At 38.2% G+C, this 240,551-nt stretch overlaps 4 protein-coding genes and 1 long non-coding RNA gene across 15 annotated transcripts; 1 reads left to right on the forward strand and 4 right to left on the reverse strand.

Annotated features, from left to right (window-relative positions):
- Positions 1–2,166: 2,166 nt before the first annotated feature.
- LOC5565083 (adiponectin receptor protein) lies at positions 2,167–51,465 on the reverse strand. Of its 2 annotated transcripts, none has more exons than XM_001649376.2 (6): positions 51,094–51,465; positions 50,757–51,016; positions 12,789–13,525; positions 12,543–12,730; positions 12,249–12,442; positions 2,167–3,231 (listed from the first exon to the last, which is right to left on the reverse strand). In XM_001649376.2, the coding sequence occupies exons 3-6, from the start codon at positions 13,523–13,525 to the stop codon at positions 3,091–3,093; spliced, it is 1,260 nt and encodes a 419-aa protein (XP_001649426.1). In that variant the 5' UTR covers positions 50,757–51,016; positions 51,094–51,465; the 3' UTR covers positions 2,167–3,090. The 2 variants fall into 2 exon arrangements, with proteins under 2 accessions (XP_001649426.1, XP_021694163.1); XM_021838471.1 differs by having other exon boundaries at positions 51,079–51,465.
- Positions 51,466–69,737: 18,272 nt separating this feature from the next.
- On the forward strand, positions 69,738–106,497 carry LOC5565080 (leucine-rich repeat protein soc-2 homolog). Of its 2 annotated transcripts, none has more exons than XM_021838473.1 (4): positions 69,738–69,956; positions 83,863–84,873; positions 92,193–93,724; positions 105,039–106,497. In XM_021838473.1, the coding sequence occupies exons 2-3, from the start codon at positions 84,047–84,049 to the stop codon at positions 93,061–93,063; spliced, it is 1,698 nt and encodes a 565-aa protein (XP_021694165.1). In that variant the 5' UTR covers positions 69,738–69,956; positions 83,863–84,046; the 3' UTR covers positions 93,064–93,724; positions 105,039–106,497. The 2 variants fall into 2 exon arrangements, with proteins under 2 accessions (XP_021694165.1, XP_021694166.1); XM_021838474.1 differs by lacking the exon at positions 69,738–69,956 and adding an exon at positions 74,973–75,130.
- Positions 106,498–120,515: 14,018 nt separating this feature from the next.
- On the reverse strand, positions 120,516–122,489 carry LOC5568980. Of its 4 annotated transcripts, none has more exons than XR_002499115.1 (5): positions 122,416–122,450; positions 121,711–121,842; positions 121,527–121,649; positions 121,387–121,456; positions 120,516–120,768 (listed from the first exon to the last, which is right to left on the reverse strand). It is a non-coding gene; the product is annotated as an uncharacterized LOC5568980 (long non-coding RNA). The 4 variants fall into 4 exon arrangements; XR_002499113.1 differs by having other exon boundaries at positions 121,704–121,842; XR_002499114.1 differs by having other exon boundaries at positions 121,711–122,489.
- A 9,415-nt stretch (positions 122,490–131,904) lies between these two features.
- Positions 131,905–225,094, reverse strand: LOC5572601 (protein lethal(2) giant larvae). Of its 6 annotated transcripts, none has more exons than XM_021838475.1 (10): positions 224,906–225,094; positions 219,045–219,185; positions 189,049–189,742; positions 144,966–146,787; positions 144,449–144,909; positions 144,244–144,389; positions 139,226–139,540; positions 138,706–139,163; positions 138,533–138,641; positions 131,905–133,243 (listed from the first exon to the last, which is right to left on the reverse strand). In XM_021838475.1, exons 3-10 carry the CDS (start codon positions 189,130–189,132, stop codon positions 133,054–133,056), a joined length of 3,585 nt encoding a protein of 1,194 aa, XP_021694167.1. In that variant the 5' UTR covers positions 189,133–189,742; positions 219,045–219,185; positions 224,906–225,094; the 3' UTR covers positions 131,905–133,053. The 6 variants fall into 6 exon arrangements, with proteins under 6 accessions (XP_021694167.1, XP_021694168.1, XP_021694170.1 ...); XM_021838476.1 differs by having other exon boundaries at positions 219,045–219,197; positions 224,906–225,086; XM_021838478.1 differs by having other exon boundaries at positions 219,045–219,286; positions 224,906–225,086.
- A 5,611-nt stretch (positions 225,095–230,705) lies between these two features.
- Positions 230,706–234,263, reverse strand: LOC5572603. Its single transcript, XM_021838480.1, has 3 exons — positions 234,110–234,263; positions 233,632–234,030; positions 230,706–231,695 (listed from the first exon to the last, which is right to left on the reverse strand). The coding sequence occupies exons 1-3, from the start codon at positions 234,183–234,185 to the stop codon at positions 230,803–230,805; spliced, it is 1,368 nt and encodes a 455-aa protein (XP_021694172.1). The 5' UTR covers positions 234,186–234,263; the 3' UTR covers positions 230,706–230,802.
- Between the last annotated feature and the right edge of the window lie 6,288 nt (positions 234,264–240,551).

Genomic DNA, 240,551 nt, shown 5'->3' on the forward strand with positions numbered 1-240,551 from the left:
AATTCCAACTCCAGGATAGCTTATTAAAAGCACAAAGAAAATAAGCTAGTCCATTTCTGCAGACAGCTACTGACTGATAACTCAACTACACGCTAAAAAATTGTGCGGTAGAAACTACCGCTCGTTGCGTTCCTCTTCGTTTTTTTACCGGCCGGATTCGAGGTGAACACTATACTGGGTTCACCGTAGAGTTGCGCAAGCTCCGCCAAAGATCGTCCTAAGCACACGTCGTTCAAAACCTCCTAGCACTTGCAGGTCCTTTTCGAGCATTGTCCACGTCTCATGTCCGTAGAGGAGTACCGGTCTTATCAGCGTCTTGTACATGGTACACTTGCTATGGAAGTGAAGTTTAACATACCGCAAGATCTCGTGGAGTCTGTAGTAAGCACGTCTTCCGGCAGACAAATTCGTCCACCACCTCGAACTCACCCCCGTCGATCATCACGCGTCTACCAATGCGAGCTCTATCGCGCTCGGTTCTTCCAGCCAGCAGATATTTCGTCTTCGACGTATTTACCTTCAAGCCAACCCGGTCTGCTTCATGTTTCAGTCTGGTATACTGTTCAGAAACCACCTGGAACGTTCTTCCGACAATGTCCACGTCGTCAGCAAAACAGATGGACTGACTGGATTAATTGAAGATCGTACCCCGCATGTTGAAGCCCGCCCGTTTTGTAACACCTTCTAGCGCAATATTGAACAGGAGGCAGGAAAGACCATCACCTTGTCGAAGTCCTTTGCGTGTTTCAAACGGGTCCGATAATGCACCCGATATCTTCACACAGCATTGCACACTATCCATCGTTGCAACGATGCCTTGATGCAGTCTAGTCAGTTTCCCGGAAAACCATTCTCGTCCATAATCTACCATAGCTCTTCGCGGTCGATGGTATCATAGGCCGCTTTGAAATCGATGAATATTCGCGACATTTTTGGAGGATCTGCCGCAACTTAAAGATTTGATCTGTCGTCGATCGCCCGTTCACAAAACCGGCTTGCTGGCCAATCAGTCCGGGCCTATGTTAATAAGTTCCGCTGCAATACCATCCTTTCCAGCTGCTTTGTTGGTATTGAGCTGTTTGATAGCATCCTTAACTTCACCAATTGTGGGAGTTGGCAGGTCTCCCTCATCCGCCATTCCTCCTGCTGTCTTGGTCTCCCTCCTCCGCGCCATTTAGGTGTTTATCGTAGTGCTGCTTCCACCTTTCAATCACCCCCAAGTTCGTCCGTCAAGATACCTCCATTCTTATCCCAGCATGAAGCCTTTTCGGGATGCATTGGGTTTCTTGTAGAACTTACGCGTTTCTTGAGAACGATTCAGCTGCTCCATCTCTTCGCACTCCAACTCTTCCAGGCGGCGCTTTTTATCCCGGAATAGATGAATTTGCTGTCTTCGCTTCTGTTTGTATCGTTCCACCCTGCAGCATAATCGCCCGCGCTGCATTCTTCTCGTCCAAAACCGTCTGACACTCCTCGTCCAACCTTTCCGTCGATTTCATTCCACGAACACAATGGCACCTTCCAGATTTCAACCTAAATCATATGAATATTGAAGGCAACAGACCAGAGTCACTTCAAAAAATATTTTACTTACTTGAAAATGAAGTCAATCAGTCTTGCATTCCTTTTATATGAAGCCAATCAGACCCGAATCAGTAAAAATGAATTAGATTAAACTTGAAACACTTGAATATGAAGTAAATCAGACATGAATCACATGTAAATGAATCGAATCAGTCTGATTTCAAAGATGAACTGACTCAGTAATGAATTCCTCAAATATGAAGTGAACTAGCCCTGAATCTCTAAAAAATGAAGTCAATCCTAACTGAAACTCTTGAATATGCAGTGAATCCGACATGAATCACTTGGATATGGAGCGAATCAAACACGAATCACTGGAATATGGAGTGAATCAGAACTAAATCAATTGAACATAAAGTGAATCAAACTTGAAACACTTGGAAATGAAGTGAATCAAACCTAAAACAGTTGAATAATAGTGAATCTGAAATGAATCACTTGGATTTAGAGCGAATTGAATCACTTAAGTATGACTTTCTCAACAACCGAAGACTATCACACATAACATTCAGGGTTAACTGTAGGAAAAATCATTGAAGGTTTTACGGATATGTTCACATTGATGCAACCGCCCCCGCATTGTTCTATATTCAATAGCACATACACCTTTTTATTGTTTTTTTTTTCTTGTAGTTTTGTTCTGCTACGACGAATCAGCAGTATGTGTTGTATCATGAATAAATTATACTTAACAAGAATGTTGCATTGTTTTCTTTGTTTTATATTTTTGCTTCTTGTATTTGTTTTTGTTTCACGAATATGTTTTCTTCTGTGTGGTTCTTATAAGTTGTTTTTGTTTTTCAATTATTATTCGTCTCTTTTTTTTGTTTTTGTTGTAGTTCAATTAACTTACCTCTTTCCTATTTATCAGCATAATTATATGTACGTGTGTGTGTTTTCTGCTTGCACAAACAATTGTAATTTATTAAGTAATTCTATCTTCTCGCGTTTAATCTTCTGTGTGTCTCACAGTGTGATGAAAATTGGTTTCGCTCTTTTCTTTGTTAGGAAAAATACTACTAAAAAGCCTTATTGCGCTGAGGAAGGAAGAATTCTAAACGAATTTAGTGTTACTTTCTCGTGTAGATGCAATGGAAACGAATCAACCGTAGTACGATGAAAGTTGAGTTCAATAGGAGATGAAAGGTGGCATGATTATATGATTTAATCTACTATATAGTTCTAGTGAAATATATTATTTTGTGTACAACGATTGAGAAAAAATTAACAAAAAAATCTTATTCTTTGATATCTCCTATCTTTCTGCTTCAATCAACAAAACAAATGGTAGGTATAAACAAAAGTAATAAAAGAAGGTTATCATGTCGTGTTTGTATTATTTAAGTTCACTTAAAAAGAGAACCGTGTTAGACACAGCGCTAAACCCCCCTCTCTAACCACGACGGGATCACCCCGAAAACGGTTTGGTAGTACACAATCAGGCTTTTGCATTTATTCATCTAGAATTTTTTGTTGTTGCTGCTTTTAGACATCGAAGGAAGAGCCTCAAAAACTGATCGCCGGATGCTGGTGGGGGATGTCGCACTCGCCGACCGTTACCCGGTACATGGCCATCTCGCTGATGCCGTGGTAGTGCACGAAGGCGGCCACCAGGACCAGCACGTGGAAAATCTGATGCGACTGGAACTGAACGAGAAAAGGGCAAAAATGATTATCATTGCGATTTGTTAAGGGGGCAGGATCCGTCATCAATTTCGGAATTTTCAAAAGCAGTTTTTTCGTTCAAAATCAAGAAAATTTACTGGAAAATGTGTTCACTGTATTCAATTCTCCAACCGCAACACAGTGAACACATTTTCATCGAATAATTTTCAGTTTTTAACAGAAAAACTGCTTTTGAAGTTTCGATGATGACGATGATTACGATGACGGAGCGTTGATCGTTAATTGACATAAGGATTATTTCTATGATATGTCAACGGCACATCCATTATATATATCTGAGAGCTTTTTTGCAAAATTACCATTTATGTATTCGTATTTTTGACAGAATTATAAAAATAGAAACGCATGACACAAAAAAACTTGGACGAGATTCTGAAAGAATTTCGGAAACAACGTTGATGGATAACATGGGCAAGATTCTTACAGAATCTTCAACACGATTCTTCTAGTTATGATTTTATTCGAATTAAATACGTTATTTTCTAAGATCCTGGGCATGGTTACATTAAAACCCTAGGTAAGATTTTGTTAGAATGTAAGGTTTCAAAGATGAATTCCCAATGTTTTAAATTTAGTTTTCAAAAATCTTTTCACTGCATTCATGATAGCAAATGCAGTACAACTTTATCTATATAAATAAAAATGGAGTGGTGTTTGTATGTCACGAAATGGGTTGAGAACGACTCGACGGATTAGAATGATTCTTCCATAGTTATGTTCCTGAAGTGTTCCGACGTGTTTGTGTATATAAAAAGCAAGAGATGTTCAAAAGGGAAAGTTGAAAAAACAGGAGTGAACGGAATTTCCATTTTGCACAGAGCGTTCCATGGCGTTTTTCAACAGCCTACTTGATGGCAAGACGAAGTTTGCCGGGACCACTAGTACTTAATACAATAAGCGTCTTTGCATGGGTTTTTACTATCAAACAAATAAGCCTTATTAAAACGAATTCGACTGATAATTCTTTTACTTTAAGAGCAGTTAAAAATCTTGTAAAAGAGTTACGAATTTTTTAACTTAAAGTACACAAATTTGTATTAAAAAAATCGTTCAAAATCATTTTCGTTTAAAACTTTTTACTTAAATTTTTACATTTTTCATGTCTTCTACAAAGTTGTTAAACATCTTAAAACGTGTGTTTTTGCTGAACATTGCATCTCTCTATCTCTTAAAGTAAAAGAATTATCAGTCGAATTCGTTTTAATAAGGCTTATTTGTTTGATAGTAAAAACCCATGCAAAGACGTTTATAGACAAAAGTTTTTATCAACTGCCGAAAGGGGGAATATGGTACTTTCATGATTTGTAAGAGTTGTCTGCGCCATTTTGCGCCGAAGCCAGTTATAGAGGCCTAAACTACCCCTTGAAAAAAGAGTAATTCATGAATAACTTTGTTACTTCAAAAGATAGGGTGATGATATGTTCAGCAAAAACACGGGTTTTTCTATGACAAACAACTTTGTAGAAAACACAAAAAATGTTAAAAATCTTGGAAAAAAGTTATGATAAAAAAATATGATTTTTAGGGGTCATTCACATACAACGGCATATATCTCAAAAAGTATAAGAGATACAAAAATTGTGTCTTCGACAAAGTTGTTTCAAATTGCCAATTCTACAACTTTGCCGAAGACACCATATGTCTATCTAAATATTTTGAAAAAATAGTTTTTCTATCTCTCTGCTAGGTGGATTGATCACAAAACTTTTTTCGTCAAAAGTTGCGCTTAATATACCAAGAAACTTCTCCGAACAAACTATATCGCTAAAATCAACGGTTAGGGCGCTATTCAAAAAGCGCATGAAAACGAGAAAATAAAACACAGTGAATTGGAATCCATTGAGGATCTTGTCAGGAATATATCAGCAATGTTGAGAAAGATCCATCAAGTATTTTAGTACACGTATTTAGTATCACCTTGAGAGCAATCTTTTTATATATCTTGCCAGGTTAGCATTTCTTATGTTAAGAACTATTCTAGCCACAGCCAATATTGAAATGCAATATTAAAAATACCTAGGTTTTTTTTTGTCAGCATTAATATTTGCATAATATCAACGATATGATACAAATAATAAAATGGCCAGACCTACTATGCAGACTTTGGGGTTGAAGATGATTGAATCACAATCACAATCACAACGATCAGGTTATTCACGAATGAATAACATGATAGGCGAAAAAATTTCAATTTTAAGAATGAAGAAACGAGGACAACCGTACCAACTGTTTCGATTCATGGTTATAGGTAATCGTTGGAAGAGGCGTAGCTAAGAAATTTAATGCACACTCCAAAGTTGTAAGCTTTAGTTCTCCTGTGATGGGACACAGGCATTTCATCCTCATGTCATGGCTTAAGCGCCTTTGCTCACTCTCTGAAACGAGATAAAACTTATTCGTCCCTTTCCCGTTACACAACAAATTGATAAAAATCTTGATCTTCATATTCGCAAGAAGCTTACAAAACTCTACATGTTGGAGCTTACTCGATTATCTTTTTACACTGCTTTTAAGCGGCCTCGCAAAAAGTAAAAAAAAGGCAATTCCTTATAATTGCACGTGCAAAAAGAGAATCGCTGGTGAATGAACATACCTATTTTTAAATACAGGTATGTTCCGTTTTTATCACGTTCCGATTTTGTCACGCTCCGATTTTGTCACGTTCCGATTTCGTCAACAAATTATTCCGCTTCTATCAACACAAAAAATGTTTATTTTTTTATTATTTTTTAAAAATGGTTGGAATATAAACTGAAAACTTATTTGTAGCTATTTAAATGTTTTTCGATAGCCTCAGGGTTGAATTTTCGACATTATGTTGATGTTGATCACCTACGATACATAGAAGGTGTCAAGTCATATACGATTGAATAAGGTTTGATTCCTTCCTTTCCCAAGTTTTCAAATTTAGCATGGGCTGATGGACAAGATTGATGCATCTTTCAACATTCGAGAGTTGCTCTGGCCACGTCCTAGCAAAAATGCAAAAAATGAGGCGATTTTGATCTTTTATTGAGGAGTAAAAATTACACTCAAAATTTTCAACTAAGATCCTCAAACGATTCGAATGAGAGTGCAAAAAAGTACGAGGATTTTTTTCTGGTACTCTTTCTCTCTTGTTGCTAAGGTCACATTTACCCACACTTTGAAAGAACACTTGAGTGTCCCGCCCGAACAAAACAGCACTCGCGGAGTTGTTATGGCACTTTTGTTATTGAATTTTGCTCTGTTCTGCATCTTCCTCGCTGATTTCTTAGATCTTATACCAACTACCTTACGCTTATTCATAAACCTTAGCAAAAGAGATTCTAACCAAAAGTTCTATTTCGGTAATGCTTGTTCTGGAGTTTGTACACTTTTGTGTTCTTGAAAAAATTTTCACTATCGTTTTACCAAACAAAAAGTAGGACTTTAATTTAGGTTAGTGCTAGCCAATTCGTGATTCATTGCAGAGCTAAACAGTAAAGGTGAGGCTGTTCTATAACGGCGATTAGTGCATCCCTGGAGGATGCGAACAGAAAATCTACAAGCAGCCAGGCTGCTGTCAAACTAAACTTTTCATGAAAATGATCAGAGTACGCTTAGAAATGTACGGTCGTGAGTTCGACACGTTAAAAATTGTTATACAATTTATGTAACACAAATACCGCCAACTGTCAAATAATTATTATGCTTGGTCCATATTATGCATGAGTATTGTACAACTGCTCAAAATATGTTTCTAAATAACATACGACCAGAAACTTTTTGATTAAGTTTATTCATTGGGTTCATTTGCTGCATTGAACTGAAGGAGCTTTGTGCGAAGTATTTTAAGAGTGCATTTTGATTGTAGATTCCTACGAGACAAGCAAACACACAACGGTTAGCACTCGTGGAAAAGATTGTGTTCAATTTGAACAACCTAACCTAAAGAGTCCGCACCCCCTAGGTGCATCCCAGTCGAAGTTGGTAGTGATAGTGAAGAAAAATCACCCAATCATTTTACAGAATAGATTTTGACAATTAAAAGCACAGGAAACCGTTATTATTCAGAAAAGCTTGCAAAACTATCGCAACATATTCCCACATTTAATCACCAATCGGATTGTGTGCAAATGTGTGAAAAATGTACCTTAACAAAATAAAAAAAAACTCTCAGTTGATAACTGCGGAAGTATTTATAAGAACAGAAGGTGAGATAAGGCTATTCCTCAGTTGCGATGTAATGTCTGTATGGTATTACATCCCAACTGAGGAAAACCCTTTTTCTCAGATTACTGTTCTTATTAAAATAAAAAGGATGAGCATAAACAGAAGAAAAAGAAATTGTTTCGTGTCTTTTCTTGAAAAAAAAGACAATCATCAGCTTGACCCACTTCCTTGTAGTTAATTTTACAAATATGACGTATCTCATTATGTAAAGCACATTTATGTAATAATCGGTTTAACATTTCATATTAAATACAATGAATATCTAACCAACAAAACTTAAACTATTAAAGATTTATCGCATAACAAATAATCATATTGATTGATTGGAGTCTGCAAACAACTTTATTTACGATATTATACGAATAAACAATCTAAATACCAATCACAGCTCCGAAACATCAATACTGTGCATTTATATGATGAAATTATATATTATCCTGGCAAAACCGCAATTTTGTTTTAAAATTTGTAAAATATTTTGTCTATAAAATTATTCCGTTTTTGTCACGGTTCCGTTTTTATCAACTGAAAATTGCCGATCGTGTTGATAAAAACGGAACATACCTGTATAATGAATCATAAAGCAGGGAACAACCTTAACAACCATTATAAGCATAATCTGCATTTCTTCAATCAAAATGCTCTTCATAGTTCTTAAAACTACTACACGCTATGTCTGAACCAGACAATTATAAAAATAGAATGTACATCGGATTTTTTCTCGCCAGAGATCAGTTTTTGGTCTATATTTTCATAATCGACCCACAAAAATCACGTTTTCGACGCATTTCAGCCCATACAAAATGTATGGAAAAAATGTCCCCGATGGAATATTTTAAGGGGGCAGGATCCGTCATTGATTTCGGAATTTTCAAAAACAGTTTTTTTCGTTCAAAATCAACAAAATTTGCCGGAAAATATATATTCTCCTACCGAAACACAGTGAACACATTTTCATCGAATAGTTTTTAGATTTGAACAGAAAAACTGCTTTTGAAGTTTCGATGATGACGATGATTACGATGACGGAGCGTCGAACGTTAAAACCTTCCAATTATGAAAAATATAGACCAAATACTGATCTCTGGCTTGAAAAAATCCAGTGTACATTCGATTTTTATAATCGTCTGGTTCAGACATAGCGTGTACTCACATTCGCTTTTTTCGCATTCACTGTACAACACTTGCACGCATATTCCGACACAATTCATTTGGATATGCAGACTTTCTGGTTTCGCGTACAAGAGTTCAAAACACTACGATCAATGTTAAACACAATAAAATTTACTTTTTATAAGAAAAAATAACCCCAGCTTTACTCGTATCAGCCTTTTTCAATTTCAAATAATCCAATTTAGAATTCCACCAGCCGAATCTCGTACAGCTCAGCCAAATCTTAAGAGATAAGCTTGTTGAAGGACTCATGTAAAAAGCCCCACCAGCTTTTCAAATAACATTTTACCATAATATCAATCACTAAATTGGTGTACACACCCGCCGAACGACATCTTCGGTCAGAAATCTTAGGAAGATATAAGTAAATATTTCTGTACAACCTTAATAAAAAATAAATAAATGGAAAATTTAGAATAAATCCAGGAGAAATAATAAATATTCCTTGGTAACATTTGGCGACGATGTATCTCTTTTATTTACTATCAATTGAAACATGAACAAATCTATCATCAATCATTTATCGACAGTATAACAATTAAGAACAGCATTTTATTCGAAGGTCAAATCTCTGATAGAAATCTATATAAATAAAAATGGAGTGGTGTTTGTATGTCACGAAATGGCTTGAGAACGAGACCAATGATTTACACAATTCTTTCATTGTTATTTTCTTGAAGGGTTCCGACGTGTTCGTGTGACGAAAAAGTTTTGGAAAGTTTTCGGAAAATTTGGTAAAACAGGAGAGTACTAATACGTCATGTTGTATGGGACATGACATTTCATGACATTTTTCAACAGCCTACTTGATGGCAAGACGAAGTTTGCCGGGACCACTAGTATTAAATACATTACAAAAATTGATTGTTTTTTCTATCTATAGCACGATATATTTACACACTTAAATTATTTCACCGACCTCAGTAAAACATTTCGCCGAGAACCCAACAGCCGATATTTCGGTAATTTTTAATACCGAATCTCGGTACTTATTTTACCGCGATTTCGGCAATCCTAAATGTTTACCGAGATCTTGGTGAACGTTACCGAGATTCGGTTGACGTTTACCGAAATCTCGGTAAAAGTTTTACCAAGATTCGGCAAATAATTACCGAGATATCAGCTGTTGGGTTCTTGGCGAATCCGTTTACCGAGGTCGATTTCCGAATTTAAGTGTGTATATTTATTAGATACTTGTTAATTGACCCACATCTCTAAAGTCATAGTATCATGTAACTTCAAAGCTGTAATTTAGTCATGGTACGCATCAATGCTTGCTTATCATATTTTCTTGTAGTAGTTGACCCTTAGCTATTGTTGGACCTCTAAAGCCTTTCGCATAAACCAAGATAGATAACCAACTTTGTTCACACCGTCTTTCGCTACAATGATTTTAAGTTAATTTCGAAAACGATGCCGATCTTCCATTATGCCTAACGTATATTATGTCTATTATATTTATGCCTATCGTACTTATGCTTAACGTCCATATGCCTAACGTCGTGCACCCAGTTTTCCGTGTTACCTTAACTTAACTTTACTTGACTGAAAAACTAACAAGACTGAAAAACAAGTGAATGAACAGAAATCAAAAATGGAACAAAAACAGACCAATCAAGAATGAATATAACAAATAGAAACCAAACGGAATCAGGTGATAAGGATGTATTGTGATTTTGACAGACAAATTATTTGTATATCCATCAAACTATTAGTTTGTAGTCAAATACCCATAAACCATAAACCTCGGAGGGGAAGCAGCTTTTTTCCCAAAAGCACAATACTGCCCATATTCGCATAACAGTCCCATGTTTATATGAAATCCCATAGAACATGGGACTGTTATGCGAATATGGGCAAAATATGACCCTGAACAGCTCTGAACACGTTCACGAATCACTTTAGCTTCGGTTACTCGGGAGCACGACAGATGCGAGTAAACCAGCGATCTGACGCTCGCAAGCGTTTGGTTTTGTTTTTGTTCAGCAGAAATGTTCGCCACTTTCCATCACTGTTAGTAACTCTCAAACGGACATTCCAGAAACTCTTCTAAGAATTTCGTTCACGATACCTTCAATAAATCAATCCTGGGTGTCTTTCCAAGATTTGATTCAGTGAATTTTCCAACGATTTATCTAAGAATTCTGTTTGCGACAGCTTCAGACAAGCATTAGATTTCCTCCAAAATTGTCAATTAGGATTTATTTAAGATTTTTACCAAACTGCCGTGAATCGCAACAAATACAGTTGATATTAGTTTTCAACATATCTTCCTATGATCTTTCAGCTGCACTATAAAGACACACATTTGGTTCAGTAAAAATAGAATAAACACCAAGTCGGATTGTCTCGTAATCAAAAGTAACCGCACATATCAGTCCCACTACAGATTTCAGCACCACGTAGCTAAAAAATGAACCATATTTTGATCATCTTCAAATTTTTCTTGGAGAGGTGTCGGAGTGAAAAGCAATGTGTACAAGTTTCATTGAGATTCAAAATTCAGTTCCTCAATGCCTACTTTTTACAGATGGGACTGACTTGCGATTTACGGCAGCAAAGATATCTACAGAAAATTCTCCGAAGATTCCTCCAGGAAAAAAACCTCAAAAGTTATTTGTGAAAATCACCATATATCGAATCCCTGAATAAAACCTTGTCGAATTTTTTGAAGAAATTCCTTGAAGAACATCGCAAGAATAACTGGAATAATTGTAGTATTGTTTGGTGGTGTGAAACCTTAAATGGATTGTTGAAGAATCCATGCATTTGGAAGATCTGCAGAAACATTTCTGAAGCCTCTTGATAACGAATTCCTGGAAGAGTTCCTAATAGATTTCCCATAATACTCCACGGAAGAATTTTTTGAGCATTCCTGGTAAAAACTGTAAATGATTTTTTTGAAGAAATTTATATAAAATGGTTTGAAGAATAACTGGAAACAAAATCTGCGTTGGAATTTCTGGAAGAATTCTTGTGAGGTTTCATAAAAAAATCCCTAAACCTAAAAACTGTACAACAACCCTTTGTGAGTGTACTTTGAAGAATTCCCGTAGGAGTATTTGGAAGAGTAACAACTTTCTCAAACAAAATTCTGGAGGAAATTCTGTGATAGTTCCCGGAAAAAAAAAACATTCAGAGTAATCCCTTACAAGTTACTGAAGGTACCAAGCGTTGAAGTATTCAAAGATTATCTGGCAAAAATTCTCTGAGAATCCCTTGAAAAATGGCTAGTGGAAATTCCGGACAATTTTTTGGAAAATGATGAAGAAATCTCTAAAGGAAATTCTGGAGTGATCCCAGAAGTATCCTTTGAGGCATTCCAGAAGCAATATTTGGGGGAATTACTCTAGAATTCCTAGAATTATGCATCAGAATTCACTGCTAACAGAACAAGGAAAAAGGTGACTTTGAAGATCATTTTAGTTAAATAAGAGGTTTTGGGGATCATCCATTAAAAATAGAAACTTTTTACAGACCTACATTGAAAACTTTTGAAAACAGTCACTAGTTTTTAAAAGCAGACCTGTTATCAGCCCCGAAAATCCAAAAGGGTAATCCTGATTCTCTGATGGTGAACATGAAGCACATAATAATACATCCAAACTTACCCAGATATCACACTTTCCGGGGAACCATCGCTCGGGCACTCGCAGGGCATAGAACAGCGCTCCCAGAATGTACAGCAAGCCCATCAGGATCAACCAACCGAGGCTGGCCTGGGAAATTTTGCTAAACCATCCCTCCATCAGGACGTAATGGATGGCCGGAATGATTCCGGACAGTCCGAAGCTCATGAAGACACCTAAAAATGGATCAAGAAAAGAAACACACACACCCAGCGTGTGACTGCAAATTAGTATCTCTGCTCTTGGTCCAGCTCTGTCATGGAACATTCTACTCACCCGCGCGCAATGGTCTCAGATTCGGCTGGGAGAACTTGTCCCACAGGGAGGTGATGATCGAGGTCACGCCCAGCACGATCACGACCGTCAGATAGATCAGCTTGTGCTTGTAGTGACAGTAGAAGCCATAATACAGCCATGGGACGAACGAACCCATGATGAGCAGGGCAATGCCACAGTAGTCCAGTCTGGAAGTGTAGGTGGTAGGTGAGATTGAGAATCAAAGTAACGAATCTCGGAACTTACTTCGAGAAGAGTTTTCCCACCATCTCGGAATGGCAGCAGAGCGTGTGGAAAATGAACGAACAGCCTAAACAAACGATCGCACCGATGAAGAACGACAGAAAGATCAGTTTCTCCTGCAGTTGGATTTCGAACGAGGGTCGGGTCAGGAAGTAGGTGGCCACGCCGATGAACATCACGCAGCCCAGCAGATGGGTCCAGATGTTACCGGTCTCGGTGTGGATTCGGAATATCGATTTGAAGCAGGCGCTGAACGAGGGTAGTGGTGGCCGATGGCCTTTGTGCAGAAAGTCGTTATCCTGCAACCAGGCGGGCAGGTGTTTGAAGTGACACACCTTCCACGAGGCTTCCCACACCTTGCGGACAAATTCCTCGGCCTGTTCGGCCGCATTGTGAGCCAATGCTCCCAGATCGATCTCATCAGATAGGACGCCGGCCTTGAGCACTTCAGTCATTTCCGCCTCCAGCAGTTGGGTGTCTTCCGGAGTGGACGGAAGGGGACAACCGACGCCATCGTCTTCCTCCTCTTCCAGCTCGTCGTCATCGTCCAGCAGGTCCATGTCTTCGGAGGCTAGGGAATCGTCCTCCTCCGGGGACCAGACACGGCGCTTGCGGATTGTGTAGTCTGCATCGACGACGTTCAGCAAATCATCGTCTGGGAGCGGCCGTCTGGTTTCTCGGGGTAGCGTGACCGGTGCCATACCGGGAACTGGGGCGTTTAAATCGTACCGCGAGGACATCTGCAAAAAGGGAGAGATAGTGGAGGAAATACATATGAGAAAGGAGTTATCGAGCGAATCTCTGTAGATAGCGTATTACATTTGCTGCGATGTGCATGTTGACTAGACGAGGAATAGAAGCAAACTGTCCCCAGTAAGCTCGCATCAGCGCGATGCCAATTATTTCATGTTCCCTTCATTCGTCAATATCTACTGCCTGTGCGAAAGAAGGATACGGCAGAGAAGGGTGGACTGCGCGTAGGCAAGTAATGACTGAAAATTTGCCTGGAAGTCATTTAGATGTCCTGCCCAGTGGCCCGTGATTGGCGAGACAAATTTACAATGATATCCTGTGCATAGAAGGTCTCGACTGACGTTTTCCGGAAAGTCCACGTGAAGATCACGACTATCTATCTAATCTATCATAAATCATGACATTCTTTTCTTTCGATTTCATTGAACGCTTAACAATTTGCAATAAACTTATGATTTTCATAAGTGAGATGTATGAATTCTTGCGATGTATGAATTGCTCCGCTTTCGAAGTTGGAAATTTTTATCACATGTTGTCGAAACATGTACATTTTTTTAACATGCCTGAAAAAATGGTTATGGTGTTCCATACTATCCAACGCGATTGTTAATGCGAATCAATGGGTTTGGACCCTTCCCTAGCTTTGTGGTAACGTCCGCGACTACAAAGTAATGCATGCTGAAGGTGTCTGGGTTCAATTCCCGGTCTAATCTTTTCGTAATGGAAATTGTCTTGACTTCCCTTGGCCTAAATTGGTCATCATACCTGCCACACGATATACGAAAGCAAAAATGGCCACCTCGGCAGAAAAGCTCTTTGGTAATTACTGTATAAGTCACCAGATTAGTGTTTCAAGCCATCAGATAGATTTTCTTAATGCATGTTGAAACTATTTCAAAATGGAACAATATCAAAGCTGAAGTTCTATTAAACTGAATTGTATTAGATAAGGAGACTTCATCATTTTTATATCGTTTGTAAGAGGCATCATCATCATTGCGAACTGAACGGAACTTTCAACCGACCTGTATAGCGTTTAAATGTTGTATATTTGATGTATGATGAATTGTTTGCATTTCTTTCGAAAACATTCTATTTTTCTAGAGCTAGCAGCGACTGAGTGTTTTGAAAACAAGAAGTTTAGTTACAGATTCTTTCAGATTAAAAAAAAACTAAGTTCTCCAGGGTTTTGTCCGGTGAGTCTTCCATCGGTTTTTCTATGACATCCTCTAAAACTTCCGTTAAGCACTTCTTCGAAAATTCAACCAAAAGTTTCTCCAAAAATGCTTCTAGCGATTTTTTAAACAAAAGTTCTTAAGAATTTCTTTGAGATTTTCTTTAGGAATTCCTACAGTATTTCTTTAAGATTTCTTAAGGAAGTCTTTAAAGATTTGTCCATGTATTCTTCCAAGAATTTTCCCAGGAATTTCTCCAAGGAAATGTAAATGTTACTAAAAGAAATTATAAACCTTGAGGAAATTTTAGAAGAGTTTCTAGTGAAATTGTTAGGATGATTGAAAAAAACGAATCAATTAAAACTCTGGATACAGTGAATCCACAATTAAGAATCACCCACTATTTATGAATCAGCTGCCTTTAAAGGACAAAATAACAGTAAAAAATAGCACAAAACATCACGGAAACATTTTCGCTTATAATTTATTTTGAGTAAAATTGTTTGCGTGATGTTTTGTGTTGATTTTTGTTGTTATTTTGTCATTTAAAGTCAGCTGATTCATAAATTGTGGACGATTCTTAATTGTGGATCCACTGTAATATCCTGCAACATTTTCTTAAGAAACTCCTTGAAAACCATCGGGCAGAATCTCTTAAATAATGTGTAGGAGGATTTTATGATAAAATGCTCCAGTGTTAAATAGTATAGAACTTTAAGTAAACTTTTGTAGATTCCAAGGGATTTTTTTATAGAAATGTTTGGAAGAACTGCTGTTGTAATTCTTCGATGAAATTTAGGAGAAATTCCTACAAAAAAAATTAGATGAACTCAATGATGAAACACAGGGTCGAATTTGAAGAATTCTTTAAAATGTTCTCGAGGATTTCTTGGTGAAATTCCGTGGATGAAATAATGTAGAAATTCTTGTCGGGTTTCTTGGAACATATATCTGCACTTATATATACAGCCATTCCATGAAAAACCGATCTAGTGGGTCTCCGAATTCCGTGAAAATTTGCTATTTTGTTCCTTATCCGAAATAAGGATACACGTATTTTTGGATTTTTTGATTAGGGTGACCATTTCCGAAATAGGGTGACCAGAGAAATCGCGATTTTGCAAAAATTTTATTTTTAAAAAAATTATAACTTTTGAACCGTTTGACCGATTTTCAATCTTTTTGGACGAAATGAAGGCTAAAGATTTTGACTTTTCAGGAAAAATATAAAATTTCACAAAAATTGTGTTTTTTTACATAAAAAATACTCAATAGTTTCCGTTTTTTCGTGTTTTGAAGGCCTCGGGACCAAAGGGGCTATTACTGCTCTCATTTTTTCATAAGAGTTCAGAAAATTTTACGTAAACTGTCAAATTTTCAGCGATGTATGTTTTTTAGTTTTTGAGATATTTTTAAAAATAAAAAATCAGTCATTTTTCATCGGCACACACTGTAGATCTCAGCGCATTAGATTTGTAATGTTTAAAAAAAATCATAACTTTTGAACAGCTCAACCGATTTCCAATCTTTTTTTATGGAATGTAAGCTTAGGGTCTCAACTTTTCAGAAAAAATAGAAAAAAAAAATGGAAAACTTTGAAAAAAAAAAATTTCACATTAAAATATATTTTTATATTTTTTCACGTTTAAACATATTTATCAGATTTTTTCAATTTTGTCTGAATAGTTGAAATTTTAAGCTTTCTTTCCATACAAAAAGATTGGAAATCGGTTAAGCTGTTCAAAAGTTATTTTTTTTTTTAACATTACAAATCTAATGCGCTGAGACCTACAGTGTGCGCCGATAAAAAATGACTGATTTTTTATTTTCAAAAAAATATATCTCAAAAACTAAAAAACATACATCGCTGAAAATTTGACAGTATACGTAAAATTTTCTGAACTTTCAAGATAAAATGAGAACAGCGATAGCCCCTTTGGTCCCGAGGCCTTCAAAACACGAAAAAACGGAAACTATTGAGTATTTTTTATGTAAAAAAACACAATTTTTGTGAAATTTTATATTTTTCCTGAAAAGTCAAAATCCTTAGCCTTCATTTCGTCCAAAAAGATTGAAAATCGGTCAAACGGTTCAAAAGTTATAATTTTATAAAAGTTAAAATTTTGCTAAATCGCGATTTTTCTGGTCATTCTATTTCGGAAATGGTCACCCTAATCAAAAAATCCAAAAATACATGTATCCTTATTGCGGATAAGGAACAAAATAGCAAATTTTCACGGAATTCGGTGACCCACTAGATCGGTTTTTCATGGAATGGCTGTATACGCATATAATGCTATTATAATGCCAGAAAAGGCGAAATAGCGTGCCATTATAGTGCCAAGATATAACCGTGCTTCTCTGCACCACTAATGCTGATATAAGACCACGTGAGAAACGTCAGTTGTTTTCGCCAGGTTTTTAGGGCGAATATTTGGTGCTTTCGCGTACGCAGCCAGAGAACTTTCGCGTATGCGGCCAAGCCACTGGTACACGAGGTAAATAAATGAATGAATGAAAACGGAAACCTCTAATAGTATGCAAAAAATGTAATAAAATGATACAGATAGTACTTCTCCGTATTAGACATATTCGTTTTGGTAGTTTTAATCCTTTTGAGGACTTGCAATTGGGGATTTTTTTTTATTATCGGACAATTTGGGCCGGAGGTTCTCCGATTTGCATGAAATTTTCACCAGAGTTAGAGCTCGTGGATACATGACCAAAAGTGAAATTCAAAAAAATTATAGTGGCCTATTTTCCCGGAAAACTCTAGATGAATTTTCACGATTTCTCTATATACCTCAAACTTTGAAAATTCATATCTCCTGAACTATGCATCGTAGAACAAAAATTTTTTAGTGAAATCGAAAGGAAATTTTCTCAGCAATCTATTAAAAATATAAAAAGAAAAACATTTCTCGGAAAATTTTTCACCATGGAGAAAATTGTCGGAAAAATAGGAAAAAAACTATCGTCTATATCATGAAAAATTTTCAAAAAAATATTTTTTGTTTCATCAATTCATACTCTAACTTTCGTCCATAGACGCCAAAGTGGTATCTTTTACCGTTTAGGCGACAGAACTGAAAAACCGATGACCACCCGCACGCTTCTCATAGAAAAATGTGTTCTATTGTGGGCCTCATAACCGTGCGCTAACGGCGGCAGTAATTTACACGCATTGTAAGTGTAACGCAGCAAACCATCCTTTCTTTTCCAGTCAGAAGAAGCTTTTCGTCACTCGGAGCACTCTTCTTTGGTCTGTTGGGTGTTTTGTATGTCCTTTATTCGTAACCTTTACTATTGAGACCAACAGTCTTTAATTGAAAACGATCCTAACATTTAATAATATAGGTAATAGGAACTGACCCTCAGCAAGCATGGGAAAATCCACTCACTCACTCGAACGCCACTGATGAAAAATAGCAAAAAATCTGCTGCTATCGAACATTAAGTGATAGCTGAACTGTCCTAGGCGGAGTGTAGCATGAAAGCGTCGAAACCGATTGTGTAAAAGCGACAATCGGAAGGAACGCGAAGAGTAGTGAATACCAATACACTTGTATCCGCGAGGCACGAGTTAATGCACTTAGCATCCATTCGCCGAATGCATTGAACTGACTGAGAGGATTCCTACTCACTGAATTATTCCCTGGTGTGGCCTGCCAGTCACTGAACGCTCATCAGCACTCAAACCCGAATGCCATTCGAACGGAATCAGAATGTAAACAATCATTCCTGGGCAAACATTTCAAAAGGGCACATCGACATTGGTAAACATTGGCTTTGCAAGCCGCTGTTGAACCCAATTCAACTCGATCACGCTCACCAATACCATCAGGAAGAGCTAACACCAATCTTTCTGATAGTGGGGTTAGTTTGCGTGGGTGGGCTAAAAAGGGCTCAACAGCAACGTTTCTGAAAAAAAGGCTCAAGACCTCTTGGGCCCTTTTCAAATGTTTGTCCTTTGTCCGAATTTTGGTATTGCATTCGACTGTTCAGATGCCGTTTTTTTGTTTCGCTTAGTGCTCGCCGAAGAAGCAGAATGGGCACTGGAAATTGAAACGTTCGGCTTGGTTAAAAAAATGGCTTTCTCGCTCCCGACTGTGCGTGGAAGCGAGTGAGGGAAACACAATAACTGATTGAGTGTTTCCCATGCTTGACCCACAGTATCATATAGTTGCCAAGCAAAAAGGATATTTATGCATACATGAAGTGCTATTTGTAATTTTCTTGCTTTTTTCAAATTTTGTTCAATTTATCAAATGATTAGATAATTAACTAAAAGCGCGCGAATAAATTTTCAGTTTTGTTTTCTATACAAAGTGATATATTTGATATAAATTCTGACTGTTCCTTGGAAAAATATAGTTTAGTATTTGCATGTATATAATATCAATCAACTGTATAACACCCAGGGACGCTATCTATTGTTCCATTGATGGCTGCTGTGGAATATTCCATTGCCAGTCAGCGTGCAGCCTCTACAGTTGGCGCCAACCCAACAGCGCGCCAAACTGTATTGAGAAGCGTACGCGCGTAATGAATAATTATTGGATGTTTTGTCTGGCCGTATCGTGCGCCTATATAAGGCGCACCCATTGAATTTGTAAGAATGTAGTTTCTTTCGTTTCTCCACCGAGTAGGCATGCTGCCTCTCAGTGGTAATAAATTTGTTAAAGTGAAGCCGTTCGCTTGATTTGCCGTCCGTTGTATCGTAAAAGAAACGTAGGAAAGACGTCCTGGCCAAAACAACATATTAACAATATATTCATAAGTTTTCAAAGAAAGTGGATCTTGAGATTTTATCCTTCAAACGTTACCATAATGATTGATTGTAACAAGAATTTCCCGTGCGGCTTTCATAGAGGCTGTGAGCTTTAATACTAAATAACGTTGCTGATGAAGGGCACACAAAACACACAACTGACCATGTGAGAGTGGTCCGATTGACGAAAAGTTTCTTCTGACTGGAAAGGAAAGGATGGTTTACTGTGTTACACTTACAATGCGTGTAAATTACTGCCGCCGTTAACGCACGATTATGAGGCCCACAATAGAACACATTTTCCTATGGGAAGCGTGCGGGTGGTCATCGGTTTTTCAGTTCTGTCACCTAAACGGTAAAAGATACCACTTTGGCGTCTATGGACGAAAGTTAGAGTATGAATTAATGAAACAAAAAATATTTTTTTGAAAATTTTTCATGATACAGACAATAGTTTTTTTGCTATTTTTCCGACAATTTTCTCCATGGTGAAAAATTTCCGAGAAATGTTTTTCTTTTTATATTTTTAATAGATTGCTGAGAACACTTCCTTTCGATTTCACTAAAAAAAATTTGTACTACGATGCATAGTTCAGGAGATATGAATTTTCAAAGTTTGAGGTATATAGAGAAGTCGTGAAAATTCATCTAGAGTTTTCCGGGAAAATAGGCCACTATAACTTTTTTGAATTTCACTTTTGGTCATGTATCCACGAGCTCTACCTCTGGTGAAAATTTCATGCAAATCGGAGAACCTTCGGCCCAAACCTGTCCGATAATTTAAAAAAATGCCCAATTGCCACATTTTGATCCTCGTTTTATGATGATGAAATTCCTCATTTTGCGTCTCGAACCTGCGACACCCGTATTGTTGAGTTGTTGTCCTGCTCCTTTGCTCCTACGGCCACATAAGATGAATAGTATTGGAAAGAAAAGTGACCAATTTAAACCATCACTTTTCCCCGTCATAAAACCTGCAATTGTAGTAGTGAGAAGACTTATGTTTGACTCCCTCTTACCACTATATGCAAACACAAAGCACGTGGTATATCTGTCAAAACACTGGATGGCATTTAAACATGCCCTGTATTCGAATATAAAGCCAATATAGTGCTTATTTAATGCCTGTATGCATCGAGCTTAGAAGCATTCATGATGCTGTAATAGGGTTTCTATGCAGCGGAAGTGCTGTTATAAGGTGTGTAAGCATTTGTGGTGCTATTATAATGCACGTACGCATTTATGATGCTGATTAAGGGCTTATTATTAGTGCTTATGGTTACTTGGGTCCCTGAAAGTGTTCCAGATGAAATCTCTGGAGAAACCTCTGGGATAATTCCTGGAGCTTTTCCTCGAGAAATCTGAGATGATTTTTCTTTTTGAATAGTTGAAAAGTCTCGTAAAAGTCTCTGAAGGTTCCTTTGGATCCTGCATAATTTTGCATCAGAATTCACTACAAATAAAATATAAAAATAAAGAGACTTTAGAGACTATTTAAAAAATAAAAGAACATTACATTACATTACCTTTCATGAAAAAAAGTCTTTTTTTTACATTTTGTCTTGCATTAAAATAGAGACCAAGTCTCTAAAGATAAACCGACTGCCCAGGCCTAAAATTGATAAATTGATTGCTTCGGTATTTTAAAATGAAAGTTGTTTGAATTCCAGATTAGTTTTCCAAAATCAGTTTTCCAGTCTTTCAAATTTCCAACAATTTTATAAATCGTGCATGAAGGATATGTGAATTTATTACTGATCAAATATTATTCATAAAATTCAATCATGTCTTGGGAAGTCGATAAAATTTCATACTCGAAAAGATCCTCACTGAGATTAGTGTTATCGAAATTCGCTAAGAATTCCAGGTTTTACCCAGGATTCATAAAATTCTCTGAGAATTCCAGATTTCTCCAGGTACTAGACACCCTGAGAAGCGCCTTCAAACCACGAAGCTGGAACACATATATTATCGAACTTGAATGACACTCCGATATTTTTACACTAAAAGTTTGCCTTGGTAAACAAGAAAAGCATGCGGTATATTAAAAAATCTTTCATCGGCAAAAATTTGAAAAAGTCGATTTTTGTGTTTTTGTACTCTCCCCATATATGAGGTTCATAGAACAATAATAGAGTTACACTAATTTCGATGAATTTCAACGCTTAAAGACCAATTTGACACATCATGAACCCAAATAATTTATAAGAGGTTCTAAATTTAGCGTAATTTTTACATACACCCACCTAATATGACCAGCCCATGGCAGTATGCCGCGTTTTATGTAATCAAAAATTTCACTAACTGGCTAGGATACCGGTACCAACAGTAATTACTACTGGTGCACGTGTTCCAATAGTTTGGATAGTGCTCCAGTGAAAAACTTTCGAAAAATGGTGCAAAAGGTTTCATGTAACGTAATAAATTTGCATGTAAGTTAAAAATTTTTGTACAAATAAGCTCTAGTACTTGACTTTATTTGGAGGCGAAGATGCAACGAAGCCACACCAGAGCACAAATCTAGAAAACCAGAAAGCCGTTCTATCTGAAAATTTGATCGATTGGTCACCACTAGCAAGTAATTAATCAATCAAGTTTTCAAATCAAACCCCTAACTCGTTTTCTAGATTTGTGCTCTTGAAAATTTGAGGTGTTGTTTCGTTGTATCTTCACCATAATATATTTATTTGAAATATGGCTTCCATCAGCGAATCATCTACCACTATTGGAACATCAGATTCAAATACTCGCTCCAGTCCACTCTTTGGATTCCAGAAGAACTGTTCAAGTTTTCAGCTCAAGTGGTAAAAATTAAATTTTGCGCCAGCCGTTCAATGTTTATACCAATGGAATATTGTTAGAAATATTCTAGAAAGTAAACCAAAAATTGTCCTCTATCTAACAGTCTTTCATGAAAACTGTAAACAACAAGGCGATTAAAATTCAAAATCACAGACAGAAAATGCCTAACTTTTTAGAATAACGAATCCCAATGATTCCAATTATTTAGAAAAATCGAGAACATCGATAATATTTATGTGTTGCTAGTAAATGTGAAGTTGGTAAAATACGACATACTATTATGGGCTGGCCATATTGTGTAGATGTATGTGAAATTTTGCTAAATTTGCAACGTATTATAATTCATTCGGGTTTATTATGTGCCAAATTAGTGTTTGAGCAGTTGAAATTCATCGAAATTAGTGTAACCCACTGTTCTCCTATGAACCCCATATATGGGGAGAGGACAAAAATACAAAAAATCGACTTTTTTCAATTTTTTGCCGATGAAAGATGTTTTAATATGCCGAAAGCTTATCTTGTCTATCAAGGTGATCTTTTAGTGAAAAAAGTTTGTAGGCTCATGCAAATTCGATAATAAGTGTGTTCCAGCACACCGTGGCGAAGTCTGCGGGGATGAAACAGCCTCGGGCTGAATTTTCCCATAATAAAGAGTCAATAATAAATAAACATACACAAAATTGAGCAGCAGGCTCTATTCCAGTGGGACGTAATGTCAAGAAAAAAAAAAGGGTTTGATCTGCAATATTTTCTAAGCAAAAAAAAAAAACAATTGAAAACTTAAAGATGACCTTAATGTTGTGCATCCTCTTAAGGTGGCCAAAAACAATGCTTTTACCCTACATGAGATATTCAAACAGCATATTACAGATTAAAACCTTTAACTTTAAAACTATGAACTGAGATAATATAAACAATACCTATGTTGATAACCATCATAAATCACGAGTAACTCTGTGAAATACTAACTTGTTTTACAAGAACACCCTTAACCCATAGATTTATACTGCCTCAACAATATTCCAAGGATGACCTAATTAAAACAAAAATTCAATTTTTTTACTTTGATTATTTGCGCAAAACAGTTGAAATAATCGGCATGGCAAGTCATGCACTGGTGGTGGCTTCGTATCACATCACATAACAAAGCAATTGAAATAGTGACTCATTGTCGAAAAAAAGTGGTTTTAGTCAAAATGTCTTATTAAAAAAGACTTTAAAATGGCTGACTCAAAAAGAGTGACCATGTTACTCAAGAGTGACTCGCTACCAACCTTATCCAGGTGGTTACTAAGGGGTTTTCTGTTCCATAACTAACTCGATATTTCCATGAGACGATCTTTCCGACATTATCACAGAAGTGTGACTTCATAAGCTATAACAAGTTCTAAGCTTGTGTGCAGGGCCGTAGCGTGGCCTCGTGGCACCCTTGGCGAACCTCCATTTCAGCGCCCCTTGGTAGAAGCTTATCAAAATATATAATTTAAATTCTTTTTCTAAAATACTAGAGTGACTTCAACAAGAATTTTTATGAAAGTCATCAAAAGTATCATGAAAAGCTCACATTTTTTCTTAAGTTTAGACATTCTTGAGGAAATTTTTAGTTCATGTGGTTAAAAACAAATTTCCAAGATCTACTGGATGTTTAAAACCGAATTATAGAAAAATTCTTCTAAACATCTGAACCATTTGTAGTTTTCAAAATTTTTGCTCGGATGAACATAAATAATGTTTCACCAAAACATACCTAATAATTGTAATTGTAAAGGAAAATTATGAAATTCTTCGAGTAGGGTGGTTTAACAACATCGAAGTTTTCAAGGGAATTCACGTAGATTTAGTCAAGATTTTTTCTAGAAGTTTCATTGCAAAGTAGCATGCTGGAACAATAGCTTAAATATATGAAAGAATTTTCAACTAATTGTCTAGGAATTGTTGTTATAAATAAAATCAAAATCTTTTTGTACAGTCAGTAACCAGAAGATGGAAATATTTACAAATATTTCAAGACCTGTTTTAAAGAACGGTGGGAGAGAAATTTTGTCAAGGATCATCAAATGTAATTTCTCCATACATATTTTCGACCACCTTAAACCACCAAATGGATAAGAAACCTTTTTGAAAGGTGGTCGAATCTTCAAAACAATGTTGTCTAAATAGTTACAACCGTGCTATTTACATCGAAAATCTTCGTAACACCAAACAAGTTTCAGATTCTGTAGAACATTTTTTGATTTTTTGTTATTAAAAATGTATTACCGTGATGCATCAATACCCGGACACATAGGACGAAACAAATGTTCAAAACCTTTTTTGAATGGGTTCCCTTCGTATTTAATCAATTTTATTTTTGAACCTAATAAAAATGATAAATTTTCCGAAGAAAGTTGAGACTTGCCAATGAAAAAACGTAAAACAATGAAGCATTTATTTTCTTTAAATCCGGACACCTGCGGCAAATCGTGTCGATAAATCCGGACACTTTTGAATGAAATCCGGACAGCTATATTTTAACGTGGAATTACCAAATTAAACTAGGTTAAACTTTTCAAACGATTTCAATATCTCACACTTTCGACAAATTTGCGAAAAGAATATAATCTGTTGTGGTTTGACCATAAAAATGTATACAAAACGTATAGTTCGTTACCTGCACTGATATCTCTGCGATTTGAGCTGTAATCATCTTTAATTACTTCAGTTTTCTGAATAAAACAATGCACTGCATTGTTCTGATCTCTTATTTCGTTTTCTTCGTTAATGTTCACAGTTTACCTTCAGTTTATCTTGGAAAACATGTTGTAAAGCCATCGAAATATACATTTTTAATTTAATGTCCGGATTTAAAAACACTTGGACTCAATACCGGAAAGTCTGTTTTCACTATTTCAAACATGTATTTATTCTGTAGAGTACCAACATGGTGTCACTTACTGTTAAACAATAACTTTACGACCAGTTATGTTGAAATCACTTCATAAATAATGCAATTTTAATACATTACAGCTGATAAACGTTGAGGGTGCGTTCGTCGACGCTATCACCAAAACCACTTGCACTGTGGCGGAAAGACGTCCAACAGGAGCAACTTTTTTGTTTTTATTATTTTCATTTATTTACCAATGCTAACTGGATTATAAACAGATGTAAAATAATAAGCTGTTTTCACAGTAAAAGTAATGAATAAACATATAAACAATATAATAAACATTTAATTTTGCCTTTAATTATCAAATATAATCAGAGTGTCCGGGTATTGGTACCGTCCGGATTTTGATTCACCACGGTACAGATTCTTAAACTAAGTCTGCTGTGAGAATTTTAGATCAAGTTTAACTTTTTTGAAAATTCTGAAAACTCTGTGAAAAAGCCGTCAAGCAGTTTAAAATAATGGTCAAAGTTATCGGTATCCTGTCTATCTATTTTATGAGAATCTTGCCCAATTTTCTATTGAAATCCTACCAAGACTTTCGTAGATCCCGCCTAGGATAAAGTTATATTCATGTACAGTATTCAATGAAAATTTTATGATTCCGTGAGATCGTGTTCAACGAATTTACTCTTTGTGCAGCAACCTTTATTTATGCTCAGTATATGAGGGCGTCGCTGAGTCGGTGGCCTCTCATTAAGTTAGTGCTACATCAACATTTCCTTCCCCTATACCAAGTTGCGGTAAAGATGGGCGTGACCGGGAATAGCGATGTCCATGCTATTGGTATTCTTGTTCATGATTGGATCAAGGTTCACTCCCTAGCCTTGTTCCTGAAAGCAATCTGGATGAGATTATCAAAGAGAAGCATGAATGTCGCTAGTATCCAATCTACAAAGTATACCGTAACTACGCTAACGCTAACGATAACGCTAACGCAACCTTTATTTAAGCTCAGTATAATTTCAATTTTACCTGTCAACTTCTCAAAGGTTCGTAGGTGGGGAAGTGTTTCTAGTAATTTTAATAAATGAATCGAGTGATCGGAACATACACTCTTGACTTACATACAAATCTGAATAATACAAATCTTTGTTTCTGCTAATTTACAAACTTGATTTATGTGTAATTGTTTAAACTTCAAAAAACACTTTTAAAGTGTATTTCATGTTTTGTATAAGCCTTTCAAAAATTGTTTAAATTCTTCCAAAATGGTAACTGATACAAAGCCTTAATTTATTATGCATCTTTCAAAATTTTACCAAGTGATTTACGGTTTTTGGCGCCTGGTTTTGGTGCCAACTTGGCCAACCGCATGCTACGGCACTGCTTGTGTGACATTTAAAAACATGTTTGTTGTAAGTGTCCAAGTACAAAATCGAATGCACTCTATAGAAATAGTACAGAGTAGCTACGTAGTATTTACCATCAATTGGTGAGGAAAAACAAATTGATTAGCGCCAAGCGCATGAATATATGCAGTGATCAACTACAGGGAGCTGCCTCGACGCCGCAGTAGACGATAAATATATCAGGGAGAATGTGGGGTGCAACAAACAATACAATATTGAATCAAATCGAACTGCTTTCCTAAAAGTATGGAATTTTACCCATATCGATCGCTGTAACGACAAACATCGTCGTTTTATTTGCTGCCTTGTTTCTTCGTAAAATCGTTGCAAACAAGATACCTACCGCTTGCGCCTCTCACACGACACGGTGCACTTGTATCGATTCATTATGCATTAAATTAATGCGGTTGGCCGTAGGTAGTAGCTACCTGATTGATATTGCCTGGCTGGGAACCTACATCGACGAAAGCGAATGGCCTACTATTCGAATGCAAACTAGGTATACTTGTCGGTCGGTCGGTCGATACGGAGAACTTGAGCCGACAGTCACGTGAAAGGAAAGCACCTAACTAAAGTAGCATGCATGAAACAACCACGGGGGGGTCGTACAAATATAGAACTCTGAATAGTTTAGCGGGATTCTGAATGGAGTGCCTATAGCAAACAATCTTTTGGACTGGGAACCGGTGCGCTGCGGTTGTTTTGTTTATTATTGTCTGTGCCATCGCGGTTCTGGGACCGACCGGTGAGCGACATTTATATCTCCGGTCACGAACTGGTGATCAATCAGCAATCACGGTTTTATGGTTTCCGAAGAGGAGACGCACAGTGACAAAACATGGGAAGGAGGTAAAAGCACTGTGCTTCGCATTAGGCAAACTGTGCAAAGTCCAATTAATGCATGAAGCTTCTTTTACGTAATTTACATAGCAGTGCTCCCGCTGATTAACGGAGAGAGCGCAAAGTTTGCACAGGCGTCACACTCTATTTGACATTGAACTTCGACATGGGCAAACGTTGCATATAGCCTACTTAGATGTCGTGAACATTGAATCTTAGATTCTTTGAAATTTGCGTGATTTGGATGATAGATGATTTCTTGACAGAATTCTATGAAATAAATTTTGATTACAAGGAACAAATTTTACATAATCCTACGCAGGTCTTGATTTTTAGAAACCTTGGGCTGGATTTCAATAAAAATACTAGATGGATCCTTCATAGAAAATTCCTAACTGGAATTGTATAAAATCCTGAACATCATTCTCAATGGATTCAGGGTAGTATCATTCCTGAGATTTGGCTCGCTGCTCAAAGAGGATGGGCAGACTTGATCTGTAGATAATCGAATATCTCGTTCTACAAATATGTGCTCTTCAAATGTATGGCTGCGGTTCATCATCACCTTAACGATTAACAATACCATTAAGAGGAAGGCTACTGCCGATTTATCCCTAAGGATGCAATAACTAAATAGCATTCCTTGTAGATGGCTAGTATCCTTACAATGACTTTGAACAAATACTCTTACAAACATAGGATTTCCGTCGTTAGCTCGTTATATAATTCTGATGCACAATGTAAAATTAATAGTAGCACTAAACTAATCACATACTAAAATAAAACATGAAAAACAGCAAAAAAACAGCTCATTATCTCCCAAATCGGAAACATATTGCATTGTCGTAACTCATCGTTCTTTTGTGCTGTCTCATTCTTATTTAGTAGGTATTTAGTTTTGCTCGGGTGTTGCACAATTCTTCGCAGCAACTGCCTCACGGTAGTTACCGAACGTAGTCGCTCTACTTGCTGGAATGAATGTGATAACGAGCATTCAAACAATTGGGCATTTGTACCACTCCGCCAAATCGACTCGATAAGGTAAATTAATAACCGCACGCACATGGTGCAATTTTAACCTAGGTAGGCTGGGACTCTCATTGCATATTCGACGAATGAGTTATTGCTAAAAACAGTCTGCTGGCCTTGGGCTGTTCTGTTTCCAAACCGACCATTGACAAACCATGTCACCTCACCATAGCTCCGTCCAAGCTCCAGCTCGAGGCGCACATGTTTGTGCATTTGAGCTGCAACTCAAAGTTGCATGCATAGCCCACATGCACAGGAGATTGGAAAAAATTGCATTATTATCATCACATGGATGGGTCCTTCATTACAGTCGAGCTCCGCCAACCGACGACGTCAACGCTGACTGGCTGGCTTGTGGTGTACAGGCGATTGAGGTTGTACTGCGGCAAAGTCACCGCTGTTTAAAGGCATGTACCGTAAAACAGAGTAACTTTGACAGGTTTTCGGAGGAATATCTTATTTTTTTCTGCATTCTGTCGTTGCGATTTAAAATATACATTTTTAAAACAAGCACTGGAATCTTAATAAGGATTCATTTTGAATGGACCTGTATAAATAAAAATGGAATGGTGTGTGTATGTCACAAGTTGGCTTGAGAACGGGTCAACGGCTTTGCATAATTCTTTCACTGTTGCATTCATTCAGGAATCTGAATCCGTGCCCTTGTGCATAAAAAGATTAGTAAACTCACCGGAGTACTTCTAAAGGTATGGGAGGACGGGGAAATGTCCATCCATACCTTTAGGCTTGTTGGATAGCCTCATACGCCCATCCTACAAGGAAGTACACAGACTGGGGTGTGCCAATTATAGAGGAATAACCCTGCTGACTTTGCGTCCAAAATACTGTCGCGCATCCTGTTTAACAGACTAAGACCGCTCGAGGAGTCCTTCGTCGGCGAATACTAAGCTAGTTTTCGTGAGGGCCGCTTGCGAATGATCCTATATAAATTCCGGGAGTATAACTTGTAGACTCACCATCTTTTTATTGATTTCAAGGCGGCGCACGCTTCAGTGAACATGATTTTCCAGCGAAACTAATTAGGCTGATACGTGCTACGCCAAACTGTTCGAAATCAAGTGTTTGGATTACATACGAGGTGTCAAACTTGTTTGTGACGTTATACGGGTTGAAGCAGGGAGATGCACTTTCAAATTCACTATTGACGGATTCCATGTCAAATCGGTCAGTCACAGAACTCGACCATTTTCGATTTGGATTAAATTTTGCTAATGTTTTTGGTATGGTAGAATAAGTGTTTTCCATAGAAAAATTGATCATTTTGACTCAAGTATAACTTTTGAAAATGGCCTATATATTTTTGCATGCAACTTATTCGAAAAATTCCGAAACTGTTGATTTTAGAGAAAAATGTTCTATGAAGAAGTTGCAGTGAACCGTTTGGACTATAAAAAAATATACACTCAAAACATAATTTATTTATTTTCATAGAAAATTCCAAAATAAAATTTGAATTTTAAATAACACAAAAAAAAACAGTTTTTAATATTTCTAAATTCTCACCATAGAATCTTGATAGTAAAAAGATGTTTGGAACAAAGTTTCATGATGGAGAAATTTTTAATAAAAAAGTTTGTCTAAGAACAACTTTTGGTCGATTTTCATTTCGCGTTTCTCCGTTAATAATAATACGTTTTCGAGAGTAAAGACCATATTTCTTTCCACTTACTTATTTCCTATTTCAGTCATAGTGGTGGCTTTGAACATTGCATCAATCATTAGATTCAATTGTTCAGTTAGAAAATTATAATCAGAGGCAGACATATCACTTGAAGTGGGTACATTTGATGATTTTCCGTTAGAATTTTCGGTAGATGAAGAGGCGGAGTAGATGTTACCTGTGGCGGTAGGGTTTTTTCCAATTGATTAGAAACAAGTAGTATTGGTACTCATAGTACGAATAGGAGAGGAGTTCAAATTACCTGCTACGATATCGGCAAAGGATTGTCCGTGGGTAGATACATTCGAAATTAAAAGATTCGAACGGCAACCCGACGGATTGAAACTAGCTTGTGATGGGTATGATTCCTAATCAAGCGATCGTTAACTGAAAAATGAGTGTTGTTTGATACTCTACCAGGGAAATTCCGGAAACGACCGTTATCGTAACGGATATTATCTTTCATCAGCCTGGCACGAGCCTCAACGACTCTCTTGCGTGAAGGGCAAACCCAAAAATTTGGCTTATCATTGGCCCCGCAATTAGAGCATATAAACTTGGTGGTATCTTCCTTCACTGGACAGACCTCCTTAGCATGAGTGGGGTTCTGGTTATTTCCTCCAGGTTTCTGAAAATGTTCCCATGTCATACGGACATCGAACATAAGTTTTTCTTTTTTCTAAAGCTTTAATATTATTTAGTTCTTTTTTGTTAAAGTGAACTAAATAATATTCTTGGGAAAGCCCTTTCCGAACAATGCCAGATTGGGTTCTCTTTTTCATAATGATTACTTGGACTGGGGAAAATCCAAGTAAACCATTTTTGATCTCTTCAGGTGACTTATAGTCACTTGAGAGACCTTTCAAGACAACTTTGAACGTTTGCAGTTATGTCGTCATAAGTAAAAAAAAATGTGCTTCTTCTCTTCAAGATGTTTGAGAAGAAGTTCGCGATCTTTAAGAGTTTTCGGCAAAACGCGACAGTCTCCTTTCTTTGCGATTTGGAAGGAAACCTTGATACCCCTAATGGAGTTCAAGATCTCCTGCCTAAATCCCCCAAATTCGGAACAACTGACTACGATAGGCGGCACTCTTTGCTTCCTCACTTGAATCAAAGAGCCTGGGCTAGAGGCTGCTTCGATTTGGTGTTCGGAAAATTTGTCTAGAGCATCGCACTGATTGCTCATTTCGATACAATTATTCATTTCACCCTTGGAAGAAAGTTCGCATTCCGGGGAAACGTCCTTTCTTCCATTCTTGCCACGTTTAGTGACAGTTTTAAATCCCACTTTTTTGGAAGGAAGTTGTGAATTCAGAGATTAACCCTTCCTTTTGTTTGTAGTTGCAAGCATGTTTAGTGAATAAACGAAAGGAGACGAGACCTCCTAAGAGGTTCATTCCCAAGACGGTGTCCAAGAAGGATTACAGTGGGATTCCGTTTTTGGCATGCTCCGTTTTTGGCACCCCCCGATTTTGGCAACATAATGGATCCGTTTTTGGCAACATTTTTCAATATCATTGAAATTTGTATTTTTCTGTAAATATTATTGTGTCGTTTGTTTTAGTCATTTGAAAAGCAATCCAGCTTCACGCTTACCGCATACCAGAGTTCAATTTTCGCCGATATTTCTCAAAATGTCACCAACTTCTAGGAGCACCGTATGCGCTCATATAATTCTATATGGCCGTATAGTCGCAACGTTTCATGAAGTCATTAATCTCTATGAGTATCAACTAGAGTTCCAACATCTTTTCTCAGGCATTCACGCTTTATGACCAGCTCATTTAAGTATGCCGGTAGACAATTGTAATTAGTAAGAGTCAGTTTTCTTCAGATTTGGAACAGCTTTTCTTAACAAAGCAACATGGACAGGAACAAAAAGTCTAAAAATCACACAGAGTTTCCATCTACAAATTCGTTTCGCCATTTCAGTTCACTGTTCTTTTTATTGTAGAACTACATGAATTGCTTATGCAGAACATACCACAGCAAAAAATGCAATTTTTTTTTTAAGAAACGATCCAACTTTATATTCTAGTATTACTCAAGTTAGAGTATACTACGTGCCATATCAAGATTTAATTCAAGTATGCCTGCCGCATGAAATTATCAAAATGTTCCTTACGAGATCCTGGTGACCCCTGGCTGGGTCTAGGGATTGTTTTTAATATCAGCTTCTAAGAATTTTCAGTGAATTCTTGGAAATACTGAGCGAAATTTGGGAATTCCTATCGGTTATTACTTATGGGTTTCTCGCGGGAACCTGAGAATGTATATAGTGGATGCTGTGCAAAATCTGTCGATTCCTTGTAAACTCCTAAGATTTCTAAGGCAGCCTGTGAATTTTTAGAGGAATACTGCGGATTCTTAACTGTATTTTGAATAAGTATTTTTGGTAAGATCTTGAGGATTCTGAATAGGTTTCCAGCGGAATGTGGAGATTGCTAGTGGCACTCTGGAAAGTCCTTATGAACTTTTGAGAATTTCGATCGGAATCCTGAAAGTTTGAACACTATCTTCAAAATTATCAGCTAGCTTTTGGGTAGATGTGATAGTAGTGGGTAGTATAGAACACAAACGGGTTCTATACCATTTTGTAATAATTTTCAGATGCATTTTTCATCCATATTTGGTAGACAATATACACCGTCTTAAACCAAAGGCTGCACTTTTATTATACAACGGACACACGGAACAACCATTCATAGAATTTTTGATTCCTGAAATTGAAAAGATTCCTCCGACAAGAGGAGAACCTTCACGAAATCGAACCTACACTCCGTAGTACAATACACCTAAACGATTGACGCCGCTGACCTAACGGCTACGAAGCCCACATTTCTATGGAAAATCTTATTGAAGGCTTTGTCAATATTATGTTCAAAAATATAATAGTTTTTTATTGGTACAGCAAATGATTTCAGCTGTCTTTATGTACTCTTTGACTGTAGTCAATCATTCGATATCAGATACCTTACTATGCAAGACTTTTATTTTCAAACTAGTGGTCTCGGCAAACTTCGTCTCGCCATCAAGTAGGCTGATGAAAACCGCTACGAATCGTCCCATACAAAATAGCAGTTCCGTTCACTGTCATTTTTCCGGCTTTCCCGGTGAATGTCCTAGAACTTTTATACACACAAGCACGTCGGAACCCTTGACGAACAAAATGGAAGAATCATCCAAACCCGCTAACCCGTTCGTAAGCCATTTCGTGACATACAAACACCATTCCATTTTTATTTATATAGATAATCATTTTCAAATTATCGAATATTTTAAAATTTGACGCTTGGGATTAAAATAGAAATCGTTTTTTCTTTAAGTTTCCTTAAGTAGAATCATTCAGTTTTGAAACACCTTATTGTTCTGTTCTTGAACAAAGGTCACTTATGCGATTATTGTTCTACATGACCTAGGTATACAAATAGTAAACATAAAGTTTATAAAACATCATTGAAGATATTTCAGCTATAAAAAATGTGTAGAACGCCTGTCAAAATAAATATGACGAATCTTCAGACTTATAACATAGTCCTATCCTACGGAAATCTACTTCGAAATGGGCCGTTCGGAAGTCTAGTCATCATTTGGTTCCTTTATTATGATGGAACATCGACAAAATTATATTTTTGAAATTTAAAAAATAGGTTCCGATTTTGGCACGGTTCCGTTTTTGACAACTTTGTTGCCAAAAACGGAATCCCACTGTACCACCGCTAGCTCTCGCCAACGGGCCCAACGAAAAATCGAAGGCACGGGTCCAAACAAGGATCGTAAAGATCCCTAAATAATAGAAAAAATAGTACTGAATAGTAATTTTAGCACTGAAAAGCACTGTTTTTGTAGCACTGAAAAGTACTGTTTTATCGCTTTAGGTAGATTTTAAAGAAAAACTTCCAAGAGCAGAGATAATTCGTGTACGCACAGCACGAAGGTACGATGCGCACTGAGAAATAAGAAAATCTAAGAGAAGATCTTGGGTTCAAAGCAATAAGCAATATTGAAAGCACTTACAAAAGATCATCGCCACTGCAGAACAACCACTGATGAATGATGACGATGCTCCAATAACTTCGCCACTTTTCCACTTGACGAAACGAAATATTCGTTGATGCGTTCTCTTTCTGACGAGTACTGCAGAAAGTACGAAGCTGTGTTGTTTTCTTCGTGTAATCAGTTGGACATCGTCCTGTAGATGGGCAACAGCCCGAAACCGGTCGACGGAAAAGGTAAATTTTAATTCCTTTTTATGTTTGTAAGAACAATAAGTGTTGTGTCCAGTCTCGCGTCGTGTATTGTAAATGAAAGACCCATTAGTCTCTCGTCGATTTAGTTGAAGACTATGGAAAAAGTGTTATATGATTTCATCAATTCAACATTCGTGCTGAAGTGTCCATTCTGTCCTATCTGGTAAGTCAACCGCTACGACACTTCAAACACTGGTAATAAAAGTGGAGAAAATTCTTTCAGTGAATGAAAAAGCAATTTGTTCTTTCTTGAACATTGAAGGAGCCTTCGACAACACTTCACTATTCTTCAATTACTCGTGCAATGAAGAAAATTAACTTTAACAAGAATATCATTAACTGGATTAATAATATGCTTGCAAAAAGATAAATCACTTCAGAGCTGGGAAGTTCATCTATAACAGTAAGGGCTATGGAAGGGTGTTCACAAGGAGGAGTCCTCTCACCTCTATTGTGGTCTTTGATAGCTGACGATCGTCTAAAAAGCTTATAAGCTTTGATATAAAAGAGAAAGGTTTCGAGGTTGTAGGATTTGCGGATGATAAAGTCATTGGTGAGAGGAAATTTTGACAACATCATTTCGGAAAGAATGCAACTGGCCCTAAACTTTACCCACTCTTGGTGTATTCAGTCAGGAGGGCCTTAACATAAATCCTTCAAAAGTAGTAATTGTCCTCTTTCGCAAGGAGAAGGAAGTTCATCCTAAAAGCCTGAACAGGCTTAATACTTAGGGGTAATTTTGGATTATAAACTGAACCGGAATGCTTATATTGAGTATGTGATAAGTAAAGCTACCAGTTCGTTTTGGGCATGCTCCAGAATTTTTGGCAGAAGATAGGGCTTGAAACCAAAACTGATAATGTGGCCTTACTCATCCATAATTCGTCCAACAGTAACATAAGCTTAGTGGCCAAAAACAAAAGAGGCCACATCACAAGGAAAGTTATCAAAACTACAACGTCTTGTATCCATCGCTATAACGGGAGCGATGCGAAGCACTCCGTCAAAACTATTAAATGCTATTCTTCATCTGCTGCCACTGTATGAATTTGTACAATTAGAAGCTCAGAAAAGTTTTCTAAGGCTTGATCGGTTAAGCCTAGAAATCTTTTCTGAGCTTCTAATTGTACAAATTATTATAAGTTTAAAACAGGTGATCTTGTTGGACACTTGAATATTTCTCAACACTTCCAATGTGGGCCAGTGATGAAAAGATTTTTGGTTCCAAATGTAACAAAAAAATAAAGCTCAACAAGAAAGTTCTCTGGCCTAGTAACTGGGCACTCTCCGAGTAGATATCATTTGAAGAATATTGGTCAAGTTCAGAATGATATCTGTCATTTCTGTAACATGGAAAGCGAAACCTCGGAACATCTGCTCTGCAGTTGCAGTGCTTCATACAAGCGTAGATCCAAATTTCTAAACGGGGGTTATTTAAAGTCACGTGGAATTTGGATTGCAAATCCATGTAAAGTAGAAGGTTTAATTAACTCTATATTGCCTGAAAGACGCGTCAATGTGCGTAATTTACATGGTTGCAGGTAGAGATAGAGGTATGCTTAGTGATGTAGGTGGTAAGGAAGTGTTTGATGGGGATGTGTTTGAAGTTGCCGAAGAATTTGTTTATCTTGGACCAATTGTGGCATGTGAGGATATTTTCCATGAAGTGAAAAGAAGTGTTGCGGCTGCGATTAGGGCTTACCAACGGGAACAAATTTTGCCCTGTATAAAACATTGATTCTTCCGGTGGTTCTCTACGGGCACAAGGCGTTGGATGTTGAAAGAGGAAGACCGGAAAGCCTTCTTTGTTTTGGAGCGTTGCTGCGGACAATACTCGGTGGGAAACTCGAAAATAGTTTGTGGCGCAGGCGCATGAATCACGAGTTGTATCAAGTGTATAAAGATGCGAATATTATTAAGCGAGTAAAATACGATAGACTCCAGTAGGCTGGTCACTTAGTGCGACCACCAGAATAAAAAACTAATTAAAATAACTTAGCTTTAAACACTTATATCGCCAACATCATCGGGGTTATTGCTTAAAAGAATTCGAATACCGAATTCCGAATACCGAATTGAAATCTACTATAACTAGAGTGTGAAGGATAAGTGACAAACTATTTATAACTTTATTAAATAGTGACTGAGAACAGATGTAAGCGCATAAAAACTGCTTAATCTCATCATTTTTTAATATTCCAAAGCCTCAAATGTTTTCGATTCTCTCGGAAATATCTCAAGCGAGAAGTTTCATACTACCCACATAACAAGTGCCTATTTCCACTTTTAAATTCTCCATGATTGCTTGGGCGATACTTTTGTATTCGTAATTGTATTGTAACTGATTAACAGAAAGGTGTTTATTTCGTTCAGTACCTTACGAATCTTGCACTATCAAAGATACCCACATTATCAAAGATACCCCGTTTTACGGTACCCATACCTATAACTACTTCACTCGAACACTCGAAGGAAATAGAACATCAGCTGGTGGCGAAGCAGCTCTGCTCTAAGTAGGCTCATCAGCCTGCAGCAGTTAAAGCCCTATATATGAACACTACCGACCAAAAGTATGTAATCGCTTCACCAAGTATTGTAACACTCGTTTTCAATATTGTAATACCCTAAAAAGTTTAGAATCACCGGTAAGCATAAATTAGGTAAATCAAAACCGAATTTAGTACTATAGCATTTAATTCTACTACAGTTTGTATCCTTCGACAGATACGCGTATTTCGACCTTAACTGTAAGGCCGTATACTAGACTATAGTCTAGTGCAGGCCGTCTTCAGTGTCGTCACGTATCTGTCAAAGGATACAAACTCTCGCTGAAGCGATTCCAGACTTTTCGCGGGTAGTGTATGTGCAGTAGGCGCAGTAGCGGTCACTATGGTTTGGTCACGTGGCGTTTGCAGCCTGTCTGTGTGTGATTAGCGTCAATAAAGCTCCGGCCCCTTTCGTCGCATGGACATGCATGAACTTCTTTGCGAAATCTATTTCTACCTGTATGTGAACACGGATAAATATAGCTTCAAAGAGGTTTTGTAAGTTTTACACAGTCAATGTGTTAACAGTCATAAGCGTGTAGTGCATTGTCTTTTTTTACTCCAAGAATTCAAAATTACCTTAGAGATAATATATGAGTTAGTTCATTGGACAAAATTATAAACATTTTGATCGTTGTGAAAGATAAAAACATAAAAAAGCGGAATTCAGAAATGCAATATGGTTTTAACAACTAAACAGAGTCCAAACCAAAATCCATTTCATGTGCTCGCGTAGTTCCCACCGTCAGTAAACATATCAAACGTTCAAAAGCATATATAGGAAGGGCAAACGGATCAAACAAGAGTGTGCAAAATGATAACGTAAAGTCACGTTGATTGTTTTGATAACGAAAGGCACGGCTCAGTATTCCTTATCCCACCTCGTTTCGCTAAATCCGTATGCAGAAGCTAATGGGATTTGAATTTCTAAAAACCCAAATGAATCATTTGCGAAGAGCTGATGAGTAGTGGAAATTTTATCAGAACTGTCATTCTCGTTACGTCATCCATTGATAATATGCAGAAAATTTACAGTTTTCCGACACGCACACGCACATAATCCAACTAGAAGGCGCAATTCAGGCAACATTGCCCTACCGCAATAAACCCATTGAATCGTAATGATAAGCAAAACGCAATTAGCGCGGAGTTCCTGAAGATCAAGTACTGTGATACGTATCGGACGACAAATCAATACGTTGACTTCAAGGCTTGGAATGGTAATTAATCTTTTCATCGCGACTTTGCGTGCAAAATAGAGTAGCTAGCAAAGAAGATCCGAACAATCTTATCGACAAAATGATAGCAATTGCCAAGGCTACTTCTAGCGGGCGTCAATAAAGTCGAAGCGGTGTGGATCAACCTGACAACTGGAGCGGCCTTTTTGTAACTAGGTTCAATCCAACATACCCGCCTTTCCATAAGTTATATTTTTAGAACCCAGGGGCAAAATAGGTCAATCTTTATTAAATTCAATTTGTCTCTGAACCAATATGCAATACTCACAAGTCAAAATATTTTTCATAACCTTCCCGACCAGAACCACATAACAAGATTATAACACATTCCTATCAGCACCAGTTAAAAATAACAGAAGCTGATAAAATTTTGTTATCAAGATGGCTTTGTTCTCAACTTGTTATATTTTTAGTAACACATTTATAACAACATTTGTTATATTTTTGACATCGCATCTATAAGTTTGTTGCAAATAACATCCGGTGTCATAAACAGTAACATAGTTTGCAATAATTTTGTTATTTTGTAACATGCTTGCAACACATTCTGTAATAATTTTGATATAATTGTAACAGGGTTTGTTATATTTTAGTTTGATTTGGTGCAAATTTTGATAGAATTTTTGTTATTTTAACTACTAACGGTACATGTTTTATAACAACTGGTGATATTAAAAAATCATATCAGAGGAACACATTCTGTTACAATCTTGTTTCTTCCGTCTGGTCGGGTTCACATACATCTATAAAAATATAAATGGAATGGTATTTGCATTTCACGAAATGGCTTGAGAACAGGCCCCCGGGCCCCTACATTTTAGGGGTCCCCACAAAATAGGACTAAATTGATCATTATTTATCATTTAACAATCACTATAAAAAGCGATGAATGGTGCCAACTTTTGAAATCACATCAAAAGATTTGAAAAGTTTAAGGTTTCTGGTTTTTAATTAGGGTGTAATTATTTGGATTGCAATCTAAATAATGTTTAGACTTGTCTGTATGGTGCAGTACATTTGTCCTATTGTTTCGGATCTTTTTGTTTTTGTTTGTTTCTAAGACTTTTGTTTGAAACTCTTTTACATAAATATGAAAATTTATTTTGAATATTTTGGAAGGGGTATTCTTCTTAAAAGTTACAATTACAACGAATGTATTAAGAACTCATTTTTTTACTAGCACGTGTATTTTATAACAATTGTAATTTCAGCGCCAGTTTTTTGAAATCGAATCAAATCTTGTGCTAAAAACTGAATTATCATCAGGAAGCACACATTTTGAGAATTATTGAAAGCTGCTTACTTGCTTACTATTTAATTTTAATTGGTCTGAATTACCCCTGTATTTTTGTATTACCGGGGTAAGTTGGACCTGCCAAAACGAACAGTGCAATTATTAAAAAACATCCACAGAATTCAATCATTATCATTCTGACTAGTAATACGGGGTAGGTGTAAATTAGGTGTCATTAACAACATTGTGATGTTTCCAAAATATAATTTTCAAATTTAACAAAAACGAAGTGAAAGCTTTTGGTGAATTAAAACAAAGATATGAATTTTTCCGATCAGTTATACTTTACTAACAATTTTCTCCTTTTTATCCTTCTTACAACCATAAGAAGGGTATGAAGATCGCTTGAAAAACCGACTTTTGATCCGAGGCCCGGAGGGCCAAGTACCAATCGATAGAGCTCAACGAACTGAGCACATGTCCATGTGTGTATGTGTATGTGTGTGTTACAAAAAATGTCATTCAATTACCTCAGCTGTTTGTTAACCGATTTCAACTCTTTAAGCTCCAAATGAAAGCTACAACATTCCCATAGAACGCTATTAAATTTCATTGCGATTGGACTCTGTAATGATTCAAACTGTATCGTGAAGTACTAGAAAAATTATATTCTAATATTTTCAACTTTCTGCATTTTGATCAATTTCTCAGCCATTTTATCGGCTAATAAAAGCTCTGACATTCAATCATAAGCCTTCAAATTTTCATTGAAATCAATGTCAATGGAAGAATTTTGTAAGGTATTGGAATTTTTTTTCTTAAATATTCAACTTTTTACATTTTGATCATTTTCTCAGCTATTTTTAATCCGACTTAAGCTCTTTTTTCATCGATTGAAAGCTCTGGCATCATTCACAATCATATTGCAATCGAATTATAAATTACAGAGATAAAAATCAATTTTTCAAAAATCTCTAAAACTCCCCTTTTTACCCTTCTTACAACCATAAGAAGGGTATAAAGATCGCTTGAAAAACCGACTTTTGATCCGAGGCCCGGAGGGCCAAGTCTCATATACCAATCGATAGAGCTCGACGAACTGAGCACATGTCCGTGTGTGTGTATGTGTTTTTTTTTTTTTTTTTTTTTCATGCATCTCTAGGAGTTAAAAAAATCTTCTCAAGACTGGCCTGTATTTGTTCATGCTCATGCCACAGTGTATGGTTTGGCACTGTGTGGGATTCGCAATGGGGCGCCTACCCACTAAAAAACAGTCTCCTAGGTACACCGTCACCGTAAAGAATTCTTCTCCGGCACCACCTTGCGGTATTACTTCGAAGAAGAGGCGACACATGCTACGCGCACCCTTCATTAAGCCCTTCGGCTCCATCATTAATTTGTTAGTTCCTAATCCATGCCATGCTGAGCCCTTCGGCTCCCATTAATAATTTGTTAGTATTCCTAGTTAGTGATCTAAACATGCCATATTCAGCCATTCGGCTCACGATACCATGGGTGCCAGAAACTCCCTGACGAAGGAAGTTCTCTCGGTGCTGGACGCATACCATTTAGCACTCCAGGTTCTCGCGCACTACTCGGATAGTCCCCGGCGGTGAATCTACCCTACCCCGACGAAGAGTTCCCCGGAGGTGGAAGTTCATCCGGTACCGATGCTGCCCGGATAGGTGCCAAGGTCGATCCTGCGATTCCGGTTGGTGGATGACTTCCGGTTCACAGGTGCCCTGACGACCAATTTGGCAAGACAATTTACACCGTCTTCAGCTCAAGGCTGCACAGACTGAACAATCACAAACATTAGGCAACGGACAACACGAAACACCCAGTAGCCCAATGATGAATTTTTCGTTTGACGAAAAGTTTCTACCGACTGGAGTGGGAATCGAACCCACACTTCATGGCACAATATGCCTAAACGACTGACGCCGCTAACCGCACGGCCACGAAGCCTACAACTTCCGGTGCTTTTCCACGATCTACTCGGTCCGGTCCCCGATCATGCATACCTACCGGTTGGGTGCCGAGGTCGGTTCGGCGATTCCGGTTGGAGACTGACTTCCGGTTTACCGGCACCTCAACGACCCAGAACCAGTACTGCGTCGAGTTCTGCTCGGTCTAGTCCCTGGCGGTGGATCTAGCCATTTAGCTCTCCAGCATTTGTGCGCGGCTCGGGCAGTATACGACCGGGCTACGAAACCCGACCCGAGTTGTCGCCGCGCGCACTTGCTTGTTCCTCCCTCCACTTCCGCTGAAGCAATGACATTATTTTCGTCACCGCCATGTTCACCGCGTTCCACATCACCTCATCGCTACACATTCTATCCACTACGTTGTCTACGGTTACGTCAGCACCGCAGACCGCTGTCATCTCGCTACGTTCCGCAGCAAAACGTGGACACTCGAAAATGACGTGTTCCGGCGACTCCTCTACGACTGGGCACTCAGCGCAGAGCGGCGACTCTGCGTGGCCGAACCTGTGCAGATATTTCTTGAAGCAGCCGTGACCTGACAAGAACTGCGTCAAGTGGAAGTTGACTTCTCCATGGGATCTGCTCACCCATTTCGCCAGATTTGGAATAAGGCGATAAGTCCACCTTCCCTTATCAGCGGTATCCCACTCGCGTTGCCATTTCACCATCGTGTCGGCGCGGGCAATCTTCCGGGCTCCTCTAGTACTACTAGCTTCGTAGCACTCCTTATCCTCTTCCAAAACGTAGCCGATAGGGACCATTCCGGCAATCACGCATACTGCCTCCGAAGATATGGTTCGGTAGGCACTCGCTACCCGCATGGCCATCAGCCTATACGTGCTGCTAAGCTTGACTCGGTCCCTCTTCGTCTTCATTGCGGTTCCCCACGCCGGGCTAGCGTACCTCAGGATCGACGTAGCCACGCTAGACAATAGCCTCCGCTTACTGCTGCAAATCGCCGAGTTATATCTGTGTATGTGCGTTTTTTTTTTTTTTTTTTTAGTTTTAGAAGGTGGTAAATTACATTTACGAACTAACCCAGCGTTTCACGTTCGATATGGAGGCTAGTCATATCGAATTCGTCCATCGTGCGCCAGAGTGTCGGACTCTTTTATACCGACTAAAGTCCACCTTCGCCCACGAGCCATTCCCCCCGGAACTGCCTCTTGGCATTACTTCATGGGGGAGGCTATTGTGCTAACCACTGCACTGCTCCTTGCTTCTTACGCTCCTGTACTTCCCTTGCTCTCTTCGTACTGCTGGCATCACGCCAGGGCCATGTTTCTACTGCCGCTTCTGTCATTGCTATGCTTCGTTGCTCTACTGCGACGTGTTTGGGGTTGGCATCTCGCCAGAGCCCTGCGCAACTTTTACGCCTGCTGCTAATCCGCCGATTCTCGAGTTCTCCAGGTTGGACCAGTTGGATGCCGAGGTCGGTCCAGCGATTCCGGTTGGAGGGTAGCTTCCGGTTCACTGGCGCCCCGACGACCCAAAACTGGTGGTTGTCACGATCGCTACTCGGCATAGTCCCCGACGGTGGATCTAGCCTACTCCAGCGGAGAGTTCCTAACGTAGGAATGACTCCCGAAACCGTTAACGTTACGCGTTTGTTCCCGCTTCACTGCTGCTGACCGGTGAAGTGCCGAGGTCGATCCAGCGATTCCGGTTGGAGGATGGCTTCCGGTTCACTGGTGCCCCGACGACTTAAGCCGGTGACTCGCTACGGACTACTCAGAATAGTCCCCGACGGTGGATCTATCATACTCCGACGAAGATTTCCCCGACGGCGGAAGATCTCCCGAACCGATGCTTTCCGGGCTGATGCCGAGGTCGGTTCTGCGATTCCGGTGGAGAGAAGCTTCCGGTTCACAGGCGCCTCGACGACCATTTGCCGGTGCAACTACGCGTTCTACTCAGTTAGTCCCCGACGGTGAACTTAACCTACTCCGAAGCTGACCGGGCTGATGCCGAGGTCGGTCCTGCGATTCCGGTGGAGGGAAACTTCCGGTTCACAGGCGCCCCGACTACCATTTGCCGGAGCTGTTTCGCGATCTACTCGGCTAGTCCCCGGCGGAAGGACATAGCCTACTCCGACGCGATGTTGGTCGGTAAGTGCCGAGGTCGGTCCTGCAATTCCGGTTGGAGGATGACTTCCGGTTTGCAGGCGCCTCGACGACTTATTACCGATATTACGTTACTCCCGCTCTACTCGGTCTAGTCCCCGGCGGAGGATCTAGCCTACTCCGGTCGCGCCCGTAGGTCTCCTTCATATGCTCGCTTCAACAGGCTGACTTGTCAAGCGCCAAGGTCGGTCCGCCGATTCCGGCTGACCCAACGATTCAGAGCCATGTGCTGTCCGCTGTGTTGAGTGTATGTGTGTGTGTATGTGTGTGTGTATGTGTGTGTGTATGTGTGTGTGTGTGTTACAAAAAATGTCACTCAATTATCTCAGCCGTTTGTCAACCGATTTAAACACTTTTAGCTCTTAAAGAAAGCTACAACATTCCCATAGAACGCTATTGAATTTCATTGCGATCGGACATTTCGTTACAGAGTTATGATTCAAACAGTATCGTGAAGTACTAGAAAAAGCATATTCTAATATTTTCAACTGTCTGCATTTTGATCGATATCTCAGCCATTTTTGAGCCAATTTAAGTTCTTTTATCGGCTAATGAAAGCTCTGACATTCAATCATAAGCCTTCAAATTTTCATTGAAATCGGATTACTAGTTTCAGAGATATCATTGGAAGAATTTTCTAAAGTACTGGAAAAAAAAATTTCTCTGGAATATTCATTTTTTTACATTTTGATCAATTTCTCAGCTATTTTTAATCCAATTTAAGCTCTTTTTTCGTCGATTGAAAGCTCGGATATCATTTACAACCATATTGCAATCGAATTATAAATTACAGAGATAAAAATCATTATTTTCAAAAATCTCTAAAATTCCCCTTTTTTTAATTTAAACTTACACATATATCTTAAAAAAAATCGCTGGCAAAATCATTTTAGGACATCGATTTTTCATTTTTCGATATTATTTTACAGGATGGCATCATGGGTTTATAGACCCTCTTAAAATATGATAATAAGCGTATGAAAACTAATAAAGTTCGATATCCGCCTTTTGACGTGCAGTTTCCTGGAATTTTTCCAAACCATTAAACTATTAGGGCAGATAGAACATAGTCACAACATCCTAAAGTTTAGTTATACACCGGGGATTCGCTGGTTCGAACACGACTGCTTTCCATCTAGCGAATCCGACCCGTTAGTAAGAAAGACTGACAGCTGGTGAAAATGCTCCACACGAACGCATCTGGACAGCAAATCGCCACAAAACGCACATATACATACGCATTTGTTCTATATATGGAGACTTCAAAGCGACGATACTCAGACGTCAAAGTCAGTTTGACATTTTCTGTTGACATTTGAGTGCTTTTAGTTGGAATATTTTCCAACCAGCGAACATCCAACCATTGAATCATTCCATGTAGCGAAACCCCAGCGAGCGAATCCCCACTGTACTGGTAAAAGGTTCCAAATGAATGATGAATAATAATTATCTCATACCTGTATGGAAATGTAAGAAGGGTTCAGTCTCACCATCGGTGGATTAAGTCAGGTTTTTTATTTTAAACCTGCACATAAATCTTAAAAAAAACGCTGGCAAAATCATTTTAGGACATCAATATTTCATTTTTCGATATTATTTTACAGGATGGCAACATGGGTTTATAGACTCTCTTAAAATAATAAAAAGCGTATGAAAAGTAATAAAGTTTGATATCCGCCTTTTGACGTCCAGTCTTTCTTGCAAACCATTAAACTATTAGCGCAGATAGAACATTGTTACAAAATTCTAAACAAGGTTCCAAATGAATGATGAATAATAATTATCTCAAACCTGTATGGAAATGTAAGAAGGGTTCAGTCTCACCATCGCTGGATTAAGTCAGGTTTTAATTATTGTTAACAGTTATGCCACCCAATAACTGTTATAACATCTATTGTTTTCCGACAAACATAACAGCAATAACAGGGAATTTTTATAATTACGGTCGTAATATATAGTTATTCAATTCTTTTCCTAATTGTCAACTCATAGAAGAGAGATCTTACCATTTCATGCTCCTTTTAATGCTTTTCATTATACAATTTTAGCTTATCTCAAGTATGAAACGCATTTCACCGAATGAATATTTTCTTCCAAAAACGTTACATATTTTATGATTGTTATATTAATTACATAAAATATGTGTCCAATATGGAATGTTAAGGTTGATTATTCAGTTTCTTAGTAACCATAAATATTTTGAGGTGAATTAATAAATTGAATCGAATTGGTCCCACTTGGCTCCCCATTTTCAAACTTTCTTCTACAGTTTCAATATTCAATAACCATAACTTCCAATTTATGCAAGCATCGTAAGGTGATTAAACTATTGCATTTGAAAAAATAATTCGCATTTGGAAATTATATTGAACAATTTGTCTAAACTGCTATTTTCAGGTCCCACTTTCCCCGGGGTACATTACTGTTTTCAAGCTTTCCAACACTATTTTTATGACACGGTAAATGGCTGGGCATGGCATACCATTGGTAATAGGAGCAGGAATAGGGTCTACCTTTGTGTGGTCCTTAGCCTCTTGATGAATAAGGGTTACTAGAGCAACTGATAGACCCTCGAGGAAATTTTAAAGAGTTCTAGTTAAATTGTTAGGATGCAGTTTCTAGTTAAATTGGATCACTATATCAAATTAAAGTTCTTTAAACTAAGGCTATTACAATAATTTTATCGTACTTACAACTCAATTTCAATTTCAGTCAACTTAAGTTTTAATGTGTAGCTTTGTATGTCCTCCCTTTTATCCTAAAGTTAAGAATACATAAGATCATAGTTTTAATTCATTGATTTCACTATTGCATGTATAACGAAACGTACTATTTCAATAAATTCGTTTGTGACATGTCACCAATTCAATTTTAGGTACAAATAGATGTAGTTTAAGCTTACGAATATTAACTTTAAGGTTTTAATTATTATCTTCAAGAATAGTATTGGGCAATCGAAATGAACTTTAAGAATGCATGATCATTGTTGTTGGTTTATAAATAGATATTGTTCAACAAACGTTTCCTCGCATCGGCGACAGCAAGACAGCGATCGGTACTATTGTTGGCCTGTCTAGATCTCTACGCCACAGTTCAGCTGCAACGGGGGGTCTCGTCGTAACAATGATTGAAAAAAAAAAAACACGAATCAATCAAAACTCTTCAGCATCTTCTGATGGAACTCCTTGAAAAACATCGAACGGTCCCTTAAAAATATGTAAGAAAAATTAGAACGCAACCTTAAATAAACTTTAGACGTTAAGAAGCAAATGTGATTTTGTAAAAAAAAAAATCAAATGAATTCGGCTCCGTTATGCCTAATGGCGCTTGAGCCTGAGAAATAAATGAATAAGTAAAAAAAAAAAAAAATAAACTTTAGTAGATTTCACGGGACTTTTTTTTTGTGAAATTCAATGAGAAAAGTTTGGAAGAACTACAGTTGTAATTCTTCAATGAAGTTCTGAATTCCTTAAAAAAATCTAGAGGGACTCAATGATGAAAGGTCGAATTTAAAGAATTCTTTGAAATGTTCATAAAAGATTTTCTTCTGAAGTTACCGTTGATGAAGTGACGTAAAAATTCATGTCGGGTTTCTTGAAAAAAATCCCGAAACAATTTCCTTTTAAAAACTTTGAAATAAAATAATAAATAATCTCAAAAAAATCTGTAAAATCTTTGGAAGATCTTCTATAGTAATAACTGGAATATTTGGTTGACGAATTAGGAAAAAAATATCTAAAGAAAGCCTTAAGATAGCGTTTGGAAAAAAATCGAAGTAATTTTTCAGCAAATTACTGGAGATAGTAACGTGATGTGCTGAAGAATTTTCTGGAGAAAATTTTGGGAAAATATCTCAAAATATTCTGTGAAAAATTACTGGTTGAATATCTAGGAGAATTGATAGAGGAATCTATAGAGAAATTTCTGGAGAGATCCCTGTAGGAGTTCCTGAAAGTATTCCAGCTGAAATCTCTGGATAAACCACTAGGATAATTCCTGAAGCTTTGCCACGAGAAATGTGAGATGATATTCTTGAAGAATTAGTTTAAAAATCTCGTAACAGTCTCTAAAGATTTGTCTGCAGAATTTTGCATCACAATTCACTGCAAGCAAGATAAGTAAAAAGTCACATAACAACCAGTGATTCTTTAATCGATTTTTCAAGGATTTGGCTAGATTTCTTTGGATTAGGTTTGGAGAGGACATCTTAAAAACAAAATTAATCCGAAATTGGCGTAAATGAAATTCTTCAAGAACTTTAAACGTTTAACGCTCCGACATCGTAATCATCATCATCATCAAAACTTCAAAAGCAGTTTTTCTGTTGAAAACTAAAAGTTGGAGAATTCAATACAGTGAACACATTTTCCTGTAAATTTTCTTGATTTTGAACGAAAACACTGCTTTTGAAAATTCTGAAATCAACGACGGATTTTGCTTCCTTAAGGAATAACTTCAGAGATTCCTGCTAAATTTCTTTCAGGAAGTCTTCCAGAAATTGCTTGAGAATTGTCCGAAGGAAGTTTTCAAAAATATTGTCCAGGAATGGCACTTGGGAATTCTCAACGGTTATATTGTATGAATACCTAAAAATGCATTTCTAAAAGTACTCTTTTAGAATTTAGTAATGAAATATCAGTAGATTTCTGATGAACTTCTTCTATGATCACTAAAAGATCTCCAGGACTCATAAGGAAGTTTTGGTGGAGTTTTAGGCAAATAAAGAAGATAATTAATCAAACTTGTGGAAATATTCTGCAGGATTTTATGAAGAAATTCAATTAAAAAACATTGAATTTCTGAAGAAATTGGTGTATGATTCATCTGAAGAAATAGTGGAACAATTATTATGGTATTTGTTGGTGTAAAATCTGTTCTATTTTTTGTTTCTTTTGAATAATCCATGATATTAACTTGAGGAATTATTCTGGAAATGTTTGGAAAAACTGCAATCCTTGGGGGAAATTCTTGTACTAATTTTTGGAGGAACTTATTAAGGAATCCATGGACGAATTTATTAAGGTATTTTTTGGAAAAGTTCCTAATAGCTTCTGGTGAAATTTTTGAACCAATGGGGTCCAAAGGCATGTCCAAATTTTAGTGCCAAACGCTTATTAGGCCAAAAACACATGTTTACTCAATTTTGAAATGTGTTCCGTTTGTTTAAGTCCAAAAACATTTTTTTATGTTTTTTTTCAGAATTTTGTCACATCCCTTGGCTTAAACTCAAATTTTGGGTGTTGTTGTTTTCCGTATCCCTTCCGAAATGTCAGATAGGAACAACCCCAGTGTTAAAACTAAAATCCCTGCGGTGATTTTGTCGACTAAACGAACGTCAAACATGATCAAAAGTGTCATGGTTCATTTATGGACCCAATTTTTAAATTAATATTTAAATGTGATAAAACCTTTATTTGAGCGGAAAAAATTGCTAACGTATTTGCAGTAACATTTTAGGAACCTATGTCCTTAACACCCAATTTTACGGTATACGATTATCCATACCCACTTGTCCCACGGTACTTTAATAATATTAGTAAAACTGATTTGTAATATTCACCCCTATTCTTGTTCACGTTCGAAAGCCGTTTTGCATTCCCGTTTACGCCAGCAAAACCAAGTGGCTCATTGTTTTGAATGAACAAAATTCGATCGAAAGTTGGATCCGCCGTAAATTGTATTTTCTGGTATGAAATCGGTTTTAAATTTCGAATAATCCATGACATATACTTGAGAAATTTATTTGGAAATATTCGGAAAACAGCAAGAGTAATCACTGGATGAAATGCTGGAGAATTTATTGTTGTTGTTTTTGGAGGAACTTCGTGAGGAATCCCTGGACGAATTAATGAATGCGTTTCTGAAAGAGTTCTTATTGGACTATCTCTAATGATTACAGAAGAATTTAAATACCTGCTAAAATCAGTGTATGAAATTCCTGGAGGAATTTTTATAGGGTTTCTTTGGAAAAATCCTTAACGAATTTCTTTTGAAACTGTGGACTAGGAGGATTTTATTGAAAGAATCTTGAAATATTTCTGACCGAATTCCTGGGAAAATTTATAAGGAATTCATAGAGTACTTTTAGGAGGGATGTCTGGAGAAGTCCCTGACAATATTCAAGAAGAAATCTCAAGAAGAATAAATAATAAACGCATTATAGTCCCTAAATATTCACCTGGAGCCTTCAGGATTTTGCATCAGAATTCAAAGAACAGTGACTTTTTTGTAATTTGAACGTTATTATAAACGATAACTTGTTAGGTTGAAATTTACATCGGGTCAAGGAAACGTACAGATATTGCATTTAGAAACATTGGAAGGTACACACTATTAGGGTCACCTTGTCACGATTATTAGTCACTCTGTTCCACATGTAATTCAAAGGCAAATGACCCATAATAGGGGGTGACCCATGATAGTGTAACCACTACTGTAATAAAAGTTTCAAGTTACAATTAAAGCTAAAGCGTACTACCTATTGAAAACTAATAAAAGACAAAAGCAATTGAAAACAACGATATTGAAAAATTAGGAACGATTAACAAATTTGTTCTTTAGACTAATCTTCTAAGAGCAGTTTGGAAGGACGTCAATTTAGGCTTCATTTTAGCTGCATGAGGTACCCCATTCCAACAGGAAGCACCAAAAATCATGTTGGTAAGTATAGAAGAAATTTTAGAGACCTACCATTCTACAAGCACTGCGATATATGTTAATTAACAAAATCATGGCGTGTCGTTAATTTTATTACATTTTTTATTATGTAAATTTACTCGATATTCCCTACAACCTAACGAAGCTATGTTGCTACAGTTAACTCTCCCTTATTCGATATTCCGTATCTCGATATCGAGTTAGAGAACCATAGTAAAAGTTGATTTTCGATACCTCCCCAACTCGATGGTCCCTTCAATTCGAGTTAGGGAGAGTTGACTGTATTTGCATTTACACTTCAAACTGATCAGCGCAGATCATGTAGGTATTAATAAAACTAAATATGATTCAAACCCTATTCGGTAAAGCTTTTCCATCTCCTCTATCCATGCATGGAAAAGTGTGCCGTAAGTGTCCAGCGCGGACCAATCGCGTTACAACCCAAACCCATCATAAAAGGCAATCTCGTTTATCACTTCCTGACTCTTCGAACACATCGCATATCTATATTTGCTTCGGCCAAGTCAGTGTCAATTGGACCAATCAATGCAGCCTGAACTCATTCTCTCCGGATCATATTGTTGCTAAGTGTAGGTACCTTACCTTGGAAATATCTCCTCCGCCTGTGCTGAATCCGCGAAACAGCTGTGTGTGCGAGATTGCGAAGTGCTGGTGAAAAATTGCACAATAATGTTTTGCTCAGCTGCTACCCACTGTAAGCTCCTCAGCTGTCCGTAGTTTTCACCTTTATGCTAGCACTTCTCTTCCGTCGTGGTGTGGCCCCAATTTCTCGGGAAGGTTTCACTATTTTGCACACAAGATTTTGGGACTCTTCACTAATCCTCTGCGGATATTCTTCCGTTCTGAAAAGCAAGAACACAATAGAATCAAACTTTTCGATTCCACCACACACAAAGACAAAGACCCCGTTTTGCCTCACTTGATAATTCGATGCTGACGGAAGTGCAGTAGAGCTGAGCAGGAAAAAAAAAGTAATCCGCTACTCGCAGGAGGCCATTGGCTTGCAAGTAGAAAAATTCCGAATTTCGCCTTCAGATTACGTGATACCACACGTTCAAGCACTTCCCTCCCCCAAAACCAAACACTACTCCGGAACTAACCACTCGACGCGACGCAATAGAACTGGAAAACGGGAATTTGCAGATTAGATTCCTGGTGCCAGTTTCTTCTTCAATAATAAGTTATCACGACACTATTATTTTGCGTGTCCGTCCGATCGACACGGGGTCGTATTCTGAAAAGAAACTGCGCTGATGGCCGAGAGAGGAAAAATCGATCGCAACTCGCCCGCCGCACACACATCTGCAAAACGAACCATCAGTCGTGGAACAACAAAGAGCTGTCACGGGATGAGCTTTTGCACGCGAGGCAGAGTCACATCCAGGAGGTTTAGTACAGAATACCTAATTATTTATTGACTCAGCAATTATTAAGGTCAATGTATTCCTATTCTCAGAATCAAGGCCTTGATGATCCGCATCACGGTATACTCAACGAGGTAGGCTATTCCCACGTGTAAACAACGGTTTTCAATCAAAACATGTGTCGTAATTCCTATCGTCAAGCATGAGGCTTACAGGACACAGTGGTACCGCCCATAGATCATAAATCGAAAAACAAAATGTCTTGGTTGTCATTCCTTTACCTTTTCATGAATCAATTATGATCTCAAGAATGTAAAAACAGAAACATTATAGACGTTTCTGTATGATATGCAAAGTAAGGCTATAAATGATTGAGTGTAATTTTCATATGTGAAAAATACGTTAAAAATTAAGCAATTTCAGCACTTTGTTTGTTGTCTTTGCAAATCAGAATCAAATGATTTTTCAATCAGTTTAGATTACAGAACATTAGTACAGATGTATATCTATCACTTCCGATACGTTTTAGAGTGTTATTTGACATCTAGGAGTCAGGATTGATGTGAGTAATGAGGACAGAAATATACTCACTTCATAACTACATCACTTTATTTGAAGCACGTTTTCAAATATTTTCTTAATCACATTTAATCAAGCTTCTACCACCAAATGATCATGTTTGAGTAGGAAAATGCACCTATGAAGGTTCCAGCTGCAAATATTTGCAAATAAGTTAGTACCGTGCCCTCAAAGTTGTGAGTTTTTACCAATAAAGGCAATAGTAAAAATATTCATAGAATTGATTAAATACCAGTACACACAAAAAAAATTGTGCGGTAAAAACTACCATTTAAGGGGGTTAACAATAGAAATAATAAACCATAGAAGAATAATGTCGCTGGTGTTCCCTTTGTTCTCGCTCAGAAACATGTTGGGTACATAAATGTCAAACTGCATACATTTCCGCGTTGACATTTATAGCCCCGCCAATCTCCGCCAGCAAAAGATGTTCCTACTGCGACGCCAGCGACATTCTTCTTCTATAGTTTATTACTTCTATTGGGTTAACTTAAGCGCTCGCACCGGCAATTTTCAGCAGACCAGAAATGCGCTTGATTTTACCATGTCTGTAGTTGGAATCAAAATGTTGTAAATTATTGCTGTCAAATGTACCAGTAATGCGATGGGTTGTACCGTAAACATAGTAAATTGGTCTAAATTTCCATGGTAGTTTTAAGAATGGGCATAGTCAGCTAAAATAGTTATTTTTACCACAGATTTTTTCCCGTGTATCCAGCTTTTTTTACGCTCGCCATGCTATAAAATTTCTGACAAAAGCTAACTACCACCACTGAACTGAAACTCGAAAATAAATCCTTAGTAACCCATTACTCACTGTTCTGTCACTCAAACTAAAATCTAATTCCGAATTTCATTGATAATGTTTTAATCGCCTAATAATCGTTCCCTTTTTTTTAGGTTTCTTTTAGATCATGTCCGCTATACATATTGAGCTGTAGGCCAAATCTTTGAAAAAAAAATATAGTGCGGTACAAAACTTCCGTAGATCAATTGAAAATCAGTCCAGGAATTGTAGGAAAATTGAACAAAATTTGTCGTGAAAATTGAAATCTCCAATACATTGCAATTTGCACAAAATATTGTGAGAACATCTTCCAGAATTTTATGATTATATTACCCACAATCAAAATCGTGCTTAATATTACGCCTGACTCTAGCTCTGGATTCTAAGAAATCTCAGAAATGTCAATCTGTGAGAATGATTTCCAGGATTTTGCAATAATTCTAGGATCTCGCCAAATAACTTAAATAAAGCTTCGAGTTTTGTAAGAAAATCGTAAAAGATTTTGCGAGAATCTTCTTCAGAATTAAGTAGCAATTATTCCTAAGATTAAGTGAGAATCGTGTGCTGAAATCTGTAATAAACTTCTCATCAGAACATTGTCCAAAATTCTAAACTACAATCCTGTCATGGAATCTGTAAGGATGTAGTCCAGGATTTTATCATAATCATACCCAGAAATATGTAAAAACTATGCTTTGAACTTTGTAAGAATTACGGCATGACGACATGCTGCGTAAATTACTTCCCGGATTGTTTAAATGTGATAAAACTTTAAACATGATTCTTTGAGACTTCCTCCTATGACTTAGTAAGGATATGGTCTTGCGAAATTCGAAAAGCTAAGCTAAGCTTCAAGTTGTTGTGAGGTATGGTAAACCAACTTCATCATCATCAACTTATTCAAGCCTAAAATAAAATAAATAATTCTTTATAATTAAATTTAACTTGAGAAATATAACAAACATATAACGAATATAACAAATCATGATTATTTCCGCAAATCCAAAAACAAATTATTTGTTTGACAGAAAAAAGAAAATAATGAAATTCGACTGTTCGTCACGGCATGCTGAGGATATATTTCCAAGTTTCAGTTCAGTGGTGGAAGTCAGCTTCTGTCAAATATTTTATAGCATATTGTTTTTATGGCGAGCGTAAAAAGCTGGATATTTGTAGATAACTGGAATGAATATACAAAATAATGATATTTTCACTGCTCATAATTCCATTCGATATAAATGCACATGCAACATTGTATATTGATTTCACAAGTAGTTTTAGTGAGGCGCTGAGATATAATAAAATCCTATTAATTTAGAATTGGTATAACAGCCATTCTAATATGTATGACATGACTTCCCAAAGTGTGGGAGGAATGACATGAAATTGTTCTTGTATTTATTTTGAGCATCAAAACAAGATATTCAACGACATTCCAGCATCTATATATACAGTGCTAAAAGAATAAAATTGTGGGAATAAAATATATTAAGAAGCAACAAAATATTACCAAATAATTCATTAGTTATTTTTCAGTTGCAAATATTTGAAACTTAAAGTAAATTACATTAAGTGACATGTTCGTTAGGTTTTGGTAAAGATTTGATGTGAAATTGGCATTTTCAATTAATTAGTATTTCAAGTATTTATTTGGTATATACAACTTCGGCACTTTCAAAATTTCATAACCTTTTTTATCCACATACCAAAAAGTAGGCTTCTGAGCATGTGAAACAACTCTGGGGAATCTTCTCAAGTTCGCAATTGATAATCCTAATATCACAGACAAACAGACGTAACACTTAGAACAAATTTCTTTGAAATCCATCGCCCAGTTTACACCATCATCATCTGGTGAGCATGTTGCACGAAAAGGTGTTTCGTGCAACAATACCAGCAGATGGCGGTAGTTTGAAACGTCAAATGCAAAGAAAAACGATGCACGCGCCTTTGGTTGTGAGATTTGTAACATAGCGAATTTGAAATAAATTGTCGATGGAAATTTCTTCAGTGTTACGTCTGTTTGTCTGTGCTAATATATTGCTTTCAATCTATAGATTTAATCATGGATTTAATGGTACTTATCAATAAAATATTAAATACTATAGTTAATCTTAGACACGGAAGGAGAGATAATTGCAAGTCAGTTTTTTGCACATATAATAATTAAAATAACAGAGCATTCGCAATATGATCTCCGCATCGTAGAACATGACCGCTTCGTAGAACAAATGGAACCACTGTGCAGGATAGTGAAAGAGAGCAAGCTTTGCTTTCTTTTGCACTCGTTCGAGTTTGCGATAGGAATGTCATCACTGCCAAATGTCATTTTTCGGAATATAATACCTTGCTTCTTTCCGGAATATAATACTGTGATCCGGATAGAAAGAGAATTACTAAATTTTGGGCCCATATTAACAAATTTCATAACGCTTTAGGGGGTGGGTGGGCGTCCTAACGTTGTTACGGCTCATCAAAAATTGAACATTATCAATACAAAAAGCGTCACGAGGGGGTGGGTGTCCAAAATGGCCAATTTAAGCGTTATGAAATATATGAACCGGCCCTTTAGGAATTTATGTTAGTTACAATCCCCACTGTGGTATAACAATTTGAAGCTGACTGAAAAAGTGGCAGATAGAAAATAGTCATTAATGTATAAACATGAGTAATTCGGTAACTTACTCTCAATTTTTATTTTAGCTGTAAGTTATTGAGTTATTTATCTACAGCAGATTCAAGTCGGTACTAGATATTGAGCTTTCATCAGTAATTTTTGGTAAACGTGGCTAAAACTCTCGCATAACTTATGATCTTGCCCTAACAGCCATTGGTAGCCGTGTGTTTAGCACATTGTTTTTAAGAAAATGAATGGACCAAGTTGAAAACTATCATCTTTGAGAGATTGAGAAGAATCTTCTCTTCGTCGTAGCATTGTTGAATACCGTGTTAATCCATTCGTTTGCTTAGTAACATCACTCGGCTACCAATGGCCTTAGGACGAGGTCATAAGTTATGCGAGATCTGATATCTCGCTTACACGGTTGTTTGCGAATACCCTTTAAGGACATATAGGAAGGAATCCCTGTCAAGGCAGTGAAAATGGCTTCCTCACATATACAAACACATTTCTGAAAATCCACATTATTTTTAAAAATATTTCACTTACCTACACTAAGTTCACTCCCAAATTGCTAACGAGACATCAGAACAGTATTACTTTACGATTTCCGTAGTTTTAACACTAGTAGCTGGTAGAAATTTCTTGAACCGTGCTAATTTTCATCACGGACGTTTAACTTTGCTACAATTGTTTACACTTATTCACCTGCGAACAAAGAACGCTTTTCGCCGAATTTTACCACTTTCGCTAAACGTAGAACCTTCAACACAGTTTACTTTCACTACTTGGTAATTAAAGAACAATTACTGGTTGATTTCTGATGAAAACAACTTGAAACCAAAACCGTGCTAAAAACAATCACTTGATCACAGCATTTCGCTTTTTTTATTTTTCTAATTTTACGCCGGCTGCTTGCTTGCAGGGTTGTCAGATACGTTGATGGTTACGTACGACATCAAGCAATCTTATTTAGTCGAACGGGAAAAGACTCAAATTGAAGTAGCGATTACTGGCAACAACGTCTTATCAATTATAATTTCACTATTATCAACAAATAGGAGAATATTTTTTGTGTACCACTACTTTTATACAGTTATTAGTGGATTCAAAGGAGTTTCACCTTAATGGGTAAAAAAATACTCGTTTTGGAATAGAATGAATATCTGTCAGAAAACGGGTGAATTCAGATATGTAAAGAGGGTAAATAAATATCCATTACAGTAGAGTAGCTGCAATTTAGAAATGGGTGTTTGAAAATCTAATTATGGGTGAAAAATAGTTGGGAATCATCTTATAGTAATTTGAGCCAGCTGTGCGACGCAGTTAACGAATCCAAACAAAGTTAGGTAATATGTCAGGGGGTGGGAAATTCGGCTCACTGTGCCCGGCACATTATTCGGCACATCATCGCACATCTGGACACCCTTATTATCGGTATTTTTTTCTTCTTTTTCAACAGGATTAGATTTGACAGCTGAAACTTTGGTTTCGGTCGTCCTGGAATCAACTAGCTTGTTTGTGTCGAAACATATCGCAATGAACATTGCCATCGAAAACTAGATATTCAAGGCAAATAACTCCCTGTTTCCAAACAACTTTTGTCTGAACAACCGGCCCAGGTTAATCAGCTCTTTGCCAGGTTTTCACCCCCTCAAAAGCATGACGATCACAGACTATGCAACATCATCGAATACTTATCGGAGTAGATTCCGAACAAGCTTTCCGAGTTGGTCAATCCCCTGCTATACCATCTATACATCTATGTATTGAAGGGACCGCCAAGGGGACCATGATAGACGACCAAAGATCGTGTTCCTCCGCAAGCATGCCACTTTGCTGAGATAGTTTGAGCACTGTACGGCTACGCAAAATAGTTCCCGCTGATAATGAACAGAAGACCGAAGGCGACAGACAGAGGAACAACAACTTCCAGGGATTTGCTCCCTTTGAGAATTCCCCCCCAAGAATTCCTGTGAGGATTTCATCCAGGGATTCCTCTGTGGATTTCATCCAGAAATTTTTCCGGGAATTTACTCTAGAAGCATCTCCATAGATTTCTCCAGGGATTGCATTAAAAAATTCAACCGGAGGTTTTCTCCTGAAATTATTTTGGGGTTTTTTTTTCGAGAATTTATCCAAAGATTTTCTCTAGGAAGTTCTTTGATGATTTGCACCAGGAGTTCCTCTGGGGATTTCAAAGATTTCTCCGGGGGCATTCCCCAACATTTTTTCCGCGGATTTTCTCCAGAAATTCCTCAGGTGATTCTCAATAGCGATTCCTTCGGGGATTTCCTCCAGGAATGCCTCCAGAATTTTTCCGGAGATTTCCTTCAGAAATTCCTCCAGGGAATTTCTCCAGAAATTCGTCCACAGTTTTTTTTCAAAGAATTCCTTCAGGGATCTCCCAAGAACTCCTCTTAAGGTTGTCCATAGTTTGTCCTGATTTTTTTTTCGAAATGTCTCCAGGAATTCTCCAGATTTCCTCAAGTACAGTCAAACCTCCATGAGTCGATATCTGAAGGGACCATCGACTCATAGAAATATCAAGTCATGGAACAAAAATGCTTTGAAAAGGGGACCATTATAGAACCATGAAATGTTCGTTTTTGAATGGTTCCATGTGTCGATATTGAATAATGGAACATCGACTCATGGGGGTTTCACTGTAATTCCCCGGATATGCTCCGAAGTTCTTCTAGGAGTTCTTCTGAAGTTGCTTCATAAAATTCACTACATTCCCTCCGGAAGTTTGTCCAGAGTTCCTCAGGAAATTTCCCAAAAGTTTCTCCGAAAATTTATCTATAATTCCTCCGGGAATTCCTCCAGGTATTCTCCAGTTTTTTTTTTAATTCTTCAGGAAGTTCTTCCGGATTCCTTCGGCAATTCTTCTGGATTTCATCCAGCGATTCCTCAGAATGTCCTCCGGATTACCACCGATATTCTTCTAGATATCTTCCCTAAATTCCTCTGGAGTTTCTACAGCGATTCCTCTGGAATTTCTGGAAAGTTTCTACGGAGTTCCTTCCCAATGGTGGGAATTGCTTCAAATGTTCTTCTCCAGGAATTACTCCGGAGTTCGTCAAACAATTACCCCGGAGTCCACAAACACAGAAACACATCCGGAGTTTGTCCAGCAACGCCTCCTGAGTTTCTCCAGGAATTCCTCTAGGATTTTGTCCAGAATTCACAGGAATTCCTTTACAGTTTCTCCCGGAATTCCTTCGATGTTTCTCCGGTAATTGCTCCTGCGTTGCTCTAGAAATTCTTTCAGCAATTGTTTTGGATTTTATCCACCATATCCTCCAAAGTATATCCAAAGTCATAGGAGGAACTCCGAAGAAATTACTGAAGGAACTCCGGAAGACTTCTTGGGGAATAGCTTCGGAGGATTTTCTGGAGAAAATCGCTGAGGAAAACCCTTGGCCCTAGAGGATTGTGAAAACCTTAAGGGATGGTACACAAATTATGTTACGCTAAATTTCGATTTTGGAGCGTGACGTAATTTGTGCATGACCCCTAAAAGGAACTCTTGGCAGAAATCCTCGGATTAAACCCTAAAGAAATCTCCGCAGAAATTTATGGATGAAATCCCCTGAGGAATTCTTGGAGCAAATCCCCGGATGAATTCGAGGAGCAAAGCGCCAGAGGGTTTCTGGAGGAAACCCACGGAGGATTTCCTACACCAATCTCCAGAGATGCTTCTGGAGGAAATTCCCGGAACAATTCCTAGAGGAAAGTCCGGAAGAATTTCTGTACGAAATCCCCTGGGGAATTCTTGGAGAAAATTCCCAAAGGAAGTCTCAAGGAACATCTCCGAAGGAATCCTTGAAATATCCCGGATGAAATCCCGGAGGAATTGCTATTTGAAATTCTCGGAGAAATTTCAGGACTAAATCCCAGGAAAAATTCTTGGGGGAAATCGCCGACCAACCAACCAGTCTTCATAATTCTTTATAGATCTTTGGCCAACGATGGCGATCGCTAACGGTTCAAAACGAATCTATATCGATCGCTATCGAAAATCACTGACTGGTTGACCGGGCTGGTGCAAATCTCCGAAGGAATTGCTATTGAATCTCCGGATGACTTATTAAAAAATTCGGAGGATTTTTTGGAGCAAATCGCCAGAGGTGTTTGTGGAGGATATACTCGGAGGAATTCTTGGATGAAATTTCTGGACAAAATCCCCAGAAGTAATTCTGAATGAAATCCTCGAAGGAATTGCTGTTGGGAATCCCCTTAAAATTCCTGAAGAACATTCTGAAGGAATTCTTGGGGGAAATCCCCGGAAAATTTTTGAAAACATCTCCGGAGAAATTTCTGGAGAAATTTTCCGGAGCAAATCGTTAGAGGAATTTCTGGACGAAATCCTAAGAAGAATTTCTGGAGGAAATCCCAGGAGGAGTTGCGCGAGAAAATCTTCGGAGTTGCTTCCTGAGGAAATCTCCGGAACAATTTCTGGAGGAAATCCCCGGAAGAATTACTGGACGGAATTCCCGGAGAAATTTCAGGACGAAATCTCCGGATTATAGCTATTGACAATCCCCTGATAGATTTCTGGAGACAATTCCCGGAGGATTTTCTGGGGATATCGCCGGAGGAATCTTTAAAATCGCTGGAGGAATTCCTGCAGAAATTATGGGAGAAATTCCTGCAAAAAATCCCTGGTTTAATCCCAAGCGAAATTCCTGAAGGAAGTCTTTGGAAAAATTCTCTGAAAAATCCCCGAAAAAATTTCTGGCGAAAATCCTCAGAAGAATTTTTTAATGAACTCCTGGACGATCCCCAGAAAAAATCCTGGACCAAATCCCCGGAGGAATTGCTATCGGAAATCCTCTGAGGAATTCCTGGAGGAAATCTCTGAAAAATTCCTGGGGCAAATCCCCAGAGATATTCCTGGAAGAAATCTTCGGATAAATTCTCTGAAAAAGTCTCCGAAAGAATTTCTCGAGAAAATCCTCGAAGGAACTTTTTAATGAATTTCTAGATGAAATCTCCAGAGGAAATCCCCGGAGGAATTTCTGGACGAAATGCATGGAGAAATTTCTAAAGGAGATAGGAAGGAATTCCTGGAGCAAATCCCCGGAAAAATTCCTGTTGAAAATCTCGGAGGTATTCCTGCAGTAAATCCCCGGATGAACGCCTGAAAGAAATCCCTGGAGAAAATCCCCGAAGAAAATGAAGAATCCTTGAAATCTCCAGAGCACTTCATGGAGGAAATCTCCGGAGAAATTCCTGGTGCAATCTCCAAAGAGCTTCCCGGAAAAATTCCTGTTTTAAATTCTCTGAAAAATCCCCAAAAGAATTTCTTGAGAAAATTCTCAGAGGAATTTCTTAATTGAATCATTGGAGGTATTTATTTATGAAATCTTTGGAGATGCTTCTAGAGTGAAACGCTGGAAGAATTTATGGATAAAATCCATTGAGGAATTCCTGGATGAAAAGTAATTTCGGTAGCAGAATCATTCCTTGACCGTTTCTTGCCCTATCCATTTGCACAGTACTTATGAACGGCGTACATGCCTCCTGGTGTCGCAATTCTTGAAATCCGGATGGTGTCCGGAAGGACCGTGAGGTTCAGACTGTTATGTCTCATAAAATGGCTCATTTATCCAGATCTCAAGAGTAAGGATTACAACACCATAGGCCAGGAGAAGTCAGGCAATGGACATGCCCTATATCAACTGCAGCGATTTGCAGTAGACAGGATGTGGGCCCGATCTATCTGACAAGCCAATCGAGCCCTCTGTCACCATAGAAGATGGTGTCTCCATCGTGTCGATAGCCTGGGAGAAGTAGATAAACTTGCCATTCATTTGCCTGTCAATTCTCATACAATATCTACTTTTTCTCTGCTATAAATTCACTCCGGTGAACCACTTTCCCTGGCCTACACGTTAACTCGGAAGTACCCATTAAAGAGTACTTTCATACCCATTTCCAACAAGTGGCTTAACTCATTAAAAGAGTAAAGTCGATTTACTCATTAAAGAGTATTCACTTTGAACTTTTTTTTTTTTTTTTTTTTTTTTTTTTTTTTTTTTTTTTTTTTTTTTTTTTTTTTTTTTTTTTTTTTTTTTTTTTGGGTTTTAAAAATTAGGTTTTATTTGTCAAGTTCGTTTACACCTATATACATTTTAATTTTTCAAATCTAACAAGAAGTTCAAAGCATCAACATCAATCCTATCGTTACTCTCATTAACATGGCAGATGTATTTCACTAAAAGCTTCAAGATATCGATACGTTTCGTTTTGTTCATTCCTATCAGTGTAGGTCTCGCAAGTTCGTCGAATGTGAATCTTCTCCAACCATTCATGAGCCCTGCTAATCTTCGCTGAAGGACCGTCCAGGCCGGGCCGACGCGAGTGCAGTCACACAGTTTGTGCCGGAGCGTTTCTATGTGGTTCCCACAGTGTTCGCAATTTTCGTCCGCCACTCGCTGCATCGCATACAGTAGCTTTCGGTGCTCAAGTTTCTCGTTCACGAACAGGTACAGTTTCGTTCGCTCCTGCGACGAGAGCTGCTTCATGTTGATATTTCGCCACGCACGTGGCCAGTCGGCCGCTGGACTGTTACGCTCCACCTTGGGCACCTCTGTTTGTTGCACGAAGAACTTGTGGATATGATCGGCGGAGGGGTGTTGTTGGATTTGGTGGGGAATTTGGGATAAATGTGATAGGATTAATTTGATATCAGGATGATCTATGGGAATTGCTGGACGGGGATTCTCGTGGTGTAGAAGGGATCTATAGTAGGGAAGGGAATCGATCTCTTGCATGTGCCTGTTGATTGCCAAAGACTTGCACTTCAATGCTGGCAAATGAAGATTTAAGCCTCCGTGCTCTTTTTCGCGGGCCAACTGCATCATTGGCACGCGTGCGATGATTCCTCTCCATAGGAATTTGCCCATTGTGGAGGTGATTTTCGCCGTGTGTACACCCAAAGGAGGCAGCACTGACGAAAGGTACCATAACTTTGACGTGCCAAAGGTGTTAAGCATGATTACCTTTTGATGCACTGTTAAGGTGCGAAGTGACTGCAACCACATTTGCTGCGAGAATTTTCCCACCAGCGTATTCCAGTTGAGAGTCGTCATGAGCCGTATAGAATTTGCGAAGACAACACCCAAAATTTTGACTGTGTTGACAGTTTGCAGCCAATGGGTATTGATTTCGTTGCCTTCGCAAACCCCAACGTTGATCGCAACCGTCTTCCGCAAATTTAATTTCGCACCGGCGGCAATCCCGAAACGGGTGAAAATTTCATTGAGCGCCTCGATTTGCGCCTCTGACGTCACGATGACGCTGATGTCGTCCGCATACGCAACGAGAAGATCATTACCACACGCTTCCTCCAGTTTGCGCACCAGTGGGTGAAGGTACAGCACGAAGAGGTGCATGGAGAGAGGGTCCCCCTGTCGGACCGAGCGCTGGATTTCGAGCGGGCGAGAGAGATGCCCATTGACGAGTAGCCGAGAAGAAGAGCGGCTGGCGATGCGAGAAAGAAGAGCGATGAGTTCTTGGTTGAACCCGAGAGATCGCATGGTCTCAAAGAGAAAGGAGTGCCGGACTCGATCGAACGCATTCTCCAAATCAAAGCTTATGAGTTTACCGGCGCGTCGGTGATGACGGAGACTGGCAATACGATCTTTGAGGGCGAGTGTTGCTTGGAAGATGTTGCGCTCTGAGTTCGAACATTTCTGTCCGTCGCTCAAAACGCCGTGCGCTCTCATCACACCCTCTAGCCTGTTTTTGAGTATGCGGGATAGCAACTTATAGTCACTGTTGAGCAGCGATATGGGTCGGTAGGACCGAGCTGTGTTGTCGCCTCCTTTCTTCCTCACCAACACGATGATTCCCTCCACGAATGCGGGGGGAATATTGCCGGTGAGTGCTTCGTTCAGCAAGAGGTTCAGTTCTCGATGGATGACGTCGAACGTTCGGAGATAAAACTCTCGTGGGATGCCATCGCAGCCCGGGGATTTCTTCGGTGCGCTTGTTTTGATAGCAGACAAAATTTCTGCTGTTGTTATCTCCTCCATACATGCTTCGTTCACCGGATCGTTCGGTGGGATTGCGCGCTCGCTGGTAAAACCGTTCTCGTTGTTGTTTGGTGCTTCCTCCGAGTAGAGCTGGGAGAAGAAGTCAAACAAATTTGCTTGGATCGCTTGTGGCTCGTTGATGATGTCATTTTCACCCCGGTGGAGCTCGGTGATGATGGTCTTTTTTCTTCGCCTTTCCCCCAACTGGAAGATCGACAGCGGTTCTCCCGCCACGTACGTTTCATTTATGCGCATAAACATGTGGGAAAACTTTCTCTGCAACGCCAACATTTCCCCTTTTAGCCGGTTTATCGTGGGCAACATTTCAGGATGCTGGTAATACCCATCGTACGCTAGCTGAAGCTCAGCATAAAGTCGTTGGTGCTGATTGTGGAATTCATCGAAAAATTCTCGAGACTTCCACCTAAAAAAACTCTTAATTTTCGGCTTTGCGTACGTGATCCACCACTCAATCCATGACGCATAATTTCGTCGCTGCCGGGTCCAATATTGCCACTTATACTGGAACTCCGCAACGTTTTCGTCCGTCAGAAGATGAGGTCGCAAAGACCAGAAACCGCGCCCAGGCTCATGGCCGAGCTGGGGGAGGCATAGTCGAACGGTTAGCGCTTTGTGGTCCGTAAACGAACACACGTGAGTGTGAGCAGTTCGCAAATTTTCTCGTAGTCCATTGCTGACGTAAACGCGATCGAGCCGCGATTGCGCGTTTCGGCAGACGTAGGTGAAGCCAGGGTCACGTTAGCGCAGTTTTTCCCACACATCATGCAGCTGTAACTGTTGCACGGCTGTCTTGAGAGCAGGGCTTGCGTTAGGACTAGTCGAGTCGCATGCGCGCAATACGCAGTTGAAATCGCCAACGAGAATGACGTGTGCGGTACGATGACGGAGGTAATAGGCGAGAGTTCCATTAAAGAACTCCTCCCGAGCAGCACGTTGCGCAGAACCGGAGGGAGCGTAGATGTTACAGATGGTCGTGTCTTGCACTCGCAGCGCAAGTAATCGGCTATCCAAACTCTTCTCGACGTGAGAGACTTGGATGTGTTCCTTCACCGCAACGGCCGTACCTCTTCTCGCGTGGTCTACATTGGTGTATACGACGAAGCCAGGCAAGGAGAGCTGGTCGTTTTCCACCTCTTGCAGACACACAATATCGAGGCTCTGGCTGCTGATGAAGTTACGTAGCGCGTTGAGTTTCGTGGGGTTGGTTATCGTGCCGATGTTGATGGACGAGATGTTATAGGACGAGAGAGCCATTTATGGATGATAGTCTTCATCCTGTTCGTCGTCACCATCTTCCCGACGGGGCTTTTTGCCGGGTGGTCGGCCTCGCGCGCTTCGTCTGCTATTCGTGGAAGTGGATGAATCGTCGGTTTCGTTGCCATTGCCGCTCTTGCTCTGCGATCGCATCGCATTTGTCGGCTTTTTGAAGCAGTCAACCAAAACAATGCTGGCTTTTGGTGACTCTTCGACATGAGGTGCTCGGAGCGACGACGACGATCCATGCACGCGTTGGGTTTGCGGGCGGGGGGAAGTTGTCAAATCGAACCTAGCATCGGATTTAGAAGTCGAGGCAGGCTGTTCGGGCTGGCTCGAAGATTTCGGAAGCTCGGGAAAGGCATCCGACGTTGCTGTTGGGAGAACGGGAGGTTTCGGCCCGATCGGTTTTGCGCTTGCTGGTTTCGTGCCAGCTGTTTTTTCGGCGGTGGTCGTGTTGATCCAGTTTGTTTCGCTACGTTTGCATAGCTCTTTTGCACCAGCAGTTTCTTGTTTTGGACACAAGAAATGCCAGTGTGTGCCTGCTCTTTGCAGTATTTGCACGACTGCAGCTGCCCTTTGTAGACAATAAATGCCTGCTGCCCGTCAATGGTGACCCACGAGTCAATATTTTTTTGTACCAACATACGGGCCGACCATATGCCGAGTGGTATACCAGCAAACTCGTAGCCCTCTCCCCACGTTAGCTCTCGGATGGCGATCACTTCGCCGAACGCGCACAAGAACTCGACGATCTTTTCTTCGGGAACGTTTTCGGGCAGATCGTGAATCTTCACTTCCACACTACCATCTTCCATGGTGATACGAAGCTTGTGCTTCTTCCCGTTTAACTCCACTTCATGACGGGCATCATGTTCGTCCACTATTTTTTGTGCAAGCGTCAGGTCGCTGACCTTGACGAATGCACATTGTTCGCCCTTGTGACACTGTAGTCTTTCGACGTCTTCTTTCTTCAGCCCAAGCACTGAACGGCAGAATCCGTGCACTTTTTCGAAAGACGGCTTCACTGGGAAGCACGAATAGTCTATTCGAAAAGTGTTTTCCCGCCTCATCGCGACCATACCCGCGACGCGGCACAACACAAAAATATCGATTGAACGATCTGAAAAAAGTGCTTCACTAATGAGGAGCGCAATCGTTAACACGCCTGTGCGTCTCAGAAGCTGAGCGATAACTGTAACTTCAGATAAAGGGTATTTTTCACTCTTGGTCCCTAGCTGGAAAATGGGTAATTAAACCCCATTATGAGCGATGCTGGAGATTGAGGTTAATGATAAAAATACATCACAAAATACAAAATCAGAAATAAATGACCTTGTTTACAACATATAGCATTGCTTTCTTATATATCATGCAATTCATTCGATCGATAAATTTGTTCCACCGACGTCTCGACCGAAGCTACCTAACAAACTAAAATAAAATCTCTGCATCTAGGTGATCATCCACCACGGGAATCGCTGCAGCGGGCGAAGAACTCGAAACAGCAAATAGGGTCCTAAAGCCCTGTCTCAATTTTATTACCAAACGCTTAAGTTTAGGGCAGAAACACATGTTTACTCAATATTTAAATGATTTTCATTGGTTTAAGTACAAAAAAACATTTTTTTTATGATTTTTGAGATTTTGTCACACCCCTTGGTTTAAACTCGAATTTTGGGTATATTTTGTTTTCCGTGTCCCTTCCGAAATGTCAGATAGGAACAACCCCAGTGTTAAAACTATATGCCCTGTGGCATTTTTGTCGAAAAAGTGAATGTCAAACAAGATCACAAGTGTCAAGGTTGATATTTGGAACCATTTTTAAAATTGAAGTTAAAAAATGATATAGCCGTTATTTGAGCGGGAAAACTTGCTAAAGTAGTTGCAAGAACATGCTCTTTCGTATTATTGAATAAAAACGAGAATTCATTAAACATTTTAGGACCCAATTATCGTCGTGGTCATCCAGAAATCTGCAACGAGATAAGTAATTGTTTAGATCATTAGATTTAGTGGACATAGACTTATCTACCAACATTATTTACGTGTTGAGAAGTTCGTAAATTTAATTTAATTTAATTCTCACTTCACTTTGAACGACATAAATTAAAATAGAAAAAACTGCACTTTTACTTTGCGAACAAGCATGTGTACTATTTACTCATTATTGCTGCCAGGTATGGAACTTCATAATGAGGCTAAAGTACCCTTTTTTATGTCATTGGAAAATATTCTTTTTTGACAACTCCATACTGACGATAAAAATGGGTACAAGAAACCCATTTAAAGGGTACTTTTATGTTAGCGTGTATGTACCTCTGTAAATAATCGCAGCAATCCTGTTGCTAAATATCCAATGCAACTTTTTGGCATACCGTGATACATCAATACCCGGACACTTAAGACGGAAGAAATGTTTACAGTCCATTTTGAATATATTTATTATGGATTTAAGCAAAGTCTTTTTACATAACGAGCAGTTCAATGTTTTATCTTAGTAAACATGATACATTTTTCGAAGAAATTTGAGATTTTGCTATAGAAATAGTAAATATAATGAAGCATTTCTTGTCTTTAAATCCGGACACCTGAGCCAAGCATGTCGATTAGACTGGCCCAGCTCAGTATGGGAGAAAAATAAAGTTGTATGATTCCACGGGGCACCCCCCCAGGATTATTTCTTGGGGTTAGAGGAAGCCGTTCTGAAAAATTCAGCTCATTTGGTCGTTCCATGAGCTGGCGCATTTGAATTGAAGTTAATATGGGATTTTCAGCTCAAACATATGAGCAACAGCACATCACAGACAAACAGACGTCACACTCTCATCGTTGTCCATCGACCACCTTTTTAACGGTCGATTCAAAAATATGGTAGATGGCCGATCCGCCACCCGCAGCGCTCGTATCGTTTTTGTTTGTGTTTGACGTTTACACACTACCGCCATCTGTTGGCCCGTCGGCCAAACACACCGATTATAGCATTGGGCGTACATGTCTTCGTGACTATGATTTTGATTAAGATTTGTTCTAAGTGTTACGTCTGTTTGTCTGTGAGCACATCATCTACTGTTTGGTTCAGGAAAATTGATGATCGCTTTCAATTGGACCCAGAATGTCAAAAACACTACTTGATGTAATAGCGAAAAATATTGTAGAAGATTGTACCATGATCAAAATTAATAAAGTTGGTGTTTTAACCATCTGAAGTATATCATGCAATACTGTTTGTATTTCTTCAACATAGCTTGGAGGTAGCCACCAAGCGCATCATAGCCACCTATGACGCTGGGCGAGCTGAAGCACATGTCGCATGCATGTAAGTGACTGTACGGGAGTGCTGATCTAAGCCTAACTTTCAACAACTGAAAGAGTCATGAAAATTAGATTAAATCCAGATTCAACCTTCTGCAATTATGTTCATTAGGGTATCATCTAGTGAATTTGTCATTCTGGGCTTATTTGAACGCGAACAATTAGTATACGGAACGAAACAGTGACATAGGATCAATTTTCAATATATTTGAGACGAATATCCCATACAAACTTCAAATCGAATGCGCCAGCTGGTGGAGCAACCAATTGAGCTGAAATTTTGAGAGAGCGTTTTTCTTACCCTAAGGCTCATATCAAGGAGGTGCCCCGTTGAGTTTTACAACTTTTTTGTTTAAGGGCCAGTCTATTGTCGATAAATCCGGACACTTTTGAATCAAAATCCGGACAGCTATAATTTAACATGGAATTATCAAATTAAACTGTGTTAAACTTTTTAACTACACCAGATATATCTCGATTTGAACAGATATGTGGGAAGCTTATGTTTTTTAGTGGTATAAACATACAAATTTATCAAATTTTGTTATTCGTTACCTGAACTAAAGTCGGTTCGACCCAAATCATCACTAATTATTAATTTTCTTCTGCATAAAACGATGCACCTCATTGTTCTGCACTCTTATTTAAATGTTTCGATAATGTTCAAAGTTTTCTTTTGGTTGTACTTGGAAAATATATTAGAACGCCAAATATACATTTACAATTCAACGTCCGGATTTAAGAACACTTGGCTTCAATCCCGGACAGCCTGTTTTCACTATTTCAAACGTGTATTTATCCCGTATATCTGCGATGTGGTGTCACTGAACTGTTCAACAACAACATTATGCACAATTATGTTACAATCACTACATAATTAACACATTTTTCACGTATTTTAGCTGATAATCGTTGAGGGTGCGCCTGTCAACTCTATAACCAAAATCATTTGGACCGCGACGAAAAGACGTTCAACAGGAGCAACTTTTTTGTTTGTGTTATTTGGCAATGGTAACTAGATTATAAATGAATGTAAAATGATCAGCTGTTTTCATAGTAAAAGTATTAATTATTAATAAACATTCTAACATTCAGGCACAGACAAACAGACGTAACACTTAGAACAAATTTCGATCAAAATCATAGTCACGAGGATATGTACGCCCAATGCTAAAATCGGTGTGTTTGGCCGACGGGCCAACAGATGGCGGTAGTGTGTAAACGTCAAACACGAACAAAAACGATGAGAGCGCCGCGAGCGGCGGATTGACCACCTACCGTATTTTTGAAACGACCGTTAAAAAGGTGGTCGATGGACAATGATGAGAGTGTGACGTCTGTTTGTCTGTGATTCAGGTTTGCCTTTAATTATCAAATTTTCTCAGAGTGTCCGGATATTGGTACCGTCCGGATTTTGATTCATCACGGTATTTTACTGATTTTTTTTTGTAGTCACACCGACAACACTTTACCAAAAGCTTCTCCATCCATGTTTTAGTACAAAATTATTGCATGTGTGATCAGAGTTCAGCGTGCAGGAAAAACATTCGAAGCTTTTTTGAGTCGTTGTTTTTCGTCTCGGGTTTCGGTGAGTCATTTCAGTTCAGTGTGAGAAGGTTTTGATGAGACTCGCGTAGACTTCGTTTGTGCGGTGTTGTGCTTCTTGCTGCTGTGCTGTGGTGAAGTCGCAAACATTTTAGCAGTGAGTGATTGGATATCGGTGCAAAAAGTGGAAAAACTAGTGAAAGGGCAGTTCCGTTTGCCTGTTAGCTTTGGTGGACGGAAAGAAAACAATCGGTAATATGGGTTGGATGGTGGCTTTGCAAATCCTTTTGTAATGGCTGGGGAGGGCCAAAAGAGGCTGTAGGAATTTGTACAAAATTTTCTGTTTTTCTCTTGGTTGGGGGTCGCGAGAGCCGATTCGGTGGAGTGGTATGTGTGAACAAAGAGCGAGCTTTTGCTGCTCGCAGAAGAGGTTTCGCAAATTCTCTCTCATTTGCCACACACACTCTACCTCAAGATCAAAGTACATAGATCCGAACGGTAAGGTAATATCGTCGAAGTTCAAATTGACTCATTGCAATTTACTTTATATGAACAATGGCAAACAGGCAGTGTGTTTATTTATTCTCGATTTGTATTTAGGTCATTAGCAGCTATGAATCAACCAACGCTCACATATAAGAAAATATGATTATGAATTATAGCACAGAGGTTCCATTAATTTTGTTCTACTAAGCGGTCAGAAATCATTTTATCGAAATTGACAAAATAATTATTTTTGACTATTATAAAGGATTATGTGTCACATAAAGTGACTTTGCAATAATTTATCTCCGTGTCCAGGATTAACTGAACGATTCTTTTTTACTTGTTGAAAAGGACCATGAAGTCTATGCATTGAAAGCTAAATTTCAGTATTAATAATTTCCAATATAAGAAGCTATACACTTAACTCGATATCGAGATACAGAATATTGAGTAAAGGAGAATGGGCTGTATATTGGAAGAGTTGTTTATGCTACAAATTTATTAGGATTTCCTTGTCTCATCGCTTTTGCTGAAAATATTTATTAAAGTGAAAATGAACCGAAGGCAAACTTCAAATTTTCAAGAGCACTACAGGGTGTCCGCAAATTATCCGAACAGCCAAATATTGGAAAGATGATCTCGCATTGAAAACAATGTAAAATCAATGTCCATGTACCTTTTATAATATATCTACAGTGCTGTTCTGAATAATAGCAGCGCATGCCGATTTTCATACAAAATGCTCAACTTTGACATGCTGCAGTTTTGTTCCCTTTCAAGCAATCGAGTTGAAATTTTCTCCAAAGAACTACAAATATGCCCAATTTTGTAAACACAAAATTTCAAAATTTTCTAAGCCCCTGCCGGAAAGTGAGATACTAGGTGAAATTGTTCGAAAAAATAGCAGTTTTAAAAATTTGAATTTCGGCTTGACATTATAGTTTTAAATTGTATATCACTTACCATTGAAACAGTTTCCTCCTACTTATCAAACCTTCACCTAAACCGAAAATGTTTAAAATATTTGTAGAAGAAAAATTTTAAAATGAAAAACTGCTATTTTTTCGAAAAATTTCACCTAGTGTCTCACTTTTCGGCAGGGACTCAGAAAAAACTGAAATTTTGTAGTTACAAAATTGATCATATTTGTAGTTCTGTGGAGAAAATCTCAGCTCGATTGCTTGAAAGGGAACAAAACTACAGCATGTCAAAGTTGAGCATTTTGTATGAAAATCGACATGCGCTGCTTTATTCAGAACAGCACTGTATATGTTAACACAAAATACAACTTTAAAAAATTTCGAAATAATTGCTTGTTACTGAGATAGGCAAATTTAAATTTTTCGGAGACGTTTTTCCTGAGGGCCACTAGTCATACTGGAGATGTGTTATCTCTAAAACCTAAAAGAGATGAATCCAAAAGCCCTATTATAATTTGAAGTAATCTACAGGTTAGTGGCTTCAAGTTAGACTTGAAATAGAAAATTCTCGCATAATCTGGGATAACGCCCTAAAAGCCATTGGTAACTACGTGTGTAGCTCGTTGTTTCTGGGCAAATGAATGAATAAGCAACTAAACCAACACCACTGGTAGATCGAGAATGATCCTTTCTTCAGTATAACGTTGTTAAATAATGTGTAAATCCATTTAAATGCTCAAAAACAACGAGCTACACTCGTGGTTACCAATGGCTTTTAGGGCGAGATCATAAGTTATGCGAGAATTGTACGGTTCAAATCCAGTGAGTTGTATGGACATTTCTCTTCTATCATAAAGCTCGGAAAACAGCTCCCTTTAAGACACCTCAATACATTTGGGTTAGTTGTGCAGTTATTTGAAATCGCAAATGTGTCAAACTTTCTTCTTAAGAATATAATAAGCCAATTTTTGAAACCATGCAAGAATATTGAATTTATTATGCTTGATTGTATAGAGCCATGTCTTTAAAGTTTGTACAGATAATTTGCGGACACCCTGTAATCTGGATGACTGAACACCCATTGGAGCTGAAAGCTTAAACGGATTTTTGATTCTATAGATTTGTGCTCTTAAAAAACTGAAGTTTGGCTTCGAATCATCTTCACTTTAAATCAATAAAGTATGAGACGATTGTTGTTCAGTTTGTAAATCTCTCCACACTGCAAAACGGCAGAAGCATTCTCCGCTCCTTAATAGCTTAGATTTTGTGGGAGGAAAAAATATTCATAGGTTTATTACGCGTGGTAAAGATAGATAGATTATGACTGAAAGTACGAAAAAAAATCCACTTGCTTAAGTGGGATTCGAACCCACGACACTTGTATGCTAGGCGTGTGCTACTAAGCTACCGAGCCCCTTGACCACATCATAGGCAAACAGTTTCACTACTAAATAAATCGCACTGGCTCAGCGATTAGATGATATGGGTTTCGAGAAGGGTCTGCGTGAACTGTTGGGATTTGAATTCGAAACTTGTAACCTTCTGAGTTATTGGGGGACCAAGTGCCCGAAAAGCAACAGGATCCCGGTCGATTTTGAGGCAGCCCGTAATCTTGGCGACGTCCGGCATTTCCGTGGGATGTAAATAGAACACATTGAAGATGAGTTCGAAACAAATCAACATCCAAAAGCATGTTCGAAGGCATAGTTTAGGAAATGCCGAACCAGCTGACATTTGAGCCTATTCAGAGGCTTGCAATCGAGCATTACAATGAGCACTACAAGCTTGGCACAACAATACAGTTTTCTGAATCAGCTAGAATGGAATATAGCCAAGCTAGTTTTGAGGCACCTATTTAGGAGCGACGAATTACTTCAATTTGCGGTCTCGCGATGTATGCTAAGGCCACTTGGCCGGCAACCACCGAGTCATTAAATTTTATTCGGAGGAGGCGTAAATCAGTGCAGTTCCAGAAAGTATGCCTCTAAGCTCAACCGAAGCGGATTTTGTCGTACCATCAGAAATATGACAAGAACTCATCTGAACTAAGCGTTTGTTGGAGGACATCGGAATATCTTCTACTACCGTCGCCGTCTATGAAGACATCAGTGCTGCATAAAATTCTTAAATAGATCGATAGACGAAGCTCATCGAGACCAAATTAAAGAACAAGACCTTCACCAGCAACATCAAATAGATTTACAGTACTGTCTGTTAAAAGATATGCTTATTAACCCTTTGACAAAGCCGTTCTTAGGGGGGTCCCGTAGCCTCGAGGTTACGCTTTCGCTTCGTCAGCGGAAGGTCATGGATTCGATCCCCCCCCACACACACAAAAACTCCGTCCAGCCACCAGAAGACGCCGCACGAAGGACTGTGTATTGGGGAACACATCCATCCTCCGTCAGTATCGACACACTGACCCTCTTTGTAGACTGTTGCCTCACACGACACGGAAACATGGCAAAATGAACCACCGCACACCAATGGACTTCGATATGGATATGGATTGGATCAACGGCAGCACAAGGTCCGTCCCACTCGGGCTCAGATTGGGTACCACTTCTAGTACTGCAATTGGTCCCTCGGTAGTGCCAAAGATACCCAAGTTGACAGATCGCAGTACACTTTTCACGATATTCTAGATTACCTTATGAGCCATAAAATTTTGGTCAACTGCAAGGGACATGGAGGTCTTTAATGTGTGTTTGGCAGCACTCTCCTCTACCTGCTCGGTATGAGAGAAATAGCTATAAGAACTAGGATATAAATAGATTCTGTATATGATACTCGGCATAGTAGTGGACAAGTGCACGGAGTGCCTAACAAATAAAAGTAAGGAAAAAAACCTTTCTTTCATAGTGTGCGGAAACAATAAGTGATAAAGTGATAGACGAACTTGGATTCATTGTGAGATAATCAGAAGTCTTCCAAAACCCCGGAGCATCGAAACGGATGAGGAAGGATCTGATCATAGTATAGATATCCGCGGAATAAGAAATGAATTACGTCGACAAAGCTAATCTACACATATGACTTACCGGTTATGGTAGCAACGCTACGATATGTCCTAGAGCTGTTGGATACTACCAAATTATCTAGTCCATGCACAATGCTTAGATGTCTCAAGATGACCATCCGTTAGTTGATGCAACAAACGAGTTTAGTAGCAATTCCAGGTATCTAATATCCCAGTCAAGAGTTGTATCGCTATAATGGAACATCATCCAACATTCAAGAACCCGGAAAAACGCCAGGCCTGATAAGACGGAATCAATCATAATGACGTAGAAAAGAAGATCATCGAGGATCATGAGACGTTCTAGTCCATAAATGGAATTGGAATACCTGACGAAATTGAAGAAACTAAGGAAGCAGATTTTCGTGATATCAGTTGATAGATGATTATATATTGCGAAACATATAGGAGGATAACGGACTGGGTATGACTTCTACAGGACCCAGTCATTTTGTTTGTTTCGCCGATGTCATGAAGATAGCCGACAGAGAATTTGAAACGAGAAATGTTGAAAGACCATCAAAGCTCATCAAATGGAATAAGCCAAAAACCTTGAAACTGGATTCTGTACCATTTCACCTTAACTACGCTAGCATAGAAAACAACAAAATACAACAAAACTACTATGGGCATACAACCGAAAACATATAGCGATTATATTGTTGATGCTTCAATGGCAAAACATGTCTGCCTACAAACAAACGATGTGAGAGCATCAATTGGAGCGCCTCTCATCAACATCTGCTATATGTAGAGCGAAAGATGGAACTTGAGAGAGAGAGATTGTGGGAGCGACTCTCCGTCAAAAAAAAAAGTATCCGTACTTGCATTTTAGGTATTATCTGCTTTCCTGCCAGCAGTCATAGTATCACAGTCGCGAAAGGCATACGGGAAAACGACGTACGGTTCTAACTTCCCCAGTGTCTGGTTCAAAGGAATCAATTGACTGCCAGATTAGTGTGAAGAAAATCTCATCTGAAGATCTGAAGACTCGTGAAAATGTAAGCATTCACCATTGCCGTTGATTGTTGAGCTAGTGCTGAAGGTGGAAAACGAATCCAGCGATCGAAATTCGGTCCTAGTAGCTAGTTGTAATTTTCCTCAAATTGGTGATGATGAACCCTCCTTTTTACATGCAGAGCTGAAAATGACGACGAAGAAGGCGACCGTGAGTGAATAGAGGAGCCAAAGGTTGGAATAAAAATTTTCCTCTCCCGATTTTTTGACAGCTATCATCATAGCAATCCGATACACGGGACTCTTGCTAGGCTGAAATATATCGAGGAGTAGCATCGAGTTGGCCATGATAGTAGCCGCGACTGGCTGGGATAGCTGCTTCAGCACTGGTGGCGAAGGTCTTTTCCCGGTGATCGATGCCAAAACGACATTCCACCTTGGCCTTTGCTCACTATCTGTGTGAACTCGATTCTCCTTGACTTTTGTGTGGATGCAAATGCAAATGGAAAAAAGAACGGGGATCTTCGGGCGGGGTGGGTTGATGTCGGGAAGAGCATCGAGCAAGAAGAGACCCCCATATTCATACGGCACTGATTGGAGAAATTTATCTCGAGGCCACTAATTGAACGCGAGTACGAGAACGAAGTGTACGTTTATTATCTATGACACGCAAAACAGATCACTTTTGCGTTGTGTCTCGGTAATGGCTATTTCCCTATAATTTTGAAAGGATCGCCATCTGTTCATCTGGAGTGAAGTTATCTCTATGGACATTCCCAAATAGAAATTATAACACTCTTAGAACTATTTACACAGATTACTGGAAATGTGTTGTTTGCTAACGTATGAGTCATTTTATGACGCTACAAAATCTATGTTTCTGAGTGAAATAAGTGAAAAAAGTGTAGTTACTTCTACGATGAAGATTTCCGCAGTAGCGTAATTGGTTTTAGGTTGTTCTATAAATGTGCATCGTCAAACAATTAATTATGAGAATAATCGAATAATTCGTAGTTACTAGGCACTGATTGACAAAGATCAATCAAATTGACATGAGAACAACATACAATGCTTAGTAGCTACTTTAGATGGCTCCAACCTTCAATAACAGCATCTTTGCAATTATCGAAAAAAAAGGAGAAGAGTGTGAATCTGAATCTCCACGGTTGTCACGGGAAGGTATTTTTGTTAGTGAGAGATTTAAATAGTTACATGACGAAAGACTTCGGATTTTCGGTGGATATAATTCATCGAACGTTTTGTGGTAGATCAGACTTACAAGTACAACAATTACGAATTCCCGAATAGCAAACCTAGAGGTCATTTTGCAACTTGTCACGTAAACTACTATTTACGTTGACCTTCAAGCCCTGATACGGTAACGGTCGTATTTTGGACCCTCTAAGGAAGCGATTTTTGGTTTTAATCCCCATCAATTGCACAGCTAAGTCAATGAACATGCCAAAATGTAGCTCTATGAGATAAAAATGCTCACATGGTCATGTATAGTCCAAAATACGTCGAGAATAATTCAACAGGGTCCTAAAGCCCTGTCTCAATTCATATGAAGAAATTTTTAGATGTCAGAATAGTCGAAATGGATACGCTGTATAGACGAGCAAAAAATCACAGCGTTTACCTGAAATTTAGGAGTCAAACAGCGTTCAAGCAAGCGTTGGAGAACAATGGGCATCCGATTCGCTTTGAATATGCGAATGGTACAACAGTGATGGTGAAAACATCAGACGTGGAGGGAAATTTCCAATACGTTCCAGTGTGTGAACTGCCACCGGAGCTACCCGATAAGGAAATATCGCTGGTGCTAGGAAAGTACGAAGAAGTGAAACGTGTTGTACGAGAGCCCAAAATGAGCGTCTGTCCCTGGAAAAAGATCCATCGTTCTATTGTGGACGAAGAAAGAATCTATGCTGGAGTGGTGAAGGTGATTACGACGATGGATAAGGAAAAACAAACGAAACTTTTGGAGATCGAGGTTTTAGAAACAGAAAGCATTGAATCAGAAGAAGTATGTAGGAAGCTAAGGAAGTAGTGGAACCCAAGCCTGAACCAGTGCCGATAAGATTTTGGAGGTCCAATGGACTTATCCACGGTCTTCTTGCATTGTCAATTTTCTTTTTCGTTTCCGTTCTAAATGCGGGCCGTGTTCACATAAACTCACATCCGGACCAATATCCAGTGAAAGAATATTAACCGGATGAACATAGAGTGGATGAATGTGTAGCGAAATTGTTCATTGTCTGTAAACAAAATTTGATTAACATTTTGTTAACAACATATTACATTTCATTTGCCGTAGTAGTTCAGATTTTTTACAGGTTAGTTGATTTCACCTGCTTATAAGGGAAATTATAATTTACTTAACCTAACTTAACCTAAATATATAACACATCAATCGTGGCAATAGGGCGCTTGCAGCAAACAAAAGTGTGCCCAACGGCCCCCTTTGATTTTGCTGGGTAACGGTTTGAAACGGAAAACACGTTACGAAACGTTTCCCAGCAATATCAAAGGGGGCCGTTGGGCACACTTAACAAAGGCTGCAAGTGCCCTATAGAAGATTGTAACGATTTTTGCCTGAAATTATTAATTATTTTATTCGACATTTGTTCCAATGTTTCAACATGGGATATTCTATGTAACTCATTGGTACTATACCAGGGAGGAAGCTTCAGAATCATTTTCTATTTTTTTTTAAATTCTTTGCAGAGCTTTCTTTCTGGTATTACAAAGCTAATCCATATTGGTACAGCATACAACATGGCTGGTCTGAAAATTTGTTTGAATATCAAAAGCATGTTCTTAAGACCAAGTTTAATAAGGGGATAGACATTTTACATATTCGTTACATTTGACTTAAATGCCCTCAATGTGATTTTTGAAAGTTAAATTCTTATCTAGCATGAGCCCTAGATACTTAACTTCATCTGACCAATTTATTGGAACCCCTCTCATCGTGACAGCATGTCTACTTGAAGGTTTCGAATAAAGAGCTTTTGGTTTATGTGGGAATATTATTAGTTGAGTTTTGGAAGCATTAGGAGAAATCTTCCATTTTTGCAAGTATGAAGAAAAAATATCCAAACTTTTTTGCAATCGACTACAGATGACACGCAGACTTCGTCCTTTGGCGGAGAGACCTGTGTCATCCGCAAACAAGGATTTTTGATATCCCTGAGGTAACTCAGGTAAGTCAGATGTGAAAATATTGTATAATATTGGTTTCAAAATGCTGCCTTGAGGAACACCAGCTTCTTCTTTCAGTCTTTCAGACCTGGAGTTTTGATAATTAACTTGAAGTGTACGATTTGAGATAACTTTGAATTATTTTAACAATGTATGTTGGAAAATTGAAGTTCTTTAATTTTACAATCAAACTTTCATGCCAAACACTATTGAATGCCTTTTCTATATCTAGAAGAGCTAGACCAGTAGAATAGCCTTCAGATTTGTTGGACCGGATCAAATTTGTTACACGTAAAAGTTGATGAGTGGTCGAATGTCCATGGCAGAATCCGGACCGTTCATTGGCGAAAATTAATTTTTCGTTGATGTGGACCATAATTCTGTTCAAAATGGCGTTTTCAAAAAGTTCACTGATGGAGGAAAGCAAACTGATTGGACGATAGCTAGAAGCTTCTGCAGGATTTTCGTCTGGTTTTAAAATTGGAACAACCTTAGCATTTTTCCATTTGTCAGGAAAATATGCTAATTGAAAACATTTGTTGAATATATTAACTAAAATGATAAGCTGCTTTCTGGAAGTTTCTTGATGAGGATGTAGAAAATTCCATCATCGCCAGTGTAAATCAGTCTTAATTATCGAAATGACATGCGAACTAAGTTGCTATGTTATCTATTGTTGCTTAAGGCTGGTTTGCTACTGATAAGAAAAGGAATCGCCTATCTCGATGCGTGGAAAATTTCTTCCAAGAAATGGTCAAGAAAATCACATTTTTCTGATCGCAGTACGCAGTTGAGAAGAAATGTCACTTCAAAGGGGGCTCTCTGTAGGAAATTTCTTGACCCATTCAGTCAAGGAATTTCTTTACTTTTCTTGAGCGAAACAGCATACTTAGCTTTATTGTCGAAACAAGTAGGCTCCTGGGAGGGAGGCACAGATACTACACACGAAATATGACACAACACTTTTCCAAATTGCAAGATAATTCCCGCTCACCAACGACAATCAAGGCAGGCTTGCGAAGAATCGCTAGTTTTCTTTTGTTGTGTACCTTCGATCTTTCTGGACAAACTTGGAAAAAGGGCCATTGTTTTATGTGCATCCAATTTTAATTTTGATTGGAAAAGCATGAAAAGATGTGTGTTTCAATACTTTATATTCGATCAAATTAAAAGGTGCTATCGTGGCATTGCTTTTGGGTGTTCAGGAATTGATTTTCAACCGATTGTTGTCAACATTGTTGAAATGAAATAATATGTTTTGATGAATTACGCGCTTTTCTCATGTTTGTCCTTTCTTTAAGATCTGGGCTCACAGTGACAGTTCGTGACAGCAGAATCTCGGCTCACTATGACGTACATAAATTTTGTATCGGTTTCTCCCTCCCAGGTAGGCTCCATGCGTCCAGTCCGGTGCAAATCAATCATAGTAGGCTAAGGTTAAAATTGTTCACTTCCCTAACAACCGTCAAACAGTGTAGTTTGAATTATGGCTACATCCAAAAAGTTGTGAAGCCAGCAAAAGAAAAATCAAGGTTTTTTCAAGAAAATTCAAGATGTCCACTGAAAATGGAGCAGGGGATGCTCAAGCAGTTCCGCAAGGCGAACAGCAGCTACAGCAAGCCCCGTATCAAGTCCAAACCCTCAGCAGTCTTCCGTCTATTGAGCGTCCCACCGGCCGGGACAACTGGCCCACATGGAAATTCTACGTGAAGACTTTGATGGAATTGCAGGATCAATGAGAAGCTGTTAGGCCAGTGCCTAATGCAGATGAACCGTAGCCAACTATCAACGAGCGGAAGTGTCGAAAAGCTCGTGCAAAATTAATTTTGGTCTTGAATCCCGTGAATTACGTCCATGTTCAGGATGCAAGGACGGCCCATGATGCGTGGAAGAGACTGCGTTCGAAGACACCGGACTTACCCGACGGATCGCACTTCTGCGAAAGCTTATCACGACCCTCTTCGCAGGCAGCTAGCCTCACTAACAACAAAGCTCTCTCCTACCTGCTCGGTGTGAGAGTAAAAGAGTAGGAGAGAGTGAAAATAAGATGTAAATATAGATAAGTTAAAAATAGATCTGTATCGGTAAAGAAGAAGCTACAGATCAACTGATTCCGGCACAGTAGTGGCCACAAGCACAGAGTGCCTTAAGAAAAAAAAAATCTGAAAAGTGGGTCGACACTATGCTCCTCATTGAACTTTCAGAAGAGTACAAGCCGTTGATCATGACGTTGGAAAATTCCGATCTGGCATCACCAAAACCTAGCTACTTCAAGAAGTCGAAGCGACGGCGGACGAGACCACTTTTGCAGAACGCAAGACGGAAGAACTTGCTCCGATCAAGAAAACCATTGAGTACGAATGTTCAAAACGAAGGTCGACGAGAAGGGTACTGTCGTGCGGCACAAAGCGCGAATCGTAGCACAAGGCTTCACCCAGAAGTATGGTACTGACTACGATGAAGTGTTCGCACCGGTGGCAAAGTAGGTGACGTTCCGGACTTTGCTGACCGTCACCAGCCAGAGGAAAGTTATAATCGAGCACTTCGACGACAAAACGGCATATCTGAATGATGAGCTGGAAGAAATTATTTTTATGAGTCAGCCCGGAGGGATACACCACCGGCGAAGACCGTACCGTGTATCGCTTAAGGAGAAGCCTGTACGGATTAAGACAGTTCGCTCGCGCGTGAAACCAGAAGGTGGATTTTATTTCCAAGTCCATGGGCAAGCTGGATCCGTGCCTGTTCCTTCAAAATAAGAAGCACAAGACATCGTACATCTGAAGAAAAGAATAAATCTATTTTGAAAAGTCTTCAAGTGCACTTCACCGTGTTCAACCTCGGTGATTTACGTCACTTTTTGGGAATTGAGGTGGAGAAGAGTAACACCGCAGTACAAGCTCAATCGAGCGGAGAACGCTAAGCCACCGAAGACTCCTCATGACCCGGACTACTTCCAGCATAAAGAGGAGTTGGATCAGCTGCCGACCAACAAAGAAAATCTGCGTAAGATCGGTGGTCTGCTGTACGTAGCGGTGCACACAAGACTGGATGTCGCTGTTAACACCTCCAGCCTGCCGCAGAAATTAAGCTGCCCTGATGATTGGAGCGATGCGAAACGGGTTCTTCGCTATTTGGCGATTACAAGCTGCACCTGGGTTCATCTAAGGGTTGACCGCAAATGTTCGTCGACGCAGAATGGGCCGGTAACTTTCGCGAGAAGAAAGTAATTAGTCTTCGTTATTGTCCGACGAAATCGATGCTTGCAGATGTGTTAATCAAACCGTTTCAACGGGTCCTGGGAGGGAGAAACCGATACGAAATTTATGTACGTCAAGGTGAGCCAAGAACTGTCACTGTGAGCCCGGATCTGAAATAATGGACAAACGTGATAAAAACGCGTAATTGATCAAACCATATTTTTAAATGTGACAAAAAATCGATTGAGAAGCTTTTCAAAAGTCATTATCAATAATAACGAAAATGAAATACCGTAATCCGGGGTAACATTGATCAGCGGGGTAACATTGATCGGGATGACTCATCTTGTTAAACGTTCAAAAAAAGATTTATTGATGAAACATTTTCGAACCATGAATGGTGCCTCTCTTTCGTATATTCATAAGCTAATGATAATTAAGGTTTTTGCCAAAATTGCGTTTAGTTCATGCGCAAATTTGTCAACTTTTTGAAACAATGATTTCTATCATTTTCACTGACACTACCGAAAATTCATGTCTCACATGAGTTCTGCAGACGATCTGATCAAGGAAAATGCGGGTGTTACTAAAAATGGCATCGCCGAAAACGATTCCGTTGTCAAATCTTTCATAAGTTTATTCAATTAGGCAACATTAACTAATTACTATTACGAATGTAGAATTTCCTGAGGAAATTGCCTACTTTTAGGCGTATTACGCGGTTCAAGGTGTTTTTAATTTTGAAATAACTCAAGTAAATGACTTGTAAGAGTTTGGTCTTCATATTCGGCTTCAAGGGCCCTGATTTTAGTAAGTAACGACATTTCCAATATTAGCGAACGTTGTTTACTTGGGTGATCAATGTTACCCCATATCAGCTGAATCAAAAAATCACTTAAAACATTTATTTAAACATAACTAAATCTTTCGAAATACAAAATAAAGTACATAGCTAGGAGCGGTGGGTGCCAGTACTTGTTTTAAAAATATGAAACTTGTAACATTTGTATTGTGAAATGAAAAATTTAAGAAAATCTAAAAAAAATGATCAATGTTACCCCGGATTACGGTACATAGAAAACTTTGGCTCTTTACTTGGAACTTTAAGACGATGGCAGATACGTATATTCGCTAAGGGGTGAAGCTAGGCGAATCGGACTGAACATCAATGTGTCCAAGACAAAGTATATGATAGCAAGAGGCTCAAGAAAGAACACGGCAGGCACCCGCCTCGAGTTTGACGAGTATTGACGGTGATGAAATCGAGGTGGTCAAAGGATTCGTGTTCTTGGGCTCACTGGTGACCGCCGACAACGACATCATCGAAGAAATCCTCTCTAGATTTCATCGTTGCGGGGAATTGTGCCTAGTTTGCACTCCGCAGAACTCTTCAATCGAGCAAAGTTCGCCATCGCGCGAAGTTAACTATCTACAAGACGCTGATTAGACCGGTATACTTCTCTAGGCACGTAACATGGACCCTACGTGCAGAGGATTCATCGTGCCCTTGGTGTTTTCGAACGGAAAGTGTTGCGGACCATTTACGGCGAAGTGCAGATGGAAGACCGAACGTGGAGAAGGTGGATGAATCATGAATTGCATCAGCTGGTGAGAGAACTAACCATCGTCTACCTCGCAAAAAAATGGGAGGTTGCGGTGGGCCGAGCATGTTACCAGAATGTCGGATAACAACCTAGTGAAAATGGTTCCGACAATCCGACCGGCACAAGACGACCTAGTACGCAGCGAGCAAGATGAGTCATTCAAATTGAGGACGATCTGTGGAGCCTACGCAGAATGCGTGGCTGGCGTCGGACTGCCATAGACCGAGTCGAATGGAGACGTCTACGTACAGCACAGGCCACTCCGGTCAGCCTGACTGGTAAGGTCAGTGAGTGCCTCTGGGGCCGGTCTTCTGAAGACTGTTCTTTGATACCTTATTGTTACCTTCGTGCATCAGAAACGCACTGTTTGAGAATACAAGGTGTGTTGAAGATTTCTTTGATTTTCATGTGCATTGCTACAGCTATATAGTAATAGTTTGACCAGCAATGAGGATATTGCCTAAGTAGCGTTGTACTACGGGAATACCACAAATAATGGTATCGGTTATGCGATCAACGTTTTGGACGCTGCCTTGAACTTAGGGAAATGAACACACATCTAACAAAGAACTATGTACATCTGCCTTACAGACATCTTCGAGCATTGGTGTCCTTCCGTTTGATTATCTCGCTTGGAATTCGTCATCCGAATTTAAGCAAGCTCATTTTCATAGATCTTTCTGTTCATCGGTGGGCGGGTACTTACTATTGTTGCTAAGACCCCTTGAAGTGTACTATAGTAACAAATTTATATGTTTTCCATTTCAGATCGAGTCAAATCGACGCCTGCATCAACGGAAGATGGATTACTGAGAGCACACGAACGATACACCGAAAATTACCGAGTTCACTCCCTCTCTACCGGTTGTATAGTTTGTACATTATTTTAATTTCCTCACATCAACGAAACAGCGAACGAAGACACCCCTTGAGGCAATCAGTTCGACGAGGCATGAATTTGGGAAGTTCCGGTGGAACGAGCACGTCGGGTCATTCGAGCAGCAGCTACACGGGTGCCGGCAGCGGAAGTTCAGTGGCAGGCGGGAGTAGCAGCAGCAACAGCGACATGCCTGCCGAAATCCGTCCCAAGATGGTCACGGTCAAGCACCCGGAGTCCAACAAACCGAAACCCACCACCAAGAAGGGTAAAGCCATCCAGGCCGATGTCGACGTGATCAAAGAGTTCCAGCGCTGCAAAGAGGAGGGCATCCAACGGCTGGACCTAAGCAAATCTTCCATCACGATAATTCCACCCTCGGTTAAGGACTGCACCAGTCTGGTTGAGTTCTACCTGTACGGCAATAAGATAAGCTCTCTGCCTGTCGAAATCGGTTGTCTTTCCAATCTGAAAACCCTAGCACTGAACGAAAACTCCCTTACCTCGCTGCCCGATTCCCTGCAGAACCTGAAACAACTCAAAGTCCTCGATTTGCGACACAACAAGCTCTCGGAGATCCCGGACGTCATCTACAAACTACACACCCTTACCACGCTCTATTTGCGCTTCAACCGAATCAAGGTCGTGGGAGATAACTTGAAGAATCTCTCGCACCTGACAATGCTTAGCCTGAGGGAGAACAAAATCCACGAACTGCCGTCGGCCATCGGGCACCTGGTGAACCTGACGACGCTCGACCTGTCGCACAATCACCTGAAGCACCTGCCGGCCGAAATCGGCAACTGTGTCAACCTGACGGCTCTAGACCTGCAGCACAACGATCTGCTGGACATCCCGGAGACGATAGGCAACCTGGCCAATCTGATGCGACTGGGGTTGAGGTGAGTGACTTGGTTTATCTGAACTCAACAAGAGACTTCTTTGTACATACTTTGGCCTAGTAACTGGACACTGTTCGACTAGATATCATTTGAAAAATATTGTTCAAGTGTAGCATGATATCTGTCGTTTCTGTAACATAAAACGGGAAACCTCGGAACATATGCTCTGCAGATGTAGTGTTTCAAAATGGGATTCCAGTGAAATTTCAGCTGCAAGTCCCAGAAAGGTGGTGGGTTTTATAAAAAGTGCTTAAACTGTTCATTTTATTCATGGCGGACAGTTTTTAGTTGCATTCAATGATGCGAATAATAAAAAGGAACATGGCAAAAATGTTCACGGACCCAAAAAAATCTCCGAGTCGGATGCAAGTCTCGATAAAATGATTTCTAAAGTCACTTTTTTCCTTTTACTCCTTGTGAAAAAAACAAAAAAGGCTTCATAGATACCTCCACAGATTCTTGCTCGACTATTGCGCACAAGTTCTTCAAGAATGTATCCAGGCATCACTTCAAGAATAGCTTTAGAGGTTTCTTCTAAAAGTGATTTAGAACTTCTGTAGGAATCTCTAGCTACATTTCTGGATTTCTCCGCAAATTCTATCAAACATTCATCAAGAAATTTATTTAGTGATTTTTCAAGGGATGCTGAGAGGAATTGTCTACTTGAAATTCTTCAGCACTCCTACGCTACACCCTTCAATATTTTTGACTGGAAATATGTTAATATTCCCAGATATTATTCATGTTTTTTTCAGTCATTTCCATAAATTCCTTCAAGAATTCATATAAAGTTTCATCGAGGAATTGCTTAGAAAATCGATCAAGATTATTCAAGGAAATCTATTAAGGAATCTCCCAGCATGTCCTCAATAAAATGAATCAGGGATTCCTCAAGAAGTTACTATAGAAAATTTTCAAAAAATTCTTCCATTTTGTTCAGGAATAACTACTGCAGTCCTTACACGAAAATCCTACACGATATGATCCAGGAATTTGATTGATTATTTTTACCATCATTACAGTCAGTGACAAAAGTGTATTTTCTGCGAAAAATTCTTGAGGTGAATAACTTTACTGAACACGCTAACTTTCCACAACTTGACGTGTTTGAACTAAATGAAAAAAATGTCTCGGTTACTTATTTTTGTCCTTGAATAACTCTCTGAAACCATTTGAAAAATGAGTGCAATGTAATAAAATAATTACGAACAACACTTCCAAGTTATTTGTAGTTCGTCATTCAAACTTCGGTCGATTCGGAGTATCAGAAGCTGAGATACAGAGCCCAATGCTGGGCATTTTGTATGAAAAAAGAAATCAACATTACTAACTTTTGTCACTGAATGTATCTTACTAAGGGTTTTTTTTTTTGGAAATCCTTGCTGGAGTTCATTTACTAATGTTTTATTAGAGATTACTTTAAAATTTCTTTTAAAAATATTCCGCGAACCAGAAATTTGTTTACTCCTTCCACTCGGCTGGTTAGCCGTAAAACCACGATTCATAATTAAAAAACAAGTATTTATCGAGCAACGGACTCATGTTCCGTAACCGGTCGTTTGAGAACGTCGCGGATATATATGGAAAACGTTGTGTTTGGATGGGCAGGGCATCTAATTCTTCAGAAAGAGGTGCACTTTGCGAAAAAGGACCACGTGATTATTGAGCTGAAATCGAATTCAGGTTAACTTCTGCGTTCATGAGTCCACTCATGGCGTAGGGGTAACGCGCCCTAACTAGAGATCAGGGAGTCGTGAGTTCGATTCTCACTGAGAAGACGTGTAACTTTTTCGCAAAATTTCACATCAATTTGTCCATTTAATCCAATTGCAAAATATATGTAATGTTTAGCTTTCGGTAGTTGTTACTCCTGAAGGTTTCTGTTAAAATATTAAAGAAACTTAAGAGCGAAAATTCTGTAGAAATTTCTAATAATTCCGTTGAGCTATCTCTCTAATTTGTAGGTATTTTTTTTTTTGAAAATTCAGGAATTGAACTCTTTTAAAAAGCATTCCAAAAGAAATTCTAGGAATATTGATAAAACAATCAATGAATTATATCCTGGAAGACTTTGGAACTTCCTTGAGAATGTTCTGGAAGAATCTCAGAAGGTTTAAAATTCCTGATGTATTATTTAGACCAATTCCTACGATGATCCTTGAAAAAAAAAATCCAGATTGTTTTCTTCTACGTATCTTGGACTAAATTCTTGAAGGAATTTCTTAGGAAGTCCGTAAAAAATCACAAAGGGCCGATTTCTTCACCTCCGCTCAGGTCGTAAGCCACGTTTGCCCATATGAAGAAGAAGAAATCGCTTATAAGTGAACTCCTGAAGATATCTTCGGAGTAATATCTGAAACATTGGACATACAGAATTGGGCAAAATGATCAACTTTGGTAAGCTGGATCTTAGTTATTTATGGACCGATTTGAATGAAATTTTCACAAAACAACATGATTTTTAACATATATTTTTGAATATTTTTTTTCTAATCACGAGTTTAAAAGTAATGAAGATTTTACTAATGTTGAACAACGTAATATTCAAAACTATTCATTTGAAAATCTCATAGTCCTACACAAAAGGAAACTTGTTCTCGTCAATCTACAGCTTTGCTGAAGATACCATGAAGCTACTCCTTCGATTTGTTTAGTTATGTTAATTATAAAAATTCGTCAAAAATCACTTCAGTCAAACCGTTACTATTTTGTCCATTACTGTAATTCTCACTAGGCCAAACGTGCTTATGCGAAATGTCCCATTCCCATTTATGATCCAAGGCTTCGTTCGTAGTCGCACGTTGTACTTTGTACAACACTCTTGGTTTTGCGAATATCCCAGGAGTCTGACCACTTTGAAAGATGACGTCTTCGGCAAAATTGACCAAGAAGTTTGGGATTTTGCCACTAGGCGGCGTTAGTGAGCATGAAACTTTTGTTTTGCAGATCTCAGTATCCTGACCACTTTGAAAGATGGCGTCTTCAGCAAAGTTGTTTGGTAATTCAAGGACTATCATTGCTCGAGATAGCTGATTCACAATTTTGTCAACAGGCGGCGCTAGTACATGTATTAAACCATCTTGTCGAAATAAATTTGAAAGAACCTCTTCCAAAGTTTGTAGACAATGCTTCCAGAACATATATTCATGGATTAATACAAAATACAGACATGCTTCAGAGAATTTATCGTTTTCATTAAATCGCTCATGAAATCATTTCTTGAAATTTTAGAAGTGCAATACAAATTTCCAAATTTGGTACTCAACTAGACTTACTACCTGCAGTAGATCATATTGGACGTTCCCTTCTTCATCGTAAAGCAGTGTAGTAGAACTGAAATTAAACTGATTACGCTTTGACTTTCAAGTCACTTTTAGTCACTTATTTCTCCAATCTGGTCACTAAAATAACTTTTTTCGGCACCATTTTTCGTTACCAGCCCTGCATCTGTCTAAAAATCAGGATCCTGCAGTATACACAAAACAAAAGTTTCATGCTCACTAGCACCTGGTGGCAAAATATCCTACTGAACTACTTTGCCGAAGACGCTATCTTTCTAAGTGGTCAGGCTCCTAAGATATCTGCAAAATAAAAGTTTTATACTCATCAGCGCCGCCTAGTGGCAACATTTTGAATCAACTAGTTCGATCAATGATAAGTCATTGCCGAAGACGCCATCCTTCTAAATGGTCAAGATCCTGAAATATCTGCAAAACAAAAGTAAAACTTCAATGCCCACTAGTGCCACCTAGCGATCAAATTCCAAATTGAATGAGGTACCATCAGATAGCGCTTTAACTCCAAAACAACTTTACTGAAGACTCCAAGTTTCTGAATTATCTGGATTTTGAGATATACCGATTTCAAACTGGTTCTACTCGAACCTTATATTGTGCGTTCATTATTATGCGACTTATATGTACATTTGTTGATTTTACCGCATTATAAAGGGCCATAATGTAAATAAAAACTGTCGAGTATTGTTCTTATGAAGATTCTTGAGGAATACATTTTGGTTTGGTGTCGATAGATATCTTTGTTGCAAAACGATAGCATATAAAACACAAATGTTGTACAAAGTACAACAGCGCGACAGCCCGAAAGTTAACCATTTCTTTCCCACAGTTTTGTTCGACAATTTAACTGACGAGATGACGTTTCTAAAAAAATACTTGAACAAAAGTTGGTGCAAATAAGTTAAGGTATTCAAAATCACAATAAAATTGTTTGATCGTTTCCAATAATTAGTTGATTGTTTTTCAATAGTTTGATACTTAGGTCACTTAGGGTAGGTGTACTAGTTATGGACATAATGGTTCCCTATTTCGCCATACATGATAATTTGATTATCTTCAAATCTTTAATCATTCTGTGTGTTTAAGTAGTTTAATATCAAATATATCTTGATGTTAACACATTCAAAAATACTGCAAATGTATGAGTTTTCGACAAAACACGTATGGCCAAATAGGGAACCCACGTATATGGCAACTCCAATCCCACCTAATGGATTTGACAGCAGCCAAGATCATTTGAGTATCCGCATTAAAATGCATTTGAGTTTCAAAGGGTTGCTTAGAACATGTTGGATTCGAAAAGATGGCGGCACCGCATACTGCTGAGGGAATCACTATAGCCATAGCCACTTTCCCTATATCATTTTTTGGAGAGAAAAATGATTGTCGAATAAAATTTGGATTATGTTTCCGAAAATTTGGAAATTGTAAATCCAATTCTGTAATTCTGAATTGCTGTCGCCTAAATGATGGAAAATTCGTCAAGATTCTGATAAAAGCATTTTTCCTACATTTTCACCACAATTAAAAATGTCTAACAAACGCCAATTTTGATTTTACAAAATATAATTTGCAAAATTTAACCTCACTCTTATTCGTCAATTGTGCTATTCATACCAATTCGGTTTAGCAAGCATTCGTCTCAAATCGGTAGATCACCTGTGCTGCCATGGGACAGAGAGTGTTAAAAGCCTAAATCATCCTTGCAGGAGTTCACTCCTACAAGAATTTTCAATACATAACACTTGAAGTTCATCTTGAGGGTTTTTTTTCGAAAATCCTTTCGGATTTGTTCATGTACAATTTCCTGGATAAATAAAGAAATTTCAGGCTAAATTCTTTGAGAACTTCTCAGACATGTTCTTAAAAATTCCTGGGAGAAATCTGTTCACGAAATTCCTGAAGACATCCTTAGAGAAATTTCTGATTGAAATCTTAAAGAAAATTTGAACGATTTTTTTAGCCCTAGGCTGACCGAAAATTTTAGAGACTATCTACAAAATTTCCCGAAGAATTGTCTGGAGTAATTTATGACGAAGTCCTCAATGAAATTCATGGATGGAATCCTAAGATGGATTTCGGGAGGTCAGAGGACTTTCTTGAATAATTTTTGGAGTAGCTTTTAAGAGGAATTAATGAACACATGGCAAATGACAGGACGATTGTCTGTGATAGTTTTTGGAGATATCATTGAAAAAAATCTTTGTTGAATTCTTGAAGATATCCTGAATGAAACTCTTAGTTAAATTCTTTGAGAATCCATCAAAGAATTCCTACTATAGACATATTTGCAATAATACCTGAAGAAAACATCGAACCAATAACTGAATTACATACATTCTGTTGTAATTTGTGTTGAAAATGTAGTTGGCGGATATCACGAGGAGTCTCCAAAGAATTTCTTAACCTTCAAGCTGTCGCTCAGAAAGTGAAAGGCATCGTTCGAGTTAGTTGATTAAAAACTTCAGCACCAGGTGGCGCGCTAGTGAGCAAGAAATGTTGCATGAAAATGCTTTCTAAGTGATCAGGCCCTTGAGATATCTCCAAAACAAAGTTTCATGCGTAGCGCTGTCTGGTGGCAAACATTTGAATCTACAAAAAAAAACTTAATGTGGCTCAGTTATTGATTAAAGAGAAAGTGAATTAAGAGAGCCTCTAAGTGGTGAACTCGCCAAGGGCGAAAAGCCACTTCAATGAAGATAAATATTAATAATAATAAAGAGGGCCTCTGAATGTTAGATAGGTTGTTTTGAAAAGTTACGCGAGGTTTCCTCTTGTTTGTTTATTTTTTGGTTCTCTTTCTGGTTCCTGCCTGGTCTCTTTCTATGGCAAGAGGTCTCTAAAGTTCATATTTTTAAGACATTCAATGGTTACTAGCCCTGAAAGCTTATAGCTTAGCTTAGACTGACTACACATATCAATGGTTGCTATTCCGTGATTGACCGAAGTCAGTGAAAATGCACAAAGAATCAACTAGAAGTTCGGCTGGGATTGGCCATAATCTTCTTCAGTGTGCATAATTCAGTGCCTCTATTTATACAGGGTTAATAACGGCGCCGGCCACGTCCTTGCAGTCAGGTGGGATTGGGGGAAGGAATGTTAGTGTGTAACCTTTGCTATTTGGAGACCGTGTTTGCCTCTGCATCTCCGCAAAGGTTACTGGGAGGGATGTTTGTTAATGGGGAGGATCGTTGGGTCACTGGATTCACTTTGATAAGCGATTAGACCATGATAAACGATTATTTGTGAGATATAAACATACTTAGAAATATAAAATTTTCGATTGACATGAAAAATTTTCAAGTATGAGAAAATAATGCCGTTACTTGAAGTGACGAACCATTCAAAGTTTGTTGAACAAATAGCTAAAAGCAACATTCCTACAGGATATTTTACTCAAATTGAAAAAAAAAATATCGATTGGCTAGACCATCACATAATATCCTTATGCCGACACTTACAGTGGCGAACCATTCAAAGTTTTTTGAATAAAATGAACGTTTTGCAAGTCTACACTTCTAGCACAGACCAAACCATTCAAAGCATTTTTTTATGTATAAAAATAAAGGTAAGTGATTTAATACAAAAAATATAAAACAATAAAGTTATGAATAAGAGTTTATGCCGACACTTACAGTGACGAACCATTCATAGTTTGTTGAAAAATCATATTTATGTAACGATTAAATGTGCGGTCATACATATTTTATAGACTTGAAAAAAAAGCATGAAACGAGCTCACCGATTGATCCTTCATCCTTGATTGAGCAGCCACAATCCACTTTCAGCTTCACTCGTGTGCTCGGCCATATAAAAGCACTCAGAAAAAAACGCGTCACCTGAGAGGAAACAAAACTGACGACTTCTCGGACTTTCTCGACGCACTGCCCGGCAGAAAAGAACGCGTCACCCGAGAGGGAAAAAAACTGACGACTTCTCGGACTTTCTCGACGCACTCCATTCAATGGTTACCAGCCCTGAAAGCTTATCACTAATTTCTCTCTTTTCGGTCTTCTCCTGCAGATACAACCAACTGACATCGATTCCGGTATCGCTGAAGAACTGCACCCACATGGACGAGTTCAACGTCGAAGGCAATGGAATCAGCCAGCTGCCGGACGGTCTTTTGGCCAGCCTCAGCAACTTGACCACCATTACCCTGTCACGGAATGCGTTCCACAGTTATCCTTCTGGTGGTCCAGCCCAGTTCACCAACGTGACCAGCATCAACATGGAACACAATCAGATCGACAAGATTCAGTACGGTATCTTCTCCCGTGCCAAGGGCCTCACCAAGCTGAACATGAAGGAAAACGCCCTGACGTCCCTCCCCCTAGACATCGGCACTTGGACGCAGATGGTTGAGCTCAACTTCGGCACCAACTCGCTGACAAAGCTCCCGGACGACATTCACTGCCTGCAAAACCTGGAAATCCTGATCCTGTCCAACAACGTCCTGAAGCGAATCCCCAACACGATCGGTAACCTGAAGAAACTCCGGGTACTGGATCTAGAAGAGAATCGACTCGAATCGCTCCCTTCGGAGATCGGTCTACTGCACGATCTTCAGAAACTGATCCTCCAATCCAACCAGCTGACTTCCCTGCCCCGAACCATCGGGCACCTAACGAACCTGACGTACCTGTCGGTCGGCGAGAACAACCTCCAGTTTCTGCCGGAAGAGATCGGCACGCTGGAAAACCTCGAGTCCCTCTACATCAACGACAACGCCTCGCTGGTGAAACTCCCGTACGAGTTGGCGCTGTGCCAGAATTTGGCCATCATGAGCATCGAAAACTGTCCCCTGTCGGCGCTGCCACCGGAAGTGGTCAGCGGTGGTCCGAGCCTGGTGATACAATACCTAAAGCTCCACTCGCCGTACCGACAGATGTGATTTGTTCCAGCGGCGTAAACTGGAACAGAAACTGTGTTGTATACAAATTTGGTTGTTTTCTCTGCGATTTGGTTAGTTGGTTGGTTGGTTGGACGATTCGGGCTGAGAGCCCGGACGAAGGCAATTTGTTTGACCTTGTGCATGCTGATAGAAGGGACGACGATGGAGAGATGAAACGATGCATGCAAATCATGTTGGCAAAGAATGTCCGACCTGCATGGAAAGTGGCGGCGGCTTTCTTGAACGAGCATGCACCACTTGCAGGTAACGACGAGCGGAAACACGAACGAAATGTGTGTTTCGCGTAATATTGTTTTATTTTTATTGAACGAAGCGGAAGCAGTTTTGGTAAGAAACAACAAATCAATGTGATTGAAATAAAAGCTTTAATAATATTGCTATCTAAAGGAAGCAAATAAGCAAAAAAACTAACTAATATGGAAACAGAACAAAATGTTGCAAAAATCGACAATGTGTACAGCAGCAAAATGAAATCCGTTAAACTTAAGCTGAATCAGATTTGTAAAAACCCGTTGGTGTATATCAATTTATGGGACGATTCGAGCGCAGCCTGATGAACGCGGTAGTGAAAATAAGGAGCTGGCGCCACGCGGCATCGTCATGAGATACGAGCAGCTGATCAATGTTTCCTCTATTACTGGTAAGTGATATTCTGAGTTACGTAGTTTCTACACTGGAGTAAACAAATGTATTAGCTACGGTTACCTTGAAAGTAAATTCGTTACACCCAAAACAAAAATTGTACAATGTAAGGTTTTCTTTTAGAAAATGTAAGGTTTCAAATTCTACTTCACAATTTCTCTATCGAACCTCAGTATTTGTAACTATGTTTTACAATATTTGTAAGATTTTCATGCAGAATTGTATTCAAATCTTGCATTCACTGGTTGGATGTACAACTCTTTGAAGCAAGTATACCATGCATGCTTTGAGTGAAGGTTTAATCAAGAAAGAAGATTAACTTAAATATTCGAGCTTGATAGTGACGAAAGAAATGGTGTAGTTGGAAACACGTTATGCGTCTAATCCCTTAAATCTCCTCATCAAAGCCGTCTGAAAGGGGAATGAAATTGATCCCCTATTTGACCATATGTGAAATTTCGATAACCTTTACATTTTTAATATTTTCGAATGTTTTAACATCAAGATTTATCTTATATCTAACTGCTAAAACAAACGAACCATGTGGAGACATTCAAGTTATCCCGTATGGCCAAATAAGGAACTACTATGACCATAACTAGTACACTTACCCTACTATTCCTACGTATGCTGGCATTTTTAGCCCTGGAGAGTTGTTCTGCATCATATATCCATGGATGATTTGAATTCCCGTTTTCTATTGCATGGGATAATTCTACGAGTGACGTGAGGTGACAATTATCGGTGTCGTATAGCGAGGTGACAATTCTCGACTCGAGTGAAGTGACTCTACATTTACAGGGTGTCTACTCGTTTAAATGAATGAAGTTCCCTGATATTTCCAGGTTTTTTCAGGTTCTACAAAATAATTCCAGGTTTAAGAAATACTCCAATTTCAGACATACAAAAAGTTATTGACAAAATAATTTGCTTCAATTCGTTTCAAGCTTCCAAATTTTTTAATGCATGTCGAAGCTATTTAATTAAAGGTGGAATAATTTCAAAGCTTAAGTTTTTGTCAACTGAATTGTATTTGATACAAAGCCTTGATTGTATTTGATAAGAAGACTCATTTTTATACCGTTTGTGAGAGCTCTGATCATCATTGTAAACTAAACGGAACCTTCAAGTGATTCAGTATGCTTAACCCTTCAAGTTTATTGATTACAGCGTACTTGTGCAAAAACAGATAAAGCACTTTTCATTTTTGGCCCACGTTCAGTGAAGAAATCTCAAAAGGTATCCATGGGTAGTTTGGATAATTAACCCCTCTACCGGCAGCTTCATTTTTTACCGCAAAATTCAAATTCAAATCGTTATAACTTTTTTGTTTTTCAATATTTTTGCACCATTTTTTCACAAGCTCTCAAAAAACTCTTCTAGTTTTAGGATATGTGTCGATATTGATCATTGGTCATCTGGTTTTGTAGATATTCCAAAATTCCTTGGGGGACCGACCCGTAACTAGAACCCCCCGTTAATTTCTCAGGCTACAGAATTTTTATCTTATTCGGATATTTACTCTTCGGAACAATACATTAATGAGAGTATGTTGTGAAAAAATGAAGCAATTTGGTGCAGCCGTCTTTAAGTAATGGCCATTTAGGTTTCTGGAACCACGCTGGCCAAATAAAGATCTTAAAAACTTCAAAAAACATCATATCGTAATTTTCTGATATCTCCAAGAATACTGAACCGATTTGTATGATTTTTCCAGAGAAGCTCCTTATTACCTGGTATTATATAGCCCACATTTTATTTTGTTGATAAACTGGTCAAAAACAAAATGGCCGCCAAAGGCATTTTATATGGAAAATGTCGGTCCCCAAGGAACATCGGAATATCTTTAAACCCAGATCACCAATAATTAATATCGACACAGATCCTAAAACTAGAAGAGTTGTTTGAGAACTTGTGAAAAAATGGTGCAAAAATATTGGAAAACAAAAAAGTTATAACGATTTCAATATTTATTTTGCGTTGAAAAATGAAGCTGTCGGTAGAGGGGTTAAGACAGCTAAATGGGCGAAATAAACAATACTTGTGACAATATTTTCACAATTAAAATTACATGTCGTAAAACATGTTTTTCGATAAATATTTCAATTACCTTCTAAAGGAATTTCACCAGACATTAATTCAAGTATTTGCCCAAAGATCCAGATGTAACTCCGAAGATTTACTCAGGCTAGGATAGATGGCTGGATTTCTTCATTTGTGTAATTTGCACCACTAGGCTAGCTCACGTCTTAAATGTCTCCAGGAGTTCATGTAGTGATTATTTCCCATGGAATCCCTTCGAGAATTTTTCTAAGGAATTCGTAAAAGAATTTTGTTTTAGATATCTCAAAAACACGACATGGTTTTTGCCATTTATAACCACAGAAATTAACTCAGAGATCGTCAGCAATGTCTTTACTGATTCTTTCAGATGTTTTCCAAGAAAGACCTAAGTCCTCCAAGCTTTTATCCAGTGATTCTTCCATCGATTCTCCTAGGACATCCTCTAAGACCTCCGTTTAGAGCTTCTTCAAAAATTCAACCAGAAGTTTCTCCAAAGATGCATCTAGGGATTTCTTAAAAATTGTCCTTCATAATTTCTTTAAGATTTCAACAACAAATTTTTCTAAGGATGACTCCGGGAATTACTCAGATTTCTTTAGGAATTCCTACAGTAATCCTTTAAAGATTTCTCAAGTAAGTCTTTAAAGAATTGTCCAAGTATACTTCCAGGAATTTTTTAGGCTTTTCTGCCTGAAAATGTGAATGCAATTTTTCAGAAATTTGAGAAAATGTTCAATTCGTGAGGTATTTCTAAAGCAAATTTTAAATCAAACTCTGATGAAACTTGTGTTTTAAGTCACCCGGTTACTAGAAGAACTCATAGACCCTTGAAGAATTTTAAGAAGATTTTCTTGTTAAATGTTTGGGATAACTGGAAAAAAAGCAAAAAATATGTGTATGATTTTCTGGTAAAATGCTACAGTGTTAATTAGTATGGAAACTTAAACTTTTATCACTTTTGTAAGTTACATGGGATTATATGAGAAATGTTTTGAAGAACTGCAGTTGTAAGTGAATGAAAACCCGAATGTAGTACTATACCATTTAATTCCACTAGAGTTTGTATCCTTCGACAAATACGCATATTTCGACCTCAACTGAAAGGCCATCTTTAGTGTCGTGTACTAGACTCGACTGCAGTTGTAATCATTCGATGAAATTCTGGAGAAGTCTAGAAGAATTCTATGATGAAACACAGGGTCGAGTTTGAGGGGAAACCTCTGAACAATTTCTTTCAAAAACTTGCGGTTTTTCTTGGAAAAAATACAGTAAACATTCTTAGAAGATCTCCTAGAGTAACAACTAGAAAATTCGGTTGAAGGATTAATGGAAAAATATCTAGAGAAAGTCCTCATATAGTGTTTCCTGGAGCAAATTCTGGATAAATTACTCAAAATCTTCTATAAAAATCTTTGGGAGAATATCTAAGAGAATTGGCAGAGGAATCTCTAGAAGAATTTCTGGAGATATCCTGATAGGAATTCCTGGAAGTATCCCAGAGGAAATCTCCGGAGAAACAACTAGGATTTTTCCTGAAGGTTTTCCTCGAGAAATATGAGATTAAAATTTTAAAGAATTAGTTGAAAAGTCTCATAACAGTCACCGAAGGTTTCTCTTATGCCCAAATCATTTAGCATCAGAATTCACTGCAAGCAAGGTATGGAATAAAGTGACTTTAGAGACCATTTTGATAAAAAAAAACTTTAGAAACCTTTCATCAAAAATAGAGACAATCATGTCTTGGGAAGTCGATAAGATTCACTGAACATCTAAAGGAGGGTTTTTAAGGCGGCGCAGCCGAATTTTTTCGGAGAGTTTCTACGTGAAAGTCATTTGTCATGTACACATTCTACCATGAATTACTGCCACAAAAAAATTTCCCTGATTGTTAGTGAAATTCCCTGACATTTTTTTTTTTGGGTGGTATTCAGTTGGAGCTGCCTGACAGCTTAACTTGTCAAGGCTGAACCCTCGGTCTGGCTTTTGCCAAGTTTAAGTACCCATATTCCCTTGCTTCTGAGAAAAGGAAACATTGTGAAAATCAGCAGCTCCATCAGAATTTGTTCGAAATAGTTGTGTAGTAGTGTCATTACTAATACTGTCTAGTCGAAATGGTTTTGAATAATTTGTCATTCAAGTGCTATTCTGATTACTCCTGTCTTTTACGTAAGATTAGAGTCTTAAATGTCAATTGTCGTCAAGTCTTAACAAAATTAGGCCATTTAGTAGTAGTTCTAGGTCACTAGCGGTCCCGGCAAACTACGTCTTGCCATCAAGTAGGCTGTTGAAAAACGCTTTTGATCATTCTATATAAAAAGACAGTTTCGTTCGCGCTTGTTTTTTCAACTTTCCCAGTGAATATCCTGGGATTTTTATACACACAAACACGTCGGAACCCTTGACGAACAAAACTGAGAAAAAATCATTCAAATGCGTTGATCGGTTCGTAAGCCATTTCGTGACATACAAACACCATTCCATTTTTATTATTAGTGATTACGTTCATATATCCTTAAAGAAAAAAGTCGCTTTCCTTTTCTGTTCAACAATTTCTCGAAACTAGCAAGTGTACCCTAATGATTGATCTCAGCGTCTTACTTTCCATAGTCATTTTTATAGTGAATATTGAAGAGTAAAGTTACCTTAGGCTTATATTACAGTCTCCTACAAGATTCACTTTTCGGTGGCAAATGCAATGCTTCACAACGCCTACTTTCTACTTGTAAATTTTGCGAAAATGAAGCTGGAATCGGATTATTTATACCGCTGTTACAAAAGAGGTATTTCTTATTATGGCAATGTAAAAACCATATTAAAATAAGATTGTCGCCACTTATTTCTACTCAGTGAATCTACTAGTCATTTTCCTGAGAGTTCCTAAATATTCCCTACGTCGTATATGATAACGATGTATCTAGCTAGCTAATAGTAAGAGTGGCTACGGATCATTCTGGTTAGCAGAAGGCAAACTGAACGTCACCAATAGTATTAATGTCCACTTCGAATAGATTAATTATTTGAAATGGGCATCAATTCTATCAATGACGCAGAATTTCCGTTGGATCACATCCGAGATATTATTGCGTCTATGCCATATGAATTATGACGCGGCTTTAAGCAAAAAAATGCCAAAATGTGATACCACCACTACAGGTTACGCCTTTGGTTTCCATCATATGGGCTAATGGATTATGCCCTCCCATCGCGGCAAGGTCGAATAACCAAGGGGAGGGTTAGTGAAATTCCCTGATAATTCCAGGTTTTTTCCAGGTTTAACAAAATTCCCTGATAATTCCAGGTTTTTCCAGGTAGTAGATACCCTGATTTACATACATACGGCGAGTCACTTCACTCGAGTCGACAATTATTGTCACCTCGCTATACGACACCGAAAATTGTCACCTCACGCCACTCGTAGAATTAACCCAGCAGTATAACAGCTGGCAGAACCAACGAAAACAACGGATGGATTAGGGCATTGTGTCCATTATAGGGCTACCACTATTGCTTGTGCTTCTGACGAGAATATCGAACAACCATCGGGTCGTGAAATTATTTGTTAAGTGTTTTTTTTTTGCATTAAATTCATGTTTATTTTTGCTTTAAGTTTTACAGATAAATTATTCTTGCAATTTAGGAGCTTGACCAGAGTGGTCCTTCAGCTTTGTTTTGTTCTGGTGTTATTTTAATTGGTTTTACCAGTAGAAGCATTAACCTAAGAATGCTAATGTCGCTGCTGTTCGTGTTACCAACATCTAGTTTGCCACGAACTGACAGCGTGCGTACCGGGCATCAAAGTGTCAAATTAATTATGAAAACCAAAACAACGACATAGTATTGAACAAACAATGATAAAACATTATTGAAGGTAATAATAATTGAAATCAGTTTTCTGACAACAGCGCCACTAGCGTTCTACTACTAATATTTCTATTGTTTTACCTTAGTGTAACAAAACTATTAACTGTCCATTTCGGTACTAGTTTACGAATTTCAATTAAACAATTTGCATCCGTTCCTAGCGATTTTGATACCAAGTCAGCTATCTCCTTTTCGGTCACTTGTCCATCGATATTTGTCAGGAATAAAGAAAACGTTCCCCCACGGTGACGAGAAGAATTTGTTCTCGACGAATGTGCATGTGATGAGTGCTCAGATGTATTAATTATATTGTTGCGGGATCCACTGTGCAGCGTTAGAGCAGCACCCAATCGATGTATCGGCATGAGTATAATCGGAAATCGATTTCATCATGTTGGCGATTTTGGTCGAGATATCGGTCAATTCTACAGTGATTGATCTTAATGCGTTTTCGGTTGAGTCATTTCTGCTGGGCTGTTCATGGCGTTGGCTATCGTGGAAGTTGGAGAGACAATCGTCGCACAACCATACAATGTTCTTACTCAAGCAACAAACACTTGCCTCTGTAAGGCCAACACAATCAGCGTGGAATGTTCTATAACACTTTCCTTCACACACAACAAACAAATCGGTTTTACAGTCCACAGAGAGCAAACATTTTCGACAAGACATTCTGTTGAGCGAGTGAGTTGATATGTCAATACATAATGGCGCAAACTTCACAGGATAGCGATTTAGGTTTAGTTTTTCGTTTTTTTTTAATTATATTGGAGTTACAAACTGATTTTCATTAGTGCAATCAATTCCACACTGAACTTGAACTGGAAGTAACATTTAACAACTAATTTTCACGACGAGTTTGCGGAATAAATCAACGGTAAACAAAGAACGGTCGAATACACGTCAGCACGAATCAAAGCCAAATACAATTGTTCTTCAAAGACAGAGTTGACTTCCGGTTAATCAATGGATAAAGTGCTTTTAGCATGATGTTGCTTCTGGTGACCGTTTTGTCAATCTGCTGTCTGAAGAGAAGCTTGCTGTTTAACGTTAAACCAAGGTAGTCGGCTACATCAGACCATTCCACCGTTGATCTATCGAGGGTGATTTTACAATCCTCAGCCGGAACAAGTCTGGGGGATTTGGAATAGGGGAAGAGGATGGCCTGGGTCTTCGCCGCGTTGATACAGATCTTCCAGCTGTTTAAATAATCTGACAAGACATTCAGGCCTCTCTGGAGTCGAGATGTTAACGCTCTCGTGAATCTGCCGCTGTAGACGACTGAGGTGTCGTCAGCGAACAGTGATAGAGAGCCGCCTTCAGGGAGCTGAGGCATGTCCGAGGTGAACAGGTTGTACAGTAGGGGACCTGAAATACTACCCTGTGTAACACCTGCGGGGATGTTGAGTGGGTCTGAGTTGACTCCATTGAGGGAAATCCTGAACGTCCTGTCAAACAGATAATTTTTGATGATTTTCACCAAATAGGTGGGAAGATTGTATCGGTGCAGCTTGTACACCAGGCCGTCATGCCAGACGTTGTCGAATGCTTTTTCAACATCGAGCAACGCCATGGCGGAGGATTTGGCGAGGGACTTGTTCCGCCTGAGGATGTTGGTTACTCGAGTCAGTTGGTGCACGGTTGAACGACCGCGTTGAAAGCCAAACCGTTCCTCGAGTAAGATGTTGTTTTGATCGGCTGCCGAAAGCTGTTGTCTGTTGATCGCTTTTTTTAAAAGCTTTGATAACCCTGAGAGAAGGTTGATGGGTCGATAGCTTTTGGGGGAGGAAGGATCCTTCCCAGGTTTCCTTATGGGGATGACTTTTGCTGACTTCCACGATGAGGGGAAGTAGCTAAGTCGGAGGCTCTGATTGAAAATCAGTGCCATATGTTGGTAGAACTGGAGACTCAATTGCTTCAGCTCCAAGTTCAGGATGTTGTCGAAACCTGGGGCCTTCATGTTTTTGGATGTTTTGAGATAGGCCAGCAATTCGTCAGCAGTGATCTCCAACCTCCGAGAAGTCGTTGGGAGATCGGTGTAGGTTAGCTGCGTGTTCGGAAACAGCAGCTTCGTGTGGGCTAGGTATGTTTAGCCCTAGATTGTGGGAGCTGACGAAATGCCGACCTATCTCAGCAGCCTTCTCCGCAGGGGTTATCAAGCGATCCTTAGAGTCGGGTTGTCTAATTGGATCAACGGTGGAATGGGTCTGGGTTTGGTTTTTAAAAGTTTGGTCATCTTCCAGATTGGCCTAGCACAATCTGGGAGAGAGCGGATCTTGTTGGAAAAATCATCGTTCCTAAGGTCCACCATTCTGGCCTTGATTCGTTATCTGTAGATACTCCGAAGCCTACCTAATTTTCTACCATCAGTGTAGATTTTTGTTCGATCCCTGTATCGTTCGGATGCTATTTTTGAGAACAGTGCGTTCCCCATTTCTGGTTGTTCGCCTGCTTTAAACCGTGCTTTCAATGTCCACTCGATGGGAACTCTGGGCATTGACCATGGTCGGCTGCCCGTTCGGCGTTTTTTAGCAATGGATGGAATATGAACCCCGTTAGTTCTAAAAATTGTTCATCTTCTCTCGCTACGAGTGGCGCCTCTAGTTGATTTTCCTGTTGCGTCAGTCGCTGGATAGTCTTGAGTACTAATGTATGGTACCATATGTAGTGAAATGGCAGTTCACCACATTCGACCACCATAAAACCGATTGGACTGGTTCGAAACACTCCACTTATACATCTGATTATAGCGTTGTATTCCGGTTCCATGATGTGTAGTACTTTCCAGTCCTGCATCGTGCGTTAACTTCGGAATCATCAGTCTACTGTGGATCTATTGCTGCAAATAGTCGATTGATTGATGCCATCCTTTCACGAAGCTGTCCAGCATGTAGTTTGAACGTCATCCACAACCTCGTAACGTTTGGGCGCGTATTTTAATGCTGCGTAGTTCGCGATGTTTCCGTCGTTTGCAGATGTGGATTAATTTTGATTTCTCGACTGATGGGTTGAATCCTGTTATTTTTGGACCAGTTCTCGTCTTCATGAATCGCATCTTGAAGTTTAATTTCCTGACGGTTGACGATGTTTTACCGACATAGAGCAGAAGAATGTCGTCCCCAAAAATAATTATACCCCTTGGGATTATATTGAAGATGTCGTGTAGGTTGACTAGGAAGAGGGTCACGGACAGTACAGAGCCCTAAGGAACTCCGTTATCTTGGGTTCGGATTGTAGATGTTGTTCCACAAACTGTCACTTTAAATAAGCGATTGATTTAATACCGAACTTTCTGGATGCATATTATCGCCTGTCGAATTGTTTGTCTCCCTCTAGTTGTGTAATAAGCATGCGTTCTACTAGTTTTCCTACACAACTGAGCAATGTTATTGGTATGTAGCTGTCCACTTCCTTATAATTCTTCCTTGGTTTCGGTATCGATATTACCAGCTCCGTTTTCCATTGGTCTACTCCGTCTTTCGAAATTCGATTGATGATGTTAAGAAGGGTACACTGTGTAGTGACGGGTAGGCTTCGTAACATTGGATACCCAATCGAGTCCTCCCCAACCGATTTACCGTTTCCTTTGTCAAGCACCCTCATCAATTCGTCATTTGAAAGATTGATTGTGCCTTTTCCCTCTTCTATTTCGATCTCAGTTCTTTCCGCAACGGTTTTCCTTTTTCTAAAAGCGAGGTTGTAGTTCTCTGTTGCTGAAGTTTCGTAGAAGTGATCAGCCAACAGTTCAGCAATTTCTTAAGAAATTTCGACTATTTTGTTGTTGACAGGGGTGTGTCGCAGATTTTGTTGGCCTCGGAGGGAGTTGATCTTTCTCCATAGGGATGCAACAGGTTCATCTTGGTTGTAGAGCTGCTAGACATCATCCTCGAAAGCGCCGCTATAACCGTAGAAGCTCTTTTACAGACATATTCAACGTGGCTAGCGAATCTGAGTTTGTCATTGATCAATACCCCAATATGCCTAAGGGATCTCTAGGACTCTGTGGTGTAATCACCTACCGAGAGAAGCGCTCGCTGCTCGGACTTGCGGTTATTCGGGTTAATTCTACGAGTGGCGTGAGGTGACAATTGTCGGTGTCGTATAGCGAGGTGACCATTCTCGACTCGAGTGAAGTGACTCGCCGTGCAAATCAAATGGATAGTCACTTCACTCGAGTCGACAATTGTCACCTTGCTATACGACACCGACAATTGTCACCTCACGCCACTCGTAGAATAAGCCCAATTGACTACCACCATTTCAGTCTTTTGATGGGCCAGGTTTCCTAGACCAGTGCTGGAAAAGTTCGCATCACGAAGCAGCTCAAGAGTGTATACCAACGCATAACAAACATCACAGACTCGGGATCTGGCTAGGTGTGAGTAAGCCCGCACCCGTCTGCTCGGGAGAACATGTCAAAAGAAGTAGCAACAAGCTCGCGAGCGTTTACTCGCGAGTAACCGAGCAAGGTGTGATTTATTATGGTTTTGACAGACAAATTAATTGTATAACCATCATATCGATAGTAAACTACTAGTTTGTAGTCAAAAGCCCTTGAAAAACATAAATCTCGGAGGGTAAGCAGCTTTTTTCCCAAAAGCACAATATGACTCTGAGCAGCTCCGAACACGTTCGCGAATCACTTTTTGCTTCAGTTACTCGGGAGTCGACAGATGCGAGTAAGTCAGCGCTTTGACGCTCGGGAGCGTTTGGTTTTGTTTTTGTTCCAGTTCAGATGAAGCGTTCGCCACTTTCCATCACTGTCCTAGACTTTATCTATTCCTTCATGCCGCTCCTTTTATGCTCGATTGCCATCTCAGCTGGCTGAACCACCGACTGGATAGCGTCAAGAGTAGATTTGCCTTTCCTGAATCCAAACTGGTTGCTAGACAAGTTGTTCCTTATACGGTACTTGCCAGTCGTATCTAGTACACAGATTTCATACATTGTCAGATATGTACCTTCTTGAATTTTCGGATGACAATGTTCACATTATTCGCGAAGTAAACAAACTGACTGCATTTGTTGAAAATCCAACTGAAATGTTCGTTCAACCAGAATCTTCACACAGTTTTGGGACTATCGAATGTCGTCTTGAAAACGATGGAAAAGTGATGCGTTGCGGCCGTACAGTTCTGGTTCGTTGTCGATCCGGCTTAAAGAACTCGTTTACTACAGGTGACAGACGACTACCTGCAGTGCAATACAGACTCTGCTAAGGCCTGTATTTCAGTGTTTTATTACTTTTTGATATTTTTTTTTTTGAATTTATTAAAATAATATTGAAGAGACATCAATCAAGCCACCAATTTTGTAACCTGTGTAGCATCCTGTTTGCCTGCCATAGGAAAGATACTGATTCATTTTTTCTCACAATCCCCTAACAGAAACTATCCATCGAAGACGATGCCGGGGCGACGAGTGGCACCAAGGATCAGTGACGCGAGACGATCGACCACCCAGACTACGACGGTACGCAAGCAAAAGAGGTATCAAATTACGCTCCCGTTTCCCGCTAGCTGCGGGTCTCACACACACATTCTATCGCAAAGCAACGCTTTGCATCTTTTAGCCATATAGGTATCTAAATCGTAAGGCGCAGACACATCCAAGAAATAGGGGATATGTAACAGGACAGAAGAAAAAAAAACGGCAAAGGATAATCCCCTTTCGGAGTTCTTATTTGTTTGTGCACAGAACCGCAGAAGCGGCACTTGTTTTTTGGGGAAATTTGATCTCATGTTTTAGCACAAAACCGTTTGTTTGCAAATTTAGTTACCGATCAGAAAAAAAAATGCATTGAAGCCGTATTGGTTACGTTTCGTATAAACTAGCTTTGGCAAACGTTAAGGACGTATACACCGTATTAATTTGTTAACTCGATGCAATCTAACGAACAAACACTCGATTTCAACTGGCAATCAGTTTTTTTAACTCTATTCGACTAGTGACTAGAATAATTTACGATAATGATCATCATGTATCGAAATGCTCTATTGATATGCATGTTAGGTTTATGCGATATTTAGAGAATCATTAGGAAATTTTGTCCAATCAGCAATATTGTTCGAAGGTATGCATGATAGTCTCTTATTAGTTATTATATTTTATCCAACCGTTTTTTTAAACTTCTACATCGCAAAGGTGCTCAATTTTGTCGTTTGATTATTCTATTTTAATTTTATACAACCTTTTTTTTACTTATGACACAAGATATAATCAATTACAACGAATTCAAACCCGTTATTCAAATTATTATAATTTGTACTCACAGCATAACCTTAAATATAAGAAAAGAATATTTTAAAAAGTTTGGGCACAGTAAACCTTTGAAAATGCTGTTCATTCGTGTAAAACGCAATCTGGATGCGGGGATATACCATTGAGCTTGTAACGACCTTACCAGAACTTGTACTATTCCTCTAGCGAAATTGTTATGGTTTGCTCCTATATAACATAGGAACAGCCTTTTCAAATGTTGCTCACTATTATAATAACCTGATAGCATTTGTTCTTCCTCTCTTAACGCTAAATAAACTTAATTTTCTTTAGTAGACAAAAACAAACTAAAATCACAAAAATCTAGTCAAAGAATTACAAAAAAAAATGCTATCAAAACCTTCCAGCGCATCACTAGCTCCATATCGTTTGCATCGATGGTTTGTATTACTATTACATTTATCGCTTCCCATTTGTTCGTGCACTGTTAAGACGTTGAAACCGTGATTATTTGTTTTTCGGTTGACACAAAAAAAAACAAGCAAAATGAAATGAACTGGCCTAATAAACTAGTAAATGAAAGCCAACCATTAACGTTGTAAAATGACAAAACAAACTACAATTAGGGTTAGATTTAAGCGAAACATGTCAAAGCACGGATAGGAATTATAAGATCACCCTTAACGATTAGAACGAAAAACAAGGTTATGTTTGAAAAAAACTATAGTTTGGTCATCAGTAAAGAGTGTCACGGTCGCCATTTACCATTGAACGTGTCTCTTGTATTGTTCACTTTTGTTCAAGTTTCTTAGTTCAATGAAAATCAGTAAACAATATTGGTGTATTTTGTCCGTTTAGGTCACAACAATCTACAAGTTTACTATTCAGTCGTAATAATGAGATATTATCAGCGATATATGGCGACCATCACAGTCATAATAGGTATTTAGCAAATCAGAAAAAAATCATCCATATACAAATCACGGAAATACTTCCTAATCGTACCTACAGTCAACAACGTCAATTCTCCACATTTCGTTAGTTTGTATTACATTGTTCTACGCTTTGGATTTTTCAGAAAATCTTGCCGTAGTTTCTCAGAAAATTACTCCAGGGTTTTATTCCAAAAATTCCTCCAACAATACCTAAAAAAAAAACCAATTCAGGATTATCCCTCATGAATTTATCCGTAAATTCGTTTGGGAAATAGTTTAAGAATTCCGGGAATTTCCCCAGGATTTTTCTAGTGAAGTTTTTCTAGGGATCAAAGTTTTTCGAGGGATTCTTTTGGAAAATCTTCCAGAAATTCATCTGAAATCGATCCGAAAATTTGTCCAGAAATTCCTCCATAAAATCTTCCGAAAAAATTTCGGCGACAAACTTCAAGATTTCCTTCGAGATTTTTTATTCAAAAACTCCTCCAAGAGTTCCTCCATATATTTTTCCGGAAATTATTCCCGGAACTTTTTAGGGGATTCCGTCAGGAACCACACCAAAAGTTTCTCCACGAATTCCTCCGAGAATTTGTTTAGGAACTCCTCTGTGGATTTTTTCAAGAACTACTCCGGACTTCCTCCAGGAAATCATCTTAAATTTTCTCCGCGAATTAATCACTGATTCCTTCAGGAAACACTACTTTGATTTTTTTATGAGTTATTGATTGCAACGTAATAACGCTGAAGTTCTTGTAGAAAGTTCAGAAGAAATTTTTATAAAAACATTCGTCTAGAAATCCGGAAAGTTCAGAAGGATTTCTAGAGAAAATAGTAGATGAACTTTCGGAGAAACTCCTAGAGGAATTTCCGAACAAATTCATAGAGGAGAATCCACAGGAATTCCTAGCGCTGAAGTCTTTTCATGGGAACTCCTAGGGGAACTTCTCGGTTAACTTCTGGGAAATCTTGCGGAGCTGTTGGAGGAACTTCTAGCAGAACTTACGGAAAAAAAACTTCTCGGAGAACTTCCGGAGTAAATCCTAGAGAAGTTTCCTAAGGGATTTCAAGAGAAACTTCTGGTGGAACCAGTGCTGTTACAGGGTGTCTACTCGTTTAGCAAAATGAAATTCCCTGATATTTCCAGGTTTTTTCCAGGTTTTATAAAAATTATTCCAGGTTCAAGAAATACTGTAATTTTATATGTCTAAAACAAATTAATGAACGGAACTTTCAAGTGCATCAGTATGTGTCTTCTTGAAAGTATTTTTTGTACAGATTATGTACCATTCATTTCCATCGGTCGTTTGGATAACTTAGACAGCTTAGGACAAAATAGTTTAATCAGACCAGACATTTCTCAAAAAATATGTTTAATTTTTTTTTTCAAATATTTTTTTTTGCGACATTACGACGACATACCAGCACATCTGGTATATGCCAGTAAAGGACAAATGAATGATGTATTACGACGACATTACGAAAGGGATGGATTCATATCTATATTTAATATATTCACTCTCCAAAAATTTTCCTAAGGAATTCCTCCAAAAATTTTGTTTTTTTTTTATATCTTAAAATAGAACCAAGATTTTTCCAAACATTATCACAAAAAATACCACAAGGCTTTCATCAGAAATTCCTTCAGATATTTTTTTGTGAAAAAACCCTTAGTCCTCGAGGATTTTATCCGATGATTCTCCAATTAGTTTTTTTCTAGAACATCCTCCAAGACTCCCGTTTAAAACATGTTGTAATATTCAACTAGAAAGTTCTCCAGATGCCTCCAAGGATTTTCTACAAAATTGTTCATTAGAATTTTTATAAGATTTTGACTACAAATTTCTCTGAAGATACCTTCAGGATTGCGCCTAGGATTTCTTCTCGGAAATTCTTCTATTAATGCTAAGATATTTCTCAAGGAAGTTTTCAAAACCTTTTTCTTAAGCATTCTTCCAGGAGTTTTCACCAAGGAAATTTGAATGTAATTTCCCAGAAAGCTGAGAATTTAAAAAAAAATCCTTGACGTAAATTTATGGGTATCTTCTGTTACAGTTACTTATGTAATTTCTTAGGCCACCCTTGATTAAAGAGGATTTTCAGGAAGACTTACTCTTGAAGAACTTTTTGAAGATTTCCAAGATTATCGCTACGATAATAATAAAAAAAGAAAAATCATAATATCTCGCAGGATATTGCGCAAGATCTCCTGGAACACTGGACGAAATTACTAGAAAATTGTGTAGGAATAATCATTCCTGCAGTCGAAGCATTTCATAGAAAAAATTGCTGTGGTGTTTAATTGTGTGGAACCTTAAAAGAACTTTTCAATATTCCATGGTGATTTTTTTAGAAATTCATTGAAAATGTTTGGATGAAACACAGGTCGAATTGAGGAAATTATTTGAAATGTTCTCAATACTGTGCACCCCCGCTAATTTGAACGGTACCTCATACCTCATGCAAACCATCGGGGTTTATTTTTAATTTGAACATCTAGTCACCCTAGAAATGTGTTTCTGGTTACCTTTTTCACTGTTTTGTTTTGATACTGCGCTCCATTCCACAGCGTTCCATTTCACTTTACTCTGTTCCATGAGCTAAATGACGTTTGAACCATTTTTAATCTGAACGATGTGCAAATTAGCGGGGTACAGATTAAGAAGTGTTCAGATTAAATGTGGTCAAACCAACGGGGGTACCCGGTATATTGACTCGAATAACCCCTCGAGGAGCTTTTGGATCTATTCTTTGGAATAACCGTAGACGAAATGGCGTTGAAATTCTTGTCAAGTTTTCTTGGGAGAAATTCTGTGGGAAACTTCAGGATTTTCTGAAGCAAATTATGGAGGAACTCCTGAAAAAATGCTGAAGCAATTTCTTGAAGAATTCATAATAAAATTTTTGGAGAAACCACAAGGATATTTCCTGAGGCTGTTCTCAAGAAATACGAGAAGAAATTTTGCATCTCAGTTTTCTGCAAGCAAAATAAGGAAAAAAAAGAGACTTTAGATACTATTTTGGTTAAAATAGAGACTTCAAACACCTTTTATCAAAAATAGAGACTTTTTAGAGACTTGCAAAAAAAATTGTATATAAAAAGAAACCTGCTACCAGGCCTAGATATGTTAATCCTTTACCGAATAAATTTAGATACATTAAAAACATCAATCATGTTTTGATTAGCTGATGATATTTCATACTCGAAAGAATTCTCACTGAACAGCTCATATAGTTTTTGGAGAGCGGCGCAGCCGAATTTTTTTCGAATGAAGATAGTTTTCAGGCAATTAATGATAGCTCTGGGTTATAACGCAAAAATCCTTTGTCGTGAACATATTCTATCATGAATTACTGCTTCAAAATAATTTCCCTGATTGTGATCGAAATTCCCTGAGAATTCCAGGTTTTTTCCAGGTTGAATAAAATTCCCTGATAATTCCAGGTTTTCCAGGTTTTTCCAGGTAGTAGACACCCTGTGTTAAATGTCAAAATTTTTGAAAAATTAAAATGTTGCTAGCACCCTAGCATGCGAAATATCGCATTAGCAAATATTGGCAACCGATAGTAATTCGGAAAATGTCACCGGGAAAATCATTTTCCGATGACTTTTTCCATTAGGAGCGATGATATTAGCAATAGTCGAATGTCAAAGTCACGTGAAATTCATGACATTTAACGCTCTGTGTGGAACTCCTAGAGGAACTACCAGAAGAATTTTAGGGGAACTTCTGGAGGAAAATCTGCAGAAGCTCCCGAAGGAGTTCCAGGAGAAACTTCCAGAGCTATCATAAGAAGTTTAAGTTGGAACTTCCGGAGGAACTCTTAGCAAAGCTTTCGGAGCTACTCCTTGAAAAATTGAACTTCCGGAGAAATCCTTAAGGGAACTTGCGGAGGAACCTTCAGAATATCTACGCTTCTAGAGGAACTCCTAGGGGAATTCGTTGCGAAACTCAGAGGAATTTTCGAACAAACTTCTACAAGTACTTTCGGAGGTATTCCTAAGGGAAGTCCTTGCAAAACTTCTGGAAGAATACCTAAGAGGAATTCTGTAGAATTCCTTGTAGAACTTCCGGAGTGACTTTTGGGGATATTTGTGAAAAACCATCAAGAAAACTTGCGGAAAAACTTCCGGAAGAACTACTAGACGAACTCCCAAAAGCTACCCTAAGGAAACTTTCAAAACTGGAGAAACTTCTGGAGTAACACATACAGATCCTAGAGGTACTCCCAGAACAACTCTAATGCCAACTCGTATAATCCTAGAGGAACTTCCACAAGAACTCTAATGCCAACCAGGAGAACCTCCGGAAGAACTCTTAATGCAACGTCTTGAGAAACTTTCAGGGAAATTTCTACAGGAGCTTACAGAGCAACTTTCGGAAGTGGAATTTTCGGAGGAAATCTTGGTGGAACTTCTGGAAGTAGTCTTAGGGGAACTTTCGAAGGAACTGCTAGTGGAATTTCTGCAGACACTCTAAGTAGATCTTCCGGAGTAAATTCTGGGGAAACTTTTGGAGAAACTTCTAGAGCATCATCCAAAGGAACTTTTAAAAAGCTTGGGGAGGAACATTTGGGGGAATTTTTGGAGGAACTTCTAGTGGAACTCCAGAAGTGAAGAGAGGAGCTTACTAAGGGACTTCAGGAGAAATTTCTGGTGGAACTATAATACCATAAGTTTTTTAAGGGAAATCTGACGGAACTCCAAGCCTTCCTGGAATATCTCCTAGCGAAATTTCCAGAGTATCTCATAGGAAAGAAATTTCCTGAGGAATTTCTTGGTCATCTTTTGAAGGAACTCCTGAGTAATTTCCAGAGTATTTCGTTGCAATAATTAGTCGGTTTTCCGAAGGAACTTTTAGATGCATTCCTAGAGGAACTTCCATAGGAACTCCTAGGGAAACTTACGGTTGAACTCTTGGAGGTGCTTCCGGAGAAATTTCTAGAAGAACTTCCAGGAGAAATCCTTGAGAAACTTCCGAAAACATTTCTAAAGGGCTTGCTGGAAGAACTCCCAGAAGAATTTCTGGAAGGTGGTTCCAGTGGTAGTTGTACAGCAACTTCCAGAAGAATGATGAAATCCAAGGAGAACTTTGAGCTTCCGAGAGTTCTGGAGAAACTTCTAGTGAAACTTTCGGGATAAAGTCGGGGAACGTTAGGAAGAACTTCTGGAGGAGCTTCTAGAGGAACAGTCGATGGAATTTTTTGGTGAACTGCTACAGTAATGTCCAGAGTAACTTCTGCAATACTTTCTGAAGAAACTTACACAGGAACTGCCGGAGGAACTTCTATAGAAACTCCCGGAGGAACTCCTATAAAAATTTCCGAAGGAACTCCTACAGGAATTTCCGTAGGAACTCCTACAGAAGTATCCGGGACAACTCCTACACGAACTTCCAAAAAAAGAAAATTGTAGAGAAACTTCCTAGAGGAATTTAAAAAAAAAACCTAGAAGGATTTCTGGAAGAACTCCTAGACGAACTTCCAAATGAACTGCTAATGGAACTTTAGGAGGAAATTTTAGAGGACCTTACGAATAAAATTCTAAAGGAACTTATAGAAAAATTCCTAGAGGAATTTCCAGGAGAAATCGTTGAGAAACTTCCGGAAGAATTTGCTGGAAGAACTCCTAGAAGAATTTCCAGAGGAAGTATCGGGATAAATTCTACACCAACTTCCAAAAGAACTCTATTGAAATCCTCGAAAAACATCTGGAAGATCACTCAGACGAACTTCCGAAAAAAAAACTCCTTATGAGACTTCCGAAAGATTAGTAGTTCAAGAAAGTAGTTTCTAGATTAACTTCTAGGGATTTTTTCGGATGAACTGCAACAGGAATGTCTAGAGGAACTCTTGCAATAACTTGCGGAAGAACTCCTACAGGATCTTTCGAAGGGATTTTTACAGGAACTACCGGAAGAACTCCTAAGGGAACTTCCGGAGGAAATTCTAAAGCAACTTACAGAAAAACTCATGTAGGAACTCCCGGAAGAACTTTTAGTGCAACGTCGAGACAAATTTCTACAGGTGGGCTTATTCTACGAGTGGCGTGAGGAACTATTGTCGATGTCGTATAGCGAGGTGACAATTCTCGACTCGAGTGAAGTGACTTTCCATTTGATTTGCACGGCGAATCACTTCACTCGAGTCGAGAAATGTTACCTCGCTATACGAGACCGTCAATTCTCACCTCACGTCGGTCGTAGAATTAACCCAAGGAGTTTTTGGTGTAATGTCCGGCAGTGATCCGGCAGCGGCTGTAGGATTTTGGCAAAATAGTAACATTTGATAAGAAGGGGGAAAAGTAAAACCATAATAGAAGAGTGCATGGTGACGTCAAGAAAAAATCTCCTTCTCTGTCCCTCTTTCATCACGCTCAATTGACTGTCCTGTTCTTTGACATTCACTGCTGGAATTGTTGACATTTTTATATGGAGTTTCGAGGTTATGCCAGGCGTGCAATGATCTACATCACCTGTCAAACAGTATCACTATAATATCTAGTGTGGACGGGCTTTGTGATACAGTAATATCACGTTGCTTGTATCATGATACAACTTCGTAGTATGAACAAGGCATTAGTCATAATTTCGATCTGGTTTGTGGTCGCTTATACGTCTTAGATATGAAATCAAAAAATGACTCACCTCTATTGTAATGCCTTATGATGAATGCTTTGTTGTTATTTCTACAGGCGACACACAAAAACTATTTTTTATTCGTGCAGCTGGTACCCCATGTTAATGCAGTAATGTCTCTTCCGTTGAGTTCTGTAATCATTGTAAAAATAAAGTTATATCGAAACGAGCTGCGTATATTTCCGTGCAATACTTACAGTCCTTTTTGACCACTAGTTTTTGAAGAGACTGGACAGTTCTGCATAATCATCCGTTACTCTCTTCCTTGGTATGTACGATGACTAACTTCAGTGTTTTTGACCTTCTGGTTAACTTCAAATTTGTAGTCCATGATAAACTAGCAGTGTTACAGCAACTTTTTGGAAACGGCGTCAAGGTATTCTTAGTGAACAGGTAAAAGATTCTATGACGTTTTATTAACCGTGATTTCATTGATTCGACTGCCAGCAGAAGTACTCACGATCTTGATCTGCTTTACCTGTTCCTGATATGTTTGATATAGAACGCAGCTGTAGACCGTACGATTAAGGTGAAACAGCTTGAAATCCAACTTCAATATTGCCCAAGAACTTCGTAGGCACAAATCTCACGAAGCAAACAACAAACAATAGTGTATTGTATATTTTAGTTTTATGCACTACTACGTTTCAGCTTAATATGTTGTCTGATTTTATCTTGATGTTCATGAAATAGAATTTATAGTTGATCGATATCACAACTTTGATCATTTGGGCTTATTCTACGAGTGGTGTGAGATGAGAGTTGTCGGTCGCGTATAACGAAGTGACAATTCTTGACTCAAGTGAATTGACTCGCCATGTAAACCAAATGTTGAGTCACTCGAGTGGAAAATTCGGGTTTATTCTACGACTGGCGTGAGGTGACAATTGTCGGTCTCGTATAGCGAGGTGACAATTCTCGACTCGAGTGAAGTGACTCTCCATTTGATTTACACAGCGAGTCACTTCACTCGAGTCGAGAATTGTCACCTCGCTATACGACACCGACAATTGTCACCTCACGCCAGTCGTAGAATAAACCCAATTGTCACCTCGCTATACGAGACCGAGAACTCTCGCCCCACTCGTAGAACAGACCCAATTACTTCATTTGTGCCCAAGTAGCATTAGTAGCTGAGTAACAGCTTAGTCAGGTGAAATGCGTATATTTTTGCTGAATAAACTGTTATCTAGCCAAAAATGTTGATTGCGACTCAAGTGAAGTGACTCGCTATGTAAACCAGATGTTAACTCAATTCACTCGGGTCGAAAACTCTGTGTTGTTTTTTCATAAGGGCTTATCTGCATTCATAGATTTCTCTTCATCGTTGCCACCGGATGAATCAATGTTTTATACAGGGCGAATTTTGTTTCCGTTTGCAAGCTGCGGGACCTAAGCTGGTTACGTAGTCCGTAAAAGGCCCTATTTGCTTCATTACAAAAAATATTATAGATTTATCTAATTTAGCGAAGTTATCAGCAAAAGAGAGGATCGATGAAGAAAAATCGCTTATGTCAGATAGGCCCTATTGAAGTATCAGCTCAGAATTGTCACTTCGCTGTACGAAACCGAGAACTCTCACCTCACCCCACTCGTAGAATAGACCAAATTACTTCATTTGTACCCAAGTAACATCAGTAGCTTAGTCAGCTGAAATGTGTATATTTTAGCTAAATAAACTGTTATCTAGCTAAAATTGTTACTTGAGAGGGTCTTCCTGAGCCTTTTGATAATGTTCGTGGCCATAAAGCAGCCATGTTGAAGGGTTCAATTACCGGATGGTCCAGAATCTTTACTCTATCAACATTTAATTGACTTGCTTGGACAGAGTATTGCCAAGAACAATATGATCAAAGTTGCTCACCGTCGATCTTACGCCGTAACGCACCATTTCAAGGTGATCCGACCACGTTACGGGCTGTTGTCCTTTGACTGTTGGAGCTTCGATATCTGGTCAAGGAGTCATTAATATAATCTAGCCCCTGTGTCCAAATGGAAAGTTGCAATTGAAATGAAATGTTACTGTCACTCTTTCAAGGAATTTGCAAACTTTTGCGAACACAATAATTCATACAACTTGAACAGAATGAAGTTTCACAGCACGATATCATAGCATACTTGAATAGTTAGCAAATGGATGAGCAGTTTTAACCAACTTTACATTCTATTAGCTGGCAGCACTGCTCAAGTAAAATGCAGTCAACCAAATGGACCATTGAAATACATAGGAACGCCTTTTGAATTTGAGCTACAAAATATCGGTTTGAATTTTACACATTTTACTTGAGAACCAAAAGAAGTTTTTTGTGGAATACAGATGTATTTATACTAAATAGTATAAAAATATCAGGAGTATGCACGCAATTTTCTTTAGAAATTTATTAAGATAGTTTTTCAGATATCTATTACTATGTAGTAATGATCATTTATCGAAATTCTCCTAGAAATTCCACTTAAAATTCATATGAAAAAACTGTTTGTGGAATTTATTCACATATCTCTAAGAAATGTTCCAAACATTCCTTCAGGCAATTTTTCAGTTGTTATCAAGGAACTTTTTAAAAATTCATTCAGGGCTATTCAAGGCATTCTTAAGAAAAATCAAGAGTTCTAAGTACCGAAAAACGTAATATATTTTTTGTATACTCTGAAATTCGAAATGATAATTAAAATGATGACGCTTTAATTCCTTCATGATGAATGGAAATTTCGTCATGGTGTGACAAACCGATCGTCCAATCACGAAATGTGGAGAGTTGACTAAATGCATATTCGCAGTATATTATATCGAAGGATTTTTACTTTTTGTTCCTTGCATACATTTACACGATTAGTCGAGCACTTCGTTCTCATCAATCGCCTTCCTAAGTGCCATATACGGTTTGAGTATCATTTCCTATTCTCATTTGGATTTCACATAAAAAAATTGGTCGATTGGTCTTAAATTCACAGGAAAATCAACTGATTTTCAAATCGTAATCCCGAGTGTACAGATTTTTAGATTTACGAAAAAGAAGCCGGAGAAGAAATATACTCCCAAGAAGCACCTTGGCCATAAATTCGTAGCAGTTCCACTAAGAAAACACATGGAGAACAAATTACGACAGCAGTTTCCAAATTCATGGGAAATGTTACGTATTAATGGACGACACACTTGTTGTAAATAGGTCGCGATAACAGTTGTGTGACGTAAAAAAAGTTACCGCCATAAATTATTGGACAGAAAGGGTGCTTCTTGGGGACACAATACGCACACAAATAAAGTATTCAGATGTAAGGAGAAACTGGTTAAAAGTAAATGGTAAATAATAATCGTAGTCAAACAAGCTATTTATAAGAGAACAGAAACTAGATAAATAATAGAATTACTCATCCGTGTAAAATGTGTAGTCTACTGTTACAAGATGTCAGCAAATGATGGTTGAACTTGGAGTGACCGATTTTCTGTTAGCGTCTGTTCACTGTTTTGAATGCATCACATATGATCTCTAATTGTTTAAATAATGTATTTTTTCTCGATTTGTTTCAATCAATAGTATCAAATATATTTTACACAAATCTCTATCAAAAGCTAGAACTCTACTGACATTTGTGTAGGGCAAATAACAAAAAAAGAAACATTTAACTTCAATACAGCGAAAAATGTAAAGTGAAAGTGAGCGATAGTAAATATATGTTAGTTCGAAAAAAACATAAATCAACAAAAACAAAATAAATAATCTACACACATAATATATAACCGAAGCTGTTGTATAACCGAACGCAAAACAAACAGAAATCACGAAACCGCAAACAGAACAAATCAGTGTAAATATATCAATCAAACTAAAAAAATAAAACATCCACATTGAAAACCAATAGAAAACAAACTGATACCACACTTAACAACAAAAAATGCAGAAAACTTTGTTGAAGAATGAAGAAAATACATAGTTGTTTACACAATTGCCAAAAAACCAGAAACATTAAAAGAAAAGAAACAGTCAACTATAAACAAACGAGAAACAAAAAAAAAAAGAAACCATGATACGAATCAGTGTTGAAAGAAACCGAAAACGAAAAGCACAAACTAGACAAGTAGTAAAACGCGAGGTTAGTCGGATAAGCATTGTCAAAATAAAAATCAAACATTAGGAAGAACACTAACAAAAGAAAACTTATACCTTATGTAGAGCGCAAACCACACGCAGTTATCCGTGTCAGTGAGCGGTGGGCGACGAGTCCGAAAGTCTCACCGGAACGAATGGATTGTGGCCCTTTTTTAGCTAGAGTAATTTGTGTCTTCTTAAAGCTTTTTTAGAGCATGTTCGGTTGCGAGACTGAGTCAATGTGTGTGGTGTGAACGCGATTTGGTTTGCCAGCGAGAAATATTATTGGAAACGAGCTTAGTGGTACAAAGGCGATTTTCCCCTAACAGAGAGGAAAAAGAAACGACAGAAGACACATTCATTTGCATTTATTCCAACGAGGGGCGATGGGGGTGTGCCACGCTTCAACCAAGAGCGTAGAGTGAACACCCCTAGTCCTAGTTTTGTAGTCTTATCGAGCATGAGAGATTAGGTGCTGTTTTTTGTCTGCCAATGAATTTATGGTAATATCGTAGAGATTGTTATGCAAACTGGAAAAAGGAAACAGTCACAATCAGAACTCTTGATCGAATACATTACTCAATTAGTTGAATTACTTGTCAAGCTGTGGTAGAAGAGGAAGGCGACGTTGTACACGAGAAGGATAGAAGTTCAGTTAGGTACTTAAGAGATGTGAACAAAAAAAAAACTACGATAAATACCAGATCGGATGTTGTTATTCCTGGCTACCTTCGGCATACAGACACAATGAATAGTGTGAAGGTAGAAGACAGAAGAACATATATATTATACATATATAGATAAACGCGCTGAGATAATACTAGACAGAGAGAGATAGAAGCAGCCAGATATATATTAATTACAGAAACAAATGAATAAACAATGCAAGAAGAATATATATGAAAGAATACAAAGTAAACTTTGAGAAACCGAAGGTAAAGTGAAATTACTTTATTGAGATGATAATTTTCATAAATAAATGTTTGTATATGTACAAATTGTGCTGATTGTCTTTTATTTCTTTCTTTCTTTTATTTATATTTTTTTCACTTTCTCGCCTTTGTTCACGCTCGTTCAAATCTACTCAAAAGAGAGTAACTTTGACTCACTTTTGAAGTTTCAAGTTAGCTGTCAAAAGTGAGTAACTTTTTACTCAACCATGGAAGAAAACGACCTTACTCACTTTTGAGTAAATACAAACATATTTGACTCACTTTGTAAACGTCAAAGACTTGCACGCTCGTTCAGATCTACTCAAAAGTGAGTAGATTTCGACTCACTTCGGAACAAAGTGAAACTGCTCAAAAGTGAGTAACACCATCGTTACTCACTTTAGAGTAACATAGTCAAATGTCAATATGGGAGTAACACTTACTCACTTCGTTTAATCTGAAATTTGCGAAAGTGAGTAGATGTCACTCACTTCAGGAAATAATAATTTTGGAAATAAATGTATTATGTTATTTATAAAATCAGAAGAAATATACAAAGAGCATAAAATTTATTAATTATCTCATACATAATACATAATAATAATACATGATAACAAGTAAAAAAATTGTGATATTTGTGTTGAAATTTTCGCTGCTCTGGTGTAAGTGTTCGTAGTTCAGTGTGGATTGTTTTTGAGATTTTGTTTTTATTTGAATCGTAAATTTTGTAAAAAGACAGTGCAGGTAGTGTCCGTATATGTTGTGCAGTTTTCTCCGTCAGTTAGTCCAATGTTAGGCCATAGTAGAACAGTCCACCGTATTGTACCATCATCCACCATCAACTTCATTAAAGCAGTTTCCAATACCCACCACCAGAGCGACGAACAGGATAAGATTGGTAGCCAAAACGGGAAAAGAGACAGAAAACCAATATGGACCGTCTAACGGATACGATGTTTCCCGAAATGTCTAGGTCACTGACCGAACGTCTAAGGACAGTGACCTAAGAAGCATCACGTCACTAATCAAGTAACCATCAACCGATAAGGTTTATTTAATTTTGCTCCAGCAGTGTGAATTGGTGGAAAAGAAAGTGGTGAAGTGTGTCGTGCGGAGATGGACAGCAGGTAACAAGGTTCGTCTCCCAATGCCACTCTAGAATCTAATGGCAAATTTCTGGATTCCTAGAGCCCCGCTGTTTTGGACAGAACTTCGGTTCTGGCGGTTCATCATCCAACCACCGCCCCCCCCCCCCCTTTTACGTTGGGCAGTTCCGGCGAAGACGCCGTTGACCGAGTCCGTCACCATACTCGGAGGCTCAGGGAATGGACGAGGTCCAGAAATGCCGCCATCGTCATCCCAAATGGAAGGAGAAGAAGCCGACAATCAGAGTAGACGCAGCCATGGAGAAGGTCGAGGTGATGGATGGTGGAAGAAGAGGGGCCCCGAAAGAAGTGAAGTAGTGAGAAGAAAGGACAGGTTAGAGTAGGATTAAGAAAGTGGGAAAATGAAGGAAGTATGAGCCGGAAAAGTCCGGAATAAATAAGTAGTTTGTGTGTCGAAACCAATAAGACGTGAGTTTTTATGTGTGACAGTGCGAACATTCCCTGCCTCGCGAAAATTGTAATGAATAAGCATGCCGACCCTGAGGTCATGTTTCAGGGAGTCTCAGGAAGGCTCCCCTCTGAGCTAACCAGCAGTTACACTTTGGCGCCCAACTTAAAATCGTCTTATCGGCAGTTTTTTGAAAGGGTCAGTTCGGAAGATCGCACTGGATTAAACTGGTTTCCACGGAGGTCTCTGGTAAAACTTCCAGGCCTTCACAAACTTTACTTACCACATTTGGACTTACTCTTTCTTCTTTCACAGTTTGCAAAATTATTTCATTTGCAACGGAGGGGTTCTGTTGTCCAGTAACATTGTGATCATTAAAACGATTGTTCAAAAAGAACGTCGGAGTTCAAAACTAGTCATTTTTTAATATTAATTTCCTACTGGAGCAATTTTATGTGTTTGTGATGTGATTTCGGACGTGTGAAATGAAAAGGCCGAAAAGAACCATAGATTTTATTTACAATGAGTTATGTGTGATTATCTGTATAATTAGAATTTTCAAATTTTCTAGATTTTCGAATTTTTTAGGCATTTTCAACTTACTAGGTTATCAAATTATGCACTGTGATACTCTTAGCTCGTAATTAGTTCTTTTTAATTTCAAATTTCATTGCAAATTACGTTGCGCGACAACACCCATTCAGAAGTGGTGATTGATATGATGAGCATTTTCGTCACAGTGGAGTTGAAACACCTGAAATGAAACAAAAGTGAATTATTAGTTAACTGAAATGTTTCATAAATGAAACTCATTGAGGATTCCGACAAATTGCATATTGCAGTCCTTGAGAGAGAAGAGAATAAGTAGATATTAGTAGAGCATCACTAGAAGTGAGAGTTTGATGTTTGAGAAGAGTTGGGTTTCCACACACAAACGAATGTTTGCGTGTTGGAGACAGGTTTTTATCAATGAACCATTTAGAAAATCTAATTCTTTTAGGTAAGAATTCCTAGAGTTTTCTACAATGTTGTTCTCCCGGTCAAAGATTTGCCTCAATCTGATTTGGCTGTGTTTTTTTGTTTGGTATCAGTCCTAGTACTGCGAATTTGAATTCGGGTACTAAGGCCAAATGATTTTCAGACTCTGTTGAGAGTAAAATGAGAGCAGGTATGCTGAAGAAGCAGTAAGAGTAGCTACAAGACCACTAGGTCTCTCACATACACTGATAGCTGACTACTTGGAGATGAACTGAAAAGTTAAAAGTTCTTCTTTTTCAGGGATTCCGGTAGAACACTAGAGGTGTCTGAGAGGAAGCCGGATTGTGGGTTTCTTGTAGTTATAGGAGCAATGAGAGTTGCTAAGTTTACTCACCGAAAGTGAGATCATGTGAGTGTTGCATAACTCGAATCCAGAGAAGTTCGTCTCAGCACGGACAGAGTTCCTGAAAATAAGAAAGACGTAAATAGGCAAGTGTGAAGCGAATGGGTAGTGCAACTGGTATGGATAGTTACCTCTGTTAATAGTTCTTCTAGAGCCACTATTCCATCCAGTCTTCGTACGCGATGCTCTTCGGATGCTTGACCTCTTCGACGTCTTGTCTCAATGCTGCGGAGGCAGTGATTGTAAGAAGATTCCTAGGAAGTTTTAATGTGTATTAATTGGGCCCATGTTCATGAAGATCTACTCACTGAGTACCCATTGTGGTGATGAGACAGAAGGACGTCTACTAGCCTTCATTATCGGCAACTGTCCTGATTGTAAACAATCGTTTTATCAGGTGCAGTGTTAAAGCTGAATGAAGCCATTAAAGATGAATGGTCGTAGTACCTAAAAGAAGAAGCATTGATTGCGTGTAAATTTGTGTTGTGAGAGTTTTGGTTGTGAAGTGTTTCCTGTTAATAGCTTTGTCTAGGAGGACTTCCTAAACCAAATACTCGTTAATTAAACCAAAAATGAGATTTTTCTCTTGTAAATTTTGTAAATATTTTGCATGATGGCCATTTCTTTATTTTAGTTTTTGTGCATGTGTTGTAAATTTAGTTGAATTGTTATGAGTTTTATTATGTAATTTTTATCAATTTAATTTATTGTAGGATAGAAATTGGTAGGAATATTAAGGAGAAAATTTTTCAAAACTGAATTCAAATGAACCCACAAAATTATACCAAAGACTAGCAATAATTAAAGAAATTCTATCATAAAATTTGTTTGAGAGGCATAGAACATAACCTCACTCTTCAATGTTATAATTAATTACTGAAATGTGATGGACTTCAATTTGAGAATTTATACCTCTCTAGTGAAAATCCATTTTCCGGGTTGATTTTGGCCGTCAATCTACGGGGATATTTCACTGGCCGGCAAAGTAACAATTCTCAGATAAAATTTCATCGCACTTACCTCATGATCATCACCATCTCAGTTGCATCCATTTCACAACAATCAATAGTTTGACATTTCGAAATCACCACAATAGAAACACACACTTATAGACACTGTTTGAATCAAATTCGAAACAGGTAGTAATAGAACGACCGTAACTCCGACAAACCGGTGAAAGATTTCACATACTTGTTGAACCGTATTATAGCGTAACTTTGCTCCATTTGTTTCAAAACTGTAAATAATTGTAAATATTGTGATAAAAGTTGAGTTGTAAATTTAGTTTTGTTGTGTAAATAGCTTTTTAAACAATCGTATGGATAAAATGTGAGTCTTTTGGAGGTTGCCAAGTGTGACACTTGTGCATTTGATCGCTGGAGACCAGAGCATTTGCGTTGACGGTCAGTACAGAGTTAATCTCTAAATTGTGAGGAGTTGGAAACAACGATGAAAACCTATGACCCCGATACTCTACCGTTAAACTCACTAGTCCAAAAATAATGTTTCATAAATGTTTTTCTGAATGGCTTAATCTAGTACGTTTCAAGTCAAATGTTTTGTTAACTACCGTCAGTTGAAGTGATTTTGTTCTGGTGTTGAGTGATTTGTGTTGGTAGGTTCAGAGTGACGTGTTACCGGGGAGGTCTTGTGTAATCTGTGGAAAAATATTTACTTCGTAAATATTTTTACCCGAGCTGGGAGAGAGTGTAAGTGTTCGTAGTTCAGTGTGGATTGTTTTTGAGATTTTGTTTTTATTTGAATCGTAAATTTTGTAAAAAGACAGTGCAGGTAGTGTCCGTATATGTTGTGCAGTTTTCTCCGTCAGTTAGTCCAATGTTAGGCCATAGTAGAACAGTCCACCGTATTGTACCATCATCCACCATCAACTTCATTAAAGCAGTTTCCAATACCCACCACCAGAGCGACGAACAGGATAAGATTGGTAGCCAAAACGGGAAAAGAGACAGAAAACCAATATGGACCGTCTAACGGATACGATGTTTCCCGAAATGTCTAGGTCACTGACCGAACGTCTAAGGACAGTGACCTAAGAAGCATCACGTCACTAATCAAGTAACCATCAACCGATAAGGTTTATTTAATTTTGCTCCAGCAGTGTGAATTGGTGGAAAAGAAAGTGGTGAAGTGTGTCGTGCGGAGATGGACAGCAGGTAACAAGGTTCGTCTCCCAATGCCACTCTAGAATCTAATGGCAAATTTCTGGATTCCTAGAGCCCCGCTGTTTTGGACAGAACTTCGGTTCTGGCGGTTCATCATCCAACCACCGCCCCCCCCCCTTTTACGTTGGGCAGTTCCGGCGAAGACGCCGTTGACCGAGTCCGTCACCATACTCGGAGGCTCAGGGAATGGACGAGGTCCAGAAATGCCGCCATCGTCATCCCAAATGGAAGGAGAAGAAGCCGACAATCAGAGTAGACGCAGCCATGGAGAAGGTCGAGGTGATGGATGGTGGAAGAAGAGGGGCCCCGAAAGAAGTGAAGTAGTGAGAAGAAAGGACAGGTTAGAGTAGGATTAAGAAAGTGGGAAAATGAAGGAAGTATGAGCCGGAAAAGTCCGGAATAAATAAGTAGTTTGTGTGTCGAAACCAATAAGACGTGAGTTTTTATGTGTGACAGTGCGAACATTCCCTGCCTCGCGAAAATTGTAATGAATAAGCATGCCGACCCTGAGGTCATGTTTCAGGGAGTCTCAGGAAGGCTCCCCTCTGAGCTAACCAGCAGTTACACTGGAATGGATCCCCGAATGTTATAAATATCTGGGGCATTGATGAAAGTCATGGAGGATGTAGTTTGACCGATCCAGTAGCCTTCCCGGTTAGACTGTAAAGAATTGATAATTAGTCCAATAAAAAGAACGACGGTAAAATTTACAGTTTATATTTTTTTTGCGGTTATTTGATCAAAACCTTGGTCATTTTCAATCCGACCTCGCTTCTCTTGATATCAGGATTATTGACTTCGCAGCACTAATCTGGAGTTCGCCGGTTGGACTTCCGAAGCGCTCTGCCGGCTCGGCTTTTATCTCGACTGTTTTTGAAAACAGTCCGACATCACGGCGACGGAAGAAATTTCACCACAACGGAGGATTTGTCAGTTCGAGCGCGCGAAATTAGCGAGCGTGTGTGAAACTACATCCTCCATGACTTTCATCAATGCCCCAGATATTTAAAAAATCCGGGGATCCATTCCAGAGCAGCGAAAATTTCAACACAAATATCACAATTTTTTTACTTGTTATCATGTATTATTATTATGTATTATGTATGAGATAATGAATAAATGTTATGCTCTTTGTATATTTCTTCTGATTTTATAAATACATATTACATTTATTTCCAAAATTATTTCCTGCAGTGAGTGACATCTACTCACTTTCGCAAATTTCAGATTAAACGAAGTGAGTAAGTGTTACTCCCATATTGACATTTGACTATGTTACTCTAAAGTGAATAACGATGGTGTTACTCACTTTTGAGCAGTTCCACTTTGTTCCGAAGTGAGTCGAAATCTACTCACTTTTGAGTAGATCTGAACGAGCGTGTTTATAAGTACTTCTCTAACTGTCTTACCCGTAACGCGGGTAGATCACCTTTTCGAGGTGCGTTACGGGGTAAGATCTACCAATTTGAACCCTAGTCTCATCTTGTTTGTCGGACTAGGGTAATATGTTCTGGTTGTTTGTGAATCATCAGTTTTCATTTAACCATCGAGCAATAAACATCGGAATCGGTAAAAGTTAAAGTGATTTTTTTTTTCTTGGACAGCCGAAACATAAATAGCCTTTTTCAAGGCTTCTGAGTTGTTGGGATTTATTCCTCGAGTCGAGCTATCGTCAGCTGCTGTTCCTGCTGGCACTCTATTCAGAGGAAGGAGTTGCCCATCCGTCAAGTGTCCGTGATCGGACACTGGTAATTCAAGGATTCGCGGTACAAAGTCCTTGTAACTGGCAATAGTTTCTGAAATTTAATCTATTCAACCCAGCAGACAGTCAAAGCCTTGGAGTTGGTCAGTCCCGAGACTACACTTGAAGCCAGGATAACAATCATGAGTGTTAACTCTACAAGGACTGTTAAGTACTGGTAATTCAAGGACTCACATGAATGCTGATTACTAAACAAATTTCCTAGCTTGATACGGTTTTGCTGCTAGCACAAAGCCCCTTTTTTTCTAGTATTTTCTGGGACTAAACTAAAAGCGAAACAAGGATGGGACTAGAGTTTCGTTGCATGGTCAAATATCAGTAGTACCGATTCGATTCCTCAGAAATTAAATCGATTATGTTTGCTAAGGGGCGCGCCTTTGCTGAGATGTAAGTTTCAATGAAGGGTGTAAATAGCGGGACCTTTTCATCACATTCGATTTTTATCAGTCTCTGAGGAATCAAGACACGAACTGTACAGAAATCGATGCTTCATTACCTATCAATGGACATGCACAATTGTCACCTAATTCGACTCGTCTCACCTCACACGCCGCGCAGAATAAGCACATCCATCAAATCTGTGCTCACCAGTCGTTTTCTATAGCTAAGCTGCATGTCTGGGCAATATTTCAAAAAAAATCGTAGGGCCCGTTTTGAAGTTACGCCCTTTTGATTGCATAAGTCCACCAATTCAAAGGAAATCTGAGATATTTCAACGGATTTTCATTGGCCGTGATTAACAGAAGAAATGAGCCATTAAAATTTGGTAAGTATTTTTAGTTATTTGTAACTTCTGGACGAAGTTTTGAATAAGAAGATCGTTGAAATTTTGAGTTACGCCCTTTTTGAAGTGTAACTATTAAAATCACCAATTCCAAATAGATAAATTGGGCATTCTAATACCGCTAAGCATGTTCAAATGTTTTCAATGACACATTGCACTCACATGCCGTCAATATCTTTCGCAATGAACCGATTTTTCATAGGCTCAAGTGATATAAGGCATTACGGAGCCAATTTTATATTGCTATTATTAGTCATAAAATATAGTTATACCCCAACTAGCTGCTCCCGGCTATTCTGGCTAACTTTGTAGTGCCCCAAAACTTAAACCGCACTATTGGCCAAACTGTGGCACTCTTGACCACTAGCAATACTTTTGTGATCATTTGTAGCATACATTTCAACATTTAGGTTTTTCACAAATCTATAAATACCAGGTCTTTTCGATCTCAAAAATACGTAAGAGTCCTGGATCCTGGAATACAATAGTGAAAGAATTGTATAAATGAATCAACCCATTCTCAAGCCAAATCGTGAAGAGTAAGCATCAATGCTTGAAATACGCTTAAGAAAAGAAGAAATATTCGGTATTGTTTGGATTCATTGATTATTAAATCATAACATTTGCAGAGCTGAATTTCACATGTATTCCATAAAAATCAATACTCAAATCAAACCTCTCTTGAAAATATTCCACCCCGAGTTTCATTAACCCGAGAGTCATCAGCATAAACGCACCATTATGCTGAATGCTATTGTCCCGAATTTATATTTACCTTGAATAACATTGCCCCGTGCTAATGGAATTTGAAGTAAACCCATTCTAGAAACTGGAACTCGTGGTTATGCTCTTCACGTTCCATCGGGGTAATGGAATTCAGAGGGGTTCAATTTAAAGAAGATCTAACCTCCAGTTTTTGTTACCGGAAAATCTTTAATTGTTCTGTGCCCGTCTTGGTTGCCTGCTAATCTATCTACCATAACGGAGTTAGAATCCTACACAAATTGATGATTTATCTCTAAAATTTCATTTTTACCATCGCAAACTTTGCCTGTGAAGTAAAGACTCACCCGTTGCTATAATTAGTGAAGACAAACGAAAAAAAAAAATACTTTGCTAAACAAACATTTCATAGATGACAAAGACAATCAGCTAAAATTAAGCTCTATACTGCCCATAAATGCATAACAGTCCCACGTGACTTTTTGTCATTTTTTAGTTAATTACGGGAAACGTCATTAAATTGCATGTACTTTCATTGTATTATAAGAAAATAATACGTTTGTTCTAGAAATGTTAAAAACAATAGCGAACTTGGTCTGTCCCACGTTACTAATAAACGTATGTCAGTCTCGCGACTTTTGTGATAAAGGACTTGCGACAAATTGTGTTGATAAGTAAGTCAAGTAAAAGGAAAATATACTTATCCGTAACCCAGTTGGTTACGGAACCCAGAATGGTCAGAAAAAATCTACGACACACTTAAACGGAAGAATCGTTTGATTCAGCCAGATGAAATACAAAGCTATAGGATTTCCTTGGATCGTCTTCCTCGTACTTGTACCGACACCGTCTTTGAACATCCACTCGTACCACGTACTGGCGTATATAGCTGGTTTGCTCTCGTGAATCCAATGCCTAGAGCAACGTGTTAAGACGAATACGGGTTTTCTTCGGTATTTTAAGCCCGTAGTTCATTATACACCCACAAGTGACAAGCTTTATGCGTAGTATGCACCTGAAACGTAAAGCACTCAAGTAAAATTTCTCCTTTTTACCGAAGTAATTTTGACAGCTGATCCAGTATGGGCGAAGTGTCACTTTTACTTGCGGAATAATTGAGCGGCACATTTTTCCGCTCGGAAAAGTGACAGCTCCCTTTGATTTGTATGGCAAGCGTTACCGACGTTATGAAATCAGCTCTACTTCTCAGCTGCGTACAGCTAAAGTAATTTCGGTAGCGGAATCATTCCTTGACCGTTTCTTATCCTATCCTTTTGCACAGTACTTATGATCAGCGTACCGGCCATTACCTGGTGCGATAATCGACACTTCTTGGCGTTGTGTATCGCTTTCATTTTGTTGTTCTCTTGCGTTTTTGGCAAATTCATCAACGGCTGTTTGACTTCCGTCTGAGTCCATTTAATCAGTCCCCTTCACATATATAGTGTCCTCCAAGGATTTTAAATAGCTTACCCAATGCTACGTCTTCGGTGGAATCTGAAATATGTCGTCGCCGCCAGCATTGCCGTCCAGCGAACTTGTCTTCAGAGCTCGCGTCATTGTCCAACGGGACGCCATCGGCCAAATTCCTGCACTCATCCTCGGAACTATCAGAAGTACCATAACTTTTCAAATAATCGAGAGCAGACATTTTCGCGACTTTGAATGCGGACACTAAACTGTTAAAACAACAATTATACACATGTGAAGACCGATGCATCATAGTAAGCACTGATACTGTTATGCGTTCATTCAAGAGCAAATAAACGCATATCAGTCACGCGTACATTTTTCCGTATATTAACTAAATATTTGAGAAAATTTATAAACAAAATGTATGTAATACTGTAATCGATGGGCCGTATGAATAAAATGTAGTAAAGTTGAGTTTACTACATTCTCGGTAGTAAACGCTATATGTGGAACACGAGTGGAACATGTTTGTGTCATTTTCCTTTCTACACCTTTCGAACATACTACAAACAACGCATTGCTATGAATAAAGGTAGCATTTACTACAAAGCTACTGGTAGTTAGCTTCAGAGGTTGCTACACATGCTTTGAGATTGCGGAATTGAATGGAATAATTTAATTTTGAGTACAAATCATGGGAAAACGATATGAGTTTTGATATTCCGGAAGGTATTTTGAGTTTTGCTTAGGAATTCTGAGGTTACGAAAACATTCGCCCCGCCAATGCTGAGATTCCGGTAAGATTACCGGCAGTGGCAAATTTGTAATATCCGTGTGAATTCTGCCATTACGATAATTATGTTATTTTCTAGGAATTTTAGGATGTCGGTAGGAATTCAGATAATGTAATTCTGAATTTTACGTGTAAATTCTGACATCTCAGATTTCCTTTTGAATTCCGGAATTCCTGTACGAACTTTGAGATTCCGATAGGGATGTCGGATTTTTTATGATAATTCTTGAGGTTTAAATACCATTCTAGGAATATTGCGGGAATATTAGGAATCTGGTAAAAACTCTAGAATTGGGGTGGGAATGGGATTCCGAATATTAATCTTTTGGAATTCTGTGGGTATCTTTGAGACGGTATTTCTGTAAGAACATAAACCTTTTGAATGTCGGTACATATTTTATAGATTTCAATGGGATTTTTTGGGAAATCGATAAGAATTTTAATAATTTCAAAGAGAACCCTGGAGTTTTAGGAGAGATCCTCATTGAATTCTAACGACTACCAATTGGGTCCTAAAATGTTTAATGAAATCATGTTTTTGTTCAATAACACGAAAGAGCATGTTATTGCAATTACTTTAGCAATTTTTCCCGCTCAAATAACGGCTATATTATGTTTAAACTGTAATTTAAAAATTGGGTCCATAAATGAACCTTGACACTTTTGATCATGTTTGACGTTCGGTTAGTCGACAAAAACACCACAGGGGTTTTAGTTTTAACACTGCAACCCATGGGGTTGTTCCTATCTGACATTTCGAAAGGGACACGGAAAACAAAATACACCCATAATTTGAGTTTAAGCCAAGGGGTGTGACAAAATCCAAAAATAACATAAAACAATGTTTTTTGAACTCAAACTAAAGGAAAACATTAGAAAATTGAGTAAACATGTGTTATTGGCCTAAACATAAGCGTTTGGCACTAAAATTGGGACAGGGCTTTAGGACCCTATTGAATCACTACAATTCCCATAAAAATCTCTACATTATAAGGTCTACAAATTCCAAGGATACTATCAGAAACCCCACCAAAATAACGAGAATATCACATAAACACTTAGAACTTCCGGAATTCAACATGCTGTTAAGAAAATACACGGGGAGCATCAAAATTCTACCGCAATTTTAGCAGAATCTCAGTACTGGTGTTAGAAAATATGTGATTCCAAATTTGATAGCTGTAGTCTCAAGATCTCTACTAATTAAGCTAATATTTAAAAAAAAATCATCAATCACTGGCGTTGGCGAAGACCGAAAACCATTCAGAAAATTCTTTGATGTACCATCATCATAAAATCATAGACATAAAGAGAGTACCAGACTAATCGCAAAATTACACTGCAAATCTTGTCAAATTACAGCACCTTCATGATTTTGTGCAAATTGTCGCGTAATCGATTAGATTCCATGCATTTCCGTCATATGCATGATTGTATTAATTTTAGCCGTCACTCTGAATAGATTGTTCTTTACGTGCAGAAACATTCTACACTCTGAATGGAAATTTCTTAACGTGCAGCTTCAGTCACTGCTCATGTTCGAAAGTAGTAAGTACTACATGTTCGAAAAGTTTTTTATTCATACCAAAGTGTAGTAAACTTTGTGGATTTTGTTTTTGAGTAGATGCTACATGTAGTAAAGTTCAACGTTTTTTATTCATATCACCCACTGTGTGGCGCACCCGAACAAAGAAAAAAAAACTGTCTAACGCAATCAATATCGCTCAGATCTGACCATCTTTTTCGATGTTCTCAGGGCCATTCCATTGTTCATCGTAATGCTGCTTTCGCCTTTCAATCAACATCTATTTGTCCGTCAAGTTGTTTCTTCTACACATTTTGGCTTACGTTATGAAGTCATTCCACTGTTCATCATAGTGCTGCTTTCACCTTTCGAACATCACATATGTGTCCTAGTCTTCGCCCAAATGATTTTTTATGAGTGCATCGCCCAGCCGCAGCCTGCTGAGTTGCGTGATGCACGAAAGGATATCGTGTGATGCAACCAGCCGCAGCCGCACGAAACGAGCGCGCAAAAATTTGAGGATGTTTCTACCCGCGAATGGAAGACATCTTTGTTCGCCGTGCTTCCAACGTGTCAAGACGTGTCGTTGCAAACTTAAAGATTCAAGTGGATTCCATTTAACTAAGTCATGTAAATAGTCTGTAAAATAGATGTTTTGAACTGTTAAGCAAGTGTTTTCATCCGGTATCGATTCCCTGGTTGTGTGGTTGTCTCGGAGATACGTCGGTCCGCCTATGTCGAAGTTTTAAGAAATACAGTCCACTCCCGTACAAGAACTTTTTCAAATACGTTATCTTTCTAAGTGATTATGATTCTTATATATCAATTAAACAAAAGGTCCATGCTTACTGGCAACGCGTGGTGGCAAAATTTCGAATCTTGTGATTTTTGTGGGTTTCGTAGCCGTGCGGTTAGTGCCACCAAGGCATTTAGCCGAATCGTGCTAAGGAGTGTGGGTTCGATTCATCGTTTCTGGTGCATAGGAAAGCTTTCAGGTTATTGCTCTGTTTAAAACTCTTGCCAAACCCGACCCGAACACGAAAAAATTAAAATTTCATTTTTTTTCCTCACGACATTCAGATGTTCATCGTAGTACTGCATTCACCTTTCCAACCAAGTTTCTCCGACGAGGACACTCCCATTGTTATCCCTGCAAATTTCAATATGCAACGTGAATTCTGCATGTGATGCAATGATCTTCTAAAAGAACTTCCGTGTTGCATGAGTGCCTGAAATCACCCAATTATCGGAAACAATCAGCATCAAGGATCGTTCGAATTGTTTTAGCACACGCAACAAAACCTACGACGCCGACTTGTACATCACTTAACATATAATAAGACATATTTATTCATTTACTCTGCTTGTTTTGTATGATTTTAAGGTTTACTTAACCGTAAGTATAGTACTCTCTCTTTTTCGTTTACGCATGTAAATTGCATCAAAAAATACGTCTACAACTATATCAAGGGCCGCCTCGTTCAAGTTATGTAGATTATATATAAATACCGACCGATAATGCCTTAAAAATGTATATACGCGCGCGTGCTCGTTTTCTCGATTGGCTCCTCCATCTGAATTTTCACTGCCGGAAAACGGTCATAGGAGCGAGGGAGCACTGTTTAGTGTGTAATACTTTGTAGAATCGATCTCGTTCGGAAGTTTTTAAGGAATAATACGCGTCACTTATCATCGCAGAGGGATGGTGGATTAAAATACATTCGGAAATCTTGCAACATTCGCCAAAACTGCGCTTCCTGTCTGCAGTTCAGTTGCATTCGTGTTCTAAGTTAAATACAGCTAACATTACTACGTTTTTGTATGGTGGCGCTACTCTTTTTTCTATATAAACGATTCACAGTTCGGAATAAATTTCACCATTCATTGGTGGGGTTCATGCTTTTAAAATATATGAAGAAGGCAAAACGAAGGCAGAGTCTTCGTTTGTCTCCTGTAATGTGTTCGTTTGTGTGTAACGTTCTACCTTGATTGAACGCTTGAAGGCATCTCTATCTCTAATGTTCTGCATTATCACACGACGGTTTCGATCGAACTTGGTTTTAGAAGAATTGAAATGTTTTCGTTGCTTAAATGCATTCAAACATTTAACTGTTAAGAATCAATCCAATCAGCACAGAACCTTCCATTTTGCTTCGTGTGTCAAGTTAAGTAAATCGGAAAATATATCACACAGACGCGATGCGAACATTTTCACAAAGAATTTAATAAAAATACTTACCTGTCTACTACTAAATAGCAAATGTCTGTCGCGTTAAAAGTGATAATCGCAATAACTATAAACTAGCTCAAACTTAAACACAACGGCAACAATACTTTCTGCCGCGCCCTGGATGCGCGTCTGTCCACTGGTGTCCTTCGCGGTTCGTGGGTGGTTTCATCGCTAGCTCTGTTATGTCGTGTCATATCTTACTAACTGCATGCTCTGGTTACTGGAAACCTTTCGTTTCCATCAGTTTAGAATTGACTCTCCTTTCGGAGCAGGGACACGGTCGTACCTCCGGTGCCGCCTCCGGTCGAGACGGTTTTGCTGCTTTCGGTCGTGGTGGTCGAATTGTGCTCACCGTTTACGTGACTGGTGCCATGCTTGACCGTGGTGATGACCGATTTGATGATCACCGAGTTGGACGCAGTTTCGGTGGAATCCCTGTAGAGAAAAGCGTGAATTAGTGACATAGGAATTTTTTTTTGGAAAAGCAGGTCTGGTAGCATCTGAGTGTTAAAAATATAAGAACTTAAGAGAGTTGCCTGAAGAAAAGATACCAAACCAGAACCAAAAAGTGACTAAGCAAGGTGAAAAAAGACCATTCAGGAAGCAAGAGAATAAAAATAGTCCAAACAGGAGATACAAGTTTTCATATGGAATTTTCAGAGATTCCAGCAAGACATTCCTCCAAAGATCTTTATAAGAGTTTTTTTTTCCGGGCATTACTACATATATACTAGTGACATTACAACAAGTACCATCAGTGCACCAGTACCGCTCATGCCCCTATTTCTGCTCACTAGTGTAAAAATTGATTTTTAGTGTCAAAAACCATCATTTTTCGCACGAATATATTCAAGCAATATTAACAACTTTCAAATTCAGTCGTCTGGCATTATTTTCATTTGATAAAATAATTCATTATATTGAAAACACAAAGCCTCGTGAGCGGTTATTGGATCACTAGATATTTTTGTGTGTTCCAATAACCGCCCATGCAAAAAAAAAATAAACAAAATATTGAAGAAATGTCGATTTTAGTATACAGCATTCTTTATTGCAGTAGTAGCTATGGTTTGACCATAAAACATATCAGGATAAATAACGAAATTCGAAATAATGCATTTTTTAATAAGTTCGTCACGAAAACTGTTTACCGTGAGCGGATATAGGAACACTTAGATGCAGTAACAAATGCAATTAAATATTTTTTTTTTATGAAAGTTGTTCATTTTTTTTATTTGCCACTGATTACCTATACTTGGAGCTACATTGTGACATAAAAATAGTATTGATCGGCTTAACAGTTATTTTACAACAAACACTTGAACACATAACTTCCCTTAAATGAGCGAAATCTGGTGCACTGATGGTGTCCAGGAATTTCAACTGAAGCTGATTCAGATATTTGCCCAAAGTTTCCTTCAGGAATTACTACGAAGATTGCTTCAGGAGTTCATTTGGTGAATTAGAAATTTCTTAGAGAAATTCGCTTAAGATATAAACAAGGATTCAATATGAAACTTTTCTAAGAATAATTCCAGAAATTTCACTTCAACTAGCAATGTCTTCAGGAATTCTTCCAGCGATTTTTTCACAACTCTTTGAAGAAAGTTTTAAGGATACATAACATTTCCCAGAAAACCGCTCCCTGAAATTTAATTTCCCAGAGTGTACCGTTCCTCAGAATTTTATCCCACAGAAAACCAATCCTAAGAGAACACTCAGAACACAATATAGAGGTACCTACACCCTTTTTTCGAAATAGTTTCAACATTTATATGTATGTAATGATCATTAAACATAATAAAAAATCCATCATAGTTATTATCCTTCTTTTCAATTAGGCTGTTTTTCATACTTGTTTTTAATTATGAATCGTGGTTTACGGCTAACCAGCCGAGTGGAAGTTTAACAACTACCGAAAAGCTAAACATTACATATATTTTGCAGTTGGATTAAATGGACATATTGACGTGAAGTTTTGCGGAAAAGTTACACGTCTTCTCAGTGAGAATCGAACTCACGACTCCCTGATCTCTAGTTAGGGCGCGTTACCACTACGCCATGAGCGGACTCATGGACGCAGAAGTTAACCTGAATTCGATTTCAGCTCACCAGTCACGTGGTCCTTTTTCACAAAGTGCACCTTAGAAGAATTAGATGCCCATCCAAACACAACGCTTTCTATTTATATCCAATGCCTAACCCGAGAGCGCATTATTTTTTAGGTAATGAAATAGCACACAACACTAGCCAGCAACTGTACTGGCTGAGGTTTCTATTGTGTGGGCTTCCAATGGGTCAAGTATTTATCGAGCAACGGACTCATGTTCCGTGACCGGTCGTTTGAGAACGTCGCGACCCATTGGAAGCCCACACAATAGGAACCTCAGCAAAATTCCCGAGTATTTCCCTATTTTTATCGGTCATTTACAATTCCAGGGTGTTTTTTCGCTTTTCCAGGATTTCACGGATTGATGGACACCCTGATATAGCCAACCCATCGTCTACTAAGAATGCTTTCAAAATTATGCGCTAACCATGGTTCAGAGCTAATTCCTAGAGAAATGTTTGATCTGTTAGTTTCAACGAGAGATTTTTTGGACAAAAACTATATCTAACCAAAAACAATGATTGCTTCCAAAAATATTCCATTACAAAACAAGCGTCGAGAACTAAACTCAAAAATATCGAAAGGACTTTGCCATATTTCTCACAAAAAAATCTTTGGTAATGGCTGTAAATCTGCAACCATACTACTCGCGGTTTAGTCGAGGTTAAGCTTTGGGAAATAATATGATTGAGGGATCATTCTGTTGACTTTCAACAGAGTGGTATGGGATTTAACTATCGGCCTAATTCACATACATTTCATTTTTATTGTCAACTGATCAAGGCTCGACGAGCAATGAAGAAAAATCATTGAAAGCGACATGTCTGTCATAAATATCGTCCATCTAAGCAAGAGTCCGCTAGTTCTGTGACGTATACGGACAAAGGTTTGGAAGTTGGTGTGCGGCACCATGAAACTTATTAAATACACCAAATCCAGTGGAATTATTTGTTTTTGACCCATCAGTGTAAAACATTCTGTCGCAACTGATGTGACCGAACTTAATTGCCAAAGCTTTGGGAGTGTGCCTTATGATAAAAACTAGAGTTTCCAATTTTCCCGGGATGTCTTCCCGGGAAACGGGAAATAAAATTGCCATTTCCCGGGAAATCCCGGGATCCCGGGAAATTTACAAAAACGTGAATATTAAGCAAATTTGATGAAATTTTCTTTTTTAAATTAATCGTATTTCAATTTGTACCAGTACCAGTAAACTTGTATGATTTTTTTGTGAGTTATTTATTCACGTTTCTCAAACAAAAAATCTGTTGGCTTCGTTTCAAACGCTTGGCTTTAAAACAAGAAAGTCTATATGAGCTCCATAAGTCGATATCTGAGGGGAACATCGACTCATGGAACAGAAATGCTTTGGAATGCTGTTATAGGGAACCATCATAGTAATCATGAAATTTTGTGTTTAGTATGGTTCCATGAGTCGATATCGAGTCATGGAATATCATTTCATTGTAACATTAAGCGAAAGTCCATCTGGAGCTTATTTTTGATCAATCGTATAAAATTCAATTAATATTTACCAACATTGTATCAATCCTCTCAAGCACTATAATACAAACCAAGTAGAGTCTTGTGTTGAAAATGTTGACTACTACATCAATGAAAACTTTATAAGCCCACTCAATTCATGGAAAAGATCCCTCAAAAAATCCATTATTTTGTATAGCATAAAATCTTTTCTGGAAAAACATATTGTCAAAAACGGTATTTATTGTATCAACAATTATTTGATTATAAAAAAAACATATAAATCAACATCGTAATATAACTAGTGAGGACATTGCTTAGAATAATATGAAAAATAAATTGTGCGATGGGTTTTGTTTGAAAATAGAGTTCTTTTCTATTTAATAGAACTGGAAATACGTAAATCCCGGGAAATACGGGAATCCCGGGAAACAGAAAATCATTTCCCGGGAAACGGGAATCCCGGGAAATCTCATTTCCCGGGAAATGTTCCCGGGATTGAAAACTCTAGATAAAAACTACAGCAGAATCAGAGAAGTCAGGGAAGGAACCATGATAGGGGACATTCCAAGAAGGGTTTTGCTCCGGATGGGTCTACCCCGTTTGGTATAATGCCATATGGCATAATTACATCGTTTAGCATAATAGCTGTTCGGCATAATGTCATTTGACATAACGATCGTTTGGCATAATCATTATTGGGCGTAACAGCCGTTTGGCATAACCGTGAAAAACGTTGAATTTGATCAAATTCCTTCCATTAAGCAAAGTGATGAGCTTGAGCTTTATTGGCCGCCCGTGGCTGCTACTCCAGTATCGCCAGATCAACTGCACTTACATAAGGAACCAACCAGATGACTAACAGACACCCTCAGTGTATAAGTGCTGGTGATCTTCTATTTTAGGCATCAATGGCGCCTGCTACGTCGGATTGCAGACCAATGAGAGGAAGGGGAAGGAATTGATGGTGCATTACACTGGCTCCCACAGTAGACCGTATATGCTACTGCTTCTACGCCAGTTAATGCGGGAAGTTGTGGGGCTGGAATAATTTTTATGGCAGAGAGGCTTGGCATAATTTGAAAATGAAGATACTGCAGTGGTGCAGTAATATCCGGGACCATAAAATGCGTCATAAAATATCATGTTGTTTCTTTTTAATCAAAAAGCATGGCATATCTTAGGTGTTGGATAAATATTTGTTTAAAATGCGACATAATATCCAAACGGCTTTATGCCAAATGACGTTTCCTCGCCTATCCTGGGACTTTGAGGGTTAAGGTATTTCTGGAAGAGTTTCTAATAGATTATCTGGAAAGATCTCTGGAGGAATTTTTGGACCAATTCCAATAACTGTTCAAATCAGCGTAGGAACTCCTGGAGTAATTCTTGTGTGGTGTTTCTTAGGAAATATCCTTTAAAACTGTGGAAAAGGTAGCCCATTGCGGACTTTCTTAGAAGTACTCCTGTAGATATCATTGGAAAAATCGGTTTAATACTAAGTGGACAAGTCTGTGAAGATAATTCTCTGGACAAATTTTCAGAGTAATCGCTGTGGAAATTACCAGAGATGGTTGATATCTTGAAAAATTCCTGACCGAATTCCAGGTAAAATTGGTAAGAAATCTATAGAGTAATTTCTAAAGGGATGCCTTTAGGAGCCCCTAAAATTATTTCGGAAAACATATATAGAGATTTTACAACCATAATCACTGAACACTAATCGCGAAGAGTCGCTATAAGTTCCTGGAGCTTTTTGAATTTTGCCCCAGGATTCACTGCAAGCAAAAAACAGGAAAGAAGTGAATTTCGAGACCAATTACACCCGATTCTGTTTTTGCACGGATTTTTTTTACACGGCCGTTTCCATACAATTTTTTCCGCCAAAACCTTATTTTTGCATGAAACGTCGAGAAATGGTGTTACTTTTTTTACACGGTTTTTGAAATTTTGAACTGAAAATTTGTATTGCACGGTACGCATCCCCCGTGCAAAAACAGAATCGGGTGTATTCGGATAAAAAGGAGACTTAAGAGATTATGTATTATAAATAGAAACCTTTTAGAGACTTGCATTCCAAGTCTTCAAAAAGAGACCTGCTACCAGCCTTGGAAAAAATCAACTCAACATACCCGATGTGCTTCAAATCTTTGATGTTCGAAGAATTGAGGGTGGTTACGTCGGTAGTTTTGGCCGAGGAAGCTACGTTGTTCGAATGCGTACTCAGTACCGATAGCCGACCTATGGAATAGCAAAAATTGTCAATCAAAATATTCTTCCAATAAACCTTCTCGTTTCAACTTACCGACAATCTCCTCGGTGGTGGTCGAACAAAGCGTCGTGGTCGTCGAGTTCAGATGGTCCCGGACCGAGTCAATGGTAATGTCCCCGATCGAGCTGGTAATGGTTTCATTGGCGGCTTTGTTGGGAGATGCGTCGTCCCCGCTGCCGACTCCGTTGGTCAGACCGTCACCTGCTGCACCGGTTCCATTGATGGATGTGACCGCAACCGACAAGGGTGAGGACACATCGAAGGTCTTTCCTGCAGCGGCAGGTGCCTCAGCATCTGGTGTTGCCGGCGTTTCCTCAGCTTCGACCGCCTGTTCGGGTTCTTCCTGATCGGCTTGAGACCAATCCTCCAGCTCGATGTAACCGGTGGGCGAAACGATCTTCGAAGTGGACAACGTGATTCGCTGAACCTCAGACGAGGACATCATGTACAGGGCCTCCCCGTGGTTTGTGAAGCACAGCGAAGAGATACCGCTGGAAACATAAAAAAACCGTTCAGTAAATCTTTCAATCAAACACAATCTTTTATTCCTTACTTGATATCCTCCCTTCGGACGGCGGCCGCATTCAGTTGTCGCTTCAGTTCCGGGATCGACAGGACCAAACAGTCGCCTAGGTTCGTCAGACAGAGCAGGCTGATTTCGTAGTGTTTCGTTACTTCGGGAGCGACGGCGGGTTCCGCGGGGTTTGCATTTAGCGCTTCGGCTGATGGGGAACCGGATGCCGGAGCGGATTCGGCGGCTGGAGCCGGAGCTGGGGCAGGTGACCGTGGTCCAGACTTGGATGGGCTGGCCTGGGGATGAGACGCCGGCAGGGTGCACATGAATGTCGCGAACGCTATGCGACGAACCCTGGAATTTGAAGGCATTGTTAGGCGAGTTGCACTTAGCATGTAATATGATTTAGACGAGAAATTGTCGAAGGAGGAGTAATTTTTAATTGTTGTGTCAAAAATAGAATAAAACGAGCTCACCAACAAAGACCAATTTGAATTTTAACCGCGAAATCTAGTTATTACTGATCGAAACAATTTACTATGCTTGTCACTATAAACTACCCATGCTCATGCTGTAAGAATCTTATTTTTCTTCTTGACGAAGTTAGCGTCAAAGTTGCCAGTTTATTATGTGATAAGCACGATGCTTCTCTAGAACCAGGGAGTTGAATTACTAATAGATCCTGGATGATCCGGGAATCCAACCCAGACATCTTCAGCTTTGTTAAGCTTCATAGACGCGGACTTTACCTAACACTTTAGACTAAGAAATAATCAGGCAATCAGTTTTTTTTTTAATTTTTGACATGATTTCTCTACTTTGAAACCTAACAATATTCATCAAAATTCAGGATTTTTTGTAGACAGAATCGAGCGAAACCCGTTCACACTGGAAATTCCATTGATTACTCTCTGTTTTCCAAAATCTTACAGCTCATGAAGTGCCTTTAGGAAGTTTCTTTTAACATCCGCCACCTCCGGATGATCATCGGAAAACATCTTTTTGATAGTTCGATCAGTACGCTCCTCCGGTAGGTCTTTTAGGTAGTTTCTCCGGAAGTTCCTTCCGGCAGTTTTTCTATGAAATTCCTTCTGGTAGTTCTTCCATCCCCCTTCAGGAAGTTGTTTCGGAAAATTCATCCAGAATTTTTTTTCGTGGAGTTCAGGAAGTCCCTTTGAGAAGTTTCTTCACGTAGTTCAATCAGGAGAGGAAGATCCTTCAGGAAATTCTTTCCGGAAGTGTCTTCAGAGAATTCCTTAGGGAAGTTTCTTCAGGAAGTTCCTTCGGAAAGACCAATTTGTGGGCTTCGTGGCCTTGCGGTTAGCGGCTTCAATCGTCTAGGCGTATTGTGCCACGGGGTGTGGGTTCGATTCCCGCTCCAGTCGGTGAAAACTTTTCGTCAAACGAAAAATTCATCACTGGGCTACTGGGTGTTTCGTGTTATCCGTTGCCTAATGTTAGTGATCGTTCAGTCTGTGCAGCCTATGTGCTGAAGACGGTGTAAATTGTCTTTTTAAGATTCTTCAGGAAGTTCCTTCGGAAAGTTTCTTCAGGAAGTTCCTTCGGGGAGCGCCATCAGAGAGTTCTTTCGGGAAGCTTTTTCAGGAAGTTCCTTTAGAAAGTTCCTCTAAAAAGATCCATCAAAAAGTTGCTTCAGGAAATTCCTTCGTGAAGTGTCATCAGAGAATTCCTTAGGGAAGTGTCTTCGGTAAATTCTTTCGGAAAGTTCCTTCAGGAAGTTTCTTCGGGAAGTTCCTCTAGAAATATTCATCAAGAAGTTGCTTCAGGAAATTCCTTCGTGAAGTGTCTTCAGAGAATTTCTTAGGGAAGTTTCTTCAGGAAGTTCCTTCAGAAAGTTCTTCCGGAAAGTTCCTTCTGGAAGTTCCTCTAGAAAGATCCATCAAGAAGTTGTTTCAGGAAATTCCTTCGTGAAGTGACTTCAGAGAATTCCTTAGGGAAGTTTCTTCAGGGAGTTCCTTCGGAAAGTTTCTTCGGGAAGTTCCTTCGAGAAACGCCTTCAGAGAGTTTCGGAAAGATTCTTCAGGAAGTTCCTTCAGGAAGTTCCTTCAGAAAGTTCCTTCGGGAAGTACCTTCAGGAAGTTCCTTCTGGAAATTCCTTCGGAAAATTACTTTAGGAAGCTCCTTTATAAAGTTCCTTCAAAAAGTTCTTTCAGTAAATACCTCCAGGAAGTTCCTTCAGGGATTTGTTTCAGGAAGTTCCATTGAGAAATTGTTTCAGAAAGATCCTTTGGGAAGTTTCTCCAGGAATTTCCATCGGGAAGTTCCTTCGAGAAGTTCCTTCAGGAAGTTCTTTCGAGAAGTTCCTTCGGAAAGTACCTTCAGGAAGTTCCTTCTGGATGTTCCATCAGGAAATTCCTTCTGGAAGTTTTTTCAGCTAGGAAGTTCTTTTAGGGAGTTGTTTCGGGAAGTTCCTTCAGGAAGCTCATCTTGTAAGTTCCTCTAGGAGTATTCTTCCAGGACATTCCTTCTGGAGGTTTCTTCGGAAGATCTTCCGATAGTTCTTCAAGAAAGATCCCTCAAATATTCCTCCAGTGTTTAGAGAAATGCCCTCAAAAATTCCCTCAGGAAGTGCCTTCGGAAGTTTTTTTTATTAGGAAATGCCTACGGAACTTTTGAAAGTTCTTCCAGGAAATTTTCGTAGGAAATTGCGTGAGAAACTGCCAAGACATTTCCAGAGGAAATTCCTAAGGGGATTCAGTAGGAAATTCCAAAGGAAATACCGTAAGGACGCCATTCACCGCTCATTTAACAGCATTTCAACACATAAAATTCTGTCAAAAATTGGTTTTACGATATTTTTCGCAACTTTTTGCGCTAGACGCAAGATAAAACATCTGTTTTTGCAGGAAAGAAGTTGAAATGTGAACAACGTATAATGATACCGAATAACATGTATGCCAATGATACATGTGTAGGGTGCCATTCATCGCTCATCTTAAGTATGAGGCTCTATATACACAATTAGTTGGAATTAATTTACTTCCAATAGCTGGTTGTTATCTTTGTACTATACAACAACAACATATTAAAGCGTGCAGCTAAAGAGCATTTTTCGATCTGCCATAATAAAATCATTGTTCAACTCATGTTTACCGCCTTAAACAGCCTAAAATTATTTTTTATAAATAGTATATAATATTAAATCATATGAATTTCATTCTGATACAATCCATTCTGGTATACTAATACATGTTGATGACTTTTATTGCAAAAATTCGATCAGATTTTTCAAAATAATTCAATGAGCGGTGAATGGAGCGTGAGCGGTGAATGGCGTCCTTACGGTACCGAATAAAATTCCAATAATGAAGGAAATTACCAAAAATATTCCGTTAGAAATTTCAAAGCATATTCCGTAGGAAATTTCAGAGGGAATCCCGTAGGCAACTCCAGAGGTAATTCTAAAAGAAATTCCAAAGGGGCTGTCCATTAATTATGTAAGGGTTTATGGGGGGAGGGGGTGTTTTAGATTTCTTACGTGCCATACAATTTATTTTTAATTTTCATACAAAAAATCTTACCATGGGGGGAGGGGGGGATTAAAAACCCCGAAAATTGTCTTACGTAATTAATGGATCGCCCCAAAGAAATTCTGTAGGAAATTACAAATGAGAATTTCAAAGGAAATTCCGTAGAAAACTCCAAAGAAATTCCGTAGGAAATCCCAGAAAAAAAAATGATGAGTTCTTTCAGAAAGATTTTTCGGATTTACTTCCAGTATTCTTGAAGTTCTTGAGGAAGTGCCTGGGGAAACGCCTTCGGAAATTCCTTCAGGAAGTGCCTACGAAGTTTTTAGAACGTTCCGTAGGAAATTACGTAGCAAATTCTAGAGGAAATTCCTGATGGAACTACCGGAGGAAAATCCGAGAGAAATTTCGAAAGGATCTCCAAAATCAACTTCTAGGAGGAAATTCCGAAAGAGCTTTCGAAGGAAATTCCTTAGAAAATTCCGAAGTAAATTCCGTTAATTTTCAGTATATAAACAGTACTGGAAAAAATATGTGGGAATCGCGAGAAGGATTTCTTGATTAGTTCTGGAGAAATTCCTGAAAATCGTTGAAAACTTCCAGAAATAAACAGTGAAAGAATTTCCGGAAAAAAATAACTGTTACAGGAATTTTGGGGGGAATTTCCACAGGTATTCTTGAGGTAAATGTCTAGAGTCTAGACCAACTACTTGAGGAGTTTTTTTTACGAATTTTCCGAGGAACTTCTGAGGATTACTTGGCAAATCTTAATCTTTTATAGAAATCTGGGAGTGATTACCGAATAATTACCTTGATACATTTCTGGCAGAATTTCTAGGGGAATTTTCGAAGGATTTGATGAAGCATTTTCTGGAGATTTTCCTGTTTTCCGAAGGGATTTCCGAAATTATTTGGAAGCGATCATATTCCTGGATTATCTGGATACCTGTCTTCCGTCTGAGGTAAGTGGACGACAAAGTCGCCAAAATGAACCTTAACCATATTGCCCCGGGTGCCCCGCTGCAAAACTTACTTGCACCGCATTTTTTCACCACCATAATCACTTTCATTAGATCTATCAAAAATACATGCAAAACGATAGGTATTTTCATCGATTCATCTCCAACTCATTTGGACAAGGCAGTTTGTTTCTACGCCAGATCCATCAGAACTTCTAGGTCCAGTTATCCTATTTCAGTTTCTGTTATTGGAGCAGTTTGTATCATGATATTTGAAATAGCATGTTCGGCAAGGTGATATTGTAGCCAAAATTGTATGGATATTTAATGTTGCAGAAACAGGATGTATCATGATACAACTCTGTAGTCTGAACATAGCATTAGCCTAGGTTATCTGGCATGAGCTCTAGTTTGAAGGAAGCTTTACTAAAGAAATTTATAGCTTTAATCTGCAAATGTGCATTAATATTTCAAATGACTCTTAGGGGGCTGGATAGCCGTAGAGGTAAACGCTTCCGCATAAAAATATCATAGAATAGTATGAAACGAGCTCACCAACTATTGATGTTTATTGTTATATTTGTAAAAAATGATTGAGTTTTCTACTGACCTTGCTCCTTCGTGCGCTGTCAGTTTGTACTTGTTGACCGGCTTTAGCTGTGGCAGGGAGAACACCTTGAACTGCTCCTCGGATGCGATCAGGACCTTGTGTGGTCCCGGACCGGGCTTCGACTGGAATTCTAGCGGGACACCATGCTAAAAAGGATCGAATTCGATAAAATTCACGCTGGCTATATATATTTCTCGTAACTCACCTGATCAAACAGAGAGATCGCAATGACCGGGGCACGATGCTTCAGCTGGATCTCCTTGGCCAACACACCGGTGATGGGTTTCGGGGGTGGTACATCTCCTCCATCGACGTTGGCTTCGTTGTTCTGGGCCGGTGGTGGTGGTTGCGGCCGAGGGGGAACATTCAGTATGAACACCGACACGCAACTGGAGTTCGTTCCGGACCACAGCGTGGCGCTCGTGTGCTGCTGATTGGTCAAATACGTTTGCGCAAAGGTCAGACACCGTACCATGGAACCCATTCCGTCGTCCACGGGACGGGCTTCGATCTGTCGTTCAATGGGGCGGGTTTCCGCCGGGGTTGTTGCCTGAGCACTCGGGTTGTTCCGGGTGGAACGTCCCTTGCGCAACCGACGGAATGACTCCCGGAGGGTTTTCTTGAACGACTTACGGCGCGACAGGGTTTCACCTGCACCGGTGAGATCTTGAGGGAGAGAAGTTTATAAAACTGTTCAAAGAATTTATCATGTTCTATCTTACCATTTGGATTCAGCGTGCACTTGTGCAGCACTGGACTCTGGGTGTGATAATCGAACAGCACCAGCCCGTGGGCAGTTCCGGCAGCAACTAAGTTCCACTGGCTTTGCACAGCCGTGCAAGTCACGGCAGCCGGTGGAAGAATCTGCAACACGCTGAACACGTTCACGCCCTCCTGGATCGGTGTGTTTTCCTCCAACAGCTGGCGTTTAACCTTTAGCTGATCGTGTCCCTTCCATACGAAGCCATCGCGGTCGCTTACCAGGTTCATCGTGGAGACCTTCAACGGTCCAGGTTGATCCGGAGACGGTTCAAAATTGGCAATGACCACATTGCCAGCGGTTCCCGCCACGACCAGTGTGCCCGTTATTGGGCACAGCTGAACCTTCTTCACGGCCAAACGCGGATCGTCCGAATACGGATCAAACTGTCCGGCCTTACGGAAGGGAGGTTCTCCTTCGTCCAACTGCTCAGTTGAGGTAGTCAAGTGATTGTCAAAAGGTTCGTCACTGTTGTTGAACAGTGGGGCAGTTTTTACATGTAAAATTGGGCTCAGACAAACGTCGCTGCAGTTCCAGAACTTCACAGAACCGTCTTCGTGACCTGTGATGAGCAGGTCGTATTCCTGTCGTTCTTCTTCGATGGTTTCTGGAAGTAATCCGCCGTCAATCGGCCATGGTTTGGAGCTATAATCCGAAAGCTGAGACTCTCCAGCCCGGACAATTTTCTCGTACAACTCCGGCCTTACACCGGAAACCAGATGATTACAGGTCACGGCCGAGGCATGCAACGAATGTAGATAGGGAACGTTGATCTGTGGAATGGTTTCGTCTGTCAAGTCGTACGCAACCAGTTCTTCTTCCAGTAGGACAACCAAAACTTCAGCCTGCTCGGGGTGTTCGTCGTTGAACGTGACGAAGAAATCGATAACCTTGGAGGTGAAGTCAAAGGCCACTTTCGTTCCATCTCGGCAGTGAACGGATACGCATTGGTGTTCCCCGTAAGCGGATCGCGGCATTCCTCCGGAGAACACCACCAGTTCACACAGTCCTCGCTTTCCACGAATCAATCGGTCTATCGCTTTACACGGATCCGGTCCGTAAGGCACGTATTTCTGATTCTCCGGTGGGATCGCACTGTCCAGATCCCACGTAGCAAAGGAACCATCTCCGTGGTACCAGGTGAACTGTGTGCCACATGGGGAAATGTACAGGCCAACACTCTGTCCATGGCCGGGAGAAATGAACGATTGTTTCACATTGCACGCATCCAAGTCCCACAGCACGGCAAGGCCTCTATTGTACGCAATCAGCAGCTGATTGTGATTGTTTGGCAGTTGCTTTACTGATTCGATCGCCCCTGGATTCAATTTGTAAGATTGGGGTAACTGTTCGAGAACCACATCGTGATAGATGACCGGTTCTCGCACCGAGAAGCTTTTGATATCGAACTGATACACGTTTCCGCCTTCGGTGCCAATCCACACCGTGTCCTTCATATAAGAACAACACAAAGATGAAATCTTTTTGAGCTTACCGTCGAAGGGAAGCGTCTTGATGGGAACGAGCACCGTTCCGGTGGGTTCCCACAGGATCAACTGATTCGATGCCGTCAGCGACAGGAGTCGGCCACTTCCGGGGATCCATTCCAGCAGCTGAACAATCGAATCGGAAGCATTTGTTGTGGCTGGATGTTGACCGTAGAACTCGACGCCGGGCCGGCCAAACACCTTGATGATGCCACTGTTGGTTCCGATGGCCATCAATCTGCTGATCGGGTCGTACGCCACGGCCGATGGTTTGTGCGGGAAGCCATGCTGAGCCGTCTGGGGAAGGAAGAGATGGGAAATGGGTTAATACAAGTTAAACTCTCTATGGTGAAGGCATGCTTTAGATAGCAAGGTGGAGCCAAAATTGGACCTTAGTGGAATTTCTAGAAAACTAACAGTTAAGGTGATTATAGAACGAAACCACACCTCAAATTTTCAAGAGCACAAGACTTGAGAACCAAACAGCGCTCCGCGTTGAAAATCTATCCCAATGGTTCCCACCAGCAAGTGAGCAATTTGATTGATTTTCAACGTGAACTGTTGTCAGATTCTCTCGTCTTGTGCACTTGAAAATCCAATGTTTGACTTCCTTTTATAATCACCTTAAAAATATATGAATACCACACAGTGGACCTGTAACATATTGGCTACAATTTTTCTGAACAAACTTGTGTCAACATATTTACCCACTTTTAGTTATAACAGTTTCAAAAATGATTGTCGTAGGGTAGCGGTGCCATTAGTGGACTACCTAAGCAATACAAATTCATAACATTATAACGAAAAGCCTTAAAAGAGATCTTTTGACGTCAACAGAAAAAATGTAACATATTTTATATGGAAAAATAATGTTTTGGGCTTAAAATCCTTCTGGAATTCTTCTAAAAATGCCTCTGTGATTTTTTTTGTCAATATCGTTATACTTCTAGGACTCTTCCGAAAATCATATTGGAATTCTTCCCTTCTATATTTTTGGATGAATCTTTCGGAAAACCTTATGGAATTCTTTCAAACATCTTTCTGAGGATCCTCTGAAAACTTTCTACTAGATATTTTTCCAAGATTTTTTCATAAGTTACGTGTGATTATTATTTCGAGTTTTTTCGAAACAGTTCGGAATGGAGAGCTTCAAAATATCTTTCAAAGCTACCTCCGATTTTTTTTCTGGAATTTTACCTGCTCTTCATCCAGAAATACCATATCATCCAGATATCATTCACGGATTCTATTGAGAGTTTTCGAGGGATTCTTACGTAAATCGATTTGGTATACTTTCGGAAATACCATTGGGTTGTTCAGAAGAGTCCTATTCCGAATATATTTTTGGAATTCTTCTGAAAATCCTTCTGGGAATTTCTTTTGGATTGGAGAAGGATTTCCGGAAGAATTACGGAATGATTTGCGAATGAATCAAGGAGAGAATTCTGAATGAATTCTAGAAAAAATACTTAAGGATTTTCGTGAAAATCTGAGAGAGTCCCACGAGGGTTTTAGGAAGAATTGCAAATCGATTTCTGGATGTATTTCATAGTGATATTGAAAAGAATCCCAAAATTATTTCTGAAGAATCCCTGTGAGATTTTCAGGAAATTTCCAGGGTTTTTGAAAAAAATCATAAAGACATCCGGAAGAATTCTATGAAATTTTCCTTAATAATTCCGGAACGAAGTCCGGAAGAACTTCAGAAAGATTTACGGAAGAATTTCAAACGGAATTTCCGGAACTATTTCAGAGCAACTTTCATAAGATTGTTAGAAAGATTTCAGAATGAATCTCAGTAGTGTCGTAAAGTTTTCTTAAGTTGATATAGAACGAAGCCACACCTCAAATTTTCAATAGCACAGGACTCGAGAATCAATCAGCGCTCCACGTTGAAAATTTATCCTATTGGTCACCACCAGTAAGCAAGTAATTTGATTGATTTTCAACGCGAACTGTTGTCAGATTCTCCAGTCTTGTGCATTTGAAAATTCGCAGTTTGACTTCGTTTTATATTCACCTTAAGGGGTTTCCATTTGAGAGGGATTTTCTGAAAGATTCCACCAAGGATTTTAGAAAATTTTCAAGGAAATCAACTGATAAATCACAGAAAAAATCAAGCATATTTCCCGAAGAATTACAGAGAGACTGTATCATAATATCAGAATTCCAAAAGGATATATAAAAATATGAAATGTATAAAATTTCCCAAAAAGATTTCTTTAAAAACTAAAACAGGATTTCCGTTAGAATTGAAGGATAAAAAAAGCCAGAAGGATTTCCAAACAATTTCTGAGTAGTTTTCGGAAGAAATTCTGAGAAACTTCTTGAAAAATTTCGGATGGATTTCCATAAGAAAAGATTGTTAAATAAATCCACGGGATATCTGGAAGAAATTCAACAAGATTTCCGGAAGTATTCCATAGGGATTTTCGCTAGAACCCAAAGAATTTGAATGAAATAATCTGACAGCGAAAGAATAGATTTTTTATAGCTTCAGACGGATTTTCGAAAGAATCCCAGAAGAATCGAAATAATCCTGAGATAATCTAAGAGGGATATCCAAAAAAGTCCCAGGCACATTCACGAAACAAGTACTGACGGATTTGTGGAAAAAATCTGAGTGTTTACTCAATATAATAATTTCGGATGGGTTTCCGGAAAAACCACGAAGGATTTTTGTAATAAACTCCGAAAGATTTCTGGAAAAAATTTCAGAAGATATTCAGAGAAGAGTCTAAGATCTCAATAAAAAACTCCATCTCTCTAAAAACAAATCATAGAAACATTATCGGCAGAACTTCAGGGAAATTTTACGGAAGAAACCCGGAAGGATTTCCATCAACATCCAAGAGAAAGTCCCAGGAAGATTTTGGGAAGAATCACAGAGCGATCAGAGCGATAACTATAGTAATTTCAGAAGGATTTCCGAAAGAAAATAAGAGGTATGTTTTTGGAAGAATCACAGAGGAATTCTTGGAAGATTTTCTGAAAGATTATCTGTAGTATCGTAAAGAAATTACAAGATGAATCCCAGAAGCATTTCCGGAAGAATCCTTAAAGGATTCAATGAGTATCGTCGGAAGAATTTCAGAGAGATTTTTGGGATAATCCAAAAGAAGTTTACGGAAGAACTGATGAGGTACTCCAGGAAGAAACTCAGTGAGATTTTCCGAAGAATCCTCAGGAGAATTGTCATTGATGTCTAGATATTACATCAGAAGTTTCTTTAGTGATTCCATCTGGAACTCCTCCAGGGAAGAATTTCTTTTAGGGATTTCATTAGAAGTTCCATAAGATATTCCATCTGGAATTACTACAGGAATTCTATCAAAATTTTCTCTAGGGATTCCATCAGGAGTTCCACTAAGTCTTAAAACACGAGTTTCTCCAGAGATTCCAGAGTTCATACAGGAATTACATCAGAAATTTTCCTAGTGATTGCGATAGGAGTTCCTCCTGGGATTCCATCAGGAGTTCCTTCAGAGATTCCACCTGAAATTCTTACAAGAGTTATTTCAAAAGTTTTTCTAGTTTTTCTGCACCTGGAGTTCCTTTAGAGATTATATCAGAAGTTCTTCAAGGAATTTCTTCTTGGGATTTTATAAAGAGTTCCATCTGGCATATAATCAGTATTCCCATCAGGGATTTTATCAGGAGTTTCTATAGGGATCCATTCATGAGTTCCTTCAAAAATTCCATTAGGAGTTCTTCCAAGGATTCCATCAGAAGTTCTTCTAGGAATTGCATCAGAAGTTCTAGGGTTTTCATCAGAAGCTCCTTCAGGAATTCCACTAGGAGTTCGTTCTACCTGTAATTTCTATAGTAATTCTATCAAAAGTTTCTCTAGGGATTCCATCAGGAATCAAATCAGAAGTTCTTCCAAGGATTCTATCAAAAATTTCTCTTGGGATTTCATTAGGACTTCTTGCAGGGATTCCATTAGAAGTTTTTCCATGGATTCCATTGGAAACACTTCTAAGATTTCATGAACACCTTCTGGGATTCCATAAGAAAGAAAGAATTCTGCGTAGGATTGAATTAGACATTCTTCCTTTCTCTACTCTAGGTATTCGGGAAACTTCTACAAGATTCAAAAGCATTATTCCTCCAGGAATTCCACTGATATTTACTCACAGGATTAAACAAAAAAAATCTCTGAGCGCCTTCAGGTTGAATCCCCGAGTTATTTCAACTGTTAATAATTAAGATTTTTTGGAAAATTTCTAGAAAAATCAATGGAGTAATTTGTTGAGAAATCCTTGGAGCAATCGCCAAAGAAATTACTGGAGAAATTCCCATAGAATCCCCAGGAGAAATTCCTTAGTATATCTCTGGAAGAACTTTTGAAGCAAACCCTGAAGGAGTTCCTAAAGGATGAAGATAGTTTTGTGCCAAGAATACTTTTTACTAGCCATTGCAGCCCACAGACGACTCGAACAGTTTGACCAACATTGACTCCGCCCCCAGGTGGATACAAAATCAAAAAAGTCACGCATAACTTATAATCTCGCCCTAAAAGCTATTGGTAACCAAGGAGGAGTTCCTCTAGAGATTACATCAGATGTTTCTTCAGTGATTCCACCTGGATGTCCTCCAGGGATTACAGCAGAAGACTTCATTAGAATATCCTTAGATACTCCAGGGATTCTATCAAAATTTTCTCTAAGCATTCCATAAAGAGTTCCCCTAAGTCTTTCAACAGAAGTTTCTCCAGAGATTCCATTAGGAGTTCCTTCAGAGATTTCACCTGGAATGCCTACAGGACTTCTTTCAAAAGTTTTTCTAGGGATTACATCAGCAGTTCCTTCGGAGATTGCACCTGGAATTCCTCTAGAGAGGAGTTCTTCAGGAACTCCATCTGGATTTCTTCTTGGGGTTTTATAAGGAGTTTCACCAAGTTTATTATCTGGAATCCCACCAGGGATCCAATCAGGAGTTCTTCCAGGGATTACATCAGAATTTCTTCTAGGAATTCCAGGATTCTAACATGAACACCTTCTGGGATTCCATCGGAAATTCTGTCAAGAATTCTGCGTAGAATTGAACTATAATTTTTTCTTTTCTCTACTCTAGGTAGGGAGCCGGATTCTATTCGTGGCAAAAATTTTGAATTTTAGCGTTACGTAATAAATGGATGCCGCCAAAGATGATTCCTCCAGGAATTCCACTGATATTTACTCAGAAAATTAAACAAAAAAATAGTCTCTGTATGCCTTCAGGTAGAATCCCCGAGCTATTTCAATCGTTAACTGTCTGGAAGATTTTTATGGAACATTTCTTCAGAAATCCTTGGAGGAATCATCAAAGAAATCACTGGAGAAATTCTTTAATACATCTCTGGAAGAACTTCTAGATCAATCCCTGAGGGAGTTCCTAAGAGAATTCTCTAAGGTTATTCCTGGTGGAATCCTTGGATAAAATCCTGCAAGAAATACTGGAAGGAATTGATGGATATGGAATCTTTGGTAGATTCTTGAAGTAATTCCTGAGGAAATCCTAGGACGGATGCCTCGTAGGGCTCCTGCAGGGATACCAGGAAGAATCTTTGAAGGAAACATTGGAGGAATTTATACAAGAATTCCTTAGAAGAATCCCGGGAGGATAACCTGGAGGAACCAGTCAAAACATTGTAAGTTGAATCTCTGAAGGAATTCCTAGTGAAATCCCGTGAAGGAAGTTTTGGTGAATTCTTTTGCAGGATTTCTTGTGGAATCCCTGTTGGCTTCCTGTTGGAATCCTTGCAGGTATTCTTGATAGAATCCCTGGAGGAATTCCTTGATGAATCCTTGGATAAATGCTGGATAAGAGTTTCTAGAGAAAATCTCTGCATATATTTTTGTAGGATTTTTTAAAGGACTTTCTAGAGAACATCCTGTAGAGATCCTTGTTTGGATTAATAACTTAAGGCTTTTTTGTGCAGGGATCCCTAGGTAAACCACTAGAAGAATTACTGGAAGATTTTTGATATAAGCAAATCCTGGTGGAATTTTTGATGGAATTTATGTAGAAATAACTTTTAAAGCATTCCCTGAAGGAGTTCCTTAAGGATTCTCTAAGGTTATTCCTGGTGGATTCCTTGGAAAAAACCCTGCAAGAAATACTGAAAGAATTGATGGATATGAAATCTACAAAATAATTTCCGGTAGATTCTTGAAGTAATTCCCAGAACGAATGTCCCTTCGGGGATATCAACAAGAATCTTTGAAGGAAACATTGGAGGCATTTTTATATGAGAATTTATTGAACAGTCTTTAGAAGAATCCCGGGAGGATAACCTGGGGGAACCTGTCAAAACATTGTAAGCGGAATCTCTGAAGGAATTCCTGGTGGAATCCCGTGCAGGAGGTTTTGCAGTATTTCGTGAGGAATCCCTGGAGGAATTCTTGATAGAATCCCTGGAGGAATTCCTTTATAATCCTTGGGTAAATACTGGGTAGAATCACTGTAAGAGCTCCCAGACTAAATCTCTGCATGTATTTTTATAGCAATTTTTGAAGGAATTTCTAGAGAAAATCGTGTTGAAACCTCTGTTTTTATTAATCGCTGAAGGATTTTTTGTGCAGGAATTCCTAGGTAGATTTTTGATATGAGCAATTCTTGGTGTCATTTTTGAAGGATTTCCTGTAATAATTTCTTGAGAGGGCTTCATTTTGCAAACTCTTCAAGAGTTTCTAGAGGAATTCCTGGTGGAATCGCAAGAAAAGAATCCTGAAAAAGTCTGTTTAGGGATTCCTGAAGTTTTGCTGAAGGAATTCCTAATTAAATCTTTGGAAGATTTTTTAATGGAATAAATGAATTTGATGGAATCACTGACGAAATCCCTTGGGGAGTTTTTGGAAAAAATACTAGAAACAATCGCTGAATAAATTCCTGGTGGATGACCCCTAGGAGGTAGACCTAAAAAAACGTCCTGGTAAAACCCCTGGGGAAATTTCTTATGATGAATTTCTTGAGGGATCCCATGAGAAGTTTCTGAAAGAATTCGTGATGTGTTGTGGATGAAAAGGATTTTGATTGGGTTTTGAAATGAGCTAAAATACTCAAAAAGAAACTTTTATCATAGTGCCGGCCGGCTGTTAGTCGACAGATCTTGCGGTCTCCGAATCGGCGTCATCCCCCATAAAAGGCAGTTTGGGAGGTTACACACGTCTGAAAGGCGGTGACATGTGTGCGCTTTCACAAGCGTACCATTTAAGGAAATCTGGGGTAAGCATGAATTGGGCTGGGACTCAATTGTAGGGGAGAGCGAGCGGAGACAAAGGTGCGGAACTAGACGGTGATCGTCGAGTAAGCGAGCGATCGCTCCGAGATTAAGTTGTAGCTGTCATAAATCTGCTGCGAAGCAACAAGTTAAGTCGCTGGAAGTGGGCGAAGCAAAAATACCGCTCCAATAAACTGTCGAGGAAGGAAGGAAGGATGGAAGATAGGAAATGTTGGGTACACAATATGTTTTTGTTTGGCTAGGTGCGGCCCGGCATGGTGACGATAATTATAACACTTGTAATTATTTTGAGTGCTTTTCTGCAACAAGACTGATAAGAAAAAGGGGTGACCTTATTGGCGAACGTCGTATTATATTCCCGGCCGGGTGATATCAACTGTGCCGGTTGAATCATGACGAATTGAATGTTTCAGGAAATCAATCCGGGAACTTACAGATTTGTAAATAGTTCGTCATATGATTTTTCAAATGGGGACCGTTTAGAATATGGTGCTTGCACGGTATTTCGTAATTTCGTACATCAGCTCCAGCGTTTTTGTGTATTGTAAAACTATATCTTCGTCGGAATAGAGCGAAGCTTTTCTTGTCCCTATAACGATTAAAATTCCTAGCCAAACACTACTAGTCTAACTCTGTCTCTACCCGCAACCATACACCACAGCTGCCTTTACTGCTGTGCGATCGATTCCAATGAGCTCATATCGAGTCTAATAGTGTTACAGTAAAACCATGTTTAGAAGTTATGTCGTAGGGTATCAAAATGTTAAAGTAATTTATCGTAGCCCATTAAGCGTAAGATTTATTGATGTTATCATTCAATCAATCTGTAATGCACCATTCAGATTCCAAATTATCAAACTTATTGCAATATCTAAAAGCAAATAAGGAGTGTAACTTCTTTCATCGCCCGCCTTTTCTCGCAGCCGCGGCGTAATCACTCAATATGGCCAAAATAGCCAAAAAACAACCTGCCTGCAATGAACATTTTTGTTTGCACGATCCAACAGCAAACAAACCGTAAAAGCACACCTGTTTCCATCGCGTCAGAAACGCTTCCCCAATATCAATTAATTGGACGGTAATCTCCTCTTCCGCTTCTAAGACCCACCCTCGCTCGCCACCAACCAGGGGGGTGTTAAATGGATGCTTTAATTATCGAGCAACTAATTAAACTCTCCTCACAGCATCATCTCATCATCTTTCCACTCTCGGATTTGCTTCCATTCGGTAGACTCTTCCCGCGAAAATGAAAAAGAACTGGCACCAGCAGACATCAGCGGTGCATTTACGCATCTCATTTGGGTTAAAGCCTGCCCGGCTAGCTAGCGCCCCACAAACAGTTATTTTATTACAAGCCGAGTGTGGAACGATATCGATCGATATAAACCGAGTATGAATCTAATATCGTTCTGTTGGGAACAGGTGAAGTTTTTTTTTATTCTTTATTAGCATTATTCCAAACATTACATTTATTTCTTATATCTTGGTGTTCTATGTTAGACAACACTATTATCCTTATATGGTATAACAAAATTGAGCTTTTATTAACATATTGTTAACAACGTATTGCATTTCATTTGCCGTATAACAGTTACGAATTTTTACAGGTGAGTTGATTTCACCAGCTTATAAGAGAAAAAAAAAACATTATTTTATTTGACATTTGTTCCAACGTTTCAACATTGGATATTCTATGTAACTCATTAGAAATACCAGGGAGGAAGCTCAAGAATCATTTTCAAAATTTTATTTTGAATCCTCTGCAGAGCTTCCTTCCTGGTATTACAACAGCTAGTCCATATTGGTGCAGCATACAACATGGCTGGCCTGAAAAATTGTTTGAAGATCAAAGGCTTGTTCTTAAGACAAAGTTACGATCTACTGTTAATAAGTGGATAAAGACATTTTTTATATTGTTACATTTGGCTTGAATGCCCTCAATGTTATTTTTGAAAGTTAAATTTTAATCAAGCATGAGCCATAGATACTTAACCCGTATAGGCCTGAGTGGAAGCAAAAATACTGAAACCCTCACCGCTAAGCGAATTCTTAACGGATGCAAATGATTTTTTTTTCAGTTCAGTGGTCCACATATCTAGTTTCTAGAAGTGGCCAGAGAAACTCGGAAATATGTCTGTGGCCGGAGTTATTCCGGTGGGTTACTGGGTCAAGTCGGGTAAAAAAAGCAATTTTTTGGGACATGCAAAGATACCTTTATTTATTTGCAATGACAATCATTTGAATTTGCATAAATCATTAAGATCTGATATTCAACATTATAAATGAAGAGTTTTGCACCGTTTAAAATATACCAGATGTGGCCATTTGGACGTAATGCCCGAAAGAACCGGCTGTAGATTTGTTGGATACTAAACCGTTTCAATTCTCGAAAAGTAGAAATCAAACATAATTTTGCACTAAAATGCGTTCCCATGATCTTGACACAGATGTTCAGATACAAATTGGCCACTTTATCGTAAGTTTGAGGCGTCCCGGGACTCGAAAATGATCATTTATAGGATTAATCAAATGCAAAACTCATAGTTATCCAATTTAATCGTTTCTCAAAAAGTTTACACTGATGCAATTTTCTTAAAATTCCGTCATGTAGTGGTCACATTATAGCCGATTCCGGAAATTATCTGTGACTTGAAATTTGCCTACCTTGAGGGGCACAATTATACTGTACCCTTCTCCCCCGACCTGACCCAGTGATCCACCGGAATAACTCCAGCTACAAGAAAATTTCCGCGTTCCTCTGTCCACTAGAAACTAGATATGTGTGCCAGTATACTGACAAAAAATCATTTGAATCCGTTAAGAATTCGCTGAGCGGTGAGGGTTTTAGAATTTTTGCTTTCACTCAGGCCTATACGGGTTAACTTCATCAGACCAATTTATTGGAACCCCTCTCATCGCGACAACATATCTACTTGAAGGTTTCAAATAAAGAGCTTTTGGTTTATGTGGGAATATTATTAGTTGAGTTTTGGAAGCATTAGGAGAAATCTTCCTTTTTTGCAATCTACTACAGATCACACACAGGTTCGTCCTTTGGCGGAGAGGCCTGTGTCATCAGCAAACAAGGATTTTTGACATCCCTGAGGAAATTCAGGTAAGTCAGATGTGAAAATATTGTATAATATTGGTTCCAAAATGCTGCCTCGAGGAACACCAGCTCTTACAGAAAGTCTTTCAGACCTGTAGTTCTGATAATCAACCTGAAGTATGCGATTTGACAGATAACTTTGAATTTTTTTAACAATGTATGTAGGAAAATTAAAGTTTTTTTTTAATTTTACAAACAAGCCTTCATGCTAAACACTGTCGAATGCTTTTTTCTATGTCTAGAAGAACAAGACCAGTAGAATAGCCTTCAGATTTGTTGGACCGGATCAAATTTGTTACACGTAAAAGTTGATGAGTAATCGAATGTCCACGGCGGAATCCGAATCCGTTCATTGGCAAAAATTGAATTTTCGTTGATGTGGACCATCATTCTGTTCAAAATGACCTTCTCAAAAAGTTTACTGATGGAGGAAAGCATACTGATTGGACGATAGCTAGAAGCTTCTGCAAGATTTTTGTCTGGTTTAATTTTTCAGCTCGATTTTTCCATAGTACGGCTATATCTCACAATTTCTCAATGCAACCTTCGGAGGAAATGTTATTTACTTCTTTCGTGGCGGTATTCGGAGATCTTGTACCAAAACACCACGAAAATTTGAGGATATCGCCACGGTACTGGCCAATATCGGAGGAAGGGCAGCAAGCGATTCTGCAAGCATTCCTCTCGATAAATCTGCCCGTTTATGGTGCCGGTTGTAATGAACGGCTTGTTGAACCGTCCGCACTCGCAGATCGCCTTCCACAACGGTACTTCTTCGCGAATTTGTCTATCTTTCTCTTCCGGACCCTCTATGCGGGACATACCGACAAAAAAAAAACTCGAGGCCGAGGATTTGTTTGGTGTCCGCCTTGATGTATGTATCGTCGTCCATGATGAGATATCCTGGCTTGACCAGCAATTCACGGCACAGCTTCCGCGCACGCAATTTGGCCACCGTGTTTTGCTAGTCAGTCCGGTTTGACGCCTTCCTGACCATAAAAACACGCTGAAACTTAACAAAACGCTTCATGGTCTACTGAACGAACCACTTCGACGAATTTACTTTTTTGGCCACGTCTCGGGTGGAAAGGTTCGAATTATTCTTAAAGTACTGCCTTATCTTCCGCGCCTTCTCTGGGTACTCCGTTTTCGGTTTTCGGCTGCTTTGAGTGCGCCGCTCGATGGTCTTCGTCTCATGGAACATCTTCACAACGCGAGACACGGTGGAATGGTGGATTCCAAGCTTTTTGCCGATCCATCTGTGCGACTGACCAGCATTATCGTTCACAGAGTGTTAATCGGTACAAGAGTGTTAAGTGATTAAGTAAGGTACATGGAGATCTCTACGGCAAGTGAAGATTCGTGCGGTCGATTATGTATGTGATTTATTGAATCCTTCACCATCATAATGTACTTGCTACGCGAGTTTGGTGTCGAGCAATTGTATGGAAATATTAGTTTAATTGAAATAATATCGCAATTGAACCTTATTTTTCATACAACTGTAACCAAATTGTGTTTTTGTTGATAAGTTAAGTACAGACATGCTGACACAATAATTATTATTATTACATATTTTTAAATGACTATTGTATGTTTCAGTAGGAATAGGCTCTTATACACTTAAATCAGGAAAAATCGATTTGCTTACATTTTGGACTTGAGGCCTTTTGAATTGTTGGTCTTGAAATTACAATTGAATTAATAGTGTCCTGGGGAGCATTTCCATTCCAAAATACAAATCGCGTAGACCATAGGCTTTCTAACTTAGCTTAACCGAATCGTGTATTTTTTTTGTGACTCTTCAGAAGATGCAGTTATTGTCATAGAGAACAATCACGTGCTTTTAACATCCTTCATGTTGACTCTAACTGTTTTCAATGTTTGATAATGCTTCTTAAACTAAACAAAACAGACATACACTCAATGGAAAGGAATTGGTTTGACCATATGAAAAATTTTATATTTTTAAATGGTTTTATGTAAGCTGTAGCAAACACTTGTAACTGGCTCACCTTCAGGAAAACTATCGAATTCTATCCAAATTCTTAAGAATCAAATAATTAAGGTTGCTCTCAATGTTTCAATTAACAGAGACTCCTGTGGAACCTTAAAAGAAGCAACACCTGCATTTAGTTTTAGTAATCGAAAATTCGTTTCAGAATTTAAATTTTACCAGATCATCATCGGAATCTGTCCGTCTCGAGCCTCGATTAAAATCTACGCAACTCAAATAGTAGCAGAGAGGTAATTAGGATAGCGAAACACATAAAAATAATTTGTCAAAATTTATGTCGATATGCGAAACCTTCCTCCATGAAATTAGTTCAAGATACCCTCAAGAACTCAACCTGGGTTTTTTTTAATACCCTTGAATTTTCTCCAGGAACTTCACCATGAATTCCTTCAAAGTTTCATTCACAAATTTTTCAATAAACTCTTGAGCTCATTCACTGGTTCTTCTATCTGTTTCGCTAGGATTTCGTCCAAGACTTCCGTTTTGGATATTTTCAAGAACTCAGTTAATAATTTCTCCAGAGATGCCTCCACTAATTTGTTAGGATTTCCTTTGTGAGTTCAAATGCTTTAACAAGATTTTAATCAATAATTTCACCAACGATACCTTTCGAAATTACTCCAGAGTTTCCACCTATGATTTCTTCAGGAAACCCAGTACAGTCTCTTTGAGAAATTTCCCAAAAAGTTCTCAAATAATTTATTCAGGCTTATCTTTTGGGAATAGCGAAGAACATTTTTTAAAACCTCATTGGAGAAATCGCGGAAAGTATCGCTAAAACAAATAGTAAAAACTAATAGTAATCTCCGATGAAACTTCCGCATAAATTCCTGATAAACTCTTGTGAGGAAGTCTCGGAGGTATTTCTAGATGAATTTTTAAGTTAGTCATTGAAAAAATAATCAATTGAATCCCTGGTTAAATTCAGCAGGATTTTCCAGAGGCATTCTTCGAAAAACATTGAATAGTAACCCTCAAGACACTTGTGTATAAATGATCTAAATTATTGTTTTAGTAGGATTTTGGTAGTGTGGAATCTTAAATAATATTTTCTATATTCCATGGGGATTTTACTTGAAAATACTACAGAATTTGAAAGAATCCTGCAGTTCTTTTTTTTTCGTGAATGTTGCGGAAATTTCTAAATAAATCTCTAGATAAACTTAATGATGAATGGTCGAATTTATTGAGGAATTATTGGAAGAGTTCTCGATAGATATTTAGGAATAAACAATCCCTGGAAGAGTTTTGGAGCAATTTCTATCATAGATCCAATCATAGATGACTTTACGTAGGAATTCATAAGGAAATGACTGAAAAAATCTGCGTAGAACCTCGTTGAGGATGTTTTGTAGTGGTACCCTAAAAAGGGAATCTTTGGAAGATCTTTTGGAAAAACTGCTGCAAATATTGGTGGTAAACTGGAATTGTTGGAAAATTTTCTGAAGGAAATCTTGGAATTATTTATTGGAAAATTTTCAGAGTAAACGTTGTGGAAATTTCTGATTAGGATCTGTTCATGAATTACGTAAGGGTTTATAAGGGGAGGGGGGTTGAGATTTCTTACATGCCACACAATTTGTTTTTAATTTTCATACAAAACAATATGACTATGTCTCACGTAATTAATGAACAGTTCCTTGGGTGTTTCAAATAAAAAATCACTGCAAGGACAAGAAAAAAAGTTACTTCAGAGACCATTTTGATTAAAAAAGAGACTTGAGAGATCTTCCATTGAAAATAGACTCTTTCAAGAGACTTGAAAAGAGAGAGACTCTAAAGCGTCTTTAAAAGAGAGAGACTTTGAAGAGACATTAAAATAGATACCAAGTCTCTTAAAAGAGCCCTGCTTTCAACCCTGTGATCTAGAGGAACAGTTGGGCAAGATGTGGGTAAGATGGCCAATGGTTGTTAACATAAACGATTTTATAAGTATCGTAGGACAAGCGGTGTCAATTATAATCATTTTTCCAATGTTTGAAGTGATTTGGAAGAAACTTGGCTGTAGAAACTGCCATTTGAAGTTTTTATGTAAATCACAATAGGAAAGGCCAACCTCTGTATTCAGTCCACTGACTGTTCGTTATACTATTTTATAGAAATGGTCATGTTGCTTCGCATGATTATCCTGTCCCACTTCCTCACAAAAAAAATTCATCTAATTTTACGCAAAACTTTCTTTGAATCAAATCATAAACTTCCTGTGAGTCATATCCTCATATTTTTACTGAGCACTTTCGAAAAATAACAACAAAATATAATATTTAGATGTCCAATAATAAGAATTGAGAAGAAGGAAAACAATCAAAATCCAAACAAGAAACAAATAGAAGAAATGCGAAGAATATTTTGCTCAAATTTTCAATTACGAACTACTGCGAATAAAGCGCACCTTTTACAGTGTTACGATTGATTAATTTATTTCATATTAAGTATTTTATGCATCCATGAAACCATTTCGTTTCAGGCATTTTCACACTCTATTTTTAAATGGTGACAGTTGGCTTCCAGGGTCAGGGATTTGCAACAGTTCGATAGATACAGTCGGATAATTGGCTCGTCCAGTACCCGTAGCAGTTGTTTATGGTCTCTTTCATTGCCTTTACCCATTCCCCTCGTTCTGGACCACCATCAAATCAAACTACTGCTGATCGAAAGCCGTCCAATTCCCAGTGGTGACCTATCGACTAGCGTGGATGGAAGAGAGATGACGTGATTCGCACATAAAACTCACCGTTATAATGAACCCCGTGCTTAGCTCGGGAACACTCTTACTTACGGTAAGTGACTCAGCCATGCAATAGTTGAACGTTGAATTAGAGAGGTGGGCACGACGACCTCTTTGATTAATGAAGTTTAGGAAAATGGTTCTGTCATGCTCGACTGGAGTTTATGGTACGATTATTGTGTTTGACGAATTTGCTCAATTTTGTCATTCTCAACTCGTAAGCAATTTTAACAATTTTATTGAAAATCAATGGATGAAAGCTCTCAGTTCATAGGTGCTCTTAGAGCACTAAATAAAGAATCAAGATATGTCTCAGTTTCAATGTGATGCCATGGAGCAAGCGAAGCCAAACGAATATTATCACAAAAAGCCTTATGCTTTATGAGATTTTCCCATGTTATAAAAGTGCACCACTGATTGCATGTTTGAATTAAAATAAACATTAATCATACGGAACGACAGATCATATTTAAATAATGAAGTGTTCTCATCGTCCAATTTTGCTAATTAAGGTGCTCAATATCCGACTAAATATTTCTCACATGCGTTCACATACAGAAAAAAAAACACATGAGATCGTGTGCCAAAAGCGAGTTGCCCATCTGACCGCCGATTATTGTTTATACCATTATCGGACAAACAGATCAGCGTGAGAAATTTTCTCACTTCGCCTCCACTACCTCCTCATACACACCACAAATGCACTCAACTCTACATCGTTTTGTACGACCACTCGCACTCAATCGTAAATGCACGCGTAGCAATTCAAAAGGGCCAATGATCAAAATGTAAACCAATCGAATTTTGACACCATTCGATAGCATCTCCCAACACCGACTCATAATCATGAAGCTAGCCGTATATCTTCAAAACGACCAATAAACTCTTTTTTAATCATTGACCGGATCCCTCTTCATCAAGAGGGCATGCAATCGAAAAATTTCACAAATTGATATTGGCCTTATCATGATGAGAAGCTAATGACTCCCATCTGAGCATTCGATATAAACAAAAAGGGCCAAGCTTTGGGCCAATGCACGCTAATAAAAATCAAATTAGCCTTTAAAATATTCTAAATAAATGTTCTATGTTATACTTATATTTTTTCACATACTCGTAAATGCGAATTGAAATAGTGGAGTAAAACATTCATATCGATTTTCCTCAAATCTAACAATCTGGCGATTGGACCTTTTGTATTGTGACGCGAGATTACAGCTCCGTCCAGCATCCACCAACGCCACACATGGATGGAAGGAAAAAAACACACATTACATAGTCAACGATTGCAGTGCATTATATCGGCAAATGGTGCGAACAAATCCCACAACCTTATGTGAGAAGTGATTCACCGGTTGCCCGCTTCGCTCGGTGCGACGGAGAATACACCTGTAATCTACCATAGATACACATACGTACGTTGGGAATGTGACCGGCAAAAACAGTGACTCATTCAACGCGGGGTTGGAGCGAAGAAAGCAAGGTGGTATGAGGTATGTAGGTACTTCACGAAATATTAAAAATCTATTCGGATGCAAATTTGATGACAACCACACGCAGTGAGCAATCGGAAGTTCCGACTTAAAGATGACGATTATAGTTTATAAGGAAACTGAGAGCTTTGACAATCCATTCGTAACAGGAATGAAATAAAATTTTGAAAATTTCGCCTGGATCATTTCCTATACTTTTTCCAGAACATATAAGAAAAATGTTCATAAAACTACATTGAATGTTTATTCTGTAAGTCCTCCAAAACTTCAAAAATTAACTTCTTTAGAAATTTATTAAGAAATTCTTTTAAAAAAATGTGGCGAAGTTTCTCCAACCTTTTCATTTTGCTATGGTAGCTGTAGAGCTCTATCTATTTTTGACTGTCATTGCAATATTTTCGACGGATTTTGCCAAAACCCTTGGGAAAATTTAAATCCATTTAAGTCCACTAAGAGCCTATTTTTTCACCTTCGCTTAAGCCGTAAATCAAGTTTACTCATATAACTAAACTATGTTTAAGACCTAAGCGGCGGTGAAGAAACCGCTTAAAAAACTCCAATTAAGCCAGGAATTACCCAGTGTCTACGATATGAGAGATTTTAGCGTAGCTTTGAAATTGCATCCGCGACGCTTCGAAGATATATACCAGACGGTGCGTCTCTTATTAGCATAACATCTTTGAGATTGGCATCATTGACCAGAATAATCGAAATTGCACAAAGAACCAACAGATGTAGCTTGGGAATAGCTTCCCATCTTCAATGTATGTTTCCGAGAACTCTAAACTATATGAAGTTAATGACGGCGCCGGCCACGTCCTTACGATCATAGGGGGAAGGGAAGGAATGTTAGTGTGACATTCGTTAATACTAGAGACCGAGATCACCTCTGCATCTCCATGGTTTACACTGGAAGGATGTTTTGTTAGTGCGGTGGGTTCAATCGAGATTTACCTTGGTAAGTGATGTGATCATGCAACCTTAAATAGTTAACTCATTTATCAGTCTCTGAAGTAATCATGGACCTGCAGTACGGTAACACTTCTAACGTCAAACTATTCTAAGTTTTTTTTTGAATTGGGAAAAAAACTAATGCAAGTAAAGTGTATTTATTTTCAGCTTGAGCCACTGCCTGGTTCTCTAGATTTAGGGGTTTGAATTTTGGCTTCGTTTTGCTTTTACCAGAAAAATCGTATTTTTTGCGTCGTCGCCGAAGTTTTTTTTTCTTGTTTTAGTTTACACGCGTTCTGAGTGCACTCGAGTTCAGGTTTCGCGTCACCGCAGTGATATTTTGCCTTTGTGAAATGAACATGCTGATAAATCAAGGATGGATGATCAATTTGGTGAGCTCGTTTCATGCTTTTCTTTTGAATGTACAATGTATTACGAAACGTATTTTAATCATGAAAACGGTGGAAATGTCACTTAAAAGAATTGATTTAACAAAATATAAACAGTTTGTCACTATAACTGTCAACATAGACTCTACATTAACATGGAGAACCCCATACATTTTACCTGATTTTTATCATTATAAAAAATAACTTTTGAATGGTTTGACGCTAAAAGTGTCGACTTACCGTATGTTCACGTTGTCTTTAGAGTACTGATAGGTAATTTTTTGAACTGAGGTGGCATGAATCGCATCACTTACCAATGTGAATCCTGATCATGCAGCTATGATCCCTCCCCACTAAACAAAACTCCTTCCTCGGTCTCTTGTAACAATGGATGTCACACTAACCTTCCTTCCCTTCCTCGTGAGCCGTAAGGACGTGGCCGGCGCCGTTATTGATGTTTAGAATGTTTGGAGTTCTCTAAAGTGTACATTGAAGATGGAAAGCTACTCCCAAGCTACACTTGGTTCCTTGTGCTAGGCTGAGGAAAAAATCACACCGAGACGCGAGAGAACGTGCTTGTTTGCTTAGGCTGAGTTTTGAATCGATCAACAAACCAGAAGCGTTCTAAGAATTGCTTGAGGAATGAGAGATGAGTTAAGGATTATTTTGAAATTGGATGAACCAGACACGTTCTAATAGGTTTTATAGTTACGTCCATAGAATGGATAATCGCTAGCGTTCTTTGGGCTGTGAACAAGAGCTGTTTTTCTGAGGATCATGAAGGAATATTGTCTCGATTTTGTTAAGAAACTCGTAGAGATTGGAACACTGATTGACCGAAATAGATCGATGTTGATGATAAATGAATGGACAATAAGAAAAAAAATTGAAATAGAGAAATAGTTTGAGATGAATCAGTATTCATTCACAGATGTAGTTAAGCCTTCATGGATTGAGATGGACCAGTAGTGTTCATGGAACGAAACGGACCAGGGACGAAAATACTCAATCTACCCTCGCCTACATTGATACTTGCTGGGTAGAATCTTCGTTGATTTTTATTTGTTTTTATCCTCGCCTTGACAACACAACAAAGATAGGCAAAGCGCTTGCCGCAAGATTGTCAGTTTCCTTTTACCCTGCTGATACTCAACCGCTTTATGATCATCGGAAGCAAAAATGATATTCATTCTGAACAGCTTGACTTTTTTACATTTCGCTTCGGGAAGTTGTAATTTTTGCACAAAGCACAGTAAAGACGCGTCAACATCATCGATTCCGTGCATCGGATCGTTCATTACCCGTAAAGCAGCATATTTTTTAATTAGTATGAACCTCAATGATAATCAATTTTCTAAAACTGACACTCTTCTGCTTCTGATAATCAAAAACACCAGTGACGTACGGGCATCGTTGTTTGTTTTTTCATCTACTTTTGTGCCATCTTCATTGGTGCAATCATATTGGTGGTGGTGCGGTTACTTTGATGGTGGCATAAATGTCAGTGAATTGAGTATAGTGAGCATGATTTTTTTCGTCCCTGAAACGGACTTGCAGTTTTCATGATTTGGGTTGGACCAGTAGCGTTTATAGATTGAAATCAATCAGTTGCGTTAATGGATTGTGATGAACTAGTATCGTTCATAAAGTGAATTGAACCAGTAGCGTTCATGGCTTGAGTTGAGTCAGTAGGGTTTGGATAGGATTGAACCAGTAGCGTTCTCGAATGGAGTTGAACCAGTAGTTTTCATTGGGAAAATAATCTATTGCGTTTATGGATTTGATTTGACCAGGACTGACTGAACCATTAGCGTTCATCGAGTAAATTAAAACCAAAAACATTAGGGTGCGGCTTATTTTTCAAAGGTTTTAAAAACCAATAATGTTGTCAAATATATTAAGTCATGAATTGAGCGAAAAATATAAAGATTTAAAGGTGACGCAAGCGTCTTGAAGGTAAATTTTCAAGTTATAAAAAATGGCCTTCAATGATTTCACCACAATTTCGTTATTTTCTAAACAATTTTAAAACTCAAAATTAAATTTATGAAAACTTTGTAAAACACTAAATTTGTTTTAAATCGTTACTAATCTTAGTCAACAATAGTTTCCTCCAAATTTTTTTCTCATTTCACTAAAATTTCATTAATGTTCCATCGATTCCAAATCTTTTTTCATGTTTTGGAAGCAAATTTAGTTGTTTTCAAACTGTTCATATAACACATTTTCCTAAAGAGGTTAGTTATTCAACAAAAACTACCCAACAACACGATTTTTTATGCAAAATCATATTTATTTGGAATATTTAACTTTTTTCGCCGGTAATTGCTTTTTTTTATAAAACTTTAGTTTGTAAAGCATATTGTTATAATACGGGTTGAAAAGTGCATATATTTTTAAACATGTGCAAAAACAGTTTTGTTTCAAAATTATTTAAAAATTGTTGAAAAGTTCTTTTCAGGTTTAACAAATGAGAAAGCCCAGTTTCAACTTGAGTAATGTTGTTTAATTGCAAAAACTTAAAAAAAAACTGCCATTTATAGTTAAAAAAACATATTTTTGTGCAGTTTTTGTTGAATAACTTGGTCAAAACGATTTTCAGTAAAATGTGTTGTATGAACAGCTTAAAAACAACTAAATCAGCTTTAAAAAGCATGTAAAAAGATTTGGATTCAGTTGAGTATTCATGAAGTTATGGTAAAACAAAGATGACATTTTAGTAAAATGAGGAAAAAATTGGAGTAAACTACTTTTAACTAAAACTAGTTTTGATTTTAGGCAAATTTGGTGTTCTACAAACTTTTATAAATTTAATTTTGAAGAAAATGATGCTTAAAGTTTCAAACTTTGTTAAAACAACAAAGTAATGTTTACTTTACTGAAGATCATATTTTAAAACTTGAAAATTCACATTCAAGTTGCTTGCGCCACCTTTTTCTTTTTATGTGAATTTATTTCAGAAGAGTACATGAGTTTTTGGTTTTGAGAACTTTTGAAAAATAAGCGGCCCCCCAAAAACATATATATTGATTGTATACGAAGTATCCAATCAATATACATGTTTTTTTTTTTTGTGCGGCTTATTTTTCAAAAGCAATAGAGTTGAACTAGTGCCGGCGATAGAGTGAGTGGTAGAACAAAGGTTGTTGCAAATAATCTAAATAATTCAAAATCATTAAAAAAAATAGTTGATTGGATATCAATAGTTTTACCATCGAGTCACTGATTTCGATATTTGGTGAGAAGAATGAGCGAGTTCGTCCCAATCATTATCCAGCTAATCATTCCAATTCGATTAAGCTAGCGTATGTAAAATTGGTGGATCACCTGTGCTACACTGCTATCATGGGCAGATGAAGATCTGCGAGTTACCAATTGATCAAGTTTCATCGTGAACTGAACGATTGTCTGATTTTCTACATTTGTGCTCTGGAAAAAATCGATATGTGGCTTCAATTCATACTCCTTTAAAGCTAGCAAAGAAGATACTTACATTCGATTATTACTAAAAATAAAACATGTCTTTTAGACATATGAAACATTAAATTAGAATTTTATTTTTTGAACTGATTATGATTATGGATGATGATAAAGAAACAAAAAATCTTCATCTTGCTCCGCCCTACCCTACACCTTCGCGGCACCTCATGGTAACCTGTCAACTTTAATAATCTTCTTCTACTTTCTAGTATTAAGGGGGCAGGAATTTTCAGAAGCAGTTTTTTCGTTCAAAATCAAGAAAATTTACAGGAAAATTTGTTCACTTTATGAGCCATTTTACGAGACGTTTCGGAACAACTAATCGCCGCAACGGCGTTAATTGACAGGAAACCTGGGATTAAATCCAGCGTGATTTTCAACAACGCCTCATCTTATCAAACGAGGACATGGAGAAAATGACAAAAAAAGAGATCCAAAAATGTTCGTTACTGCAATATTACACCTAGTTATTGTATCAGCTACCTCTTGGTTACCCATATTGCACATAAAAAGGCACTTTTGTGTTCAAAAATATCTTAATAATTTTTCTCCATTTAAGTTTTCACCTGGATGAAAAGCTCATTGCTGTAGTAGGCCTTGAACTGGTAAGACGTTGTTTTTGCATCGGCTGACATTTTTCCCTTTTCAGAAGAGAAAATTTTCAAGATCCCTGCTACTTGGATTCCTGTGTGGTGCGTAGAAGAAGAAGTTTTTCCTGTGTGGCGCGAGAAGAAGACATCCTGTGTGGCGCGGAAGAAGAAGATTTCCTGTGTGGAGCGGAAGAAGAAGATTTCCTGTGTGGCGCGAGAAGAAGACAACCTGTGTGGCGCGGAAGAAGAAGATTTCCTGTGTGGAGCGGAAGAAGAAGATTTCTTGTGTGGCGCGAGAAGTTGGACGTTTTATTGCGTGGAGAATAATTTCAAGATATTTTGAAGTTGAAATTTTCCCGGATCAAGTTGACTTTTCAAAATTTTGATAAGTATCATTTTTGTTATAGTTTGTTACGTTTGTTAGTTTAGTTTTTTTTTTTAAATTGATATTTACTACCACGGCTATGGATGTGGATGATAAAGATTCTGGCTCAAAAGAAGATGATCCTCCACCAGGACCATCTTCTGTTACAAGGCCAACGCGAATTAAAATTTATCCTACATCATTTTCTGGCCCCTTTATAGTATTTTTTAGAAAAAAAGATAAGCCTATCAATGTTTTATTGATTTCGGCTAAAATATATGAAAAATACTCGTCTGTCAAAGAAATCAAAAAAGTTTCTCTTGACAAGTTACGAGTTGTTTTTGGTTCTCGCGATGACGCCAACTCCCTTTTGGAGTCCCAAATTTTTGCTGGTTCTTATCGTGTATACGCACCATGTGATTTTTGCGAAATCAATGGTGTTATATATGATGAAACTTTAGATTGCAATGATATTATAAATCACGGCATTGGAATATTCAAAAATAAAGCTATTTCGGCTGTTAATGTTTTAGATTGCCACAGATTATCTAAGCTTTTTTTAAACGACAAAGGAACTCAATATGTTCACTCCAATTGCATTAAGATTACATTTGTTGGATCAGTAATTCCGGACTTTCTAGAAGTTGATGGAGTTATTTTTCGAGTAAGGCTTTATTATCCTAAATTGATGCACTGCGAACGTTGTCTCCTTTTTGGACACACTATTCAATTTTGCTCGAATAAACCTAAATGTTCGAAATGTGCACAATCCCATTTATCATCCGATTGTAAAAAACATTCAGAATGTTGTATTTATTGTAATCAGAAACACATTGCCTTGAAGGATTGTCCTGTATATATTAGTAATCAATCAAAACATAATCAAAAGCTTAAAAATAGAAATCAATTTTCATATTCAGAGATTTTGAAAAATTCAAAAGACATTTCAAATCCTAATGTTTATGAATCTTTACTTGATGATGAACAGGATAACTCATTAAATTCAGATAATTTTGTTTACAAGCCACCCCCTAAAAGAAAAAGGATTCTCAAATCATCTAGTCAACCTCTAGAAAGTCATAATACTAAAGTAAAATCATTTGACAAAAATTTTCCTTGTTTGATTCCTTCCACTTCTAATACAATCCCAGGATTTCAACGTGTTGAGTTTGATCCACCAAATAATGATTTTAATGCAAATACTAATTCTTCAGATGAAAACAAAAATTGTAAAGATGATAATTCAATGTTAGGTATTTTGGAAGAATTAGTAGAACTATTGGATTTCAGTGATTTTTGGAAGAAAATAATAAAAATGATTTTACCATTTTTAGTTTCAATACTTGATAAATTGAATTCATTCGGACCAATTATTGCTTCATTATTTTCTTCGTAATGGCTTATAATAATAAAAGTTCTCTGAATATTTTACAGTGGAATTGCAGAAGCATTATTCCTAAAGTAGATAGATTAAAAGTTTTGATTGCAAATAACAACATTGATATTTTTTGTTTGAATGAAACATGGTTAACTGATTCGAAAGCTTTATGTTTTCAATCCTTTAACATTATTCGGAAAGATAGGGATATTCCATTTGGAGGGGTTCTGATTGGTATTAGAAGTGGCATTGAGTTTAAGTATTTGAATTTATCATTAAACATACAACTTGAACATGTTATAATTTCTGTTAAACACAATGATATTAATTTTTGTATTATTTGTTTATATGCTCCTCCAAATTCGTCTTTTTCAATATCTGAAGTGAAAATGATTATAGATAATGTTCCTTTTCCCTTTTTTATTTTGGGTGATTTTAATGCCCACAATTATTCTTGGGGAAGTGATAAAGTTGATGGTCGTGGTTTGTTAATTATGGATCTTATTGATGAATTTAATTTGAATATTCTAAATGATGGTTCATACACGAGAGTTGCTGTGCCACCATTACAAAATTCATGTATTGATTTATCGTTATGTTCAAGTAATTTAGCTTTCTTATCATCTTGGAAAACAATAAATGATCCAAATGGAAGCGATCATCTTCCAATCTTTATTCAAGTTGCTGGTTCAACATGTAGTGCAAATTCAAATAATTCTCACATTCCTGACTTTTCAAAAACTGTAGATTGGATGAAATTTTCTGAATTGATGTCCACTTCATTGATACATTTAGAAGACCTTTGTTCTCCAATTGAAAAATATAATCAATTCATAAAAATTTTAGTAAAATGTTTACAAAAATCACAGAAAAAACAGTCAGTTTCTAAAATTGAAAAGAATAGGCGTCCTACATTTTGGTGGGATGCAGATTGTTCTAGCGCTTTGAAAACCAAATCAGATGCTTTTAAAAATTGCGTCGCTCTTGTACTAGAGAAAACTATTTGTTATATTGTAGAGAGGAAGCTATGTTTACTCCTATTACTAAATTCAAGAAAAGGAATTATTGGAAACATTTTATTGAAAATCTTGATAGAGAAACTTCTTTTTCAAAATTGTGGACTGTTGTAAAAAATTTAAGAAATCATGACAATTCTACTCTCAATACATTGAAATATTCAGATAGTTGGATTAATCAATTTGCATCTAAAATTTGTCCTGATTTTGTTCCTTGTAATATTAATTTTAAAAACAAACAGACCATCAATTTTTTCCCTGAACTTTGTTTTCCATTTTCAATAGATGAGTTTGATTTAGCATTATCTATAACTAACAATACTGCTCCGGGTATTGATAATGTTATTTATTGTTCTTAAAAGTTTACCATATGAAGGAAAAGTTCATTTACTTTCAATATATAATTGTTTTCTTTTGCAAAATATTTTACCGTTAGAATGGCGTTCAATTAAAGTAGTTAGTATATTAAAGCCTGGTAAAGATCCCTCGCTGGCTGATAGTCGTAGACCAATTAGTTTACTGTCTTGCCTTCGTAAACTTATGGAAAGAATGATTCTAAATCGCCTTGAGTTATGGGCTGAAAAGAATGAAATTCTATCCACTTCTCAATTTGGTTTCAGAAAAGGTCGTGGAACCCGTGACTGCACAGCACTTTTAGCATCTCAAGTTCAATTATGTTTCAATAGAAAACAGGATGTTATTTCCACTTTTTTGGATGTATCCGGTGCATACGATTCTGTGCTTATTGATTTACTTTTTCAAAAAATGAATGATTATAAAATTCCTCCCATTTTATCTAATTTTCTCTACAATTTATTTTCTTTCAAAATAATGCATTTTTATCATAATGGATCTTCTAAAATGGTCCGTTCTAGTTATTTTGGTCTACCTCAAGGTTCTTGCTTAAGTCCTTTTTTATATAATTTATTTACTAGTGATATATCAGCTGTAATTCCAAATGGATGTTATTTTTATCAATTTGCAGATGATAAGGTCATTTCAGTTAGTGGAAAAAACAGAGAAATTATTCGACATTACATGCAAATTTGTTTGGATAATATTGGATTATGGGCTTTTAATAATGGTTTCTCTTTTTCAGTTCCAAAAACTAAATTTATTATATTTTCACGTAAATATTCCACCATAAGTGTAAATTTATACCTTAATGGATTTGAAATTGAACAAGTAGATGAGTATAAATATCTTGGTATTTGGTTTGATTCTAAATTGAACTGGAATTCACATATCAAATACATTCAGAAAATTTGTTCGAAACGAATCAATTTTCTTCGTATCATTACTGGCACTTGGTGGGGTGCCCATCCTTCTGATATGATAACTCTTTACAATACTACAATACGCTCAGTTTTGGAGTATGGATGTTTTACTTTTGGTTGTGCTAGTCAAACATATTTTTCAAAACTTGAAAAAATTCAAATTCGCTGTTTAAGGATTTGTTTAAAGTTAATGAATTCCACTCATACTAAATCTGTCGAAGTTTTAGCGGGAGTTGTTCCTCTCAAAATTCGTTTTAATGAGTTAAATTGTAAATTCCTAGTTCAATGTTTTAATAATAATCATCAAATAATTACTATACTAAAAGATTTACAAGAAATTAATCCAACATGTAAAATGATAACAGCATTTGATTATTGTTCTACGGAAAATATTGTTCCATTTCATTCCAATATTTTTCATAATTGTGATATAAATGTTCATTCTTTTCATCCATTAATTGATATATCTTTACAAATGGAATTAAAACAAATTCCAATTAATGAGTCTTCGCGATTTGCTAAATTATTATTTGAACGGAAATTTGATGGTTTTGATTCTCAATGTATGTTTTACACGGATGGATCTTTTATCAATAATAATTCTGGCTTTGGTGTTTATCATGTTGATAACACACATTTTTTTAAACTGCAATCTCCTTGTTCTATTTTTGTAGCCGAATTGTGTGCTTTATATTTTACATGTAATTTAATCAAGGAATGTTCTCCAAACATTTATATGATATGTACTGATAGCTTGAGCTGCTTAAATGCTATTAAATCCGTTAGTTTCAATTCTAAATCACATCATTTAATTTTAATGTTGCGCAAGCTTTTATATGATCTGCATTCTCGAGGATTCATCATTAAATTTGTCTGGGTTCCAGCACATTGTCAAATATTAGGTAACGAACAAGCCGATTCCTTAGCTAAGCTAGGTGCTTCTCGTGGCATTATTTTCAACCGTGACATATTTTATTCAGAATATTTTTCAAAATTAAAAAGATATTCTATCAACCTTTGGCAAAATGATTGGAACTCAAGTGATAAAGGTCGTTGGTGTCATTCCATATGTTCAAATGTGGATAAAAAACCCTGGTTTAAAAATTTATCTGTTGGCAGAAATTTTATTTGTCTTATTTCAAGGCTCATGTCCAATCATTATATTTGCAATAGTCATTTATTTCGTATTAATATTGTAGATTCTAATCTATGTGAATGTGGTACATCTTATCAAGACATTGATCACATTGTTTTTCATTGTCAGACGTATGTTATGCCAAGGAGAAAAATTATTGATAGTTTTCAAAAATTAAATCATTCTGTACCTACATCGGTTCGAGATATTCTTGGTAGTAAATCTCTTGTTATGATGAAAATTATTTTTGAATATTTAAATGAAATTCGTTATATTATTTGATATTGCCTTTCAAATTTTCTTTTCAGAGTTCAAGAAACATATTTGTCCCTCAACTATTGCTGATTGATGTTTTTCCTTCAAGATATTGGCTCGGTTATGGATTGTTTCCGGTTGAGCCTTTAGTATTAGGTTTACTTATTTTATAACGTATTTCGAAAAGATGAAGAGGTTTTGCGCCCTTTTGAGAAGTATTTTGGAAAAATAAATCACTCAAAAGGGTTTTTCCCTCTTCCAAATTTTTGTTAAAAATGAATAAATGAATAAATGAATGGATGAAAAGCTACGATAGAAATGCGCACAGTCATCAACCATCATCATCGCGAAAACTGACCACGATGATTGATTAGTCCCAGGTGTCCAGTCATTTTATCTGCTTAGTAAAATGGCTCATTCTATTCTCCAACCGAAACACAGTGAACACGATTTCATCGACAAATTTTTAGTTTTTAGCAGAAAAACTGCTTTTGAAGTTTTGATGATAACGATGACGGAGCGTTAAACGTTAAGCGTCCACTGGGAAAGAGCTTGCTTCTCAGTTTAGTATTCTCATGAGAACTTCTACAGTTATCAATCGAGAGCTTTCTTTGCAAAATGTATGTCATCTGGCAAACCCGATACACACATGGCAGAGAACATAGAATCCAACCAGGATTCTAACCAATGGCTCCAGCATAGTCTTGCTGTACGTTTAAAGGTACAGCTTTTTTGGGCCTCGTACATATTAAAATATAATATCAATTAATTTCTCTTGATAATCAATCTTTGAATGAAACAATGCCTTTCAATCAAATTTATTACTAAATAACTCAAAGGAAACCTCCTTCATTGTTCGAATCAATACAAATATCCCACTAAGCATTCCAATTCCCAAACAAATCAATACGTGTAGTAATGTCATGCAAAATGATATGATCTCTTTCCCTTTTGATCCATGCGACATATTCTTGAATGTTCCCCACCATTATGTTGCATTAGCTTGAAGTTAAAATTCCTCGAGTTTCACGGCCACACATTTCAAAACAGACAAATTAATCATGCGCTTTGCTTTGTTTGACCAGTACGTGATCTATGGGAGTTTTCAGCAATGAATCATCAATCCGACACCACCGAAAAGTATATAAAAACCGCATGCACATTACTTTTAGTTTACTGCCTCTAGTGTTTGTGGACCGACATCGATTGCGGTATCAAAAGTCGGCTTATCTCGAATCATGCTTCATTTTTTTCCGATACCGTTCAACAGCGTTTGGGATTGCAATGTTTGGTTAAGACTGGAAACCGTTAGCTTTGTTGTTCGTTGCTATCAATTGTTCTAATCACCGAACTCGACCCAGTCAGCGCTTGACGATATCAGCTCCGGTACGCCTAGCATCTTATCTTTGGAGGACTTGGGTTGGGCTTCGGGTACTGATAGGAACTGTCGATGAGCACCAACCAACGAAGGAAAAGGTTTCAATTTCTTCAGTTATGAAAAGTCCAAGTCACGTAGAGTAGAATTTCAAGAACCGGTTTGATTAACTGTAATAGAGTACCTCTGCAACGTGTACTATTCCATCAGAGAAACTAATTTTATTGTGAACGTGGACTGACTTATCGACACATACACAGTTCGACGTTGACCCCGTTTACTCCGAAGCCGATCGCCCACTGTTTGAGCTGAGGGTGGAGAAGGAAAATAATCATAATAATAGTATCAATTTCCTTCGTTGGTTTCCTACACCTTCATTCTAGTGCAAAGAAAAGGGAAATATAAAAACGTAACCAAATGAACCCATCGCGCGGTATCTGGGAAGGTGTGGCCGGTGAAGTACAAACAGCGCCAACGACACGGCGGCCTTTTGGGTTTATCATTTCACGTCGACATCGTAAACAAGGTGTGGTGTTTCTTTTTCCATGAGCCCAACTCTTTCCACGCTTCCAGCACCATCTCTAAGACCCCCTTTTTCATTTAGATGACACACTCCAATGAACATCATCATCGCCTGGCCTCGCTCTCTAAACTCGTCCAACTAAATAATATATGCAACTCCTCTCCTGGATTTGCCATCTAACTATGCTCCGCTCTGTCTGCAGCCTTCTAAGCCTACATGCAAGACAGTGCTATTCAAATTTCCATCGAGCGACTTGGAACGAGAAAGACCTCATCGTTACGACTCCCGCATCCCGTTTTTCCACCGATGTAAAATGTAGGTACCTCTAAAACACACCGTCGTCATGAAGCGATAGAACATAACGGGACCTATCCAATCGACAACTGACTGCCGGAGTCGAACCCATCAGAAAGCTCTTCAGCCACACGATTCCCTTGTTTTTCTTCGTTTCCATTCCATGGATCTCCTCTATCTTAGGACTGTACTCGAAAAAAAAATTGCAGACCGTAATGATCATCAAAAGTTCATTGTAAGTTGGATATTTTTAAAACTCTCGGAGAATAAATAAACACACTTTTGCGTCCCTGACCTATTTTTACAATCAAATTTTCGTGATCTTTTGGCTCTAATTTCCACATTTTTCAGCCGATTTCAATAAAATTTTGACACCACACCACAACACTATTCAATACTATTTCACCTGTACTGGGAACCACCGTTGGGCGGTTAGTTTCGGATTTATACGGATGTATAATGGAGTCTGTCCGAAGGTCATTTGAGACATTTCCATAATTATTTTGCAAGGATCAAATAAAACTAGTGTTTGTAACTGAATAATAAACCATTAGTATACTAGCTTACCCGACGTGGCTAGCCACGTTCTAACGAAATTTTAAGAGTGTGAGCCGTTACACCGATTCGTTTAACTTTTGTTTAAAATTTGACAGCTCGATAGTTATTTCCCCTCCGGTTGAAAGTAGCCCTGCTCTGAAGCATGATTAAACTTGACAGTTAGAAAGTTATTTTCCGCTTCCGAGAATTTGAGAATAACTAACCCTCTGTCAACTTTGTTCAGAAATAACTACTGGACTGTCATAGCTCAAATGGGTTGACTGCGAAGTTCAATTTAACTATTTGAGGGAAAGTAACTATCGAAATGGCAAATTTTAACTAATGGTTGAACGAATGGCCTAAAGCGAAAAGCTACCTATAATCTTTCAAATCGCATGATACTGATGACCTCAAAATCGCCTAAATTTATGCACAGGCAATACTCCATCGAGCACGTGGCCTCAATACTGCTGTAGTGTTCTAATCTGAAATAATTACTGTTGTTGTGTTTCTTATGTTGTGAAATATTTCAAAAGTTCAAGATGATTCTATGAACTGGAGAGTAGAATCGTACTAAAATATCTAGCATATCCTCCCAAATAGCTGCTGTAGTGTAGTAGTGATTCATTGTCATTTTTCAAAATTACAGTTGTGAAAAGACAATCGGCTCAGAGAACTACCATGTCATGGGACAGGAATGTTTTAAGTAATCATCATAGTAAGCATAAAATTTTGTATTAAGTTTGCATCCATGAGTCGATATCGAGTCATTGAGCATCGACTCTTGGAGGTTTCAATGTAAATTAATATAACTCGAATATTTGGGGCACATTCATCTCATTTATATTTATCCTGCTTATTACATATGTCGAACTCGTTTTTAAACCTGAGATGGAACTGAAGAAATCGTTTCACATTTTCAACTCACACCCCATTCAAGTTCGACTGAACTGCAATTTGCTTGAAGTTGATTTATTGACGTTTTGATCACCAACCAAATTTCAAATCACGACAATGATGAAATGTTCGAGAATATTCTACAAATTGGAATGAACAAAGTTCTCGAAAACTCCAGAATATTCTGCCAAAGAGCTATTGTAGTGCTCCACAATTTGCAATTGTAATGTTCTAATATTAATATGTACCGTTGTAGTGCTCAACGAAACTTTTCGATGAAACATTTCAAAGCGTTACTGACAGACAGACAACTCTGGGATTTTATATATATGATTCCAACTCTTTCAAGTCATTTGGAACCATTCTGACCTGTTCCGGATTTCTCTGGAACTGGGTCCTGAGGCGTCAGTTGGGAACCAAACTTCGATCAGCACAAACCGTGTCATACAACACATCAAACTTCAATATTTTACAACAGGAGTGCAATACAATATTTGTATGCAACATACCGCCATCCAGAAGTATTTACGGCATGTCCTAGAGCCGATTCCGGAACCCTGGAAAAGGATATCAATCCGATGATTGCAAACCATGTTCTACGACACAGGATTATAATACGATGCAAATTGAGTAATTTATTTCAACATAGGGTCATTTACAAGTTTTTCCGGGATGTTCTGGAGCCGATTCAGGGACGCTGGAAAAGGGCATCAATCCGATGATTACAAACCATACCATACGACACATTAATCTTCAAGATTTTTCACCAGGAGATAATATGGTGGAAATTGAGTAAATTGTTTTGAAAATAACTTGTACGTAGATGTGTCGCACGATAGGGTTTACAATCAGCGGATTGATTTCCAGGAGTAAACTCTTTAAGATGGATGTGTCGCATGATAGGGTTCGTAATCGTCGGATAGATATCATTTTCCAGGGTCTCTTAATCGGCTCCAGAGCATACTGGAAGTACTTGTAAATGACCCTATGTAGCAAGAAATTACTTAATTTGCATCATATTATACTCCTGGCGAAAGATCTTGATTATTGATGTGCCGTATGATATGATTGATGTCTTTTGAATCAACTTCATTGACTCCCAATGAAAAATCTTGAACATTGATGAGTCGCATGATAGGGTCTACAATCATTGGAATGATGTCCTTTTCCAGGATCCCAGAATCAGCTCTAGAACATCCCGTGTAAATAACTTGAGTTACAAGAAATTACTCAATTTACATCATATTATACTTCTGGTATAATATATTGAAGATTTATGTGTTGCGAGATGTGGTTTTCAATCATCATATTGATATATTTTCCCAGTGTTCAGGACACTGGGATATTCCGGAGTACTTGCCTTTTTCGATGCCAGATCTGGTCAAAACAGTGTTGCCTTCGTGGGACCGGAGGAAGGGCATCTGCCACATCTGGAGGCATTATTCCCTATATGTTCTTCTTCTTTTGAAACTTCTTCGGAACATTCAGGCGGGACTTGCTAACAGTCCTGCTGAGAACATGGCTGACTTTATTTTGAACCAGGAACCGATTATATGTTTTGAATTGATGAGCATGAGCATGAGCATGAGCATAGATGACCGTACAATTCGTAGCTGCTACTCCGTGATTGACCAGAACAATCGAAGTTGCACAGGAAATTTATGAATGGGGCTTGGGATTAGCTTACCATTTTTCAATGTACACAAATCTTAACAGTCAATAACGGCGTCGGCCACGTCCTTACGGTCATCGGGGAAGGGAAGGAATGTTAGTTAGACAACCGTTGTTACTAGAGACGGAGTATACCTCTGCATCTCCACAGTTGTCATGGAAAGGATATTGGGTTAGTGGGATAAGGTAAAGATCTGGGAGTCAGCAATGGTTGGTGATGCGATGCATGATATTATCACGCCTAATGTAATTCGTTAAACGCATTGTACCCCGACCAAGTGTTCATCACTCGCCCACGCAAGAGTTAGCGACTCGATCAATAGATCAAACACTACTAACGATCCGCGGCGCTTTTTCATTTCACTACTCGACCGACGCGCGAAATGTTTGATCCTGCCCTCGTCACCCGCCCCCGCAGGAGCAAGCGTCAAGGTTGAAAGATCAAACAGAACTAACCAATCGCATCACTTTTTTCATTTCACTCGACCAACGCGTGACTCGATTGATCCTGCCCTTGTCACCCGCCAGGAGGAAGGAGGAAGCGTCAAGGTCAAAAGATCAAACAGAGCTCCCGATTATATGTTTTTAATTGACGGCGAAAAACTAATCCTCTCACTCTTCAAGTTCAAGGAAATGCTATATCTAATCCAGAAGCAGTTGCAATTGAACTTGGAAATATTTTGCCAGCCTAACAGCCAGCGAAGGCTACAAGACTCATAATAAATCTTCGAGCTGTTCAGTAGAATACCTATAAGTAGATGAAAAACCGAATTTAGTACTATACCATTTAATTCCACTAGAGTTTGTATCCTTTGACAGATACGCGTATTTCGACCTCAACTGTAAGACCGTCTTCAGTGTCGTGTACTAGACTCGACTTTTTATATTGTGAAACCTTTCACTTCTACTATCAGCAGTTTTATTATTCCACCTAACACTGCTGATCCTGAAATGGAACAACCATTTTCAGCCAGGGAACTCTCCTTTGCGCTTAGTCAGAGCAATGGTAAGTCAACGGGTCCCAATCATGTGGGATATCCGCTCCTTCACACCCTTCCCAGTGTCGGAAAACTTGCGCTGTTAGACCTCTATAACAAAATCTGGCCAATAATGATTTCTCTACTGCTTGGTAGGAAAGTCTAGTAGTTTCCATACGTAAGGCTAACATTCCCGATCCAACAAAGTTTCGATCGATATATTTGATTTCGCCAGCATACCTTCCGCCAAGGTTATGAAACTTCCCCCTACTTCGCAGGGCTCAGTGATGTCCTCAAGGAGGTCTACGATAAAGGTAATCACGCCGAACTAATTTCACTCGACATTTCCAAGGCCTTCAACAGAAAGTGGACTCCACGTGCTCTTGAACAAATAAGCTGCTTGGGGCATATGTATACATCTGGAAGAACCTTGCACTTTGTGCGCAATTTGCTTGCCAATAGGACTTTCCAATTAGTTATTGGCATAGCATAGCATAGCATAGCATAGCATAGACTGACTGTACATGTCAATGGTTGCTACTCCGTGATTGATCCGAACCGGTAAGAATTGCACTTCGATCCAAATGAATAAGGGATGGGATTTTCCGCATATTCTCGAAGTGCAATTTTAGCAGCTCTCATATTGTTGATCAATAACGGCGCCGGCCAAGTCCTTACAGTCAGTTAGGAAGGGGAAGGAACGTTATTGTGTAATGATCGTTGCTTCTAAAGACCGAGAATACCTCTGCATCTCCACAATCATCACGGGACAGGTTGATTAGTGAGGAAGGAAAAAGATCTGGGAGTCACCTTTGGTCGGTGATGCGATCCATGGATTAGGAGGGAAAATACGAAACTTAAAAACTAGTGTTGCATTTTTGTATCGCAGTAAAAATACATTGAGAGAAATTATAAAAAAAGTCGACATTCATAATATCGAACTATTCAGAGGTTATTTTTAGTAATGACGAAGACAAAACGATTGCGTATTTTAAAAGTGTATGTAACAGAAATAAGGGTATTGTCGACACATGTAATGACGAACCATTCAAAGTATGTTTGAAAATTCAAATAAAATTAAAAAAAAAAAAAAAAAGTTACGTTGCAACAAAAAAATGTCTTACGTCGACATTCATAATGTCGAACTATTCAAAGGTTATTTTGATCAATGACGAAAACATAATGGTATATTAAGTTCGAATGAAACGCGAAGAAGTCGACACTTGTAGTGACGAACCATTCATAGCTTGTTTGAAAATAAAACAAAAGCTACTTATAGCAACGATAAAAATGAATTATCATAAGCATGAAACGATCTCACCAGTACTTCGTCCTCGGCTGAACACGAAGCTATTCGCACTTGATCAACACGAACCGAACACGATTGGTCTTGACTCCGTTGCGCGTCCCACCGGAACATGCAACCGAATCAAAAGACCACGCACTATTGTCGTTTTTTTTTGTCCGCACTCGAATGACGCGAACCGAACACGCTTTGTTTTGATTCCGTCGCGCGTTCCATCGGAACACGCAACCAAATCAAAAGACCACGCACTCTGCTCTGGCCTCTGTAAAGCACCAGGCAAACCACCGAAATACACTCCGAGCGCGCGAAAATGAATCGGACTGATCTGGTCTTCGCAAAGCACTGAGCAAACGAACGAAGCCACCGAAATACACTCCGAGCGCGCGAAAATGAATCGGACTGATCTGGTCTTCGCAAAGCACCGGGCAAACGAACGAAGCCACCGAAAACACACTCCGAGCGCGCGAAAATCAATCGGACTGCTTGGAGTCTTCGCAAAGCACTGGGCAAACGAACGAAGCCACCGAAATACACTCCGATCGCGCGAAAATGAATCGGACTGATCTGGTCTTCGCAAAGCACCGGGCAAACGAACGAAGCCACCGAAAACACACTCCAAGCGCGCGAAAATCAATCGGACTGCTTGGAGTCTTCGCAAAGCACTGGGCAAACGAACAAAGCCACCGAAATACACTCCGAGCGCGCGAAAATGAATCGGACTGATCTGGTCTTCGCAAAGCACTCTAGGACTTTCCAATTAGTTATTGGAAACACAAAGTCATCCACCTTCCCTGAAGAAACAGGCGTTCCGCAGGGGTCTGTGCTAGCTGTAAATCTCTTTTTAGTCGCAATGGACAGCGTTTTCTCCCGCCTCCAAAGAACGTATATGTATTCGTCTATGCGGGTGATATAGTTTTCATTGTTTGTGGATCAACTCCTACTATGAATAGGACGCGGATCCGAGCTCAAAACGCTGTCAAGTCGGTAGCTAAATGACATCTGACAACGGTTTCCAACTGTCCACTAGCAAGAGCTTTCGATACCACGATATCGAATAGACGGACATATGATAACTGGCCCGGGTATCTTGATCGAAAGTCAACCACCATGCTATTGTAGACAGTCGGCTAGTATGACAATCATTGGTAATCATTGTGAAAAAGAGTCGTCTTCATATCGAAAAAACACGTAAGAATTTCATACGAATTTTTAATGGAATGAAGACATAAGCAGCTAATGAGACTCACAAGAAACACTTGTGAACTTTAATCGATCATGCGTTCTTATATTATGGTGTAATACCATAAGATACTCTTATGAAGGATCATAAAAATCAGTTATAGAATTCTTCGGAGCCATTATGTATTTAGAGAATTTCTCTTTGAATTAAAAAAATGTAACATATTCATAAGATCTCTTATGATAACGCCAAAAATTTCTTTGGAATATCGGACGTTTTGTTTTTCATAAGAATCTTATGAAAGATAGAAAACTAGTCAAAAAATCAAATCACAAGTGCTCTCTTATGAGATTCGTACGTAATTTTTGGCTTCGTGTAGCATAGCGATTGGTAGATTGATAAAAGTTCTCAGCCCAATTTACAATTCCTGCATCAGAATAGTTTCTGGTCTGCATCAACACAATTAGATTCCGCTTACGTGGAAGCTGAAATTCTTTCATTTCGAATCTTTATTCGCTCCCCCATCTGCTGCAAAACGGCAGCATTCCTCAGCAAAACAGTCGGCGACAGGGTCTTTCTCCTTGATGAGAGGAATAGAGCCCTAAGTATGGCAGCCAACTTGAGTTTTCCGCCGTTTACCAGAGTTCACTGGCTCGGAGACAGGAGCTGGCGTTCCGTCCCACCAAAAATCGACAATAAACTAAAGAACAGTCGAGAGCTTTTACGAACATCGTATTCCGATTTTGCTCCCTCGGTAAGTAAGTATGCCTCCACAGTGTTCAGTTTTTTTCCCGCCAAGGCAGCAGCAGTTTCTGCCCTTCAGATAGATTCGCCTAAACACTCTTGCATTCAAGTAATATTGAAGTACGCAGCACCTGACACAGTTTTCACGTACCTGAACACTGCAGAGTTCCAGGGAACAAAATGGCTGATCATCTTCCCAGATCGGGCCTTTTTAGTCAACGGTATACCTCAGAGGTTCCTTTCATGGACCTCAAACGGTGGATCAAATCTAGCTTCCGCAAAAATTAGGAGGACACATGGTACCGCACAAAAACGCTTCTCCTTCGGAAGATTAAAAACTCGACCAAAACATGGACTGACCTGCCAATTTTGAAGGATCAGAGGATTATGTCTCGCTTACGAACCGGACACTCTTTAATATCCTACAATATGGAAGGCGCGCCCTACCAAAAAGAATGCGAGTCTTGATATATCCCTGCCTCTATGGACCATGTCCTTTGTGCCTGTCCCAAGTACGAACATCTGCGGCCTTACTGGCAATATCGGAGAGGTACTTCTGCTGGACCTGGACCGTCTCTCGTTTTGAACTAGCATAGTTAATACGTTAATAAAGATCGCTGCAATTGAGCGCCAAAATTTCATCGTTTTTTAACACGTGCAACAAAACTTGTACACAAAAGCAAGCGTTGCATTTTTTTCGAGTACAGTCCTCATCTCTAAACGCCTCTCCGCCTCGAGATCTCCAACGGCGGTTGTTGGTGCAGCTCAGCTGGTAAAAGGGCTCACGGACCGAAAATTACGTACCGCGAAAAGCTAACTCGAATCAGGCTGGTTCATTCTTTTGCTCGATGTGGCCCATTTTAGAAAACAAAAAAGATATAACAGAAAGATCGTAGCATTAAAGAAACGAAAACAAAACGCCATCAATGCTCTGACTTCGTGACGACGACATTCAATGACTTAATGCGGGCTGGTAATTGCTCTACTCCACATTAGGTACACCTCCTCCCCGTTGGTTGGTTGGTTGTGGTTTCCTAGATCACAATTTCTTGCTTGCTGTACCTCTTCGAGTATTGTGGTCGGTCAGCGAGTGATTTTGCTGGAAAAGTTAAGCTGGTTTTGTTGGTTGAATGAACTTTGATAAACGTGGCAAAATTCACGAACATTAACGTTAGAAATTATGTCCGTTACTTGCTTATGAAATACACCCCTAGTGACGTAGAACTAGTCAAATTACCGATGAAATTGTAGAATTATGAAGAAATAGTCTATCTATATGAATAAAAATGGAATGGTGTTTGTATGTCACGAAATGGCTTGAGAACGGCATAATTTATTCATAATTGCATTCGTCCAGGACTCGGTTGTGTTCTGACGTGTTCATGCGTAGCAAAAGTTTAGGAAAGGGTTCCGGGTCATTTGGCCGAATGCCATTTGGCCGAATGCCATTTGGCCGAATGCCGTTTGGCCGAATGCCGTTTGGCCGAAAGGGTCATTTGGCCGAATGCCGTTTGGCCGAAATAGGAAATAATAGTGAATTACAGTTAACATGTTATTATAGTGAGTTTCGCAGCTGAATTTCAAAGAACTTATTCAACTTGTTTTTAAAGAAGGTTAATCATCATTGATATACACATAACTGGCTCTTTAATGTTAGTTCAACAAACAGTCAGTGCTGAAAGAAGAACATCCCAAATGTAAGCAAATATTCACTTTTCTGCTAGCGGTAATAGCTGCCAGCAGAAGTTTTTGCATTGTGAATTGTCTTTATTAACGAGACTTTCAGCCCTTGGCTGGTTCGTCTCTTTTTTTTTTTGCATTGTGTTTGTAGTCAGCTTTTGACAGTAATTAAATCGGTTCACGACTTATGAGTCCTGCTGCAGGACTGGATTGCTTTGATCACTCGAATTTTGCATTGCTTCGATCCCTCGAATTTTGGCTTCTTATTTTCCCAGCGGAGAAATTGTGAGTTTTTTCCTCGTAATTGATTACCGACTCAATGGGTTTACCGCTATACGAAATCAACGATGCAGAGCTCTGTTCACACGTTGCAACCCTAATATAGGAGGATAAAAAGAAAGAACAGCCCATGATCAAAAGAAGGAAAAATCTCTTATGAAAATTTAAGCAACTGCAATGCAATCAATTTTGATATTAGTATAACTAAAAAGAACTGCCGATGATTTATAGAAGGTAAAATTCCCAGTTAAAATATAAGCTGAATTATTGCCGATAGTAATGAAACCAGTATAACTCGAAAGAATAGCCTATGCTTAAAAGAAGGAAAAACTTCTAATGAAATCATTAAAAAACTAGAACCTTGTCATACCGTTGGTAGCCCCAGATGAAACAACCATGAGCTTTGATTCTTGATGCAATGAGTGGAGTTCACAATTTAGTCCTAAATTAACGGGTCAATTTTATCATTCTCTTGGAGCACTTATATAGTGACAAACATGACGTACCGTCACATCATGAATGTCAATTAATTAGCGGATCAATTATTGGGTAACACCTAAGAATCTTACACATAAGTGTTGTAGTAATTTGATAATTTTTTTTTGTTCGTAATTCGGCCAAACGGCATTCGGCCAAACGACCCGTTCGGCCAAATGGCGTTCGGCCAAACGGCATTCGGCCAAACGGCGTTCGGCCAAATGGCCGGACACCTTTTCAACAGCTTACTTTATTGTAGGACGAAATTTGCCGGGACCACTAGTTTTGAATAAAATGTTTTTGAAGGTAATCATACACAGTGTTGATACTCAAAATCTCAATCAATACGCTCCACAGTGCTTCGTCCCTTGGACAAAAGTCAAAAAATCAACTTTCATATTCGAAAGAATCAAGTAGGCCATGATGTTGACATATGTTTTGAGCATGTAATACAGATACTAGAAAGTTCGTGCGCTTATCAAAACAAACCAAAACACCACGTGTTAACAAGTTGTTTCATCGTTATATATAATTCATTGTTTTTGTGTCAATCAAATCCCTTTTTAATTCGCTTTATTCCCATACTAATCACATTTTCAAAGTGAAAGCCGTTAAGGATCGTGTTGAAACTAGTAAGTAGGAGTCATTCCGTTTAATTTTCTGTGATATATTTAAAAAAAAAAAGTAGAAAAAGATGCTTCTGAACAATAAGCTCTTTAAAACAGAAGAAAATTAAAACTCCTATCTTCTTCTAGCCCATACAAAAAAGTACACCTTTCTGAAATCCACTTTAAAATAAAAGTTGAAGTATTTTTCAAATACTGAAAGTGATTCCAGCTGCATATGTTTGCCGATTGTATGTCATTTTATGATTTTTAGGTTATGCTGCTACAATCATCAATAAAAATTGTTCCAAGCAATGGTATTCTGCCAATCCACGTATTCGAAAAAATCATGTTGTGGATTTCATGAACGGTTGTTATAGCACTGATTCTTTCTCCCAGATATTTGAAAACAAGCTAAATACGTTTAGCAAATTTTATTGCTGCAAAATACACCATAAATGGGCTAAATATAGAAGACCATACGATATTTTTGTGAAGCAAAACTCCGATTGATTAGCAAAGCCAGTTTTGCTTCCGCGCAAACAGAAAATTGACGATGCAGAGTTTTCCAATTCGGCTGTAAAGGCTGGCATGGAAAGGCCTTTCATACCGTTCGATGAATGTTCATGAAAAACCTATATATATATATCTTATCAACACAAATGAACCTGAAGAGTTCGCGTTCGTAGCCTATTTATCAAACTGTTTCTTATAATCATGAAACAGAAACCCACGACATTTCAACTTTCTTTGTAGAAAAGAAGGTAATGATTCGATTGATATGTTTTTGGATGATAAATAGCTGGTAAATGAATTGTATTGCTAGTAAAAATAAATTTTATATATCCTTTTTTATTGGGTTTGATTTTAGTCGTTGGAATAATCCGTGCTTTAATGTTTATAAAAATTTGGTTATTGAGACACTTTTACATTTACGCATACCACATACATCGTTTATGCAAACGACTCAAGTACTTTTTCATGCGTTTTTATTTTAAACATTTATTCAAAATCGAGCACTGTTCTATGGTGTCAAATGTAAAACGTGGCGTATATGCCACTTATGCTATTACTGATGTAATATGTGTCATTCATGCCAATAATGAGATTTTTTGTGTATAACGACTTTCTCCTCAACTTCGTAGGGCAAAACCACATAAAACATCCAGTTCTGACTTTTGCCCCAAAGTGCCATACGTTCGAAGCACTGTGCGCTCTCCCGTGAGAGCAAACTCATTAGAGATCTGCTTCGCAAATCTCACGCTTGAGATTTTGATGCAAAATCAACTCAATCAACTCAAACCGTAAAAAATGATTTAGTCGCAAAATCCGGCAAAAACTCGTGAAACCCGAATGTTGTTGTTTACGTTAGAAAGAATTAACATAATTTTACCAGACTAACAAGAAAATATTGCCGTGTGCTAGTAAACTGTGGAAATACGAGACAATGAGTTAAAAAGGTGAGCCAACTCATCCATGATTTTTTGACTGCTGAGTTGCATGATTGACAACTCACGCATGAAAAATCTCAAGCGTGAGTTGTGAGAAATTGAGTTTTTCACAACACTGATCATACATCGAAGCCAAATTTCAAGAGCACAAATCAGAAGAACTAAACAACCGATTACGTTGAAAATTTGATAGATTGGTCAACAATTTTCGGCTTGAACGGATATTTGGTTCTCCAGATTAATTAGGTGTTTTAACTTCACGGTGATAGAACAGGTAGAAAAAAGTAAGAGATTTTCGGAAATTTCCAAGAATCCCATGGAATTCATCTGGGAATTCTGAAAGATTTTTAAATGATTGATTTACGCTCAATTTTTATTGGAATTAATGAACGATTCTCTCAAAATTCTTAGAGGCCTTCACACAAAATCCTGAGAGTAACAAGAAATTCCTCAGAACAATAAAAAAAGATTAGAATGAAACACTTGGTACTCAACTTATAACCTTCGCATCAAAACTCCGAAGGTGTTCAAGGCCTTATCAAGTTTAGCACATTATTATATGGCTAGCTCTTCTCCCAAGCCCCGAAGAAGGTGATTTTCTGCGAACAAAGCCATTGTACGGCGAACAAATGTTGACAGTTCTCGAGACATGAGCAGTTGACCGGTTGAATTCGCTGGAAATCACAGCAAAACTGCACCCCAAAACACATGTACTGCATTCTTCTGTTGGCCGTCATGTCATGGCCAGAGAAGACCTTCACCGTGTAAGCACCGCAGAAAAGACGCCCTCTCGCATGCTTCACTCTTTTCTAAGCACGGGTGAGTGAGTACGATTGTTTTCACAACAATTTCGTAGGCGCAGCAACAAACAGGAAGGACGCCCTCATTTTCCAACGACGTCCACTTCCAGCCAGCTAAACAAAAAAAATCTACTCTGGCAACGCAGCGAAAACGGTTCCATTTAAGAGCAATTTGTATTATGCGCTAGCGCGGTTCATTTCTTTACAGCCGAGGCAGCAAATCTCGCCGATTGATGAAATGGAACATGGAGTTGACCATCCCAATCAATCGACGAATTATCCAATACACAATATCTCAAAAGTTCAAGCGATGGGATGAAAGAAATGAAAAAGCTTGGCAGCAGTGGCCACTTACCCGCCGGAATGCAAATAGTTCTTTCTGCAGCTTCTGCCGTTCGGCCGAAGGTTGTTGGCCTTTTCCACGTATAAATTTCAACATTGTTGCCCCGTTGATACTGCTACTTCTAGTCCAGTCTGGTTGTTCGTCTTCCTTGGTAAGAGTTTTTTTTTATCTATCTATTCTCGCCTTCTATCTCTCGCTCACATGCACATACAATAACACAAAATTCCACTCTGATCTTTCGTTTCTCTTCTAGGCTGGTAATAACTCTTCTTCTGAATTGCGCGAGCGCGGTCTTCTTTGCGGTTGCGGTGTGGATGGATGCTGCGTGATGATCCAAGATTTATCTGTTTCTTCTGTACTATGGCTCTTTCTGATTTCGTTTCCTCTTTTCACTGCGCTAGAAGTTTGACCATTGCTGGACTCCCCCCGGAAGGGTGTTAGCCTTCTTCTGCTGCTTGGAGCTTCAATTAACTACACTCTCCACTCGTGGCAGTCGCGGTACACCGTGAAGACCATTGAAACGTGCCTCGCCAGATTGGATGCGTTCAATTTTGATTTCGGCACAGCGATGATGGTTCCACTGCCAGCGTTGGTGATGGTGATGATGATGATGCCGATGTTCTGGAGTAGATTCCGTTGTCATGGAACCGAGTCAAAAGTTCCAAAACCAGTAGCGCACAGATTTCAATCAATCGAGGGTTTGGTACTGTAAATGGAAAAGAAGAAAGCAAGAAGAATAAGTAAATAGAAATCAACAGATATTGATTCAATTATTTTTAGTTGCAGTGATACTTCCGATGGATATCGAACATGAAGAATAAGTTTGCTTCGAATCCCGTAGCAAAGAGAAACGACAGAAAATCCCAAAAAAAGAGTAAATCCGGAAATACTAAGTCATAAAACACATTGTCTGGATCATCATACTCCAGGTTGAATTACAATACCTACTTGTTCAATGATTAGTTCGAATACATTGTTATCCTCAACGATGGTAAATCACACACTGAAACCATATTCACGATAGCGTTGTCGTCGTTCTGGTAGAACGACAAGGTCCAGAGGACAACATCCGGTAGAATTACGTATGCATAAAGTAGTTGAAAAGAAAAAAAATACACCACACAAAAAAAACTCTTCGAACAGGGAAACAGAGAAGCTCAAGCATAATTACCTCAACTTTTACCTTGTCTACAAAGGTAGGAAAATCTACGTGTGTTATCGTCACCGTGCGTCCCTTCCTTGTGCACCGGAAATGCGTCGTCTCCAAACAGGCATTACAATTGCAAGGAGAAGCCCAACCCAACAGCGAATCACATTTGTTCGTTATCGCAAAAATGTGAGCTCACTCTACCCAGCAGCCATAAGACTGATGCACCAAAAGTAATCAAATCGTAATCTCGATGTGAATCAGCTCATCAACCAACAACAGTTGCAGTCCTCCCACGTGAACGACTTTCACATCCGATCAAACGAAAATGCGAAGGAGGGAAGGACAGAGATGCCACCTCAAGCGCACCATAAGCCGTTTACCCAGTCCTCCCACGTCTTTAGACACCGGGTCCAAAAGGGGGCATTTTTAATGGGCAAAGAATGCACCTATCAGGTACCTACTGGATTGAGATGAGCTTCCTCTGTTTGTATATTGTAATACAATATTATTGTATAAAGGCACTTGAATCCAATATTTGTAGTAGAAATTTCATATTTCGTTGACAATAATTATTATTGGTCGTCACATTCGCATTTCAGTAGGGTCAGTGTAATATTTGTATGAAATCGAATAATGAAGCCAGCGTTATTATGTTTACGTCAACTGAAAGTTTTTAATCTTGGATTTGTAGGAGAAATATAGGAACTACGAAAAATTATATAGACGGATTTCACGCCAACTCGACAAAGGGATTGGCAGCACCCCTTCAAAATTCAATGAAACTTTCTGGGTGCGAAGACTATGTGAAACTAAGATACTTTACATACTTTGTTTTTTAAAAAATCGATCTAGACTAACATTTGGAAAGGGTCAAAGTTTATTTTTACTTTTTTTTTATAAACCCGTATAACTCGAAAACGGTAAGACCTACAAAAAAGTGTTGTATGGAGGACTGTCGTGCAATTTCCTGACGTTTTAGAGAAAAATATTGAAAAAATAAAAACACATTTTTTACACTGAAAAAAAAAATATTCAAAACTTTAAAGTCGATTTAAAAAAAAACGGCCATTTCAGATTTTGATCATCCTTAAGCAAAAAGTTTCGTAATTAAATTTACTAAAAGTCGTCCATACATTGCAAATTGGGCATATTTTAGGGAAAAAAGTTTTCCTAACATCGAATTTTTTAAGTCCCAAAGTTTTTTTTTTACTTTTTTTTATAAACCCGTATAACTCGAAAACGGTAAGACCTAAAAAAAACTGTTGTATGGGGGACTGTCGTGAAATTTCCTGAAGTTTTAGAAAAAAAATATAGAAAAAATAAAAACACATTTTCTACACTGAAAAAAAATGATCCAAAACTTTAAAGTCGATTTAAAAAAAACGGCCATTTCAGATTTTGTTCATCCTTAAGCAAAAAGTTTCGTAATTAAATTTACTAAAAGTCGTCCATACATTGCAAATTGGGCATATTTTAGGGAAAAAAGTTTTTCTAACTTCGAATTTTTTAAGTCCAAAATGATTTTTTTATTATTTTTTTATTTCGCTTTAAATAGTCTAGTATGATCATATTTTCAAGTGATAAATGAGTTTTAATCACAAAATAGATTATATTTGTTTTATTGGGAGTAGTTAAAAGAAATAAAACGGAATTATACAGTTTTTTTTTAATTAAATTCAATTGATTTTAAATCGACTTTAAAGTTTTGAATAATTTTTTTTCAGTGTAGAAAATGTGTTTTTATTTTTTCAATATTTTTTCTAAAACTTCAGGAAATTCCACGACAGTCCCCCATACAACACTTTTTTATAAAAAAAAATAAAAAAAAACTTTGGGACTTCAAAAATTCGATGTTAGAAAAACTTTTTTCCCTAAAATATGCCCAATTTGCAATGTATGGACGACTTTTAGTAAATTTAATTACGAAACTTTTTGCTTAAGGATGATCAAAATCTGAAATGGCCGTTTTTTTTAAATCGACTTTAAAGTTTTGAATATTTTTTTTTTTCTGTGTAGAAAATGTGTTTTTATTTTTTCAATATTTTTCTCTAAAACGTCAGGCAATTTCACGACAGTCCCCCATACAACACTTTTTTGTAGGTCTTACCGTTTTCGAGTTATACGGGTTTATAAAAAAAGTAAAAAAAAACTTTGAGACTTAAAAAATTCGATGTTAGAAAAACTTTTTTCTCTAAAATATGCCCAATTTGCAATGTATGGACGACTTTTAGTAAATTTAATTACGAAACTTTTTGCTTAAGGATGATCAAAATCTGAAATGGTCGATTTTTTTTAAATCGACTTTAAAGTTTTTTTTCAGTGTAGAAAATGTGTTTTTATTTTTTCAATATTTTTCTCTAAAACTTCAGGAAATTTCACGACAGTCCCCCATACAACACTTTTTTGTAGGTCTTACCGTTTTCGAGTTATACGGGATTATAAAAAAAATTAAAAAAAAACTTTGACCCTTTCCAAATGTTAGTCTAGATCGATTTTGAAAAAACAAAATATGCAAAGTATCTTAGTTTTACATACTTTTGACATCAAATATATTATATTAACAATATGGTTCACTCCCACTTATCCCATACACAAATTTGGCGTCCCGTTTAGCATTACCAACAGCACCATCTGTTGACGAAAAAGGTGACTAAACCATGCTTTGGTTAATTCCTTTTGATCGTGTACACTGGTTTGACGTCCCTCGATGACATTTCTCATTGTTTTGATTTTAGATTTTCAGAGTTCGAGCTTAACATTTGAAAACGTACCGTAAAAACACCGTACACAATTAAACTCATAAACGGAAATAAGAGATTGATTCAACTTATGATTATGATTATAATGTGAAAAGTGAGGAGACATAAATTTCAATTAGGACATGACTGTTGAATAACTCCCGATAATTGTCATAATCTTAGCTATTGTTGTTTTTCCCGTAAATGTAAAAGATGTATATTGATACTTTTTTAACTATGACAGTGCATCATTACTTCGATATATTTAGACGGGTGCAAATTTCAACGGTGTCATACTTCACTTTATTTAAAGCCAAGTAGTCCATCTCTCTTTTCAATGGACCGATGCAGGAGTTCACTAATTTGACGTTTAAGCGGTACTTTAACACATAAAAACAGATTTCTGCAGTAAATTAGTCAAATAAATCAGCCTACATGCTGGAAAACTTACGAAGTTGTCTAAAATCGACACATAATGCTGTCGACCTTTTTGATAACGGTTCAGCGACCTTCTGCTGTGAAATCCATGCAATGGATTCGATCATAATACTTACGCCTTCATTTACAAACTTTTATAAAACACTGTATCTAAATTACGTAGTACTTAATTTGACTATTCATTTCTCCTTTTTTCAAAGTCTGGACAATGTTCCAGCAAATTCTTCTTTTTGGCATTTACGTCCCCACTGAGACAGAGCCTGCTTCTCAGCTTAGTATTCTTATGAGTACTTCCACAGTTATTAACTGAGAGCTTTCTTTGTCAAAGTTGCCATTTTCGCATTCGTATATCGTGTGGCAGGTACGATGATACTTTATGCCCAGAGAAGTCAAGGAAATTTCCATTACGAAAAGATCCTGGACCGACCGGGATTCGAACCCAGACACCTTCAGCATGGCTTTGCTTTGTAGCCACCACTCAGTTAAGGAAGGCCCCTACATGTTCCAGCAAATAATTTTGTTAATAATACAGAATGGTCTACTATCGTATGTGTTCAAATTGTTTTGAAACTTTGAAAAAGTTCATTCAGATTTTAGCTTGGTACTTTTCATATGTTACGCTCGATGTGATATGAAGTGTCACTAGTGTCACTTTTATGAGCTCGAATGTTTAGAGTGTATTAGTTGCCACGTTTGCCTTGTGTGGCGCTACAATCACAGAAAAGGGAGTCGCCAGAAATATATGAGAGTGACTCATATTGTTAATATAATATATTTGGTGTCAGTCTTTTTCTAGCCATACAAGCAGTGTGGTCTATGTTGCATTTCTCATATATTTTGTCCAATATAGAGAATGGAGGTGAGGATGTTCTAATCACTGAATTTATTAGTGGTAGTATGGGGAATATCCTGGTCTGCAGAGACCTGTCAGGTATAGATTTTGATATTACTCCAACACATAAACATATTTTCTTTTCTTTTATTTTGGATAAAAGGTAATTCTGATCCATTCACTCATCATGATATCCTAGCATGACCATATGGATCTGAGACAAACTGACAATAAACACAACTTGTTTTTTCATATAAATAATCAATTTCCCTTGGCAACTCCGGCAACAGGCAAACAGCAAAACTCCATGCATACTTGATAATATTCTCAATATCAATATTAATATCATAAATAAATATTAATATTTTAATACTGAATCTAGTGTCCTGCCCCATGGTGTATCGTGTCAGCATCGAAGGGGCAGCCCCTCTAGCACAATGTAGGTAGCGCAACCCTGGTTAGGTGGCCTATTGAAGACTTTTCACCAACCAAAAAAGGCAAAAGTAGACCAAACGGATTGATTTTACGACAAGAGACCCGGCATCGAATTAAGGACAACAATTGGAAAGTTGGATCTTGGAACGTGAGAACTTCGAATGAACCCGCGCGTGTTGGGCTCCTGGCTCGTGAACTGCGGAATGTCGGCGTGAACGTGGCAGCTATCCAGGAAATACGCTGGACGAAAACCGGAGAACGTCAATTCCGAGCGGTGGATCCCATCGCCAACACTTCATTCAAGTACCACATCTACTACAGCGGCGGCGACAGAGCAGAACGTGGAGTTAAACGAGTTATTCAGTTAAAACCGATAAGCGACCGAATCCGTGTGTTGAAAATGAAGGACAAGTTCTTCAACTGCCGAATCAGCATATATGCTCCAACGAACGGTAAGTTCGATGACATGAAGGATGAGTTCTATGAGAGCCTAGATAAGGCCTACGGAGAGTGCCTAAAACAAAATGTCAAGATAGTCATCGGCGACGCAAATGCGCAGATAGGAAAAGAAGATTTCTTCCGACCCGTCATTGGAACGGAAAGCCTTCATTCCGTTACCAGGGATGGCAATCAGCAGTACCTACTTCACACGAAAGTGTATCCGCAAACACACCTGGCGACACCCGAGTGGCGATTCCTGCACCCAAATAGACCACGTGGGTGTTGATGGGTGACATTTCTCAGATGTCATGGATGTCAGGACCTTCCGAGGCCCCAATATCCACTAGGATCATAATCTCGTTGTAGCTAAAATTCGTTAATTATCTCGTTGTAGCTAAAAGCTGAAGCGCAAGACAGTATGAACCGGAACGATATGCGGAGATTTTTATGCCACGGTCAATGGCGCGCGGTACAATACCGTACCAGTGCCCGACATGTGCAATGATCGAGATGGGAATTTGCTAACCGATAAAACGGCGGTGGCTGCCAGGTGGAAGGAGCACTTTTAGCAATTGTCGAACGGTGAGAATGGAAATGTAGCGAGGAACAGGATGAACATAGATGATGACAATCAAGCTGTGGACCCACAGACCATAGGAGAGGTTAAAAAGGCTATCAGCGAGCTGAAGAACTGTAAGGTGATGGGAAGGACGAGATCCCGGTCGAGCTTCTCAATCACGGAAGTAAGAAGCTTTACGATCCATCGAGTTACTTTTGAAGGTATGGGAGGACGAAGAAACGCCCACAGGCTGGTTGGATGGCCTCGTACGCCCAACCTACAAGAAAGGGCACAGACTGAAGTGTGCCAAATATAGAGGGATTACCCTGCTGAATTCGTCGTACAAAATTCTGTCCGTGAAAAGAAATGAGCTGTGCCAGATAATGTCTGAACATGGTTTTCTGGAGAAACTAATTAGGCTGATACGTGCTACGCTGGATGGTTCGAAATCAAGTGTTCGGATCGCAGACGAGGTGTCAAACTCGTTCGTAACGTTAGACGGATTGAAGTCGTCTTTCTACTTCGCTTTCGAATTTACTGTTCATCATTGCACTCGAGGGTGCCATTAGGAGATCTGGCATGCAGAGAAACGGCACATCACACGGTCGCACATGCACCTTGGCTTTGCGAAAGATATAGACCTTATTGGAATCGATCGCAGGTCAGTGAAGGAGACCTTCATGCCTCTGAAGAGGGGGACAGCAAGGATAGGCCTGACCATTAATTCTACCGAAACGAATTACATGATTGCAGGTACAGACAGAGACAGGCTTGGTGGTTTAGATGCTGAGGTAGTGTTTGATGGGAAGTGTTGGAAGTTGTTGAGAAATTTGTTAAGCATGGAACACTTGTGACATACGACAACGACGTTTCTCGCGAAGTGTAATAACTTTGAAATGGTGTTTGACGCAGACGCATTAATCACGAGTTGTATCAAGTGTACAAAGATGCAAATATTATCAAGCATGTGAAATATGGTAGACTTCAGTGGGCTGGTCAATTAGTGCGAATGTCGGAAGAAAGAATTGCGAAAATAATATTCATCAGGGAACCAGGTAGAGATCGGCGCCTTAGTGGAAGACCACAAATACGTTGGCTGTACGCAGTGGAACGGACCTAAACGTTCTGGGCAACTGGAGAATTATCACCAAGACCAAGATGGACCTCTACAATACGCCCGGCAATGGCGTGACGCCACGCTGTAGGCATCATGGTTGGTATGTTTGCTTATAACATTATATTTGCTAATATTATATATGCTTATAATATTTGCTTATTATATTATATTGGCTCGTAGACTGCTGACGCGAGGACTTGCGGATAATAGCGAATTGTTTATGGCACAGTTTCGCTTTGGTCAACGTATTGCCGATGTATTCGGCGTAAGGCAGGACCTACTGTGACGATGATAGATTTGATGCAAGGTGAACTGTATATTTTACGTTTTGGTTGAAGCGATTTGTATGAACATTTATGGGATATGGATGGTTTCTAAATATTAAAAGCTTAATATGATCGTTAATATTAATGATCCCCCTTTACAAAGATTATCCACTCTAATGAATCGTTAATGCTAATAAGCAATATTGTGTCTGGGTGACGGACCTGGTGTAGCGGTTAGAACACACACTTCTCATGCCGAGGATCTGGGATCGAATCCCATCCCCGAGATAATCACATATGACTTTAAAAGTTATAGTGACGGCGTCCTTCGGAAGGGAAGTAAAGTCGTTGGTTTTAAGATTAACTAACCTCATGGTAAAAATCTCGTTAATAAAGATACAGAAAAAAACAATATCGTGTCTGTTGTAAAATCATTTGAACACAAATATTCAACACATATAAAAATCTGCTTGCATATATTTATTTTTAGTTATGCCCTTGGACCATTCTGATGTAGTCTAGTTTTGGGACGTCCTTCCTTGTAGCCCTCGAAAGAATCAATTCCTCTCAATGTACAAACGATCGCATAATGCTATAATCGTATTTAAGTAGTCGACTGCTTACGGCAACAAAGTGATCAATTGTAGTAGCCACAAAATGTCACCAATCAATGCCATTCCAGCCGGCAAAGATCAAATTAATGAATAGAGCTAGGTGGTGTCTCAGCATTCCATAGATATAACCCAAGCAAGTGTTTACTATCCGGTGCAACGCAATCGTCGTGGAAAAATCTCACTATTCATGTGGAATACATCTCGCTCAACGAGGGCCAAGACTACTAATGGAGCAGCAAGAGCGCTTCTCGTAGTGAATGTAATTGCGTACATGTACGGCATCTACATCGATAAACGCCGGTACCTATAGTGGACTTGTCGTTGTAATTTGAATATAAACCATCGCCGAGACCGATGTCTATTGAGGCAATAGCGTGGCGTCATAACAATGCTAGTAATACTCCACGGAAATTGTCTGCACTATCTCGTTCCGTTCCCATGAGTCCGCGGCGTTCGGTGCTTGATATGCTTGTCTGACCGATCCAAAGAGGAGTAAGTAAAAGATTTCGTGGTCATAGTTTCACATCTAAAGATTTTAAATTTATAGGTGCTTAGGAGTATATTGAACTGATTGAAATAGTTTTACCCGAATGTTTCCTCGATTGCCAGTTCTCTGAATGACCTTTTCCATGAATCTAGAGCTATGCTCTAATCATAATTACGTTGCCTAAATGCTACTTCCGAAAAGTTGTACTAGACAAAAATGTCATGAAAAATGAACTAAAGAAATGGTTTAGACGGCATGTTTTTCGATTACTCCCTGATAAGGTTTTTTGAAGTTAAGTTTTTTGGTACCAGAAACATAAATGCTCATTACTCAAAGGCGGTTGACCAATAATCAATATCGACACATATTCTAAAACTAGAAGAGTTTTTTTAGAGCTTGCGAAAAACTGGTGCAAAAATACCAAGAAACAAAAAAGTTATCGCGAACTGATTTTTTTTTTTTTAGTGAAAAATGAAGCTGCCAGTAGAAGGGTTAAGCTTAAAACGTTTTAAGTCAATATAAGGGCATTTAAAGACACTAAGGACAGAAAATAATAGAAGATAGATAAGGGCATAAGAAGACTATTAATATTTAAACACATTTTTTTGCAATAAACTCGATGTAATTCGAAAATTATTACTTCTAGAGAATTTGTCCATATATTAATTATGGTTCAGAATAATTTCAAGATTCTTTTTGTATCATCAGTACGTATTTATTTTGTCAAAAAATCAAAATTAAAAAAATTGACCAAAAGTTATTCTTCGAAAAACTTTTTTATCAAAAATTTCTCCATCATGAAACTTTGTCCCAAACATCTGTTTACTATCAAAATTATATGGTGAAAATTAAAAATATATAACATTTTTCACTAAAATCAACAGTTTCGGAGTTAGAATTTTTCAAATAATTTGCTTGCAAAAAATTATAGGCCATTTTCAAGTTATTCTTGAGTCAAAATGATCAATTTTTCTTTGGAAAACATTTATTCTACCATAGCAAAAACATGTGCAAATCGAAGGCTGTCGAGTACGATTTTTATTTTTTTTTCGACTTATTCTGGATGGAAGTCGTTTTTTGGGACTCTAAGGTGCTTCCCAAAACAGGTTCTGGGTACCATAATTAAGACCGCGGTGGCCATTTCTGATTTTTCTCGACATCTTACGACTATTATTCATTGCTTCTTATCGTTACTTTCTGAATATTATTGTAATCCATTGCCATGTTGAATGCACAGACATACCGTGTCAAAAAATTTAATACCTCAAATATATACGAAGCACAGTTGAAAACAATGCAAACCACGTTTGTTTTGAAATAAAATGTTGTTTTGATTTCCTGTTATAATAGAAAACAGAAAATGGACTTTTTCTGCTTGGAGTCGATTCCCGGTGGCCACTCCGGATTGATGTGGACCACTTTAAGCAAAAATCAAACTAGATAAGTATAGCTTTCATTTACAACTAATTTCACGGAAATCAAAGAAGAATTAGATTTTTGACAAGCAAAACAAAACAGGTGTCACCTAGAGGTGACACTGGGCGTTGGGGGGTTAAAATAGTCCATTTTCATTAGTTTTAGGAAAATAAGTAAATGAAGAGATATATGGTATTTACTTTTGAGAATGTATTATTAATGATGGAGAATCGCGAATAACTAATGAAAATTACCTATTTTAATATTTTAATAATTATTTTTTTGCATTTAACTCGATATAATTGGAAAATGGCTACTTCTAGAGAAATTACCGTTATAATCATTATGGTTTAGAATCATTTCAAGATTCTTATTGCACCATCAGAACGTATTTATTTTGACAAAAACACAACGTTTTAAAAATCGGCTAAAATGAATTTTTCATGAAAAAAACATCATATATTTTTTCAGTGTGCTTTTTTTCTTGTAGGACAAACAGTTCCTTACAACTTCTTCATAGAACAATGTACGTTATTAATTTTTTATTATTACAGTCATCTCTCCCTTACTCGATATTCTGTATCTCAATATTTCCCCTAACTCGATGGAATGCGCGGTCCCTTCAATCTAGCATGCTTTGATACCTCTGTAAGTCGATACCTCTCTAACTCGATGTTCCCTAACTCGATGCTATCTGTTTCAGTTTCCCAAGTAAGTTTACCTCTCTAACTCGATATTTGCATGAAAAGTTCCAAATGTCCTCCAAACGTTAATAAATTTCATGAATTTGATTATTATGATTCTATTGATAGTAAAATTAGGGTTTACTGCCAATTTCTGGGAGCTAAAATTTTTAATTTTTGCAGATCGGTCAAAAATAATCACATAAGTAAATGTGGTAAAATTGTATTGTTTTTCACGTTAAAATAAACGTTCGAAACATATGTGTTCTGTATCTCGATACCTCCCAAACTCGATGGTCCCTTCAATATCGAGTAAGGGAGAGTTAACTGTATCAATATACAAAAAAAAAAAACAAAAAGTTAATAATACAATCTTTTTTATTACATGACATATATGTCATATATCGGGACATATATTTCATATATAACGCTTTTGAAAGCAATGAAATGGACCGGTTCAATAATTTACATATATTTGTTGTAAATTATGAATGGTTTCGTTATGGTTCAATATTGTTTGAAGGTTCAAAAGTGTATCAACAATATCAACGTTACGCTTCTACTCAATAAAATCTTTTAAATCTTATAATTATACCTCCAATCGAAATACAATCAACTTTGCCTAACTCTATGTTCCGTAGCTTGATTTCGAAGTAAAAAACAAAAGTAGAAGTAAGTTTACATCGCTACTTCGCTGGTCACTTCAATTGCAGTTGCTCTGATCTGTAACTATATCCCTAGCTCGATGATCTGTTCAATATTGTGAGTTGACTGTAGAATCATAAACATGATTTGTTTGATTTCATAATGGCATTATTTTTCAAACCGTTTCATAAGCAGATCAGTAATGCATTTCAGTACGCATTCCAGTCGTAAAATCAAATTTCTATTAGCAAACTGCACAACTTCCCTTAAATGCCGATATTGTTATTTTACTGGTTCAAAAGTGAAATGGTACAATGAACCGGTTCAAAAAGTTACACTTTACAGTTGTACCACTAAACTGCTTTCAAATTATAACAGCAAACTTCAGTTGTCGTCTTCTGAAATAAAAATGATTTTACTGGATCTAAAGGGAATCGGTAAAATGAAGCGATCAAAAAGGTAGCACGTTTCAGTTGTACGACTAAATATCCATCAAATAATGCCAGTAAAGTTTACCGCTTATATTCCGAATGAAATCTTCTGAAATAAGAAATGAATGGTTTCACCGGTTCAAAAGCGGTAATATGAACCAGTTGAAAAAGTTACATATAAGTTACAAACTTCCATCACAATAAAACAGCAAACTTTACTGAGAATCTTCAAAACTAAAAATAAAAAATGTACAGGATAAAAGTGATGAACTAATACAAAGAGTACAACATTACAGTTGTATGATTAATTTGATAACCAATGATAACAGTAAATTTCACGGGTTATTTTCTGAGAAAAAAAAAAAATACCGGTCCAAAAAGTTACACATTTCAGTTGTACGATAAAACGTATACTAAATTCATGCAGGAATGCTCGAATGGATTGTAGCTCACGCAACTCAAAAGCCAAAACATAAAACATCATGGATGAGTTGGCTAATCCGCTTAACCTACCAACTCCGCTTAACCTACCAACTCCGCTTTAAAAGTAAACCGATTCAAAAAGAAAGATTTTTCTCAACATTTCACCTCCTGAAACGCTTCATCTAATAACAAGATTTAACATTATACTTCGATTTTCATCAAACATATTTCATCATTATTCTAACTGAAGAATTACCATTTGCACAAGTTTTGTTATATGCCAGCTTAAAAGTGAATCGGTACAATGAACCGGTTTAAAAACAACACTTTTCAGTTGTTCGAATAATCTGCTATCAATTGATAACAGTAAACTTCACGGGTTATTTTTTGAAATGAAGAGCATCTATGAAATGAATCGGTTCAAAAAGTTACAAACTAGAGCAGCAAACTTTCGCGGTAATCTTCTGAAAGAAAAAAAAAATTATTGATTTTATCGGTTCGACAGTGAACCGGTAAACCGAAGCGGTTTATCATAAGACAAAATTTATTATTTCACAAAACATCGAAATTAAATTTTGATTAAATCAATATGTATAATGAACAGACTCATCAAATAACAAGATATAAAATTACACGTTGATTCTCATTATTTTAAAAATAAGTCCAACTGAAGAAAACTGCATAAATTTCCTTATATGATGGCTCAAAAATGAAGCGTTAAAATGAACCGGGTCAAAATATGACACATTCCAGTCGAACAACTTTTCATCCATCAAAATCAAACAACATTTTTTTCTAATTAACTTGTATAAAATATTTTACCGGTTCAAAAATGAATCGGTAAAATGAACCGGTGCAATAAGTTACATATTACATTTATAGGATTAATCTTCTATCAAATGTTAGTTAACTGTCACGGAATGTTTTTTGAAATAAAAATAAATTTTTCAACCGGTTCAAAAGTGAATCGGTTGAATGAAACGGTTCAAATAGTTACACATTTGAGCTTACGATTAAACTGCTACCAAATTATAGCAGCAAACTTCAGCGGTTATCTCCTGAAATAAAAAAATGGATTTTACCGGTTCGAAAGTGAACCGGTAAATTGAACCGGTTCATCAAAAAACAAAGTTTGAGCATAACGTTTCACCTCCCGTTGAATTATTTTTTATCTATAACAGTTCACTTTTGGGCGCCGGGGGGTTAAGGGCAGAAAATAATTTTGACAATGATTGTCCCAAACCACCCCTGTGTGCGACTGTAGAAGGTATCGAATTTCGTCCCGCGTCGTCAGTGGAAAATATTTATAAAGCGACCAGCGAGCAGTTCTGGTGAACCGAGAAAAGCTGCGACTCGGTGCGTGATCCAATGCAGTTTCCGAAGGTTGCCGTCCACCGGCTGCCACCTGAGACAATGCAGATTTGTGTGAGACTCCCATTCGCCTGACTCCCTCATTAACTCCATAAAAAGAGGTGTTTGTTTTCCACAAGTGTTGTTGTTTGCTTATGTCATACTGTTACTGCTCTCAGAGTTACTAATTCTGTCGTTGTCTTAATTGAATTTTACAACGTGTCGAAAGGAAGCGAAAGAACGAGTCATCTAAAAACAGATTGCACACGATGAACTTGAAATTTCGGTTGGACGTTCCCGTCCTGGCTTTGAGTTGCCCCCGTGCAGCAAAGAAAGGTATGACATCATGTTCCGCGTCCGATCATGGTATGGTGAGTGAGTATATTTATATTTATATGGTGCGGCACGAATGTTGTCCACTGGCAGTGAGAGGCACGACAAGCAGGTTTTCATAATCTATTTAACACATCTATAATAATGAAAAGTTGTTTTGCTGTGTGGGTGATTTGAATTCTCGTTCTTACGCTGATGCTTTTGGCCGATCGCATCCAGGAACTGAGAGTGACAGAGCGGACGGAAATTGTCTCATCTTATTGATCTTTACGGTGCCCTCCTAGGATGAAGCGACGAGACAGTTGCACATTCCAAACGCATTCTTGCCCTATTGTTGTAGAATACGTTATATGGATTGGATAGAGGGCGTGGGCTGTAAAATAATATACCTTATCCTACTTGGAGTTTTGACTCTTGGTGTAATGTGTGAAATGAATGTAAGTTGAAATTCTCCTCAATCTTTCTGAACGCAATGTTAAACAGCAATGAGATAATTCAAGCATAATTTTTCAATCCGACGTATATGCAAAATTAACAAATCTCGAAAACTTATTCAAACAGACTCAAGTCAGGAAAAAGGCAAACTTACTGTATTGATCCTACGTGTTTCGCAGACGAAATTCTACACGTTCCACTGTGAACCAACTCGATTTTTCACTTAAGAACGTTCAATTTCAGGATTTACAAAACGATGTAAATAAGATTTTCATCTTTCGCAACCTACCTATTACTTCCACCGCTCTGTTGTATTGAGAGATGAAGTGACTTAACCAGGAATCAAAACAAAACATTTTACACTGGTACAAAAACGTCTTAAGTAATTTGTCATTTTGTCATACAATTTTTGTGAGAAACAATAGATATTACGTATTATGTTAACGTGAACTGATTGCATGCAAAATTTAAGCGTTGTACACGGCGAAAAACTGTTTAAAAGGAAATTCATTTTAAAACAGTTTCAAAAAACGAGTTGTGATTCTTATTAATTAATTTTTTCAAAACCGTATGAAAGATACTTACGTCGATTTGAATAAATAATCGAGAAACCAATATTTGCTGCTCGACAAAAGCATAATCTACATATTGAGTCTACTAAATTACTTCTAAAACCATTTTTTGAATTTTTCAAATATTTTTTTATTATGTCGTATGTTGCTCAGTGTTTTTCATTTAGCGTACACCGTACGTTTTGCAAAGTGACTTAACTGACAAAATTTTAAATGCTAGCACATGCACCATACATATGCTCATAGTAAAACGATTTATGTGTACAATCAAAACATAAATCGAGCATCAAACGATCAGTAGATCGCAATCACTAAACATGTGGAAAATCGAGAAATTCGGATTTCACACAACTGACGAATCGTAAAACTGATGAGGGACATTATTAGTAATCTGTTTGAGGCAATATTCCTCACAAATCAAGCCAAACTTTTCAATCCGACGTATCTGCAAAAATAAACAAATCGAGATTTGCTTTGCATGGGCTTGACAAACGCATAATCTACCTATTGTGTCTATAAAAGTATTCCTACATCCATTTTTTGATTTTTAGAAATAAATTAAAATTATGCCCTATGTGCACTTTACTCAGTGTTTTTAATTTGGCTACATACACCCTTCGTTTGCAAAGCGGCTCAACTGTCAACATTTTTCATGCTAGCACATACACCGTACATATGCTCATAGTAAAGCGACCTATATGTAGAATCAAAACATAAAATTTCGAACACCAGATACGTCATACTGTTTCCAAATCACTAAACATGTTGGAAATCGAGAGAATTGGATTTCCACAGTTGAGCGAGCTGACGGGTCGGCAAACTGATGTGGAACATCATCAGTATTCGGTTTAAGACAATATTTCTCACCAAATTTCGCACAAGAACTGTTCTTCTCCTGCTTTTGTTATTTACGGCTCCGTCCGGTGCTCCTCTTAGTCGAGTTGAAATTGGAAACATTCGGAAACTAATATTCGTTGTCGTTGAAAGTTGAAACTGACGAATTGACTAAGTTTAATAAGTTTTATGGGAATTTGCAAACCGGTGTATGTGCAACTTCAAAACAATACTGGTGTATATGACGTGACGGATGTGCAAAACGAACTGTCAAACCGACGCATCAAGCAAGGTGTATGTATCAATCAAGGTATGGTATCGACGAATCATCCATGGTGTATGTGAGCAGCACAAAGCAAAAGGGTTTATTCTCTAATTTTACCTGTTTTTCAATAAAATTCAAAACAAATCGGATTTGTTTAATAGTGGTTAGAAACAGTGTTCTTTTTTTCAACTTATAGTAGACATCGCAATAGAAAAAATGCAAAACATTTTAAACAGGATTTAAAATGCTTTACAATATTTTGCATCGCATTTTTCTCGAAACCATCCGAGTGTTAGATACGCCGATTTGAAAAATCATGCTTGAAATGTTCGTTATCCATCTATTTTTGTTACTGACGGCTCTGTCGGCTGCACCTGTTAGTTAAATTGAAATTGGAATCATTCTAAAATCCATGTTGTTGTTTAACAACTGACGAATTAAGTTAATTTATTAGGTTTTTATGGGAATCAAGGTATATGTAATAATCAAGGTATGAAAACGACGAATCATCATGGTGTATGTGACAAACACAAAGCAAATGGGTTTAGTAGTTATTTTCAATCTAATTCAAACCAAATCGGCATTGCTTAATACTGGTTAGAAACAGTGTTTTTTTGACTTCTACTAATTGAAAAAAAGTACAAAACATTTTAAACAGGATTTAAAATGCTTAACAATCGAATCCCTTCAAGTGTTAGATACGTCGTTTTGAAAAATTATACTTGATTTAATAGATATGTTGTAAAAATATCAACAGACGTTCAGCAACTTCCTAGTTTTATGACGATATTCTTTGTCGATTCCTTGGGACCTTAGCGATAGATTTATAGCAAGATCTGTGACGAATTGCTAACTACATTTTCGATAGTTAATTCCTGGCGAGTCAAGGTGATGAAAGTCTTGTGAAATTTTATGTACATTCTTGTGGAGATTTTTGTAAAATTGTCCTGTGATATTCGTCGGGTATAATTCCAACTAGATATCCAATGATTTCCTTGGTAGATGTTGTTCCTTTTTTTTTTTGGGTGGGCTCAGAAAGCCATCCAATTCCATGAGACCCTTGGCGGTTTCCTGGTGTCATCCTTGATCAGAACTGATAGTGACTGAGAACAAGGAAAAGGTACTCCCAAAAGTTTTTTTTTTTTTATATGAATCCGATCAAATATTTCTCGGTTACTTTTCAAAAGGACCTATCTAACTCTCTTTGTTTACTTTCTTTTTAATCCATAACTGTTGCATTTTCTGTATGAAACGCTAGTCCTGCCGCTGTTTTTAGATTTATAGTGAAAAAATCCCAAAAGCTTTAGTATTGCACTGTTATAATCGGAAGAGAACGAGATAGGAGAAAATCTCTCATTGGTACATAGGTCCCTTTGTAAAGTTACGCGATATGTATTATAAAGAATCTCAGGTCGATTTATTACGATACCCTTGATCTCAGAAGCTACGTGGTAGATTGTTAGCGAGATTTGAGACGAATTATTGCTAATTACATTTTTGACAGATTCCTGGCGAATCATGGTTCCAAAAGTCTTAAGAAATTCTTAATACATTCCGGTAGAGATGTGTTTTTGACATCAGAAATGGCAGTGTCTGAGTTTCTAAAAAAAACAGTAACTTTAGAGACCACTTGCTTGACCAAACAGGAATCAATAAAATAAAAAGAAACTGAGTAGGAAACACGAAACACTTCAAAAGTTTTTATATGAGTCCGGCCAGACATTTCTTTGAAAGCACTTCTAAGAATTTCTATTGGGAATTCGCATTACATTATGCCAGTTGTTATTCTGAGGCATTTAAGGCACATTAAGGCAGTTTTCCCAGGGTTTTCTTCATTGATTCTTTCACGGGTTTATCTAATATTTCAAAAGTTTCCTTCAGGGTACCTTAAAAATATTAACCATAAATTACTGAGAAAAATATCAAGGAAATCCTCAGTCTCCACTATTTAAAACAGTACATCTTGTTTTCCTAGGGATTCTTCAAAGATTATAGCTGCCATCTATTGTCACAAGGTATCCACCGGTAGCACTGGTCTGCTCTAACAAAATAATCTAATCAAACTCTTGTCTGAAGGATCAAAAACGAATGGTGGACCCGTAAACAACGCAATCCGCAAGGGATTAAGAATCTCCTTCCAGAAGTAAGTTCACACTAACAGTCGTACAGATTGGAAGAAGAGCCCGCCCTACAGAATTCAACTAGGATTTCTCCAGAAATTATTTCAGCAATTCCTTCAGATATTGCCCCACAGATTCTTCTATAAGAAATTCTTCCAATGATTTTTCGAAGAATTCCACTAGTTCAACTAGTTTAGCTAGGAATACTTCCAGGCATTTCTCCAAGTACTCTTACGGAGAATTGCGTTTTTTTTTTTTGTTCAAAAATTGAGAAAAAAAACCATTTTTGAAATAGATTTATTACTTTTTTTTATCATAGTGTGTTTTTAGTAATTAATATGAAAATGGCCTCCAGCATTTCAGTCAATCATGTACAGATCGAAGAGTACTTTAAAAGTATGTACTGTTTCGTATACAATACTACAGCCGTCAACACTACAACGTTTCGTATGCAACTCATAAACGTCCCATTCAGCAGTTTTTTTGTCTTGCACTCATAGCTTCAATGGAAGGTTTACAAGAACCAAAAAGAAAAAACGCTGACAAAATGCGAAAACACTGTGTACAAAAACAAATCCTTGGGTCAAACAACACTGGCAGGTAGTTGTCCGGTGTAGACGCGTAACCTGTCTGCTCTTCACCCTCACAAAAAAACTCCATAACACTCGTGATCAGACGTGCCTACCTGATTGTTACCGCATTTTGCATTGCATGTGTGTTGCTTACAGGTCGTAAACCATCAACTCGTTTGGGACTCTTGTAAGGATTTGCCTGTTATTTCCATCATTTTACAACCATTTTCGGCCAAAATTTTAGTGGAGAGGTAAGGGTTAACGTTGCGAAGAAATCATCCTAAGACAATAGGTCGAATGGGACAAAAGATCGAAACACAAGACGTCAAAAAAAAAAAAACAAAACGTCGGTAAAATCTCTTTTTCAAAGTAAAATGTCCCCAATCATGTTCGACCTTACGTATTTTGACCTTGTTTAAACGGTTTGTATTTCGACATTTTGTTTCTAAACCTGTATAAATAAATTAAAATCGTCAATGGCAGCTGAATACATACAAATTCTCGTAGTTTTTGTGGTTTGTTTTCACGAAACTTCTCAAAATGAGCTATCTAACATTGAGAGCCTCTCTTTGTTCACTTTCCCTTTAATCAATAACGGAACTTCATTAACCTCTTCTGTTGCGTTTTTTGTATGAAACGCTAGCCAAGGACATAACCTTTCGATCTATAATGAAAAAAAATGCCAAAAACTTTAGTATTGCACTGTTTTAATCGAAAGAGTGCGAGATAGGAAAGAATCTCTCATTGTTACACAGGTCGTTTTGAAAAGTTATGCGAGAAATCTTCAACAATTCTCGAAAACTTATTCATACAGACTCAAGTCAAAAAAGTATACAAACTTAATTTATCGATCCTACTTGTTCCGCAGACGAAATTCTACACATTTCGCCCTGAACCAACTCGATTTTTCACTTTTAGGACGTTTTATTTCCGCATTTACAAAACGACGAAAGTAAGATTTTCAACTTTCGCAACCTAACCACTACTTTTGCCGCCCCGATGTATGGAGAGACAAAGTGACTTAACCACGAATCAAAACAAAACACTACTTGAGTCGATTTTACACTGGTAGAAAAACGTCGCAAGTGACTGAATAAAACGGCTTATCATTTTGTCATAAAATTCTTGTGTGAAATAATAGGAACTCCATAGTTTTCGAACGGGAGCTCATTGTATGCAGCATTAAAGCAATGTACACGTCGAAAATGTTAAAAAGGTGATTCATTTTAAAACAGTTTTGGAAGACTGGATGTGATTCTTCTGAATTAATTTTCTCAAAACCGTATGGAAGTTACTTACGTCGATTTGAAAAAGTAATCGAGAATTTATCTCTGTATCAGGGTGACCCGTTCTGAAACTAGGTAACATTGAAAGATGTTCTCTTCTACGCTGTAATCTTAATCTTGTAACTGTATTTCGTCGAGCGGGTGCCGCACTATTATGTACAGAAATTGAATGGTATGGAAGGTGGTTCTCATTAATTGCCAATCTCCTCCTTCTCCTTCTCGTTGGCATTCGGTCGGCTATCGTTTGATAGCATCTGCACCGGATGATTTCATTGCGTCGGCATTGTGCTCTTGCTTTCAGGGTCATTTGTACGCATTATCTTCTCTGGTCATACGACGAATGATCATGATTTCTGGCTATATCAAGGTATGTATTTGGTATCCAGATACCAAAGTTGTATTAAACACTGATTCAATTGATGTTTGTATGAAGTTTAAGGTATGATTTATCAAACTTGTTATTGATCTAATCCACCAAGCATGCAAAATAGGACTTTAACTTTCATTTGAGATAGGTATAATTTGATTTAAATTGCACGATAAAATTTAGATTTAATCAACTTTTTTGACATGCTTACAGTCTTTATACAAAATTCTTCGTTCCTCTTATATGGAAAAATACAATACAATAAACTGTCAGAAAATATTTTTTGAGTATCGAAGGTATTCTGACGTTTGTTGATAAGTCTTGTTTAACATATTAAGTTTGAATTCTGTGGCAAATTAGGCAAAAAAAATGCCATACAAGCTGACAAACTTGCATGCAAGTTGACTGAAATCGTCAAATTCTGCTTTTTCAACAGCAAATATCTCAAAAACTAGACGTGCTATGATATTTTGGAAAACAGCAATGGATTCAGCAACCCAAAATTAAGTTAATAGTGGTATTTGGGTGCTTGAGACAAAAACGTGTTCCGCAGTGTAATTGAGGCAATACAAAATCAATACCTCCTAAAAATGAATACTTTCCAGATTAGTACACCGATTTCACAATCAGTTCACAGTTCTGAAATAACACGCATATAAATAAACCTTGGGCGCTACACATTTTTCGGTGCCATAAAGTAGGGGCGTAAACAACAGAGTCAGCCCCCTGTCGCAATTAGTATGTCACTTGTTCGTTTGTTGTCTTTATGATTATTTCTCACTGGCGTTGACTCGGCACGATACCGAAGCGTATGCGTTATCGAAGAAATAATCATTGCCACTGATAAGACATAGGTTTTTTTCGGTGCAGACATCGAATCGGAGGTCTGGGTTTCGCAATGTTCAGTCGCGGGATGTCCGGGAGCTGTCAACCACACGTGGAGTTATGCGAGGATCGCGATAAGCCAAAGCTCAAATGTCAGTGTTTATGCGATATTTGATATATTGAATGTGTTTGTAATTATGAAAACTTCGATGCATACGAGTCTTATCGCGTTAGGATCTAAATCTGACCCCTTTCGTGTGACAAATGCCATTTGTCACTTGGTTCTACGTATTAAGGCTTAGCTCCGATAAGATATGTGGACTAAAGCTGTATATCAGCCGATTTAGTGGAATCTGAATATCAAGTTCATCGGATAATAACCGGGTTACATTCACCTCAAGGTAGAAATTTCACCACTATAAGAGAAACAGCAAACAAAGGGAAAACAGGAATGACAGAATTTTGAAGTTTCTATCGGAAACCTGAAGCTTTTGCAGGAGTATAAAATATTCTACTCTCTACTGTAATTTTAACGTAATTTCTCAACAAATCAATCGATATGTTAGAATTGTTGACAGAATATTATCCGAAATCCAGAACAATCCAGTTGAAATCGAATAAATAAAAAATCCAAAATCGAGGATCTTATGCATTCTTTCATAATCATGAAGTTTTCGGCAGAATCTCCTTTTTCGATATCTCGCTGAAATTAAATGATCTATGTAACAATGAAAGATTCTCTCTCTCTCCTTTCCCGCTCTCTTTTGATTGTAACAGTGCAATGCTAAAGCTTTTGAGAAGCTTTTTCACTATAGATCGAAAGACAATGTCCTTGGCTTGCAATTCATACAAAAAAAAACGCAACGGTGGAGGTTATTGTGGTCAGTTATTGTGATTTAAATTTCAAAGAAAGTAAACAAAGAGAGTCTCTCAATGTTAGATAGGTCCTTTTGAAATGTTACGCGAGATATAAGTTTCAACTAGTAAATTGGACCTTGTGTAGACGTACCTCAACTACTCCGCAGTGATAGATATGAGTTGTCAAAATCGAAATCCCCACATGCGGTATCAGACATTCGTAATTATGGATGATGTCTCCACCAGCTCATATCTTATCGCCGATATCATGATGTTCGTTGGTTGGACGAATTCAGTGTTTGTTTTCTGAATGTCACCGCCCAAGTGATGAAAATAGTCGTTTGGACGGGTATTCGTTTCTGTTGATTGAATGAGTAATTGGGGTCGAAATAGCTTATGATGGAGTTGCTTCAAGAATACCTTGATATTCAGTGTTCCATCGTAGGTATTTTTTAGAAAGTAGATGAAAAACCGAATTTAGTACTACACCATTTAATTCCACTAGAGTTTGTATCCTTTGACAGATACGTGTATTGCAACCTCAACTGTAAGGCCGTCTTCAGTGTCGTGTACTAGACTCGACTTTAGTACTATACCATTTAATTCCACTAGAGTTTGTATCCTTTGACAGATACGCGTATTTCGCGAGTCTAGTACACCACACTGAAGACGGCATAACAGTTGAGGTCGAAATACGCGTATCTGTCAAAGGATACTAACTCTAGTGGTATTAAATGGTATAGTACTAAATTGGATTTTTCATTTACTTGTAGGTATTCCACTAAACAGCTCGAAGATTTATTAAACTTAATTAAACTTTTTTAGATAATATATACATACTAAAATCTATACACCAAATTGTTGTTTACTGAAATTGGCAAAATTTCACTCAATTTCCCCAAGCCGATATTGTAAGTAAATTGAATTGATGCACATCAGTGCAATACGCTGGGTGTCCATCCAAAACTAATTTTCTAATTCCCGGATTTATCCCGGTTGCCCAGAATAATAACAAACTGGTGGCAAAAATGATCTTTGGACTTGATATTTCAGTTTTTTCTCATACAAATTTGGACTTCCACTAACTAACTAAGCTTCAAACGTATTAAACTTCGAAAACAAAAAACTATTTGTTGAAATATCTAAGGACTGTCCACCCACTAGAACTCATAGAAAGTTCAGAGAGAATACGGAATTGTATGAATAAATTTCTACTCTGTGTATCAACATTTAGACTATATTTCCACAAAAGGGCAAAGTTCAATAGTCAATCTATTACATTCTAAGAATGCCTTCGGAAATATGCGTAAGGCATTAGCCATGGCCCTTCCTTGAGAAATTATTTACCTGGTGAAACTCATGTTGGATCCAAAGAGAGATTAACAAAAACTATATCGTCAAATATTTTTTTTTATGTCCTATGAATCTCCCATGCAATTATGGGCGGTGAAGTGGCCCTTAACATTTTATACATAAATCCAAAATTGCATATTCCAAGAATCGCATGAATCAAAAATCTGGCTAGGAATACCTAAAGGCCCTCGCTATTTGTTTATCTATCAGAGAGTATGCCATGAAATCATAAAGGAATAATTTAAGAAATTTGTAAATATGAAGAAATCCATACAAAATCCCTTCAGGGGCCTCATAATTATCGATCAAGGCCTCATTATTATAGATCAAGGATTCCTCCAATTAGTAATCAAGATAAGGCTTAACCAAGAAACAACGGAATTCTTAATTAATCTTACAATAATTTCAAAAAACATATTTGGCAAGAAATATGCCAAATATTTTTTTGGTTTGGCTTTCTACTAAGAATTTTAAGTAGTATCAGGCAAGAGTCTAGCCTAATACTCACTGAAAACCATAATAGCAATCTACAGATAACTCTTAAGTCTTAAGTCGATATTTGAACAGAGATGCTAATGTAATGGGAATTTCTTTGACTGCCATGTGCAATGAGCATAGAGTATCTTTGTTCTTACCACACGATATATGCATGCAAAATGGTTATTTAGCAATAAAAGCTTTCAGGTAATAACCGTGGAACTGCTTTTAGAACACTAAATTGAAAAGCAGGCTCTATCCCAGTGGGGACGTATACCAAGAAAAGAAGGAGAATCATGTTAAAAATTATGAGAATGATTTTAACAGGAGCTTCTACAAGAATCACAGACATAAATTCTTAAATGCATTCCATAAAGAATTTATATTCCTTCTTGTCCTTGTCTTGCCTGACGATGATCTGTCCAAATGACCTGAGTCTTGTCATATTCGACTCGTGATACAATGAAGAACATCTGGAATTTCAAGAGTTTACATTTACGGTTGTGTTGATAGCGCTGATAATTTGATGAATTAATAACTCGTTGATTGCGACCAATCCATCGAATTTTTATTTAAAACCATTGCTTTATCCTCTAGATTTGTGGTGGTTTTGAAAATTTAGAGGTGGTTTTAATCCAACTTCACCTTATGATGTTATCGACGTTATGGGGGAACACTGTTTCAAGGCCCAAGTAAAAATGGTACAAAAGTCGAAACTAAGAAGAAGTTTTCTTCTTTTAAATCAAGAAATCGAAGAAAATGAAAACACACAGCTGTTTTATTTGGGACATTAAAGAGCCGTGTGTTTTTATTTCCTTTGTTTTGTTTGTTTAAAAAGAGAAAACTGCTTTTTCAGTTTTGACTTTTGCATCGTTTTTACTTGAGCCTTAAGGGGCAGGATTCGTATTTGATTTCAGAATTTCCAAAAGCAGTTTTTTCATTCAAAATCAAGAAATTTTCTTGCTTTCTGAGATGAAGTAATGCTGACAAACTTGCATCTTGTCACCTTTATTCACAGAAGAGAGGATCGATGCAGAGAAATCGATCATGCGATCTATGTCCTTATTATTGCACACGATTGACTTAAAAATTTACGTAGGAATCACTGGGATTAAGCGCATAAAAAATCCATCCAAACGGGGTGATAGGTGCTCCGAGCAACAATTTTATTTCAAAAAGTGCTTCGCGAGCCAAAAAGGCTGAAAACTCCTGATTTAGATATTTTCCAAGAAAATGCTAAGTCATCCTGGATTTTATCTGATGATTATTCCATCGATTTTCCTCGAACATTATCCAAGACTTCCGTTAAAACATCATCAAACATTCAATCACAAACTCATGCAGAGATGCCTTCTGGGATTTCAAAGAATTTCATAAAAAAATTATTTCAGGATTTCTTTGAGATTTCAACTAGGAATTTCTCTAAAAATTCTATCAATTCCCTCGGGATTCAGTCCCTGCTTCCATCCAAAGTTACTCTCTTATTAAATTATCCTAGAATTACTCCAGCGTTTCATCTTAAGTTTTATTAAGTAATTTGTCCAATAGTTCTTTCAAATAATTCCCAAGGAAGTCTACAAGGATTTCTCCAGACACTCTTCCAGTAGTTTTTCTAGGCATGTTTCCAAAGTAATGTCAAGGAATTTTTTTTAGAAAGTGTTAGAGAAGAAGTAAGATTTTCTGAAAGAACTCATGGATTCATGAGGGAGTTTTAAAAGATTTTCTTTTAGTTTTTATTCACTTACTGATATTTTAATAAAGTGCTCGAAGATTTATCATCTAAACTTGCTAAGATAAATGAAAAAGAAAAAAATCGAATTTCTGGATAATATCCCGTAGGATTTTCTGAAGGGAATTTGTGAAACACACCAGACGGGATCTCTAAAAAATATATATAGGGATCGGAGGATTTCCTGGAAAAATTGATGTAGTGTAAAAAATTGTTTTAGTAATTCATTGAGACATTTTTGGAAGAACTGAAGTAGTAATCCTTGGATGAAATGCTGAAGAATTCCCAAGAAACATTCTACAGTAACTTAACGATAAATCACAGGTGGAATTTATCGAGGAATTCTCGAAAATTTCGTAATAGATTTGAGGATCATCTAAACAACTAATCCATCAACTGAATTCTCTAGTTGTTACTCAGGGATATCTACAGAAATTCTTCCTGGAGAATTCACAAGATTTGATTCCAGAGTTTTTGAAAATAATCGTTTAGAATTTTCTCAAAATTCCTAGGATAGTCTTTGGAAAAATGTTTAAAATATTCCCTGAGGAAATTCTACAAGATAGTAGCATTACAATGCGCAAGGATTCCCTGGAACAAATTTTGAAGAAATTCCTATGAAAAATCGCTGGAAGCATTTCTGGGAAAATTTGTAGAGGAACCTCTAGAAGAATTTCGTAAGGGATCCCTGTACGAGTCCTTGAAAGTATTGGTGATGAAACCTCTGGAGAAGTCACTACGATAATTCCTGGAGCTTTTCCTCGAAGAATCTGAGAAGAAATTCTTGAAGAGTCAGTCATAGTCGCGTCATAGTCTTTATATATAATAGAGAAATAGAGACCTGCTATCAGTCCTCTACAAGGGAACTATGGGAGATCGAAATTGGATTTCAAAGATATTGTGAGATACTTCGCAGATCCCTATATATCTTAAATTAATACAGGTATTAATTTAAAATCCAAAATGGATAAATTATCGAAAGTATTCCATTTTTTGTAGAACTCTGAGTTTTTTAAGGGTCCGTCCATAAATGACGTAGAATTTTTTCACTTTTTTTACACCCCCTTCCTCCCTCGTAGCATTTAGTCACAAATGATGATACCCCCCCCCCCTTGGAAAATACGTAGCATATCAAGCACCCACCCTAAATTTTTAGTTTGTTTTCCTCAGCGATTGGGTTAAAATGAAAGATTAAAATCCAGAAATTTCTGCACAAATATAGAGATTAATTGATATTGAACACTGAAACATCAGGATAATCTGACGAATGATAGTTTGATATACCGTAATGCTAAAAAAATCCTTTGGAAAAAGTTTAAACAAGCATATTTCCTGTTTTAGCTACATAATTTTGATTCCCAGTAATCTAATTCGTAGTAATTTTGCTGTTGTTAAAACTTAAAGAGTTTACAGCTGAAAATGTAGAAAAAAGCTGAAAATCTTGCTCGGATTTATAGAGCTAACAGCACTCAGTTTGGGTTCATATTTTTTTATAATATCTTTTTCTTTTCTGGCGTTACGTCCCCACTGGGACAGAGCCTGCTTCTCAGCTTAGTATTCTTATGAGCACTTCCACAGTTATTAACTGAGAGCTTACTATGCCAATGACCATTTTTGCATGCGTATATCGTGTGGCAGGTACGAAGATACTCTATGCCCTGGAAAGTCGAGAAAATTTCCAACCCGAAAAGATCCTCGACCGGTGGGATTCGAACCCACGACCCTCAGCTTGGTCTTGCTGAATAGCTGCGTGTTTGCCGCTACGGCTATTTGGGCTCCTTTTATAATATATTTTATAATATATTGAACAGAAATTATATAATAGGCATTTTTTAAACTGTTCGTGGTTGAGTAACAGATTTTAGTGATTATGATCAATAAAATAATTTAATTTGGTACGGATCTTCGTCAATATTCAGTAAATTCAAATCCATTCAGGAAACAGTGGCCAGATAGAGAAAAAATGACAATTATAATATTTGGAATGTTTCAAAAATTAGCGATTTTAATAGTATAATTAATAGTTCAGCTAAAATTCATCACCGTCATAATGAAACAATTAAATATAAAAAAATGCGCTTTCGTTGAATTATCGAGTGATTTAGAAATATGAACGATAGGACAATTTTGATAAAACTCGAATTTGAAGTCCTGATTATTATCCAGGCTGTTTCATCAAGAGTATTGATATATCAAAACAAATCGATGATTTGACTGAGTGGAGATCTCCTGCAACATTCAACGCACAGAATAAAATTCTTGTTTTACGTGTTTTATTATAATAACGTTAATATTTGCCTAAAAAAGCATATTGTATTAGCTTGAAGAATTAAAGCTTCAACAGAAAATATGAATAAAATCAATAACGATTGATTTTATGACTTGTAAATTGTTAAACAATATTTTCCAAGTCGATAAAGCATTGATTTTTACTAAACTACTTCTTCTCTCTGGCGTTACGTCCTCACTGGGACAAAGCCTGCTTCTCAGCTTAGTGTTCTCTTAAGCACTTCCACAGTTATTAACTGAGAGCTTACTATGCCAATGACCATTTTTGCATGTGTATATCGTGTGGCAGGTACGAAGATACTCTATGCCCTGGGAAGTCGAGAAAATTTCCAACCCGAAAAGATCCTCGACCGGTGGGATTTGAACCCACGACCCTCAGCTTGGTCTTGCTGATTAGCTGCGCGTTCACCGCTACGGCTATCTGGGCCCCTAAACTAAACTAATCAAGTTTATAAATAAAATAGTTTAGTCACGAATACAATATAATATTCACATAACTATTTTTAGCATCATAAAATCTGTTTGATTGTATTTATCAGGAAAATTTGAAATTTCTTAGAAGTTTTCAACCTGTTTTGAAGTTAAATCATCATTTCATAACCCAAGTTTGATAAGTCAGACAAACAAGATTTATAGAAAGAAACTGTTTGTCAGTTTTTTAGTGCTACTCTTTTTACCGAAATTATTCAAAATGTCCACTAGTTGGGACCCCTCCCTCCCCCTCGTCACACATCGTCACAAATCCGTGAAGCCCCCCCCTCCCCCTAAAATGCTACGTCATTTATGGAAGACCCCTAAGAGAATGTGAATTTGTTACTGCAATTATGTTAGTTTAAATTATATTGTTTTAACGAAGTCCGTGTCTTTTTAGAGTGTCGTGGGTTCAAACCCCACGTAAGTAGTTGTTTTCTTAGAATTTCTCATAATTTCACTTATTATTTATCCATCTGTGCACATGTGCAATGAGTTAATTAGCATTAATCAGCCTAGTTTTTTTTGTATTGTTCAGAATTTTCTTAAAAAAGTCCTACTTTTTTGTAAATTTCTAATGATTTGCAAAACTCGTAAGTTCCTGATTAAATGTTTGCTTCAACTAGTTTTTTTCATATATCCTAAAATCAATTCCCTTTGTTAATTACGCTGTGTAGAACTTAATATATGTATGTTCATATTATGTAGTATAGAACTTCGTATCGAACTATACAGACTGCTGAAATCGTAAATCAACTATCAGAATTTAGCCATATATCATAGATAGATTCATAGGCGTTTTTGTAGGTTTTGTTTGATTCTTTGAAGTCTACTATTCTTGAATGTAATTTTGAATTTCTCTAATAATATGCAGAAGTTACTTATGGAAAATTGGTGCTTCTAACCGAAGCCATGTAACTACGTCATTTTGAAAGCATTAGAAAACGCGATTGCATCTACATCTGATTACAAGCTTCCCTCCAAACACGCAAACACTGCATTTGCCGACGATGACAGAGCACAGCGAGAGGCAACAAGTGGCTCGTCTTCTGACTGCATGGGCGCACGTGGCGCAATAAAAAAAAAGAACGTCTGCGATATTGTTTAGGTTCTGTGCATTGCCACGGTTACCGTTAGGACTGTGAGTAATTTACCGGCAAATATGCTGCTGCAAAAAAACGTATACGAAAAACTCACCTGTTTGAAACACTGATGATCTGTCACTCAGCGGGAAATCCTTTTAATCCATCAATAGCTTCACATGCACCAAGTCACACAGCACTGTTTTTTTTTTCTAGTTCGATATTCCTCTTTAACGGTTGTTTTTCTATGAAGGCACTTGAATCAAAACTTGGAAATCAACAGTTCGATCATTTCGCACATAACTTGGTTTAAAGGTGTTGGAAAATAGCCGAACCGAGATCGGCCACTTTCAGGCACTTTTAAAGCAAACAGAGATTATGTCTGGTGTATAATGAGGTGGTCAGTTCGATCCGTTGATGAAACCGCACTGCGCTCTTTTTCTCTTCTATGGTCAATAACTGATCCCGATGATCGAACCGCACCCCGAAAAAAAGAACTAACGCAAAGAAACCGGCCTATCCAGAAAAAAAATATAGCGGATTACACTGCTGCACCACTATAAGCGCAGTTGCTTCTTTTTTTTTATTCCACCACGAAAACCAGACACGGAGCTCTGGACAACGGAGGTGGAACTCGTTTAGTGGGGCTTCTCTGCAGTTGCCCCCGCTCGGTTGGATTTGGATGGTCTCTAAGAAAGTCAGAATGATGACTGGGGGATGACGTGGATGGGGCGTAATGGGGCGTAAGCGAGTGAATGAACAAGGTGAAAAACGTTCCTTTTTTTTCAACAATAAGAGCTTGGATTGTTTTTATTTTTTTTTTGCAATTATTTTTAATAAGTCAAAGGTGTAAGGTGTTCAATATTAAGAATACCTTTAACATTAATGTGAGGAATGGACATGTCGAGCGTGTATGATTTATGAAATCTCAGAGTTCTCGCGTAACAATTCAGAAGGGCCAATCCTCAGGCCGTTGATTCAGAGAAAATTCAATGTGAATATTATTTAAATCCCTATTTCTCGACTTTCAACCAGGCATTGGCTTTTTTTATAAAGCCAAGTTGAATTTTGTTAGCGTGCTTTAGCCCAAGGCTAGGCCCTTTTGGTTTTCAACGATTCTCATCAGGTCCTTTACAGGATTCAGAATCCTTTCAGAATTCTCATCAGAATTGTTCCAGGATACTTATCTAAATTCTTCTTGGATTTTCTTCTGAATCCTTCCAGTATTCTCATCAGCATCCTTCTAGCATTCCCATCAAAATCCTTCCAGCATTCTCATCTGATTCGTTCCAGGTTTATTATCAGAATTTTCTTGGAACTATCATCAGAATAATCTCCGGGTTCTCGTCAGAATCCTCTCAAAATTATCATCAGAATTTTCTTGGAATTTTCATCAAGATTCTCTCCGAATTCTCATTGAATTCTTTTCAAGATTCTTATCAGGATCTTTACAGGATTCTCATCAGAATCCTTTCAGAATTCTAATCAGAATCCTTTCAGAATTCTCATCAGATCTGTACTAGGAAGCTTATCAAAATCCTTCCAGTATTTTATTCAGAATCCTTCCAGAATTGTCATCAGAATCCTTCCAGTATTCTCATCAGCATCCTTCCAGGATTCCCATAAAAATCCTTCCAAAATTCTCATCAGAATCCGTTAAAAAGTCTCATAAAAAACCTTCCAATTCAATCCTATCCAAAACCAGGATTTATTTATTTTTCTTCCTGGATTGTTATCAAAAACCTTGCAAGGATCTCATAAAAAATCTGGCTTTTATCAAAACCATCCCATCATTCTCATTTTCCATTCTTCCAAAACTGTCAAGATAATGCCTCAAGGATTCTTTCCAAGGAAATGCAATCAGAATCGTTCTGGCTTATTCACAAATTTCATAACGCTGGTGGGGGTGGGTGGCTGTCGTATTGATGTTACGGCTCATACAAAATTTGTAGAATGTTCATACAAAAAGCGTTACGAGGGTGTGGGTGGGTGTCTAAAATGGCCATTTTCGGCGTTATGAAATATGTGAATGAACTCTTCCCAGGTTCTTCATCCGAATGCTACTAGGATTCTCATCGGAAACCTTTCAGTATTGCTGCCAAAAATCTTCCAAGGATCTCATCAGAAATTTCCAGAACCCTCATTGATCTTTCAAAAACATGTTATTGAATCACAGTTGCGGTATAGTTATCGACCGAATCCAACAAAAAATACAATTTAACTCCCGGTTTTTATTTTATTTTACGAAACAGTTGGTTTAATGTTTCTCATGGATCATTCAAAATACACTAGACATCTGAAACGGCATTTATACGTCCAGAATGTCCAAAATTTACCTACAATAGTTTTAATTCTCTGAAACAGTGTTTTTGAAAATTTCCCCTAATTTTCCAATTTGGTCTATTGGGATTCTAAAACCGGACCTCCAATGGTCCCATATATTCAATATGACTAAATGGACAACAAAATTAGATTTGGGTCAGTGCTCCAAATCACGTAATGAAAGTTGCGGCCTCCTAAATCCAAACATGTCAAGTGGTTAAGTGATTATTGTGGTTCAAAAATGTTCCTCTTGAGATCGCTAGACTTAATACATACTATATTCATATGTATTCCCATAAATACATACGAAATATATTGAATTTAAACCAAATTAATCACTCGTGAAATAGGAGGTGTACACTACATTTTTGGCCGTGTATCCGAATTGGCCGTCAGTGCTGTTAGGAGACGCAACTTATTCCCTGCACAAAATCATTAAAATTTTGAGAATTTGTCTATTGAATCAAAAGATATGAGCAAAAAACTGCAACAAAGTCGTTCACGCCTTTTAAGGGTTAGTAATTGTGAAAAATCTAAAAACACAGAACTGAGTGGAAGTCTTCGTCCCAGTGGAAATTCAATATGAAGAAATTGAGGATCAATCGACATTTTCACATGCATGGTATTTATGATTGCAAAACCGCCTAACTTTATGTTCGATCACATACTACATTTAACATGTTTCCTAAATTCTGTTGTATTTTCAGTTGTAGTGTTCCAATATCTAAATAAACTGTGTAGTGCTCTAAAATTTATGTCTTAGTGCTCAATAAAACATTTCAAGTAGTTGTTGACATACAGACAACTCTGGGATTTTATATATATGGCATGCTATAACTATTGTTTAAGCGTTGGCCGCTAATTTTCGATGGCAAGGATCAGTGGCGTATACTAGGGAGAGCATGTGCCCCCTAAACTCCAAATCAAAAATTCGTTTATACTTAGTTTTGATCACTTCACTGCCCATCAGTTGCACTATCGGCACCAAAATGATTTATAAAAAATATAATTCAGTCCATTTAGGTGACAAAAGTTACACTATAGACGCCAGAATGATTAAAAAAAAATCAAAATTTTGTTCATTTTGATGCAGGAAGTTATGCTATGTTCACCAAAGTACTCTTAAAACTGCACTCCAATTCATATTTTTTTAAATCCAAGATCAAAGATCAAAATGAAAGGGAGGAATGAGTGTTTTATACCATTACGAGATTGGGGGACGGACCTGGTGTAGTGGTTAGAACACTCGCCTCTCACGCCGAGGACCTGGGATCAAATCCCATCCCCGACATAGTCACTTATGACGTAAAAAGTTATAGTGACGACTTCCTTCGGAAGGGAAGTAAAGCCGTTGGTCCCGAGATGAACTAGCCCAGGGCTAAAAATCTCGTTAATAAAGTCAAACCAAACCAACCATTACGAGATTATTTTGTTTCACTCTTACAGGCTTTCACCCATCCAAAAATATACATTTTCTAAAAACAATAGTATGTACAGAATAATTTGATATTGAAACATCCTCTATGATCGTTTTACGACAAGATCCTAAAAGTAAACATTTAGTCCTTTTGTAGTACACTCGGGACCCAAGGTTAACAGATCACAGTCATGTCTATAAATTTCACAGTTCAATTAATAAAAAGTTAAAAATTTTGGATAATTTTAAGGTTTTGAACGTAGCCGATGATTTCAGAAAGAATTTTTCAAGACTTTCAGACACATTCAATTTCTAGACATTCCGATACATCAAATTACCAAGGTGAAGAAACATTTCGCAAAATTTTGATATCCACTGTCGTTATTGTATGGCGGTATTTGGATATCCACTGTCGTTATTGTATGGCGGTATTACCCTCAGTAAAGACATGTTATGACTACCTTAGACCTGCAATGAGTACAACTGATTTTGTAAACGTCGGCCTTGTTCAGTGTGCTAACCGGATTCTTGGTAGAGGCTAACGAAGTCTTGAGTTGATTTTTTCTGCTGGAAAACACCAAATCGATTCCGAAATTCCTCAGCTTTGAGCGGAACTGATTTATGACTTCTGTGTTCTGGGTTCTCTCGTGGCATAGCGGTAATGCGCCTTGTCTAGTTAATTGGGAGCCGTGAGTTCGATTCGCACCGAGGAGACATGTAACCTTTTCGTAAATTTCATTTAAATTTGTCCATTTAATCCAATTGAACTAGTTTGCAATGTCTACACACTTAAATTATTTTACGGATTCCTGTGAAATCTCAACAGCTGAACGGTTCGGTAAAATAAATTAACGGAGTACGGTAAATTTTCACAGTATTCGGTTAAAATTCATCGGAATCCGTAAAAAATTCCCACGAAATTACGGTTTTTTAGTTCACCAAACTGTTCAGCTGTTGAGATTACGGTGAAATACGGTGTGTAGATTTTCAACATAATTTTCACAATTTAAGTAAAAACCTGGAGTTCCTCCAGTAGTTTTGCAATCGATTGCATCCAACATTTTTGTTTAGGACATTTTTGTGAGGTCAAGAAATAATTTCTCCAGAGCTGTCTTCATAGATTTCTCAGGTTTTTCATTATAATTGTCGTGTGGTTTGTCTAAGTTTCCAATCAACAATTTCTCAAAGATTACCTATAGAAATTACTTCAGATACTTCAAAATCCAGCAGAATTTCTTTGGAAAATTTCCTAAAGAAGTTCTCAACGAAAAATTTTTCTTGTAAATACCCCTACTGTTCCTAGAAATAATTTCTGGCTACGCCACCGCATCATAAAAAAAATATAATTTATTTAATAAAACAACAACAAAAAGATAATATTTAAGTTCTTTTATCGAAGATTTCAATTTTTTTCTTAGTGATTCGATTATCCGGAGTGAAAAAAATCGATACTCCGGATAATCGAGTTCAACCTGTATTGATTGACAAACAAAACTTTTTTTTTACGATTTCGATAAATTAAGACAATTACCAGCAACCTTTGATTAAAGAAATCTTTAGAGCATACATAATTTCCTATGAAGATCATTGAAAGAAGCCATCTTGTAAAGACCTTGTAAAAAGTTTAAAACTAAAAGGTTATCGTCACAAATGAATAAACATACATACATCTTTCTTAAAAACGCTTCTATAGACCATCCGTTCAAAAAGAATTTATTGTCTCTTAAGAGGCTTGTTCCGACATAAACTAGCGTAGGGTTAAAAATCTCATAAATAAGATATTAATAAGAGGCCTGCATAAAATATTGATCTTCAAACCAGGTCAAAATAATTCCTAGATTTACCAAATCCGACCCTGTTGCAAATAATGTACACAACCGGAGAGTGCACCCATACACATTCACCCGCTACGCCACGCACACACCAACACATCCAAAACGTAAGTCCGACCAACAAGCGGTTTTCTTTTCCCCCCGGTTCTTCATCCAACTCGGATCCCGGTCCCACTCCAGATTCCAGCAAACTGCACACCACCACCCTGTTCCCTGTTCTGTTCCTTGTTCATTTCTGCACTTTTACGCTTGCTTCCAACAATCACCGGATGCAAATAACCTCCAAAACACTGACACTTGCTGGCTTCTTATTTCTTCGTCCCTTCCTTCCTCCAGAGCGGGGGGCAGCCAGCAGAAACAGAAAATCCTCCCAACCACCACCGGTGAGAAAATTTGCTTACGCACCGTTCGGAAACGCCGGTTTACGATGGATGGTTCTTACGGAAAACACCACCGAAAAAGGTCTTCTTTCACACACTCCCGAAATTGCACCACTGCACAGAAAGTAGCAAAACGGATTTTGAACTGAAAACTGAGAGCGAAAAAAATACGCGTCAGATGCCCGCTAGCGTCAACGAAAGACTGTGCATCGGTTCGGCTTGAATCGCGAACAGAACCGAACGCAACCCGATCCGTCCGTTCGCCGATGAGCGGATCAGTGTTGCCATATTTTTATCTTTCGTCTGGAACGCGAACATTTTTTGGCGTAGGATTACGAATAGCATAATAGTAATGGTCTATCATTATTAAGGGGAAACTTTTTTGAAGTGGTCCAGAAAACGTTTAATCATTATCACAGTATTTTCTGTATGCAGTCACGGAGAAAAATCGATCTAGTTTGATTCAATATATACCGTAAAATGGTGTGTTGAGGGATGAAAAAAAATGTCGACTCTAATTTCAAGCAACTTCTATAGAAGTAGTACCGTTTTGTCTCAAATTCCGAACAGACTCATATACCGAACACTCGCTTTTTGTATGGCGATTTGGTTGAAATGTTTCGCTGAAATATGTCACCAAATAACAAGGAAATGGCAGTCAATTGCAATTCAATTATAACGTCTCCAATATAATTTATACCGCGGGAGTAGTGATGATTCTCTAGTTTGAGACTAGAACGAGCTCAGATAAATAAATTTGCGAAATTATTCATTTGAATACGATTTATTCGAGCTGTTTGGAATTTGAATCAAGGTGTTCGGAATATGCGACAGACTGAACACAGTGTTCGGCATTTGAATTAAAATGTTGTTCCATACTTTTACGTGAAAACAATACTGAAACTTATTAATTCAACATTATTATTGATACATCCAATATCTAAGCGTTAGACTTTTCGAGGAAACTAAAATTTACACAAATATCAGCTAATTTATGCCAATCAGATGCATTTGAAGTCACTGTTGGCCTTAAGTGTTCGGAATATGAGTCAAAACGGACATACCGTTTTGACTCAAAATCCGAACAGACTCATATTCCGAACACTCGGTTTTTGTATGGCGATTTGGTTGAAATGTTTCGCTGAAATATCTCACCAAATAACAAAGAAATGGCAGTCAATTGCAATTCAATTTTAAGATATCCAATATAATTTATACCGCGGGAGTACACTGAAACAAGCATTGAAGTAATGAGAATCATGAACAAGTTTTTAAATTTACTATTCCAATCACGATTGAGCTATCAAGAATGTTTTTTATTTGCGTTTTGTTCCCTCTCAATCCAACCGCATCGATAGCCGAGCGGTAAGCGTTCACGCTTGGCAATCGCAAGATCCTCGGTTCGATTCTGGCCTGCTGCAAGTTTTTAACCATAATATAGTAATTTTTACTGTCTAAATGATGCCATGGTAAAATTTAATGCACAAAATATTTGAAATAAATGCAAATTTAGTCTGCACAAATCAAGTGGCGTTGTGTATTTAATTTAACCCTCTTATATAGTAATTTCAACTGCAACGCTGTTCTCAGTGTAGTGATGATTCTCTAGTTTAAAACCAGTAGAATCAGCTCAGATAAATTTATTAGCGATATTATTCATTTGAATACGGTTTATTCGTGCTGTTCGGAATTTGAATCAAGGTGTTCGGAATATGAGACAGAATAAACACAGTGTTCGGCATTTCAATCAAAATGTTGTTCCATACTTTTACGTAAAAACAATACTAAAACTGATTAAGGTGAAGGTGAATCGAAGCCAAACTTCAAATTTTCAAGAGCACGGATCTGGAGAACCAAACTTCCGTTTAAGCTGAAAACTCAATCGATTGGTCACTAGCTGGTGGTGGTGGAGACCAAACCAACCAGAATCAAACTGCATTTTGCATTTTGCAAAATGGGGTGTTAAGGAATTTGAGTTTCGTAAATAAACCCATATTTTGCCAACCACAAAAAAATAATCTTTTCGGTCAATAACTTTGATGCATTCATTCAATTTCATAAGTTATGTTCTACCTTAATTAGATTATACATCAATATTATTGAACTTGGAACTTCTGCAAACGCAAACCGTTTTATTTTAACTGCCAAATTTTTCATAGTTATTAATCCTTTTTGGAAACTATCAATGCATCGTAAATTTGTCTTGACATGATTTTTTAATAGGGGAAATGGTAAATTTTCTCTGTAAATAAAACGCAACAGTAAACAAAGTATTTGCATGCAACACCCAGTGGCACGGTCAAAATAAATACTGAAGAAGAAAAATGTTCCAGTATGGAGCGGAAATCTAACGCTCACAGTATAACACAATGCGTTTAGTGCTCGACAAGGCCACGAAGCTTCTCAAAAAGAATACAGAGAGTTGCGCGAAGAGGCTTCTTTTGTCTTCGAAAATATCCCCTATTTTTGCTGGTCTGCTCGATAGGTAAACAGACGGTTTGACAGTTCGATAGGTAGATTTGGTTTCACTCTTCGCGCAACTCTTAATATATAGAAATGACAAAATATTATTATTATTAACCACTTCATAGGATTACCACTAAAAGGATTAATGGCTTCATAACCATTTCCAAATAAAATAATCGTTCAAACTTTCCAAACATTTTACCAGTGTGATCGAACAAGTTTTGGAATCAGTATCAAGAAATATCTCATATTTATTTGATACGTTGTTTCAAGATTCTCCTACCAGTTTTACCGATTTTTGTGATTAGACATTTTTGTGATATTCAGTAACAAAAAAAAATAGACCTCTTAACTTTTACAATGCAGTTTTACTTCACGAAACAAGCCAAAAGTATATTGGAATATATTACGGCGTAAATCCAATGAGTTTTGTAACTTGGAAAAAGTAGAAAAGATAATCCCCTAACACCCCACTTATTTTCAAAAAGAGACTTTTTGCATAAGAAACATTATAAGTCGAAATCTAGATAAAATGTTCAAAAGTTTTTTTTTTGTTGCGTTGTGATCTTAATTAAATATACTTATGTTCTAAGTTACTCACATATTTTTCTCAATATTGTTTCATAGTTTTGGAGTTAAATGTATTTTGCCTATAAAATTCGAACAAAAATGTTTTGAATCGTTTTCAATATCTACACGCAAAAATATTGTGCGGTAAAAACTACCATTTTAAGGGGGTTAACTTAAGCGCTCGCACCGGCAATTTTCAGCAGACCAGAAATGCGTTTGATTTTACCATGTCCGTAGTCGAGATCAGATTGTTGTAATTTATTTCTGTCAAATGTACCAGTAATGGGGTGGGATGTACCGTAAACATAGTAAATTGGTCTGAAATTTCATGGTAGTTTCAAGAATGGGCGTAGTCAGCTAAAATAGTAATTTTTACCACAGAATTTTTTCCCGTGTAGACTCAACAATACTTTATTTTAATAGAGATCTCCTATCACATAATGCAGCTCACAATCTTCCGAGCAAATCAAGCATTTCAGATGACTGATATATCAACTTTCGACGTTTTTGTGATATGTCAAACTTGATGGAAAAGTTCAATCCCTTAAAACCCCACGAGTCCTTAACTATAGTGAAAAGGTAGCAAAGGCACTGAAAACGTCAATTTAGGTGATAAGATATCATGAAATATGAAATTGTTGGTTTGTTGTTGTTTTGGATGTTATAGATGTTAATATTTCAGAAAATTCTGTTGATCATCAACACCGATTCAAGCAAGAAATCTTAGCACTTAAAGAATTTAATGTGAAAAAAATGTAGATAGACCAGCGGAGAACTTTTCTGAGAAATTACTACGAACAGTTTTAAAATTGAATCCTGATAAATTGGTTGTGAAAATCATGTGGAATGTTAGGAAACAATAACACCTGGAAGAATCATTTATTTATTTAGGAAGTCATGGAATGTAAATAATTAAAGCAATCCTTTGAAGAATTTCCGAGAGATTTTATGAGAAATTTTTTAAAGGAATCTGAAGAAAAACTCAAGAAGAAGCTCATAGGCAAATTTGAAAAAAAAAATACTGTTGGTGCTCTCTGAAGAATTTGTGGAAAAAATCCTTGCTTGGTGATCTTGAAGACAATTTTGATAAGACTCCTAGAATTTCTTGTACTTTTTAGGAGGAATTCTCAATTGTTAATGATTTACTGGATGATATTTGAAAACTCAGAATAGGGTCCTAAAGCCCTGTCCCAATTTTAGTGCCAAACGCTTAAGTTTAGGTCAAAAACGTATGTTTACTCAATTTTCTAATGTTTTCCTATGGTTTAAGTCCAAAAAACATTTTTTTTTAAATTTTGTCACACCCCTTGGTTTAAACTCAAATTTTGGGTGTATTTTGTTTTCCGTGTCCCTTCCGAAATGTCAGAAAGGAACAACCCCGGTGTTAAAAAGTTGAACCCCTGTGGTATTTTTGTCAACTAAGCGAACGTCAAACATGATCTCAAATGTCAAAGTTCATTTATGGATCCAATTTATAAATTAAAGTTTTAATATGATATATCCGTTATTTGAGCGGGAAAAATGCTAAAGTAGTTACAGTAACATGCTTTTTCGTGTTATTAAATGAAAACAAGATTTCATTAAACATTTTTGAACCCTATTGGAATTTAACAAGTATGTAGAGAACCTTCTTCGAGAAACGTTCAAGCAATTTTTTAAAGGCTTTAGCTTTTTTAAATGAATTTGATAAAGATTATTTGAGAAATTTACTGGTAAAGCCTGATTTGCTGCTGAGAAGTAATTTCTGCAAAGAATCAATTAGAGAAGCTTTTTTTTTCTGATCGCAGTACGCACAGGTCCGTCCCACTCGGGCTCAGATTGGGTACCTCTTCTAGTACTGCATTTGGTCCTTCGGTAGTGCAAAAGGTACCCAAGTTTGACAGATCGCAGTACACTTTTCACGGCATTCTAGATTACCTTATGAGCCATACAATTTTGGGCAACTGCAAGGGACATGGAGGTCCTTAATTTGTTTTTGGTACGCAGTTCAAAAGAAATGTCAGTTCAATCTCTGCAAGGAATCGACGAAATATTTCTTGAGAGAGTCATTTTCAGCTGCAAATCAGGATAGAAAGCCTGAAGAATCGTCAGGAAAATTTTGTTGAATAAAAACTGCAAATCTTGGAAATGGTTTTTCGTAGGAATCTCAGGAGAAATAAACAATTGGTAAAGAAGTTCTTGTAGAAAGCACTGAAAAATACGGAAATAATTCATGAAGAAATCCTCGCAGGAATATTCCGAGAAATCTTTTAAAAGCACATGGTTAAATACCTTTAAATTTCGTTGAAGAATCACAGGGAATATTCCTCGTGAGTTCTTTGAAAAAAAATCTCTACGGTTATTTACTGTTTTATGTTTTCTGTAGTGAAAACTGAAATTTACATATATCACTAATAGGCAGCGATATGAGACAAAATCACAAACAAAAAATAGAGTTCATAAAAATGTAGGCAAACTAAAATATTTGTGAAAATCGTGGTTATTCAGGCCGATATTACTTCTGTAAAACAAGAGATTACTGGCCCCTCTAGAAAAAAAAAATCCTGGCTACGCCAATGATAATATAATGGAGCAAAATGGAGCACTTTTAATACTACTAACAGAACCACTTGAGAATCACCGCCCTAGGTGAAACCCAAAGAAATTTATATAATCCATTAGTTGAGACAGACTCCTTCTATCATCGCCTTTGCATATCTAGGTAACTCCGAAAAACAAACAATATCGATGGAAAATATAACAGAGAAATACTGTTTTCATATAAGTAAATCTTAAACCCGTGGTCCATATAGATAATGATTTGAAATTATTATGTTTTATTTTTCGAACCTAAAACTTAACTGTAGTAAAAAAAATCTATTCCAAAATTCCCTCGCATTCCAGCGCTTAGCAAAGCTTGAAATCCACCTCCATATCGAAGCCCCGCTTCTCGTACTCGACCACGTGCTTCTTGATCATCTGCTCCACGTTGATGCAGTCCAGCTTCTCCTGGACGCGAGTCTTCAGCGGATTCTCGATGGCGTCCATGATCTGGTAGCGCAACAGGTTCGGCAAGATGTTGACCACCGCTTCTACAACGTAGTCCAACGTTCCGGCTCCATCGCAGCGCACCTGTATGTTGCCCAGCTCCAGCTGGATGTCGTTGAGTTTGGGCTTCCGGCGAAGATCCAGCGGTTGTTGCACCTCGAACGATACCTTGATGTGTTCCACCGTGAACTGAGCCTGTCCGGCACGGGACACCATACCTCGACCGACGGAAACCTCCCACTGGGTGGAGCCCATGATCCGCTGGGTACCGACCTGCATCGTCAACGCGACCGTATTGTTCTGCATTAGGATGCCGATGGCTCCGTAGCGGTAGAAGCTGGACACGCCCCGAATCCAGGTGTGCGACGTGTGCATTCCGAATATCCCGGCCGTCGTGTTGTAGTCCGGGATGAGGTACGGGTCGAATTTCTTGTTGCGCACGAGTGTGCGAGCCTCCCCGATGGCCATGTCCAGCGGAGAGATCGAATTCGGGAACACGATGTTGTACTCGGTGGTCATGTTCTCCACGCGAGTGTCGATTTCGGCGCGAATTTTCGAGTAGGCTTCGCTCAGCATGAACGGCTTGATGGTGTCGAACACCAGGTTGGACGCCGAGTTGACCACACTCTGGAAGATGCTGCCCATGAAGCCCAGATTTTGGAAGTCCATCGACATGTCGTCGAAGGCGATGTCCAAGCTGATGTCTTGGGTGCGAACTTTGCCATCTCGGTCAACCGATAGGGATACGTTTCCTGAAAGGGCGAGATGATTAGCGCTTGGAAGGACTAGTTATCGCGTCGGGGATATTTGGCATGGTTTTATTACTTTTTCTCGTCGTCGTATCTCCGAAAAGTGATGCAGTCAAAAAGGTAAAAGACTAGATTTCAGTGACAGTGGGACTTTTCAGGATGCTCATAGAAAGCACACGGAATTCCCATAGGATTCTCATAATTCCCACAGAATCGCTAAAGGTTTCGCACAAAGTTCCAAAAAATTCTCACATGATTCCAAGCATGATTCCCAAAGTAATTCCCCAGAACCCTTCCAGGAATTTTAATTGTTTGCCACATAACTCTAACAGGATTCCCTCCAAACTCACAATCGGATCTCTTCATAATTTCCAGATGATTAACACAAGACATTCACAAGAATTCTAGGATTCCTAATGTACTATCGAACGATTTGCTCATTATTTCCGCAGTATTTCTACTACATTTGCACAGAACTTCAACATAACTCTCACAGCATTCCCACAGCCACAGTATTGCCACTGAGAACACGGAATTCTCATAAGTATCTTATAACTCCCATTTATTTCCTTCCTACCGAAATGCCAGAATCCTCTGGAAAACTGGAATTCCAAAATCCACACTATAAATCCTGTATCTATACTGTAGTCACAGTGAACATACTGAAATCCTAGGATCCACACAGGAAATCTAGATTGTATACTGGATTCCCATGATCCACACTGGAATCCAAACCTCCACACTGGAATCTCAAGATCCTCATTGAAATATCAGGTTCCACACTGGAATTCCAATATCTACACCGATACACTAAAATCCACAGTACAGTCCCAGGATCCACACTGAAATATAACAAACCAAACTGGGATCCAATATCCGCATTAGCATCCCCATAGTAATCCCAGGATCCACCACATTAGATTCACAACATCCACATTAGAATCCTAGACTTCATACTGGAATTCCAGAATCCACACTGGAATCATAGGATCCACACTGGAATCCCATAATCTACTCTACAAATTTAAAATTCACACTGCAATATCAGGTTCTTTACTGTAACACCAGGATCCACACTGGTACACCAGAATCTGCACTGGTAGTTCAGCATCTACGCTGAAATCCCAGAATCCATATTGATTTCATATGATATATACAGTCAGTGACATATGTTAGTAACCAAATGCTGTTTTTCCATACAAAATGCCCAAGTTTGGGGTGCTGTATCTCAGCTTCTGGCAGTCCAAATTGGCTGAAATTTGGATAACGAACTACAAATAACTTGAAATTTTTCCTGTATGGGAATTATTACATTACAGTCATTGGACATAGAGTTTCAGAGGGTTGTTCAAAGACAAAAGTAAGTAATCGAGAGACTTTTTAATTTAATTCGAAAACGGTAAGTCGTGAATTTCTGCATTTCACATAACAATTCCAGGATCCACATCAAAATCCTAAGGCCCACGCTACTATCCCTAGATCCATACATTTACACTGGAATCCCAGAATCCACACTTTAATTCCAATTTGAACACAATCCACATTGCAATCAAAGGGTCCACACTGAAATATCCGGATTCATACTGCAGTTCTAAGATCCACACTAGAATCCAAATTTTAATCCTAAGTTCCACACTGAAATTCGGCGATCCACAGTACAATTCCAGGATCCACACTAAAATCCTACGATTTAAACTACAATCCCAGGATCCACACTGGAATCAAACAATCCACACTAAAATACTAAGATCCAGAACCAGAACTAGTGGATGAAATCTGAATTAAAAAATCTGTCATTTACTCTTGAGCTCTTTTACAACTTTGCCGAAGATACCATCCATTTATTTTGTCTAAGTGGAACAGACTCCAGCCATTATGCCAAGTGACCAAATGCCAAACGACCCGCTCCCCCAGATTACCAGTGAATTCCTTATCCTACCTTTGGTCATGACGTTCTTCAACACCACCGTAAACGGACCTTCGGCACGATTGAAGAATGTGCTCATCGTGTAGTTCCCCTTCACGAGCATTTCATCGATCTGCACCCCTGTTTGAACCTTCATCGTGTTCAGCTCCGTTTTGAACATCTTGATGCGAAACTTGGACAACCCATAGGCCAACACATTCTTCATGTGCATCTTGGCAATCGAGAAGGACTGCTTGATTTCCGGAATAGGCATGGGATCCGGAACGGTGGCCCCGGGTAACCCAACGGGATCTTCCTGCTTATACAAATCGATCACGGCGTTCAACTGAGCCGAAATCAGACTCTCTCCGACCTGTTGGTTGTGCTTGTCCACATCTTCCGGCGAGGATTCCTCCACCGAGGATGATTTGTCTAAAAAAGGAAGTACGAATTCCGATGAATCAAAACTACACACGCAAAACGGCCATCTTGACCCCGTATAGAGGCTTACCCTCGTCACATCGCACCGTACTGATAAGGAGGCAATTGAACAACAATAGTGCGATTAGCAAGCGTGCTCTGAACATCACGGTCTCGATCGTTCGCGGGTACGTTTCAACGTCTATCTTCTTCGGGATGATCACTGAGACTGAGCGGAGATCGACTGAGATGATCGCCTGTCTGAGCTGGGTGAGTCAATTTGCATCGCAGACTCTGTTATCAATCATATTGGTTCGAAAACGCCGGAGAGAATATTGATAGGAAGCGGCATGGCAGAATCGTTATCAGTGGAAGCTGGACTCAGTTCTCAGTACGCCTTAAACTTGTTCTACGACTGGTAGTTCAGCGACGATACCATTTACGACAAAATGCATTTAAGGTTCTGAACCTTTTGAAAATAGGAATCGACTCTGTTAAGCTGGGTACGACGAGTGAGCCTCGGTTTAAAAAGTCGAATTGAAAAAAAAACGGCAAAGATGTGAGGAAGCATATAGGCTCATAGATTCCCGACAGGATTCTGAGAAGAATCCCAACAGGATCTGAGGAGAATCACAAATCCATTCTTTGAAGAAGCTCGAAAGTATTCTTTGGAGATCTCCTAAGGGATTCTATGGAGAATGCTTATGTAGAGAATCTCGCAATGACTCTGTAATGAATACACCGCAAGTACAGCATTCTATGGAGAGTCCCTGAAAGGCTCCTGTGGAGAATAGCGACATGATTCCGCGGAGAACCGCTGAAAGTATTTTGTAGAGAATTCGTGAAAGGATTCTATAGAGAATCCCTGAAAGTATTATGTGGAGAATTGCAACAGGGTTATGTGCAGAATCTTGACAGAATTCTGTGCAGAATCTTTGGAATGATAATGTGGAAAAACTCGACAGGATTGCGTGGAGAATTCCGACAGTATTCTCTGGAGAATCCTGAAAGGATTCTGCGGAGGAGCGCAGAAATTATTCTGAAGAGAATCCGTATAAGAATTCTGTAGATAAACCCCTACAGGATTATGTTAGGAATCGCAACATAATTATGTGAAGAATCTCGACAAAATTCCGTTAAAAATTTCAACAGGATCTTGCTCAAAATCCATGAGAGGATTATGTGCAGAATGCCGACGGCATTCTTTGAAGAATCTCGTTAGGATTCTGTGGCGAATCTCGACACAATTTTGTGATAATTCTGTGGAGAATCCCGTCAGAATATTGTGGAAAGTTAATAATAGGATACTGTGTAGCATTCTAAAAAGGATTCTATAGAAAATCCATCTTGCAAATAATTCGGTGGAGGGTCCAGATAATCGGAGCGATAAAAGTGCAGCTGTTAAGCAAGACCAAGCTGAAAGTCGTGAGTTCGAATTCCGCCGGTCGAGAATCATTTCGTAAAGTTTAGTCTTTAGTAGTGTTATTTAAAAAAAAACAGCCAATATTTTTGCGTGAAACTTCTACAGTTTTACCATAATAGGTACCATGTGTGTTACTCTAGAAATCTGATTCAAATTGGATATGGAGTGATCCAAAAAAAAAATTAAATTTCTCTGAAGTAGTTCTTGAACCAAATTGGAGAGGGGATTAATTTATATATATTATTCATGGCAGAATCCCGGTATTAATATTTGGAGAAATTTATGTAGTAATTTCTAGAACCTAAAAGAATACCTGATGGAATTTCAGGAGAGGAATTTGAGGAATTTGAGAAGTTCAATTAAGAATTGCACAATTCTTCAGTTAATCTGATCAAAATTTCTTAAAAAAAAAACTCCCAGAAGAATCGCTAGTGCTGTTTAAAGAAAAAAATATCTGGTGAATTTTAAGGAGGAATCATGGGACGACATTCCAGGCAGTGTTGCGATGGTGATAGAGATCGAAGCAACTCGGTGGTTGTTAAAACCAATCATAGTAGTCTGTAAGAATTTGAATTGGAAAATAAATTTAGTTTACTCTACGTTCTCAATCAAACCAGTCGGGTTTTCTTTTCCCTCTAAGAGGTTATGGGCCGTTGTTAGAGACGTCGTTTCCATAGTAACGGATGGACAGCCAGCGGAAGTGAAAATTTTCACGATGGAACGATTGGGAATCCAGAAACTCAACGGAGGAAATTACAGCGTGTGGAAAACCAAGGTGGAATTCCTCCTCATCCGAGAAGATCTGTGGCAGTACATCACCGGAGCGGAACCGTTGAGCGACGAAGTAAATCCGGCAAATGAAGCTACCAGACAAGCGTGGAATGGGGGTGACCAAAAAGCACGTGCCACGATAGGCCTGCTACTGGAGGATAACCAACTGAACCTGATCAAGGACTGCAAAACGGCGAAAACGACCTGGGAGAAACTACGGGGACATTACGAGAAGGCAACACTAACGTCCAAGGTGTCGATTCTCAAGCGGATCTTCGACAAACGATATTCCGACGGCGAAGAAATCGAGCAGCACATTTTCGATAGTTTACTCTACGTTCTCAATCAAACCAGTCGGGTTTTCTTTTCCCTCTAAGAGATGGATCTTCTTCGCGACCGATGATCGACGCATATTCGCGATCCAATATTCGCCAAAATTCATGTTGCATTTTTGCGTCACGAAGAGCATCGCAAAAACAGGGTGTTGACTCAATTTTGAAAATAAAATCCCCTGACTTTCCCTTACTTTCCCTGACCTTCCAGTCCTTTTCCAGAAAAAATCCAGATCCATGCAGATTTGTTGGCTTTGGTATGTTTTATATCGTATGAATAAACTGAGCAAAAGCTTTTACTTTACTTAAATACACCTGTCAGATATTTCTTTTTTGGGCATTTATTCAAAATGATATGATAAAACAGAGCACTTGAGTATTTACTTTTCAAACTTAGGGGTCTATTTTATAAGTCGAGTCGGCCATCTGAGGATATTTTCAGCTTCGAGCTGCATTTGAAAGAAGAGATTCTTGAAATCGTCGAAAAGCATGAAGCTCCAACTAAACGCCAAGTGCTTCGTACGATTATGTCCATTTTTGATCCGCTAGGATTGATCGCGCATTACACTGTGCATGGGAAATCATCATGCAGCGGATTTGGAGGACTGGAACAGATTGGGACGAAGCAGTTACCGGACAAATCCTGGAAGATTGGAAAAGATGGAGCAGCTTACTGGAGAAAATAAGTGAAGTTCGTGTTCCAAGGTATTTTTTCCTTAGCGGCGGAGCAACGCCGTGCTGTGAGGGAATCCATGTTTTTGTCGATGCAAGCGAGGAAGCGTACGCCTGCGTAGCATACCTTCGATATACGTACGGTGAAACCTCGCGATGTACATTAATAGCAGCAAGAACGAAGGTAGCGCCCTTAAAACCTCTTTCTATACCACGGTTGGAGCTGCAAGCTGCTCTTCTCGGAGCGAGATTGTTGGACAGCATCCTCAAGTCATTAACAATACCTATAGCTGTTCGATACTTATGGTCAGATTCAACAACCGTGCTTGCTTGGCTGAGGTCCGAAACCAGACGCTATCACCAGTTTGTCGGATTCCGAATAGGAGAAATTTTAAGCACAACCAATGAATGGCGCAAGGTTCCGTCCAAGGTAAATGTGGCTGATCAAGCGACCAAGTGGAGAGATGGACCTAGCTTCAATCCCGAAGACTGGTGGTACACAGGACCGAGTTTTCTACGACAACCTGGCAATAATTGGCTGATCGAGAATGCCGAAACGTTTACAACGACGGAAGATCTACGTAACGTATTTCTTCATCATCGTGTAATGCCAGATCCACTCATTGATGTTGACCGGTTCTCTAAATGGGCACGACTACACAGAGCGGCAAGCTACGTAGTACGGGCAGTCAAGCTTTTCCTAGGATTGACAGCAAACGGTCTGGTAACACAGCAGGAATTGCAGAAGGCCGAATTTCTGATATTTCGACAAGTTCAGATGCAGGAATATCCAGACGAATATGCGACGCTTACTTACAACAAGAACAATCCAGATAAGGAAGCGAAGTAAATCTGCAAGTCTAGTACATTGTTCAAAATGTCTCCAATGCTAGATGAGGATGGTGTGATCAGGATGAACAGTCGTATAATAGCGGCGCCAAGGGTAACTAAGGATGCGAAGTACCCGATTCTTCTTCCAAAAGATCATCGGGTAACGAGGTTATTGATTGAAAATTACCACGAACGCTTTCTTCACGGAAACAACGAGACTGTTCTTAACGAATTACGCAGCGCTTCAGAATTAAAAAAAAATATCGCGAAAATAAGTAAGCAGTGTCAACATTGTCGAATACGGTAGACATCTCCGCAGACACCGATTATGGCTCCATTACCAGAAATCCGACTAACCGCATTCATAAGGCCATTCACACGCACTGGAGTGGACTACTTTGGTCCAATTCTAGTGAAGCAAGGACGCAGCTCGATCAAACGCTGTCAGTCAGGGCAGTCCACCTCGAGGTTGTTCACGGCCTGTCTACACAGTCGTGTGTCATGGGTATACGAAGGTTTGTGGTGCGAAGAGGCTCACCAGCAACGTTCTGTTCAGATAATGGAACTAACTTTATTGGAGCCAGCAACCTACTGAAAACACAACTTCGGACGATCAATAACGACTGTGCTCTGACATTCACGAACTCTCACACGAGATGGCTGTTCAACACTCCTCTAGCACCCCACATGGGAGGGTCATGGGAGCGCATGGTAAGGTCTGTTAAGACAGCTATGCACCCAAGCGACGAGGTCCTCGAAACAATAACGGTTGAAGCGGAATCGATCGTCAACTCAAGACCGCTTACGTATATCCCACTGGACAATACGGAACAGGAGGCTCTACCACCCAACCATTTCCTGCTCAATGGAACCCAGGGCATCAACCAACCAGGGCGCGACATGCTGGTGGACACCACGACCTTGAGGGACAGCTGGAAGCTGGCGCAGCACTTGGTGGATACGTTCTGGAAGCGCTGGGTACATGCCCAAGGAACAATTGGTAGCTTTTAAGATACTTACGTGTTTAATACAAGCTGCATAGCAGCAACCATTGCTGAACAAATTTTTAGTCGAATCATTAATTGAATAAAATTAATTTCCGCTTATAAAAAAAGCTGTTATTCCACTTGCAGTTTGTGTTTTGAATAAGAGCTGAATAAACCTCCGAAAATGCAAATATAGTAGCTTTTGTTCTACAACACATAAGAAGTTTAACAGTTGATTGATTAAAAGCTTCTATAGGTTGTAGCCATCACTTTAGTAGCATATTGAACATTTGATTAACAACAAATCGTACAAAAGTTTCAGTGTCTAATACTTAAAATGTTGACCAGCATGATTAGTAAAACTTATAAACAATGTGAATAACAGTATATGGATATGCTCTTATTCAAGCAAAACATATTATGTCTTTTTATGTTATTTTCAAATGTTTCAAATGTTTTTCAAATCAAATCCAAGACGTGTATGCGATGGATGGATTAACGTAATGGACGTAATGGCGACGTAATGTATCAACAAGGGTAAAGTTCGAATCACATTGGATTAAAAATATCAAAATTTAAATTTTCCAAATGTAGTGATCATCATCTGCGACGTTATTGATATCGGAAAAAGTTACTAATCATAACATTTTTAATGATAATCGAAGTATAAACAATAGTTTAACAATAATTACATGAAAGTGATTACCCAACTTACAATCCAAACAATAACATACATATTTAATTATTGTTGAATAATTGTGGCAGCTGAACAAAATGCCCTACAAAGAGCTGAGAAGATGCTATTTAGATCCAAATTTGAGTCAATGTTCAACATTTTTCATTGGAATGAATAATAGTAGAATCAACACTTATTAAACTTCTCCAAAGAATCTCTGCCGACTTGTCAAGATTGTTTTACTAATGAGTTGAACAAATCATTTTTCTTTCTATTAAAGAGCCAATATTCCACCAAACAAATATAATTGTGTAAACAGATGTACAGGAGACGAACTAACGTTTTGGTTGCTTCGCGCTTCAGCTGTTTCCATGTTTAACATGAACATGATTAAAAGCTGAATAGGTGTTTTATAAAATCCTAATACAACATAGATATATCATCCGAGCAGGTCATCCAAAGTAGTCCAAAATAACGATTACTAAACACATTGTTCAGCAACAAAGAAGCCTTACAAAAGAGATCACACCATAGCCAAATTTTTGAAAAATGGACAAAATATCTAAAAATTGCGTTGTATTTCTAATGTATTGCAATGTTCAACTTACTAATATTATTATTATTTATCTTTATTTGAGTGGATTTTCGCCCTTGGCGAATTCGCCACTAACTTACTAATATATAAAAACATATTGGATACAATAATAACTGATGCTTTCTCAATACAATATTCAATTATGTTTAGAAAATATTTTGAATCAGTCTTCTGACATAGGATTATTGATTGATATATATTTTATATTTGTATAATGTTCAATAGATGGAAAAAGTACGACAAATAA

The sequence above is a fragment of the Aedes aegypti genome, chromosome 1 (assembly GCF_002204515.2).
Source record: "Aedes aegypti strain LVP_AGWG chromosome 1, AaegL5.0 Primary Assembly, whole genome shotgun sequence".
Lineage (NCBI taxonomy): Eukaryota > Metazoa > Arthropoda > Insecta > Diptera > Culicidae > Aedes > Aedes aegypti.

Excerpts from the sequence above, each read along its gene's own strand:
- LOC5572601 (XM_001654062.2), bottom strand. The coding sequence starts at position 189,132 with ATGTTGAAATTTATACGTGGAAAAGGCCAACAACCTTCGGCCGAACGG. Across the intron at positions 144,390-144,448 it reads CGATCTCTCTGTTTGATCAG|CATGGTGTCCCGCTAGAATT; the intron begins GTGAGTTACGAG and ends GATCCTTTTTAG. Across the intron at positions 139,164-139,225 it reads GTCCGAAGGGAGGATATCAA|CGGTATCTCTTCGCTGTGCT; the intron begins GTAAGGAATAAA and ends TTATGTTTCCAG.
- LOC5565080 (XM_021838473.1), top strand. The coding sequence starts at position 84,047 with ATGAATTTGGGAAGTTCCGGTGGAACGAGCACGTCGGGTCATTCGAGC. Across the intron at positions 84,874-92,192 it reads CTGATGCGACTGGGGTTGAG|ATACAACCAACTGACATCGA; the intron begins GTGAGTGACTTG and ends CTTCTCCTGCAG.
- LOC5572603 (XM_021838480.1), bottom strand. The coding sequence starts at position 234,185 with ATGTTCAGAGCACGCTTGCTAATCGCACTATTGTTGTTCAATTGCCTC. Across the intron at positions 234,031-234,109 it reads TACGGTGCGATGTGACGAGG|ACAAATCATCCTCGGTGGAG; the intron begins GTAAGCCTCTAT and ends TTCCTTTTTTAG. Across the intron at positions 231,696-233,631 it reads GAAGAACGTCATGACCAAAG|GAAACGTATCCCTATCGGTT; the intron begins GTAGGATAAGGA and ends TCGCCCTTTCAG.
- LOC5565083 (XM_001649376.2), bottom strand. The coding sequence starts at position 13,525 with ATGTCCTCGCGGTACGATTTAAACGCCCCAGTTCCCGGTATGGCACCG. Across the intron at positions 12,443-12,542 it reads TCTGAGACCATTGCGCGCGG|GTGTCTTCATGAGCTTCGGA; the intron begins GTGAGTAGAATG and ends ATCCATTTTTAG. Across the intron at positions 3,232-12,248 it reads CCGGAAAGTGTGATATCTGG|TTCCAGTCGCATCAGATTTT; the intron begins GTAAGTTTGGAT and ends TTTCTCGTTCAG.